We start from the raw sequence: 288,358 nt of genomic DNA on the forward strand, positions 1-288,358 counted from the left end.
AGAAATGAATAGTAAGTCTGATCAAGAATCAGGGGAAAAAATCTAAAGACTTCCAGTAACTTCCTAAGCAAGAATAGACTTGAACTATCATAAAACTGTTTTACTTAGGGAATACATTTTCCAATGATATATAAAATAAAGAAAGCCCAAACAAGACAACTGGTGAATCTTAGGAGACTTTGTGATGTGTCACCAATAGTTGGTACCAACAGTTCTTTGTTATAGGTATGCTTTGCTCTGCCATGAGATCCAGTTCTTCAACTGCACCATCAGCTATCAGCTTTGTTGCCCTTTGCTTGGCAAGTAGCCCTCTGCACCCTTTGATCTGCCCACCCTTCTCACTGGAGGCAGAAAGCACCAAGCAGCTTTCATCAGGCAGAGCTTGACTTTAAGCCATGCTTCTATATATCTGTTCCAAAGATACCTTACCTACCACTTATTTTATTTACCATTCCACAAATCACAATTTCTACATAACTTAGATAGAATAATCAAACCACTGCTTTGTCCCTTGTTAATTTGTGTCTCAAGGTTTTTTTGCCTGGATACTCATTCCCACCACTAACATGAGATGAGGGTGTGTGTGTGTGTGTGTGTGTGTGTGTGTGTGTGTGTGTGTATGTGTGTGTTTTAAGGGTGTACATATAAAGACTTTATATATGTTACAAATATTCAGTCTTCGGGTTTGACATCTCTAGATGTCAGAGTATCTAGTTCCAATTCTCAATTAGTCATTAGTCTCCTGTGCATGACTGAGTCCCTCCTAAGCAGTAGTACTCTGCTTCAGTTTCATGATCACAACCCACTCGTCCCAATCTCCATGCCTTTGCCCAAGGTCTCTATTCAACCATAAATTTCCTCCCTGACTCATGCTGCTACCTGTCTTCTCAGAACTGTCTAGCTTCAGTGTCACTCTTTGTACAATGTCTTCCCTGCAACATCCACTGTGGCTTTTTATCTTTATTTTTTTTTAACATTCCACTTACAGCAATGAGTTCCAAATACCAGTCCCCAGACAAACTATTGGTGATCACTTTTCTCCTGTTCATAATGAAATGATATAAATAATAACAATGCAGTGAATATATTTAGTTATATTTATTCCGTTTTAACAGTTATTCTTTATTCTGATATTATGTTTGGCCTAACTTTTAGTATTATAAAACCCTGTCTCTTTAATAACCATTTTTTTTCTCTAAACACCCTCATCTTCATATCACGATTTGCCTTATACTGGTAAGTGGCCAGGTTTTTTGTTTTATTTGTCTTTTAATTTCTTTCCCTTATGGGTTTGAGACAGTTATTATTTCTCTATGAGATCATTTGCAAATGGACTATATAAATTATAAAGGCAAATGTTTGCATCTCCTAATCTCTTGCACTAGGTGGTTAACTGTAGTGGGTGTTGTGATGCACTACCTTGCTCCTCCTTGCAGAACTTGTTACCCCAGCTGATCGAAAGACTGATAGACAGTCTTAGCTTCCAGTGCCCTCGGTATTGCTCTCTCTGCAGAAAGCCATCTCAATCAAGGTCATCCACCTTCTCACATCCATGGTTAATTGACATCATCTTTTGAAAGGTCATCCTAGCACAAGGTTTTCCAGGAAGACCCAAAACCATTGCTGGGTTTGCTCCACAATTCTGCTTTTTCTTTTGTTTGCTCCTTCCTACTTCCTTTCCCTCCTTCACAAGTATACATTCCATGAACACTCCTGTTCCTGTACAAAGCCTGACTACTTAACCCCATCTCAGAGCTGATTTCCTATGGAACCCAGCCTGCTTAATTGACTCTCTAAAAAGTCACAAACTATGTTCTTAATCTTTATGTCATTCCAAGAGCCTTACACTGTATCTTGAACATAATAGATAATTGATGGTATAAAAGAAGTTAAGTAAGGAAGACCCTCTCGCTTGAACTCATTGTTCTCTTTAGCAAAGAAAAAACAAAGACTAAACAGACATAGACAACAAAGTCATTATTTGTGTTTTATCATAGAAATTCTACTACAGTATTGGTAGATTCTTAAGTTGACATGAGAAATACAATTTAAAATGTCAAAATGATATGACATCTACTTAGAAAAGTTTGTGGGTTTCTAAGAACAAAAACAGACTGCAGCCTATAAAAAGGAAATTAGAAGAAGGATAGGGAGGCTTATACAAATCTTGGAATAAATATGAGGATGGTTTCATTTGCCCAGGATCATACCGAGATGAATTCATGGACAGTTTGTTCACATAGCCAACATCAGAATGAATCAATTCCTTTTTGTTTCCAAAGTAACTCCTCTTCAAACTCAAATTTCAGGGAGGAATTGTTTGCTTGGCTTGACCTAGTCAAATACCTACATGTTCAAAGATGGCAGATTCCTGGACTGACAGTCCTCGAATGTCAACTGAAGTGTTATTAATAAAATGAGGGTGGTGTAGATGCACAGTACATGGTGATGAATCTGCCAGCCTTACACAAGTCTATCAGATGACGTAAGTTTAAAGCATCCTGAGACAAGGAAATACTGTGGCAGCCTTTGCCCAATAAATGTAACTGAAATGTCCTATCTAGTTTCACATATACAGGAATGCTAAACCAGTGGAAATATCTTAATAAGACAGGTCTTTATCATATAAAAAAACCAAAAAGTAGAAGACATAGATAATTATAAGTTGCTTGAATTGAGATTAAATTGTTGTTTATAATGGAAATTTTATTATAAGCATGTTACTTATTTTTACTGTAGTGATGTAATATTTATATCACTTATGATTCTGAATAGATTAAGTGGCTGCCTAATGTGAGATTACTTATTTTCCTGTTCCATTAATGTTAATTTTACAAGTTTTATTCTTTTTTATTGAATTTATGTGTATATCATTGTGGTAGGATTATTGGATAAAATATAGAATATCCAGTTAAATTTGAATTTCAGGTAAGTAACAAATAATTTTTAATATAAACTGTACCAAATAGTGCATGATACACACTTCTGGTAAAAATTATTAATTGTTTATTTGAAACTCAATCATACTTGGATGTCCTGCTTTTTGATTTATTTTTCCTAAATCTGGCAGTCTGACTTTGTGATATACACCTGGTATTTTTATTATCTGGCATTCATTTTCCCTACTTCTGGTAACCACAGGCTCTTTTTGCTTTAGAAAATTATTTGCCCTGTTATTAGTATATGTGATGTGGGTGGAACTAACCCATTTTCCCAAGGTGCATGACCCAGGCTCTACCAATGAGAACACTGTACATACTGTGCCACGGGATTGCATCAGTAATGGTCATGTGACTCTGGTCAGAATGAGAGCCAGACTTAAGCCCTTTGCTCTATTTAGGGAAAAGAGCACGGTTTTTTTGTTTTGTTTTATTCTGTTTTTTCTTTGTTTATAATGAAAGTATTGCTAAGCAGTTGGTGATAAACTCTGGAGCTACAGGAAGCCAGCACATGAAGAGAGACTGCCCAAGAATCTCTGTTATATAGGATAAAGCCAAAAGGGGAGAATGAATAATTGAGACCTTCTGAAGTCATTGTTCTTGGAGCTGGTTTTCTTGTACTTTTCAGATTTGTGAACCAATACTTTCAAGTTACTTTTTTAAAACATAAACTAGTTGCACTTAGATTCCTGCCAACTACAGTTACAAGTCCCTTCAACAAAGGGACTTGAGGCAACATAAGTCATACACAATAAAATTTTAAATAGAAAATTGAAGCAAAAACCAGGTTCAGTGGCACATGCCTGTAATCCCAGTGGCTGGGGAGGCTTAGGAAGGAGGATTGTGGGTTCAGAGCCAGCCTCAGCAACTTAGCAAGACCCTGAACAACTCAGCAAGACCTTGTCTCTAAATAAAATATTAAAAAAGTGCTGGGTATGTGGCTCAGTGGTTGACCACCCCTGGGTTCATTTTCTGGTACCAAAAAGAAAATTGAAGCCAAATATAGAGGAACAAAATAAACTCATCCTGAAGGTATGTATTTCACTGATGTATGTGAAACATTTTAAATAATACACAAATAATAATTTTTATTTCAATAGTTTATTGTTTTAATGTAAATTAAAATGTCACTGCCATATCAAACCCAAATACTCTTTTAAAAGATGTTAGAGGAAAAAAGTAATTTGATTTAAATTAGAATATAAATTTTTCTTCTGGAAGTATGAAGATACAGCAAGCATTCTGAAGTTAATATAAAAATGTCCAATATTTTGAAAGCATTGACATAATTGATGTGATTGTGCATCAGATTTTGCTTTGAGTATCCTAGCAGCCAGGGGTGGGGCAGGCAATGAGGGAAAAATACAGCACTTTTTAACACTCATCATGGAAGAAAGATCATGCCAATGCTTCTGGAAAGCTTATTCATTTTGTGCAACTAAATTCCAAAAGCAATATCTCACTTTATAGAGATATTAGTAACTTATATTGCTTAAGAAAAATTCCTTTAGTAATTGTTTTATAATCAGATTAAACAATCACTATAAAAGTGAATTCCTGATTTTTTATCTTGTAGCAATCTTATATTAAAGTCAAGAGTTTTAAAAATATACTTTAGTGTATTTGATCCTTTCAGAGACTTAAATTAATACAGTACAAGCATGCAGCTTTCCAGGGACCTAATTTAATCAAAAATAACTTAGGTTACCTAGGGGTTTCAATATAGAGTGTTTCATTGAAAACTTTTGTAAATCCTTCATCTCTTACTGGGTTTTGAAAGTAGCTGAATGGAAAGCAATTAGGGTTTATGCTGTCTGCCAAGGACTTAGAATACTGGTGTTCTATATTGGTAATTGAGGGCAGATTCATATGCTTTGAAAATCAAGAGAACAAACCATTATTGAGGACAAAAAGAAAAGGCGATATTTTTATAATTCAAAGAGTTTTGCAGCAACAACAATTAGGAACTTTTCATATTAGGTACAATATCAACACAATGTCCCTCAGAATATAAATTGTTAGAAATCCAAGTGTACTTGGTCTTTTCAATTTGGAATTATGGGAACAAAAATCAAAGATAGGGAAAATAACAATCTAGTTGCTACCAAAAGAATAGGTAATATAAAGGAATAAGATGAGGCAAAGGAGAGAAAGATCAGGAGTCTGCCTTGTAAGGCAAATCCTGGGGAGGAAATTAAAATCACTTAAGGAAGAGTAAAACAATAACAAATGAAGCTTATGTGGCAGGAGAGAATGATAGAACATATTCAGAGGGTAAACACATGCAGAGAATAAATGTCCTTGGGACAATGTTTTGCCTTACTAAGGAAGCAGGAAGAGTATATTGTTTGCTATTTTTAGTTATAAAGTAGTTTCAGGCATAGCCTTGGTTTAAATAAATGTGAAGACTAAGATAAAGACCTGCTCTGGAGTGAACTGGCTGAAGAAATCCTGACCACGAAGAGTAGATTGCAAAAGCAGTTCTTTCGACTCATTGTTTCTGATAAGTAAAATATATAAAGGTTATTTTTTCTTTGATTGAATAAATATTTGCCCTCTGTGGGGTTGATTTCGAAAGGACAACCCATTTCATTAGCAGAGATTATTTCTGAGAAATTTATGAAAACTAAGAAGGGAAGTAACGGCAAATTCTGAGAATAACAGATCATAAGTCCCGTTCTACCACATTTCCCATAGAATCAATAGATGTCTGGTACTGCCCAAAACATTGAATTCTCCACCTTATAAGCAAGTATGCTTTAAATACCTGACTAGTATAAGTCCCTAAGACACAATCAATTGTATACTCTCAATTTTTCTCCTTATCTATACTGCTGTGACCTCTCTTTCTTACCCTGCCTCTATTTGCTAAGAAAACTGTTCTATATAGCCAAGCCATCTCTCAGTTACTGTCTTTCTTCATTTTCAGAGTAACAATTTGTTTTCTTTATCACTTATAGCTTTGCTAATTCAAAACAATTAAAATACAAAAACCTCCAGAAATGCATTCTTTTTTTCTTGAAATATTGGCCAGGTTTTTGAGTGTATACATATTTTGAATGTTGAATACAATGTTCAAAATAAGAATCTTCTAAGTATTTAATGTTGCATTTTTGAAATGGAAATACATTTAGACAGACTATTTAAATATATCTATTGTTCCTGGATAGTATGGCATCACTATAGAATACATTTCAATCATTAAGAGTTATTAATATTTTCAAAAGAAAATTTTGTTTTCTTTGCTTATGACATTATTATGTATCAGGAGAGTCAGTGTAAAGGTAATAAGATTGGAGAAAAAGATGGTAGCTTGCAAAAGATCTTCTAAGAAGAGAATTTTGAAGACATTTAATCTGGCTGCACAGATTAAGTGCAGAGAGACTTGACATTTATACTCAAATAGATGAGAACAGAAGCCTCAGCCATGAGTCAAAGATCTAATATTTGGAGACCCAAGATTATTTAGCAAAGAAGATAGAGAACTACAAGAAATCAGAGTAGATTTATTGATTGATTGATTGATTGATTTTGGATTCTGAGCATCTTTTCTTTGTCCCCTCTCTTCTTCCCTAGTATGTTTCTTTAATCATTAGTCAAAATTCTTATTGAGAATCTGTGCTAGGCAGTGGCAGATCTTATTCATGAAGAGTACATGCACAGGGACATATACTTGTTAAAATACAGTATCCATTTCTTTAGAGTCAGATGAGGAAGCAATTCAACACAAATAAGTTTAATGGGCTTGAAGCTGTTATAGAATTACAACAAGTTGCAATGTAGGCACAGAGGAAAATAGAGTGACTCCTCTGGGAAATTCAAAGAAAGTGTCAAAAAGTGGTAAATACTTGGACCTAATTATTGAAGGAAAGCTTGCCTAACAGGGGAAACAAAAGAGGGGACATTAAAGCAGAGGGAATAGGTGTTAAAAAAAAAAATACATGGCCTGTTCAGGCAACTGCAAGTACTAATTGAAGGTAGAGAGTGAAGGCTTAGAGGCTGGTGGAGCAGTTACCAAAGAAAGAGTCTGGAGAGGTTGGAAGAGATAGATATCAAAGGGTCTTATGTGTTATGGTAAGAATTGAATTTTATCTTGCATGCAATGGGGAGCTGCTAAAGAATTATTGGTAGGAATGGTAACAGGATCAGATTCTGACTTTCATGCTGCCAACAAAGTGTAGGATGATTGGGGGGCAGGGGGCAGGGTAAGGAGACTGAAAATGAGGAGACAAGTTAGGTGATCAGCAAAGTTTGATTCAGTGCACCAGAAAAAGAAATTGAGAAGACGTAAAGGTAGAGAGCTAAATGGAGATAGAGGCCAAGAATGGTGTGAGGGGTAGGAGAAAAGAATGGTTTTAAGTTTTCTAATTGTACAACAGTATGTGGAGGTATTCATTATTCACTAAGATAGGGAACACTGGACAAGGAAAGATTTGGAACAAACATCAAAAGATTCAGATTCATGATGACTTTGAAAAGCTTATCACTTGCAGCTATAGTTCTAAGCTTCAGGAGATAAGTCTGGAAAGAGACTTGGAAATCACAAAGATGTCAATAAAAATCACTAACATTAATAGTGTCACTGATAAAGGCACAGATTCTTTTTTCAAAAGATCCAGGTTTGAATTGACCTGCCAGTTGTTAACATTTGAAAAGTGTGGTTAGTGATACCTCTTATAAACCAGATAGAATTACATTAAATAAGAATTATATCCAAATCATTGAATAAGGTGTCTGACATGCAATAATAATGACATGCAATAAGTACTCAGTAATGCTAGCTTATAGTATTCTAATGAATAGTATTTAAAAAAATTGACCTAATTCCTAAACCTTTTTGGGATCTCCCCCTTACTATATTCAAAGCTAAAGAAAAGACAAAAAATGATAACACTCTGGGTGAAATCAATATTCAAGATGCAGAGCCACAGAGAAAACAAAATGAGTGATCACATAAGTGGTGGACTTAGACACCAAATTGATGGATGGTGGAGCCTGCAAAGAGGGAGAAGATGTCAAATTCTGCCAATATGTCACCTCACTAAAAGTTTTCAGGGACTTATTAAGTCATTGGTGCCCTTAGTCATTCAAATGTTAAGGGTGAAAAATACGCTCATATTGCCCACTTAATGAGACACAAAGGAGAAAAAAATAGAAATAATGACAGCATGCCACTCTTTAGAAGCTTGGCTGTGGAGAGGCAAGATTCAAGTTAGTAACTAAACAATCAAAGTAGATTATTTATTCATTTACTTGTTTTAATGGCTTACTTGTTTCAATAAAAGTAGCTTTCATTTTAATTTAAAAGATATTTGAGCATATTTATACACTGATTACAAAGAGCCAGTGGAGAAGAAAAAATATATATATAATATATATATATATATATTATATATATATATAACAAAAGGAAAAATGATGAATCACTGATACAGCCTGGATATTGAGGAATTTAGAGCATAACAATGTAGAAAACTTTAGGAAGGGCAAAGTGCTATCCGTTGGTGGGCAGAGATGCCAGCCCTACGGGGTGCTGGAGTTACTTTTATTATCATTTGAAGAATTCCAGGGACTTTCAAAGGATTTCTAAATTCCATGTCAGACTGTATCTGCAGTAGAATAGGGAAGACAGGAGTGCCTGGGGTCTAACTGGAAATAATCACCACTGGGAATAAACAGGAACCAGTGGTGATTGCAGCTTCAGGGACCATGGAAAAGTTGTTTCATAAGGCAGATCCAATTGTGGGAGAGATGTTCACTTGGAACAGTGGTTATAAGGAAGCTCAACATGAAATAATGGGATATCAAGGCATGCTGGAACTGGAATTCCTTGGAAATCTGGGAAGTCAATATCAGAAAACCCCTTCAGTCAATAGAACTGGTAGAAGATCTCTATCCCTTAGACCAATGTGCCATGGACACAAAAATCTGTAACACAATATTAAAAACAGAAATAAGCAATATGTAAAAAGAGAACACTACATTATTGTCAAGCAGAGTTTCTTCTAGAATAAAAGATTGTTTTCAACTTTTAAAAATCAAGCAGTACAATTTACCCAGCAATAGATTTAAAAAGTCTTATGAGTCTATCTTAAAGATACAGAAAGAGCATTTGTCAAAATTTACCATTCATCTAAAAGGAAAATCTCTCAGTAAATTGGGGATAGACCAGAAATTCTTCAATTTGATAAAGAACATCTAGCTTTATACTTAATGATAAAAAATCAAACAGATACAAAGTAGATAAACTATTTAAAAATAGCAATGATAGGATCTTTTTGAAAAGTCAATGTGTTAACAGTAAAAAAAAAATTAACTTTTAGTTTTCCCTAAAATATTGATAATACTTTTTAATACATCCAATGCGATTGAATGCATTTCATAATTTTTTAAAACTTAACTTAATTATTTTTACATATAATCTAAATTTTTAGTTATGAGTTTGTGGCTTTACCCTGTTTTAATAGTTATGGTTAAAAAAAAAACACTTTACAAAAAATATGGAGATACAATGGAAGAAATCCACCATTAATTTTACCTACTCAGACATGATACTTAGGTTTTCCATCGCATCCACCTGTGATGAATTTGTTGAAATTTTAATAATAAATTTCTTGAAAGCTGAAAAATATTTTCATAGTTTTGGCCAATATAAAGCATACAAAAGCTTTTATTTTAAAAATTTTAAATAGGTTAGATAATTTCAAAATATTTAAGTTTAAAAGTACAAGATTTTATAGATGACAGATTTTATTATTTTAAATTTTAAAATTATATAATGATGAACAAAATTCCAAATGACTATTTTCAAAATATGCTTTATACATTCTAAATTTCTTTGAAAATTAGTTATTTTCTTGCTTGCGTTTAAAAATCCTGAAGGGACATATTAAATGTGTGCATCCCCTTTTCCTTCTTCAAAAATATCCAAGAACTATTTGCTGTCACCAGAAAAATCAGCACAGTTGAACGGCTGTCAGTTTTGCAAATAAATAAATAATTCTCAGTTTCAACAATTCCTTTAAGAAATGTACAATAAGATAACCAGTGAATTTCTTTGTTATAAATTAATTTTATAGCCATTACCTACATCATTACAAAGTATTTTAAATACTAGAATTCATATCTAGCAACTCTGGATCAAATGGAATATGTTTTGCTTTTGGCTATCTCAATTTTACCAGATGAATCCTTTTAGAATCATCATAGAATATCACTGAGTATCAGGTTATACTCTGAGTCAAGAATCTACAGAATAGAATTCGTCATTCTTCCTGGATAGTCTATCTAATGCTATCTCCCAATTCTTAGATTCCTCATACTTTTATTATTTGTTGGCAGAAACTTATGCAATTACCTAAAGCAAGAGATGACAAACTCTGTAAAGAGCCAGAGAATAAATATTTGAGGTTTTGTGGATCATGAAGTTTCTGTTGCAACTTGACTCTGCTCTTTGCTGATCCCTGTCCTAAAGCTTTCTAGAATCTCTGTAGATTCTAGATTCTCATAAACAGAGGAAATAAAGGAATTTCATGTTGCCTGACATTAGTTTCCCATCTCAAAATCTTCTTGCTTCATCACAACTAGAAAACCCATTCCAAATAACTGAATTTTCCTGAAGATTTATTGCCTGAAATTTTGATGGTACAAATTTCAGAATCATCTAGATGTTCCAGTTGCAAACAACAGAAACTGTCCTGAGCTAACTAAAGTAGAAGGGCATTTATTGAAAGGATATTGTGAGACACCCAGGTCAGCTCATTTTTCAAGCAGAGTTTGACTCCCCTGGATCATTTTCCTATTCTACTTGATTTCACATTAGTTTACTGCATAAAATAACACTGCATTTGAAATGATCTATAGAATAGGAAGTTGCAGGTATACTTAGTTTTTAGTCATACAGATGAGTGCCAGGGAGATATAGAATATAAATAGCATTAAATATAGGAGATTGGTATCTTGGGAACATTTCTGGGGGTTCAGTGTTCTGAGACATGTCAATATAACTCCTTCCAAAGAAGGGGCATATTGGTATTCCTTCCATGTCTTTCCAATAAGAATGAGGTTTGGTGGCCCTGTTTGGATAGTTATGGCATAGACTCCACTGAATGCCTTTTTACAACCTTTTCCAATTGTCATAAAACTTGGTCCAATTTAGTATGGAGGCAAGAGCCAAAGAAAACTGACCAGTAAATTCAGGCTGCACCTTATGACAGAGTAAATCCAGTGGTGCTGGGAGAGCCCTAGGTAGACTGAGCTGTTGCCTGGACTTGCATTAAAACAGGAAATTGTGACAGAGTGACATTCTTCTCATGTGTGTCAGAACCTTAATGTGCACACATGTAGATGCCATCATTACTTACAAACTAAGTCAATACGAACAAGTCAGTTCTGATGCTTTTTGAAGCTTTCCTTTCTCATCAATTCAAAATCCCAGCCTAACAGAACACAACACAAAAATGTAAGTATGAAGAGTTTCAAGGGAAAAAAAAAAGGACCAGTATTCCACTGTCTGTGTCTTGAAGGAGGAAAAAAAAATGGAAATGTGAGAAAATGAAAATGTTATTTAATTTTTAAACTACTTTGTTCAAATTAGTTAAAATGTTATCTCATTAGGGACCTTTTATTTGTAGATAATTGAAAAATCCCTGGAAAAAATCCACAAAAGAGGAATTTATATAAGTTGATGTAGTATTTCTCAGAATCCAAGAGAAGGAAGAGAGACTGGGCCTCCTGAGGGTCTGAAACTCATCACTGGAAAGCTGTCAGGGTTGCTCTTACTTGAATCTCCTTCCCCGGCGGGGCTGGGGGCAAGATCTCCCAACTTTGCTTCTTTCCCTAAGATGACTTCACTGTGCTTTTTTTTTTTTTTTCTGTAAATTTCTTTCTCTTCTTTTGTGTGTACAGAACATGGCCTTCCTGCATTCTTCCAAATCTATGTACTGTGATGTAATGCATTTAGCTTACACTGACATCTAGGAAATATAAGAGGCCCAGCTCAGGAGACCAATTCAACTGGCCCAGCTGAGATAAGGTGTTCATTCTTGGTCCACTATTCCAGAGCCAGAGGGCAAGGTCACAAGATACAAATGTGGGCACTGCTTCTTGAAATCATGGACATCAGCTTCGAAGAAGAGTAGGTGTCTATTACAGGAAAATATAGAACAGTAAAGGTCATATACTGAATTGTTATCAGCTAATAATTTGAAAGCTAGTCATAAACAGAAACTAAATGGGAAAAGTACAGTCATGAGGAAATAAATTTGAAATTGGGACACGTGCTGCTAGCTCTTAATGATATATAGACACTGGAAACTTAGAAGACCAAATATAGCCTGCTAAGGTTTTATTAGTAAATATTATTCTACCTATACTTGGTTATATGCTTTCAAACCACTCTATCGACCTTCTTCTGCTGTGTTTTGTGTTATAGCGAGCCCATATCCCACAGTGCACACTTCCTAGCTCCCAATTCTGCTGACTTCCAGCAGGTTTGAGCCAGCAAGAGGCATTAGCAGGATACTGGAGGAGTGGAAAAAAAATCAGAAGTTAGGAAATTTCTCCCCTTCTCTCTTCCCTGAGGATATCTCTTTGTCCAGGTCCCACTGAATGGATCAGCTGTGCTTTTAGCTTCTGCTAGATTACTCTGGTTATACCTTCTCCCTTTGGTCCTCCAGCCTCAAGCTGACTTTCTTCTACTGCTGATCTCTGTATTTGTTCATGATCTCTGACTTTCCAACATGCTATTAATTCCTGCATTAAATTCATTCTGTTTTAAAAACTTAAAATATCTTCTACTTCCCAGGCTCTACCCTGATCAATACAACCCTTGAGGAGTTTTGATGCCCGAGCTTCCTGAAGTCTCAGGTATAACAGTGTTAGAATTGAAAGTAAGAATCTAAACCTAAACTGAAAAGAAACCTCCAGTGTTTCAGGAACTGAAAAAAGATTGGTTTTTATTCCTGGTAGCAAGTGAAATCAAGATTCAGAGATGATTATGCAGAGACAAATAATAATTGGACTTTGATGAAAGGACAGTTTGTATTCTAGTATTATTTTTCCCTAAACATTTTCTGGCATTTCTTTTCATGCACGGCTGAGCACAAGTTGTTGGAGTCTTTCACTTGCAGCCTAGGATTGTAGTCATTAGCAAAAGGTGTTCCCTCAGAGTGCCACAGTCCAGAACTTGACTAACAGAGTGTAAACTATATTTCTGTTTATATAAGTCCAGATACTCTTTGGCATACAGTGAATACAAAGGCAAGAATGCATTGAGAAACCTTCAAATCAAAGAAGCTGCTGCTGGTGTCCTACCTCCTTTCTTAAAAATTTTGCTTTTAGGAGACTTGTGAGGCCTTAGTTCTATTAGTAGTAATAGCTATTATTTACTGAGTAACCATTCTGTGCTAGGCTTTATAGCAGGTGCTATTACATACATTATTGCAAAATTACTTCCCACAATCATTGCATGACACAGGTTTTATTTCTATTGCACTGGATGGGAAAACTGAGGTAGAGGGCAGGTAAGTAATGAGACCACTTTAGAGCTGGTCTTCAACCCAGGTCTGCTTGACTTTCTGTCTGCATTATTGTCTATGTATTACACTGCCTCTCAGTGAAAATTTTAGACACATTTAATCAACAGCTATTGCTATGTTACAAACCAAATATATCTACATATTCTTTTATCCATTTTTGCCTTTTCCATTTTTAGATATAGGTGAATGAGTAGTTTGAACTACATAATAGCTAAGGCCTCTGCCAGATCTAACACATTGTTTCTAAATAAAGATATTGAGCTGAATGACTCCTGAAAAAGGAATAAGGAACTTGTTCTAACGTGACCACTGACTGGCTAACTTATTTTAGTGTTCAATGTTTTTTCTTACCTATTACAAATAAAACAAACAACTAATAACGCTAACTTCTAGTCATGAGAAATTGAGAGTCATGACTAATAATTATCAAGAATCAGGAAATCTAGTTTTGAATATAAATGATAACATGCTAGATCAATAATTCCACGACATCACAGTCACCAATTACCCATTTCTTCTGTTCTGACATAATTAAATCAAGGATTTTTATGTCCAGTGGATTGCAATTGTTACCACTCCTCTTGCAATAATTAGACATGGAAGGTTTATATATTCATTTTCACACTGCCAAAAGATTTTTGTAATAGTAAAAATATAACATTGTCCATATTCTCTTTTGTACTGCTTTTTACCCATTGCTTTTTAAATTGCCTTGTGTTTATTAAATTTAAAAAATGGAATTGGTTCTATAATTTTGAACTGAAAATAACCTCAGCAAACATTAATTCATTCCTTTCATTTCACAAATGAATGAACAGAAACATACAGAGGTCAAATCACTTTACTAAGATTACATGACTGGTTACTATTAGGACTCGGATTAGAACAGCTAATCCCTGCTCACGTTTAATAATTGTTCTGGGGGCTGGGGTTATGGCTCAGCGGTAGAGCTCTCACCTAGCACATGTGAGGCCCTGAGTTCGATCCTCAGCGCCCCATAGAAATAAATGAATTAAACAAAGTTATTAAAAAGTAATAATAATAGTTGTTCTGCCAGATGTGAACAGCAAAGACATTTCACCTGCAGATTCTACCCTGTCTAGGTATTAGACTGAGGAGTGGTTCATTATGGGTTCCCTTCCCCTACATTAAAGTGATTCAGATATAGTGGATATAATGCAATATGCTTTATATAATTGGGGAGGGAGGAAGGTGGTGGTTAGTGTTGGTGAACTAAATTTAATCCCTTGGATGTCCTCTCAGAGTTTCAGTGTTCAGTCCTTCAGAATCAAGTGGGGATTAACAGCAGATTGATGAATTTAATCCCAAGAGTTTCTTATTCAGGTCAAGAGTGGCACCCAAGAATTTGCATTTCTAAAAAGTAAGTGATGCTAATGCTGCTAAGGGAATCATACTTTCAGTGCTACTTGTCCATTTTCCAAATTCCTGGGATGCCAGTCTACTGACCTTTTGTTCTGGTTCTTAATTTTATTTCCATTCCTAGTACTTCTGGGTATTGAACTTGCTTCTGGATGCTTCTGGAATTTCCGATCCTAAATCAAGACTTGATTTACTGTTCTAACAATCACAACATGTTAAAACCTATGATTCCCAGAAAGTTCTCATTTTTCTTTTCAGACTGGACCCATCAACCCCTAAATTTGATCAATAAATAAAAAATCCCTTCATCTTCTGGATTTGAATTAATTTGCTGGGCCATTTTAGGTGGCTATCAGTCATTCCTTTCTATTGATTTGGTCACACCCCTTGTTCCTATTCCTTCTGTGGGTGTATAATAATATAGACTATCCACCCTGATAGTCTATTCTACTGATCCTAATGCAGACTCTGTGTATATAGTTTCTCTCCAGGGGCTCTAGGAATACCACATACTTAGTACTATGTAGAAGAGTATGGACAAGATTATAGGTTTTCATAACTTAATTTCTGAACATGTGTGCTTAATTTTGTACCTGATAAAAAATATTCATATAATTTTCAGTGAATCAGAAGTGGTCATTTGGTCTACTAATATTCATTGAATATTGTATAGGTTCTATTTCATAACAAGATATAAAGATGAATAAAACATGCTATTAGCTCTCTGAGAGTTTTTAGGCTAATGAAGGAAATGAATATTTATAAAGTAATTATAATTTGCAAATGGAAAAAAAAGTACATCATTGGGTTTGATAACATCATATGTTAAAATGACTTTAATTTTCTTTAATAAATCAACTAAACAACTATTCATAGATAAATAATATCCAAGTTCATGAACTTATAGTACCAATTTATTTGACCATTAATAACTTTCCAATAACAAGTAACATTATTAATGTGTGTGGGGGGAATCATTGCTAGTTCATATGAAAGACTTTGTATAGGAACATAAAATGAAATAAATAAGACCCCTTACTTCCTAGTTTTACAATTGTTTTATGTATATAGTACCCAGTAACACAGCACAAAAAAAAATGTTATTATCTTGATAAAATTGGAAATCAAGTATTATTCAGGTTGAATAGTCCTATAATATTATTTTGTCTTCAAAAATCCTCCTCCCCAGTTATACACTGACCTGGAGTTTCAACTGTCCTCAATTGAATTAACTAGCTGCTGAGTACCTTTGAATATACTTCCTATATTCGGGAAATTTTTGACTTACTAAGATACAGATCCCTAAAAATGAAGATGAAATCTCAAGCTCTCTGGAAGCTAGGACACAGACCTGTGGCCTTTCTCTAATTAGAAACATTCATGGGTAACTTTAATGTCAAAGCACATAAAGTGATGAAGTAAGTGGCCCAGGGAATGATTCTGCAAGGGCAGCAACAGAAACATCTGGCTTTTAGAAGCTCAGAAGAGATTCTAGTTTCCAGTTCCCAACTTTAGCAGTGGTCTGTGCCCAAAGATGACAACAGTTGCAAGTTCACTGAACCAGCTTCACAGTGAAAAGTTTGTGTAGTTTCTAGCTGGATAGGATGAACGGGAAGTCTGAAATTTGATCAAAAGTCATTCCAGAAAAAGAATGACTTTTAAAAAGTTAAAGAGTATTAGCCAGAATACCAGTAAAAATGGAGGGAATTAAATTAATAAAAAAAATAACACAAGAAAAACTTTCAGTATTAAAGTATGAGTTTTCAGATTTAAAGGGACTATGGAAAACACAGTACAATGAATGCAAAAAGATTCCATAATTGTAATCATCAAATTTCAGAATTCCACAAATAGAACATCCTAAAATTTTTCAGAGATAATAAAGTCACATATAAAGTGTGTTAGTCAATTTTCTGTTTCTATAACAAAATGCCTAAAATAATCAAGTTAATAAGGGAAAAAGCTTATTTTGGTTCACAATTTCAAGAGTTCCAGTTCATTGTCAATTGACCCTGTTGTTTTTGGTCTATATTGGCAGTATGTATGGCAGGAATATACAATAGGAGGCCTGTTCACCTGAGGGTCTTCTTTCTTCCTGGAAAGAAGAGGAGGGGTTGGAATCCCATTATACCCTCCAAGGCCATGCCCCCAATGACAAAACTTCCTTCTGGTAGACCTCACTTTTGAAAGGTTTCATTACTTCCCAATAACACCACAGGCTTAGGACCAAGCCTTCAACACATGGGCCTTTGACAGACTGTCAGGATCTGATCTGATCAGAATGTGGGATGCCAACAGTGATGCTTAAAATTGGAAATCAATGGAATAACACCTTAAAATTTTAAAGAACACTCAAATTTAACCTGCAACTCTATACACTATGAAATCATCATTCAAGGATGAAATTAGAATAACATATTTTGCAATACACAAAGTCTCAAAGAGTTGACTTTCTATGCACTTTTTCTTAGGAAGCCCGTAAACAATGTATACTACCCAAACAAGGGAGTAAACAAAGACAGATAAAGTAAGTCCCAAGAAACAGAAGGTTCAACAAACAAAGGAGGTAAAGAGAAATCCAAGAATAGTAACTAAAGAAAATTCTAAACAGCAGCCATCTAGATATGGTCCAGATTCATATGGAATCATAGAGAATAGATCTTATTCTCCACATCAACTATGGAGAGTGATTTTATAGTTGTTTAAAAAAATTAGAAGAAAGTTTGAGGAGATTACTGAGAAGAAAAACAAAGTTTCAAAGAATGTAAAATACTCTTGACTCAGTGAATAACACATTATTTGTGTGATAATAATTTAACACAAATCATGCTATTACGATATTTGGGGAAGAGAAATGGTGAAGTAGTAGTTTAAGGGAGATAATAGGTAAAACTTTAAATTGATCAGTCTATAAACAGCAACTTGGCATATTATTTAGAAATATATCTATAAACATCAGAAAAAATAATTTAGAGTTCAAAGTAAATTCTGTGAGGAGAGTAAGTCAGGGTAGAGAAGTGAGTTTGGAATTTCTATTTTGACTCATATTAAGTTTTCAGTACTGTGGCAATTTAAAATTACATGAATTCACCAATTTTATAAAAATACAAATTGATTTTAAAAGAGTAATGTGGCAGAGGAGACTATATACTGTCGTGAGCCACCCATGGACTGTGTGCGTGAGCTGTGTGCATTTTGAGCATATGGGAGAACTGGCCTGTCATTGCATGCTCTTTGGGCTGTGGGACACACCTGTGCCCTTTCCTCTCATTCTGCCTGTATTCCCGATAGGCACCTGAGATGGGTGTGACTTGCCAAGATGTCCATCAATCTACTGATCACAAGACATCATGAAGCTAGACTCGACCCCCTAAAACCTGACCCCTAGCCTTATTTGGGTGGAATATGCTATGAATGGCTTCTCCCCAATAAATATGGCATTTCAGGTGTGCTCGCTCTCTTGCCTGCCTCTTGCCTCCCTTGCTCTCTGTGCCCTGCAGCATGGAAGCTTGATTCTTGAGGCTGTGGAGCTGACCTGAACCCAAAAGGTTGTGTTGTTTTTTCCTTGTCAGCCCAATTCACCCAAAATGACTCTGATCCCTTTGCATATTGTGACACTATACTTTAGAAAATACTATCAGAAATAGTAGGGATATGCGGCATCCTAATCCCAAGTGTCCAAGTTGCCTACTCACCTAGAGCTTAACCTTGAGCACATTATAATAGAGAAGATATTGTTTCTCTTTTCTCATTTGGAATAATTAAGCTAAGACCCATTGAATATTCATTAAAGTTAAAGAGCATTAGCCAGAATATCAGTAAGAAGCATCCCGGGAAAAATATCATCCTTAGCTTTTCCAATTGGTATCTGGAAAGGTGTGTATTATGTATCTGGAGACTAGGCCATATAATTGTAATTAACTGGTACTTCATTAGCATGGATAAGAATTCAATTTTCCACTAAAATCTAACATCTTTAGAATCTGAATGGGTTGTAACTAAGCTTTTCTGTTCTTAAAGAGTAAGCCCCCTCACCCCTCCCACCCCCACCAAAGATGCTTGTAGTTAAGTTGAATTTAAAAGGGGGAGGAAGAAAAATATAGTTTGCTTACTTTTCAAGATTTTTGTTGGTGAAAAATAAAACATTCAACATTTAACTTGGAAGAACATGTACTAGGACAAATTCTCTTAAGCACTGCTAATATGCAACATTTACATAAAATGTGCAGAGATATTTTACAAGGTGAACATTTTAAAACCAGGACACTTGGAGGTTGCCTGAGAGAAATGACATTCACCGCCCCTGCAGTATCCAGATTTGCTGCTATTTTGTCTCTGTAATTCAATTCTGCCATAGCTGAGCAGTATGTCTGTACCAGTAATTATGCCTACAATGGCTCTGAATGCCATAGATCCTGATGTGCCACTACTTCCATGTTCCCCCACAGGGACGGGTGCCACTGCATTTTAAATTATGAACATTAACAAAGGGAATAGAGGATTTATAGTGATATGTAATCAATGACATTTGTAAAGAAAATGAATAACAGAGGACTAGGACAAGAGAAATTTGAGAAGTATAATGCTAATAGCAGAGAATGCATCTGATAATATGCCCACTCTTCCATAAATAAGCTACCCTTAATGCTTTCTGTCAAAATGAGGGGTTTGCCTTAGAGGACTGTAGCAGAGAAAGAAGAGAATAAAAGAACAAGAATAGATTCTATTTGTGGCAAGGAAAGACAAATAAAATAAATTAAATGCAAGAATTTTCTTCTTCTTTGTTGTATTTTAATAATTTTGATACAGAATATGTATTTTTATGTGTATATGTGATGATAAAAAAAAACTCTAGTCTTTTAAACCTTGCTTAAAAACCTTCAAGTTTCTCAGTTGAAGGGAAGTAGAATGCTTATTTCCTGGATGAAATCCAGTCTCTCAACTGGGTAAAAAGAATTTGAGATAAGAAAATGCCAAAGAAAACAGAGTGAAAGATGTCTAGTGTTCAGCTAAAGAGAGGATATACTATCGAGAATGAAAGACAGAAAGGACTTGCTAAATTTTTGAAACAAATACAGCCAGTATTTACAGATCTCAGGATGAATGTGGAAAAATACTATCCTTTATGTATGGGAAGGAGGAAAATCTCAAACAAGCAAGGAAATCACATTTGCAGCAAAATTGCTTACATTTTCCATATTTTATAATATCAAGGAGTTGAAAAAGGTCTAGATAAAAGCAAAAAGGGTGGAAAATAAGAACTTAAATTGTGATTTTGTGGGCAAAGTACTCTTCTTAAAATTTTGAGGAAAAATTAAATATTGAGGCATGAAAAAGAAAGTCTATTATGGCCATAATTTTCAGTCTTCAAGCCTAAAGAAAAGATAATAAGGGCAAATAGAAAAGTGCACTTGGACAAAACTTAAAACTTTTTGAAAGAAAGTGTACAATTCCAACAATAAATAGTCTAGGCTAATAAAAGGTTGTAAAATGACTGGAATTCAATAGTTCTGAGCATGGGATAGAGTCTTCCAATGTACACCTATTTCCTTCACCTCCCATCTCATAGCACCCCCACCCCTGCTCTCTTCCACATCTCTCTAACTTTCAAAATAGTTTGGTGATCTAGAAGTTCAGAAAGGTGGCATTTCTAACAGAAAAATTACTCTCCAGAGGGGTTGCACCAATTTGCAATCCGCCAACAATGTATGAGCATTCACTTTTCTCCACATCCTTGCCAACATTTGTTGCTACTTGTATTCTTGATAATTACGATTCTGACTGGAGTGGGATGAAATCTCAGTGTAGTTTAATTTGAATTTCTCTAATAATTACTAGAGATTTTGAACATTTTTTCATATATTTGTTGACCATTTGTATTTCTTCTATGAAGTGTCTGTTTAGTTCATTTGCCCTTTTATTAATTGGGTTATTTGGATTTTTGGTGTTAGACTTTTTGAGTTTTTTGTATGTCCTAGAAATTAACACTCTGAGGTGCAGATGGCAAAGATTTTCTCCCATTGTATAGGCTCTCTCCATGTTCTTGTTTGTTTCTTTTGCCGTGAAGCTTTTTAGTTTGATGCCATTCCATTTATTAATTTTTTATTTATTTCTTGTGCTTTAGGAGTCTTGTTCAGAAAGTCAATTCCTGTGCCAATATGTTAAACCTACATTTTCTTCTAGTATGTGCAGGGTTTTGGTCTACTCCTGAGGTCTTTGATCTATTTAGAGATGACTTTTGTACAGGGTAAAGAGGGGTCAATTTCATTCTATTATATATGTATAGATTTCCAGTTTTCCCAGCACCATTTGTTGAAGAGGCTATCTTTTCTCCAATGTATGTCTATGGTACCTTTGCCCACCATGAGATAACTGCTATTAATGTCGGTTTGTCTCTGTCTTCTCTTCTGTTCCATTGGTCTTCATGCCTGTTTTTGTACCAATACCATGCTGTTTTTGTTACTACAGCCCTGTAGTATAATCAAAGTCTGACATTAGGATGCCTCCTGCTTCACTTTTCTAAGGATTGCTTTGGCTATTTGGGGGTCTCTAATTTTACCAAACAAATTTCATGACTGCTTTTTCTACTTCTATGAAGAACAACATTGTAATTTTAGTAGGAATTGCATTACATCTGTATAGTGCTTTTGGTAGTATGACCATTTTGACAATATTGATTTTTCCTATCCAAGAACATGAGAGGTTTTTCCATCTTCTAAGGTCTTCTTCAAATTCTTTCTTTAGGATTGTGTAGTTTTCATTGCAGAGGTCTTTCACCTCTTTTGTTAGATTGATTCCTAGAATGGAACCACCATTTGACCCAGTGTTCCACTCCTTGGCATATAGCCAAAGGATTTAAAAATCTGCATACTACAGTGACACAGCCTCATTAATGTTTATAGCAGCACAATTCACAATAGATAAGTCATAGAACCAACCTTGATGCTCATCAAAAGACAAATGGATAATGAAATGGAGGTATATACATACAATGGAATATTACTCAGTCATAAAGAAGAATGACACTTGCCAGTAAATGGATGGATCTGGAGACTATCATGCTGAGTGAAATAAACCAATCCCCCCAAAACAAAGTTGAATGTTTTTGCTGATATGTGGAAACTAAACCACAATAAAGGGGGTGGGGAAGGAAGAAGTGAAAGTTCAGTAGGTTAGTCAAAAGAGAATGAAAGGAAGGAGCAGAAATAGAAATTAAGATGGTAGAATAAATCTAACATAATTCTCCTATGTACAAATATGAAAATATCTAAGTGAATCCCACCATTGTGTACACTCACAAGAATGGGTCCTAATAAGATATATTCCTAATAAGACATATCCCATGCTTGTTTAATTTTATAAAAGTAGATTTTGCTGTCATGTTAAATTAAAAAGAACCAATTAAAAAAAAGATTGAGTACCCTTGCTAAGTGAAATAAGCCAATCCCAAAGGTCGAATGTTCTCTGATATGTGGATGCTAACACACAAGGGGTGGGAAGGGGAAGGACATAAGTTCAGTTGATAATGGATAATGAAGAGAAGAGAGAGGGAATGAGTTGGACACAACTTTTCCAAGTTTGTATATGAATACACCACAGTAAAACTCCACATCATGTACAACCACAAGAATGAGATTTAGTAAGTTACTCTGCAAGTATGAATTTTACATCAAAATATACTCTACTGTCTTATGTATCTAGAAAGAACAAATTTTAAAAAAGAACAGGAAAAAAAATTGCTAGGTTTTTCTTTTTTCTTGTGCTGGGATTGAACCCAGGACTTCACACATTCTAAGCACAAGCTCTTGCACTTAATTGCATTTCCAGCCCCTGAATTTTTATTGATTACAGAATAATAGGATTCCATTTCTAGATTTACAATATTAAAAATGCTTTGCTATTTTGACATATGGGGATATACACATAGCTGAGTTTTCACAACATATAGCCTAATTAGAAATTTTACTGAGAGATTATGCTCCAAATTCACCAACATATATTTCAAGAATTACGTAGTTTTAAATTTGAGGACAGTTTTTGGATAATAAGGCTTAGATAGAGCAGAGTTGAAAATATGTAATTCACTCAACTCTTGATCTTTACCTAAGAGAAAGCTGAACAGACCATAGGCAAGGATGTTAAATAACAGACAACAATAACTTCAGTAGCCACTATGTACCAGGTACATTATGGCCATCTTATTTTACAACTCTGAAGTATGAATAACTATCCCTATTTATACTATACCTTTATAAAACAGAAATTATTTTCATTTTACAGATAAAGAAACTGAGCCAGAAAAGAAACGTTTCTCAAGTCCAAAAGGTTCTAAGAGGAATAAGGAACTTCAATCTGGGCCTATCTGAAGCCTATGCTCTTGGTGTATAGTTGTTGACAGGTTTGAAAAGAGGGCTCAGGAGGCTGAGGCAGGAAGATTTAAGCTCAAAGTCAGCCTCAGCAACAGTGAGGCACTGGGCAACTTAGTGAGACCCTATCTCTAAATAAAATACAAAAAAATAGGGGTGGGGATATGGCTCAGTGGTATAGTGCTCCTGAGTTCAATCCCCAGTACACATCCTGCCCCCCCCAAAAAAGAAAAAGAGGGTCCTAATTTCTATCATTTATCAAGAATGTGTAATGCTTTCTGTTGTCACTGTGCTTTCAACTTGGAAGGGGTGCATTTTTAATAAATGACAAACCGATTTATTTTTTGGGTTTCTATTACTAGTCTGTTATTCAGAGGCAACCCCAGGTTTACATTTTTACTACCTTCCTAAACCCAATTTTATATTTTATAAATAACTTTTTTTTGCTCACTTTTCACCTCACATTAAACAAATTTAATTTTGAAATATCCATATATAATGTGAGAACTTACAAGGTTATATGCTTTCATTTTCCTTTGAAAATTTTTTTTCCAGCTCAATTTCATAAAGGGAAGCTTTAAAATTTTTCTGTTTTCAAAGTGAATTGAGAATGATTTATTATAACTGTTTAGTACATTAGAGATTTCTAATGGGAGCTGTTAGAGATATTAACATCAGATAGTTGAAAAAGTTGAAGAGAGTTGAAAAGTTGAAAGCTTAATCATCACTGGATAGACGTCTTAAGTTCAATACAACTTTATTAAAACTTTGTAATTAGCAAGTGATGTGTAAAATTCATACAATAAACTCCAATATGCTTAATACAGAGATAAGTCATACATGTTTTATAATTCACAACAGCCCATTTTATTATTTCCATATTCCAAAATTTCATTTTACAAGGGCCTAGTATTTGACTTTCCCAACAAAGAGGGTTAACTTTTAATACTCTGAAACATACAAGTTTTTTTTTTATTCTTTCTTTTTTTTATTGGTTGTTCACAACATTACAAAGCTCTTGACATATCATATTTCATACATTAGATTGAAGTGGATTATGAACTCCCAATTTTACCCCAAATGCAGATTGCAGAATCACGTTGGTTACACACCCACAATTTTACATAATGCCCAATTAGTAATTGTTGTATTCTGCATACAAGTTTTTAAAAAGTTTTTTGAGATTTACTTCTAGGGAGTAAAGCAGAGAAGATATTTTTCTGGATGACATCCCCAAATAGGCACATTAATTTAGCTCATAAAAAAACAAAGCGTTCGGGGTTTAAGATAGAGGAAAAGGTGGGGGAAGGGAATATTTTCCAACTGATGGAGGTAGGGAAAAACAAACGTGTTCAGCGCCCATACAAGAATCTGCGTTTAAATGTTGCAAATACACTTATCCCACGTGCCACGGCATACCGGCAGGGCGACAACGTCTCTTCTCAAGTGCGTTTTTTTGTGACATCCATAAAAATCTCTTCCACAGTCCTGGGAGAGGCCTGTTTGTTCCTTCATTGTCCAGGTCGAAGTTTGGACAAAGTTTGAGAGACGCCAGGCACCTGCGGCTCTGACCGTCACCAGGAGCCAGCAGCACCGGGAGCTCTTTCCAATCTTCGTCTCCAGGTTCCAGCCCTTCAGGACCCGCGGCCTGAGCGCCCTTCTTCCGCCCCCCTGAGAAACTGCTATTCTTGGGAGGGGGACCTGCTGCTCCCCGCTACTACGCCAAGGTGTGCGCCCGCAGAAGGGAGGCAGACTGCTACGCCGTAGTAGCCAGCCCACGTCGTCTCTCCAAGTAGTAGCGGCTGGGCTCGGGTTCCCGAACAGTGAGCAGAGAAGCCGGAGGTCGAGGACCCCACCCGGGACCGCAGACCCTGAGCGACCCGCGCGGCCCGCGCCGGGCCGGAAGAGGGCGGGGTTTCAGGCCGGCCAGCAAGGCCCGCAGCCAGCCGAGAGGTTACTCTCAGGCTCCAGGCCGCAGCCGCAGCCGCGCGTTTCCGGCGCGCTCCCCCGCGTCTTGCGTCCCGTGGTCTCGTCCGCCCCCGCTGCCATGTTGGATTGTGCGGCCGCCGCCGCTGCCGCCGCCGCGGGAGCGTTGGAGGAGGAGTTGGGATTTTAGCGCAGTCGCCGGAGTGCGAGGACAACGGCCATCCGGCCCTAGCCTAGCCGGGCGGGAGCTGGGAGCTTCCCTTTCTGAGTACGGCCCGAAGGCGGCCTGCCGTCAGCTTCCCCCTTCTCTTGTCCTCCTCCCTGCTCCGCGGGAGCTTCGGGATGCTGCTCATCTGAATCCCTCTGCCCGCCCCTGTCACCGAGAGGGGAAACGAGCTCGCCCAAGAGACGGCCCTGGACTCCCAGCCCCGCCGGCGAAACCATGAGCTCCGGCCAGCAGCCGCCGCCCCCGCGGAAGGTCACCAACGTGGGGTCTTTGCTGCTCACCCCGCAGGAGAATGAGTCCCTCTTCACTTTCCTCGGCAAGAAATGTGTGGTCAGTGGCCGAGACCCCCGTCGCTACCCGGACGTTACCTTTTGGGCCTGGGCTGGGGGACCGGGAAGTGGGAATAAGGAAGGAGGCGGGAGCAGTGTAGGGAAGGTCCCGCGGCCACCAGGCCTCCGCCGGCCCGAGCCCCGCGGCGGCGCCCTTGTCCTGCTCCTTGGGTTCGGATCGGAGCGGCCGGACGCCGCCTCCAGAGCTGCTGAGGAACAAGGGAGTGTCAACCTCCGCAGGCCTGCCCTGGAGCCCAGCTTGGCCCGGCTCGGGTCCGCGCCCTTGCTGTTGGTTCAAACTTTACTCTCAGACCACAAGGGATTTTCTTCTTGCATGAGCAGCTTAATTTTTTAACCGAACCCATGTTCTAGCCCTAGCTTCACCTCCTACTGAGGGTACCTTTAACAATGCCAGAGCTTTAAGGAATGCATAGATTGGGGAATGAAGCAGATTGGGTTTTTAATCTCCCTTTAGGATTCTAGGAGGGGATGAATTGATGTGCAGGTTCCTGGACATTCTTGGATCAGTGCAAGGGCAGATAATGCTACTGTTCCCCGTTGCAGAGAGAGAAACAGGATTTCTTTCTCCAGCAATGACGCCTAGGCCTGGTTTCTACTCTCTTCACTGATTCTTTTCTTTTCTTTTTTTTTTTTTTAATCATTGTTGGGAGGGGGTGTTGCTCTCCCCGCAGCCATGCGCAGGGAAACCGCAATCTAGTAGTTTTCGGCCTTTGGGACCCAGAATGATTCTTAGGTTGGTGTAGTGCGGCTGATTCCAACCCCAGATGGCCGGTTGGGAGTGAGCAGTTCTGTGGGAAGGGGAATGGGAATGTGTGTTGTTGACGGAAGCATTCATTACATTGGCTGCTGGCACTTCTGGGGGTGGGGAGGTTCAGCTTCGTGGTGTAGGCCTTGTCGGGATCTTACCGAGGTGACTGTGGGTTGTTGAAATGCTGCGAGGCTCTCTCCCTTTTTTGCTTGCTCTTACCTGCAAAGTATGTGCCACTCGAACCTAGGGAACACTTAGTGAAGTTTCAGCAGACCAGTACCGTTTTGTAACTTATTAATATTATTAAAAATGTCAGAGGACACCTGCTTGTTCAAGAATTGAAGATTGGGACAATTTCTGGAAAGTTATCAGATTGTTAACTTCATAGAAGTTTACTCTGTGTGTCTTGTACCAAACAGTTGGAGACTGAATACTTACATTCAATTTCAGATGTGTTTGTTATTTAAGAATTTAGACTTTGAAGAACACAGTTAACTGATTAGAAAAAATGCAACAAGAGGAGTGTCTCAAAATCAGAATTTTGGGAAACAACTTCAAAGATAATCAGATCCCTCCTCACCTAACGACTTTTTAAAACAAATGAGAAAATGGAGCCAGTGACTCCCAAGTCACACAAGAGTTTAGTAAGATAGAAGTTAGAGAACCAGCAGAACTCCTGATGCCTAGTCCCTTTGTACTTCCCATTATATGATTTTGTTTCATAATAGTTTTTCTTTTTTATTTCCAAATGAAAAAGATGTGTTAAGGGAATAACCATTTCTTTAGTTATCTGCCAGTGGAAAAAAGAAAAAAATACTGGTTTTGCTGATTACTACATTTGTTATGTAGTCTGTATCAAAAAGGAAGTAGTTGTGCTATGTGTTACATACCAGATACATTAACAAGGCAGGAAGGACATTACGTTTATATGCAAGTATACTAATTACTTTGTGTTTACCTGTGGTATTTATTTCTAGTTTCAAAAAAATGACAGATGTGGGAGAATATTAATAGAGAAAAAGCATTGCTTACTGGTTAGCGTAAGTAGGTTGTCCAAAAGAGTGTCACTATTTGGTGCTTAATTTCATTAAGTCATCTATTCTTAATCAATTTTACTTTTTAAATTTCAGTCATTTAAAACCACACTGTTATAGCTGTCTGCTCTTGTGGGATGAAATTGTTGTGAAGATTAAAATTTGAAGTCCTCATTTTGATAGAGGGTAATGTAAGAAAGATATTTTAATTTTTTGGAATGATCTTTTTTCCCTCTCCATGTAGTTTTTCATAGTTTGAAACAATGCCAAAATACACTGTCTTATTATAAATCCAGCAGCAGATTTGCAGGTCAGGCCAAATGTGTTTGCAAGAAATACATTCAGAGCTTGTTCTAAGAATCCGATAAATGAAACCTAAATAGTATAGTACTGGCTTTTGAGGAGCTTCTTTTTCTTGTTCATTCAACAGAACATACCAAGTAACTAAATGTTGAGGTCAAACTCAGGATTTACACCTGTCTTCAGGGAAGCATAGTTATGTCTAAAAAGGGAAACAAAGATGTAAACTGAAGAATGAGTCAGTACTTCTGAGTGATCTATAAGAGGTTGCATGTCACTATGGAAAACACTATCGCTTTGTAGTCAATAAATGTGGGTTCAAATGCTGGATCAGTTTAAACATATTTCTTAACCTTCCTGTAGTAGATTGAGTTTTCTTACCTGTGAAATAGAGATTCTATGTCATGGCGTGATTTTATTGGTTAGAAGGACTGTGTATGAATATATGCAAACTTTTTGTAAAGGTTTAGAGGATCAAAGGAGAGATGGTGTGAGAGGAGATGAGTAAGTTTTTTAGAATGGGCATTATCTGAATATTTAAGATGAATAGGTACTCCTTAGGTTGATCAGAGGTATAAAACATTGTGGAAGTAACTATGTCTACTAATAGTTTGTTGTGAAGTAAGGAGTTTCTGTTTGGGTTCTCAAATATAGATACGCATCAGAATTATTGGAGATCATTAAAAAATGCTAGTTTCAATTCCTAGGTGATATTCAAAGTCACTGAGTCAGAAATGGAGCTTGGGAATTTGTTTTTAGCAAGCTTGACAGAAGATTTTAATGTAAAATCAGTTTCAGAACTAAAGTGTACTGTTCTGATAGGGTAATCCTAAAAATGTCACATTGGAAACTTTGGATATTGTGTTGAAAAAATTAACATTGGAAATTGTGGGGTTTCTTTCAATCTTTATATTTTGTGAGCTAAGTTAAATTAAGTAACAACAGATTATTTTTGTACAGAATTTCTCTTGACTTCTTAAGATATTAAGGTATACTTCATAGTTATAAGAAGGAGATAAAATTGAGAAAGCATTTCACTAGGGAATTGCAGATCAGATTCAAGTTTTAGAATGCTTTGTGGAGGAAAGAGGAGGCAATTTAAAAGGTGGATTGAGGATTGTGAGAATGGAAAAAAAGGTCAGATGAGTGTATATAAAAGTCCTCATTAAATATGTCTGGGGCCTGAATCAAAGCATTTTAGATGGAAATTCAAAGGCAATTGAAAAGATTTGTAGTAGAACTTAGTCCTACCTAAGTATAAAGGGTAAGGGATGGGGATTGCAATAAAGGCAGGCATTGTAAGTACCAGAAGAAGAAATATTCAGCAGCATTTGTATCTCATTAGCTGGAAAGGGGCCTTAATTTTGTGATACTCTGTATTGGTGATTGGTTTCATGGATGAGGTGATTTATTTATTTAATTTTTTGGTGGGAGGTACCCTGGATTAAACTCAGGGGCACTCAACCCTGAGCCACATCCCTACCCTATTTTGTATTTTATTTAGAGACTGAGTTGCTTAACCCTGGCTTTTGCTGAGGCTGGGTTTGAACTCCTGATTCTACTGCCTCAGCCTCCTGAGCTGCTGGGATTACAGGCATGCACTACCACGCCCCCAAGAAGAGGTGATTTATAAGTAAATCTGTTGTTTTGCTATAGTTTTTAAAAATAAGTTTTGTAGAAATTGAGGTTTTATTTATATAATTTGTTATGAACTTTTACATAAAGTCAATAATTCTGATGCCATTCGTTATCTAGTAGTGTTTTCTTAGGAGAACAATGTAAAAAAATGATAAACAAGATTCATAGGTCTTGGAATTAGTTCTGTTGACTTTTGTGTAGTATGGTATTTATATTTTATGATGAGTATGTGCCTTTTTGTCAGGTGGACTTTAGTGTATGCAGTGCTGAATAAGTAAGAAATTGAGGAGTGGGAAAAAGAAAACCTTCAACTCTCCCTCAGTGGCCTACTAACTACTTGTTTTTGTTTAAATCACATATCTTTTAGATAGTAGTTTTAAAATAGGTATAGAGGGAAAGTTGTACTCAAGAGCAATCTTTATTTTAATGTTTGTTGGCCTGAATTAAGAAACTACTGATGGGAAGTTAGGACTGGGAATGTATTTTACCTTGAGTAATTTGGAAGGAGAAAAAAGGTTAAAATTCATGGAGTTTGTAATATACAGAAATGAAAAGGTTCTCTTGTCTAGTACAGGAAAAACCTGAGCATGATAATGTGTATAATTCAGGGTAGACTGTGAGCACAGGAAGAGATTTAGATGAGTCTTAATAGGGTTAGATTATAAATCCTTTTCTGGTAAATTCTAAGCTCTGTAACAATATAGGCAAATTTATTAACCATTATGAACCTTGGTATCTCAGATTGTAAAATGGGCTTAGTCAAGGATTTCAAAGAATAATGCAATAACTACGTAAAATATTTTAAGAGTGCCTAAAGTACTTTGGGAGTTTGGAGAAGCATATGAAAGAAAGTTGTTATTAATGCTGGTTAGTGCTCAGTTTAAATTCCCTGTTACTGGCAGAGATTTTAGAGTATATGAATTCTGTATTACATTTGCTCTGACTTAGGAAGATCATGTCAAACAATTTTATTTAAAGTTAGTTAATATAGAGTATAAATTAAGAGTCAAATAGCTTAAGTATCTTTGGGAAGTTTCTAAATCTTTGAATTACATACACACACCCCAGTTTTGTCTTTTTTTGGTCATCTATTTCTCTTTCTGTTTTGGATATTAGAGATTTTCCTTAAAAATATATCTTTTTTAAAAGTTATATTTAATGTAAAAATAGTATCTTATGAATAATGTCAAATTGTCAATCTAGAAATAAAATGAAGTCTCTTAGAAATAGAAAGCACATTTGTCCAGGACTTTACAGATTCCCCGTAGTGCTTAGAATCTGAACTTCTTAAATATTGACTGAAATACCAAAGAGTTGGTTTTACTTACAGGGCTGCTGAGCAACTTCTACTTTGCGTATTAGTTTTTTAGTCTTTTTTTTTTTTTTTTGAGAGAGAGAGAATATGAATCTTTTTTTGTAGATGGACACAACTCAATGCCTTTATTTATTTATTTTTTTTATGTGGTACTCAGAATCGAACCCGGATCCTGCCTGTCCTAGATGAGTGCTCTACTGCTGAACCACAATTCCAGCCCAATTTTTTAGTCTTCTAAAGCATAATTTTTAAAAGTCTGCATAAAAACTGCTAAGATTTTCAAATGAAACACATGCTTGGTTCACTTATGTCCATATTTCATAATTTTTTAAAAAATGATTTTTATGGAAGAGTGATAATAGCTTGTTCTCATTTTCACTAGAAAAATATAAATTTTGAAAGAGTAGATAGAGAGGTGCTTTGTTATAAATTCTGTCTAGGAATTATAGCTTTGATCCCATAGGTAAGAACTCATCATTATCAATACAGTTCTTTTTTACTATAAAGAATCTGACCCTCCTTTTCTTAGTGGGAACCAGCATGCAGTGCTGCTCCCTATCCTGAAGGAAAGGGCTCTGGCCCCTTCACATCTTCAGTGCCAGCAGTTTCCTGTCTTCAGGTTTAAACGGCAGGACATAAGATTCTGGAGGCAAAAAAGTTCATACATTCTTGTTCACAGTAATAAATACACGTGGTTAAGCTATAAAATGTAATTCTTTTTTGATTATGAAATATCTAGTTATGTTTAGTATTATGTAGTAATTAGAAGGTTGACATTTAATTATTCATAAATACAGTGTATCAGAAATATATCTCATTTTTATTTATTTCATCTGTCATTGTCAGAAGTAGTAGAGGTTTACACCATCATGGTAGCAATATGAAAGACTGAAATTAATTAGAAAACACCAATTTCACTCTGTAGTTGTCTGTTGAATTGAGTTGTAGTTAAGTTGAGATCTGTTTTAAAAGATGAAACATTGAATTGTAGAGAAATGTTGAAGAGGTAAATCTCGAAGAGCCCCCTTTAGAAAATAGGATCAAATGAAAGATTATTTGGTTAATTTATATTTTAATTATTTCAAGTATTGGTTTAATTTTTATCCTTGCCTCTTGGGTTCCTTTGCCGTGGGGATTTTTTTTTTAACTTGATCTGAAAATTTACTGTGGACATCTGTCACTATAAAACTATAAAGCGGTACTCATTAAAGACCTGCCTGATTGAAGCAAAAGGGAAATAGAATTTAATAGCATCTTAAATTCCTGATATGAAGAAATTAGAAATATCACAAACCAAATATACATTAACTTTAGAACAATTAATGTTTCCCAGGTTTCTTATAAAGTTAAACTTTTGTCTTAGATTTGCAAAAGCTAAGACTAATGGGTATTAAGTTCCTTATTTAAATAACTGTGGTTTCAAAATAAAAACCTTAAATACTCCTGAGTACAGTGAATTGCTTTTGATACCATAAAAAGTATGATGCTACCTAAATATCTTTGAAATTTCCATATTGGTAAAGGAACAGTTTGATTTGAATGTAATTCATAAAGCTAGTCAGAAACCCAAATGATTTATTTTTATCAGTGAAATACCAGAAAGTATTGAGTACTTAACTGATAAGCAACACCTTCCCAATATCATAGAGTACCAATAATTAAAAAGAATAATTCAGGGTTTATCTTTCCCTTGATTACTGTATAGCTAGAAAAGACAAAGATTATCATCACAAAAAGATGCTTACTACAAACTAGTGATTATTAGAGATTAGAATATTGAGAGGAGAGGTAGATACAGCATTGTGATATTTGACAGATCATTGAGGGATTTGAATATGAGGACCTTAAATAGTGTTGTAGAATTTATATCAGGAGAAGGAAACAACTCAGTTCAGGTATAGGGAAATGTGTAAGCAAATATTTGAAATAGAAAATGTACATGAAGTGTTTGGAGATACCAAATAAACTGAATGAGTTCTAAGATTGAAGATATTTCCTTGGGGAGATAGTGGACTATAAATCTGCAGAGTAACTTGAGGCCAGATTTTAGAAGACTTTGAACTTCAGTTTTAAGGATTGAGCTTTATTCCCTAGGTTGTAAGAACTGCCAAGTTTCTTGATTTGAGGTTAGTTGGTTTGTTTTTTAGGAGGTGGGTACTGGGGATTTAACCCATGGACACTTTACAACTGAACTATATCCCCAGTCCTGTTTGTTTTTTATTTTGAGACAGGGTCTCACTAAGTTGCTAAGATCCTTACTGATTTGCTGAGGCTGGCCTTGAAATTACAATCCTCCTCCCTCATCCTCCCAAGTCATTGGGATTACAGGCATGTACCCCTGCATGAGTTCCACCACTAAGTTTTTTGATTCAAGAAAAGCAAGTTTTTAGAGATGGGAAAAATCGAAATTGTTATTCATAATATAAACAGTCGAATGTTTTAAAATGTACTAGCTACTTTTCTTATTTGTTATATTAACATAACTGATGTGGGTAAGGAACCTGAATTATAGCAGCATCTGGGGCAAATAAAGGATTATATTGCGGTCTGGGTGTCCCTGGCAGAAACCACCAGTTGCTCACAGTGTTTCTTACCACTTAGTCCAGATATGGTATCTGAATAACCAGTGTATTCACATTACCAATTTTCCAAGTACACAGTAGATGGAATCTAGTTGGTATTGGATGTTTTGTAAAGAAAAATTGGCAATATTCAGTGGGCTGTGTGAATTCCAGATGACAACAGAACTTCTTAGTGGAAATGGCTACATCCTAAGAAATATAGGTTTAGGGATTTTGAATTCTTTACAGAGTGTTGATTATTTAGGCCATGGGAATGGAATTATATTTTTGAAGGTTTCAAGGTCAGGATTGCAGAAGGAAGTAAGTCTAGCCCATATTTAATTTGGTCAGTGCTGGAAAATGATAATTTCAATTACAGTTCAAGAGAGAGAGGGGTGTTCTCTTTAATTCACCAGAAAAAGTGGGATAATACATTTTGTTCTATAACTTAACTTTTTCACTTTGTATATTTCCATGCCCATATATATCGACTGCATCCTATTTATTATTACATTGTGTGCTCTATTACACTATGTGAATGTACATAGTTTATTAATCTCTACTGTTGGGTAATAATTTCCTGGGGCTTCTGTAACAAAGTACTACAAAGTCCTGTAAAAAGTACTATAAAATAGCTGGTTGAAATAACAGAAACTAAAGTGTCTCATGATTCTGGAGACTAGAAATCCAAAATCAAGGTTTTGGCAGGGCTGGTTTGTTCAGGAGGAACTGAGAATCTTTCTGATACTTATCTTAACTTCTGGTAGTTGCTGGCAATCCTTGAGGTTTCTTGGCTTGTAGGTTTATCACTCTGGCCTCTGCCTATTCTATTACATATTTTTCTCTTTTTGTCTCTATATCTTCTTATTTATGAGATCACCAGTCATATTGAATTAGTGTCAACCCTAATGACCTCATTTTAATTTGATTGCACCTGTCAAGACATTTCTTTGTAAGTAATGTCACATCTACATGCTTTCCAAGTATCTTTCTTTGTAGAATAAGTTCTAGGAATAAAATTAAAGGATGCAAGGATTAAAGATATTAATGGACATTTCTTACTGTTTGTCTCCAAACCATTTGCTACGAATTTTACATTTTTATCAATACTAGTTATTAAAAATCTTTTCTTGGTCTGGGGCTGTAGCTCAGTGGTAGAGTGCTTGCCTGGCATGTGTAGGGTACTGGGTTCGATCCTCAGCATCACATAAAAATAAATAAATAAATAAAGGTGTAAAAAAGTCTTTTCTTGTTTTTGATAATCCCCCTGGTGAAACAAATTTCATTGTTTTATAGTTTTTTAGTGAGGTTAAACATCCATGCCTGTTGGTTATTTGTATTTTTTTCTTACATGAATTGTAGGTTTTTGACCTTACACCATTTTTCTGTTGATCATGTGCCCCCCCCCCTTTTTGGTGATTTGAAGGAACTTATGTTTTAGAAATAAAATTTTACATATATTTTATAGCAGTTTGTCATTTGTATTTTGATGAAAATATTTCACTTATTTAACAGGTTTAAAAGTTTTGTGTGGTTATTAAATATAATAATCCTTTGACTGTTGGTTTTTATTTAATACTTTTTATTATTATTTTATTTTCTCATAAGTAATTGTTTAGTGTCATCTCCCATATGGTGTATGTTATATTATATCAAGTTGATCAGTAGTGTTGTTCAGGTCTTCTTTATACATACTGGTTTTCTGTCTGTTTGCTCTAACAGTCATTAAGAGAAGGGTACTGAATTCTTTGTAATTTTATTATTTATATATTTTTATTTTTTATCTGTTCTTTTTTAGATACATGGCAATGGAATATATTTTAACATATATACATAGAATATAACTTTAATTTAGGACACTATTTTTGTGGTAGTACATGATTGTAATTTTGAATGGATCCACTTCTCCTTATAGTTTTATCAGGGTGTTCGGTTTTTGTTTTTGTTTTTCCCTTCTTTTTGTACTTTAAAAAGAATGTTGGTCCATTAGCTCCTAGTTTGCCTTACTTCTTATAGGAAATCAGTTGGCTATGCTTTCCTGTGATTTTTCATTTCAGACATTGTATTTTTTATCTGTAGAAGTTTGATTTGGTTCTTACATTCCATGTTTCTACAACAAGTTCAGTCTTTGCTGTGATTTCTTTAATATATGGAATACAAGTATAGCTATTTTACTGCACATATCTGCTAATTCGTCATGGTGTCAGTTTTTTCTTGATTTATTCTTGTATTCATTGTAGATTATATTATATTGCTTTTTTCTTGCTTGGTAATTTTTCAATGATAAATACTGTAAAATTTAACTTGACTCTTTAAGGAAGTTGGGGCTTAATCCCACATCATGGAGATTAGGGCCTACTTAATTCCTAAGTCCTTGATCATTTTGAGTTTACATTTGTGCTTGGTGAGAGATAGGGGTTTAATATCATTTTGTTGCATATGGCTTTCCAGTTTTCCTAGCACCATTTGTTGAAGAGCCTGTCTTTTCTCTAACGCATGTTCTTGGCACCTTTGTCTAGTATAAGATAATTGTAGTTTTGTGGGTTAGTCTTTGTGTCCTCTATTTGGTACTATTGGTCTAGCAGTGTGTTTTAGTGCTAATACCATGCTGTTTTTGTTACTGTTGCTCTGTAGTATAGTTTAAGGTCTGGTATAGTGATGCTATCTGCTTCACTCTTCCTGCTAAGGATTGCTTTAGCTATTCTGGGTCTCTTATTTTTCCAGATGAATTTCATGATTGCTTTTTCTATTTCTTTGAGGAATGTCACTTCCTTAATAAAACTCCTGTGGCATAAGAAGTAAAATCAAGAATCAATAAATGGGGTGGACTCAAACTTAAAAGTTTCTTCTCAGCAAAAGAAACAAATCTGTGAGGTGAATAGAGAGCCTACATCCTGGGAGCAAATCTTTACCCTTCACATATTGGTATATAAAGAACTAAAAGAGCTAAACACCAAAAAAAAACAAAACAAAACAAACAAAAACAAAAACAAAACCCAAATAACCCAATCAATAAATGGGCCAAGGACCTGAAGAGACACTTCAGAAGATGATATACAGTCAATCAACAAATACATGAAACAATGTTCATCACTAGCAATTAGAGAAATGCAAATCAAAACCACTCCAGTCAGAATGGCAGCTATTATGCATACAAACAACAATAAGTGTTGGTGAGGATGTGAGGAAAAAGGTACACTCATACACTGCTGGTGGGACTGCAAATTGGTGTAGCCAATATGGAAAGCAGTATGGAGATTTTTTGGAAAATTGGGAATGGAACTACCATTTGACCAAGCTATCCCTCTCCTCCATCTATACCCAAAGGACTTAAAAACGGCATACTACAGGGACATAGTCACATCAGTGTTCATAGCACCACAATTCACAATAGCTAAACTGTGGAACCAACCTAGATGCCCTTCAATAGATGAATGGATTAAAAAATGTGCTTGGGGCTGGGGTTGTGGCTCAAGGGGTAGAGCACTCACCTAGCACACATGAGGCACTGGGTTTGATCCTCAACACCACATAAAAATAAAATAAAGGTAGTTTTTGAAGTGTGGCATATATACACAATGGAATATTACTCAGCAATAAAAGAGAATAAAATCAGGGCATTTGCAGGTAAATGGTTGGAGTTAGAGAAGATAATGCTAAGTGAAGTTAGCCAATCCCAAAAAACCAAATGCCGAATGTTTTCTTTCCTATAAGGAGGCTGATTCACAGTGGGATAGGGAGCAGGAACATGGGAGGAATAAATGAACTCTAGATAGGGCAGAGGAGTTGCAGGGGAAGGAAGAGGGCATGGGGTAATTAATGATGGTGGAATGAGATGATCATTATTATCCAAAGTACAGGTATGAAGACATGAATTGGTGTAAATATACTGTGTCTACAACCAGAGATATGAAAAATTGTGCTCTATATGTGTAATAAGAATTGTAATGCATTCTGCTGTCATATATAAATAAAAAAATTATCTTGACTCTTTTTTTTAACCAGTCTTGAATTTTTGCTGGTAAAGGTCCCCCCCCCATAAAGTCTTTTTTATAATTGCTAGTGCTGGGTTTTAATAGCACCCTACTCTCTTCTGTTTTCTTTTCTTTTTTTTTTTAATAATACTCCCTAATTATTTCTGAAGATGATTTTTTGTTTGGTTTTGTTTTTTAACTCTCATTGAAGACCTTTTGTTTTCTGGCATAATACTTGCGCTTGATTTTTATGTAGTCCCTCTGCTCTTTGCTGCTGGTGTTACACAGTAGTTTTACTATTTATTCTTGGTGTTGGTCAGTATTTTTGTTTGAAGGATTGTTTGCTCAGCATAGGTAGATGGCTTGGATTTTTAAAAAATTAGCAGACTATTTTTCAAACAGTTTATGCTGAGAGAAAATTTGTGCAGAAAGCACAGTTCCCTTATAGACCATTTCCCTCTCTCCTCCTCTAGTTTGCTCTACTATTAACATTTTGTATTAGTGTGATAAATTTGTTGATGAACCAGTATCAAAACGTTATTAAGCAAAATTGATAATTTACATTAGATTTAACTCTTTACAGATTTATGGATTTTGCTTTTCATAAGTGTATAATGTTGTGTTTCTACCATTGCACTGTCATACAGAGAATAGTTTAAATACTTAAAAACACACATTGCTCTACTTATTCATCCCTCTTTTCTCCTGCTATCCACTGATTTTTTTTTTATATTCCCTATGGTTTTGCCTTACTTGGAATAAAATATAGTTGGAATTGTAAGGTATGTAACCTTTACAGGCTAGTTCTCTGTTACTGTTGGTCTACATTTTCACCAGCTTTTATTGTTGCCAGTATTTTGGATTTTAGCTATTCTAATAAGTTTATCTTCTGGGGTTTTCATTTGCAATCCTCTAATACCATATGATGTTGAGATCCTTTCATATGACTATTTGCCATCTGTTTATCTTCTTTGGTGAGTTATCCATATCCTTAACCCATTTTCAAATTCTGTTCATTTCTTATTGTTGGTTTTTAGGGTAATTTTTCTATTTCAAAATTATACCCTTTATCAGAACTGTTTTGCATACATTTTGTCTCAGCCTGTGGCTTGTCTTTTCATTCATTCATCAGTCATTCACAGAATGGAAGTTTCTTTTGTGTGTGTGCAATTTATAAATATTTTCTTTCTTGGATTTGTGTTTTTGGTGTTATTTTAAAAGTCATCACCAACTCCCAGGTCACTTAGATTTTCTTTTATGTTACCTTCTAAAGGTTTTAAAGTCTTGTATGTCATATTTAAATCTGTATTCTATATTGAATTAATTTGTGTATAAAATTGGTATCTATATTTGATTTTTTTTTTGCATGAGGTTGTGAAGTTTTTGACTGTTGAAAAGATTATCATTTCTCGATTGCTTTATTGTTGCTCCTTTTTGAAAGATGAGTTGCTGTTTATGAGTCTACTTCTGGGCTTTCTCTTGTGTTCCACTGATCTTTTTGTCTGGACAATACCACACTGTCTTAATAACTCTTGGTTTAAGTAACTCTTGAAGTCATGTAGTATCAGTCCTCCAACACTGTTCTTATTTATCAGTATATTGTTTACAATTCTAGCTCTTTTTTCTTTACATATAAACTTTAGAATCAGTTTGGTGATACACAGTAACTTACTAGGATTTGGTTGGGGTTCTTTTGAATCTGTAGGTCCATTAGGGAAACAGCTGACATTTTAAAGAGTACTGAGTTTTCTCATTCATAAACATGAAATACCTCATGTTTATTTTATCATTAATTTCTTTGATTGGAATTTTGTAACCATATAGACCTATTGTGTATATTTGTTAGGTATATACTTAGGTATTTCTTTTTCTTTCTTTCTTTTTGTTTATTTGTTTATTTTTTTGATATTCAGGTAAATGGTGTTGTTTTAATTTCAAATTCCAGTTCTATGCTACTGATACATAGGAAAGCAGTGGACTTTGTGCATTATCCTTGTTTCCTATAGCATTGCTATAATGGGGCTTTATTAGTTCCTTGGGGTTTTCTACATGTACCATTATGGCATCTGTAAAAAAAAAAAAAGAAAGTTATTTTAGGAACAAGACTATCTGCTTTCACCACTTGTATTGTACATAGTTCTTGAAATCTTTGCCAGAGCAATTAGGTGAGAGAAAGAAATTAAAGAAATACAATTAGGAAAAGAAGAACTCAAAACTATCCCTATTTGCTGAAGACTTTGATTTTATGTTTAGAAGACCCAAAAAAAAAACTCCACCATAAAATTTCTAGAACTCATAAATGAATTCAGCAAAGTAGCAGGATATAAAATTAACACTTGTAAAATCAACTGTGTTTCTATACAACAGTGATGAATCAACTGAAAGAGAAATTAGGAAAACCATCCCATTCACAATAGCCTTGAAAAAAAATTAGGGAATCAATCTAACAAAAGAGATGAATGACCTGTGCAATGAAAACTAACCAACACTGAATGAGTAAATTGAAGAAGACCATAGAAGATGGAAAGATCTCTCATGTTCTTGGATAGGCAGAATCAGTATTGTCAGAATGGTCACACTACCAAAACCGCTATACAAATTTAATGCAATTCCTATTAAAATTACAATGCCATGCTTCATAGAAGTAGAAAAAACAGTCTTGAAATTTATATGGAAAAATAAGAGGCCCTCAATAGCCAGAGAAAAGTGAAGCAGGAGGCATCATAATGTCAGCCTTTTATTATACCTCAGGGCTGTAGAAACAAAAATGGCAGAGTAATGGCACAAAAACTGGCATGAAGACCAATGGAATAGAAGAGAAGACACAGGGACAAACCCACATTAATAGCAGTTATCTCGTAGTAGACAAAGGTGCCATAAACATACTGGAGAAAAGAGCCTCTTCAACAAATGGTGCTGGGAAAACTGGTATCCATATATAGTAGAATGAATTTAACCCCTCTTTCTCACCTTGCACAAAACTCAAAGTGGATGAAGGAGCTGGGCATTAGACCAGAGACCCTGCACCTACTAGAAGAAAATGTCGGCCGAACTTTGCATCATTTTGCTCAGGAACAGAGTTCCACAACAAGACTCTTAAATCTCCAGAAGTAAAATCAAGAATCAATAAATGGGATGGCATCAAACTAAAATGCTGCTTCACAGCAAAATCAAGAATGTGAAGAGAGAGCCTACAGAACAGGAGGAAATCTTTAATCTCTAGGATATACGAAGAACTTACAAAACTTAACACACACACACACAAAATCAGTAAATGGATAAAGGAACTGAATAGGCACTTCACAGAAGAAGAAATGCAAATGGTCAACAGATACATGAAAAAATGTTCAACATCACTGGCAATTGGAGAAATGCAAATTAAAACTACACTGAGATTTCATCTCACTCCAGTTAGAATGCCACTTATCAAGAAATCAAGTGACAATAAATGTTGGCAAGGATGTAGGGAAAAGTTTCATACATTGATTTTGCGAAGCAAATTGATGCAACCACTATGGAAGGTAGTATGGAAATTCTTCCAAAAACTTGAAATAGAACTACCATTTACCCTGTTATCCTACTCCTTGGTATATACTTAAAGGACTTAAAGTCATCATATTTTAGTGATGCAGCCACATCAATAGTTATAGCAGTTCAGTTTACAGTAGCTAAGCTACAAAACCAACCAAGGTGCCCATCAGCATATGAGTAGATTAAGAAATGCAGTATATAGACACATTTGAATATTACTCAGCCATAAATAAGAATGAAATTATTTCATTTGCCAGTAAATGAATGGAACTGGAGACTATCATGCTAAGTGAAATAAGCCAGTCCCCAAAACCAAAGGTTGAATGTTCTTTCTGATCTGAGGATGCTGACACAAAATAAAGAGGATGGGTGGGAAGAATAGAAGTTTATTGAATTGGACAAAAGGAATGAAGGGAAAGGAGGGGGGAATGGGAATAGGAAAGACAGTAGAATGAAATTGACATAACTTTTCTAAGTACACATGTGAATACACGACCAGTATAACTCCACATCCTGTACAACAAGAATGGGATCCTAATTACAGTAAGTTATACTCCATGTATGTAAAATATGTCAGAATACACTCTACTGTCATGTATATCTAAAAAGAACAAATTTAAGAATTTTTTAAAGGGAATTTTTTTCTTCCTTCCCAATTTTTATACCTTCTATTCTGTTTTCTTGTGTTACATAGGATCTCCAGAATACTGTTATATTATTAATAGTGGTAAGAAGGGATAGTCTTGAATTGTTCCAGTATTAGGGGAAAAAATATCTAACTTTGCACCATGGAATGTGTTATTAGTTAGAGATTATTTATAGGTTTTCTTTATCAATTTTAGGGAGTTCCCCTCTTCTGAGAGTTTTTCCCATGAATGGGTATTGGATCAGTAACTATTCATTGAATCTAACTGTCAGAAATTCACTGTTAGAATATGTGGAAAACAGAATTTGAATTCATGTGTATACCCAATACATACCAGAAGTCTCTCTTGAGTGCTACATTTTAAATTGATTTTTGTATTGTTGTATCTTTTCCATCAACCTGTTCATTTCTAAAAACAAGAATTTTTCACAGAATGCTAGGAAATGGTTTGAAGTAATCCAAAAAATTATGTAATACACAGCTGCAAGACTTTGGAAAAAGTTCTGTTAGCAGTGAAGTGACTTATTTAAAAGACAACTTTTCTTTCTCATTAAAAACATAATGCTCATTATTAAAATTTTGTCTTACACTGTTCAATATAGTATGTACCTGGTAGCCACTAGCCACATGTGACAACCACAGTTGAAATGTGGTTAACTCAAATGGAGATGTTTGGTAAGTATGGACTCTGCGTCAGATTTCTAAGACTTAATACAAAAAAACGATATTTTATTATTTTTATATTGATTATATTTTTAAATGGTAGGGGTTTTTGTGTATTCAGTTAAGTTTGTTAACATTAATTTCTCTTATTTACATATTGGCTACTAGAATATTTGAAATTGCTTACTTGACTCATATTTCTATTGGAAATTGCACTTAGGTACTTGACAGAGTAATAATAATAAAAGTCAAAATCATCTATGAACTCATGACTTAGAAATAATATTTTTGATATTTTTGTCCAAACCTTTCTGGGTTTTGTTTTGCATGAATTATTAAATGATGATGACATACAGGGACTCTTAATCTCAACATACATACCCCACAGGCACAGACATTAATTTTTTATGGGCATTTTTTCATGTCAGTATGTCATTGCAAATGGACATAATATGTGAACTTATCATTCTCTAGGGCTGAGCAGTTTTGTTTTTGTTTTTCTTTTTTTTCCCCCACCTTTAACCCCCCACCACCACACACACAGCATAAGCGATTGCACATGCACACATAAATACACTTCAATCTTCATCTTTATAGACTTGATCTGTTTTGTGTATTTTTTTTTTTGTTTGTTTCTTTTTGTTCTCTCCCCCTCCCCATTGCTAGGAACTAAATCCAGGGTCCCATCTCATGCATGCTAGGCAAATATTCTACCACTTAGCAGTCTTCCCAGGCCTTGATCTATTGTACTATTTTACAATGATAATTTCGCAGAAATAGGCTTCATTTTGTCTTGTCAATTTGCACTTTTCAAGAGTTTGTGCCTCCTATAAGGATAATTTAGCATATTCTGTGTAGTTCTTGAATATGCCCAAATCCCATATAACATTAAACAAATTAACAATATTTTTTGTACTTATATTGCATTAAAATGTTCTGAATTTTAAAATGTCATTTTTCTGAATATTGAGCATAATTGTTTCTAAGTATTCTTAGCGACTTCTCAATTTTAAAATGAAAATGAAATGATAAAATGAATATGGTAATGTATTTTAGTCTTTCTTTTAAAGTGAGGTATTGTGTTTCTTTCTAAATAAAGGAAAGTAGGAAGGTTACAGTAGTATTTATTAATGAAAACTTTCTCCCTAATTCATCTAGTTACCATTAAACAAGATTGTATCAAACAGAAGAAGTCATTAGTGTTTTGTGATTTTGCTTTAACACTTCTTCATGTTAAGATGCTTTTTTTTTCTCACTTAAAAAATTAAGGTGTAATTTATATAAAATAAAACACATAGATCTTAAATGTTAAGTTTAATGAATTTTGACGTTGTGTAACCAGTACCTTCTAAAAAAAGGTTAGGAATATCTCTTGACATCATAAATACATCTGTGTCCCTATCCAGACAGTTCTGTTCTGTTTTTTTTTTTTTCTTTTCTAAAGAGACAGTCTCTTGCTATGTTGCTGAAGTAGGCCAGAATTGCCCCACCTCAGCCTCTGAAGTACTGTAGGCATGTACTATCCACCAGGCTTCAGCCAGTTACCTTCTGATGCTTGCCTCTCCTCATCTTCCATTCCACCCCTGGCAGTCATTTCTGATTTCTATCACTGTGGCTTAGTTGCTCCTGATTTGGTCTATTTCACTCAGCTTGTTTGGAAGATTCATGTGTTATTGCATAGACATTCTTCCTTTTTTTTTTTTATTGGTCATCCATAGTATTCCATTGATGAATATACCACATATTTATCTATTCTTCTGGTAATTTGATGTTTCTAGTTTTGAGTTGATTGCTTGAAGTTTTTTGTCTGTTATGAATTAAGGCTCCTGGAAATGTTTATAGGTTTTTGTTGTTTGTGGACACATTTTGTACTTCTTTTGGGTAAATATATAGAAGAATGACATTGTCATAGTGTTTTTATCTTTATAAGAAACTTTCAGCCAAGTGACTGTACCATTTTTATACTTCTGCCAACAGAAGTATGAAAGTTTCAGTTGCTCCATATCTTCTCCAACATTTGATGTGATTGGTTTTTGGGGGGTTGGTAGTTCTAATAGATGTGGAATGGCTTTTCAGGGTTGTTTTTTGTTTTACTTTGTTTTTTTGCACTTCCTTGATTAATGATTTTGAGCACTTTTTTGTGTGTGTATTAGCCATATGTGTGCTTTTTAGGTCCTTTGCTTACCTATTCAGTGAGTTGCTTGCTATTTATTAATGATTTGGGGGAGTGCTTTATATATTCTAGAAACAAGGGTATTAACATTTTCTAACATTTTCTCACCTGTTTTTGTAATGCTGTCTTTTGATGGAGTGAATATTTTAATTAAACTTAAATTTGAATTTTGAGTTTCTTCCTTTTCTAGAAAATGTTTTTTGAATTCTAGGAAATCTTGACTATTGCCAAAGTCACAATGACAGCCTTCTAGAGACTTTGTGGTTCTAACTTTTTATATTTAGGCTTATGAGTTGTGTCTAATTAAGTTTTATATATGTGGAGTACAGAAGTGGGGGTCATAATGAGTTGATCATGTAACTTTTGTTTTTTAAAGATTCATTTTTTTCCATGAATTGCCCATTCGATATAGCACCATTAAAAACCTTTTATCTTTTAATTGACTGGGAGCCTTTTATATATACTAGTTGGCCATTATGTATTTGTATTTCTTTCTGGATTCTGACTTATCCCATTACTTCTTCTATTCTTATGTCAATATAATATTGATTTACTTATCGTAGATTTATTTAAATCTTAAAATTAGGTATGGCAAACCACATTTTTCTTTTCAAGATTATTTTGTTGGCTACTCTAGGTCCTTTGAATGTTCATCTAAATTTTAAAGTGAGGTTTTCAAACTGCTTTCAGAAAATCTGCTAGGATTTGGATTAGATTTTGTGTTAATCTGTATTGATGAGTTTGGGGAAGATGGATAGTTAATAATACTGAGCTTTCCAAACCATAAACATAACATCTAATATTTGCTTATTTCTACATATCTCTTTTTCTGTGCTGTTTAAGTGATATTTAAAATTTTTAATTCTAAAATATAGAACTAGACTGTGTGTTGACCTTGTATTCCCCAACCTTGCTAAATATACTGATTAGTTTCAGTAGCTTTGGGGGGGTATGATCTGTATTTTTTATGCATATAACCATGTCTTCTGTGAAAAATGCAGTTTTATTTTTTCTCTCATTTTTATATCTTTTTTGTTGTTCTTACCTTATTTGCTTGGTTTGTACTTTTGTTGCAATATTGAAGTAGTAAAATGGACATCCTAGACTTATTATTGGTAGGGAAAAACAGAATTTTTCATATGTGCTCTTTATCAGATTAAGGAAGTACTCTTCTGTGTCTAGTTTGCTGAGAACTTTTATCATGAATAAGTGTTAAATTTTGTCACTTGATTTTTCTACATTTATTAAAAAGACATTGTTTTTTATTTTGTTAATGTAATGAGGTACGTTGATTTTTAAATTGTTAGCCAACCTTGCATTCTTGAGTTAAGCCCTACTTGGTCATGATTATAATATTTATGAATTGCTGTATTTCAGTTGTTAATATTTTGGATTTTTATATCCATATTCATGAGTGCTATTGATCTGAGATTTTGTTTTCTTGTAAATCTTTGTTTTGTTAACAGGGTTTTGCTGACAAGTTAATGCTAACTTTATAGGACCTTTAAAAAGCATTCTTCATATCTATAGGTATTATGTTACTGTAAAATTATATATTTGGTTTAAAATATTCATCTGTTTATCCTCCATTCCCGTGACCAAAATTAACTATTAGGAATCCTTACAGACTTAACTTCTCAGCTAAAAGTTTTAGTTTATGGAAGTAATTTAAAACTATGTCTCCCATTTAGAAGCCAGTGGAATATTTAATTTTTTTGTTTTATTACACAGAACAGTGCTTAGCAGCATGGGACTTTCCAATAAGGTAGATTTGAGCCTAGAACCATGTTTCTTTAGTTGCTCCGTCTGTGACAGCAAGCAAGTTACTAAATATCTCAGTTTTAATTTTCTCCTGTGTGAAGTTAGTTCCTTCTAATTAGGTTGATATTTAAGTAAGGAACTACAGGTAAAGTTTTGTGCCTAATACAAATAGTTCCCAAAGTTGGTTTTAGGATTTTTATTTTTCATTTTGTGGTACATCATAAGACGTTTCAAGAAAATGGTTTAGGTTTTTTGTTTTGTTTTTTAGAAATACTCTTATGCAAATCAAAATAGAAATGTTTCAGAGGTGTAAAAGTTCTATGTAAAATTAATAGTTTAACTGCCATCTTTTCAGCTTTCAAATTATTCCTTTCATTTCTTTAAAGTTTAACATCTTGAGTTTAAAAGTCCTTGCCTCATATTTTCTTAGCATAGTAGTGTTGGGCAAACTGAGTATTTATTGAGTAATTAACAAGATTACATTTATATACATAGCATGCATCACAACAGTGTGTAAAATTATTTCCTGCCTCTGTGTTCATCTGACTTTCTGTCCTTGACGTGCTTTGCAAACTAGTGGGGAAGTACATTTCTCTTTTTAAAAACATATATTGACTTTGGTCTGCTTTTTTGTCCTCAAACTCTTAACACCTGCTCTCCCTTTATATGGGGGAAGCTGTGGTAGAAGCAAATTGCTATGGTTTGTGGTATTTAAAATATTAGAAATGGGATGCATGACTTCATCATGTATTTAAACCCAAGATTAATTGAGGTGCCAAAAAATATTGTCATTCTACAAAAAGATAATTTTATCCCCTGTGCCCCATCAGCCTGTACATAAGACACCTATACAAACATAAAATTATATAGGATACCTATAAAATTGCTCAATTTACATTTTTGTAGATGTCCTATACATTAGGAGGATTGCTACAGATTAGCAGTTTCTATTCCTTTGAAAAAGTATAGCAGTGATCAATGTGATTTTAAGGCACCTCTTTCAGTTCAATTCAGAAAATGAATGCCTGTAAAATGCATATAAAATGTCATGCTAGGGGCTCTGAATACATGGTTTAAGAGAAGCCCTTGTCTTTCAAAGGTGAACAGTGTGTTGGTGAAACCTTCCCAGGGGAACATATAAATCATTCAATGATGAGTACCTCACTCAATGTATATATGACATTTTATGGGAGTAGAGAGAAAGAGAAATATTTGCTTGAGGAAGTCAGGAAAAATTAAAAGTATGATATTTCAACTCTCATGTAATTGGAAAGGTTTGCAACATGATATTCCAGCAGAGCAAACAACACAAGCCAAATTGAGGAGTACAATTGGGGGTCCGTAGGTTATTAATAGCAAGAGACAAGTGTAAAAGTGTTGATTACCTCAGATTAAGAGTCTGTATTCTTAAAAAAGAATGTAAACTTTTTTTTAATCAAGTAGGAAACTTGATTTTTTAAACATGAGTCTGTATATTAAAAGATAATAGGCAAGAATAAGTCATAAAAGAGAATAAAATAGAAGCAAAGTGGCCTTTTAGCTTAGAACCTGTTGCAATACTTCAGGCCAAAAGCAAGATATAAATTTCAGATTTCATTTGTACAGTGGTTACAGTAGCATATACATATCATAAGGTGTCATTTCTCATTGATGTCCATTAAGATTTCAATGGTATAGGAATATTCTCACTGAATACTTTAATGCGTGTATTGTTAAGGTCTTTTTATGCAAATAACAGAAAGTAGTTCTGTCTGGCTTAAGCAAAAGAATTTATTGGCTACCAGAGAATCTCATGGAATCCAAAACAGAACTGAACAATAAAGCTTCAGGAACAGCAGGAGACTGAAGCTTCTGAGAAAAACAGAAGTCAGTGGAACTTTTCTTGCTGCACATATCTCTTTCCCCAGCTCTTCAGTTCAGTATTTCTAAACTCTTGGGAGAGAATATGAATTTAATTGTGATAGTGTTCAGCACAGATATTTGTCTCACATTCAGTCTCTAACATTTAAGTATGGGGACAGAGGACAGGCAGTGCCTCAGGGTTGCTTTGTCATGAATATACAGGCTAGTGGAAATTCTATTATGATACAAAACTTAAACCTGCTATAGATCCTGTTGTTTAAAATATTCTCTACTGTACTAAAATGTTTGTTTGGTTCTAGCTCAGATCCAGATACACAGAGAGTTGAGGGTTTCTTTTCTTCTTGTTTTTGGAAGCTTGAGGGGTTTGATGGGTAGGGCAATGGGGTTGGTTTCTTTATTTTAATTCATCAACATGTGAAAACAAAAGAAAATACTAGTCCTCTAATTGCTAGTTTCTGTAAACTAGCAAATAGAACTTTAAAATGATATAAAGCACTGATCTAATAATATAATAATGAACATTTAATACGTGCAAACAATACCAAGCAATGTTCCAAACACATTGTGTCTATTATTTTATTTAGTCCTAACAAATCTATGATGAAGGAACTGTTTGAAACACTTTATGTGTATTAACTAAATGAAGATAGTATTACTACCACCATTTGACAGATGAGAAAACAGGGTTGGGGTAAAGTAATTGCTTAAAATCACATAGCTAATCAATCCTGTCAGCTTTGCTTTCCATCTTTACACTGTTCTTCCTTGATAACATCCCTGATTCTCTGTCCTCAATTTATCTTTAATCAATTCAGCTTTCCCTTTAAGTCGCCTGTGAAAACCTTTATTCCTTTGATTTTGTTACTTTGTTGTGGTTATTTTCTTTTTTTATAACCTATCTCCTTTACAAGGTTAAATACATGGAACTGCTGTTTAATTATCTTTCTGTTATCAATAAGAATAAATATCTATTAAATTGAATTAATACTCTGAATAATTCTTTCCCTTATGCACATTGCTTTGTATAGTGATCCTAACTGACTTTTCCTTGGTCTTATAAATTCCATGTCTTCCTCTAAGAGATCTTGCATAAAATCCTTTTAGTGGGACTTTCCAGAACATTACCATACAATAGGACTTTTTATGATGCTGTCTAATATGGTGGTCACCTGGAGTTACTGAACATTCATGGTATAGCTAGTATGACTTAGGAACTGAAATTTAACTTTTTCTGAATTTAATTATTGTGGCTAGTATGTGCTTTACTAGACAGTGCAGCTGCTAGGTGCAGAAAGGAATTTCAGAACTTCATAGGACCCAGTACCCTCTTGCCTGCCTGCCTTTTTTTTGGGGTAGCCACACTGATCTGGTACTTACTTGGAGAGAAGAGTAACATTATAAAATATCTAAGGCAAAGTGAAATTGCTCCTAAATAATTTATACAATTAAAAAATATAGCACATTTAAATTATTTATTGTGTATGTGAAATCTAAAGTTCCCCTACTTAAATGGAAAATCACACATTTGTTGTTTTTGCTTTTACATAATATAATTTACAGAGTGGTATTATATAAAAATCTCCATGTACTTCCCTTCATTCTTTTTATTTTAATGTTTTATTAACTTGTAGGTGGGCACAATACCTTTTATTTTATTTCTTTATATGTGGTGCAAGTGCTCTACTGCTGAGCCACAACCCCAATCCCTTCCCCTCTATTCTTGAGGGTTTGTTTGTTTGTTTTGTTTTTTGGTACCAGGAATTGAATCTAGTGGTGATTAACCACTGAGCTACATTCCAGTCCTTTTAATTTTTTTATTTTAGAACAGGCTTGGTTGCTTAGGGCTTCACTAGGTTGCTGAGACTGGCTTTGAACTTGTGATCTTTCTTTGTCAGCCTCCTACTTGCTGGTATCACAGGCATGAGCCCCCACATCTGGCCTCCTCTCCATTTTTGATTTTTTTTTTATGAAAAGATAAAAATACTAAGATTTACTTTTTATTTATTTGTGATGCTGGGGATAGAATCCAGGGCCTTGTGCATGCTAGGCAAGCATCTACTGCTGAGCTCTATCCCCAGTTCCTACCTTTTATTTTAATACAGTCAGCTTCCTTCTCTGTGTGGAATGCAGTTGCATTTGTAATTGTACATAATTTAATAATAATTATCAGAATTTAAAATATTGATTAATGCATTTTGAATTAGTTGCCTTTTGAAGCTAGCAAGCAGCATTATTAAACTGTACAAGTATAAAACCTAGTTTATTGGGTAATTCTTACGCAAATTATTGCAAGCTCATTATTAATGTTTTACACTTCAGTTTTAAGTCTCTTAAATTGTAAATAAAATGTAGATCTTAAAACAAAAGGTTCTTGCCTTTTCCTGTAATCCTTATGCAGAGTTTCACATGTGGTAAAGTCCTTAGAGAGGTTTAATGTTGATTTTAAACTATTACTTGAAAGAGAGAGGGGGTGGAAGAGGGAGAAAGAAACAAAAAAAAAGAGAGAGGGAAAGCCCTTATATTTACCCTGTACTTTCAGGTTGTCATTTTTTAGTTTGCTGTAACATTAGCCATTTCCTACCTCCATTATACATACAAAAATCAAGCATATTAGATGTGATTACATATAAATATATATTTATATTTATATACACACTATATACATACATTTTTATAAATTTTGCAGAATAAAGAATAGAAAATAAAGAAAAAAAAACCAGTTGAATTTTAAATGTGCTCATCTTAATTAATCAATCATGTTATAGTTCAAAAACTCAGAAAGTTTATGAAAATAATCATATACTTTGTACTTAATTGCAGACATAGGCCAACTCCCTATAGTATCCAGTTTTTTGTTTGTTTGTTTGTTTTAATTTAAGCTTCTGCAGGCATCAGAGCATGTTATTCAATAATTTCACTTTTAATTTTTAAGGGGAAGGCTTAAAAACTACTCAAAATTCTTTGTAGGTTACATTTTCTAGGTCAGAAAGATATCTTTTTTATTTCCAGACTGACACCATAATGTGAGTTGAATAGGTCTTTTTCTTTCTTTTGTATGTGTATTTCTCAAATCAATATTTTATTTTTTAAAAGCCAGAATATTCCTATGGTTTAGCAAAAAAATGAAAATGAAGTTTACTAAACTTCTGTTCTTACTGCATTTGCCCAGCTCTTCTTTCCCTCAAAACACTTGTACACCAAACCTCTAAACAGTTTGCAACTATTACTAGTTTTTTCTCTTTTTAGATAGTTTTCTGCATATTTAGGCAAATGCAAGTTATTTATTCTTGTTCCTGCTAGTATGTACAAATGTTAGCATATGATACAGTTCTTTTTTTCATCTTTTTCCACATAATAATATTTCGTGTCCATCTTTATCATTACTTAAAGGGCCTCTTTATTTATTTTTTTAAGTGCAGCTATATAGTATCTTATTGAATAGTTGAACTGTGGCTGCTTAATGAATTTGGGTGTTTTTTTCATTTAGAAAATCCCAGTTGAGAAATTTCAGGGTTTGAATTAATAAGTAAGGTTTAAAATACTTAATGATTTCAATAGAAATCATTTTAAAATGTGTTATCCCTTTACTCTTATTCTTTTTTTCTTTTTTGATGCTGCTAGGGATTGAACCCAGGGCCTTATGCATGCTAGGCAAGCACTCAACCAACTGAGCTATCCCCAACCCCACCACTTTACTCTTGTTTGTTAAATAGACCAAACACTTTATTGAACTTGTTTCAGCTCTCGTATGATAAACAAGGTTGTCAGAAAACAGTTGGTATGGTATATTTTACTGTGCTTTATTTCCTTACTATAGAGCCCTGTTTTGTTGTTGTTTGTTTGTTTTGGTTTGGTTTGGTTTTTTTGTTTGTTTATTTTTAACTATGAGATGCAAATCATCTTATCCTGTTGTGTCTTCTGAACTTACTCTTTTTTGATTATGGTGCTATGGAGAGACTTTACTTTTCATTGGGCTTCTATCCAGGGAAGTTGTTATTAGTATCTATACTTCCTAATGTGAAAATGCTTCTACATGCAGTATTGGAGATTACAATTTCTCCTGTTAAAGCCCCTCCCACATAATAGTTTCTTGGTATGTTTGTTCTTTATTGGCTTTCTGTATCTTTTATTTTATTCTTAGCATTTTCAGTTCACTAAAAAGTGTCAAACCTAATAATTTGTATAGTTTGAAAGGACCTATTTACCTAACAAGCCAACTGACTGTTTTGAAGAGCATCTTGCTTGGCAAGATTCAGTGAAAAGAAAAATAGCTTCCTCCTCCTGATTTCTGATGATCAAAGTTGACCAAAGTGTTTCAGCTATTATGTAATTGCATATCATGTGCCTGACATTATGCTGGGTGAATACAGAAATGAGATAGGACACTGTCTTTTTCAAGGACGTGACAGACTGGTGAGGATACCCAAGTGAACTCTGTGGATAGGCCTCCAATCTTACCTATACTGGAATTGGGCAGGGCTCTTCACTTTTGTAAGCACAGATTTTGAAATGGAAGCTAGATATGAGAAAGGGTAATGACTTCTGAGACAGTCTCATGTGTCTTTAGCAAATAATGTGATAGATAAGAATAAGACCACACATAAATTTTTTTTTCATGTTTGGAAAGAAATTATTTCATTGATAATTTTGATGATAATCTCACTGATCAGATCACATGTAAATAACTGACTTCTTTTTAAAAAAGGGATCTACAAACCAGGTCAAATGAAGAATTATCAAAACTAATTTTTAGCTGAAAAGAGAAATGACCTGAGAAATAGGGTTGTTGAGGGCATATCTCTGTGGAAGTAAAAATGCTCTCACCTCCACCCAAAATAAGAAGTACACTTTAATTAGAGAAGACAGTGTATCTCCATGATTTTGCATTGTACGTACAGTAGCTGGCACTGTGCCATAGCAAATTCTCAACACGTAATTAAGTGAAGGAATAAAATGCCTCTAGTGGAATGGCCAAGAAAGCAGGCTTAGGTTCCATATTTAAAAAGTTCTAACTGAGCTGTTAAACAGTTTGATAATATTAAAACAGCAACATTGTTTTTCCCTCAAGTTGTCAGCTCTCCATTACAGCAAGCTTTTAAGCAAATGTTATACATCTATTAAGAATATTATGTGGAAGACTCTTATATTAAATACAGAAGAATCCCCTTCCTTCACACACTCATTGACATTTCTCATCTATCTTATTTAGTTTTTAAAAAGTTGCATGGCCTTAGTTTTCTTAAGTTGATAAATATCACTATTAAATGGTTATTTCATTAAATTTGGCTTAGCAAATTGAATATATTGGGTTAAATGGTTGTTTGTTTATTCTCTATAAAAAAAATCTGTCAAGCTGTTACATTATTTTCTTATCCCTAGCAAGGCGAATCCAGGTTTTGTGACCTGAGCTTACACAAATTAGAGATGCTGTCCTTAAGAATCCAAAACTAAGTATAAAAGTGAATGTTTATTTAACATGAGAAAAGATTACAACACCATAAACATCACAAAGTTCAGAAAAATAGTTTATTATTATAATGTATTACTATTATTAGTTATCTGCCTGATAGACCTCTTTTTTCCTACCTTTTTGGAAACATTCATGGATCGCTTCTTTACATTACAATGTTTTGTTTTTTTTTTTCATAGGAAAAAATGGTTTCCTCTTATACTTAGCAAGTTACTGCCTCTGGACCAGATCTAGCCTGCTTATTCTATAAGTTTTATTGAAGCACAAGCATTTCTGTGTTATCTATGACTGCTTTTGATAAGTACAGAGGATAAGTTGAAAGAGATTATATGATGCACAAAACTTAAAGTATTAACTATCTGGTTCTGTATAGAATAAGTATTGGCTCAGAATTTCTGTCTTTGTTATTCATAGTCGTGAAGGCTAAAGAAAGTTTTTTGAAACCAATTAATGACACATCTATAATTAACTTGCTTAAAGGATAGTTTTTGCCTGGGAAGAACTCCAGATAACAGTTGGCTGGTCCACTGCTCCCTATCCCAGAAGTATTCATGAAGTTTGATCTTGGCATGCCATATCTAGCAGAAGCTGGTCAGCATTCAGTTCTTTTTCTTTGAGGTTAAAGCATGGGCTGAATACATCATGTGGTTGCTCCAGGAGGGACAGGATAGCTTATTGCTGGGAATTGAATAGAAGGTGCATCTTTGATGAAAGTTCCCTGATTACCTTTAGATATACTTAAGAGGAGCCCCAATATATGAGGCTGGGGTTGGCACTACCTCTATGTGTTCCCAATGGAGAACAAGCCAAGCCTTGTAAAGCGCACTTAAAAGTAAAGGATCCTGAAACAAATCTAATTGGCTTTGTGGTAAATCCACTTCTGACCTCAGGATACACACACAGCTTCTCTATTTGGACTTTTTCTCTCCTCTGCTTTCTACCACCACCACTGATCCTCCCCATTTTTTTCTCCCCGAAAACAAAGTTAGAAGCAAAACAAAGGGAGGGGGCAGTACAGGAGTAAAATTATATTAAGAATATATAGTTCTTAAAGAACCATTTATATGGGACAGGCCAAAAATATAACAAATTAAGTACTTGGATGAAACACTGAATAGTATATTTTGAATATAAAATTAGCAGCTGATTAGGAAGTTCATCCAAAGTTGCATAGTATGTGACCTTTAGCAAATGAATTGACCTTGTGTGTAAAATGAGGGGACTGGATTATATATTTGATAAAATTTATGATGAAGTGATTGTTAGCTAGTATTTGGCTCTTGAATTCTGAAATAACAAAATCCTACTAGCAACCTACCTTCCTACCTTCTCCCCCAAGACTCCTGGAGACTGTTCTGGGAAGGAGAGCAGGAGAGAAAAAAAAAAAAAATTCTTGTTATCAGGGCTTGGGTCTTAGCTGGTAATGCTAAACTTTGGTGAGCTGAGATGAGGACTTCAGGGATCCTGCTTCCCTACTTTCCTTCCATGAAGATTGAAACCCAGATATGGTTTACCATAATCTGACTGACTGAGAGAAAAAGAAGGATGAGGAAAGAGAAGAAAGACTCTTAGGTAGGCCCATTTGAGTTACAGAAGAATCAGAAGAGAAAACCATACCTTTGCCTCAAGTGTTCTCACACATTTTACAACTATGACCCAGTCTATAATGAGTTATCTCCCTCTCACCTTTATCTATATATGACTTTATTTGTATATGTAGAAATCTAGGAGAATATAGTAAACCCTATCATTTATAGTTTAAAGCTTTTACTTTGTTCAGTATACTAAAAGAGTCAATATATTAAAAGAGTCTCCTTCATCTGTGGCTGCAGACAAACCACTTTATGACTTTGTGATATAAAGCAATATCAGTTTATTTTCAGGATTTGCTGAATTGACAGGGTGGTTACTTGGCTGGTGCCACTGACTCACTCTTGTAGTTCCATTAAGCTGGCAGGTCTATAAAGGGCTGGGCTCAGAAAGGACAGGTGAATAGGCTGGGTCCTTGCTCTCCATGTTGTCTTTGCTCCCAGCTTTTAGAGCATTCATCAAGAGGATGGACCACAGTGTACAAGTACTTTTCAAACTTGTACCAACATTTACTGATGTCCTTTGGTCAAAGCAAGTCACATGGACAAATCTAAAGTCGGGGAGAAGGAGAATATATAACAACTTGGGTATTGAGTGGTATCGGGCTATTCAAGAATGGTGAACCACTCTACCACATTGCCTGTCAAGCATATGTCTCTCCATTATCAGAGAATTAAGCAGCGTTTGATATTATTTAATAATTTTAAGTCTCTAAATTGATTCCATGCTGCTCTTTCTTATCCTCCATACCCACATAGTTCCTCAAATTCTCCTAATGTTTCCTGGGTAGGATATTTTTTGGTGCATCTACTTAGAATTCTCTTTCCTCCCCATTTTCCCTCAACCTTGATCCTTTTAATCCTTCAGATAAAATACTGCTTTAGGAAAGCCTTCCCATACTACTTAGGTTTTACATTTTCATTGCATACTGGAGTTTTCCTTCATAGTGTTTGTATTAGTTACTAATGCCTGTCTTCTCATTAGACTGCCCTATTTTGCAAGGACCATGTCTGTCTAATTCTTCTTTCAGTCCTGCTGTCCTCCCTATTTATCACCATTCCTGATAGATAGTAGGTACTCAGTAAATGCGTGGTGAACAGATAATATAGTACTTCTCTTAAATAATTTCTAAGACCTAAAAGACTCATTGTGTTTGTTCCCTAATACGGCAGCTTTTTTTTATCTGTCTCCATTATTTTTCTCCATGTTGGCATTCTGTTTTGTTACTTTTTGCTTTTGTCCTGCTCTTTCTCCTCCTCCTTCATTCCTCCAGCTTTGGTTTTTTAAAATTAATTATTTCTTGTAGAGTTGTCTGTCTTTACTAATCTCTACCATTTTCTTTCTGTTTTTTTCTTTCCTTTTCTAGTTATTTCTCATTTTAAAAATTACCAGGTGGTAAGATTTCTCCAAAGTGGAGTTTTGTGTTTTCTTTCCCTGGATTGTTTTTACTCATACTGACCACTTAGGAGATGCTTGTTAACTACAGATATGTTGTTTTAATTTTTTAAAAATTGTTGGTTTCTATATTGGTTTTTTAGGTTAACATAGAACCATGGTGGTGTTATACTTTTTTATATACTTTTATTATTTAGAAAATTGTTCTTTGAGATCACTGCATAGTTAATTAATTACAAGAATTCAACCAGTCTTCCTCCCTTAGTATAATGTAGACTAAAATTTCATACTCAGTAACAGTGGGTTATTGCATAGAAATACATCATCAAAACATTTAAAAATATATTTAAAGCCTAGCTTTTATATAGTGAGAAAACTTAAATGGATTTTTCTCAGATTAGTTTCCATGCATTTGGGGGTCCGGTACACACACAGACATATACATACATGTAAAAGTGGGAGTATTTGACTATTAACTAGACCAATGTGCTTATAGAAAAGGCTGATTTTAGTTCATCATAAGATTTTTGCCCCCACACTTGACATATTTTGGATATTTATTGAATATTTATCTTAAAATATTTCCTTTAAAAACATTATATATTTATTATTAAATATCAATTGTTATAAATACTTGTTCAGTATTACATTATCTTAGTATTTGTTATAGGCAGTTTTTTTATTAAAAATAGGGATCTGTGGGGCTGGGGATGTGGCTCAAGCGGTAGCACTCTTGCCTGGGCTGGGTTCGATCCTCAGCACCACATAAGAATAAAATAAAAGATGTTGTGTCCACCGCAAACTGAAAATTAATATAAAAAAAATTCTCTCTCTTAAAAAATAATAGGGATCTATGAGTCTTGCTATTTTCCAGTCCTTTGCTATTTTGTAATAACAGAAACACCTATTTTCCTGATCTAAAATCTTCCTTTGACCTGTTACATAATGTAGTTGTTATAAATGTTCTAGATGTCTGTGGATTGAGTCTTACTTAGGATGGCCCTCCTTTTAACAAAGTTGATATGCATATAGAAGGGATTGGAAGAAGGGGCAGATACTTGTTTATTTTCTTAGTTTGGGGTCAGTTAGCAGTGGCAAAGGTAGTAATGACTCTTGAGAACCACTTTGTCAAAACTGCCATGGCTGTGTATGGGGGCTGAGAGTCCTGCATTTTCATGAATTGTTTGTGCTTTTAAACTTTTTTAATTTTGAAATATTTTTGTACTTACAGAAAAATAAACTACAAACACAGTACAAACAATTTCTGTATAGCCTTCATATTTATAATACTTTACCTCGGTTGTTTTTTTTTTTTTTCTTTCTCTCATATATGTGTGCTTATGTGTGCTTACCTGTTGTTTTTCTGAGTAAGTTGAGAGTAATTTGAAGGCATAGTACCCCTTTACAATATTTTAGGGTGTATATCCTGAAATCAAGGTCATTATCATAGTATCATTATCAAAATCAGAGCATGCAATTTTCAAATAACAAATATTTGTTTACTTAGGGACAAAGTATAGGAGGAGTGATAATATAGGCTTGCAGAACTATTGTAAATGCTTGTGAGAATTACATTCTCTTTTATGGGTAAGAAATCAAACAGAAGATTATTCTATTTTAGAATGAGATTTGTAGTATAACAGAGTAACATTAAAAAAAATACTCTAGAAACACAAAGAAAAAGCAGTTAGCATTTCATCCTAGAGAATCAGGGAAATATTTCTTGGTTGGTGCAACATCAGCTTAAGGTGCTCTGTTGAAGGACAGCGAGAGGGAATTTACTTCTCAGGATACATTCCCCTATCTAGTTTTTGTTCTTGACAGTGAAAGTCTAAGGATAAATATGTTATTGTGGTTACTCAGTTCTGAAATATCCGAAATGATAAGGTTTTGGTTCTACAAAAATTGATACTGTGGGGGCTGGCTTGTGGCTCAGTGGTAGAGCACTTGCCTAGCATGTGTGAGGCACTGGGTTCAATCCTCAGCACCACATAAAAATAAATAAATAAAGATATTAAAATATGTATATAAAAATTGATACTGTGATTTTTTTACCTTTTAATTAACAGATTTTAACCTTACATTATTGGGCTAATAGATTTCCCTTCCTAAGCACTTCTCAGATTGTTTTTCATTAATACCATCTCAATTATGAAAGACAAGAAGTGATGGAGTTGATTAGATGTAATTGCTTTAAAGGAATGGAAGGAATGTTTTTAAAAGTGTAATTAAGCCACTGTTCATCTAGAGTTTAAGGGATAGTTATTGTTTTTATATTGTCTGGCATTTATATATTAAATGTTGAATGTGCAAGCAATTTTTGCATTTACAGTAATTATTTTGAATTAATTAGAAATGGCTTCATAGGGTGCTCTGACTTCTTATTTTCAGACTTTGCCCAGGTCAAGGTAAAAAGGGTAAAATAGATACCAACTTACAATAAAATTGTAGCAAAGTTTTGAATATGCAGTTATTGAGAATTGCTTACAAATATTTGAGTTTTCTTTAGTATTAGAATAATTTTATAATACCAAACTATGTTTGCATGGAAAATTATAGAATACATGTCTTTATTTCTTATACAGATGTTTTGGAAATTTGCTTTAAATTTATATAAATATTTAAATATAAATTTTTTTCTAGTTTTTTAATTTTGCACATATACATCCAAACAGTGTTTCACAATGTTAATAATATGTGATCTTTGACAAAGGTATTTTAAGAAATGGAATTTCAGATTCTGTAAGTAAGGTTATTTTATCTTTCAAGCTGTTGCTTCTTGATTTCTACTTAAAAAGTAAAGTAGAGAGGTTTGGGGTTTTTTTGCTTTTTGTTTTTAAGTAGGTAGTCTTGGTATCTACTTGCTCAATTGCTTTTCTTTTTAGAAATGAATGTATTTTGACAACACCATACTAAAAGGACTGTAATGTGAATTTTCACTAGACTACAAATCTTCTCATATGATTTTTTAAATTTTTAATTTTTTTTCCTTTGGCAGTAGATGAACATAATACAATGCCTTTATTTTATTCATTTTATTTTTGTGTGGTGCTGAGGATAGAACCCAGTGTCTCACATGTGCTAGGCAAGCACTCTACCACTGAGCTACAACTCCAGCCCCATGATTTTTGAACTCGTAGGCCTGGTATTTAATACCTTAAGGGTTTAGTACTAAGGGTTCAGAGCAGGAAGCCTGTGGAGTTGTCTTCCTGTGATTGCATGTTTCCAAAATACTGGTGGGTCTTGAGCAAGCCAGAGGTGCATCTGCATTCTTTAGTCTCCTATTTTAAATCCAATGTCTTGGTGTGAAGCACTTATCCTGTTTCAAAGGTATCTTCATAATTTTTGAGTTTTTGTGGAAGATTTTCTGCTGCTTTATGTTCTGCTCATTTGAAGTTCAAAGATGAATTTGGTAAAAATACAACATGAAGCACTGTTACCTGGAAAAGTGTGTAGGAACTTTTGATCCCTAACACTATTCTAATCTTACATTTCTGATTTTGAGCATTTTAAAAGATTTGTGTGTATTATAGTTTAAGAGAATCCTTTCCAAAGGAAAGCAGTGCCCAGGCAAAGTAAACTCAAAATAATCTCCAAATCTTAATGTAGTCTCTTCTTGATCAGTGCCCAAATTTTATTGAACTGAAGTATCATAATTACTGAATAAGAGACTCTTTTTATTTAAATTATTTTTTAAACAAAACATGGTTACTATATATTCGTGAAATTTTTTGTTTAAACTAAAAATTTATATATTTCTTTAATTTTTAGTTTAGGAGTGACATTACTACTCAAAAAAACATGATTATTGTTTTCATTGGACTTAAAAAGAACTTTATCAGTATGTATGTGTATATATTTACATTCTAGATTATAATATAAAAAAAGTAGAATAAAATGGGAATTTCCATTGTTTCATAATATCCAGAAGGATAGTTGCAACAGGTATTCTGGAAAGTAATTTTGTCCAAATGTCTGTTGCACGTAATGAATTGTCTTCTCTCCTATGCCTCCAAAATATTCTAATTAGGTACTGTTTGGGGGAAAATCAAGATAATAGTCATTCAAATAGTTTTTCTTATTCTCAGTAATCATGGGTTTTTTTTGGACTAAATGTCATTCCTTTAATATGTGCCCAGTTGTGCAAGTTGCTTAAAATTTTTTTCCTTCAGTTTTAACATCTTTTATAAAGGAGATACATTTACTACAGTGATAATATGATTAGGTATCTAGCATCAATAATTAGTAACCCCTAATCTTACTTGACTTAGCTCCTGTATCATAAGTGCTTAACTATCTTATTAGAAGTCAACCTTTACTAATACTAGTACTTCATTGCTTAAATGTTTAATTTATTGGGATATAATTTAATACAGGATCTGAAGTCACACATTGTCTGAATTGGAATTTCAGCTGTACTATGTAGTTGTGTGATATTGGGTAAATTACTTAACCCATTAGTGTTGGGTTTCTCAAATATAAAATGAGGTTAAAATAGCACTAACAATTCAATAAAGTTACATTTAGAAGTGCTTAGCAGGTTTCCTGATGTATTTTAAGTATAATAAATGTTGAGTTTTTCATAATTATTATTATATGGTTTTATATTAGGTATGTGTTACTTTGAAAAATAGTGGCTTCAAATAATAATAATAAGTGTATCTTATCTCCTTTTGAGGGGAGCCAGCAATTCAGGAGCATTTTAGCTGGGTGGTCCTGGTTTGGTGGTTTTTTTTTTGTCCCTCCCGTTTGGTGTCTTTCATGAGGTTGTATATAAGATACATTATTAACAGGATCTATCTGGTCATCTGATTGTTATTTGAAACTAATGGCTTTAAAATTTATGTTTTGCAGACTATGTCTTCAGCAGTGGTACAATTATATGCAGCAGATCGGAACTGTATGTGGTCAAAGAAGTGCAGTGGTGTTGCTTGTCTTGTTAAGGACAATCCACAAAGATCTTATTTTTTAAGAATATTTGACATTAAGGTTAGTTTTATTTTGCTTTCACTTTAAACTGTATGTGATTAGGTTTCTGCCTAATTATGATTTAATATAGAAGATTTATTTTTTATCTTGGTGTAATATTAAATTGCACTTCAAATAATATTCAAAGAGTGGAGTTTTGTTTTAGATATGAAGTATGGACATTGGGATCAAATGGGAACAGATCCTAAGGCAAAAATGAATACTGTAGTTCCCTCCTATCCAAGTTTTTTGTTTCCATGGTTACACATACCTGCAATCAACTATGTTTCCAAAATATTAACTGGGAAATTACTGAAATAAACGATTTATAAGTTTTAGGTAATCTTTATCATAGTATTTTATATTTATTCAATTTTATTATTAGTTATATTGTTTATCTTTTATATTCCTAATTTATAAGTTAAATTTTATCATTATAAGTACTTTGGATGAAACAAAGGGGAATGAAGGGAAAGAGGTGGGGTTGGGAATATGAAAGACAGTAGAATGAATCAGACATAACTTTCCTGTGTTCATATATGAATACACAACCAGTGTAACTCCACATCATGTACAGCCACGGAAGTTATACTCCACATATATATAATATGTCAAAATACATTCTACTGTCATGTATAACTAAATAGAACAAATAAAAACTTAAAAAAATTATCATAAGTATGTATATATAAGAACAAACATAAGGTTTAGTACTATACAGGGTTTCAGGCATCTGTGGAATATCTTCTCATGTATCCCTCTGGTTAAGGGGAAAATATTGTAGTTTCCTATTTTACCTCTTCATTGTCACCATACATTAATGATACTGGGTTTTTTCTAATTATGCCTTTTGATCTTGGTGCAGTCTCTCTTTCTAGTGGTACTCTTTCATTCTACCTTGTGCATCACAGACTAGTATACATAGTCCTTTTAGGGAACAATTGATTATTATTTCAGTTTTGTATGTACTGCTATTTCTGCACTGCTTTAAGCATTATTTATACAATCTAAAAAATATTTTCTACCCATTTTTCCTTATGTTTCTATATTCAGATTTTTATGGTTTTATGTTTTTCACTCTCAGGTTGCAAGTCTGTATTGTCATAGATTTGATACCATAGATTTGTCAGGTATTCATCTCTTATCGTTGCCAGAAAAGTAATTATCATTTTGCTGAAGTGAAGTCTACATTACATCTTTTTAACATCTTTCTGTAGGTAAATTTCCATGGTTAACAGTTATATGTGACAATAGATTTAATGGGATTTTACTTACAAAAATCTGAAACTTTCACTAAACTGGACACTGATATCAGATAGATGACAAGCAAACCTTTTAACATCTCTGCAGTGATTCTGAAAGATGGGAGTGTATCCATAGTTTGAAAAAAAAAAAAAACCTCGGTACTTTGATAATTTTTCATCATCAATGTGAAACACTATTTAGAAATAGAGTAATATGAAGAAGAAAGGAATTCCATGATAGTGTTCATGTGTGTACAGTGTATTTTAAATATTTTAAATTTATGGTGTAGGTGGAACCTTACATTTTAGTATGGGGCAATGATTATTGTTTTTCCAACCACATATTTACTATTGGAGATAACTATAGCTGAACACACAATTAGCCACCTTGTTAAGAAGATTAAATATTTTTTTTATCTATAGGTTAACCTTAATGTGATTTAGTCACCAGTCTCTTTCTGTAGTATGATTGATACTACTTATTTTGGTACTTCATCAATAGGTCACTCTGCAAAAGTTAAGAATTCAAATATTGTTAATAAACAGTTCAGAGAAGGTATATTTGACCCTCCCACATCTGTAAAACTGAAGAAAAGAATATGAACATTTCTGTAATATTTGATAGCACACAGCCTGAATATTGTTAATGGAACTGTGCCTTGCATATCCTATTTCTTCTCTCTAACATTGATCTAAGAATTATTCTGTTTATCTTTTTGTCCAAGTAACTGTATTAGGAAGTGCCTGATCAGTGAAATTATATATTAGCATATTGAACTAAACTTTTTTACATGTAGGTTTCATGAAAGAAATGTTATCCAATGTTTACTATTTTGTTATTAAGAAATTATGAAAGAACAAAAAATTATAAAATAGTATATTAGTAATATATTACAATTATATGTAATGTGTGTCTAAAAGTTGTTATAAACAATTCCCTTATCATGAATCATCTGCTTTGTTTCATTCCTAGAGATTTTTTTTTTTGATAGCTCTTATTTGAATTTTTACTTTTTTCTAGGATGGGAAATTATTGTGGGAACAAGAACTATACAATAACTTTGTATATAATAGTCCTAGAGGATATTTTCATACCTTTGCTGGAGATGTAAGTCATATTTTCCTTTATTGTCATGTTTAATTTTTCCATTACTTGCCTTTTTTAATCCAAAATATTTATAGAGCCCTATTGAAAATCAAATTTAGTTTTTTTATTTTTTGCTGAAGATGAACTATTCAGTTTATTATTTGAATGTCTGTTTGGTAACTTCTCATAATAGTCTTTTCATTTACCTTCTCTCTCTGTCTCTCTTTTTTTTTTTTTTTTTTGTTTTTGTTTAACCTTGAGATAGGATCTTGCTTATTAGTTGCTTAGGACCTCTCTATATTGCCTAGGCTGTCCTCCAACCTCGAACTTGTGATCCTCCTACCTCAGTTTCCCAAGTCACTGGGATTGCAGACATACACCTCTATTCCTGACTTTTTCATGCTTTTTGCCTCATTTATTTATTTAAACCATAAAAAACTTTCTTGTCTACCAGTGTAGTCAACTTTTTCTCCTTTAGAAATATATTTATTATTTATGTTAGTCATCATTTTTTGTTATATAAAGCTAAATTTCTACATTTTGTTGTTTACCCTTTTTGCTTAAATACTTTAGACTTGTCAAGTTGCTCTTAATTTTGCCAATGAAGAAGAAGCAAAAAAATTCCGAAAAGCAGTTACAGACTTGTTGGGCCGACGACAAAGAAAATCTGGTAATGCCCTCCTTTTTTTCTTTTATTTTTTGCACTTACATAAAATGAGCCAGCAAACTAATGGCTTATGCGTATATAGCTTTATTAAAACCCAGCTATGTTCATTGATGTATATATTGTCTGTGGCTGCTCTTTTGCTACAACACAGTTTAATAGTTAGGACAGAGAATATATAGCTGTCAAAGCCTACAGTATTTATTGTGTAGCCCTTTCAAAGAAGAAAAAAAGGTTTGGTGATCTCTGCCTCAGAAGAAATAGTGTTTTTTTTGTTGTTGTTGTTGTTGAAAAGTTCCACATCCACTGAATCTAAGTTTGAATTATTAATGGCATTGTAACTTACATTCTTAAAGTATTTTATACTTTGTCCATAGGTATTTTAGATAAGCTTAGAATCAAATAAGCAGAATTCAAACAAGATCTATAAGCATTGCCTTGTCTGTCTTTTGTTCCTAGAGTTGTATGTTATAAAATGGTAAGGAATTTAATTTAGTACATGAAACACCTTTAACGCACAGAAAAGAATTAGAGAACTATGTAGGACAATATAGAGCTTTAAATTAATGGTTGTAATACTGTTGTTTTGACAAATGCACCAGACTTTGCTCTGGTAAAGTGGAAAAGGATGGTTAGGAAAAATGATCCTCTCTAACATCTTCCTATTAAGTAGATCACTTTTAAGAAGGATAACTTGGGAGTTGAGACTGACAAATTCGCTCAAAACTAGCTACACCCTTATTGTATTGTATTGAAAAGTCCATACTTCATGAGGTACATGTTAACATCATTTGGAAGATGATCATATTCATCTCTTACCAGTAAGAAGGAATATACAAAGAGAAAGGAACATATTGGTTCTGGAAAACATTAGTGTAAAAGCATGTGTTTCATTTTATATATCTTCATTGTTTTTTAGTTTTAGTTCCAAGACAAATGTGAGGTAAAAATGAAAATAAAATGAACCAAGTTGTTGCTTCACTGTTACCATTTGTTTTTGCAGGGGTGGGGGCGAGTGAACTCGGGGGCCTTCTACTACTGAGCCTCATCCCCAGCCCTGTTTTTAATTTTATTTATAGACAGGGTCTCACTGAGTTGCTTAGCACCTTGCTTTTGCTGAGGCTGGCTTTGAACTCCCAATCCTCTTGCCTCAGCCTCTGGAGCTGTTGAGATTACAGGTGTGTGCCACCATGCCCTGCTTATTCTTTTTACATTGAGTCAGTGGAAGAATTATTAGGGGCCTGCTACTTTTTGTGGCTCTTCGGGGCAAGAGCATTTACTGTTTTTTGCTATACTAAGAAAGAATTTAATGCTATAATACTGTAACCTCAATTTTGGAAATGATTATGGTTCAGTGCCTATTTCAGGAGCATGCTCTGATATTAGGCCAGGGTCTCTGTAGGGCTACTTACACTCAAAACATGACATTTTTGATATAAACAAAGGAGGGGAAAAAAGTGTTAAAAATAATTGATTTTGAAATTGGTAAGATTAGTTAAAGGTGTCTTTCATTTCACACAGGAATTTTCTTGTAGATAGTCCCCAACTTTTAGGCAAAGTATTTCCATCGTAGAAAGAGTATAACATTAGGGAAGCAGCTGAGTCATCTTTGGATGGTCCTGCATGCTGTTTTAACTCCATCTTTACCTCTCTTGAACTTAGGCATGTGGGGTCCAACTTGTTGAGCAATCTATTAGTCTATTTTCTTTTCTTCACAATAGCTACTTAATCTTGGAAGCTGTCATGTTCTCTTCAGACCTTTTCTTCTTTAGTTTAATCAATTCCAGATTCTTGAAATATTCCTATGATCGTTATAGACTTACCATCCTAAGTACTGTGCTTTGATTCCACGATAGATTTGATATTGTTTGCTCGATATGGTACATACTTGAACACAATACTCCAGTGCAGTCTCACTAATACTCTGATACTAAAATATCCCTCAGTTTGATTGAACACTGTTCTGATATTTCTAGCAAATTTCTCACATTAACTCCTATTCTGTTTTGTTCAACCAAACTTCCCTCTTTTTTCATATTAATACTTCTCAAGCCAGGATGGTGTTGTATATTTAAGTAATTGCTTCTTAGAACTTAACATTCTGAACTTCTATGATTCTCTCTTTATTTCCATATTTGTGTCATTCACAAATTTAAGTAGTATTTCTTCTTTGTATGCAGAGATAACATCATTCTTGGAAACTGGAGATTGATGTTCATTGACTTAGAAGGTTTTAATTACTTTAAATGTTTTAGAAAGTAACTTTATCAGATTACCAGATAGATCATACATTTCTATTCCCATTGCTAAAATTTTTAACTTGTCAACCAATTAATTCTTATTGATTTTGGTTTGCAGTTACTTTTAAACTGATTATTTTATTGCATCAATATTTACAGGCATTTTTCTTAAAATTACAGAAAATTTAGTCTTAGTAAATCTGTGGAAATTGCATTTATTTAAGATGCTTCAGTCACTTTTCGGTTTTCTTAAAGCCTAAGTAGTGTTTGAACCAACCTGGTATATAGGTATATGAATGCAAAGAAGTAGGTTTTCAGTGTTTTTTTCTGGTCTTTCTCAGTGCTCCAAGTTCTCTGGCTATTCTTTTCCCCTTTGTTCTTTCATGTAGTACAATGGTTTTGAAAAATAACTATATTTGGGCTCCCAAAGTTTGATTTTTGGTTCTTACCTCTCACTGGGCCTCAGACTGTTTATACTCAGGTTAAGTGTCAGAATAGCCACACTTTTACCTGAGCAAAGTGCTTGATCCATAACCCTATCCTAGCCACATTCCCACTCAGAAATGTTTCTTCTACTTGATTCTCTTCCTGTCACTATAAAATGCTCCCTTTTATCACTCAGGCATTCCATGATCCCTCATAATTCTAACAGTGAGTCCCATGGGTAGAGTCCCTCTACCTTAAAATATGTCCTGGATCTCACCATTTCTTGCAACTTCTATTACCATCTTAATTCAGTCCATTATCTTGTCATATGGACTACCTAGGTCCCTGGCTAGTCCCCCTGCTGCTATTTCATCCATCCCTCTGCTGTTTCTTCCATAGTATAGCCAGAGTAAATTTTTAGACATAGATTGGATGATGTCACTTGCCCTACTCTTGGGCAAAACTTCCTGTCATGTACAGAATTAAATTTTGTAGTCCTCAATCATGGACAATGGGATCCTGCACCATCCAGCCCCTGGCTCTCCTGACTTTTCTCATTGCACTATTCTCTTTGCTTTCTCCAGTCTTCATGGTGTTCCCTCATGCTGTTCCCACCTCACGATTTTGGCTCTCTTATTCCTTTTCTTACTTTATTTAGATGTTTGCTTAAATATTCTTCAGAAAAATATTCCTTAACCATCTGCACATCTATTTAGGAATAGAGTTCAAATGGATTAATTTTTCATATTGATGTTGTGTTACACAAGTCTAATAATATTGTAATTTATTTTCTAACAGAGAAAAGACGAGACCCCCCAAATGGTAAGCTCTTTCATAATTATTAACTAAAAAGATTTTAAATTATAGTTTTAATTCTTGTATGGTACCATACATTTAATTTCTGATATTTAGTGTCTGTGATCAAATGCTATTAATTATGTTCTTATTGGAAATTAATGAATGGCGGGTGAGAGAAAACGTATTATTATTTGTTTTTTGTTGTTGTTTTTGTTCCTAACATGAAGGAAGAAACCATAGAATGAAAGTGGCTCATACTTAATTCTATACACAGAAATTGGCCAAGTTTAGAAACTGTACACTATTGTCCATACTTACCGTAAAGGCATTGAATTTCATTTACTGTATTTGTTTATATCCTACTTTAAGATTTATCATTTTTTTCCCTATTTAAAAAGATCTCACATTTGTTATATGGTACATGAAGCCCCTTTTAAAATGAATACTTACTATGAAGAAGTGTTTATAAATAATTGTACCTGCATACACAATTGTAGCCCTCTTTGATAATGAACACTTGAAATATGATGAATTCATTTGTTTGCTTCTTTGAATATTGAATATCAGAGATGTGAAAGATAAGGTCCCAGACCTTTAGGGTAGATTCTCATCCTGGATTTTAAACCCTCCCTAAAATTATGTTTTAAATTTTAACCTCTGTGGTTTTATTAATTTGTCTATGTTCTTTTCTCTGAAGAGAGAGGAACCATGTCTTTTACCACATTTAAGTGGAATTCCTGACCCCTGTGAAGTTGAAGAACCATTGCTCCAAGGAACCTTTATTACAGTGGAGAATGTAGCTGCTGCTTTTTAAAAAGCATCTCACAACTTCCCATTAGAACCTAGAATGGTTATTCAAGAAAAAACTTAGATAACACAAAGTTTTTTATTATATAGTGACTATTGGATAATTATTGAGGTTTGTTTTATTTGTTAATTTTATTTTTTGTGGTGCTGGGAATTAGAACCAGGGCTGCTCTCATGCTAGATAAATACTCTATCACTGAAATACATCCCCAACCTGAGGTTTCTCTTTTAAGCAAATAAATTGCTTTCTGATTTTGTTCTTAAATTTCTTTTCCTGATATAAAAACAAACTAAAAATTGCATTATTAAATTTTTTATTTACCTTATTAATTTTTCTGTTGGCTAACAACCTTCAGTAGTGTTTACCATGGGTTTCATAGAAATATTAATACTTACAGGGCTGCTCTGGGACTTAAATGAGATAATCACAGTATTTAACATAGTGCTTAATAAATACTTGTTGTCATGATGAAGATAATGGCAACAATAATAATAGCAGCTTCTGTTTAATGAACATTTACACCAGGCATCTTCTGAGATAACTCCTATAGATGAAAAAACAGGCACAGATAAGTAACTTGCTCAAAGTAACAAAACTAGTAAAATTTTGGAGCAAGATTCTGCCTCAAGTGATTGGAGACCTAGAGAAGGGGGGAAATGTCTGAAGATATACAGTTGGTATATGGCAAAAGCAAAGGAAGCAGAACAGCTGAGGCATTTGTGAACTTCTGATGCAGCATTAGAATTTTTTTTGATGTGTGCCCAGTATTTTAACCTCTGTGGTTTTATTAATTATTTTGCATTTGGTGAACATACATTAATAGTGGGGAAGACTTCTTAGTGGTGCTATCTAAAAACTTTGGAGAAAGCAACTTGAGATTTTAAAGTGTAGACATTGTACAAGTCATATAATTAAAGAATGTAAGTATTTTCATTATATACAAAATGTATTTGTGAAGAGACATCTAATTTCCATGGATAAACTTTAAAAGTTCTTCATGTGCTGATGGTGTCTCACAATTTTGTTATCCCAACTAAGAGAGTCACTCATTAGTAGTGTATTTTGCTCAAATTGCTCATGGTTTTAAATATTTAGATACATAGCTTTTACCCTTTGATGTAGTGGTCTCCAACTTCTTTCTTTTCTTTTTTTAATTGATTTTTTTTTAATGCATGACAGCAGAATGCATTACAATCCTTACTACTCATATAGAGCACAATTTTTCATATCTTTGTATATAAAGTATGTTCACACCAATTCATGTCTTTATACATGTACTTTTTTGCATTACAATTCTTATTACACATATATACCACAGTTTTTCATATCTCTGGTTGTATATAAAGTAGGTTGACGCGCAATTCATGTCTTCATACATGTACTTTGGATAATGATGTTCATCACATTTCACCATTCTTGCTAATCCCCTGCCTCCTCCTATTCCCTCCCTCCCCTCTTTCCTATCTAGAATTCATCCATTCCTCCCATGTTCCCCCTCCCTATTCCACTATGAGCTGACCCAACTTTTTTTTTAAATAAATGAAGGGGTTTTTAAATTTTTTAAAAATGTTGTAGGAGGTCAAATTACACAGCAGGTGTTGCCAATATTGTTACCTTTTATTTAAAAATATTAAAATATGGTATTAATTTTTCACATGTATAATAAAGGATGATCTAAATAATTGGTAATATATTTCAATACTTTTTTCTTATTCTTGCAGCTCAGCAAGTAGATTGTCTTGCTGTTTTACAGCAGTGCTTCTACTGTACTGCATTTGGTGCCTTCCACTAGATGGCGCTGGGCACCTTAAACATGCCTTGCAGTGTCCATGGGGAACTTGGTTACAGAATGTCATTTAAGAGGATCTGTTTACCACATCATTTTGAGTAATTATTTAAAAGACACTTGAGTAGAAGTTACATATATTCCTAAAATGAAATTTCATGTCTTCCTCACTGATGCCTTACTTCATTAGCCAATTTGACATTTTAGCTTATGCACTTTACAGTGATTTGTTCTCAGCATCATGACTGCTTGACATCAGAGGCCTCTGGGCCACCTGTTTTTTCAACTCTCTCACATTGATGACAAGTCTCTGCTTTTTATATAATTAAAGGATACTTGTTTATTTCTTTAGATTTAAAATTAAGTAGAAATATCTTCTGTTCTCAAGAATATTTAAAAACCTTTTCCTGTGACAGTTTTCCTAAATCAGAAGGAGGTGATTTATCATTTGATTGTTCTTTTTGAGAGGAAAAAACCCAGCTCTTCCATTATGTACTACTTGGTAGGTGATCTTAATATGAGTCTAACTTCAAAAATGAAATAATTAAATTTTACTAGAATGGCTTGAATATCTAATACCAGATCTTCTCTATATTTTAATATGATTGTGCCTTATACAAATTATCTCTTTTTTATATCATTTTTGAAACATAATTAGGCTTTAGAATCAATTTAAACTTATTTCCTAATATCATCACACTCTAAATAGCTATTATCAGCAGAAATAATGAAGTACCTAAGCTCTTAAATGTATCAAAAGTATTTTCCTAAATTCCAAAATGTAAAGATTTAATGAATGTTGAATTTTTGGATTGCAAGTTGAGATTTGATAAATTGATAATTTATGGCAACATTTGTAAAGTTAATATTATCAGTTTCCTTGTAGTGTGACTTTTGCACAGAAGGGAAATAGTTAAAAAGTAATGGAAATAACAACGTTCACCTACTTTGCTTTGTCACCAATTATGTGACTTCATACAGCTTACTTGGTCTTCTGTCTTTTGTTTTCATAAATAAAATGAAAGATAGAAAAACTAATTTTCTGTATTTCACATTTATACTAACTTTTATATATCTCTATAGTCTGGAATTTTCTCAGTAGACTTACTTAAATAATATTTTAACCAGTACTAGTGAAATTAAAAGAGATTACGCCAAAAGAGCTTACACCAAAGCTTTATAACTGCTTGGCAGATGCTTAACAATTCATTCATTTTTGAGGTACAGGAGGAGGGGAAACACAGTCTGTCTGTAGTGTGAGTTAAACATTGTTATTCATTCTACGCATCACTTTTATTGGTTCTGTCCTCTTCATTCTTGGTTCTTCTTCTGAGACCACTGAGTTACTTTTTGCTACTAAGCTATAAATCAGGCTCACAAGAATATTAACTTATTTTCATAGTAAAGAAAATACTAGCTTGAGTAATTTAAACCATCAAATTTAACTTTATCCTACTCTATTACCATTTAGGTCATCCATAATATTACAGAACACTTTTATATAAACAAAGAAACAAAAATATCTTTTTCCCTTAAAAATGATTATGATTAGCTTTTGCTTTTATCTTTTAGTAGTGAGTGGTTTTTCCCTTGTAGTTGTTATTTGAATTTCTATTTCAGAAAAAGTGGTAGGAATAAAGATGGCACCTGATACTTACAGGTCTGTCTTAAGTGAACTCTTAAAGATTCTATTGAATATAAAGATAAGAGAATAAACAATTTGTAGCCTCTTACTGTGGTATTGCTGATACTGGTTGGTATAGATAAGTTATCAAAAAAAGCAGGCAGAAAGGGAAAAATGAGAAAAGATCACTAGATAAGTCTCTGTGTCACCATTTCAACCCTTTAACCTTCAAATTTGGGGTATTCTTAATGAGTCCTGTATTGTGAAACTTTAGCAAATGCTGAAATATGTGAACAACAATCCTTGTCTACTACTTAATCAGCCTTTCAGATCATTCCATATCATTCACCTATCCTTTGCTTCTGATTGCCATTATTTTCAGATTATTCCTTGACACCAAGGAAACTTTTAATGATTTTTATCTATTTTATTCAGTAGCTTCCACTTTTTTGGGTATTAGTTGCTTTACTTTTGCCAATATCAGCAAATTCCATGGAATTTTTTTAAATGAAATTATAAATAAAACTTTTAGATTATTTATATATAAATACGTTTTGACTATTGATGGAAAATAACTCAGTTTTGGTGATATTAAAAATATGCATTTTTTCATATTGTTTGCTTCTCTGATAAGGACACATGGCATTTATAATTTTTTGAAGTTCTATTTCATTTTTAAAAAATAGTAGAGTTGAGAGAAAGAGAAAATAGGTTATATGTAATTTACCCAAGTAGGTAAACATTTTTCTTACAGACAACTTTGCATTCAGTTCATTCAAGGTTTTCAACATAATTAATAAATTATAGTCAAATTGCCATTGAGTGATCACTTGATATGCATTAGCCTATAATTTCTTGAAATTTCGACTTGCCATTATATGATTGTTTTGGAGATCCCCAAGAATATCCCCATGGTTGGTAATTCTCCAGAAGAACCCACATATGTCATACTTATTGCAGATATTCATTACACTGAAAAGATATAAAAATTAGCAAAGGTGACAACACATGGGATGAAGTACATAGGAAACTAATACAAGTATCCAAGAGTTCTCCCAGTGAAGTCTCAAGAGATGTGCTTCATTCTGTTAGCAATGAATTGGGATATGTGAAATGTTACCTAAGAAAATGCTCATTTAGATAGAGACTCAGTGCCTGGGACTTTTAGTGGGGTTTGGTCCTATAGGCATCTGCCATACCATGATTCTAGACTCCAAAGGGGAAAGCAGATATTCAACCTACATCACTTTGTTAGCATAAAGTTTAGACATGATGAGCCCACCCTTTTAGGGAATGGGGGTAATGTTTTCAAAATGCAACTTCCCAGATGCCAGTGAAAGGCCATCCTTGTTGTGTTATGTTAACTCCTTTTCTACAAATGGTGATAGTAGTTTATACATTTTGAAAGTTGTCACTAATGTAATGATCTTAGAGATTTTGTTAGAGAATTGTATATTGAAATGGGATGTTTAAGGAACATTTATTGACCTTTACTTAAATTCATGTTTTTAATTGAATATATTACATTCAGACTATTATTCCATTAATATAGTTTTTTAATTATAAGGCAAGCTTTGTGCTACCTCACTTAGTGTCACCCCTAAAAATGCTACTGATAATATCCAGGAGTGCCCAGGGTATTTTAACTGTTGATCCTTGCAAAACATATGTGTTTTTAAGAATTTTTCCATTTTAGGTTTTTGAGCTATATGCTTTTGATACTTATGCTCTCTATGTGTACTGGTAGGGAAAATATTAATGGACTTAAATATGGCAGTTTTGGAAAAATTGGTAGTAATGATTTTATAAGTACTTTTCTCCTCAAGGATTAATAAAGTTGAAACAAAGTGGTAAGACTAGACTTCTTTGTTAAATTTAAAACAAAGCAGATACCTCTTTTACTTTCTTTATCCTTGTTATTTATTTTGTATATACCATCTTACCAGTGAGCAGTGTGTTCACTATGAGACTATTATAGGCAAAATATAAGTGATTAGAACAATTAAATTTAATTTGATAGAAGTTTATATTCTTCCTGAGAATTAATGTTATACAAATAGAAGTTTGATGTAAAATAATACATCTATGCCACAGTGTTTATGAATTAATTATAGGCTTTAGAAATTTAAGCAGTACCTTCTTATTTGTAAAACATCAGTATATACAGGCTTAAAATTTAATTTATAATAATGAAGTGATTCTACTTTAGAAAAAGATTTAAATTTATAAATTATGATTATATAGAATTATTTTGTTAAATTAAATTTCTCTAATGTTATTTTGACTTTATTTGTAGGTCCCAATCTACCTATGGCTACAGTTGATATAAAAAATCCAGAAATCACAACAAATAGATTTTATAGTACCCAAGTCAACAACATCTCCCATACCAAAGAAAAGAAGAAAGGAAAAGCTAAAAAGAAGAGGTTAACCAAGGCAGATATTGGAACACCAAGCAACTTCCAGTAAGAGTTTTTTTGTTCTTATTTTCACTTTTGATTTACTCATCATTGATGCTCCTGATTTTTTTTCTTTTGCTGGGTTGGAGGAGGGCAGGATGTTTGCATTCATTGTATTTTAAAAGCTGTAGATTTTGTTGGAGATTTTGAAGACACTTCCTCAGTATATATTCTGTGAATCTTACAACTAATTTAGTTTCTCACCCATCAGAAAAGAAAAATTAGATAAACTTGTTATTTCAACTAATTTTTGAACATGAAGATGATTTCCCACTCTGATCTACAAATATTATTTGGAAATTGCTTGCAGGCATTGTCTAGAGGGGAAAAGAAGCCTTTGATATTTATATATCATATTTTAAGCATTTTCATATGCATTACTTTATTATCTCATTACAAAACTCCTATCTTCTCATATGCATGATTCTTATATTCTTATATGACAGTTGAAGAAATAGATGCTCAAAGAGATTGTTTGAGAATATTAAGATTCAGTTGTTACACTGCCATGGCTGGAATCCTGCTTTCATAACTCCTGGTATATAGGTCTTCCCAAAATACTATTGAGTCTATGAGAACTATCAGTGCAGGCCAAAAATTCAAAGGATGCATTTGATTTCATTCTTGTTATGTTTTCAATTCCTTTATGCATTTTTTTTCTACGCTTCATTTTTAATTCTCTACTTTAGGCATATTGGACATGTTGGCTGGGATCCAAATACAGGCTTTGATGTAAGTGTCTTTTTAAGCCATATTCATTATTACTCAAAATAGGACTGTTACAGCCTTTTTAGATTTTTTTAATTAATATTTTACTATCTCTGAGTGTGGTTGTGTTCATGTATTTGAACCACTGAGCCTTGAAACTATAATATTGTTTTATCTAATTCATGACCAAATCTTGGAAGACAAAACTTTATGCTTCTGGGACTTTATTTACTGAATAAGCGAAGACTTATGCTTTGAAAGCCAAGGGAAGAAAGTTATTTTTGCCAAGGGATAATTCAGGGGAATATGTACTAAATTACTAGAAATTAGCATAATTGAATTCTGAATATTCAATTGTGGAATTATCTAGATGTGGCACTATTTTTTTTAATATTTTTTAGTTGTCAATGGACCTTTATTTTATTTATTTGTATGAGGTGCTGAGAAACGAACCCAGTGTAGATGTGGCACTTTTTATTATCCCTTATTTTATAGTACTTTGAGGATAAAGAAAGTGAAGCTGTGGTGTTGAGCCAGACACAGTGTCATGCTCTAGTAATCACAGTGACTCAGTAGGCTAAGGCAAGAGGATTTCAAGTTCAAGACCACCGTTGGCATTTAGCAAAACTATCTCAAAATAAAAATTGAAAAACTCTGGTAGTTTAGCACTCCGGGATTAAATTCCCAGTACTGCCAAGAAACAAAAGTTAGTATTTGGAAAAATTATTTTGAAGAAAAATATTTGTGATTGGGGTCAATAATCTTTGGTTACGTAGCTTCATTGTACTCTACAAACATTTATTGAACACTTATTTGTGTTGGGTACTATACAGAGTCTTTGGGGTACAAGTATTATAATACAGATGAGTATTCCATTTTATCATGGTTATTTTTAAAAAATTGAATTAATTTTCATAGTTAGCAGTTATGTTATCTGTTGTAGCTGAATAATTTGGATCCAGAATTGAAGAATCTTTTTGATTTGTGTGGAATCTCAGAGGCACAACTTAAAGACCGAGAAACATCAAAAGTTATATATGACTTTATTGAAAAAACAGGAGGTGTTGAAGCAGTTAAAAATGAACTACGAAGGCAAGGTAACTTTTATTTCTATATAAGCGCTTGGATTTGTTTTTTTCTTGTGAATGTTCTGAGATTGGTCAGTTTCATCGTAGGTAGCTATATACATACGTGAGAATCCTTCCTTTAAGTTGTATTTCTTATAATTCAAAAGTAGTACTTTTTTAAATATAATCACTGTCTTAACCAATAATGTAAGCATTTCCATAATACAAATAATGTAAACACTATTAATTTTAAAATGCAAACTCTTTCTTGACTAAAGTACAAAATTGTCTTTTGGTTCCTGAGAGCAGTTTACAAAATCTGATATTTAAAGCACCTTATAGTTTAGTTGTGTCTTAGCAATTATTTCAGCAAAATGCAAATAAAATAATTTCTCAGTATGACAGTCATCTTATAGTCTTATCATGGAAACATCCATGTAAATACTCATAAGTGATGCTAATTTGACTGAAATGAGCATGATGTTTATGTATTTTATTTGCAGGTTAATTAGATTTCCAAATTCTGTCAGTTTTTAAAAATAAATCCTGGGCATAACACCACTGTTCTTTTAAAATGCTCTTGGTCAGTCATGGTTACTGCTAGTGTACAAATGATGGAAGGTCTTGACAACCCTCATGTGTTCCTCAGCATTCTTTCTTCACTATTACTACCCACCTTGCCATACATTCTGATAATGCTCAGAATCTCTCAGCCTTTTGGATTTTTAAGTTTATAAAGTAACTGTTGACATTACTTGACCATACCCATGGCTTCTCTTTCACCTGAATACCTGTAACTAAAAGTGGATCATATGAACTAGATTGGGTTTGAGTTTTTTGTTTGTTTTTGTTTTGTTTTGTTTTGTTTTTGTTATTTTTGTTGTTGTAGTTGTTACTGCTTTTTTTTTTTTTATCTGCTTCAGAAACACTGAATTAGGCAAGGCATTTTCTTGATTTAATTTACAAATTTAATTTAATTTACAAAATGTCATTGGAATTATTAAGAAAAATGCTTTGGGAATAAAATGAAATACAATTTTTTTATTATTATATGCAAGAACCTGACTTTCAATCTGGAAACTTATAGAAACCAAAGATTGATTTTATGTAAGACAGGTTTTTGACTTTTTAAAGGAAGAGTAAAAAGGCAAATTTACAATTTATTACCATCTTTTCTAAGTAGAGTATATAATTGTAAGTTAATATTCAAAGGTATGAAAAAAAGTCTTGAAAAGTCTCCTTGACACTTTATTTGTAAAATTATATAATCAGATTTATAAAAATAAATAGACATGTGACTTCCAGTGTATCTCTTTGAGTATGTATATAATCATTTGAAGTCCATTAACTCATAATAATCTGTTCTATAGGTCCACCACAATGGAGTGGTATGTATGTGGAATATTATTTGACCTAGCATTCTAAATTATGCATGCTATGCTGTGTTGATTTTTATTGGAGCTTGAGTTTATATATCCTGTCTCCAAATATAACTTCCAGTGAGATTTTCTGCCCTATACTCAAACTAATGTGTAGATGCTAAAATAAAATTTTATTTCTATATGAGTTGGAGCTTATGCTTTGTGTATAATTTAATTTTATTGAAGTTTTATATGAAAAAAAACTCTTGCCTAACTACCTCTGTTGTTTTTGTTACTAATAATTATACTGATTATTTTGTGACTGTTTTTTACACATAACATTTTTTCAATATCCCGTATAAAATAAATTACATTTTATATTAACTTGGGTCAGTGAGGGAGAACTAAACATAAATAAACACAGTTTTACAAATTCCCTCTAAGGGACTTGTCAGCATTTCCATAAATTTTAATTTGTATTAACGAAAATTTTTCAGTTTGTATTTTCTTGGTCTGAGTGCATGAAATCAGATCTTTAATATTTTCCGAACTCTGTTACTGTATAGAAGTTACATAATTTTTAAATTAATAGCTCTATTTTGTTCTTTTATTAAAGAATTACTTATACATAACAATTGGGTTCATTTTGAGAAGGTCATACATGTGTATGACTTTGATTTGATTTACTCCATAACCAGTTCTGGTTCCCATACCTTTTCCTCCACTGCTCCCTCCCCCTACTGCCTGCTGCAGTCCTCTCATCTCTGCTTTCAGTGGGGCCATTAGTTCAAAAACCAGATGAGGGGTGATGCCCCCATCATGAAGAAAAGACAGACACACAGAAAAAGTTAGGGCCAGGTGGGCAGCCAAACTCTGGTGGATATCATACAAATGTAGTTAACAGAGTTTACTCTTTGGTCAGATTACAGTGCTGAAATCCTCAAAGATTTTTAAGGAAAAGAAAAATTATATGTATGAGAGCATCCCATTTTTTCTCCCTGTGCTGTAGTGTTAGGGAGGAATTTGTTAAGAAAGCAAGATGTGTGAAAAGGAGATAAGATAACCAGCCTAGTGGCTTGAGATTTAAAAGGATGCTTTTTTCCTTTTGTCTTAAACCAGTTTCTGCAGTTTAGATGCAAGCCTAAGAGAGATAAACATCTAGCAGAAGCTAAGAAAACATAGTCTTAAGCATTGCAACATAGGATCCAAAGAAAGGGATCTCTAGTTGTCCCATGTTTTACACCCATCTATAAACTTGTGTTCCTCACCTTTGTTGGGGTACCGTGGCCTCAGGAGTGTCCCCTCATCTGACCATTGAAGTTCTTCTGTGTCCGGTCCCTATTTGGGCACCAACTCCCTGGGCCTCTCACATCTGGGCCATTAATTCAGAAGCTGGACCAGGTGTGATGGGGATTGGAGAAAAGACAAATAGACACACAAAGAAAGCAAAAGGTGGGGCTAAGTGGAACACTGCTCTCTGATGAAGAAATAGTGATCTAGAGCAAGCTCAGCACATTTATTATTTAATGTTTCATCAGAAGGTTATTTGTGGGAAAGTTTCAGCAAAGCAGGCAATCTGAAGGTTACAGTACTTGTGAGACATTAGGGTCATCTTATTATGCTCAGAATTCTATATCTGGGATTTGATGACTGAGCTCAAGGCCTCCACTGGTAAGAGCTACATGCCTTTGCATGTAATCTCCTCTCCTGGTGTTACCATTGCAACTGGGCCATCTTGCCCTGCACCTTCACACAAAAAGTTCCTAGTGCATTGCAGCCATGAGGGAGTCAGATCATGATTCAAATCATCATCACTTTCCACATCCTACTCTACTGGTCATTCTTCTCTACTGGTCATCCTTCTCTACTGGTCTTCCTTTCACTTGTTATTCATTTTTGATTGGTGCTGTGTAAATACACATAAAGGTGGAATTCCCTCTGGTATGCTTATATATGCATATAGCGTGATTTTGTTAAATTTATTTCACATTTTCTCCCCTTTCCCATTGTTCCTTCCTCCCTCTCAATCCCTTTCTTCTACTCCTGATCTTCCATATATCTTTATGATATCCGATCCTCTACCTTTTTTTCCCTTATTTTGCTCTGAAAGAAAACATTCAACTCTTCTTTCTGACTCTGGCTTGAATATTTCACTTAGCATGATGTTTTCCATTTTCATCCATTTGTTAGCAAATGCCATAATTTCGTTCTTCTTTATGACTGAGTAAAACTTCATTGTAAATATATATACACCACTGTTTCTTAATCCATTTATCTTTTGATGAGCATCTAGGCTGGTTCCATAATTTGGCTTTGTGAATTATGCGCTATAAACATTTGAGGTGGCTTTCTCACCATATATACTGATTTTAGTTCTTTTTAATAAATATTAAGGAGTGGAATAGCTGGGTCATGTCGTGGTTTCATTCCTGGTTTTTTGTAGCATCTCCATACTGCTTTCCAGAATAGTTATACTAATTAGCAATCCCACCAACAATATATGAGTATATCTTTTTCTCCACACCCTCGCCAACATTTATTATTATTATATATTCTTGATAATTGCCATTAAAGACTGGAGTGAGATGAAATCTTTGGGTAGTTTTGATTACATTTACCTGATTGTTAGAGATGTTGAGCATTTTTTCATGTATTTCTTGACCATTTGTATTTCTTCTTTTGAGAAATATCTTTTTATTTATGTCATTTTTTTGAGTTCTTTATATATTATAGATATTAATCCCCTGTCAAAGGAGTAGGTGGCAAAGATTTTCTCTCATTCTGTAGGCTCTCTCTTCACATTCTTAATTCTTTCCTTTCTGTTCAGGAATTTTAGGGATATTATTAAGGAAGTTGGAGTCTGCACTGATAGGATGGACTATTGACCCTGTGTTTTCTTTAAGCTGTTGCAAAGTTTCTGGTCTAATTCATAAGTTTTTGATCCACTTTGATTTGATTTTGTTTAAGGTGAGAGGTAGGGATCTAGTTTCATTTATGTACATATGTATATTCAGTTTTCATAGCCCATTTGTTAAAAAGGCTATCTTTTCTCCAACATGTATTTTTGGCACATTTGTCAAGTATCAGATGTTTGTAAGTATGTGTGTTTGTTTCTGGGTCTTCTGTACTATTCCGTTGGACTTCATTTCTGTTTTGTTGCCAATACTGTGTTTGTTTTGTTTTGTTTTTTAACTATAACTCTGTGGTATAATTGATCAGATGTTGTGATGCCTCAATGTAAATGACCTTGCTCAGGATTGCTTTGGTTATTCTGGGTCTCTTTATTCTTCCAAATGAATTTTAGGCCTTTTTTTTTTTTTTTTAAGTTTTAGTTTTTGTGAAGAATGTCATAGGTATTTTGATGAGAATTGCATTGAAACTATTTATTACTTTTAGTAATATGGGCATTTTGACAATATTAATTCTGTCTATCCAGGAACATGAGAGGTCTTTCCATTTTCTAAGGTCATCTTTAATTTCTTTCTTTGTTGTTCTATAATTTTCATTGTAGTGATCTTTGGCTTCCTTGGTTATATTAATTATCATGTAGTATATTTTGAGGGATAGTTTTCATTTTTTTCTCAGCAGAATCACTGTTGGAGTATATGAAAGCTGTTCATTTATGAATGTTGGTTGATACTGTATCCTTCTACTTTGCTGAATTCATTTCAGCTCTAGAAATTTTCTGGTGGGTTTTTTTTATTCATTTTTGGATTTTCTAAATATAAAATCATTATCAGTAAATAGTGATAGTTTGACTTCTTTTTCTATTTGTATTTCTTTAATTTCCTCCTTTTGTATGATTGCTAGAGTTTCAAAAATTATATTGAATAGAAGTGGTGAGAGAGACATTCTTGTTCCTGATTTTGAAGGAAATTATTTCAGTTTTTCTGCATTCTGAATGATGATGGCTTTGGCTTGTTATATAAAGCTTTTATAATGTTGAAACAAGTTCTTTTTATCCATAGTTTCTCCAGCATTTTTAACACAAATGTTTGCTATATTTTATCAAAGGTCTTTTCTGCATCTACTGAGATGATCATGATTTTTGTCCTTAATTCTGTTTATGTGGTGATTTTACATTTTATTGATTTGCCTAAATTAAACCAACCTTTGCATACTTAGAAGGAGAACCACTTGATCATGGTGTATTATCTTCTTTATGTGTTTTTGGATGCAGTTTGCCAATATATTTTTTTAAGATTTTTTTTTAGTTATAGATGGACACAGTATCTTTATTTTTATTTATTTATTTTTATGTGGTGCTGAGGATCAAACCCAGGACCTGACATATGCTAGGCAAGCGCTCTACCATTGAGCTACAACCTCAGCCCTTGCCAATATATTATTAAGGATTTTTGCATCTGTGTTTATTAGGGATGCTGGTCTGTAGTTTTCTTTTCTTGGTGTGTCTTTGTCTGGTTTTGGTATGAGGGTTATACTGACTCTATAGAATGTATTTGGAAGTCTTCCCTCCCTTTCAATTTCATGCAATAATTTCAGAAAGACTGGTGTGTGTTCTTCCTTAAAGGTACAGTAGAACTCAGTTGAGAATTTATCTGGTCCTGGCCTGTTATTCTGACTCCATAGAATGTACTTGGAAATGTTCCCTCCCTTTAAATTTTGTGGAATAATTTGAGAAAGACTAGTTCCTTAAAGGTATGGTAGGAACTCAGTTGAGAATTCATCAGGTCCCAGCCTAGTCTTTGTTAGAAGGCTTGTAATTGCAGTTTCAATTTAATTACTGGATATTATTCTGTTTCTTACTGGTTCAATTTGGACAAGTGGCGTATGTCTAGAAATTTGTCATTGTCTTCAAAAGTGTCTTATGATATCTCCTTTTCATGTCTTATTTTGTTTATTGAGTCTTTTCTATATATTTTGGCTAGTTTGACTAAGGGTTATCAATCTTATTTATCTTTTATTTTAATTTTTTTTGAGAGAGAATTTTAATATTTTTTTTTTTTTAAATTTTCGGCAAACACAACATCTTTGTATGTGGTGCTGAGGATTGAACCCAGGCCGCATGCATGCCAGGCGAGCGCGCTACTGCTTGAGCCACATCTCCAGCTCCTCTTATTTATCTTTTCAAAGAACTAAATCTTTATTGCATTGATCCTTTATATTTTTTTAATTTTCAATTTCATTAATTATTTCCTGTCTTCTACTGATTTTGTAATTAATTTATTCTTACTTCCTCAATGACCTGAAGTGGAACATAGTCTTAAGTATGATATTTAGGACCTAGTTTTTTGTTTTGTTTTGTTTTGTTTTGACATAGGCACTCAGTGCTATAAATTTTACTCTTAAAACCCCTTTCATATTGTCTCAGAGATTTTGATATGTTGTATCTATGAGAATTTCTTGATTGCTTCTCTCATTTTTCTGTGATCCATTCTTCATTTAAAAGAGTATTGTTCAATCTCCATATGTTTACATTTTTTAATATTTTCTTGCTGTTAATTTCTAGTTTCATTCCATTATGATCTGATAGGATGCATGAGATTATATCAGTGTTTTTGTATTTACCCTAACTTACATTGTGACCCTAGAATGTGGTCTGTTTTGAAAAGGGTTCCATGAATTGCTAAGAAGAAAGTAAATTCAGTGGTTTTCACATGAAATATTGGGATGAAATATTCTATAGATGTCTTACTAGGTCTAGTTGATTTAAAGTGTTATTTATAGTGTTATTTAGGTTGAAGATATCTTTATTGATCTTGCGCTTGGATCTCCTGTCTATTGGTGATAAAGGTGTATTGAAATCACCCCGTATTATTGTTTGGGGTCTGTCTGGAACCTTGGGACATATAGATTTACTATTGTTATATCTTGTTGGATTGTTCCCTTCTCAGTTATGTAGTGGCTTTCTTGTTCTCTTCTGTTTAATTTTTGCTTCAGATCTGTTTCATCAGATATGAGAACAGCTATTCCCTTCTTGTTTTCAGGCTCCATTTGCATGGAATATTTTTTCCATCCTTTTACTTTCGGCCTGTGAATGTTTTTTCCAATGAATCTTGCAAACAGCATAAGTTGGACCTTGGTTTTTGATCCACTCTGCTAATTGGGGAGTTGAAACTATCTACATTCCATGTTGTTATTTATATGTTTGTACTTTTCTAACATTTTGGCTTATTTGCTATATTTTATTCTGTATTGATTTTCATTTAGTTGGTGGTTGCTCTAGTGATCTTCATCAGTTTGGGAGCTTTGGGGTTGGTTTTGGGGTTCTGCTGTGCTCAGTTTATCTTTGCATATTCTTTGTAATGATTGCCCAATAGTCATAAATTCTTTTAGTTTCTCTTCCTCATGGAAAGTTTTCATTCTTTCATTGATTTTGAAAGATAGCTTTGCCGAATATAGCAAAAGCAATCTTGAGTAGCATTGTTTTCTTTTAGAGCTTGGAATATCTCATTCCAGACCTTCTTGACATTAGGATCTGAGTTGAAGAGACAGAGGTAAGCCTTATTGGTTTGCCTGTAAATGTGACCTTACAATTTTCTCTTGCACCTTTTAATAGTCTTTCCTTATTTTCTTTCTTAGATAATTTGGTTATGATGGGTCCTGTATGCCTATTGTAGTTGCATGTCTCATTTCTAATATGGGGAAATTTTTCTATTACTGTCTGATTGAAAATGTTCTTAATGCCATTATCCTATATTTTCATGTTCTCTTCTATTTCAGTGACTCTCAGATTTGTTCTCTTGATGCAGTTCCAGAGTTCTTGTATATTATGATCATGATCTTTTATTCTTTTTCCTTTATTGCACACTGAGTGTTCAAGTTCATATACCCTGTATCAAGACCTGAAGTTCTGTTTTCTGTGCAATCTAATCTGTTTGTGATGCCTTCAAGTGAATTGCTTATTTGATTCATTGTGTCTTTTATCTCAGGAGTTCTGATTGATTTCTTTTCATTATCTCTTTATTGAAATGGTCTTATATCTCATATGTTTGCTTTCTTAATATATTACTTAGATCTTTGATTTTTTGAACATTTAATAATAAGTTTTTTATACTCTTTCACAAGAATATGATCTACTTCATATTTGTAGGATTGTTTGTTGGGGGATGGTATATTTGGGGGAGCGATTTGTTTGCCTGTTTCCTCATGTTTTCAGAGGTCTGGGACTTGTGCATCAATTGAGATGTATTCCCCATTCCTCTTTTATACACATGTCCTTTTGTGTATAGTTAATTGTTTTGTTATGGGACTTCTCTCTTATTTTGATGTATAAGTAAATATTTAGGAGTAGGATCTAAGGTCCCTCTCTGTTAGTTGGGGCCTGCTTGTTGGTTTGGGGGTTTTGTTTCCCATGTTCTATGTGTTGAAGTATTGTTGAGGCTCAAGTAGGGCTAGATGGTGTGTGGGGTAAGATTTGCTGTTACTTGGCTAAGTTGTGAGTATTGCTGAGCAGCAGGATCTCTACTCTATAACCTTAATGTCGCGCTCACTTTCCAGGCTCTTTTAGGAAAAGCAGGGAGCCAGGAATAGCAATAAATGTTAGCAACAGATGTACAGCCTTAAGAAAAATGTCCAGTGTCTATTTTGGCATCTATAACACTGCCACCTATATAGGAATTATGAGGTCAGCATTTAACATCACTACCAACAACAACAACAAAAAAAAACATTTACTCGATCAAGTATTGAACAACAGATTTACTATATCATCCACTGTATTAATAACCATAGCAATAATAATGGGGTAAGAATTACATAAATTATTTAATTTTTTTAAATTCTCTTAATGGGATTACGGTTTCTTAAGGGAATATAAAGTAGGATGATGAAAAAGTTTGAAATGAACTGAGGAGAGGCAGGAGATAGGTAGCAGATGATGGCTATAAAGAATAAGGAGTTAAAAAAACTAAAAGTAATAAAAAAATGAAAAGGAGGAAAGAGGAATGGGAATTTTGACTATTAGTGGGAGAAAAGAGTGAAGAAGAGGCAACAAGAGGGCAAAACCAACATACTAACAAACAAATGTTAAGATCGAAAACAATTCAAACCCACATATAGTTTGTTATCCCCATCTAAGTCAAACTAAAGCTAACTAATAAACTGGTGAAAGTGAAAACAACTAAAACGAGAGCAAAATTATGTGAATACATATGTATTTTTTTTGAAACCTGTTGGCAAATAAGTTAAAAATTAAAAAGTGGAATACTGGAATAAATGAGAGAAAAAGGTTAAATACTCTTAATGAGAAATAAAGGACTTATTTCCACCAAAGTGGTCAAATTTTTATTAGCAGGAATTGATTTTTTGTATTTATTTTTGAGCTCTGTAATCTTTGGGTCAAAGGGCTAGGGATTGTTAGGTTCAGCAATTTTGTATTCTTCACCTAACTGCCAGCCTTTGTGGCTAGAAGCAGAAGCTGGTCCTAGTAGCTCTCAGCTTGCCCATCTCCCAGTATAGGGTGGGATAGACTGTGGAATGCTGACAAATTGTGTATTCTTGTCATGCGGGCGGTGCAGAATTCTAAATTGGAAGTTTGAGTAACTGGGATTTGGTATCCACTGACTTTTGGAACTTTTGTCTGAGATTAGATCCACATCCCTGTTGATGGGGAGATGCCGATCTCTGGTGGACATCTGGGGCGCCAGCAACAAAGGGAACTCTCTGTCCTTGGTATCCAGAGCCTGTATGCCCTAGGCACAATTTTCTTTGTCCCTATTTCAGTTACACTGGTCCAGGCTCACTGGGGCTCAGTTCTAACAGGCAGTTGGAACCTTCCTTTATGAGTTTGCAATTTCATGCCTCTGCATGCGCAGCAGCACTGGTTCCCATGCAGGTGACCCGGGTTTCCCCCAAATTATCCACCTGTGGGCCAAGAGATTTTGGTTACTTTTTACTCAACAACTTTCCCCAAAGACTGGGTCCATTGAGATCAGCCTCCCTCTTTCCCACAGGTCCCCCACCCTCACTCCCCGAAAGCCAGGTATTTTTTTATTTTGTTTTGCTCTGCTGTGCTGTCCTTTGTCTCTACGTGCACTCCGCCTTCCTGCAGCAGCTGTAGTTTTCACCAGCCAGACTGGTGTGTCTCAAGTATTGGCTAGAGCATTATCTACCAGTACTTTAATGTTGACCTGAAATAATGTTTACTTATTTTTTTAGTATTAGGTTCCCACCAAGACAAAGTTGTTTTGTTCTGTTCTGTTGGTAAACTCAATCTTGTCTTCCTTTAGCTTTAAATGGAACCATTTTCATTTTTTATTACTTTCGTTTGATTCTTTGCACTTATTTCTTTTTAAAAAATTCAAAAATACCATAGTTATTTTAATTCTGGTATTTGTGGTGACTTAGAGTTGAAAATCTTGACCAGAGTTTTCTCATAGTGGTGTGTTTCTCATAGTGATGTATAGAGGCATATGTGTGTGCGTGCATGTGCAGATCTGGCTAACTGCATACCATAAGTTCTTTTCTTCTCCTATTTTATTTCTTTCATAGTTTTTACCTTCGGACATGGCATTTTTTGCAGTTTCCATTTTGTGTAGACATAAGGCGGACTAAAAGTTTGCTTTTAGTTTGCAAGGTAATAGAAATGCTGAACTTTTTCTACATGCAGATGGGATACAGCTGATGATTGACTCATAAATCAAGACTCTCCTTTCTGAGTGTTGAATTAGTGTCTGAGTTTGTATTAGCCAAATCCCAAATTATCCCAATAAATGTACCCCATACAGACAGGTTCAAAAGAAATTTAATTCATGGTTCTTGGTAAAATCATGAAAAATAATTATTTAATGCCTTTCATAATAAAATAGTCCAGTCCTTTTCCTCTTAAGTAAGGGAGGAGTAAATTATACTAGTTCTAAATATTGTTGCTATTTGAAATGTAAACCTGATTAAATGAAATTTTGTATCTTCTTGAAGGGATTTGATACACTCTTATTCAGGGAATAGCCATTTCATTCATTTATATATATATATATGTATATATATATATATATATATATATGTGTATGTATATATATATATATATATGTGTATGTATATATATATATATACACACACATATATATATTTATGGCATTTCCTCCCCTTTTTGCCATTTGATTGAAAATGTTAGAAAACTACTCTGCTTCTAGCAAGCATTTAAGTCTCCTTGCTTTTGGTCCAGTTAGATGGAATGTTGAGTGAATCTTAGCTGTATCTTCTAGACCTCTAGTACACCTTAAGTGTAAATCGTAGGGGTGTCCCACTGTGATTGTCTGAATTTAGGTTAACTCTCCTGTTCCCCGTTATGTATATTTGAAGGTTTTTATGCCAAGAGACAATACCCATGTGAGTTTGGTCCTTTCCATACATGTCATTCAATGTTTATGATTATATTTGATTTCAGATTTCTAAAGCATCTCCCCATGATTGTCCCAAATGAAATCAGAAGATACTGTCTATTCTCTGTAAAGTGAGGGTTTTTTTCCCTTTCTGTTATCATTGTATTACTGAGCATCTAAGCTTATAATTAAGATAGGTATTTATAACTGAATTTGGTTGGATAGGAAGTTTCCTTAATACCACATTATACTTTGTATTAGTAAATACAAATGACTATTATGAATTCTAACATTTCTATACTCCTAAAAATAATTTTTCAAACCAGTCTTTAAATTAATGGGAAAATGATGAAGTACATTATCATATGTATTGGTGTATGTTGATGGCAACATCATGTCTCCAGAAATGTAGTAAAATAAAATCTAACACTTAGGTTTTATTCATATTCTCCAGTATAGTCTGATATCACTGTACTTTCAAATTTGTTTTCTTAATATCTTAACATTGTCACTTAAGTAGAAGAGTGTAAATATCATTACTATCAAAATAGTGATAACTTTTTATTAATGACTTTACTTTTACAATTTATAGGATTTCTCATTTAATTTGTTTATCACTTTTTGTTTCCTAAGTATGTAATCAAATATTTTGACTGAGCAACCAGTCTCCCTTCTTTCCATTGCTAGAATTGCTAGAATTTCTTTTGGAAATAATAGGACATTATACCATAAAATATAAATCCATATAAATTAGACAACAAAGGATTACATTTTAAAGGAAAAGCATTGTATTTGTATCTTAGCTCAAATTAATATTAATAAATTCTAATTGACTGTGATAAACTATAAAATTTGAATCTGAACTAATTTTTAAAAAACATAAATGTAATTGATTCTTTAAAAAGGGAACAGTTATTTGTTAATTTTAATTAAAATATAAAAGTGCTTATTAAGCAAACTTTGATTTCATTGTTATTTCTGTTATTATAAAGTAGAAAAATATTTATTCTTAACCTTCAAAACTGGTACTGATTTCTAAAAACTAAATTCTGGTGTTTTCGCTGATATTTTTCAAGAAACAACAGGAAAATGATCTTAATTTTTTTGTTTTTTTGTTTTTTTTTTTATTTCAGCACCACCACCTCCACCACCATCACGGGGAGGACCACCACCACCTCCTCCCCCTCCACATAGCTCAGGCCCTCCTCCTCCTCCTGCCAGGGGAAGAGGTGCTCCTCCCCCACCACCTTCAAGAGCTCCCACAGCTGCACCTCCACCCCCACCTCCTTCCAGGCCAGGTGTGGTCGTCCCTCCACCACCACCAAATAGGGTGTATCCTCCTCCACCTCCAGCCCTTCCCTCTTCAGCGCCTTCTGGGCCTCCACCACCACCTCCACCTCTATCAGTGGTAGGATCAGTGACAGCACCCCCACCACCTCCACCTCCGCCTCCACCAGGGCCACCGCCTCCCCCTGGCCTCCCTTCTGATGGGGACCATCAAGTTCCAACTCCTGCAGGAAACAAAGCAGCCCTTTTAGATCAAATCAGAGAGGGTGCTCAGCTAAAAAAAGTGGAACAGAACAGTCGACCAGTGTCCTGCTCTGGAAGGGATGCGCTTTTAGACCAGATACGACAGGGTATTCAACTGAAATCTGTAAGTAATATGCTCTTTCATTTTAGATCATTGATCACAATGGAATTTTAAAGTAATCTATAAGATATCTTTGAAAAGTTTATTAATCTTTTTTCTCTTGCTATAATTTATAATTTTTTAATTTTTTATTTATTTTAATTAGTTATACATGACAGTAGAATGCACTTATATATTTTGATATATCATACATAGATGGTATATAATTTCTCATTTTTCTGAGTATATATATTGTAGAATATAATTTATAATTTTAACCCTATAGATTTTTAAATATTTTTAGATACAATGAAATGCACAAATTTTTAGTTTAGATAATAAGTTCCTATAGCTCTATAACCCATTCTTCTACATAAAATGTAGAACATTCTGTATCCCAGAAAGTTACCTTATTCCTCTTACCAGTTAGTTGTTCCCAAAACATTCTCTGATGTGATTGCCTATTCTTTTTTTTTTTTTTTTTTTGGTACTGGGGATTGAACTCAGGGGCACTTGATCACTGAGCCACATCCCCAGCTCTATTTTGTATTTTATTTAGAAACAGAGTCTTGCTTTTGCTGAGGCTGGTTTTGAACTCGGGATCCTCCTGCCTCAGGAGTGTGCCACCACACCCTGCTTATTGCCTATTCTAAAATTTAATATAAATGGAATCTTATAGTATGTTTACAGTTCATTGTTCTATATTTTATTTTTAAATAAAAGATATTTTTAAAGAATCATTATTAAAGTAAGGGGAATTTAAAATACCAATTGCAATTACCAATTGCAATCACCTTGGTAAATCCAAACTAGTAACTTTATGAAAACTAAATCAAATTCAGATGATTCCATGTTTTAGACTAGTAAAGAATCAGGTGCCACCAAAAAAAAAAAAAATTGAAAGAGTTCTAATAGAATTTCTGACACTGAAGGCTGATAACTTTTGGACAAGATGATCATCATTTAATCCTTTAGATCATTTAATCTTTTAGAGATTGACAAACTTTTTTGATAACAGACCAGATTATAAGTATTTAGACTTATAGGCCATATGGTCTTTTGTTATTTTTTTTTCTAGAGAGAGAGAGAATTTTAATATTTATTTTTTAATCTTCGGCGGACACAACATCTTTGTTTGTATGTGGTGCTGAGGATCGAACCCGGGCCGCATGCATGCCAGGCGGGCGTGCTAGCGCTTGAGCCACATCCCCAGCCCCAGTCTTTTGTTATAAGCACCCAAATCTGCTGCTGTACCATAAAAGCTGCTATATATAGTACATAAATAAAAGAATGGACTTGGTGTGGAATAAAGCTTTATTTTTAGACTCTAATGGCAGTGTTGCACTCCTATTTAGTGTTCTCTGCTTTATATTACCTGATCATTAAAGAGTGGTCCTGGCTGCTGTTAAGAGCCTCATGCAGAAATACCAAACTCTAAAACCTGAGATTTTCTGTTTGTGGACTGTTATACTAGTAATAGTATTACATACAAGAGCTAAACTTAAGTACTTATGAATGAATCTGTATCTTATGGAGAGCTACATGGAATTTTTTTTTAGAGAACACAGTGATATTTAGCCCAGAAAGAATAGTAGAAGAGTTACCAAAAAAACCAAATGAAAAATTTGTTTTAATAAAGTTATTAAGACAATTTTCTATGGAAAATATTTTTCTTTGGAAAATTTTATTCCTTGGAAAAGGATTTAAAATTTCAAATAAATAAAAATGTTTAAAAACTTGTGTGATTTTTTTTTTTTAGTATAGCTATGCTATTTCATCTTTTTGTTGTTGTTGTTTTGTGGTACTGGGGATTGAACCCAAGGCCTTGTGCATGTGAGTAAGCACTCTATCAACTGAGCTATATCCCCAGCCCTATTTAATCTTTTTACCAATATTATAACAATGGGTAATGGAAGTTCAGAGACAGAATTAATAAAATTAATATGTAAAAATATATTTGTCTCATTTTAGTACTTAGAGAAGTACTTTCTAAATTGTAAATTTTTTCCATTACATTTTTTTCCTCTTTTTTTAATATGAATGTGGAAATAGGGATAATTTTGCAGGGACTGGTTTCTGAATAAATGAATTTTTAATCAAAATCTTTATTTTTCTTTTGTATCATTTTATTTCCTGAATATAGTTTGGGGGAAATGGAAGTAATTTCTACCAGGGATAGTTAGTTATTTGCCATGTGAGACAGGTACAGTTTCACAACTTCTAAATACTGCCCAGGTTTATAAAATAATGTCCTTTAATAATAGTTTTGAAGTTTTATCATATAAGATTCTTGTGTGCTGGAATGTGCAGAAATTATTATTCACTTTTGGGGGAAATATTCAGTTTTTTCTTCTTAATTTAGCTAATCCTGACTGGGCTTGAAATTTTGATTGCTTGCTTTTTAATTTTTCAAGATAAAGAGGTGATACTAAGAAAGTAAGACATTCTGAAGGCAGATTCTTTGCTAAAGATTTATAGTTGAATCTTTCTAATTTTGTATTCCAAGGTGTCTGATGGCCAAGAGTCTGCACCACCAACACCTGCACCCACTTCAGGAATTGTGGGTGCATTGATGGAAGTAATGCAGAAAAGGAGCAAAGCCATTCATTCTTCAGGTAGCTTGCATGTTTGTGTGTATGTGTGTGAGAGAGAATTTTATTGCTTAAAATTCTGCTGTTTTTATTTTTATAACTGTCTTTGTTAGCTTTTTCTCTGCTAATGAGTAATTAACTGATTTATTGCCCCTGTAATTAGTCTATCTTAAAATTTACAGATGCTAGCACACCACAACCATAGCTGTAAAGTGGAAGAACTTTGGAAAAGTGGTAATTGTATTTCCTATACTGAGAAATACTAATAGAATCTGATTGCCAAGCAACCTCTAGACAAAGCTTGTGATTTTTAGATCTCATTCCTGTTATGTTCTAATGACAGAAGAAATTCAGAAGGTTTCTCTGGTTTCAGAGGATTAGAAAATTAGGAATATTCTATAGATTGTGGGGTTTGTAATCTCAGTTACTTGAGAGAATGAGGCAGGGGAACTAAAAGTTTGAGGCCAGCCTGGGCAGGTTAGGGAGAACTGAGAGCTGGGGATATAGCTAAGTGATAGAGCACCCCCGGGTTCAATCCCCAATAAGTACTCCCCGCAAACAAACATTTTTATCATTTTAATTTTTTTATTTGTTACATGGAGAGAATTCACATATCAAATGATTGATGGTGAGAATTAAATAATATGTAACCAACAGATTACCTAGCACATAATAGGTGCTCAGTAAATCTTACTTTCCTTTTCTTTGTTTCTCTATAAGGAGATAGATATCTTAAGATCCTTGAGCAACATTATACAAATTACAAAGACAAAAAGGACTAATTATTCCATAAATATTGGTGAAGGAGTAATATTAAAATTATAACAAAACAGTAAAAATTCCTGCCTTCATGAAATAAGCTTTCTTGTGAGAGAGACCAAAAAATATACAAAACAAATTAGATAATATAAAGCAGAAAAGGGCAAGGGAGTTAAAGGCTGTAGGAGGGAGGTTCATTTTGGAATAGAACGATAGTCCCAACTTAGGTGACATTTATGGAAAGGAGTAAAACATGTTAAAAAAAAAAAAAGCAATATCTGGGAAAAGCATCAGATGGAAAGAACAGCAGGTACAGAGTACCTGAGGCTGCGGAACAATAAGGTCCATATGTTGGGAGCGAGAGAGAGAGAGAGAATAGTAAGGAATGAAACAGGGGACCATTAGTAATGCTTTGAAGACCATTGATTTTTATTCTGAACTCGATGGGAAGCCATCATAGGAATGACAGTGATCCATGTAAGAGATGATAGAGGTTGAACTAGATTTCTTGTACTAATCAGAAATGGTTGGTTTTATTTTGAATGCATATATCACTGGAGTTACTGATAGGTCAGAAGTGAGCAGCTTAAAAATTAGAATTTCTTTAACAGAAGAGCAAGTTTAAGGGGAAAGATTAGGAATTTGGCTTTGGTACATACTGTATTTGAGATACCTATTCAAAATTCAAATTTAAGTGTTGATTTGGTTATACATCTAGGATTCATGAACAAGGTCTTATTAATATAAATTAGCATGTCAGTAAGCTGTACATAGATACATATTATTGAAGGTTATGGAACTGGTTGAGATTAGCAAAGTGGATGTGGAAAAGAAAAGGTCTAGCTGGGCACTGTGGCACACGCTTATAATCCCAGTGACACAGGAGGCTGAGGCAGGGAGATTGCAAGTTTGAAACTAGGCTCAAAAGGGCTTAGGATGTGGCTCAGTGGTAAAGTGTTCCTGAGTTCAGTTACCCGGGATTTAATTAATTAATTAATTAATTAACAAATAAAGAGAAAGAAGAGAAAGTCTAATAATAATAAGGTCTGAGGACTACAGAATGTAGCATTTAGAAGCCAGGTGAAACAAATGTTTGAAGGAGGACAGGATAGTCATCTGGGTCAAATGGTATTCTGGCCAAATTAGTAAAGAAAATATAAAAGATAACTTCATGTATGGAAGATGCTCAAGAAAAATTTTGATAGCTGCCAGTGTCAAAGAGATAAATTAAAGGTTCACATTTCATCAGATGGGGCAAATGATAGGTTGCTATAAAATAGATGATGATGATAACGCATTTTTTCTTTTGATATCTCTGGGTTTTGGTAAATACTTCCCTATAGTGATTTTTTTAAAAAAAGACAATTTTTAATAGTCATGCAAGTTGTAATGAACTTATAATGTGGTTCATATAATGAATATATAACATACTTTGTGTATTTGAACCCTTTTCATTTTACTATTATTTCTATGCTAGTACTAGAAGATAGAATTACTAACTGTTTCCTCCTTTTCACCAAGGAGAAGCAATTGGTGATAATTTTACCTTTGGTCACTCTCAATGCTAGCATAGTTAGGTGTACTTGATGCTTTTATCCAGGGGAAGTTCTTTTTTTTTTTTTTTTTGGATACCAGGGATTAAACCCAGGAACACTTAACCACTGAAACACATCACCAGGCCTTTTTTCTATTTTATTTAGAGACAAGAGTATCACTGAGTTGCTTAGTGCCTCACTTTTGCTGAGGCTGGCTTTAACTTGTGATCCTCCTGCCTCAGCCTCCCAAGCCACTAGGATTACAGGCACGTGCCACTGCACCCAGCTTATCCAGGTAAAGTTTTGAAGCATAAATAGCAAAAACTTTGGATAGCACATTATTTCTATTGCTAGAAAAGTAAACAGAAGTTGTAATATGTAGTCAGTTGAACTGTTTTGCAAGTGTATTCTGTAACAATTTAGAGCTAACTTTCAGACTTAAATAACTAATAGCTATTATTGTTAATAATAACTCATAGTATTATTATAATAAAAGAAATAACTTAGTTTGGAGCCAAGAAAAGATATCTTTGCCCCTCTCTGGCTTTTGTTAATTTCCAAGTTCTAATACTAGAGCTGAAGTATTTCTTTATAGGACCTTTTAAAATATCTGTTTTATAGTGGGGGAAATAAAAGAAAAAGCACACATATATGTCACATACTTCTTTTTCTTATTTTCTATTATTACCAAGTGAAAGTGTTTGGGTCCTGTCTTACATTGCCAACTTGGCTTGCATGGGTTATATGGGATATGTACTTCAAATGTTAGTAATTATGACAAGCTGATAAAAATATAGAAGTGTACTCTCAGAAATTGACAACATCTACATATTCGTTCATTCAAGAAGTCTAGTTGAGCAGCTCCTGTGAAGCACTGTTTTCTGGTATTAAGGATACAATAATGAAAAGACAGGCAAAGTCCCTGATTTCATAGAGCTTGTATTCTAGTGTGAAGGCCATGAACCTAAAGACATGTAAGAATGTCAGACAGGAATGTTGTAGGAAAGTGAAACAGGAAAGACACTGATTGTGAAGGAGGGTTATACTTTACAAAGGATAGTTGGAAAACCCCTCCAAGAAGGTGGGGTTTTAGTGAGTCATCAAAGATGAGAAGACTCAGGCAGACAGAAAGCAAGGATAAAGTTGGCATGTTTGAGTCACAGAAAGAAGGCATCTTACTAGAAATAGTGAATCAAAGGAGGTGGCATTATGAGAAAGGCTTGGAGAACACTGGGAAATCATGTAGGGATTTTTAGAATTGAGGTCACATCAGATTTTATTCAGAGCAGAGCTTGGCCACAGGAGGCCTCTAGGGGGTAGCAACATGAGATTTTTTTTAATTCAGAATGTAAATAGTGTCACTCCATTTGCTCTGATGCAAATGGACTAAACAATCTAAGCAAGATATAGTGATGGTATGGGAGTAACCCTGGATGTGGTGGGAAGGAGTAAACTGGATTGGATGGTGAAAAAAAAAAAAAAGAGGAATCATTAATAATTTCTGGGTTCTTGACCTAATTACCTGAGAGAATTGATGGCATTAAAATTGAGATGAAACTGACTAGAGCAGAGATGGAGAAGCAGGCTGGGGAGAGGAAAAAACTTCACAAGTTTTAAATTTGAGAATCCACATGAAGAGTACAAGAAGGCAGTTGGATTCTTGATTTATAAGTCTGAAATTCAGAAAAACCAAACCAAGTGTAATATAACACATTAATATTAAGCACACTGGATAGGCTGGGATGGGAAGTACTGAGTGGTGAGGCTCTCTTGCTTCACACGAGTGAGGTCCTCAGTTCTATCCCTACTACAGGGAGAGAGGGAAAAATCACAGGTTGAAATTTGTTTCATAGATACCAAGGTAGAACCCAAATCTTGGAACTTCAGTTCTAATCTTTGGTTTAACTATCACACTCTTTGGATGTATTTCATTAAATTTTAAACTATCTTATTAACTAGATTTCTCTAAGAATTAAATGGATTATGTTTTCAGAGGTTAAGTATTTGGAGAACTCACCCAAGAATTATGTAACATTTATATTTTCATTGTCTTGATGATTTTCTTCTAGATGAAGATGAAGATGAAGATGATGAAGAAGATTTTGAGGATGATGATGAATGGGAAGACTGATCTATATATTATATATATATATTTTTAAGGTGAAATACTAAACACTACTTTCTGTCTATGGATTCTGTAAAATTATCATGTAAATGTTCTACCAATTTGCTGTATATTTTTGTTGCCTTTTTTGCTTTTTTTTTTAATTAATCTGTGCAATACCTCATTTAATCTGTAAAGGTTTGTCATAATCCTCTACAAAGCTACTCCCTGTTACTGTGTACAAGTTTACACCAGGATGCTCACTTGATTTGTGAATATATTTCATTCCATCAACAAGGGAGTTTAAATACTATATGTGAGACTGACAAAAACCTTAATGTAATTTAGTTATAATGCCAGAAGGAAAACACTATTTTCATACCCTACTTTTTCTGTACCTAAATTTTCTTATTAAAATCTATTATAGCACTACATTCTTTTTTAAGTGATGTAAACCTTAGTTTCTTTAGCCCCTTCGTTTTGAATACAATGCTACATATGAATGTTGAAGTTGATACCTTGCACAGTTCTCTAGACATCACTACACTGATGCCATTTTTCAAATTTTAGCAATATGTTCTTTTTGACATCTCTACAAAGATCCCAGTAGGGGAAATCAGTTATGCCTCTTACAGCAGCATTGCTGTTACACAGTAGTGGTGTTTGCAGGCTGGAACCACAGGGAATCCTTCCTTCCATACCTGTACTTGATTGCGGTTACATTTATGCTGTAACAAATGTGACAGGCTTTTTGGCAAAACTCTTAAAAAAATATTTTTGATATTATTCTGAAAAATTATTTAAGTTGGAGTTTAGAGGCTTTGGGGTAGTTTTATTCTTCATGAACCATAATGGTCATTCTGTTTTTCAGTTTGTATAGATTGAGGTCTTCAAAAATACCAACCATAAATATCAAATTAATTAGCAAAGGTATGTACTGTAATGCTGAACCTAACATACTGTATATTTTTCTTTTGATAATTTCCCAAGGTTTTTGTCAAATGTCAAGTGAAGGGTTACATTTTTCTTAAAAGATTGATGGTCCAAATGTCAATTTTCTTGAAACACATAACTGATTCTGATTTAATAGTTTTTTAAAAAAAAAAATAAAACCTTACAACCTGCACATTTGTTTATGCATACTAAATGGTGTGTTAAAATTAGGGTGTCCTTCCCTCTTTACAATACACTAATTCACCTAAAGATGGTCATTCATATTTATAGTGCTAATTATCGTATCTACCTACTTTGAATTTTAGGTAGAAAATTATCTTGATTTAAATACAGACATATTTTTCTCACATTGAGTCATATGCAGAATGTAGTTCCAAATGTATTTCATTACTATAGTCACGATACCCAACTAAAAATTATTCTATCTAGAATTGTTTCCACCAAAATCTAGTATTGGCATGATCTTGACAGGCTGGACCTGCAAGATGTGGCTTGAATTTTAACCAGTTTATCACATAATCTCTAGTGATCATGCATCTAGTTATCATAAAAATAATTTAAGAGGTTTAGTTGATGAAAGCAGTAAGTGGTGCAGTAAAATAGTTAAGTTATTCAAAGAATGTTACCTTCCTTGCAAGAGTAATTTAAGCACATGGGAAAGATTCTAGATTTTTGTTTCTTGTAAAAACAGCGTCCTTTGCTGCTAGAAACCTTTTCTGCTTACTATTATTTTTATTGTGGCTTTAGCTCAGTGAATCTGGTGTGGATAAGGTTGGACAGCTACTAACCAATAAAATCAAAATTTTGTGCAAATATTAACTAGGACATTATAATTATTTTAAATAAATAACATTAGGTCTGGTGCAGTGGCTCATACCTGTAATCCCAATGACTTAGGAAGTTGAGGCAGGAGGATTACAAGTTTGAGACCAGCAATTTAGCAAGACCCTGTCTCAAAATAGAAAGGTCTGGGATGTAGCTCAGTGTTAAAGCACTGCTGAGTTCAATCCTCCAGTTCTGGAAAACTAAATTTCATTAAACATGTCTTTTTTATGACATTATAAAAAATGTTTTAAGTGGCCTAGAAATGTAAGGTAATGCCAATTTAAGGTGTTTCTTAACTTTTGGCCACGGAATTCAGCATTTTCTATCTAACTTTGGTATGATAAGTATTTATCAGGAGCTTCTCTGAGCAGAGGATATCAATTCTCAAGAGTTGGAAACACACATAAAAGATGGGTATATAATTTGCCAAAGGCAATTGAGTTTGTTCTTTTTTCTTAAGGAGAAAAAGACCTTTTTGTTGTGATTGCACAAAGTCTAAGTTTCTATTGGTTGAAACACAACAGCTGTGGAGTTCAGTCCAGTTATGAAAACTACATCTTCTTTACTGAGTAAGACAAAGTTTGCATGTTTCAGTCCTCCACCGTTCTGCACTGTGGGCAGCACTATACCTGTGCATTGTCTGAAAGCCTCCCATATATACTCCAGCGAAATGATTGTCTGGTAGCCTTCGCATTTAACAAACTAGCATGAGGCTTTTTATATCTAAATGCTATGTGATAGACAATTTCAGCTAGCCACATATTGTATGTATGAGATTCATAAAAATTTTCAATCATTCATTTCCATTTATCAACTGAAATTTTGTTTAGTATGTGATTTTTTTTTTTTTTGAATTGTATAGTGAATAGGATGTTGCACTGGTGGCAATTCATCATGGAGCATAATAAAATTAATTTGGCCCAAATAGCATAAAATGGTGTGTTTTTATTTGTTGATTAAAAGACTAAAATAGGTAACAAAATCCTTAAACTGTGGAGAAGACCAAAGCATATTCAGCAACAAATGATGGTGGTTGAAGTTTTTAGCAGACTTCATGCCTGAGAGTCGGAGTGTGCTATTAAATAAACATGGTGACCAAGAAACTGTTACACCCTGTTCTGTTGGGAAACATGACAGCTGCTCAGCAGTTCCCCTGGAAGCCAGTGAGTGCTGTGGAACACAGGGCATTCGCATCACAAGGTCACACTGTTTGGAACTCTTCCGCATACCAAAAATGTTAAAAGTTTTCTAAATTAGAATGATATTGAAGTTTACTGGTAGTTTCAGTAAACGCCAAATACAGCAGTTCATGTGAGCCATAAATAGTTTTCAGTAAACAGTATCAAAGATGGTATTCTTTTTAAACAGGAAATTCAGTTTTTGATAAATAGAATTTTTCTGTTCCACTGACTCTGGCATAAGTGGGTGTCTGAAGATTAAACTGAGTTATGGAATCCAGAGTGTAGGTTGCTACAGAATGCCTTTCAAGAGCTTCAGCCAAAGTTAACAAATATTTCAAGAATAGTATATTCTATTAAGTTTTCTGGGGTTGGGGTTGTGGCTCAATGGCAGAACCCTTGCCTCGCACATGTGAGGCACTGGGTTCGATCCTCAGCATCACATTAAAACAAAGATATTGTGTTCATGTATAACTAAAAACAATAAAATAATTAAAAAATAAAATTGTTTCTGATGTACGAATGTGAGCCCTTAAGAATGTATTAAACAAACTTAAAAGAATTTTTAAAGAAAAAAGTGCCTCAGAATTGTCCTGTCACATCATATTTATCTAATCAACAGATTCTGAAATGACTGCTTTAGGAATGGAGCTCCTCAAGGACAAGTACAGTGATAAGGCCTATTTATAGTGCAACAGAAAATCCTTTGTGGAAAAGTTGATGAATTTTACCTTGCACTTTTTTTTTAATTGACACTCTCCCATCTTGCCTTTTAAATACAGCATTCTCTCATAATCTTTCGGTCATTTATTTGTGGATTTTATTTTAACTCTTGTTTTTATGGAAATTATTAGGAAAAGAAGAAGATGTGGTAAACTGTTATGAGTATGATGGGGAACAGGCTTTGCAGCTAATGATTAAGACCCTCTTCTGTATATGATATATACTATCCTCCATTACCTTGAGGAACCTATGCAAATATTTGTCTTTCCAGATGCTTCTGCCGTAGCATTAAAAAGAAATGCACATTGATGATTGTACTGTTGATGCTGTATTTGATTTTACATAAATTCAGTGTAAATCTAAACTGGTCCTCTGCACCATCATCAAGACAAATGAAGTTATGAATGCTACACAATTTGAGTAAAATAGTAATTTATAAGCAATTTTCAATTTAGTCAGCTATTTGTCTTTTAGGAAATTTCTAGTATATTTGAAGCAGCTCCTGAATTCCTTTACTCTTACTTCAGTAAGATTTGTTTTTTTCTTAATTTTCTATTTAGGAGAGAATTTATTTTCAACATTATCTAATTGCATTATGGAACATGACCAAAACACTGTTTTAGGCCTTGAATTGGTTGGCATATCATGACCTAGAATTTAGTTTAGTTATTGCTATTTTCATCAAGGCCTACTTCTAAAGATTTTTAAAAGCATCAATATCAACATATTTAAATAACTGCCATAAAGAACTAAATAGACACTAAGGTACAACAGGGGAGTAAGAAGGTCCCATCCACTCTGACATCCTTTAAAACATTTATTTCACAATTGAAAGACATTTGGAGACCGTCAAGCTACTTTGGAAGAAATAGGCATGTAGGCATTATCAAGACCACACTCTCAATTTCACAGAAAAGAGTACCATATTCAGTGTGGTTGTGACAAGGCTTATCAGTTCAAGGACTCTCAGAAGCCACATTTGACTACTAGTTTACTCCTTTCCCTGCACCATAATATTGTTGCATCCTTGTTTTATATTTTTCTTAAGAATAGCCACAGATTTAGTTTATTTCTGAAAGATATGACCGCAGACTACACCCTTTCTCACATATCATTTGAGTGTTGATAGATGTCACCAGCATCCTGTGCCCATCTCTGCCCAGAAAAGCTGGCTTGCTCTGAGAAGTCAGCCTCCGACCAAGCATGTGATGGTGTCTTGGCTCATTGATGGCGGTCACCCTACATTGCCCAAGCATTTGGTCATCATAGGGTACTTCTGCCATTTAGTACTGGGTTGAAATGAGGTTGAGCTTTTGATTATACATCCAAATTACTTTTATTGGTTTCTTATGGATGTAAATAGGCATTGTCTTTTCTTAGATGTAAATATTTTAAAAACTTTACAATCGATTTGTCTGACAAGTTTCAGATTACATCTTTCTGAATAGTTTTCAATCAACAGCTGCACTGTCAATTTAAAGACCGGGAGTTCTTCCAAGAGCACAAGGACAAACAACACTAAATCCAACTTCCTAGTTTTACTATTTGTAAGAAAAGGGAGGTTCTAATTTTGGTTGCAAGTACTTCAACCTTGTTGAAAAAGAGGCAGGAAAATAAAATGTTTGTGGTATGGAAAGAACAAATTAGGTGTAAGAAAGGCATTATCATTTCCCATTGAATATAGGGGAACAAAGCTGACCAAGTCCTAATTCTGTTGCCCCTAAACCAGCTTTTGACCTAAAAAAGAACCCTTTTCTTTTGGGGTCAAAGTCTAAAGAGGCAGAGAATAGGGAGGACACTTTTTCTTTATAAGCATGTATTTTTTTCAAAATAGGTGATCAAGAGAATGCTCAGTAAAATTAAATGTATTTGAATCTTTATTTTGAAGGATGAAAAATAAGCACTTTTATCACTTTGTTTTCCCAGAGTCCAAAACAGCGGGGGGGGGGGAATGGTTTTTATGAGAATCACTGTCTTTTTCTTGTTTCTTTTTTCCCCCAACTCCCTAAATCATATCATTTTTAAAGCAACATCATTCTGCTGGCTTAGGAGTAATATACATTGTGCACTTCAGTTGTTTTGATTCTGCAAATCCTTTGCAAAGCCTACTTGACTAACCATTATGTACTGTTAAATGAGGTTTGGTGGGTTGTTGGGAAAGGTAAGATAACTTGTACAGAAAGAAAGAAATGTGTTTGCTCTTTCTACCACATGGCTGGTTCACACTTAGATTTAGCAGTATCTTCATATTTTGGTCTCCATTTATAATATATGGTGAGTTTGGATTAGAGTAATGACCTCACATATGAACTTCTTAACATAATAAACTTTGGGATGTCTTTCAAGTTGTCTATTTATCTTCAAGTTGATAAGATCTTCAACAAAATTGAAGATGGGGTGGACATTTTTAAAAACTAAAAAAAGGAAGTTTTCTAAAATGCTTTCAAATACACATTTTTTAAATATTAATAGGATCGGGCAAATAAAGGAGAAATGGGAACAAAGGAAATGTTATCCCAAGTCTTCAAAATTCCCAGATGTCAAGTTTTCCAAACCAGTAGATAAATGTACTTGAATGCAAGTGATATTTTTCTAATTTCTTACACAAAAGCAGGATTTTGCTTTGCCTTGTATGGGTTTTATAACTTGTAAGCATGTGGATATTTGGGGATGGGGAGCACAGTGGAAGTCCCATGGACTTCTTGTAAATAATAACAAGAACACCTTCAAAATATTGGTCCTGTTTGATGGTGGCAATACATTTACCATTCCAAGAAAGTGTTTTTCTAATACACACTCCCCAGAGGGCCCACTTGGTTGGCAATTCCCAATATATAAACTGCTCTTTGACTTCTTCAAAGGGGCATATCCTGACCCCGTCTCCTTTCTGCAGAGATGCTGTCTTGTGGACTCAGGTTGGACTACTTTTGGATGACAGAAATCCATTCAAGGAGCTTCCAAAACTCCCATGGCTGTGTTCATCCTTTTCCCAGTCCTTTCATCCCTAACATTGTTTTCCTTCAAGAAAAAGCATCCATCATAACACTAATCAGTTTTGCTGAAATTTAGCATGAAATGTTTTATATGAACAACAAGATAAACGTAACTTGGAAAAGCCTAATAATTTGGAAAAAGTTAAATAGCTAGTAAGTGGCAGAGCTGAGTCTCAAGTTCTCAAGACCCTTAACCACTGTGGTACCCTACCTATGTGGTGACATAAAACACCAGCAATGGTCTGGGTTAAAAAGTAAAAATGTTACTCCAATATCTTTATTTTTTCTGCTTATGCACATGCAAAGTCATGCTTTGTTTTCAAAGCAAAAACATGCAACAGAAAGGAAAATGCATTATAATCATAATCATGCAATTAAACCAGTGGCCACTAGGGCAAGCTGTGATATTGGGACAAACCCAGATTTTTGGAGTATGTGAATAGAATTTTTTTTTTTTAAATAATGTGTCATGGTTTGCTTATCTTTGTTCCCCAGTCCCTTCTTATCACCATTAAAATATTTTTTTTTCCATTTGAACTATGGGATTAGGTAATCGGTACGTTTGAGTAATCCCAAACACTTTATAAATATTTACACAGAAATTTATCTGGAATTACTTCAGAGTCCTCTTTGTGAATTTAAAGTAATTTCTGTATAGAAAGACACTTGTAAATAGGTATTTTTCCCTCAAACTCTTTTTTAATGTAAACTTTTTAAAAAGGTAAAAGTTCATTTTTCCAGGTTTGCTTCAACATAAAGCATCCCTTTGAGATGCTGTTCATTGGCTGACTTGTTCACATGAATATTATTTCTTAATGGGGGTGGGGGAGCCTGGCCCACCCTCAGCTTGAAGGAGAATTATTTCCTGATAACTTCACAAAAGACAATGTGCAAATTGTAATTTAGAGTGACTTCACTCATTGGTTGTGTTTATGCAATGCATGATTAATGGATCATCTGAGATTTCATTTCAGAAAGAGAAAAAAATTAGCAGTTTGTGCCAGTGACCACAGTGTTTTGATGAAAGACGATGGGTACACTCTTTAATTACATTTAATTACTAATTTTTAAAACACTTAAAGACATAACTCAAAAAAAGTTACGTTGCTAACCCATAGTTTAACTTGTTGTAGAGACGGTGCAGCTAAGTACACAATGTTTAATGATCAATCGTCTGAAAATTTGTGTCAAATAGTTAGTGTATAAACAAAACACACCAAAGTAAAACCCTCAGTTGCAGAATGCAAATTTGTTTAATAAACTCAAGAGTTAGGGTTTTAAAAATTATCATCATTTTACCCTGGGATGTTTTGTTTTGAGATCACGACTTTGTTTTGTAGTTGTCAATCTCTGGCTTGCCAAACTCTCCTCACTGAAACCTGAGAAGCCATTGCCCCCAGACCATGTGTGGAAAAGAGTAGTGGAGTCTTTGAGGGAGTCTTTGAGTGGAGTCTGAGTCTCAAAGGGGGAGTGCATGCTCTAAGAACTCTGGCACGGAAGTGCAGTGAGGCTCCCACCACAGGCTGCTCCTTAGTATTACATTCCCTGAGACCCCTTGGTTGCCCTGTGTAGGTCCTGCCCTGTCCTGGATTCTATGGCCAATCCTTCCTCTAAAACCTCCTTTCTCAACCATATTTTTTTAAATATTTTTTTTTAGTTATAGTTGAACACAATTTCTTTATTTTTATTTGTTTTTATTTTATGTGGTGCTGAGGATTGAACCCAGTGTCTCACATGTGCTAGGCAAGAGCTCTACTGCTGAGCCACAACCTCAGCCCCATAAGAACATTTTTTAAAATTCAAAATAAATATCAGTAAGTAAAAGTAAAATTGAACACGATTTTCAGCTTATATACAATGTGCCATATCCCCCTCCCTATAGCACCTTTCTCTAATGCCAACTTCCACTGAGGGTGGGGGGGGGATCAGGAAATTCATACCCAAACAAGACCAATGACTCCTCTTATTTTGTTCTTAGGCTGCACCCATCCCATCTAAACTAGTTTCTTAACTTCTTGCCTGTCCTCCAGTTCAGATGTGTAGTATAGCTTGCCTTGCTCTTCTCTTGCCCTTTCAAGTTCCTTAAGTTAAGTCCCTGAAGCCTTATAGCTAAATTCTGGGTCACTTCTTGCTCTGATCAGACCTTGTGGTGACATACCCACCCATCTCCAGCAGCACCACTCTGACCACCGTCAGATTATGTCTACTGTCCTACACAAACAAGAATTTTTCTTGGCTGACTGAACATCTCCCCACAAGTGGCCCTCCAGATGGACTGTTTGTTCTGATTCCTGGGTGTTTCTGGTCTAGCTTACATTAATCCATGGATGGATCTACAGATCTCAGGATCCTTCAGAAGTCAGAAGTCACTGAATACAGGAATTCTATGTAGTACACTTTGTTGGAGAGCTTACCATGTTACCACAGAGTTCAATAATATTATGCACTAAAATTATGTGAGGGTAAAATACTTGTCACCTATTCTCCCCTCTTTGGCTTGGAAATACTTTAATATGTCAACATGTCTTCTATTATATGATTTTCAAAAATAGTATCTCCTCTCTCACCAAGTTCCATAATGGTTAGTGGTTAAGGCATTCTTCAAAGCTGAGCATTGCAATTCATGTAACATCTAGTCAGAGCATGAAAGAAAGGGCTACCACTGTTGGCCACCCTGGGTAGAAGAGTAAGATGATACTATCATGATGTCTCTTCATTGTTGTTGAGCAGTTAATTGAGCAGTTAATTATCTATTCAAATATATGTACTGAGTCCTTTCTGTGAATGGAGTGATGTACAAAAATAAGATATAGCAGCTGATCTCTTGGATACCAGTCCAGGGTGAGAGTGAGGAGATTAGGATATATGGATAAGTAGTATAATGCAGATCTAAATGTAGTATGCACCAAATGAGAAGATTGAGTATGGGATAAGGAAGACTCAGAGAAGGATGGAACAGATAAATTCCATAGAAATAAACCCTGAAAAATGAATAGCTTATTGACCCAAGGAGATGAAGCGGGGGGAAAAAGAGTCATTCTGAACTGAAAAGAGATTATATATAACCAAATACATGGAAGTGGTAGGGCCAGAACTGTGTTTGAGGAGCAAGACCTGAAACTTATGCTGGCTTGAAGGTGTTGAATGAACCAGAGGCATTTTCTACCTGGAAAAGCATACTCTGTACAATATCCCAGAAATACAAAATGCTATTATCATAGAGATCACACCTTGTGAGCAATCTGTCTTTTATAGGGATCCTTCAATTCAACAAACACTTATCAAACATATTTGACCCTGGGACACAAACAAGATCAAATGTGGGTAATGTCCTTAAAAGCTCATGTGGCAAGTGCTATGTAAGAGCTGGTTATCAATGTTGAATTTGTTGGGGTGGGGGGAGGAAATTTGCCCAGCAGGAAAAAAAGAAAGGATGGGGATAGAGAAGAATATACAATGAGTTAAATGCAAGACTGTGGAATATAGCAGGGACAGGAACAGGAAGAGGAGTTCAGTGTTAAACTCATACGTCTCAAGTGCTTGCCTATTTGAAAGTGTGGGTCCCATGGGGGTGGGATTTGTGCTAAGGTTAGGATTTGGGGATTATGTGGGGTTTGGATGAGATCACTCAGGGAGAGTGTAGAGAGAACATGGGCTCTTTTGAAGAATGGCTTCGAGCAATAAGTTACTCATCTATCAGGTCTCCTTTGAAATACGAGTAGATGCTACCCAGATACAAAGAGTAGGAAGAGAATTCCAGACAGGTAGGATGATAGGATGAGGTAGGATGAGGGCAAGATCCATGAACCACAAGTTGTTTGGTATGGCTTGGGCACAGGCCTCATGAGTAGGAGTCATGGAAAATGAGAAAAAGAATGAGGATCATGTTTTCCATACCAAGGGATTAGGACTTTATTCAGTAGGTGCAGATTACTGCCGATGAATTCCAAGCAGGTGACTGACAAGATCAGAATTGCTCTTTGGGAAAACATCACTCTGACATGTTGAAGGTAAATTAGGAATCAACAGAATGAAGTTAGAGAAACCAGTTAGGAAGCAACAGCCATACAACAGTCCAGGTAACAGATAGTGAGTTGTTCAACAAGGGGTTTCACGGTAGTTAAGGATAGTGTGTACCATTTTTCAGAGAGAAGAAAATTCTGTTCACAATTATAACTGTAGGGTGGCTCTTGTTAAATAAAAAGCCCTTTCAATCTGCTGACTACGTTGACCTGTTTGAGTTTGCAAAGGTAGAGGTAGACCTGCCCTTAGGGAAAGGGTGGCAAGAGTTTGCTGGGCATGACAGAGGGAAAAGAACTGGAACTCCCAAGGGTAATCTAGAAGGGTGGTGCTGAGGCCCAACCATGAGAAGAGAAGAGGAAGAGGAAGAAAGTGATAAGCTGGCCAGGAAACACAGGCTATTATATGGGATAAAACTTGGAAGACATATCTCTGGTGGTGAGTTTGCCAGGGGATTTTTAATAACTAACAGGTATCTCATGCTCAATTTGTAGCTCTTTGTGTTGCTCTCATGTGAATCCCACTTTCTTTTCTCGCATTTTCACGTAATATTGAATTGGTAGGAATCACAAAAGGGTGATGATGGGTTCAATGTGGCTTGAAATAGGGACATTAATCATAGGTTTGCAAGAGGCACTCTTGGTATGGAGCCAAAGCCAGCCATAAGGAGATAAGCCCCCAAATCCACTCAGAATTTTCAGGAACCTTGCAGAAGATTTTGGGCTGCCACGAATTACATGAGCTTTCTAGACTTTATCTGGATCTTTGATATAGGGATAGACAGGTGGACTAATATACAATCATGCATCACTTAAGGGCAGGAATATGTTCTGAGAAATCTGCTGTTAGGTGATTTTGTTCTTTTGTGAATCTCATAGAGTGTACTTACATAAACTAAGACTGCTATGACCTCACTAGGATATATGATCTGCATGGGATCACTATTGTATATGTGGCCCACGGTTAACCAACATCTCATCATATGGGTCATCACACTGTGTGTGTATGAACATTTTTTCTCTTGTCAAGTAAAAGTAACATACCTGGAAGATGGGCCTTTTTCAATCCTGAACCTGGGTGACCTCTGACTCTCCAGCAGCACAGTCATTATTTTAAGCACCTGCCCGTGAACCGGCTCTCTCCGATGTCAACAGTTCAACACCTCTGGGCTGTAGGACTCACTGAATCATTTCATGCCATTGACTACTCCTTCCCTAGTTAAGCTCTCTACTTTGGAATATTTCTTCTTTCTGATTTCTTCCACTCTCTCTGCTTATACAGTCTCTCTGTTCTCCACACTTTCCCCCTGGGGTGACCTTGTCAAATCCTTATCTTTAAATGCCACTGAGACCATACAAGCCTCCAAATTCTACTTTCAGCACAAATGCCACCATCAGGATTCTAGACCCTCACAATCAGGTGGACAGGCACCTCAGAAAGGTATTTTTAATTGAACCCATTTCCCTTCCCCTAACACCTGTTCCTGCTATATTCTTATTCCATTTTGTGGCATTTGGGGCCATTCAAATCGCATAGCCAGGAATGCAGATACCCACATAGGTCCTTTTTTTTTGCTTTGTCCCCTGCCATCTCCATCTCACTAGTAACTAAATTCAGATTAGTTTACTCTTTCTTAATGTCTGTCCCATCTGTTCTGACCTGAGCACACCTATGCAGCATTCACAGTTCAAGCCTTCATCCTTTACTTCATTCTTCGATTATAAAAATGATCTCCTAACTGTTCTTCCTGCCACCAGCCTGGGCCTCACTAAATCTATCCTTCCCTGAGTTGTACAAGTCATGTTTTTAAATCGTAAACATGATGTTTTTAAAAGGTCCCTTTAAAGATCCTTTAATGCTTCTCATAGCTTTCATAGTTGGATGCATATTCTTTAGCTTTCACTAACTTGTTCAGGCCTTTTGTTTAGACATAGAAAAGTTTACTGGCTTTTTGAAATGTGCTTACCACATGTCCATGGGTCAGATAGGCATGTAATTTGGCTGAGAGCAACTTGGTAAACACGACAGTTAGGTTGAAATCTAATTTCCAGTGTTGGTGTACCACAGGGATGCCCCCGGACTCTGTTCTATCTGGAAAACAACGTTTCAGCTGTGATTTTTCAACCAATCGTTTCTTCTAAGGGTTTTGGGAAATTGAAAGATTAGAATAATCAAATGCTAAGAGATGAGTTGGAACAGACAAAATGCCTAACACTGGAAGACTAATCAAAATAATCTAGATATTTGACAGCTGGTGAAATTGATTAAATAAAATGTGGGTGGTATAATGGTATATAAGCTATCTTTCCCTTTTCATAGAAAAAAATAGTTTCATGTGTGTTCAAATATGCAAGAAGGATTTTAAAAGATACATACTTCAAAGTTATCAGTAGTTCTTCTGATCACAAGCTATTTTTATAAAAAGAAAAGACCATACAGAAATCATAAAACTCCTCTTCTTAATCCACCAATGTTATAATACTTAAGGAAAAAAACAGGGAAATGTTAACTTTTTACCCAATTGATGTTTTTACAGAATTACATAAAATTATATGATTTCTCGCCATTTTCTATACTACTCTGATTCCTCAAACTGAAATATCTTTCCTCATAATTAGACTTTTTAAAAAAACCCTGGTGATTTCTCTATGCTTTAAAATATACAAATAAAGGTAATACCTTCTCTGATAAGCTTTTCTTCACTTCATCTCTACTTTAGATCAAGGATCAATGGTAAAATGTGTCTTACAGGTAAAATCTACCCAACACCTATTTTTGTACAGCTCATAGATGAAGAAGAGTTCTTCTTATTCATCTGGAAAGGTTGATTTCTTAGGATTTCCACTACTTTGAGGTAGAAGACATTTTCTAGTTCAAGCTGGTCTCCCCAGCATTGGGCACAGTTCCTCCTCCATAGGATTCACTGGATAAGGACATGCACAGGTGCCGGAAAGAATAGTGTGAGGTCCCTCCTTACATGGGAACATAGTCACATGAGGATGGGGCTTGAACTCTTTTGCTCACCAAGCCTCTCCAGCATCTGGAGGAGTTTCTGGAACATGGTATGCACTCAGGAAATGTCTACAGATTTTAAGTGCACCAATTGTGGTACATATTTCGGATCCTTCTACATCTTAGGTCAATCCTTAGCCTTTTATATAATGTATGTGGTGACTAATGGACCTAAAAGTCCACCTTAGCATCCTCAGAGAAACAAAGAAGAAATAGTTTTAACTATGTCACAAAAGGAATAAGTTACGAGCTCTTTTCAAGAGTATATTGATCACCTTGTCTTTAGAGTATCTCCATATAAACATTGCAGCCTGTCACTACCTCTTCCTTTCACCCTCATAGCAACCATCTCAGGGCAAGTGTTAAATCAAGATCCTGCTGACACAGAGTTATTAAGTACCTATGGCAGCAGGACCTGTGAAGCAGCATGAGACTCAGCATTCTGGCCTGATTTCAAATCAGAACGAGGTGTATTTTCGGAGGTCCACGTGTATGTATAAATCATAGCCTAAATGTCTCATCGGGTCTTGGACAGCCTTTCTCCCAGTGAGTTGAAAGCTCTTTATTAGAAAATGAACTAATTAGTTTCATACCAGCTTTGTGAGTTTGCAGAGAGTATGAACTAGGGTTCCCATCCTGTGTTGAATAATGACTAACATAAAATCTTACATGTTTATAGTACTAGATTCTGCAATAGCACCTTCTAGAAATGTTTTCTTCCTTAATGATAAACATCACTATGTCTTATTATGGACTTTACAGTGTTCTCTTTTGTGGATTGAATGTGAAGGTCCATATATTTATTTGGATTTTGCAGAATGCCTAGTAAAAGCGCATTCTGCAGTCTCTGAAGTAGGAGAAAAGCTCCAGCAAGGTAGCTTTTATGATGCAAAAGAGAAAATATGTCTTCTAGTCACTCCTTTCTGAGGAGAAGGCCTGGCCAGTCTCTCCAGTCCAACCAGCTCCTGTCAACACAACACTAGCTCTTCCCTCCTCATTCCGGAGGGCTGCCACATACCTTTTCTGGGACTCCTATATGCTCTTATCAATGACCAGATTGTCAGCAGACACTTGCTCCTCTGCCTCAACAGGATGGATTTGGAAGCTGTTCACCTGTCACTCCCGCCCCTCTGTGTAGGAGAACCCTGACATTGTGCACATGGTACTAGGGGAAAGAAAGGTCTGACTTGACTTTATAGTCTTAATTTACGAATGAGTGCATACATACATACATACATACACACACATACACTTTTGAAAACCTAAACTTAACTTTTATTTCTTTAAGCAAGAGTAAACATGATGATTGTGAATGCTAATAGAAGGAAGTGAAACAGAGAAATGACTCCCAAGGGAAATAACCACCTCCGTGGGGGTTTAAAAATGAGGAGCTTTTGGAGGATTCCAGTCAGGATGGAAGCATTGAGGGGCAATGACATGGAAGGAACCTGCATTATGAAGTCATGTTTTCCTAACTTTTCTGTGCCTTAGTTTCTTTGTAAATACAATGGGGACACCGCATTTCAAGGCTGTGAAATATATTGGAGACATCACTCACCTACCACCCTCTTAGCTCACTGGGCCTCTGGAATCCTCTTGAAGTGATTACAATGGCTATTCTTATTCAGGAAGTGAATGGATAAACAATGGGGATAAACTTATAGAAACAAACCAAGGAAGTGTCAAAGAAGATTTCTAGAGAAACACAGTCTTCTTGATTGGAGGTACCCAAAGCTCTGTCCATGAAGCAAATCATTACTGAATGGATAGCCCTGAGAGCTTGTGGAGGACCACTGTTCTAATCTGTAGGAAACAAAAGATACATGGCTAATCATAGTTAATACAGAGGACTTTAGAAAGGATTTATAGCTTTCATACATGACGAGGGAGAACTAGAGTGGAGCCAAGGTAATCTCTGATACATCTTTCTTTGATGGGAATTTGGGTGTCTTTCCATCCACACAGGATGGAGGGGAATGATAGCAGGGAATTGGAAACACATCAGCCATGTCATGAGGTATGTTTCATGGATGTTGGCATCACCACAGTTGTATAAGGGGAAAAAAGAAGCAAAACACCACTGAGACCCACTGTCCAGGGAGGGTTCCCAGGGAGACGTGAACGGTGTGTCTTTAGCATTAGTCCAAAGATGGCTGGGAATTTGGGGGTTTGCCTCTCAGGCATTCCTTTGGCACTTATTTTCTCCCTATCAAGAAACTTCCTAACTTTCCAATTATTCCCCTCAGAAATAGTTGGTTTTCATAATAAATGACTGAATTAACCACCGGCTTCCATCATACCTAATGGAAACACAGGTCCATCCACTTTCTTCCTGGCTCTAATATCAATGAATCCAGAATGATAAAGGTGACCCTTCTATCCTTTTGTTTTATTGTTACAAGAACCTATTTGGCAGGGGTGTACTGGAGATTGAACCCAGGGCTGTTTGACCACTGAGCCACACCCCCAGCCTTTTAAAAAAATGTTTAATGTTGAGACAGAGTCTCACTAAGAGGACAAGGCTGGCCTTAAACTTGCAATCCTCTTGCCTCAGCCTCCTAAGTACCTGTCATTATAGGCATTTGCCACAGTGCCTGGTACAAGAGCCTATTAAAGAAAGTTCTTGATCCCAGTCCTTTAGAAAGAGATATGGTCAAATTTTCTTAGACATAATGAAATAACAAAAGGCAAATGCTAAGGACTCAAACCTTTTGAGTGAGAATGTAATATTTTTAATATTCAGCAATGTTACATACATGTCTGACAAATGTACCAACTCACCGAAAAATATTAGTCTGACTTTTTAAAAAAAAGAAAAAATAACCCTTGGATCCAAATTTATTTGAATTACAAAAATAATAGCACATTTCTTAAACTCCTGACAGCTCCAAGTCACCAACACATCCAGAGATATGAAGAGCATTTTTAACCACTTCTTGTCCACACAAATCCCACAAAAATTAAAAAAAAAAACCCAAACTTTATTTTCATATTTACAGAAGAAACATGCTGATTGTTCCTTTAAATTCTCTTTGGAATTTCTGGGTGAAGCTATTTTTAAAGTCAGAGAACATTTCAAATTAAAGGCGGCAACTGAAAACATCCCATGATGTATTTTTACTTAATACCATTGAACAGTTCTGCATACTCTTCTAGAGACTGTTTTTATCGCAGAGCTTCTGGAACTTCCACCTACAAATACAGGGAATTTCTTTCAATGAAGCAACACAAAACACATACACACAAAACACATACACACACACACACACATAGATAGATATCCATAGGGTCTGTCTCTACCAGTATATTGTGAGAAAAACCCAAATATAGGGTTGATTATTGCTGCATATATATCCACATTTTATATTATAGATCAGGCTGTCCTGCTTGCAACTTTGTTTAATATTTTTGACAAATGATGAATCCTCTTGGAATGTAGACTGTACTCCTTGACTTTCATATTAAGGAAACTGGATTTTTTATATGTTGGAATGTTTTAAAGGGGTCTTGGCCCTCAAAAAACTGAGTTGCTAAGCAGGTGGCTCAAGCACGGCCCTCAAATGGAAATGTGCTTATTCATGTACCTGCGCCTGACACCTTGCTTGGTATACTTGCTCTCACGTACTAAAATATTTAGAATACTAATAAGTATTTGGAGAGGTGACTTTGGTACCACCAGGCAACGGGGTACAACTCACTTATTAACTCTGTGTCTGAAGTTCTGTTCTGGGGTGACTTACCCTCCTTAGCTGTCTTATGCTGCTTCCTCGAATTGCTTCCATGAGGTTCTCATGAGCTGATCTCTGTGGGGTAGAAGGTCGGGAACTGTCTTCCATTTTCTTTTCTTGCACGGACCTCAGAGAATTTTTTATTTCCTTTAGGATATTGTTTGGCTGTTTCTTAACCTTTTTTCCTTTTTTCTTTTTCTGTCCATTTTGCAGGGCCCGCTGGGCACTCTCCTGTTGTTTGATGACTTCTGCGATGTTTCTGGTGATGATCTTTTTCTCTGGGAGAGGAGGAGCTGGAGGAGGGGGTGGAGGAGGAGGGGGTGGAGGGGGAGGCGGAGGCAGCTTCTGGGGAGGCAGAGGTGGAGGAGGAGGGGGGGTGGCCACAGGAGATGGAGGTCGGCTCCGCACAGTCTGCACTTTCTTGGGGAGTTTGGGGGATGACCAGGGAGATTGCCTGGGAGATGCATAAGGTGAAGAGCCAGGCGTTCCTCTTTGCCAGACTTTGGTCCTAAGGTTGGATCCTCCATCATATCCCTCTTGCTGTTTTTGCTCCTGCATCCGCTTTTGCCTTTGCTTATCCATATTTCTCGTTAAAATGCTCGTCATGCTCATTCTTGGTCCTGGGAGCTCGAAGTGGTATCCCAGCCTCAGCAGCGTCGTGTTCTCCTTCAGCAGCTTGACGATCTCCATCTCCACCTGGCTGCCCATGATATGCCTCTGGTTGTGGAAGCGCAGCTCGGTGAGCACCGTGTTGTGCTGCAGAGCCCTCATGATGGCCAGGATCCCCTTGCCCGTGATGAAGTTGGAATCCACGTTGACGTTGGTGATGTGCTCGTTGACCTTGAGCATGTCCGCAATGGCCACGGCCGCGCTGTCGTCCGCGTGCGTGTTGGCCAGGCTGAACGTCTTCACCACCGTGTTGTCCTTAAGGGCCTCGGCAAAGCGGGTGAGGGTCTGCGACGTGATGTTCTCTATGTTGTTCAGGTTGACTTCTGTGGTGTCGGGGTCATTGTTTCTAATCTTTTCCAAAGCATCCTCAATAACCGTGGGATTTCCGCAAGGGTGAATGGCTGCCGGTGACTCTGTGTTCCTCCCGCTGTTGCCATTGGTCAAATTGATGTTTTCTATCTGACTTTTAAATGTCTTTGGCTTAGAGTGGTCAGAATTGACACCATCGTAGTTCACAGTTCCGTTGATCCCTTTTGGGGTTTCAATGGTTCTTTCCTCTTCCTCTTCGCTCTCCTCTTCCTCCTCTTCCGCCTGGGACTCCTCTTGTTCCTCCTCCTCTTCTGTATACACCTCCTCAGAAACCTCACTGTTACTCTCTGTGAAGATTAGCTCTTCCTCACTCTCTTCTTTGTCTTCTTCTGCAACCTGGAGAGTTTTAATGAACATATTATTAATTTATAACAGTAGCATTTGACAAGTAACAAGTCTATAATGAAAGATATTAATAATCCCCTGCTTCTGAGCTCTCTCCTTGAGGTAGCCAAGGTCCATATTTTGTTTTATAACCATCAAACAACTTTTTCTATGCACATTTGTTTTGCACAGAATATCAAGCATTCGACTTGTTGAGTACCAGTATATTATCATTTTGCCATGTGAGCAAATGGTCAGAACCTCAGTTTTGGAAAACTACTGATAATTTACTCTGTCTTCCCACTATGGGCTGTGCACTACTTGATTCCTTATCTACTTAGAGTTTAGCAAATTCAGGCCTCCATCTGGCATCAGCTCTTGGTCCCTTCTTATTTCTCCATCTTAAGCAAAATAAAATAAAATAAAATACACACACACACACACACACACACACACACACACACACACACATAGTGGTAATGTGTTTGCTTTATCTAGTGTTAAAAAAATTCTCCCCCAAATTTTCTGGCAATAGCAGATGTAACCTGGGCCAATTGCTTTCTACTTCTCTTGTCTCAGTGTAGACAGAAGCTGAGGTGTCATTTACTCCTCCATGATTATCTACTTCTGTGATAGAGCCAGGCCCAGGGACCCAGAGGCTCCATATCACCTGTGAACTGTTGCTCCTGACAGCAGGGAGGTCAAAACCAGGCTCTATGCAGAGAAACATTCAGATTACCTTTTCCAGCAATTACCTGGAAACCTCTAGTGAGCTCAGAGTTCAGTGAGATGGACTGCAGACAACCAGGAGGGAAAGAAGATCACTCTGGCACCCACTAGATTCTAACCAGTAACATAGATCAGCAGAAGATAGTAGAAAATTGTGAAGCAAGTATTTGCCCAGTCTGGTGTTTTTAAGTTATTTTACACCTATCATTTACGAAGGACTTTCAGGTAAACACAATTTCATACTATCTTTGTCTTTCCTGTTTACAGGATTCACTGTACAAAGTTGCCCACATGACCCCTTCTTTCTTTTTCTTGTTATCTTTAATGATTTTTAAAAAAAAATGTCTGGAAAGTGCTGACAGAGCCTGATTTTCCCTCATGCTCTCTTTTGAGTGCTCTCCTTTATCCTCTCTGAAGCCCTTGGGTTCTCCCCTGTCTCCAAAGCTCTGAAGCTTCCCTCTACATTGGAAGGTTGTTTTCGACTCTAAGGGCTGCTGCCGCCTAAGGCATGTGGATCAAGCTTTGGAAAACACTGCAGCTGTCTCCAAGTTTGTTTGCCCAGTTGCTATCACAAAATAGTCTCCAGAAATCTACTTGTGTGGAGTGGCAGGCACCAAGTGATGGCCTGGGAAGGGGTCAGCCCCTCCTAGGATGACTTATCCAGTTTTAATTTGCTTACTTCTTTGGGAGCAGAAAGGAGAGGAATGGTGTGTGTGTGTGTGTGTGTGTGTGTGTGTGTGTGTGTGTGTGTGTGTCGGGAAAGCGGGACTGGTGGTGGCTCTCTACCAGTCACATCTCAACAACACACACACACACACACACACACACAAAAGAAAGAGTTTGGCTCTGGTCAAGCCCATTGGCATAGATCAGGAGTAAGAGAGGGCCAGCAATGGAATAAATGGATTACCTGGAGGAAGGAAGAATTGCAGACAGACAGTTCTCACTACCACTCCAAATCCCTTTATACATGTTCTTATAATCCTAGCTCCTGTCAATTATGTGTGTGTGCGCACACATGTCTGAAAGTGTGTTTTAGTTGTTTTAGCCTTTGGAGAAAAGGAATCTCTCTCAAAATCCAAGGCATGCTGCCTTTTCTGCCACTGTTAAATTTTATGCTCTTTGGTTTTCATGCTCAGAAGTCCTTTAGGCTCTATTTGCAAGAGATGTTTCCCCCTGGAAATATACCTGGAAAGATAATATCTGATCCTTTATCTAGCAATGTGAGTTGTCAGGTAACACCTAAATGATGCCTCATAGAAAACTTTCTTTGATGCTCCTTCAAATTATCCCTGCAATGTGTTCCCCGTAGTATTTTATCTCCCCCAACAAACTACCTATCACATTTTATTATAAATACGTGTTATTTTTTCCTATAGACTCTTATCCGGGTGACAGCAGGGACCGTGTCAGGTTTGCTTACCTAGCACAGTGTTTAGCATGTAGCAGGGACTCCGCAATTGTTTTATTTACTGAAGGAATCTAAACTGACATGGATTAACAGCTGCTCACTGTTGGGACCAGACCTTGGAGAAAGCATGATCAGGTCAGGTGGAGGTAAGGCAGTCAATCAACTGTCCTGCTTTGTGTGCCTTAGTCTGGAGAGCCTCCTAAGATGCAGGATTGTTAGTTGTAAAATCTAGATAGTCCTGAGCCATCTGAGATGGTCAGTTACCTCACACGGGAGAATGTCTAGAAGAAGAACAACAGAAAGGGACCTAGAGAGGGGAAGTAGACTTGGAGGTTCAGAAACTTTGCCTCTAAACTTTATAAATTATTCCTGAACTAGGGGATAGACATGTCCTGTTTGCCATCACTTTGGAGAATGGAGGTGGGAAGTTGGGTGGTGAGGTGGGAACGGGGAGGTGGTCAGGGAGAGAATAGGGAGAAGCACGTACTTTTAGAGAATGAGTAGGGCGACAAGAGGGAGGTGGCCAGCCATTTCTCCTGATCGCCTCTCTGGCATCACTACATGAACAAAGAGGCAAGAGGCTTGGTTTTTAGTTCTGGTTCTGTTTCTGCCCATAAAGCAAAACAAAACCAAATCTGGTTGACTTTAGGTGACCCACTAAACTTCTCTGTCTCAAAGAAACTACAGTAGAATTAAGTGATTTTTAAAGTCATGATCACCTAGAGGCTGATGGGTTTCCTTCCCAGAGTTTCTCATCCAGAAGACATTGGGTAGCCCTGAAACATGCAGCTTTATGAAGTTCCTGGGTGATGCTGATGCTACCGGTTGGGCACCCGCAATTTTAAGAACCATAGTCTTTGTGCCAACAGAATCTAGTTTGAATTTCAGTTCTTCTTACAAGCTGTTAACCTCAAATAAGTTTCTTAAGCTCTCCTAGTCTCACTTCTCCTGCACAGAAGGGTAAGAATGAAATGAGATAATGTGAAGAAACTCACTGGCACCTGCAGAGATCCCACAGCTACTCAAATGAGGGGAGCTGGATGGCTGGACCATTGTGTGTCCATCTGGGCCCCTGGAGCTTTCACACAGCACACATTTGTGTGAACCAGGGTGGGCAGAAGCCACGTGTTACACAGGATTTTCATAAGCCTTTACAGAGCGAGGAGCCTGACCTCCCCAAACCCCCAGCTCCTTCTCATGGTCCCTGATGCACAGCTTGTCACTTACACAGCTGCCCTGCTCCTCTGCCCTCCTCAGCTGCTCTGAGTCTTTTCCTGTGCTGGGAATGGATTTACACCCTCCATCCGCAAGCTTCTGCCCTGAACTCCTTGTGACTAGAGGGAGAGCTGGCCAGCCACGGGAAAGTGTGGTGGGAGGAAAGCTAACTAGCTGAGAAAGGAATCAAAGTTCATAAACAAGACAGCCTCTCTAATTGGGCTGATAAGCCACTGGCAGAGATCAGCAAAACCTTTGGCAGGATCAGGTGGGTTTCACCAACAGCTGACAACAGCTTGTCCTTTGGTTCCCACCATTGTCATGACATTATGACATTAAAATGCCTTTGTCGGGTTATTGCTGTAGTTGTCTATATGTCCTGGGTATTCAAAGACAATTTTATTCTTTTTATGAAGGAAATTCTTTAATAACTGTAATAAACATGCCACTTTATTTCACCAAACTTTTAACAATCATTCCCACATCAGATTTAAAAACAAACAAAAAAAAATTAAAAATAAAACTTCTTAACATATGGTTGTGGAGGAATTGACTGGCCCAAATCCTGACTGGTCATGTGTGTGCCTTCTCATTTCCCCTTCTAGTTTCTTAATACAGGCCGTGACTGTGGCCTTGGCAGACCCTGTCCTGATCCCAGTGGCCCTTCCTGCAATGATTGACATGGACAGAACTCACACATATCTATCTTGCTGCAAATGTGTCTTACACACCTATCATCAAGATCACCCAACAGTACCCAGATTAGTACTGTGGCAGCTTGTGGATGGCATGAAGCCATTTTGATTGTAGGTGATTTCTATGGAGTGCAAGAGTTTTAAACTATTCTCCTGATATATATTGTTCCACAAATTCAGAATTTTATTTGTCATGTTAACATTTCTTACATTATAACATCCTTCTTGGTCTAATGACTTTCCCAGAGCATAGTTTTTTGAACCTCCCTCCCAGTCATGATTTTTTTGGCAGATTGAAAGTCACTGTTTACTGGGCAGTACACAAGAGCTTAATAAACCTGAGTTCTCTGATAAGACCACATTTCCTAGCCTCAAGAATCACCATCATAAAATAGAAAGGATTCAGAGATGATTCCACAAGCGTACTTAAGCTGGGTCCTTAGAGGGCTTTCATCATTTTAAAATTTTATGCAAAAGTGTGTGTGTGTGTGTGTGTGTGTGTGTGTGTGTGTGTGTGTGTGTTTGCACACACACATGTGCATTTTTTTTGAAGAAGTCTAGAACTTATCAAAATCTCAAAGGGCTTCTTGATTCACAAAAGATACATGCACTGAGCCCCCTCAATGTACACATAGAAAGAATCCTACAGAAGTGACCATCTAGTCAAAGTTTAGCTGTTTGGGGACAGAGCAGGACTAGTAGCCCCTTGGCTCAGCTCCATGGGCTTCCCACCAGCCTACACTTCTTGGTGTTGGAAACATGGAACTATTTTTTTTTTTACTGTAGCCATTACTGCAGTCAAAGCAACACAGAACAAATGGAATTGAATAAAAAGTACACAGAAACAGATACTATGTCTTGTCACCAACTTGCAACTAAAATAGGACTTAGGTTTGGCAAAATATTTAAACTCATACCTTGATTGTGAATAATTCCCCTCTTGAAGTTCCCACATTTAGTTAAAAAAAAAAAAGGCTCAGCTAAGAGTTTTTTTAACTAGTATGGTCCATGGGTGGCTACAAAAGTTACAAGACTATTTCTGCCTGAGAAATGTCTCAGTAACAAGTACAGATGAGTTGTAAGAAGGTTAAAGTCATGAGGACTGAAAAGTTAGAGGAAACAGAGTGTCTGGGCATGGGGTTGGGGAAGGGCAGTGGGAGCAGCTAAGGAAAAGTCCCAAGGAGCCTACCTTTCCACACTCCCCCAGCCTCTCCTTCTCCAGGAGTTTTTGGGACTCCTTTTCCCAATAGGCCATCAGTGCCTCTCTGCTGAAAGTCCCTGTGGGCGTTTTCTCAGTCAGACTCTTTTGCCTTAGCCCCACGGGAAGGTTGCGGTCAGGTTCAATATCTTCCAGTTCCCTCTCTAGCTCCTTCAGCTCCTCAGCTGACAGGGAGGCCAGGAGTTCATCCTCATCGATGGATTCATATTTACTAAGTCCTCTTCTGTAGCCAAAGGTAGACATGGTCCCTGCTTCGTCAGACCCCCAAGGAGCTGGAAGAAGTAGGCATTCAAGGTAGCCAGAGGCAGGCAGGGAGGCAGGCGGGCAGGCTGGTCAGCAACTGGTGCTAGGAGTGGCTGCAGTAGCCTTTTAAGAGTGGTGATCCAGGGCTGTGACAATGCAGAGGGGGTGAAGGCATGGGCTGTTTTAAGCATCACACGTCAGCTAGACATTTGAACACAAAGAATGTCACATCGGTGGTGGATGGAGGTCTCAGAACCAGTGGGGATTATTAGCATAGTGGCCAGGGCCATATTTAGCTGAGACTGATAGCTAATGAGGACAGGCAGAGAGTGTTTCAGATAGGGAGTGACATGGCTCCTCTCACTTTGTGTTCAAAAGCAAGGGAATAAAATATGTTTCAAAAACGACCTGCCACTACCACCACAGACATGAAGAGATTCTTTCATTATCAATTTAGAGGTTGAGCCACGACTCCGCAGTACCCTAGGGGCAGATTTTCTGGTCTTGTATAAATATAACATAGGTGGTGGGAATGGGGACAGAGATCATAATAATACGTGCTTTATAATTTTATTGTACTTCACAATTTACAAGGCACATTTATATAATTTTCCTAATCATAAGTCTTGTGAGATAAATAACATGATCCTCATTTACAGATTTTGGCAATTGAGACTCTGAGAGATTAAGTGAAAAATTTGAACCAGACAGCTGGGAAGGCAGAAGTAAATTTGTCCACTGCACCAAATGGCTTCCTTTCCCACCTCATGAGCACTAGTAAAAAATTAGATCTTCAGATAAAACACAAAATGATAAGTAATAATCCTGGGTATAATTTATTAAGGACTCACATGATACTAGCCCAGTGCTAAGCATTTTAAATATTTTATCATCTCCCTCAACACAGTCCTTTAAAGTGTATACCATTGCTCATACTTTACTACTAAAGACCCAGAGAAGTTAAATAATTAACCTGGAAGCACAGAGTTAAAAAGGAGTAAAGATAGAATTTCAACCTAGATTTGTATCTGAGCTGAAAATTAAAGGAATGCTAATTTGTAATTACACATATGCACATATTCTTGTGAATGTGTTAAAATATATATAATTGTTTACAGGACTTCAAAAGAATAATACTTTAGCATAGTTATATAAAACTATTAAGATGTGTATGCATGGTACATTTTAATACTTGTATAATGTAAGTATTTCATTTATACATTCAATAGTTGGTGAATATTTGGGCTTTTCCAGGTTTGGATTATGAGTGATACTTCTATAAATATGTAGCAGATATATCTTAGAGTGGTTATATATTTTCATGTTTCTTGGGTAGATATGTATAAGTAGAGTGATTGGACTATATGGTAAATTCACTTTTTAAGAAACTGCAAAAGTGTTTTCCAAAATGGCTGCCCCCATCAACATTTCATGTCAGTAAATGAAAGTTTCTGTTTCTCTACATCCTCATCTGTTATTGTTGGTCTTTCTGATTACAGTCATTTTAGTGAGTGTGAATGGTAGTCTGAATTTTAATTTCTCTACTAATGACATTGGGCACTATTTCATGTGTTTATTGGCCATCTTTTCTTTGGTAAAATACTCACATTTTATGCTTAAATTGAGATATCTTGCTGAGTTATAAATTGATCACAGTACTGTATCAGATATATGATTTACATATATTTTCTCCCATTCTGTGGCTTATCTTTTAGTGTCTTTTGAAGACCATGTTTTTATTTTTTTTTAAATTAAAAAATTTGTTCTAATTAGTTATACATGTCAATTGATTTTTGTGCAGAGTGAAAGACAGGGGTTTAATTTCATTTTGCTACATATGGATTTCCAGTTTTCCCAGCACTATTTGTTGAAGAGGCTCTCTTTTCTCCAATGTATGTTTTTGGTGCCTTTGTCTATTATGAGATAAATGTATTTATGTGGGTTTGTCTCTGTGTCCTCTATTCTGTACCATTGGTCTACATACCTGTTTTGGTGCCAATAATATGCCACTTTTGTTACTATGACTCTGTAGTATAATTTAAGGTCTGATATTGTGATGCCTCTTGCTTTACTTTGCTTTATAAGTATTGTTTTGGCTATTCTGGGTGTTTTATTTTTCCAAACGAATTTCATGGTGGCTTTTTCTATTTCTATGAAGAATATCATTGGGATTTTTACAGGAACTGCACTAAATCTGTATAATACTTTGGGTAGTATAGATAGTTTGACAGTATTAATTCTTTCTATCCAAGAGCATGGGAGATCTTTCCATCTTCTAAGGTCTTCTCAATTTTTTTCTTTAGTGTTCTGTAATTTTCATTGTAAGAGGTCTTTCACCTCTTTTGTTAATAGATTTCCAAGTTTCCAATTTTTTCTAAGGCTACTGTAAATGGGGTAGTTTATATTTTCAATTTTAATTACCCAATTTATCATTTTTCTTCTATTACTTATGTTTTGGCATTATAGTTAAATAATTATTTTCTAGCCAGGTGTTGTGGTACACACCTGTAATCACAGTTATTCAAGAGGCTGAGAGATTGAGGAAGATTGAAAGTTGAAGTAGCCCTAGCTCTGAGCTAGAATGTTCCTGGATTCAATCCCTCATACTGCATAAAGAAATAATTTCCTAATCCAAGCCCACAGAGATTTACTCTATGTTGTCTTCTACGGGTTTTTGTAATTTTAGGTTTTTATATTTAGGCTTATTATCATTTTGACTTAATTTCTGGATAAGTGTAGGGTGAGGATACAAAGTCATTTTTTTTTGCATGCAGATATCCAGTTATCTTAGCATTGCTTATTAAAAAGCTTATCTTTTCCCCTATGGAATTGTCTTGGCCATGTGTGGAAAAGTAATTAACCATAAATTAGTGTGTATTTCTGGACAGTCATTTCTGTTTGATTAATCTATGTGTCTAGACCTCTGCCAATACCACATGGTCCTAATCATTATAGATTTGTAGTATATCTTGAAATTAGAAAAAGCAAGTCATCTAACTTTGGTTTTTTGCAGGGATGGTTTGGCTGAATATTTTGATTTTAATTCCTTATGGCATTCTGCCTCCAAAAATAACTATGATACTTTTCAGCGATGCTGATTAGAGAGGTAAGGATAAAATAGGACATAATAACTTCACTTTTTTAGGTTAATTTTATTTTTTTTAAATAATGATATGTGTTCATATTTATGAGGTACTATGTGATACTTTCTTTCATTTATGCATTGAGTTATGATCAAATCAGGCTGATTGCATCATTTGTTTGTTCGTTTGTTTTTTTATAGCCTGTGGCATATATTCTTGTGTTGCCTCAATGGAAATGCATCTTTACTGTTTGAAAATGAGTTAGATTTTTGGCAATGGCATCAAGGGATGATAGCTAAATCTTGTGAATGAAATGAGTTATTCAGCTTTGTAATTGTACTTTAGATAAAAATGCTGAGTTATGTAAAAACTTTTTTAGAAAAAGAGAAAATATATACAAATTATAGCACAAAATCCATTCTTTCATTAATTATTAGATATACAATATGTTGACCATTGTGCAAGTTTTGAATATATAATTATGTATAAAAATAGTGGAATTGTATTTGACTCTCACATTTGTAATTAAATATATATGTATATATAGTATGTATATATAAATACATATAGCTAATTTTTATTTTATAATTTACTAAGCACATACTGCATGACAGATTCTAATTTAATTGCTAGGGTTAGAACAATGAACATTACTAAGCTAGTCTCTTCTCTGTTGGAGCTTATGTTCTTGTTCTGAGAGACAGATAAAATATAAATAAGCATGTAAATATGGAATACATCAGATAGAAGTTCTATGAGAAAAGCAGAACTGGGTAACAGCGAAACAAGAAGGTGGTGTGGGCAATAGTTCATACAGGAAGATTTCCATAATGAGGTGGCATTCAAACCCAGACTTGGAGAAGTAAGAGCTCGATGCATGCAGATTGTAATAAAAACTTTGTGTGACTATAAAATATTGTTCAGATATTCTTAGAATCACAAATCTCAGATTCAAAGGACCTTGAAATAATCCTCTTTTTATAACTTCTATAAGGGATGGTTTTGAACATTGTTGGTGAAAATGGTACTTGCCAAAAGTTCATTGCATTCTTATGTAGATATTTTCAAATATGCAGACTATTCTTTCTATTGTGTTGAAACTGATTGGAAAATCAGGCCATATAATTTTAGTTCTCTCATTGGAACAATACAAGATAAATATAGTGACATGTGAGTTTCTTCTGCCAAATATCAGATGTCCCCTGAATGATTCTGAAGGTGATTCCAGAAGAAGGAGCATTAAAGTGTCCTGCTAATTGGCAACATCTCTGAAAAAAAATTTGCTTCCCAAGGACACTATCTTCAGAACAATCATTTAGAGACTGTGAATATTTGTTATTACAAATCACTCTGATCATGATAATAATCACAACTCATGCACCATGCTAGTTCACGGGATCTTCTCCAGAAACCTTAAATATATTGGATAAAACCAAACACTGTCACCTTACTCTGACTAGAAATAACTATGATGAATAATTTAGCAGCATTTTATTCTTTGGCATGTTTACTTGGTCATATTGTTTTTTTATGTAAAATTGTTTTTTAGAATCAACAACACGATAAGCCTTTAAAAAGATCAGCATCTTTTATTTTTTTAGAAAAATTCTATCTTGAAAGGAATTTTGCAGTTTTTGATCCTCAATTATCAGGAGACTCTCATTATCTGGCAATTATCTTTTTAGGAATCATTGATCTTTATCTTTCAACTTGATTTTCCCTTTTAGTTTCTTCTTGAAATGTTTGTTTGTTTAACACACATTTACCAGCTACTTGTCCTGGAATGTCTGTGTTGGAAGCTAGGATTACAAACAGAAAAACAGAAACCGATCCAGGCTCTACCCTCAGCGAGTTCAGACGCCTGGCAGAGAGCAGACAGCTGGCGACCACGCAGTGCATGGCACCTCCAGCCAGGCGGAGAGGGGAGGGGACCAGTGAGCATCGATGAAGATGTGAGTGGAGTCAGAGATGAGGCAGAAACTGGTGTGATTTATTAATGCTTGAGTGTCTCACTCTCACCCGCTATTTAATGTCCCCGCACCGGGTAAGTGTTTACAGGTGTTGAATATTTGATGTGAAGGGCTCTCTAGGCGGTGTCAAGAGGACTTGGACTTTATTCTCAGCTGGCATTACGTGGTTACTTCTTCCATTGCCTTCACTGCCTTAGAGCTGCCATCCAGAGCCATAGTTTGCCAAGGTTGCCTAACAGGCAGCTGTTCTCCCCCACTGTCACGATGCTAAGGAGACTCCAGAGAGTGAGCAAAACTCATTATTGCCTCCAAAAATCAAGAGTATCAGCCCTGTCAGCAGGCAGTACTTCAGTTAGTACTCTTAAAAGGCAGAAGTTAGAGACCTCCGAATAACCCATGCATATTGGGCCTCCCACTTCCTAAAATGAATTACTTTGCTTGTGGCTTATATACTTTTGGCAATTAATATTTAGGAGTGTTCAGAGCTGCTACTGATTATTTCTTTTTTTTTATTCCACCTTTAATAATCCCCAAATTTCAGGAAGAATTTGGTTGCTTTGAGAAATGTTTATATTTCAAAATGTCTGTCTGGGCATTCTTACTTATAATAAAAAAAATCCAATTAAATGAATGAATTATATGAGTTTATCTTCATTTTAAATTATATTCAATATTCATATATCATGGGACATGTAATATATATTTAATTTAAAATCTCATTTCTAGAGACTCATTGCTTTATGCTAGAATTGGCCCGTGTCATTCATAGATTTAATATACCCAATTTAATTTCTGTGATTTTTAGGCCCACAAAAGCCCAGGACTTATAATGCTGTAATTGCACAAGCTAAACTTTGTATTCTCAAGATTAAAAATGCTTCACGAAACTACCCAGAAAATCTGTGTCTGAGTGTCTCAAGAATACCTTGACTCAACCTGCCCTCTTTTTAGCTTCCCCACTCCCGTCCTCAGTCTTCCATGTTTCAAAAAAAAAAAAATGGTACCCATATGCACCAGTTGTTGGAAGCTGTTTCCTTTGGCTCCCTCTGTCTCAGCATGGGCCTGTTTAGTCATAAGGCCTGGGCTCCTATGTGCTAACATCTCTTGAACACCCTCTTTATTTCTGGCCATTTCCCCATTTCAACTTGAGTTTAAGTTGCTCTCCTCATTTTTTACAGCTGATGGCAACAATGGACCAATAGTTCCCCCAGTACCTGCTGCTTGATTCTTCCCCTCTTCCACAGTACAGCCAGGGAAATCTTCTAAAAACACAACTTCCATTGTCCCTCAGACAAAACTTTCATCTAGGTTTTGACATCTCCAGTGTCCTGTCCAGCTTCAACTTGGGTCCCCTCCCCTAGCCTCTAACTCTTAAACCACTCTGGGCTGAACTTGAGCCATTCTGGGCTGAACTTTCCTCACTTGCTCTACCTCTTAGCCAGGATACTTGCTCCTCCCTCTCCCTGAAAAGCCTTTGCCTCTTCTACTTTGCTGAGACCGACACTTTGTGAGGTCTTTCCTCAAACTTCAATTCCATGGCAGCATCCCACCTGGGATTACCAGTTTCAAACAGGTCTTTGTGGGAAGAGTGTTTTCCCCAGTAGAAGGAGCATGTCTGCCCCATTTGCTGTTGCAAGTTCTACATAATTATTAGGTGTTCAGGAAGTGGTTGAAAAACAACACACATATACAAAAAAATGAAACAGGAATTGAAGTACAGGCAAGAGTAGATCCAGGTCTAATGGAGCCCAACGAGTATATAGGGGTGGGGACCTCTTGAAGAATAATATAAATTTAAAAATACAAACTTAGTTATGAAAGTGAAAATGTGTTTGAAACAATAACAGAAATCATGACAAATTACTGGGTCTTAGGTGATTCAGGATTATTTCTTCTGAAATAATAATTTCATTTTCCCGGTGTTGGGGATTGAACCGAAAGCCTAATGGAAGGGAAGCAAGCACTCTTATCACTAAGCCACACCCTAATGCTGAGATCCTAAGTATTTTAAAGAAATACTTTCAGAGAAAGGCTACCTAATTCTAACTTGGCTTTCCCTGTCCCTCCCGCAAACTCTCTACAATTCCTGAGTACCACAGGCAAGGCCCTGAAATTTATGCTTTTTGGTCATTCTGCGCCTGAGTGGGGCCTCTAAACTGACAAACCAGTCCAGTTGGCCACTAAGTGCTACTATCTCACAGTTGATCTTTGTTCACTTCATAGACACCTTTCTTATTTAAATCGTCCTCATCTAGCAGATAGAGGAAACATTGAAATCATGCTATATTGTCATTTGCAAATTTGGGAAACTAGAATTATTTAATTCTAACAAATGTCAAAGAGCATCTGCTATTAACAAGCTATTCCTGACTTGCTTTTTTGTTGTTGTTGTTGTTGTTTTTTTTTTTTTTTAAGTATTATCCGATCTCTGTCATTGTCCAGGTGCAAGGTCACTGCCTGAAATAAATCCAACAAGGTTCTCAGTTACACAGAATAGTTTGGGTTCTCAACATTTCTTACAGATGGTCTGTAACAAGGCTGCTGAGCAAATGTAATGGTTGTGAAGGAAGTTAAGCTTCCGACTTTGTTCAGTCTGTTTTGCTGGGAGCAGCTCAGATAGCTGGAGAGAGGCTCCCAGGGGAGAATGTCAGGCAAAGGTCAGGCTCTAGATAGACAACAACTGAACAGGCCACAGGGATTAGATGAGAACTGGCAATTCCCTTATCAAGTCTCACTCTCAGGCTTGGCAAGTCAAGAAAATCCAGCTCTGCCAAGTTGTGGTAGAGAACATGAGTCAAATTTAAAATTGTTAGAGCTATTTATAATAAGGTTTCACAATTGTATAACATTTGTAGTTTACAAAATACATTTTTGCCCAGTGTAGCAGGCAGTATAATAAAATGTGATCTCCATTTAATCATCTGGTGCCCTGCCACTTACTCTGAGGAAAAAGTAAATGCTATTAACTCCATATTGCAAAAGATGTGAATAGTTTTTGAGAGGTTCACAGTCTCTTCACATATACCCATCCAATAAGTGATGGATATACTTATGTTCCATAAGTCCAAGAAGCTTCTCACACTGAAGTTTATTAGTTTGTCATTTCAAAATGTGTCAAAGTGAAAGATGCATAGGTTGAAAAGGTGGGTTTGTATACCGGTATACTGCATCTGTACTTGGTCATATGTATAGTAAGGCCGATGATGATTTATTTGTTGATCTGTGTCAAACATGTCAAAGTGAAATATGATTATTTCCAGAAAAAAATCCAAAAGTGAGAAATATCTGAATTTTGTCAATGTTTATTAAATCTCATATAACAGACCATGAAGATGAGATTCGACTTCCAAAACAGGAAACAAATTTGATGTACACCACTAGAAGGTCCGATAAAGGAAATTTTACCTGGCACGGACAAGATTTTTATTCCTTTCAGGAACTACCTTAGTCCCAACCCTGCATGATGATATCACTGTTTTGGACAGGTTTGCTCACTGGGTGTCAGGGAGAAACTTGCGGAGAGCAGGCACTCAAAACATGGATCTTTGCCTTGGTGTAGCTCCCTGCTTGTGGTCATGACAAGTGCTACCTTAGAAATCTCCAAGTCCAGGCTGGGGATGCAACTCAGTGGTAGAGTGCTGGCCTAGACTATGGGAGGCCCTGGTTTGATCCCCAGCACCCTGAGGGGTTGTGGGGGAGAGAGACAGAGAAAGAAAAACATCAAGTGCTGCAGACAAATGGTAACTTAAAGGACAGAAAAGGGAACATCCTGCTGTGAAGAGGGGGTAGAAAGGTAAAGTCAGTGTCAAAGTACAGGAATCGGAAGACTCAGTGTGCCAGTTAGAGCTTGAAAGCTGGACTTCGGTTCCTGAGCTTTTTCATTTGCAGTTTTATCCTGCAGATAAAAGGCACTGCCTTTTCCTACAGACTCATGGCTCCTAACTGACCTTTACTTCTATGCCTCCCCTTCCCTGTGTTCTGGAGAACCACAGCCTTTTGAATGTTTGCCTCTGATTTTCTCCAGGCACTCGTTTCTCCTAGATTTTCTTTCTGGAGCTGGTTTTCAATGGTGTTATAATAAAAGACCCATCCTATTGGTAATAAGATCCTAAACAGACTTGTGTCCTTTATGGGACAGGAAACCTTCACTTTTAGCTCTTCAATCTATATGTTTTTGTACATTTGATTTTTAAATTAAAAAAAAGGAAAAAACTCATATTACAACCAGCATGCAAATGTGGGAGACTGGCAGAGCTCAGCTGGGGTGAGGGCCAGTAGGATCAGTGAAGGCAGCAAGCATGGTGCAGCCCTTGAAGGCTTCATCTTTGGCTTCTAATGGTCCCATCAGCATAGCAAACCTTATAAATCATGCCCTGATTGATAAGAGCCGAATGCTTTCCTCTGAGCTGGAAGACTCCATTGTTTAGCTGGACTACCTCATCAAGGCTGTAAACAGAGCATCCAGCATTCACCTGTCAGAGACATGTGCCTCTTATTTTATTTTGAAGTGATTTTCTTTCCTCTTCTTTCCTTTTCTTTCCTTTCCATTTCTTCTTCCCACCGCCCCTGTCTCTCTCTTAACCAGGTATGGGGATGCACATCTAAAATCCCAGCTACTCAGGAGGCTGAGGCAGGAGGATTTCCAGTTTGAGGACAGTCTGGACAATTTAGTAAGGTCGTGTTTCAGAGTGAAAATAAAAAGGACTGGGGACATAGCTCAGTGATAGAGTACATGCCTAGCATGTGCAAGGCCTGATTTCATTCCCCAGAACACACACCTGCACACCTACACAAGAAAGAAAGAGATAATTTTTAAGATGTGATTTATACGCTATAAAAAACATTCGCCTTGGTGTAGAAGTTTAATGATTTTTTTAAAAAGTAAACTTACCAAGTTGTGCCACCATCACCAAAAACCAATTTTAGAACATTTCTGTTGCTCCCAAAAGATGCTTTGTGTCCATTTGCCACCAACCTTTTTTCCCTACCCCCACCCCCAGGAAACTACTAATCTGTTTTCTGTTCCTTGTTTGAATATTTTAAATAACTGGAATTCTGCAGCTTGTGGTCTTTTGTGCCTGGCTTCTTTTCACTTAGCCTAATGTTTCTGAAGTTCATGCATGTTGTAGCATGTTGACTAATCATACTCCATTGTAGGAATATGCAACATTGAGTTTTATGTTGCTAATGGGCATTGAAGGTATTTTCATTTTTTGGGTATAATGGACGATGCCCTCCTAATTCCCAATGAACTAAAACTGGTGAGATGAAAAGAGCTTTGGCTTTGGAATCAGGAATCCCAAGTTGAATCCTAGTTCTGGCATTTACTATCTTAATTGCTGCAAGATTTATCTCCTTTTATAGAGAGTGGAGGTAATCCAGATCTTTTCTGCTCTGTTCCTAGAGTGCTTATAAGACTTAAATGAGACAATGTATGTAAAGTGCTTTGTGTAATACACAGGGGAAATGAGAGACCTTGCTATCCAAGCAGTCTTTCCAGATGTGATGAAGTGGGCCAGATGTTTCTCAAGATTCTTTCCACATTTACGGAAAAATGATTTAGCCTTTGGGCTCTAGGAAATATTTATGCATTCTTTTTTCCTATGGGGTCTTCACTGTCTTTCTCTTATGAAAGCCTGTTACTTAGAAAGGTTTTAATCTCATCCTACCTCTCTTAAGTGTACTTACTTTTTAAACTTTATTTTAATCATCAGATAACAGTTTGTGTTTCCTGTTGAATATCGGGTTATCAGATATACAAGACTCACTGTGTCAGAAGTGTACAGCTCTGTATCCTCAATGTTCAGATTTAATCAGGGCACCCTCCAACTCCCACACTCAATTTAGCCTCTTGGGTACCTCTAAGAAGGGAACTGGGTGAAGGTTGAGGGGTCAGAGAAAAGCCTAAGCAAGTTTGCATTTTCAAGTCAAAAGTGAGTGAAATTGTGGCCTCATTCAACAATATTAATCCAATTGGGTAACACACACACACACACATACACACACACACACACACATACACAAATAGAGGTAAAAAAAAAAAGGGATATTGGTATCTAACACTGAATCAACTCTAAGATAAGTGTCACTTTTGGTACCCTCCAACCTTCTACCTCATCCAGCATTATAGGTTGCTTCCAGGAAATTGTAGTTTAGTCTCACTGGCAGTTCCGGGTATGGAAGACTTAGAGATTGAGAGCAATGGCTGCCCCATTTGCTGGAATCTGAAGCACAGAATGTGAATTCCTGTCCAGGACCTCTGATGGAATTACTGGCTAGACCAGCGTTATAACTCCGGCACTCCAGTGCCCAGATTCAAATTACTAGACTATCTCCTTTTGAAAACAGCAAATCCCCAGACATCTCTAGCACTCCCTGATATTATATAACATGGTCACTGAGGTCAAATAAGTTAACTCATTCTACATATCTTTTCCTCTGAGAAGCCCTTTTTCCACTAGTGAATAATTGTTGATCAGGACTTTACAAAGCAAAAGAAGATGTGAGATTTTATGTGCTAGGGAAAGTTCTCTGCTGAGTTTTCATCCTGTGAATGTTGTCAAATAATTTTGAGATGATAGTGAAATTATTTGCATTCTTAACATTATTATAATGCATCCTTAACATTACTTTTCATATTCTCAGATCTAATCATGACCATCTGTGGTCCTCTACTATAAGACCAAGGTTGTTGATGGTGGTGCATACCTATAATCTTAGCAATTCCGGAGCCTGAGACAGGAAGATAACAAGTTCAAAGCCAGTGTCAGCAACTTAGTGAGGACCTGTCTGTAAATAAAATATAAAAGAGCTGGGGGTATGGCTCAGTGGTTAAGCACCACTGGGTTAAATACCTGGTACCAAAAAAAAAAAAAAAAAAAAAGACCAAGAATGTTGACTTTTGCAGCTCTGGCACTGCCTCTGCCACTGTGTAATAATAATAATGAAAGGTTGGGTTTCACATGCACTTATTCGGTGAAGGACATAATGCATCATAAATTTGTATCTTGTTCAGAATAAAAAAATTATAATTTGCAGAGCTTGGTTCAAACTGTATTTTTTAAAATGTTAAGAAATGGTTTAAAATGTATTTTAGTAAGATTTATTTGGATGCTTCACTTATGATATTTAAGGTAATCAGTATCTTTTGCATTTTTTTGTTTTTTAAATGACAGAAACGTATAACTTTATGATGCACAACCTATTTTGAAATGTGTATACATTTTTTATGGAATGGGTAATAAACATGACTTATCTTCCATATTTATCATTTTTAATGGTGAGAACATATAAAAATATACTTTTAGTGATTTTTTTCAAACATGCAGTGCATGGTTATTAACTATAGTCAATCTGTTATAGATGTCTAATGCTTATTCTTCCTGTCTAACTGATACTCTGTATACTTTTGATCAATATCTTCCCATTCCTCTCCCACCTCCCAATCCTTGGTAACCACTATTGTACTTTCTGCTTTGGAATTTGCTTTTTTTAGATTCCCACATATAAGTGAGATCATGTGGTATTTGTCTTTCTGTGACTCATTTCACTTAACATAATGTCTTTGAAAACAAAGTACATGTCCTTGCCTACTGCATTACATGATGCTGAAATAACAAAGCATGTATACACATATGTGTGCATTATATTAAATATGTAGGTCAAGCACATGTACTTATGCATAAGTGTGTATATATGTGTACATATATAAGATTCATTTTGTTTGATAAATAATTTGGAGTATCTTTAAATTTTTATATGTTCTAAATAATTTCAGATTTGGAAGGTAGTTATATATGTAGAGGAAATATGACTTGGAACCAAAATTTCAATACTAATTTGGATAAAAATTTTGTTGTCAGTGTCAGCAAAAAGGCTTAAGTGCATACTCTACATCATGAGAATCCATCTTGTGGTTTCCAGGCTGTTGAGTCCCTACGTGTTGATTTTTCAAAAGCCTGCATCCAAGAGGTGTTACCTAAGGATGTTTGCTGCCCAATTATACAGTTGCTGTCGTCTGCACTGTTTTTCTATTGCCTGGAAATGTGTTCTGTAATTACTTAAAATGATTGAACTATATTCTTCAGGAGGCACTCAACTTCAATGTGCATCTTTTAATTTTTTTTTTATCCAGAAATGGATATATTCTTTGATTTTGGTCTACAAGAGAGCTAAATAACATCCAACTGAGAGTTCAGATCTGCTCTTTTCCATCCAGCTCTCTGGATGACACAAAGCAAAAGCTCTGCAGTGACTATAAGCAGCCACTGACGGCTCGACAGCCTCCAGGCTCCATCGTGTCAGGCCACAGTGGCTGAACTGGCACCACTGTTGAATGTTTGGCTCTCCTAGGGCTGACTGGGAGGAGCAGCTGTTGCCCTCTCCCAGATAAAGTGACACACACACTCTAGGAGAAACAGAGTCCTAATTAGATAGGGATTAATTACTTTTTCCATCCAGTTCTCTCCAAAACAAAAACACTGCTAGAAAAGTCCAAAATGTGGTGAGCAAAAGATCAATCTGTTCTGAATACAACAATTACCTCAGTTTCTTAATCTACATTTTCTTTCTGCTTCATAAATAGCAAAATAACCACTTTGATAACTTATAGCATGTGCAGTTAATTCACATCTTTATATCAAAACATTTCTTGAGTATATTTACCTAAAAATACATTAGAGAAAATGTCAAGGTTTAAGTGTACTAGTTTAATATCTGAAGTATCATATAGCAGACTTACAACCTCATTATTATATTTTATTTATTTAGAGAAATATTTGTAGACAACAATGCATCTTAACCACAAATAAGAAAGCAACAAAGAAATTATGCAATCCTGTGCACAAAACATTACAGTTCAAAGTAAATACATGAAGTTTAATTTCTATAAAAATATGTCCTCTAGGAAATACAAGATAAAACTATAGGCTTAATTATACAGCATTTTAAAATACTCATTTATCTTTAAAGATAAGCTAAATGCAATATGAAAATTTTACAAATCAATGAGGTGCTACTATTGAAAAATATAGTCAATCAAGGCAAAAATAAACATAAGAAAATACATTTTCAAAATCAAAGAATAATAAATTTAAAATATTACTAAGATTGTGCAATCAATTTGGAAATTCAAAACTATCGTTTTACCATGAGGTCACTGATTATTTTTGTCTGGGTCTTATATAACATTCACATTTTTAGAGAATGTGTTTGACCCTGAGGACACACTGGGAAACACAATGATATAGAGGCCCCCCTCACAGAGCTTCCAGTCTAGTGGGAACGACAGGCAAGAACAGAGGCTCCTACAGTACAGACTGAGAAGTTTAAGGCCAGAGCCTTCCCTCCTCCAGGAAGTAACACCTCACTTGAGATCTGCAGGGTGAGGGTGAGTCAGTCAGTCAGGTGAAGAGGGCCAGAAGGAGGTAGAGAAAGGGTTCCAGGTGGAGGGAGAAGAAAATACCAAGACCTCTAGGTGTGAGAGATCATAGTCTATTCTATAGCAGTGGTTCCCAAACAAACATCCTCAGATACTTGCTGGGCTGCAGGGAAATTTTCACCCATCAACAGGGAAATGAGGACAGTGCAATAAGTTCTTTCAAAGCTAAAGTTACTCAATTTTTATGACTGAATTTATGATAATCTTATTTTCTGTCATCCTAAAATATGCTCTCTTTATGAAATGATGGAGATCGTAAAGGGTATATATATATACACATATATATGTATGTTTTTTAAAAGATAGATGACTCTATTTTTTTAAATTAATGAAACAAATCTATTAGCCTATTAGGGTATATAACCCTGAAGTCTGGGAATCACTCACTGTTCAATGAATAAACTTCTAGAAAGCATACAATACAGTTAAAGGGGAGAGAGGAAAGGGAGACATAAAGAGGAAGGCAGTAGGAGTGAGATAGTGAAGGGCCACATAAGAACTTTGGACTTTTATTCTATGAACAATGGGAATGGTTTTAAGCAAGGCAGTGAAACTTCTTGTATTTATAAAAGATCATTCTGGGATGTTGTGTGCAGAATGTGTGTGGGTTAGGGGAAGACAGCCAGCAGGCAAGCTAGAGAAGCAGCACTGAATTATCCTAGGAAAAGGATCCGAGCCAGGCTTAGCACCAAGCTGGTGGAACTGAGTAAAAGAAAGATCACTTCAAGCAATACATTTTTTTAGGATGTGGTGATCAGTTACACTGGGTGAGGAAACAAGGAGGTCAAGCCTGATGTTTAGTCTTTTTCTGTTGAAAACTAAGTTAATCATTGTGCTGTTACATTATAAAATGTAAGAGAAAGGTCATGAGTTTAATTGGGGACATGTTGAATTTGAGGTGTCTTTAGGTTCAAATGTTCATTGGGCTGGTTGCCTACACAGGTCTCAGGCACATGAGAGAAAGCTTTTTTTGGATGTAAGTGCTGTGGTTTCCAACAAAATTATTGCAATCATACAAGTGGATGAAATTTTCTAGAGAAAATATTACTAAAGGATTGGCAGGAGTTGAGAGTCATAGGAAGAAGCCAGAGATAGAGCATCCAAAGAGGTAGAAGGACAGCTTAGAGAACAAGGTATCCATATAGTGAAAACCAGGGAGGAGGTAGAACTTTAAGGAAATAGCAGGCAACAGTGTCAGTTGGCACAGGAATCAACCAAAAGAGGAACTGAAAGGTGCTCATTGACTTCAGCAATAAGGAGGTGGTGAAGGACCTTGAGAAGAGTAGGAGAGGAAACAACAGAGTGCTGGATTACAGTGTGTGAACCTGCAGGCAGGCAGGAGTCCTTTGGTACAGAGGTGCTCTCAGAGAAGAGAAATGGGCCAGCAACAGGTGGGAAGCATGGGTTTGAGAAAGTGGTTATTTGCTTTCTAAACACAGACCCTTATAGTGCATATTGTAGGAGTCAATTGATAGGGAGAATTTAAAGACTTGTTGCAAGTGAAGACAATCATTAGAAATTCAAATATAGAATACTGACTGTCTTAAGATAAGGCAAGGTCTTTATGTATGATATGGTGTTCCCATAGGGACACAGTACACCTATAACATTCTCAGTGGATTTAAATACACTTAAAGTTGTAATATGATCCCAATAAATTCTCTGGGGGAAACACATTTTAAAACATTTAAAAATCACATTTAAAAATGTTATTTTTAAGCTATGGCAATTTTAGCTCCTGTCCATAAAGATCATACTCTTTAAATAATAAGTATCTTTGAATAGCTGGTGGTAGTGGAAGTTTTTCCATGGAGGCTGGCTGGCAGAGTCGCTGGAGTCCCATAAGTCTTCGAATTTTTAATCGGCACAAATGCTTCAATGAACAAGGATTCTCTAAAATGAATGGGGGAAATAAGCAAAAATTTAAAACAACACTAGTGGATTGGCCTATAAAATACATATTTTTTTCAGACTAACATAAATGAAAAACAGAGATATACACTTTAGCAACTGTTGATTTTCATTGAAATTAAGTATTCTAGACCACTTACATTCTAGTTTATTCTACAATGTAAGCTCCATGAAGGCAGAGATTTATTTTGTATCTGTAGGAACAGAGTCTAACTCATAATAGATGTTCAACTAGAATTTATCAAATAAATGAATGAATTTGGGAAAGCAAATGCTTACATCTGTTTATTTCTTCTTTAGAACTGAATATTATAGAGATATTTTTCTTCCTTCCTCCCTCCCTCTTTCACTCTCTTTGATGAATAATTATCCAGGAAACATCAATATGAATAATTGCATAATTCTTCATTATTCCACGTGAGATTTGTTTCCAGGATCTGATACCCAAACACTTTATATTTTCATGAAAAATATACTAACATTCTTCATCTATCTTACATAAGCCTTTATTTTCAATTCTTGCGTTAATCTAAGTTATTACAACAATACTGATACGTCACACCAGCAACATGAACTAGTACCGGGGCCACAAAGCATGTAGACATAGGTGTGGCTTCTAGACTCAGCTGACTTGACTTAAAATCCTGATTCTGCCACTTAGTGGTGAATGACCTTGGGTGCGTCACTTAACCTCTGTGATTTTAGTATTTTCATCTATGAAATGCAGATAACAATGGGACCTACCTCCTAGGGTAGTTTGAAGATTAAATAATTTAGTTCATATAAAGTATGAAATAAGTGCTTGGTACATTGTAACCATTCAATAAATGTTAACTATCATTCAATAAAATAATAAAAGTGATCACATTTCTCTTTCATTTGAGACTATGAACATTGAAATAATCTCTTTTAGAAATCAACACATTTTCCAAAAATTGCTGAGACAAAATTATTGTTACCAAAATAGGCAGAAAAAATTCACATTTTTACAAAAACTACGATTTTACTTTTTCCCCCTAACATCCTGTCTTACAGATATCTGGAGGAATCCTGACATCCAGTGGTTGACCATGCTCATAGCAATCAACTGATAGGCTGCAGTAAATATATGATAGAAACAAACAAACCAACAAAACTTCCTGGCATTATTTTTACTTAGATTGTCTTTTCTTCCTTCCTTCCTTCCCTCCTTCCTTCCTTCCTTCCTCCCTCCCTCCCTCCCTCCCTCCCTCCCTCCCTCCCTCCCTCCCTCCTTCCTTCCTTCCTTCCTTCCTTCCTTCCTTCCTTCCTTCCTTCCTTTCTTCCATACTAGGGATTAAACCCAGGGGCACTCGACCACTGAGCCACATACCCAGCCTTATTTTGTATTTTATTTAGAGACAGGGTCTCACTGAGTTGCTTAGCGCCTCAGATTTTGCTGAGGCTGGCTTTGAACTCGTGATCCTCCTATCTCAGCCTCCCAAGCTGCTGAGATTACAGGCATGTACCACTGTACCAGGCTAGATTGTCTTTTTTTAAAAGCATCAGAATTGGGGATTCTTTTGCAATAAAAACACATGGACAGTGAATTCCCATATAGAAGCAAAATCTGTGCTGTCTACAACAAAAAGTATAGTGGTATTATAGAAACAGCTTGTGTGTTCAGATCTTTGCATTGTTATTTTCTATGTCTATAATTTTGGGTAATTAATTTACCTAAGCCTGAGTTTCTCCCCCTTTCCAACCTCCGAACTGTTTAAACCTTTTTATTGTGAAATAAGATACATATAAAGAAACTACACACGTGTATAGTTTCATATGTTATCATAAGTGATTATTAGGCAAACACCTTTATTCACCTCCCAGGTCAGGAAATAGAACTTTGCCAGCCACCCCAGAATTTCCTCTATTGGCCTTCCCATCTTCATCTCTTTCTTCTGCCATGAGTAATTACTACCCTTATATATATTGCAATCATTTCCTTCAAAGTTTCATCATCTAAGAATACTGTCCCTACACTAAATGTACTAAAGATATGGACAATACTTTTAAAAAAGACATTTGATTTGTCCTGTAAATCTCTTTAATCTGTGGCTCTGCATTCCCTTCTCGTCCTTTCAGTTAACCTTTGAAGACCCCAATGACCTGTGTTTTCCCACAGCCCGAGTTTTGCGGATGGCATGTGATAGTACGTGCAACCCAGGTCCCACTGTCTTCTCTATTTCTTGATTAAACTCAAATTTGATCTCTTTGGCAGAACTGTATTCTTCCATTCAGGATATAATGTGACAGGAACAGCAGTTAATACTCAATGACCACATCCATTAGTTTACTGGGGACTACAGAAGGCTGATATTTATTTATATAATTTCCTTTCCATTAATTACTTGAAATATTTTTAAAAAGGAAAATTCTTGCTCTCATATTCTGGTTAGAGTGGCATGACTTATATAAATTAGGTAGAATAGTTTAAATGCTTTCTTTTTATCAATTTCCAAGATAACAAATCGATTCTCTATCATCCCTTGGAACTGACCAGTTTTAAAATATCATATATTTAAGACTGGATATGATTTCTACTCATCAAAATAATGATCTTCTTTGGGATCACGATAGCATCATGATCGGGGTCCTGAATTCTTTTGGCATGGTTCTTGTATGTAGTCTTTGAGGGGTTCATTGCTATTGATGTGACCAGGTGAGTATTCCAAGTTCATCTTGTACATTTCCTTCCCCAGACCTGGAATCACCTATTTCTCCATCACAGTTTCTTTATCTTTTTTTTTTGAGTCAGGGTTCAAGATAACTCTTCCAGTTTTGCAGAGGTTCCTGCTCTGTTAACAGTTTCTTTGTTACCATATCCAAAAATCTGGTGGCTTGCTCTTTGAGGACTCCTTAATCCTGTTTGCTACCCATTTTTATGTAAACTGTCTCTTGTCCCTGTCCTGCTTGATTTTGACTGCTTCTAATGTGGGCTTCAGTCCAGGAAGGGAGCTCTGAGAGGTTAGGATCCAGGTTGTTTTGTAATTCTCTTCAGACTTAGCTTTTATTATTAATATTAATATTATTATTATTAATATTATTATTGTTAATATTATTTTGTGGATTAGAATCCAGGGCCTTGTGCATGTGAGGCAAGCACCCTACCAACTGAGCAATATCCTCAGCTTAGTTTTTAATTTTTAAAAACAAGCATGATTATTCCTTATAATATTTCATGAATACTTTGTGTATACATTTCAGATACTTTCCATAAACTTACCATGTAATAAAAATAACACAAAATAGCAAAATGTTTTTAATATTTTTAATATTATAGGTACCAGTTAGACACTTTACATGCATCCTGCCTATTTCTCTCATTCCCTCTCTCTGCTTTGATCAAACGCAAAGTCTAGTGCATGCTATGTAAGTGCTCTCCACGGAGCCACACCCTCAATCCCACATGTTATCTCTTTAAATTCCCAAGACAGACTTTTTTAAAAAACAAACAAACATTTTTTTATACCTTTATTTCATTGATTTATTTTTATGTGGCGCTGAGGATCAAAACCAGGCCTCACACATGCAAGACAAGAACTCTATCACTGAGCCACAATCCCAGCCCCCAAAACACTTTTGAGGTGAGTATTAACTTAGCTCCATTTTGCAATGGAAAACATAGGCATAAAAAATGTAAGTAACTTGTTCAAAGTCATAAAGCTACTATCATTATCTTGGAAATTTTTGTAAAATACAAAATTGATACAATAAATTATTGCTTATTTCCATGAAGCTATCAGCCCCAATCACATCTGTACAACATAACCCAGCATCCCCCGACCTAGGCATGGCTCGAATTCCACCCCATCCAGTCTGACTTCAGAGTCTAGGGTCACAAAACTGCATCATTCATCCGACTAAGGTTTCTGTTTTATTTGCCACAAAATCTCTTCTATTATAGAACTCATTCGAGGAGAAGACTGATTTAGATACATCAAGAGTGCCAGATTATTTAAAATGTCATGAAATGTTCAATGATACTTTTTTAAGCTCCATGGAATTAATGTTCAAGTAAGTTTTGAGAGTTCATTTTCTCAAAGTCATACTTTGAAAGAGAAACTCTCCAATCTATGAATTTTTTCCTAGTTTCTATTTGTATTTGGAGTCATTTAAACTGTAAGTGTACTTTCCTTGAAAGCACATTTTTTTTTCTGTATTGGGTATTGAACCCAGATGTGCTTTACTACTGAGCTCCTCTTTTTTTTTTTTTTTTTTTGAGATAGGGTCTCCTTAAATTGCCCAGACTGACCTTGAACTCCTGATTCTCCTGCCTCAGCCTCCCAACTAGCTGGGATTACTGGAGTTTGCTGCCATACTTAGTGTGATTATAAGCTTTTGCCTAGAGAATTCAAATGACCTGCCTATAACACAAACTTTTGATACTAGGATTTTGTCAATAAAGACCTAAAAGAGAGTATGTCAAAAAAATAATTCTAATGCCTTCCATTTCTTCATTTACTGTATAATTATATATTAAGTATTAACTACTCTCTAGGCACTATACTGAATGTTGAGAATACAAAAAGAAACGAGATCCCTGACCTCATGGAGAATGAAGTCTATGTATTATACATTATAGAAGGTAATTTTCCAAAAATGAGTTCTAGCCAGAATATAATGTTATTTGTTGTACAATTAAAGAGTTGGAAATATTAAGAAAACATAAAATTTGTAACTCAAAACAGAGGAAGTGTTAAGGATGATTTAAAAATATCTTAGATAATTCTGAACAAAGAAACACTGAAAAATATCAAAGACATTATACACATTTTTAATAAAAAATAATTGTAGGATAATTTTATTTTTTACCTAGTATTTGGCGGATTTCTGGCCATTCTCTCTGTACTTCTAATGCAGACTTCAGTTTAGCACACAAAGGAACATAATCCATGTAATCTATCAATATACGAATAATGCTGCCTACCAGGTGTTTCATCCACGGAACTGTAATAAACTCACAGAACTGAGAAAATTGATAAAATTTAATTTAGCAGTACTTTTAATATGCTTATATGTAAACATATACATAAACACTTAATTTTGTTATGAAAAGTTACATCTTTGTCCTTTTCTAGAAAAGAAAACATCCCTCCTTGGAATGAATAAAGGTGAAAAATTGCTTGTTTTTTGAACTAATAGTCTTTAAGACACATAGACATTGTTCTGACATGATTCTAGTCAATACAGTATAGAAGAATCATGCTTTTATTCATTTAGCCCCAATATTCTACTAAATAAGCATAAGTAATTATTTGCACATATTTCATCTTTTTTATATCCTGTTCCAATTGAAAAAAAAAAGAAATAACATTTTCTTGGCTAAATGTATGCTTGTAACCCTATATCATTGCAAATAAAAAAATTAAGAATAAGAAATACATAAAAATTAGAGTTGATTTTTCTTTTCATGTAATACTCTTAAACAAGTGAAAGTTTGAGTTAGGCTACAGGAAACACGTTCTTCTTAGCAATACAAGGAGCCTCCTCCAGGATAGATCCTATGGTAGGCCACAAAACTAGATTAAAAATTTAAGATCAAAAAAATCATTTTAAATATCTTTTCTGACCATGATGATCTAAAACTAGAAATCAACAACTGGAGGAAATTCAGAAACTTTAGCTAACATATGGAAGTTAAAGAGCATGCTCCTGAGTAGCCAATGGATGATGAGGCAATCAAAAGGGAAAAATTAAAATTAAATATTAAAAATTAAAACATTTATTAGACTGCTGTAAGAGTTAAGATGATGGCCCCATACGAAGAAGAAGAAGATGCAACTCACCGGATTATCTTTTATTACACAAGACGTCCATCCTGGCAGTACTTCTTCCTCTATTTCTGACCACACGAATGAATTTCCAAAGATGTCACCATGCATGCAGTCAAAGCACATCTCCACTTGATAGCCATTGTTCAGCAACAGCCTCATCATGACCTCATCATTTAGGGCATACTGAATGGCACTGGGGAAACGGGTGTCATTCACGTGCATAAAGTAACAATTGACATTAGCCCCATGGGAGAGAAGCAGTCGGACAATCTCATGATTATTGGCCCTCACTGCCACAAGTAGACAGTTGAGGGGATCTAGGTTTGGGTCTGCACCTGCAGCCAGAAGGACTTCTGTACAATGGATGTCATTATTAGAGACAGCAAAATAGAGCGCAGTCTTCCTGTCATCGTCATAGTTCTGGGAAATGTGGTCAGCAAGAAGAGCGTTGACATCGAAACCATTTTCAATGAGTAGTTCCAGGCACTGGGTATTCTGTCCATCGGCTGCTGAGTGAATGGGAGTTAGCCCACTTTTCCGAATTGCATTTTTGGATGTTATTGGGATAAGATATTTCAGTGCACTAAAACAAACAACAACCACCAAATACCCCATGACATTAAGAAAATCAAGAAATTGAATAAACCCCCTTCTTTACTTACATGTAAATATAGTTCATTTGGTTTTCCTTACTTTCTCTAGATAACCTTACATTGAAATGTTAAATTTTTGTACATTAAGCTACGAGTAGTATTTAATGTAATTTAGTAAACTTTGATTTATTTTCTTCTCTAAATCTTCCTGGGGAACATCCAACATCTTATATTTCTTATATTTGGCCCTAGATATGATTCCTCAGGACTCCTCTCCACACTCCTATTATTTTCTAAACAATATAATTCTTTTATAAGCAACCAATGCTAGTTTTATAGAAAATATAAAAGAAAGTAAGCCCTTCTCATGACATAGAAGAACACTTCATAATCTTGACCATTAGAATCATGGAGTCATTGGAAGTGAGCTGGAAGTGACCCTGGACATGATTTAATATAGGCCCTTTCCTTAACAGAAGGACAATATGAAATCTCCAGAGGGAAAATGACTTGTCCAAGGTCACACAGTTATACATAAATAAAGGACTAGAGATTTGACATTTTGAATTCTTATAAATTATTCCTCTCTCACTTGTTTTAGGCAATCTTCTTTAATGTTAGCTATGGTATTTCTCCTTCCATACAACTTGCTGTTGAATTATTAGTAAAAAAAAAAGTCTTTAAAAATTCTATCAAATTTATACCAGTCCAATTTAAATCACTGACCACAGTTTATGTTTCTAAGGACATGTGATAAATAGTTGTGAATTTCACACTTGACTAACCATTTAGATATGCAAGAGAGCCACAAGCAAGGATAACTTGATCTCTTGTGCCTAATTCAGAGCTACCATGTGTGAATTTATGAACACTGGGAGTAAATCCAGGTAAACTTTAACAACATGTCACTTAGCGTCAATGGTGCGTCATTGGCCCTTTAACTTAGCCACTGTGGCCACCAAAAATGATAAAGACTAAAATGATAAATCTTAAAATGTTTTGTTTTATTAGAAAATCTTTGGGTTACAAGTTTTATTAACTACATTTAATTGCTTTAAACCATCTTCTCATGGTGGGTAGTTCAAAATAGTGATTCTAAACTTCTATTGGTGTGTTGATTTTAGCACATTTTGTGGTTTCAAAATGTATTCAACCATTTGTATGGAAAAAAAATCTAAAAATGAAACTTTTCTATTCTAGAATACATTTACTATAATGTTTCTATAATATCCTGGAGATGCTGGAAAATCATTGAATAACAGAGTATTGTTAACAAATTCTAATCCTTTGCCAAGAGCAAAGTTTTAGAAATTCCATGGCCTTTAGTTAAACACTTAAAAAAAAAAAAAACCAGAAAAGTACTCTTGGGTAACTTGTACAGAATTCTCAACTATAACTTAATTCCTTCTAAAAAAGGAATGAAAGGGCATTCTTTTTACTATTAAGGTAATATAAATTCATTTTGTGAATTAGAAGACTATAAAAAGGTGAAAAGCCCAACAAGTTCCAAACATTTAATTACAAAACTTGCAAACATTATCTACTTCTTTTTGAATTTGGGGGAGTATTGTGCATAAAGAGACTTGTGATTATTCTGTATTCATAATTTTGTATTTTCAACTTAAAGTAACCACCCCATAAGGTATCACTTACAGATAATGTCCCTCGTAGGCAGCTCGGTGTATAGGGAGATGCCCTGCTCTGTTGGGCACATTTCCACTTCCTCCATACTCCAGCAGGAGAGCAATGCAGTCGGGATTACCGCCCCCGGCAGCCTCAAACAACACTGATGCCCCATCATCCGCCAAAGCAAACACATCCCCACCTGGCAGTATAAAGCACATCGTAGCAGGTGACTAGATGATATTGTTGATAGACCCCTTTAAAAAAAGACCTTTTTTCTTTTTCCCCCTCTGGTTAGCACTTAAATAAAAAGTATAGCATCTGTGTTCTCAATATTCTCAATAAAGAGTAATGCAACATGCTTTTTTTTTTATTAGAAAATCTTTGGGTCACAAAGACTGTCAGAGAAACCAGTCAATTTCCACAATGGACAAAGGATTACAGATAAAGGGAACATGAGGCTTTTAAATGTAATGACACCAGTTAACACTCTCTACTTCAATTCAACCAACATTTATTGACTACTCTTTCTGTGCAAGTACTGTAGGTGAGCCTAGAATGAATAACTTTGACTACCATAAGATATCATCAGGGCACATAAACAATATGACATATGAGCTCCACCGGCACTGGGTAACATACTGCAAGGGCAACAGGATGGTGTTTGAACCTGGCTCTGATGCTGACTTTGAAAGTCAGGAAAACTTCTATGCACCTTCCCCTCTGCATCTGTAATTGGAGTAATACAGTTTATTTTATAGGAATTTTCTGATAATTAAATGAAATTATGTTGGGAGACAAAAATATGTTTGTTATTTTTCGATAGAGGATCCCTTGGGGATCACGTGGTTCTTGCCTTCATTTATCAATGAGGAAACTGAGGACGAGTCATTTAAGCAAGTAGGCAAGGGTCTCACAAGGAGTAGTTGGCAGAAACCAGTTTAGGAATTAAGTTTCTTAACTCCTGGCTCTTTAGTTACAAAAAGCACTTTGAAGTTTTAAAGTAGGAGCAAGATCACAACCTGTTGGGGAGAAGTAGGAAACGATTTAGTGAGGAAGTGTCTTCAAAGACAGACTTTGATGGTGTCAGAGAGCATTCCAGAGGAGGGCAAGAACCTGATCCAAACCCCAGCAGAGGGAATACTGCTAGTCTGTTTTGGTTGGAACATGGGATACAAGATGGGAATAGTGAAGCATAAGCCTGGAAAAACCACTCAAGTTGATGCAGTAGATTTTCTGTGACTGCTGTCCTTTTGGAGAGGAACCAAATTGCAGTATGTAGCGTGGCTTCTGTCTTGTGGAGTGGGAACACTGGAGAATGGTGGAGAAATGATTGCACTGGTCCAAGGAAGATGTGAGGGGCCTGGCAGATGGAGAGATAGACCCAACCTTCTAGTCCTGGTTGAAATAAGTTATTGTATCAAGAAGCAGGAGAAGAAGAAGATTTCAGTGTAGGAGAAGGGGAGGATGAGACCCTGGTGAGTCATGTATGTGAAAATCAGGCTCTCTATAGAAAGCAATCAGGGCTGGCTTTGTAGATCTGTAAGTCACAATGTGTTGTGGAATGAGGGGTAGGTCTGAGAGCCTCACTCCCAGTGACATTCAAGGGGGGTAAGAGAAACTCCCGCGAACTGTAGAAGAGGAGAGTCAGAGAGCCAGGACAAAAGCCAGTAAAGAACAATTCCCTTTACATACCTTTGTGGATTAGATGTTCTAACACATCACAGTGACCATATTCAGCAGCCACACCTAATGGTGTGACTCCAAATCCATCTCTCAGGTGGACATTGCCTCCATGGCTTAGTAGCAAAGCTATGATATCTTTCCGGCCTTGCTTGGCTGCTTCGTGCATTGCTGACCATCGCTTGACACAGGGCTGATCAAGGTTGGTGTTGTGTTTTATCAGAGTAGACACCATGTTGTAGGAGCCCTGTTTTACAGCTTGAGAATCATTTTAAAAAGAACATCCAAGAGTAAGCATATTAACATGGATACTTGATGTGGTATTAAACTAATTATCAAGTTTAATATCACATAGATATTAGCTATTCCTTTTTATGCTACTAGGGGATATTGTATTTCTCATACCCATATTTCTAATTCTAGAGTTTGCAAGATGACAATTATTTTTTCTTAAAGACTCAGAGGAAGGTAGGAGTTTCATGGGAAATGGATGTCACCAGGATAGGATGTCATGTGCATTCTTTCAAACTTCAAATAGCATCTATTGTTGAATTCTATAAATTACATATTTGAAATGCTTAGTATAGTACCCAGTATATAATAGGTTCTTAATAAATTAGTGTCAGTATTGTTTTATAACCTCGGGACCCTAGAGCTGCATAAGTAGATGGTATGTATCAAGTTTCCTCCATAGACACAGATTTTCTTTTTTCCCATGCAAAGACAACTTTTCACCACACCTATACTTTCTTTTCTTTCTTTTTTCTTTTATTTAGTAACAGGAATTGAACCAAGAGGTGCTTAACCACTGAGCCACATCCCCAGTCCTTTTTTTTAATTTGAGAAAGGGTCTTGTTAAATTGCTTAGGGTCTCACTAAGTTGCTGAGGCTGGCTTTGAACTTGTGATCTTCCTGCCTCAGCCTCCCAAGCCACTGGGATTACAGGTGTGCACCACTGTACTCAGTTCATCCCTATACTTTCAATGGAGGTTAATAATAGTGCTGTAGAAAACCTAAGTAGATCTGTTGTTCTAAATGGAAGTATGTGACAGTTAATGAAGCACAATTCTAAGAGGGTCACTAAATCAAATGTCTCCACCCTCTTGTTTGTCTCTAATATTTGAAAATACACTGTTAAAAGAGTTTTTTTTCTCCCCTCCTTGGATTATTAAGACTTTCTCTCTGTTATGGAAACAAAATGAAATATGTCACACTTTTTTTTTCTTGTCATTAGATAAAACCTTAGTAATAAACCAGTCAGATACATTCACTCCTATTCATCATTCATTCATTCAGTTCATGCTAGTTGTGTGGAAGCTCTGGGTGAGTCACAAGGGACTGTCTAGAGGAGAAGCTTTGGCTGTCTTCTATTTGAAGAGACATTCAAAGCCTGGACCTTTGCTGGAAAAGGCAGGAGGAGCTGTGAGGCCGCATAGAACATTCTGGGCAGGAAGGAGGCAGAATGTAGAACGGATCTAAAGTCAAAGGGAGGGAAATGGCTCCAAACTGCCTAACCAGAGGACAAGACTATGCCTACTTCCTTTAGAAGCAGGTTCTCATTTTTCTCCTCTCAATGTCCAAAGTAGAACTGTTGACAAATGGCTCTCTCTGAACTGCCCATCTGCCTCTGGCAGCTCTAATTCTGGTGAATTACCTCACCATAGCTGGTGGTATTGCAAGGCAGGCACCAAGCAAGCTAACCCAACTATGAGGAGTATGTCCTCATTTATCTTCTTGCTTCTGTTGCAGTTTTTTTTGTAATTGGAAAAAAAGTATTAAATAATCGACCTCTTCCCTAATGCTTTGTTTTGCTCTTATTTCACTTGGAATGTATATTGATTAGTGATTAAGCTTTCTCCATGAAAATCACAGCATACCTAGGCTGTCTTCAACTTAAAATAATTTCTCAAAAGTCAGAACTTCATTTCCAATTTAATGTTTTGGATCTATGGATATATTTTCCACAGAAATAACAATACAAATAGCAGGAAAACACTCCCAAACTAACTCACCAAGACATTTTTAGCCAGTAAATAACTGAAAGAAACAAAAGAAAAACTCATAGGGCACAGTATTGGTGTAACACAGCAGATTAAGTAAAACAAGAATTTAAAAACTTCTAGTTTTATATATATACATCATATATTTTTAATTCTTTAGAATTTAAAATTCTAACACTTAAGATTCTTTAGTACTCTTTAGGATATCTTCAGAAAAAATTTAAACTAATTTTCACATTTTAATCTGTAATAAATAATAAGTAAATGCTTAAAGAAAACCTAACTTAAGTTGAAGAATTTCAAGACTTAGATGAAAAATTTTGCACCCATTATAGGCACTTTTAAACATCTGGGGGTTTTTTTGGTTTGTTTTTGTTTTCCTTTTTATTTTAAATTTATCATTTTCTTCTTTTCCCCTGGATATTTGTGTTTTGCTCATATCATTTAGTTATCAGCTACAAGTGATTTTCAGACTCATAAAACATACAGAGAGACTTTTCTGAGGGATCTGGACAAAGGCTGGAAGATTGAAAGAGGAGAGGATGATTTGAGAGAAAGAAACTGTCAGCAGTGAAATGAACTGACATGTAAATGGTGGAAAGTGACTGGGAACAGAAGACGGTGCACCTAAGACACAGTGCCAAACAGTTACCTGAGCTTCCTCCCTACTCTGGGCTCCACAGGCCAGGGTAAGCTTGTGCCTATCCAACTGAGGAAAGGGGACACCAAATCCTAGGGGCAGAAAGGGAATCCAAGAGAAAAAACAAACCCCGATAAGTGTCAGATCATCACAAATGAAATATATACGACTCAGCAAGCAACTGTGTAACATGACTGCGATACATCAAAGGCTGACAGGGAAGAAAGGACCTGGAGGGTCCAAAAGTAATTTTATTTTTTGTCCTTTACCGATAGTCCATAAATAGAGACAAAAATGATAGCATGAGGCTAAGAGTATGTAAAAAACGGAATAATACAGGAAAAAAAGACGAACAATACTTATGACCTCTTACATCTCCTCTGCGAGCTAATGGACTTTGAATAGCAAATTTCAAAGCAGCCCATAGATTCAAGAAGAAAACTGAGGAAGTGACATGAATGATCCATTTTCCTATAGAACCTAAAAGACTTGACATGGCTACACAGCAAAAAAGTCCTGGAGAAGGTAACCAAACCAAGAAAAGTGCTTTTCTCCAGATGTGTGGGTGATGGAGACACACATGAACACCACATCTGGAATGTTTCTCCATTTCCTCTATGGAGATTTTTGTCCTCTCTTTGACAACTTTAAAATTTTATTTCCAAATGTTAATTCTATTTTCATTCTGATAATTCAGTGATAAGATACCTTTCCCACACTTTATATATGGCTAGAGAATTAAAGCAACATACGTAACTTTGAAATGTATATAAATGCCTAATGCTATGTTGTAGGCATTAAGCACTAAAGACAACTTAGATGGAGCAAAAGCAAAATAAATGAGTGATAGCCACAAATTAGGTGTTCTTTTTTTTTTTAAAATGGATTGTCAATACCAAGTGGAGAATAATTCTGTATTTGCAAAGTGAAGCAGTATGTAACTTTGAAAAATGTATCTCCCCCAAACCCCAGAAATCAAAGGCTATCTATCGAAACAACAATATGTTCTTGAATGTTAATGCAAATACTCTACGGTATATGCTGGCCTTTAAAAAATAATATATATCACGATAATACTTGTGAAGCAAACTTACAGGTGGATATTTCATCTACTGTTTATAGAACCTGCTCAGGCAAGAATTCTGGTGTATTTATGAAAAACACCATGATATTGTGACAGAGGCTGACAAACATGTGCTCAGGGTCTACTATTTGTCCCTCATATTTCATGGTTGTCCTTTTCTTTTTAGCAATAAAAGCCCCAAGTGTTAGCAGGTCACAAGTCATCCATATAGAGACAAAATATCCTAGCCTCTCTTACACCTTGGTGTGCCTATTCGACAAAAGCCGAATCTCTGAAATGTGACATGAGAAAAAACTTATTTTTAAGTCACTTTTGTTTGCTTGCTTTCCTTCTGTGTCTGTTTTTGGTTTTTGTGACAGAAGCTTTGCCTATACCATAACTATCATAATTAGATAGCTTGATAAATAATCTGAATTTGGGAAGGCTGAAAGCTTTGACCTAGGGCAAGCGTTAGTGAAAGTAAAACAGATCAGAGTGACCTGATGCTGTAGTGACATTCTCCTTTGAGAGTTCTATATCCCTCAAGAATCAATTCAAAGAGTTTAGGCTCTTTGGAGTATTTTTAGATTCACTGCTTTTTTATTCTCCAAATTTACTTTGAATATACACCTGTATTATAGCATTTGCAACATGATGTTTTCATTTAAATCATATCTAGCTGTCCTAGACTCTGGGAGGAGGAAGATTAAGTTTACTCATTTTAATATCCAGGCCACTCAGCCCAGCACCTGGCTTCACATTTCTCCATACATTTTGTTGTACTGATGTTGCTGAATTCATGCCATCAAGTGAAAATATTCCATTAGTGTTATGGATTTTCAAAGTTTTTTTAACCAACAACACTGAAGTGTTTCCCCTGCCCCCCGCCTCCAAAATATGGTGATGTGCTCTGAGAAGGAGCTGCAGCTAGATCTGTCTGTGGCTTGAGTTGTTTAATTCTCTCCTCCCAGGTTGATGTAAATAACCTTAGAGTGTTACTCCTCCTGCTTCTCCTCCCACCACACATGGACAATTTCATAATGGCTTTCTTTTCTTGAGAATCTATTATATGTGAGGGGTTTGTATATATATTCTCTAATTTTTATAAGAATACTGCATGGTGCCTGTGGCATTTCCATTTTGCATATTAAGACCTTGAGGCCCATGGTCACAGTCTCCTTTAATGGTATAAACCTGACTGTGTCAGCTCCCAAAACCCAAAGTCTCAATCCATCCTCCTACAGTCTCTAAGAGGAAAAAAAAAAAAAGTTATCTCTGGTCATTTCTAGTTAATTTCACCTCTTTCTGCTTCCATCAATAGACCTGCCAATTCCTATTGTTCAACAAAAAGCAGGATGCACAAGGCTGGGAAGAAGCTAATAAATGACACCTTAAGATAAGCCATCTTTCTTTGTTGTGTGAATGTTGTGAATCCCCTCATAAGTGCCAAACTCTGTACTTGTTCAGTTTTGTCTAATCATTCTTTTTTGGCACTTGAATTGAGTCCAGGGGCGCTTTATTTATTTCTTTAGTTTGAGACAGGTCTCTTGCTTAGAGTCTTGCCAAGTTGCCAAGGCTGGCCTTGAATTTATGATCCTCCTGCCTCAGCCTCCTGAGCTGCTGGGATTAGGGATGTATGATACCATGCCTGACTAGACTGATCATTTTGATATGGATCTGATGTCCCTCTTTTTGTTATCTTCTCTTTCTTCTGTCTACATTTTCCCCATAGAACCCTCCTTACAACTAGATCCTACCTACAGAGTTTTCTTTTAGGCTTGACACCTCTGGCTTCATTAAACTAGTTCTGCTCTTCTTGGTTAGTGGCACTCATTTTTAGATGATGAAGAATGTAGTCATCCTTTACATCTGACCTCACTGTGTGTTATGGTTTGGATATGAATTACCCACTAACAGCTCCTGTGTTAATACAGGAAGTGGAGCAATCAGATTATAACAGCTATAACCTAATCACTGGGTTAATCCACTTGATGGATTAGTAGTTTGAAAGGACTATAGTGCTGGGTTGTAACTATAGGTAGAGGGGACATGGCTGGAAGGAGTAGGTCTCCAGAGATATATCCCTGAGGATTAAATCTTGTCCTCCGCGCCCCTACCCCACCTTCATAGCTATAATGAGCTGAATAGTTTTCCTCCACCACACCCTGTGCCAAGATGGTGTGCTCTACCTTAGGCCCAGAGTTGGCCAGCCATGGGCTGAACCTCTGAATTCATGAGCTAAAACAAACTTTTCCTCCTCTAAGTTATTCTTATCAGGTATTTTGGTCTCAGCAACAGAAAGCTGACCAACACATAGTGGGACGGGAAAATAAAATCATCTGGCAGGTGAAATGGGGGTCAGAGGAGGAGGCTCAGGAAATGGAAAGAATTGGAGTAATATAATTTTTGATAAAGCATATTGATTTACAAAAAATACTTATTAAATATTTATTATTTGTTTCAAACTATGAAAGTTCTAGGGAAAAAAAAGTCATTTACCAATCAGAAGGGGCGTCTCTCCTTTATCATTTTTGGTGTTGGGCCATACTCCCTTTTCAAGTAAAGTCCTTACATTTTCCACCAGACCAGCTTTGATTGCCAAAGTCAAGGGTGTTTCTCCATTACAGGTCTTGAATTCCCAGAGTGTCTTGTAGGATGCTAAGATATAAAAGCATTGTGTTAAAAAATTGAAAATATTTACTTAAGGGATACTGCATAGTTCAGGATAACCCGTTGTTATGTATAACAGATTGAAAAGTCAATTGATGAGAAAGGGAAGATTGAAAGTATAATAAAAATCAACCTAACAAAGGTGAAGAAAATTAGATGCTCCTGAACCTGCTCATCAAATCAACAGCTAGACAACCAACATCTATGTTTCAAGCTTCTTTAAAAAAAAAAAAAGCTGATTGCAAATTCTCATTTCTTAAAATATTGTAAAGCAACTCTCCAATCCTTCATTTTATTATTTAAATTGCATCTGAATTTTCTTTTGGTCAAATGAGGTGTGTAAATGCAGGAATGAAAATATATTTAAATGAATGTATCATTTTTTTCAGAATGTGTTAGAAAAAAAATATTATCCTTAACATAATTTTTTTCTTTAGTTATAGATGAACCCAATACCTTTATTTTATTTATTTATCTTTATGTGGTGCTGAGGATGGAACCCAGTGTCTCACATGTGTAAGGCAATTGCTCTACCACTGAGCCACAATCCCAACCTCTTAACATAATTTCTATCTGTCTAGTTATCTCATTTTCTAGATGATTTGCTAGCCAGCCAATTATCAAGTATTTCTCATAATTTTCCAAATTAGTAAGCAGCATTGAAAATTAAAACATAAGGAATTCTAACAATGGTCTATAAATGCTGAAATATGAAAAAAATACCATTAGGACATAAAAATTATTATTAACATTGCAATATATAATAATAATCTTTTGAAACTTTTGATAGTTCAAGATGAAAAATTAAAAACAAACTTCCAAAAGAAAAAAGCTTTATATTTGAATCAATTAATTCATTATATATAAAACCCTTTTATCTCTCATAGCCAATGACAACACCTTCCCACAAAACTATGCCACTTTTTTAAAAGATAAAAGGATAGCAAGGGTGAACCTCAAGCATCATGAAATATGCTAATTTTTTGGTACTCCTGGAGTTAATATATGGGTAGTGACATCTCATATTCCAAACTATCTCTTACTCTTTATGTTCATTAGGAACAATGATAACTTCTAAATTTCTGTTCTACTTGTCAAAAGGCTGTTATGTTCTCTTACCATCCAGAACAATCTCAAGTATTTGTTGAAAAGGTTGAACGGCAGCTTCATGCAATGGAAACCATCCTTTCTCATCGGCTTCGTCCAGTGCACGCTTATATTTCACACACTCCTGGAGCTCAAGAATGTGACCTAAATTAAACACATAGTCTGTTAACACATCTCTGTCTTTGCAAGATAGGATTTCCAATCCAACCCACTCCAGACAAGAAACCCATTTACCTTGTCTTATGGCCTCCACAAGTTTTCTGTTCTGATCACTGAGAGGGACAAATCTACCAGATAAAGAAAAAGAAGCCACGTTTATACTAGTGATATCCTTAAAGGAATAAAATATTTAATTTATATTGAGTTCTTGTGGGTAATTGGAATGATCGAGATCCACAGGAAATGCACAAAACTGATTTTATTTTCTTCAAAAATGTAAATGCTTAGGAGTCAGAGTATATTTACGATATCCAAACCTAAGAACACTAGTGAAGATGGCAAAATCCAAGATTGTGATGTTATCTCTGAGATTTCGCTAAGCTATGAAAGGGAGTAAACAATGGGAGTCAGACTTAAAAGGGCTGGATTCAGGTCACAGCCTGATTTCGTGATCCTGGAAAAGTCCTCAGTCTCTCTGGGTGTTGGTTTGTTCATCAGTGAAACAGTGGGATTAAATAGGAAGATCACTAAGGCTTCTTCCACCTTTAGAAGCACTATGTTCAACCAATGTTCATTGCTTGATGTAATAATTGCTAATAGACATTCAGGAGCTTATGGTCCAAAATGTCTGTTAGTGTCTCTAATCAACTGATCCATAAGTGAAAACAGGCAGAGAGCATTTACTAACATGTGTCCCATCACAGGTTATGATGAAATTTCCCCTCAGGGAAATTCTCTGATATGTGTGTTTATTAAATAGAAACAAGGATTTCATAACAAACTTATTTAACTCTACTAAGCAGAAATATCTGCTAACATTCTAGGATTGTGAATGGCTTCTGGGGCATTTTCAAGTTCTAAAATCTGTTAGACACAATGGAAAAATTAAAAAGACCAGAAATTTAAATACAATATGCTAATTTTTAAAATATCAAACGCAATAACTTCATAGCACTGAATCTATTCAAAAGCACTATTAGGTTCCAGAATACAAGAGTCTATATAATTAATAGAATATAAAGAAAAACTAAATTTTGTGTCAGAAACATATGTGTTGTTCAAGACAGAAATTTACTTATGCAGTTTTAAATCCTGAAACTCCTACTTACATAAAACATCAATTTTGTGTATATTTTAATTGGATTATTTGTAAAGTTTAGCTGAGACAGTAGCCGCGTGTGTTATAGAATATACAGATTGCTGTTTACCCATACACTGGTTATATAAACTGTACTTGCAAATTTGTTCAAACTACTCATTGTCTGTTTGATTACATTTTGACTTAGAAAATAGGCAACCTTATCCAACCAAATTCAACTAGGGAATTCCCATCTAGGTAATTTTCATTTTCCACATGAGGTGGGGATTTGTGGAAGACGAGATTATTAAAGTCTGTGGACACTGGTCTCTGTAGAGGTATTAGATTTCCTGCCAGAAAAAAGGTAAGTATTTTCCTATAAGAGGAATTGAGAAATGGGATTCATTTTATCTCATACCAAAATAAATGCCATAAAGAAATTTTGGTGAGGATAGTTGAATAGAATGCTACCTTTCAGGATGAAATGCAGTCTGGCTGGATTCAATGGATTCTTGAATACTGAGTTGAATATCATAACTTGTAAGATGATCTTCATCAGGGTCATTATTATCCATATCTGAATATAAAAAAGGTAAATATAAAAGAAGAAAATTCTTGTTATCAGCAAATGATACAGAATATCAGGTGGAATTAACAGCAAATTCAAAATGAAAAACTAAAATACATTCACCTTTTCCACTTAAGAAACACAAATGCAATGAGCCTGTAAACCATATATATGAGGCCCATTTTATTAATTTAGAATGTTCAAACTGTTGAAGCGTTTATTACCTGCCTTTTGAGAACTATTTTTTTTTAACTTTGGACATTTAAAAATTTTTGACTTTCTTATTAGTAATCTCAGTTGAGTTTATAAGGAATCTCTTTTTCCAAGCTTCTAATATATACTAATTTTGTGCAGTGCAAACTCATGGGCCAAAATTAGCATATATTACCAGCTTGGAATCAATTTATACAGCACATTAGAAGCTTAACTCAACCAGAGGAGAAATGGGTTATTGGCAATAACAGAGAACAGAGATCCTTTTACATTCTCTACACATCAGCAGAGGTCAGTTGTAAGGTCTCATTGGTCTCAGAGCATCCAAACTGTTAAGATAAAGATCATTTTAACTCTACCCATACACTAGAGGCCAGCCCTACTGTAGATTCCTCATTTATTCCTCTATATAGTTCTAGGTATGCATTACAAAACCACTGCTCACTGGACCATCTGCCCTGAGTATAATAAGCAAGAACTTAAATGACTCCTCATTGGCTTATTTCTTCCAAATATCAAATTAGCAGAATGAATGTCTCTCTTTACTATTGAATTAATTGCATCATCTTATTTAGAAAGTTTAATAAGTATATAAACAAAATTAGTTCTGTAGCCATTTGATTGACCAATATGAAATTACGTTTAATTAGTAGTACTTTTCAAACCAAAAATGTATTCTCTGTATGAAATTTTACACGATAATACGCCTTTTTTCAAGGGGAGAAAATTAAAACTATGTTATTCAGGCAGTTACCAAAATACAGATGATGCATGCTTTTCCTCTTCTCATTCTTCAAGGTTAGATAATCTTAAACTCCAGTGGCAGTTCTCAATAAGCTGATAGCCAAGGTCCTTGGCCTCTGGACAGCCTGTGCCGAGCAACATCATGCTTGTTCACTGTGTACTAAGTAAGTGCCAGTGCCCTTACTCCCACCTTGGAACAGAAGGTGTAGCATAGTGGTCATGTTCAGGGACTGCACCTGCCATGGCAGAGTGCTCCAGTAAGCTTGCTTCAAATTAGCAGAATGAATGTCTCTCTTTACTATTAAAGAGATGATATCATGATATCTCAATCTCCTCAAAGGCCAGTGTGAGCCCCAGGGATTCTCTTTGCCAAGTAGATCCCAGTGGCATTTTATTATTATTATTTTTTAAATCAACTATTGCTTCCTCGTCTGTATCTTCTCTCTAGAGTGTAACTACATAAGAGCATATTAGTCTGCAACCTCAGTGCCTAGAGAAGCAACATCCTGTGTTTGTGGTCTCCACGTGTGTGGTGAAGGTATTAATTAATTAATGAGTTAATAAAAAAACCACGAAACATAATCCAAGTTCTGCTTTGTTCTTATAACTAATCATGTTTTTCAGAGTCATTATTCCAACTGAACACATTAGATTGCTCACTCTGTGTGTGGCTTTGTTTTCGCACTTCTGTGTCTGGGCACCTACAACCATGGCCCACACTACTGCAAGCCTGACTCAAGACAATCCTTCTATAGAAGGCTTTGCTGGAATTCTCCATTTCCTCCTCAGCCTTCTTTATTTATGAAGATCTCTTTTTGTGAGACAATTTCTCAACATTGGATTTATACTCATTTTGTATTTGTTTTGCAAGTTCTTCACATATTTATGTTTTGTATTCTCACTTGCACCATGAGCTTCCTGAGGGGAAATATCTCTCTTTTTGCAGTACTAGGGATCAAACCTTGAGCTTCCCAGGGCTAGGCAAGGGCTGTATCACTAAGCCACACCCACGGCCTGCTTTCTTTTTCCCTTATCTCTTCCCTCTCTCCCCACTCCCACTCAACTGCAGCCAATGGCTTCTCTTGATGGTCACTGAAACAAAGAAGCCCTGAGTCACTACTGGCAAACAACTTTGGAGTCCTTCAAATAATTAGAGGAGGAAGTTAAACCTGTGGCATTGCCCTCGGCCTTTCTCTGATAGCACTGTGGCCATAGCATGGCTCTAAGATTAGTAAAAGGACAAAGAGCCTTTTGCCTATTTAAATCAAGAACTTAAATCTAACCCTGATGGGAACGTGGGCTTTCTGTACACGAGCCATGACAGATCCTTAGAGAATGGGGGTCTGTGAAATTTTCTTTTCCTTTTTTATTTTTAAAAACATCCTTTGACTACCATTAAGAAGGTTATCTATATTCTTAACTGTTTTGTATCTCTAATGACACAAGGAAAAAATGATGAAAAACAGATATGAACCAATTTAAGTCTCATTCAGGATTCTTCAGCATTGAAATTCTTCTTGTATTGAAAGCTGGGGATGAAGTGAGGATCTGTGAGCAGGTGTACTAAGGTGTCAGGCTGTCCAAAGAGCCTCACAGGAATGGACGTGGAAATATCCAGATGCAAGGAGAAAGGCAAGAAGGGAGTCACTTACTTAATACACAAACTTAAAATGACTAGGGCTCAGTCCTCACTGAAGGGGGCGAATCAAGATTATTTTACAAAGCATCACTCAGGAGTATTAGGAAAGACCAAATAATATTTTGACATCCTTTAAGATATATTTGAGGTAGGGAAAAATGGTGAGAGTCAATTAGGAGGACAGATATCAGGACCACCATTTGAGTTATGCTCCACATTTGATGTGCTCCAGCAAGCCAAATAATATCTGTTTCCCAAAAGGGACAAAAGTCTCCATTCTTATTTAAAAAAAAAAGTGACTACACAATTCAGTCTGAACATGTACACCCGACAATTAAAATCTCAAGGACAGTTACAAGTGGGTTCAACTTCCCCTCCTGTGCCTTTAAAAGAAGGGATGTCAGGAGACCCTGGTGGCACTCTTGCCCCTCCCATGTTCTCTGTGGGAGCTTTCTTACACTCCCACCTTAATCTCCTTTTTAATAAATTTCTGCTTGCTTGCTTGCTTATCTTAGTGTTTGTAGTGTTCATCAGGTCTGTGGAATGCGATGAACCTGATTTCCACCAGTAACATATTCACAAGTATCTCACTTCTAAGTCTGGAGAAATTAACTCTTTCCTAATAATATTTTTCCCTTAATTCAGTCTTTTTCTGGAGAAGTTCACTAGTGAGATTGTTTAACCTCTACAAGTACCTGACATACAAGTAATTGGGACAATCTTATTGTATAATTAGCCTTTTCTTTTAAATCTTGCTAAGAGTCAGGGACACATTTGATGAGAGCTATGGATTCTTTTTCTGGAGGAATGCATGCCCACTTAAAATGTTGTATGATTTTAGGGAACTCACGGACCTTCTGAAGCTCTTTCATGTACTCCTGGTTAAAAACAAAAAACAGCTAAATTCAGAATTTCTAAAAGCTAAGTTCCAAATGTATTATTCAGATATAAATAATTAGTCACTTGTTTTACAGATGCGTTGAAATAAATTCCAAACTTAGCTAATGGGAAAGGGAAAGTTCAGCAATCATGTACATTTTAGAATATTTCTGGTAAGAATGAAATGCTGATAACAGTAAGACCTAAAAACTCTGAAGTGGTGCCTTTGCTTCAAGCACTGTGCAAAGCACTTGGCACATACTAGTTTATTTAAATCCTCACTCTGTTTTGTAAGTTTTGTAGCTTCTTGTAAATAAGTGGAAAAGTAGGTTTCAGGTGGTTAAAAGACCCACCCAGTGTCAAAGAGCTGATAAGCAGAGTCTGAACAGAACAGGGAGGACCTTCACATCCAAGGTCTTTCAGAAGCTGCAGGAAAACATCCCCAGCCGTTTGTCTTTAAAAGAAAACACTTTGATCTGGTTCTTAACAGCCAGCTCTCGATGACAATAACTTCCAAAAATAAAAAATAGCTTCCAAACACATAAATCTTTTCCTTTGGCTCTGCGCAATAAGGTTTTGTGTTGCTTAGGGTGGTCTGAGATGTCCTAAGCTTGCTTTCATTCTGTACTTTTTGTTTTGGAGTCTAAACATCACTTCCAAAAAACAGGATCAACATGCCAGCTGGTGGCTGACTGAAGTGGTCAGGAGGCTGGGACGGTGTTGCAAGGCATGATGCAGGAGTGGACACCTCCCAACAGATCCTCTGTAAACCACCTCCAGTCTATCGATGCTAATGCCTCACCATTTGATGATAATAAGTTTGTGATGGATAAGTTTGTGACTCTCTCCAGAGGGATCTTTGAAACATGGTCGCTCCCACAGAAGGGAAGCACAACTCCCCTTCTTTTTCTTGAATTGCTTAGCTGGCTTTCTCTGGATTGCAGACAAGTTCATTACCCCACCTAGCCTAATGCTCTGGTTTGGGCAGAACAATATTGGAATTATCTTCATGAATCCATAACAGGGTTGGCCTTGAGAGTAGGCTGAGTGGATAGTTGCTTCTATGGTGCAAGGCAGGGCTCTATGTCCATAAATATCACACTGCCCCCAGCACCTGTCACATCAATGTCACCCTGTTACATCAGTGAGAGATTCTGTCTTGTAGGGCATATTGTTCCATCCTATTATCATCCCTTTTAAAAGTGCCAACACCACCACACAGGCCCCCAGGGTAGAACCAGCATTTCTTGGAAGAGTTATTGGGAGTGGCATGGCTTGGGAAGATGACAGGAAGTCTGAGGCTGAGGTCTACTGGGAGATGATAAGAAGGGATAAGAAAAAAGCAATACAGCCAGGTACAGTGGCTTCTGCCTGTAATCCCAGAGGCTCAGGAGGTTGAGGCAGGAGGATCAGGAGTTCAAAGCCAGCCTCAGCAATTTAGCAAGGTCCTCAGAAACATAGTGAGACCCTATCTCTAAATAAAATACAAAAAAGGGCTGGGGATGGGGCTCATTGGTTTAGTGCCTGGGTTCAATCCCTGATACCAAGCGGGGGGGAGGGAGAAAGCAATACAGTAAAATTTGGTTTTCTTCACAAATTCAGACCCTAGGTTTCTGAAGGAAATGCAAGCTTCTGCGGTGTGAAATGCAGGGCCTGATTCACAGAGGATTTTTTTTTTTTTTACCTTGACAACACAATGGTTCTTGACAATGGACTCATCTACTGGAGGTCCCACAGAGAATCATCAGAATTTTTTCCTATCAGAGGAAGAGTAAGGGTCAAATTAGGACATTTTCATTTTTTTATTTAGTTAGGAAAACAGTTATTATATACTAAATAATGTTCAGTCCCATTTTATGCAATTTGACCATTTATATATGTAATTTTAAAGGTAGAGTGAAATAATACAGATAAAATTGTTATAACTTTAGTGTCTATTGGGTGGCTCCACATCTTATTTTTCAGACTCGTGTAGCACAAAGTGAAAAAATCAAGTAAATCATTTCATTTTGCTGATTTCAGCAAAAGTGTCAGCTAGTCTGCAAGAGTTCTCAGAGGGACAATTGGTTCTACCCACAGTCACCATTAACTTTACAAGTAATATGTTATAGGAATTCCCCCTGTGTGGCATTTTGCCTTTTCCACTACAGAAAAAAAGCCTACAGATGATGGGGACAACTAGGATCAGTTCAAACAGCATCTTACTTGAGAGTACAAAATTTTCTGCTGACACATTCACATACAAACACACAAAATACACATACACATGTAGATAGAATCTTAAATCAGAAAACACATGCTACTTTTGGGCTGCCTCAAAAAAATGCAAGCTGACATTTCAGAAAAGGTTAGAAAAAGGCAAAATGGACCAATGGATCTCTAGATACTAAGTTCACTCCCTACCATAGATGAGCACTTGGGAAGTACTGGCTGGATGAATAATAATCAAAGGATCAAATATACACTGCTCTTAAAATTACCCAAAGAACTGGTTAACTACATGCTTTCCCTTTAGGTCATACATACATTGTTTGCAAAATTCACTTTCAATTTTGGGGCCACATTGATTAATGATTAATTTCTATGTAAATACAATAATGATAGAACCGGTCATACTAGTTTTACTTATCTCTAGTTGCATATTACAAAATTAGAATTTTTTTACTTTCTGCTATTGATTTCCAAGTCAAATAAGAGAAACACGGGAAGATGCATATTAGCTTTTGAAAACTATAAACATATAAACAGAAGCTTTAGTTTCACAACCACATGGATTCCCAGGGGAATATAGCTTTACGGAATTAAAAAAGTGTAGGATAGAGCTGGGTTATGGCTCAGTGGTACAGCACCTGCCTAACATGTATGAGGCATTGGGTTTGATCCTCAGCATCATATAAAAGTAATAAATAAATAAATAAATAAATGTACGTATTGTGTCCATCTACAACTAAAAAAATAAAAAAAATAAAAAAAGGTAGGACAAGGATGAAGCCTGAAAGCCTATTAGCACATGTGCCCTGATTACAAGCTCGTGTGATCATATTTTAAAAATTTCCATCCTTGTCTGTAATTCCACATCCAGGAATTTATTCTTTAAAATAATAAGAGATGTAGGAAAGTATTTGTATGTGAGAATGTTTATCTCAGTTGCATTTAAATTTCCAAAACCTTACAAACAACCTAAATGCCTAATGATAGGCAATATATATAAACATTATTGCACATACAAATAATGGAATGACCCATTTTTCACACTTATATACACAAAGAATAAACTCTTAACTTCACAGGTAAACTGAGTGAATCTCATTTATCCAGATATGACCAACCACTTTTACTGAACTAAGATTGACTTTTTTTTTTCAACTTTATTAAGGTTAAAGTAACCAAGATTGACAATTTAAAAAGATGCATATATTTAAGATGTAAAACATAATGATTAAATATATGTGTATATTTATAGTGGTACATATGAAATATTTACCACAAACTAATTAAAATATCCATTACTTCACATTTTTTTTTTGCTACAACCATTATGAAAATAGTATGGTAGTTCCTCAGAAATTTAAAAATAGAACTAGTTTATGATCTAATAATTCCTCCTCTGGTTTTATTTCCAAAAGGACTAAAATCTGCACTCCCTTGTCCATTACAGTATTATTCACAATAGCCAAGATGTGGAATGAATCTAAATGTCCACTGACAAATGAATGCATAAAGAAAATTTGCTATAAATTGACAATGGGGTATTAGTCATTTGTGGTAACAAAGACGAACCTGGAGAACAGTATGCTAAGTAAAATCAGTCAACACAACAAGACAGATATTGCAAGATACCATAGATATGTAAATCTAAAAATGTTCAATTCGTGGAAACAGTTGATCTCCTAGAAGAAAGTTAGTTGCCAAGGGCTGGAGAGAGGGACTGTAGGGAGATGTTGGCCCAGGGTTATAATTTTAGTTATTCAGTATGAGTAAATTCTGGTGATCTGTACTTCAATGTGACTATTATTATTAGTTAAAGGTATTGAATTGTATATTTGAAATACACTAGCAGGGTAGGTCTTAAATGTTTTCACCACCAACAAGAACAACAGAAAAGGAAATTGAGATTGACTCTGTGAAGTGAAAATTTATAAGCCTTCTATGAAAATGGACTGGTATGAGAAGGCCAGAAACCTTGTCAACTTTCAGGAGAGAGGAAATTGCCCACATCTATAGCAAAGCAGAAACCTGGGGTGGGGATGGGGAGAATTTCTTGGCTTGAGCAGAAGCAGAAATTTGAAAGACTAATGGCTGAACCTGAATCAGCCAAGTACAAGTTCATCAACCTAAGCTATCATATTGCTTGCATAGGACCAAAAGTTTATTTTTTCACTGATTAGTGAGTGGAAGCTTCCAAGGACAGTGAGGCCAGTTGCAGATAATAAAAAAGCTAATTTTGGTTCGTACAACTGAGTCGGAGGGTAAGATTGCTTTGACTGCATTAATTAGTTACAATAATAGTAAAAATTTAAGTATCTCTAGATCTTAAAAAGTATTAAAAAATATATATAATTATTCATTCGCACATTCATAAACTTATCTTCTCTCTAAAAAATTTGTTCCTGGGCATGGTGCGTTTTATTGAACATAACAAAAGTTTCCGTCAAATCTTTACTTAAGTCAAATCTTTTTCTATTTGAAACTCACTCAAACAGTAATGAGTCACTGCATTTCTTAGTTTCTTATTTTGAAATCATGTACAAGCATAAACTTCTTTCTGCTGGAGGCAAAAGGGCATAGGGATCGAACACTGTTCCACTTCTGGTCTGCCTGCATTAGCTGCCTGGCGAGCCGTGTCTGACATGTCACAGACATGTCACAAACATTCAATTAGCATTGCCTGCTGTTTTTTCTCCTCTGGAATGGAGAAATAGGATCTTACGTTGTTTAGGGGCAGTTTCAGCTCTATTCTAGGTCTTGATATCCTCTGATATCCCCATAATTTTATTCTCCTTCCTTCTTCCTGGAATCGCCAAGCTTCAGAGTTAAAAACCATCAGATAGCTCCACCTACTGTCAAGCCCTTTACAAGTTATTGGCCAGCCTCAGGTTGAATCCAAAGTGCAAAGGAACTTATCTACTCCCAACTCTACCCCCACAGCCCTTTGCCTTTGGCCAGCTTCAACAATTAGGGAAATACTGAAACTGAATCCATATATTGAAACCATTTTTTGATGATCCTTGTTTCTTTCCCTCAGAACCATATTAAGACAGTGTTGTTTCTCTGGAACAGGAGATCCCCTTTAACTATCCCAAGGTTGTCTGGACTCTGCTGAGCCTTCTCCTTCCAAGTCTGGACAGTGAGTTTTCCTATGCCATGGTTTAAGGTCAGATCAACAGAGTATTAAGTGGATATGATCACCTCCCTCTCTTTAGACACTCTATATCTGCTAATTTTACCCAGTTTAGAACTTTGGAGGTTATCATGTTACACTTGATTTGGAAGCCCCCAGTTCTATTATTACCCACAATTCTTTTCTGTGCAGTTTCATGCAAGACTCTATTTATTCCTGTTACATTTCATCCTTTTAAGATCGAGCCTTTATTCCTCTGCTAGGACTTAATAAGTATGTTTTATATGTGCTTATGCTCATTGACAATGATGAATGTTGAACAGCTATTGGTGCAGGACAGAGGTCTCCAGGTTGACATTGATCCGTTATTTAGCATCCTTGGAGAAAAGCTGTTTATCCAGCTACAAATCCTCCTACAGATACATCCATTCAGCATTCATGGCTCTGATTTGATAACCATCATGGACAGATTCTGTCAGATACGTTACTAAAATATGGATGCACAGTATCTGCTCTCCATCCTGCTCAATTACTCAAAGAGATGAAGGAGCAGAACTGACCTACCAGTTTTCAATGACTCTATTTTCCTAAAGATTTTCAGATCATTGTGTTTTTCCATTCAAAAATATGTGTCTACTGTCTGCTAGGTTTCAGGAATAGTGCCAGACATGGCCATAGAGGGTCCATGCCCCCAGGGAGTTTATTGCCTTTAAACAATGTATTCTAGACTTTCCTCCTTGAAACAATACCAAACTGTTCCCTCTCTTTCAGGGTTTGGCACAGAGTCAAACACATATTAGATCTTGAATGTATATCTGCTAGAGTAAATTTAATAATTATTGCAACTGGCATCCATTGAGGCAGATACTATCTGCATAATTGATTTGGACTATGCATTCAATTTTAAGGACAGAAGACAGACTTCTTTCCCATGTTGCAGATAAGGAAACAGAAGTACAGAGTAGTTAGGCAATTTACCTAGCCACACGTTTGGGGAATGGTGTAATCTTCATACCCAGTCATCTGACAATAAATATCATACAAGCTAAGTCCCTACACTGTGGCTGATGACCAATTATTCAGATGGAATTAATGAAGAATGGGTCTCATTTGGTAACCTAGAATTTTATAAGCCTCAGGGAAAAAAAAAGTTTTCTAAAAGAATTTAAGCAAACAACTCACAAACTCATCTAACTGTGGTGGAAAGATAAAAATTTTAGAGACCTTTTCATTTGAGAATAAGGTATTCTTATAAAACAATTAGATATAAAATTATGATTATTTTATCACCATAATTTAAATTCTCTCAGCACAAAGCAGTGGCAGGACTCCCTTGTTCACATCACTGCCCTTTCACAAAAATCAAATAACTTTAGATGTAGAAGGTTCCTAGAAGTTGTTCAATAGAGTATCAGATGAGCGATGGTATCAGGTAAATTTTAAGCCCTTTTCAGTTTCAAAACTGTGTATAATTTGCAGGAAAAACATTTTTCAATCACATTAAGTTTGGGATTTTACCATCTTAATTTAACGGATTTTTTTCCAATCTGAACATCTATCTTTTGCAACAACTAATTTAAAAAAAACACGATAGAGATTTGTTTTAATTATTTACAAAATATTAATTTTTTTTCAGTAACTAAGGGGTCAGGTAAGACCCTTCTGGGATTCCTTATAATGTATAATGACACTTCCTATTAGCATATTCATTCTTGAGCTTATTTCATGATATATTTTTTTGTAATGCTTAATAATTATACAGTTGAGTTGATAGTCTCTAAATAAACAAGACAACCCTGGCTTTACTCTTATTATTAAAAAGGCCCTAGATAGGCATGCCTACAGGTTATCATTAGGAAAGAAACATTAGCCATAACCAGCATTTCCATCTGTTCTAAAGATTTCCAATACTGAACTACTCCATAAAATAGTTGGCAAGGTACAGATTAAATATTTCATAATCTCACCTTTTGGAATGATCATCTTGTCATTCTTATCCAGAGACTTGCCTTTCTAAACCAGAGGAAGTACCCTGGGAGCCAATGTGTTCCTCTGTGTATCTAAAATTAAGCATCCAGTTGGTGGTTAAATTAAGGTCTGACCTTGTACAACTGAAACACAAGCGGTCCCTGGCACACGGTCAAGTATTACCCATGACTTCTCTAGACTCTCATCAAAAGAAACGCAAGCCCACAGAGGGCTAATAAGATTATGTGTGTCCTGATTGGTTCAAACAACTCCCCTGAAAAGAAATGATCTGCCAGTTCAGTTTCGGGGAGGGTTCCTGCTGCAGGAACAAAACCAAACCCCTTAGAACTAAAGCACCTTTTAAAATTATGTATCTAAGACATAAATCTGTGATTTAAGTATCTAGGGACCCTCATTTCTTTGGGCAAATGTTTACCCACAGCATTTCTCATTCTTCATTGTTTAGACTCGGGTCAATTCTAATTAAATACAGCCTTCATATACTAACTGCCTGTTTGATTTGCATTTAATGATTGCCTATCTAACACACAGATGGGAACAGGGCACTTCGTGACATCTATACCTAGAATTTTTAGGTCAAGTTATATTACAGACCATATAGTCTAGAAAAAAGTAAGTCGTTTTTAAGGTCAAGTTTTAGCATATATAGTCTAGAGAAAAGTAAGGAGCAGATGTAAAGAAAGCAAAAAATTGAGGATTTTAATTTAGGAGAGTTGTTTGATGATGTGATGATGATGATGGTGATTAAGTCTTCTGTCTCTGTCTTAGTAATTTTCTGATGAAAACACTGGGCTTCAAGTTAGTTTTTGACATGGATATCCTTGGGCTAACCCAGGCTACTCTCAGCATTCACAAGGCTTCTATCCCTTCTACTACACTAAACAACTCTCCCTGAAGATCTCTGGCCTCCTAACTTTAAAGCTGAAGGTGCTCCTCACTTCTCATTTTACAGGTCCTCTGTGACTTCTGTTGTCAAGGTTCCTGCCCTTTCTCCTGCCTCAGTAGTCTCTGGGCTCCTGGGAGCATGAATTGCTTTTCTTTCTATTCTCAACTTTCTGGTCTTAGTGTTTGATGTTAATGAATAAATATACAGATAGTAGGGACTTTATGAGTTTGATTTAAAATTTTGAAAAAGCATAAATGTGAAATGAGAGGTCCTGCTTCTTCTACCTGGGATAGAGAGGGTTCACTTTAGTCATCCTCAGAGCAAACTCCAAGAAATATTTCATGTTTATGCCACCGTTGACTCGGTATTGAAAGTGTCAAGCATGGAGATTAAAAACACTTTTGCTAATTATTATCTAATAATTCTGAATTATTCAATAACATTTTTTTTCCTGGAAAGCACTACTATTACAAAATGTTTTAACTTTTATACAATGCTTTTATATTTATAATATTGAAAATTCAAATAAATTCATTTAAAGTGTAATGCCAAATTATGGGAAAAAGTGTACTCGACACTTTGAAATGTGGTTTGTCATATTTCAGTGAAATTTCTGTTTCTAAATCAATTTATACCTGTCTTACCCATTTATATTATAGCTCTTAGTACAGATTTTTCTATATCATACTATATGTTAAATGATGCTTAAAACGACAGAAAGGACAAAGACAAGTAGAGAGTGAGAGAGAGAGACAGACAGAGGCTGCGTGATAAAAGGAATAAGAACAAGTTACTAAAGACAGTCCTGCAAATAAATCTTGCTTTACTACTTGCTGTTTCTTTACCTTCAATTAATTATTTAAATTTTTGATATGAAATTTATTCATCTGTATTATGAGAATAATAACACAATGACCATGGCACCCTCCATTTTCATGAGGTCTGTTCCTGAAGTAGTTAGTTATTGATACACACAAATAAAAATGTACTTTGAGTACCTCAAATATTTGAAAGAATGATCTGTTCCTTATGTTAATATTTTCTTCCACATTTGCCTGTTTTGGAAGCTGGCTCTTCCTGTGGGTTTTCTCAAAGTGGAAATAAAATGATCCCAGATTTTTGCACAATGTTCCTCTGGTTTGTCTGGTGAGGGTGTGTTTAGGGAGAGCTGTGATTTAATCGTAAAGGGTTACTGAACACTGCTATCATGCTGAAGGTACATTAAAGACACTGACATCCAAATACACGTGGCTTCTCTCTATATTTAGGAAGACATGCATGTCCTATTTCAAGCTGATAATTATAGCAAATGATACTGAAGAGTCTTAGGTTAAAATGGTTGGGGCATAGTGTTAGAGGGCCTGTCCTTGGACCTATTCATTTCTATTTTGGGAATAAGGACTGTAAGCTTCCAGGGGACATCGTTGTGACATCTTGGCATTCGGGCTTAAGGCACCTGCCGCTACCCCACTCCCCACTCTGTCCACAGGTACTCTGTGTTCATGAGAACAGGCGTGAGGCTTGCTGGCTTTTGTGGATTAAAAATACAGCTATTTCTGTTAGTCATGAAGTCACATCCACTTTCTTTGCCCCACAGCACCAGTCATCACTTATTGACCCAGCCCAACCCACTCTTTATAAAGCCTTATCAGAAATGCTGCTTTACCTCCGTGCTCTTAGTAAAACTGAAATATTCAAACAACTTGGAGAGTCCTGCTCTCTTATATCATATTATTTTGTTGTTTAGTAAGCAATACCTACATTTGTATCTCTCTTGGCTCCATATTTACTTCCGTGGATTTTAGATTTTTCATTATTTTGCATTTGGGGTCTGTGATTTAAAAAATACAGATTTGGTTTCAACTATGCATAAATAAGACTGTAAATGTGAGGGGAAAAAAAAATCTGTTTTTTTCCAGTATGTTCCCCAGTGCCTTGGTAGTTTGCTTTGGCTGGGCTGTGCACTGTTTTCTGATGGAAAACCGAAAACCCAACAACAGAATCTATGACTCCAGTGTATTAGCATGAACACCTCCAGGAGTGCATTTGTCATAGGTCCTTGGAAGGATCCCCACTGTTGACATCACTCTGATCATTTCATTGCCATGCAGCAGCACAAAGACAAGGTGACAAGAGGGCAGTCTTTAGTAAGGTACTGTGTAGGTAGTCATACTAAATCCATGATGAGCAAAGGAGTGGGGAGTGTTCTGTACAGGATTTCATTTTCACTTACCCTTTATTAAGGGTGGCTGGCAAAGGGGTTGACACATAGGAAGCACCCTTCAAATACGCCTTCAGCAATTTTGCTTAACACTGGGGACTTGTCCATATGGGTTAATTGTTATTTCCTGTATAATTTAACTGAAGATTAATTTGATTTAAACTGAGTCATGATGGGTTTTTCAAAAGCTGATTGATAGTATTAGTTTTTGTTTATAACAAAGTTCTTAATTTTTAGTTCTGTGAAAGGCATTTTGAGTGCATTTAGAAGAAACCAATGAGTTTAATGAAGGCAAGGGATGTATATTTTAGTCATTTGTGTGTGTGTGTCTCTGTGTGTGTGTGTGTGTGTGTGTGTGTGTGTGTATGTGTGTGTGTGTATGAGACAGAGAGAGAGAGAGAGAGAGAGAGAGAGAGAGAGAGAGAGGTACTGGGGATTTAACTCAGGGGTACTCTGTCACTGAGCTATACCTCTAGCCCTTTTTTGTTTTTATTTTGGGACAGGGTCTCACTAAGTTGTTGAGGTGAGCCTCCATCCTTCTCCCTTGGCCACCCGAGTTGTACCACCTGCTTGGATGATTTTAGGCTAAAGATTTACCAATATTTTTGTGACTTAAGGCAAATATTTCAGTGCCCATGCCTGTTTCCTCCTAAATAATACTGCTCTTATTATTTCACACTATTGTTGTTGAGAATAAAATAAGAGCATAATTCAGAAAATTGACAATTCCTATGCAGATACAGGTTTACTATTATAATATCATACTTCTGAGACATAAAATAGACATTAAAGAAAGTATGCCATTTGGGTTTCTCTTCCATATATGTAGGCACACATTTTAGCAAGCATAGAATGTGGAACTAGACATTTCAGGGTATGTTAAGATGGGTGGGATACATGGTTCTAGTTCTAGAAGTTTACCTTTGTGTAGAGAACAAAACCACAACAAAAGCCAGAATTTGGTAAGAGAGTTCAGACCTAACTGTGAAGGAGAGAATCTGAGAACAAAGACACACATATACATACAAACACACACACATATTTCAACTTAAAAAAATAATTTTATATTAATGGATTACCAAAGAAATTTAAGAATCTTTCTTTTTCTTCTAGTATCTTTTAAATTCTGACATCTTTTTTTAAAAAAATATTTTTCAGTTGTAGATAGACACAATACCTTTATTTATTTATTTGTATGTGGTGCTGAGGATCAAACCCAGTGCCTCAAACATATAAGGCAAGAGCTACAATCCCAGGCCCTAATTCTGACCTCTTACATATCTCCAATAGGTAGTGCTAAGGTAAGGAGACTTTTGCTATTCTTCATATCATGTTTGACACAAACCAAACATAATTATAATCAAGATTATACAATAAAGGTATTATCAGCCAAAGGAAATTTTGAATTATTGAAATTAATTATTATATTCTGTTCATTGTGAAAAAAACTGTAGTATTCCTGTGCTCCTGTTATGTTTCAATTTTTAACTGTAGTTGTAATTGCATGATGACATTTTATTAATTAGTATTTGATTATGAAAATAATCATTTAAAGAAGAAATTATATAAATTTGATGAAGAAAACTCACCATGCTAAAATTTAAAATTTCAATGTAAATCCATCCTTTTCACCATTAAAAAATCCACTCTTTCCCCTTTGTTTTCAGATTTTTATTGTTTATATTTCAATTTTGTATATGTTAAGATAATTTTAGTATAAAATATAAGCTTAATGATTCAAGAAACTAGAAAAAATGTGATTATTTCTGCTAAGGTTAGATTTCTCTTTAATAGAATAGAGTTAATACTGGGACAAAATACTTTGGATTTTCAGAAGGTGTTTCTACTAAATATTTGGTTTTGTGGCTTCGTGTGAGGATTTAATATATAATTGTTATACAAAATAAAGCATATTTTTCATAGTTCCTTTATGAATGCTATAATTGAAAAAGTCTTAAAATCAAATTGAGTTTTGAGGTTTTGTTGAGTTTGGAATGTCTTAGTAATTTTCTAATTCTAAATATCTAGTCCATTCACTCTAGGTGAATATTTTCAAGGAGGTTTTAGGTAGGAAACAATAGTAAACTGGCTCATTGGCTTTAGAGACCCTGATAAAATCAAGAAAGGTAGGACCCAAAGAAGAAGATGAATGTGGGATTCTCATCAATGCAATATTTGACAAATACATATTGAGTTTCTACAATACTAGGTACTTAAACACTGGTACCAAAAAACTAGCTGGTTGCTATGCATGAGAATTTTTCATTCATATCTATGAAGTGAATGCTAAATGAGTAAGCAAATGAATCATGGCAAACTCTGTGAAGAAAATAGGCATGGAATAGTTAATAACTGATGTGAGAAGACTTCTTTTAGAAAGCACAATTCTGAGAGGTAACACATTTGTGCTAAGACTTTTTCACAGATAGGTATAAAGGACAGTCTCAGGCAGATGAAACCGCAAGTTTAGTTTTTACTTGTTACCTTGAGGCAAAAAGAATGTACCATGTTTGAGGAATTGACAAAAGAACAAGTCAATCTGAAGTTTAGTGAAGAAGGGTAAGGATGGGAGGTGGATTATGGATAGAAGCTTAAATTTTATTTAAAATGAAATGGGGGTGAAGTAAATGACTTGAAGCAGGAGATGGATAATCTGGTTTATTACTAAAAAAGAGAAAGTACCAGTTGGGGCCAGTGACCTTTTCAACTTTGGCTTAAAATTAAGCTCAGGAAAGCAAACCTCTGAGATGTTTTGTTGATATAATATATTGCTTTCCAAGTTGGATTTCCAGTCTTAGGACCAAGGGATTATATTTGATTGCTCAGTGGCTCTGTCCACAATATGTATCTTGTCAAACCAAGATGCAGTGCAAGAGAGCTGGAATTGACAAGTAACATCAGCAAGATGAAAGAATAAGAGTCTTATTCTGCCATGTTCCCACAGTGTGCCAATTTTTACAACCACCCATGGAAAATAGGACTTCAGTGGAGTTTCTGTACATCGTCGGATAAGAAAATCCAAAAATAGATGTTGTAAAGAGGGTAAGAAGAAAGTTTCCCCTTACCTGCCTCACCCCTTCCCCTGGGTGGCATAGCTCAGTGATAATGAACCCCCTTCAGCCCATGAAGCCTCCCATGGAAGAAAGTGAGAGCATAGTGAGTAAGTGGCCAGCACCCCAAGCTCTAAAGGATGCTTCCCAAGAGGCCCATTTCCTTCTCTCCCAACCCCAAATAACGAGGGGATGAACATGGCTGTGTAAAAGGGAGAGGATGGGTGCAGTAGGGACTTGAAGCCATCAGGGGCTGAAACTCAACAAAAGGCTGCATATCTCACTAATCAGTTTGTGGACTCTTACGGGAACCCTATCCCCCGCCACTCAGTGTTGGGAGCCATGTATAAATTATGGGTTTGTTTGAGCCATCACAAGGCAGGGAGGCTACTTTTCTGGGAACTCCTGGGTGAAATTCCTCGGTTCAAGAAAGCCCAGATCATGCTGCCACCCTGCCTTAGCTCCCAACCCCAGGTTCCAATGCAGCCGCTGGGAGATGGACATAACCTGCCAAGCCCCAAACAACTTTCTTCCCCCTTTCTTATCCTGTTTTCCTGAAGAAGCTCCTCACTAAATCCCTTTGATGTGTTTCATCAGACCTATCAGGTCTCTTCCACCTGCCAATGCCCCCACTTTGAATATATATAGTTGACTTTTTGGGGGTTTATTTTCTTTTACACACACACACACACACACACGTATATATTTAGTTGTTGATGGACCTTTATTTTATTTATTTATATGCAGTGCTGAGAATCGAACCCAGTGCCTCACTCATGCCAGGCAAGTGCTCTACCCCTGAGCCCTAGCCACAGTAGTGTTTTTTTTTTCTTAATATTACTTTCCTAGCCTTTATTTCCAGCTGGACCACACCTCAAAGATTACTTACTCCCTTCCCATGCAGGTCGTAAGCAGGATATCTGGCCTGTGGGGACCAGATGACTAGCCCATAGCTTCTTCCAGTGTCCCACCTGTTTCACTCCCTACCCCCGCATTGGCCAGCTCCCTAGGAGTGTCCCCTTCTCCAGTATGGGAAATGTGAACCTTTGCAGATGGCTTCTGAGCCCACTCAGTAGCCTGGTTCAACTCTATAGGATTGGGAGAAGGAACACAAACGTATGTATTTCAGGGCACAGCCCTAGGAAAAGTAAATGGGGGGGCTCAAGGAACATGGCTTGGCTTGGCAGGATCAAAAGAAGGCATACCATGTTCAAAATTCCCCTTGAGAAAGAACTAGAAAGGTGAAATGGGCCCCATCTATAGAAAAGGCCCGAGAAAGCCTCAGAATCCCTAGCCAAGCAGACTGGTGAATTCCTCTCCGGAAGCCAGTCAGTAAAGACGCAAAGAAATCACTTCTTCAAATGTGAAGACAGCCACACAAGATTTAAAAGTACATGAAAGTTGAAGAAAAATGACATCACCAAAGGAAAACAATAATATTCCAGTATGTAGACCAAAAATAATGGAGATTTACACATCTCCTGACAAACAATTCAAAATAATTATTTTAAGGAGGCTCAGTGAGTTACAAGAGAACACAGACAATTCAACAAAATGAGAACCTCATAAAGAGATAGAAATAATTCTAAAAACCCAGAAATGCTGGAGCCATTTTTCATAAATAATATGAAAAATGAAGAAGAGAGCTCCAACCGCTGATGTCAGCAGAAGAAAGAATCTGTGAAACTGAAAACAGCTCATTTGAAATTATATAGTCAGAGGAGGAAAAAACAGAGTGAAAAAGAATGAAGAAAACTAGCAAAATTTATGGAACATTACGAAGAGAAATAACACATGCACTGTGGAATTCCAAGAAAGAAAAAGGAAAGTCGAAAGGGGGAGAAACCTTATATAAAGAAACAGTGCCTGAAAATATCCTAACTCAAAGAGGAATTCACTGAATCACAGCATATTGTCCAAAATCAACAACAAAAGGAGAATTTTGAAAGCAGCAGGAGAAGAGACTCATTACACATAAGGAAACTCTAATTAGACTAATGGTAGATTTCTCAGCAAAAACTTTGCAGGCTAAAAGAGAGCGGGATGACACATTTAAAAGGAAGGAAAGAAGGAAGAAAGGGAGGGAGGAAGGGAGGGAGGGAGAAGGAAAAGACTTCCAACCATGAATACTGTGTTTCAGAAATGAAAGAGAGAGAAAATTTTTCATACATACACAAATGCAAAAAAACCAACAACAACAAAAAAAAAGCAGTTCATCACTACTAGATCTACCTTAAAAAGAAATATTAAAAGGTATTCTGCAAGTTCATAACAAAGGATACTAATTAGTAACATGAAAACATAAGAAAGTATAAAACTCACTAGTGGAAGTAAAAGTGTAGTCAAATTTGGAATAGTTTAAGACCTCAATATTGGTCTACAGATCAATTTTAATTCTAGTATAAATATTAAGAGACAAATACTAAAAATAACTATATCTATGTTAATTTGTTAATGGACATATAATAAAAAAGAAGCAAATTGTGCCATCAAAAACTTAAAATGTTAAAGGGGAGTAAAAATATAGTTTTTGTATGTGATTATGATGAGTTTGTCTTTAGCTTGTGTTTAGTGTGTGTATTCACATACACAATGATAATTATGTAAAGCAGTGGCTATATTAATTAACTTGGTTGTGGTAATCATTTCACAATGTAAATCAAATTATCACACTGTATACCTTAAATATATACACTTTATTTATCAGACATCAACAAAGCTAGAAAAAAATTTGAATAAAAATAATAAGGTTGAAATTCATGTCAGACACTATAAATGTTAATTGAGCTATATTTTATGTGAATTCTCTCCTATAGTAAGTCAATTTGGGGACTCAATCCTAATGATTCCTAAATTAGGGTTTGGGAGAAAGGGGGAAGGAGTTTTGTTTCTGGTTTGAATAAATTTGTTTAACAATTTAATCATTTAACAAGGTTAGACAGTTTATTTTTCAGAATCATTAACTTGTAAAAGTGAATGCACTAATTCTCTAAAAGGGGGTGTTATACAATTCAAATACAAGATTATTGAGTTCTTTGTTCAAATAATTATATTCTACAATTGAATAACAGACTTAGGAAAATACTAGCACATTAATTTATCTGTCTATTTCCTTACTGGCTTCACAGTATTTGATTATTGCTTCATAAAATGAGATTGGCAGAGCAATCCTTCCTTTATAATTCTTCTTTTGAATTTTTTTTTAAATTTTGTGTTGTTTCTTATGGATGATTTTTAGAATCTCTATAGTAGTCAACATGAACTTGTGACTAAAAGTAGATCCCTGTGGGAAGAATTGACATGCTTAAAATATTCTTTCTCTCTACCCAGAAAAATTATAGGTCTCAATTTGTTCAAAACATTTATTTTGAACTAATAGTTTCATAGTTTCCTACTGAAATCTTTTTGAATATTTTTTATTTATTCCTCAGTATTTTGTAATGTTATTTCTTTGTGAATAGAATTGTTTTTGCCTAATATTTGAATGGACTGTGGTTATATTTGAATTAGTTGTTGGAAGGTAATACTTTTATTTATTTAGATTCAGCTCCTTTTCAGAACTATTTTTCTGATGATTTCAGGTTGATTTTCTTGCACTCTATACACAGTGCCATTGTACTGAGAAGCAAGAAAACTTAAAAAGAAATATTAGGTGAGCTTGTTAGGGAAAAAAAGACATTTCTATTATGAAATATTTAGAATAAGAAGTTTGCACACAAACACCAACTGTGCCTTCTAGCCCCCTAAATAAGTACATGGAGGTACAGAAATAATGATGCTGAAGGGATGAACCGGGGCTAGTCAAAGCCCAGAGAGAGAATGCAAACCAAGGGGGAAAGATCTGTAGCTAAAGAGGGTGACCAACTAAATCAAATTCTTCTGCTGGGCCAAGTCAGATGAGCACTAAGGACTAACCTTTGGATTAAGCAAACTTTCATCTTGTTTTCTAGAATCATCTCCGTTCAGTGATTTCTATGTTTCTCTCTCTCTCCTGAGCTTCTCAGTGTGTCACAAGGATGGTATGGGGAAAAGAGAGACAGTGTGGTTATGTTTAGAGGGTGCAGAGACCCAGGTATAACTTCCTAAATCTAGGAATGTTGCTTCCTTTTCCTATGCTTTTTCTCTTTCTGAAAAATCTCAGCTCATTTTCTTTGACTTATTTTATGACTAAGAACGATTGATTTACAAAAATCAGTTGTTCAGATATTTCTTCTACTAAAAGACGACTCTCGTGTAACACTCTTAAGTAGAATTTAAAGTTCTTTCATAACAACCTCTTAGAGAATGATGGAATGCCAAATGAATAAGTGATTGTGGTGGAAGGCATAATAACCATTGTCAGAGCAGACTTTTGTGTTCATTTAGAATTTTTTCCATTCTATTTTCCTTTAGGTCTCACTTCCCCATGATGTCTCCTCACACAATGTGAGGCCCTCCACAAGGGAATTGCCAAGGCACTCAGAGATGGGGCCATCTCCTGCCTCTCTAGATCCTCCCTTTCTCAGCTGAAATATTGCAACTGAGCCTGGAATTAGATAAGCTCTGATTCCTTGTTCATTTTTAGAATCTACAACATTGTTACTCTGTGTTCTACCATCTGAATATTCCTTACTTTGACAGTTTCAGATTCTGCTGAAATGTTTGTGTTTGCAAAGCTTACCACCTTTTTTGTCTTCTGTATGGATTGTCTTTTTAAATCAGAGGCTAATAGATTAATTTTTGAGTAAGAATTATACTGATCCTAACTTATCATCTCTGAGCAACTTAAATGAGGTATTCCTCTTTGTGTAATATCAAATTCATGTATTCACTGGGCATGTACGTATTAGCTGCTATGTGCCACACACAATGGTAATACTAAACAAGGCAGGGGATGGAGGGAGAGAGAAAGACCTGGGCAAAGAAAGCTTAGCTTCCAGGAGGGAACAAAGAAAGTGACATAGAGAAGATGACGGCTTGAACTGAGAATTGAAGGATGGAAAGGAATGTTTTCTGGGTAATCTAAAAAGAGACAGATATTCCAGACATAGAACTTGCACACAAATCTGAGGGAAAATGGCATACATGGGACGAATTATAGACACTTGTTTTACAGCTGGTCACAGAATGTATTAAGGAGCCTGCAGAAAATGAGCAGGTTTAGAGAGGTGTTACAATATGTGGGACATTATGTTCTGAACTAAAGAATTCATGGCTTTATTTCTCCCTTAGGACCAAGGAGACAAGAAAAATCTTTTATCTTTAGGGTAACCCACAATGAGTGTATTTTTATCAGAATCTCTAAAGGTCGTGTGTGCAGTCTGAACATTTTGAAACACATACTCCCTTTGGATATCCTCCTGTACCCTCTCCCACTCACTGTCTTCATACATCCTGCCTCCTACGGGAACATTACCTTCAAACACTGAAGGAGTCTCTGTCTCAAGCGTTCTGGATCTGAGAACCACTGAGGGAGACACGAGGGAGTTTGACAAGCAAGTCAGGTGGAGAAATATCACGGTTAGATTAAACAATGTCTCCTCTTTGGCAGATATTTTACATTGAAATTTAGATGTCGTTTGTGTTCCAAATTAATAGGAGGAGCCACCCTCTATTCACATAGACCATCAGAAGCACAGTTTTTCTGCCCAGAAGGAATGGCTGGAGCAGTAAACAGGCTCTCTAAAGATTGCACATCAATCCACTTGCTTTACCTAAAAAATTTATATGTATGGTTTAAATGGTTTGAAGAAATCTTGTAAAAAGTACCCTGAAGTCTCGTAGTTTCTCCTCAAAACTTGTCAGGCTTAGTAGTGACAAAAAGGTAGAAAATATGTAAACATGTGGTGTATCATAATTGAGTACAAAGAGCAATAGGAGAAATTTTTCATATTACAAAGTAATTTGTTGAATTATTTCTTAATAACAAGTTCATATATATATATATATATATATATATATATATATATATATAGAGAGAGAGAGAGAGAGAGAGAGAGTTTAGCCAAAAGATCTTTCAGAAACCTATCTATTATGTTGTAAAGCTCACAAGTTCTTTAGAACCCCACATATCAAGAAAGATGAAGGCAGAAATTGCAAAAATAGACTTAAGTTGGGCTGGACAATCTTCCTGGGGCATGGATCCCACGTATTTGAAGGACAACTATTTTTTAAGCTATATGGTTGGATGATCATGTCCTGACTTTCACTCCAACACTAACAATGAGACCAAATAGTCAAGTGAAGCCGTTACTTGGCAAATTAATCATTGATGCTAGTTGGGTTTCAAATGGAAAGTGTTAGGTTAGTGGAACTCTCCACAGTGACTTACGGACTTATTGCCTTGTACTATCTAGTGAGAATCATCTCTTCTGAGGTGTGTTAAGTATATCATGTTAACATACAAATTCAGAGAGATGTAACTGCTCCTCGCCCACAGAGCATAAGGGAGCCTGTTGGAGACAGATGTCACCATTTCTAAAAGGAAGTCAGTTCCACTGTAAAAAGCAAAAGCTGAGCACACACGAAAGCCAGCACCATCTAGTGGGAGCAGCGTACCCAAGAATGATGCCTATTTGGTTTGCTTTCCAACTTTGTACTTGGAATTCTTATTTAAGTGTATATTGTGAATATGGGTCTGTTTTTATAGCAGACTTAACTGGGAGGTCCCCTACTGGCTTCAATTCTGTGGGTTTTTTTTTTGGGGGGGGTGCCCCTTCATAATTGTGCTAATATTTATTGAGTTTTTGTTATAACCAAGCATACTACACTCTTTCCTCAGGGCTTCAGTGTGCAGTTGTACAGGTTGTACCTTGCAAAAGATGCTTGGGTGAAGGGACCAGGAGACTGAGATGCACTTTCATTTTCACTCACCCTTCTGTGTTTTCTGATGAAGGATTGCATTCACCTGGAGAGAGACTGGGGCCTTTCTAACCTGCACAAATTTACAGTCTGAAGCAATTCTGGTGCATTATATGCTTGATCTTATTGAATCCTCACAACCTTCTTGCAAAGTAGTATTGACTCATTTTTTGAGGAGGAAGTAAGGCTTAGCGATTAAATAAAATACCCAATGTCACATAGGTGGGGAGGGGGTGTAGCTTTAACCCAAACAGAATGAACCATTATTGTAGAAGGTCCAAAGTGTGATTGTTCGTGTGCACAGGTGCTTACATGGTAAAATCACAGTCCTCCCACTCCCAGCTAGAGCCAGAGATGCTGTGCAGTGTCTTCCCAACCTGAGTAGTCCTCGCTCAAGTGGTTCAAAACAGAAGCAAGCTCAGAGCTGCCTCTGTGCCTTGCAAATTTGACTGTGGGCAATCGAACAAGTAACCAAACCAAAAACTTATCAGACACTGTGCTAGAGGACCCAGGCTTGCCAGGCTCATTAGAGGGTCACCTGCTCCCTTAGTTTAACTTCTCAACAAAAGTTAAGCTTTTCCCTCTTAATAAAAGAAGCACATTCTTCCCTCCAAGTTCTTGTTCACCTTGTCATCCACCTCAAATGCCCTTTCTTACCACTCTCCCATTTCTGCCTTCAGGACGAAACTTCAACCTCCCTTCCCTATCTCAATGAAGTTTTTATATTATGCCAGACCCCACTTCTTTTCCTCCTTTATTTCCCTATCATGTTTAGTTTGCCTCCAATAGTAATTATTTGTGTCCATTCATTACTGTGGGTTTTACTGTAATCTCTTTGAGGACAAGAGGAATAACATTTTGGCTTTGCATAATGTGGACATTTGAAAACTATGAGTGGAATTGAAGCCCTGGGACCTAAACAATGGCAAGAGAGAGCTGCAGCTCTGACATATGCTTCATGCTCTCGGGGGGAAAAAAAATAATACAGGGAAAGACAAGCTGGGAGCTTTAAGCTGAATCCACAATGCATTCTATAGCACAATAGATTTGTTTTTAATAAAGACCTAGTGAATAAATTAATTAGTGTGATTTGCCATAATTAACTCAGCTCCCAGAAGTCAAAGGAGTTACAGAGTTGTAAATCCCATGGTACCAGCCAGGTTGGAAACTTGCTCTGAATTATTTTTCACTTTCATTTTGACTACAATTATCTATTAAGCCCTCAGGCTGGAGTCTGGAAGAAATTAAGTACAAGAAAAAATAGAAAAACTACTCTGGGCACTTCTGAGAATATTTATAAAGAGTTTATTTTGCATAGAAGCAAATTGTCAATAAAAGAGAATTCAGCAAACAAACTATTGTGAATACGTAGCAAAATAGAAATTTAATATTTATTTAAAAATAAACTTAAGATCTATTCTTAACTTTATAACTTAGAAGATATTTTTATCTAAATTTTTCACAGTTATACCTTGACATATTGTTAGTTTGGAATCAATATACTCAAATGTAATTGATAAGATAAATATTTTACATACTATAACATTTACTATGAATGTCATTTCTTGATTCATATCTTAACATATAAAATATTTTTGAAAGGAAACTACATTATAATTGATTTATGTTAATGAAGGAAAACAGAACTGGCAATTTCAGATAGGTTGCTGAAATACGAGACTTTTATAAGACTTTGTTAAGTTTAAAGGTAACAATGAATCTCTCCAAGAGAATGGACTATAGCATATAAAATTTTAACCATACATACAATGTCCCATAGAAAACAATAAAGGGAGAGGCATTGAATGAAATCACTGTGGTGGGCTGCATTCTCTCCAATGAAGTCAGATATTAATAGAGTTGATAAAAAAGTTGGTAAAGGTGTTTATAATAAGCATAACTCCAAAGACTTGTGATAGTGCTAGGACACCTAAAGCTTTAAATGAACTGAATCCATACAAATCAGTGGGTTAAGTAATAAATGAGTTCTGAAAGTATAAACAGAACTTTTAATGGTTCAGGAAAAGAAGTAGTGGTAGGAGAGAAGTATGTTCACAGATCAGGCAAATGGCAAACCTTAAAATAATAGGTACCTGGGCCAAAACAAGTGGCTCCTGACAGCCTAAAAATATGCAGAAATATGCAGTTCTGATAACAGAAATAATGATGTAATTTTTGAGAAACATTGAGAATGAAAGTTACACAGGAGGCTTGGGTGGACATGTGTCATATTTTTTTCCAGACGACACAGAATATAAGCAGGTAATTTGTGAACACTTAAGAGAGAAAAATGGGTTTTGAATGACGTTTATCATTTGAGCCCTATGTTAATATTCAACTACTTTATTCCTTCAACATTTTACAAGTAATTTGTATATGCAAAAACTTCACTTTTTTCCCCAAAAGGAACACTGGACTAGCAAATAAAGATCAGGATCTCTATGTTTCCTTTGACAGAAACTCTCAGCAAACTTGGGGATAAGATGAAGAAACAAACACAAGTTCAATGTAGAACAGGTGGTAAGTTTATGACTATTCGAATAGCCAGATAAAAATCTTAATAATATGTGATGTAAATTTTATTCTGCATGATTTAACACATTCAACATGTTTATTAATATTTTTGATCAATTTGTATGATCATTGGATTTTAGGAAGCAGTTTCTTTGTTATCTCTTAAATATAATTGGCCTAGGAAAATCTGACTTATTTTAAAATAAATAATGTATTTCTTATAGCATAGATACAAAAATGTTATTAAAGATACAAAAAAAAGCATAAAACTTTCCAACAAAGGAGTTATACTCACCTGGAAAATGTTGCCACTGAGTTGATGAAAATTATACTCATATTTCACCATTAATTAAAACAACAATGATGGAACTCATTTGTGAAGGGAGACCAAAAAGTATTAATGCAAGAACATACTGAGGAAATGGAAATAGAAGATAAAATAATAGCTGTGAACTCAGAAAAGAATAAAAAATATCTAAAGATCGAATTTTCAGGATTTTGATGAGAATAGATCCTGAAGAGAACAGAAAAAGAACATAAAACAAAAAGCAGTATGGAGATTTCTTGGAAAGCTGGGAATGGAACCACCATTTGACCCAGCTATTCCCCTTCTCGGTCTATTCCCTAAAGACCTAATAAGAGTATGCTACAGGGACACTGCTACATCGATGTTCATAGCAGCACAATTCATGATAGCAAGATTGTGGAATCAGCCTAGATGCCCTTCAATAGATAAATGGATAAAAAAAATGTGGCATTTATACACAATGGAGTATTACTCTGCATTAAAAAATGACAAAATCATAGAATTTGGAGGGAAATGGATGGCATTAGAGCAGATTATGCTAAGTGAAGCTAGTCAATCTTTAATAAACAAATACCAAATGACCCCTTTGATATAAGGGGAGTACACAAGGACAGGGTAGGGACCAAGAGCTTGAGAAGAAGATTTACATTAAACAGGGATGAGAGGTGGGAGGGAAAGGGAGTGAGAAGGGAAATCGCATGGAAATGGAAGGCGATCCTCAGGGTTATACAAAATGATATATAAGAGAAAAGGAGGGGTAAGACAAGATAATACAAATGGAAGAAATGATTTACAGTAGAAGGGGTAGAGAGATAAAAGGGGAGGGGAGGGGAGGGGAGGGGGGATAGTAGAGAATAGGACTGACAGCAGAATACATCAGACACTAGAAAGGCAATATGTCAATCAATGGAAGGGTAACTGATGTGATACAGCAATCTGTATACGGGGTAAAGTTGGGAGTTCATAACCCGCTTGAATCAAACTGTGAAATATGATGTATTAAGAACTATGTAATGTTTTGAACGACCAACAATAAAAAATAAAAAAATTAAAAAAAATATTTAAATCAGGAAAAAAAAATGAGAAAAGCAAACAAAATGAAATGAAAATAAAACACATTAAAAAGTATAGTAAGTTGTATTCCTACATATCTATATACTATATCTACAAATAAAGCAGTCAAATGAGGTCCAACGAATGCATAGTAGGAGACCCTAAAGCAGGAAGTTTAGAAGAGAGAGAGAGAGAGAGAGAGAGAGAGAGAGAGAGAGAGGAAAAAAAAAACAAACAAATTGAAAGACATAGCTGAAGGAAATTTTTCTGAATGAAAAGAAGGTTAAAATTGAAATAGTCATAGGATATACCATGTGCACCAGGGAAAAGTGACATGAAGAGTCAATGCAGAGAAATAACCTAGTAATATCAGTGGATTTTAAAGATAAAAAAAGTCAAGTGTGGTGGTGCACACTTATAATTCCAGTGGCTGGGGAGGTTGAGGAAGGAAGATCTCCAAGTTCAAAGCCAACTTACTGAGGCCCTAAACAACTTAGTGAGGCTTTAAGCAACTTAGAGAGATGCTGTCTCAAAATAAAAAATAAAAAGGGTGGGGATGTGGCTCAGCGGTTAAATGCTTCTAGGTTCAGTTTCTGGTACAGAAAAATAAATAAGTAAGAAAACTTTGAGTTTCCAAGTTAGAATGAATAAAGGAAAAATCGATCTGATATAATACATTGCCAAAGCAACATCTATAAAATATTTAAGAAAATAAAATATAAACAAATAATTTTATGTCTAACCAAGTTATGTTTCCAGAATAAAGATTATATTACAAAATCTCTGAACTTGCAAGACTCAGGCCTATAGTCCCATGAAATCTTAGAGATATTGCTAAGGAATTCCTTCAGCAAAGCAATAATGATAGAGTAACTATGACAATGGATTAGCAGAGATCATTGAGAATGTTTTACTGTAGAGCTCATAATAAAAGGAATACAAGGATTAGAGTTACCAAGCAGAATGTTGATATTATATGTCCTGACAATATAGAAATGACAATATTAATATAACTTGGAACAGAAAAGGAAAAAGAAGTCAAATGGAATTGATTGTATCATCTGGAGTAGCTAAGAGTAAAAGGAAACACATTAAGTCTGACACAACATAATGGAAATATAAGCATATTTCACATATGAATGCAAACCCTAAGGAAGACAAGTAGTAGTAGAGGAGATGCAAAGATGGAAGAGGAAGAAATATGACAGTTTTATCATTTTTTTCAGGTAAGAAATAGGTACTGTACAGAAAAATTGAAAACCAAAGAGTTCTGTGTTATAAATCTAAAGTTTTAAATTTACAAAATGAAAGCATTCCTAAATAGCTGATCAACTACATACAAAAGTGAAAAAAGATTCCATAGGAAAAGATTTTTTAAAAACTATAATAAACCAAGCAAACATATTTGGCATACCATTAAGTATAAATGAGTCTAACTCATTGATTAAGAGGGAAAAAAACAATTTAACACGTTCATGGTGGATTCTTACTTCTGTCTTCATATTTTCTCTCCTGTGTGTCTTAAATAGATCCCAAGGAAGATGGGAGTTAACAGAACAGAATGTAAATCCAATAGTCTTCAAGACTGAAATAGACAAAATAAAGAGTACTGTGGAGGACAATAAGACAGGAACTACTTAAACAGGAACTGCTTGTTACTGGATAAGAAATAACTCATTCTTTAAGAAAAATACAGAAGACCTTTTATACAAGGACAGTGGATTAAGTAAATATCTGCATGCCTGTGAGACTGCCACAGAGACAAGGCTATTGACAAAATGGGGTTCAGTGTGGGAGGACCTGGAACTTGGTCCGGTGGATGTGATGTTATTGGCAATTGGAAACTGCTGGAGTATAGTGAGAAGAGTCCTTTAATGTGAACAATACTTTTAACTGTGGTTCTAATGTGTGGTCCTCAGACCATCATCATCATCACCTGGGAATTTGCTAGAAATTCAGTTTCAGGCCTTACTCTATACTTCTAGACCCTACAAGATTCAACTCAGAGGTGGGGACGGGTTGGAGAAGACATGGTTGGGGTCCAACATTCTGTATTTTGATAAGCCCTTGGATGATTCTGATGGAAACTACAGTTTGAGAACCATTGCTTTGAAACTTGTCCTGGTCTAGGCCATTGTTTAGAAGACTGTTGCACTAGTATATCTGTGAAGTATTCAGAAACCAGAATGGAAATGGGGTGGGAGTTTTGAGACAGTGAATCAAAAATGGAAGATGAAATCTGCTGATCAATTTTACAGAAAAAGAAATGTCCAAAATGATTCCAAGAAATATTTTGGAAAAATATAAATAATTGTTGCCCAAAAGGAATATTTAACTGATTAAAAATCATGTGAAAAGAGATTAGTTTTACTTTTAACAGAAGCAATGCAAAAACAATAAGTGACATGAATATATGGTTGTCATATTGAATTAGATAGAATAGGTAATTAAGTTTTTTTTTTTAATGTAAAGTCCACTCCATGAAGTTAACCTGTAGAAACATTTCAAACATTCCCTTCAACTCCTCTGTGCTAGGGTGATGGGAATAGAGAGGCGGGAAAGACCTGAGTGAAGACTACAGGTTCAAGGGGTAATCAATAGCTTGATGGCTTTCTCAGTACCTGTTTAACATAGATTTTGACCAATAGCCTTAACACTTTTGCAATACCTCTTTATCATAGATTTTTATTAATGTCCCTACCCAGAAGATACATAAGTCCCTAGTACATTTAATGGGCAACCCCTATTGGGTCCCCTCTCACTCTGTGGGAGTTCTGTCTCTTTTCTTCTCACTTGAATAAATCTTACTCTCTTAAACTCACATTTCCTGATTTGTGAGTTTCATTCTTTGAAATAGTGAGTTAAGAGCCCAGAAAGCAATTGATGGTGAGAAGCTGAGGTCTGTTGTAATAAGGGAATGAGGGTGGGAATGGCCCACCACTGAGAGTTGCAACACACTGCTCAGCAATAGTGAAAAATATGACTTTGTTGACCAAGGCAGGTGTCCCCTGCTGTTATTAGCTGCTTAGACTAAACTAGGCGTTCTTGGCTGAAAATACCTGCAACTTACGTAGACCATACCTGCCAGTACAAACAGAGAATCTGGTTTCATCTCAAACTCCAGTTTCAATATTATCAAATATTTATAAAAGTGTTTAAATAAAATGCAGTCAAAATAGCCTTGTAAGTTTGTAATTTTTGCCTCCTTTTTTGACCTAAACATAAAGTAATGGTAGTTTTCTAAAAAAAAAATTATGCTAAAAATAATACGAGCATTTCTGTAAAGCAAAAATAAAACTGATGTTTACACTCAGGTGATGATTGAATCTACAGACTTGTTTGTCTTTAGTCTTAAATGTAAAACATTCTAGAAATTTGAGACTCTCTGGGTAATTGGAACAAAAAGTGCTCCACTTGTAGAAAGATTCAGAAGCCAGGCTTACCACGTGAAATTTAAGGCTGGGGCAGATTCGCTGTCCAACAAAAGAGGTTATGCCAACATTAGGGCCAAAGTTTTTATAAACTTGAGTGTCTGGGATGACAGAAAGGATGATGGAAGGAAGAAGGATCAGAGACTATATCCCTACCCTCACTTTATCCCTCAGAGGTCAAGATGTGGTCCAAGCTGTATCTTTGCTCAAGTGTGAAAGCTGTATCTTTGCTCAAGTGTGAAAACTCTGGTATCTCCATGTATTATAAAGTGACCAAGTCTGGGAGCCAAAAAGTGACTTAGTTCTAGGTTGTGAACTACAGGCAAAATATTCAGATAAAGAAGGATTCATGTTCAGATAAAAAGGAGAAGGTGGGAAATTCTACTTAAGAGAAGACTTCAAGCTAAATTCTGACTACTAAGTTCACAAAGAAAAAGCATAACTCAAAGGAGTTGACCATCTACAGACTGAGATATCGGAAACTGTGAGCATCAATTATGTTCTCCTTTACATTATTCTTCTCAGGTCTTTCATTTGCAGCAGGAAAAATGAATAAAACAGAAATAATAGTGAAAATGAACATGGAAATTCAGATATTTCTTCAAGATCTTGATTTCAATCATTTTGAAGTTTTACCCAGAAGTGGGATTCATGGGATTACAAAAAAACACAAACTAAACAAATAACCAAAGGAATCTTAAGAAGAACAACGTTGAATACGTCATATTTCCTGATTTCAAGGTGTATCACAGAGCTATAGAATTAAAAACATTTGATAATGATCTAAAAACTGATAAGTGGACAAATGGAACATAATGGAGAGCACAGAAATAAGTTCATTTATTTACAGTCGATTAGTCTTCAACAAGATTGCCAAGAATACACGCAGAGAAGATCATCTCTTTAATAAATGATACTGAGAAAACTCAATACTCTCAAAAAAAAAGAATTAAATTGGAGTTTTATTTTGTACCATAAACAAAAATCAATGCAAAATGGATTAAAGACTTAAATGCAAATCCTGGAAACTGTAAAACTACTAGAAGAAAACATGGGAGGAAACCTTCTTGACATTGGTTTTGGCAATGATTTCTTGAACATGGCACCAAAGGCACAGGCAACAAAGGCAAAAAAGACAAGCAGGACTAGATCATATATTTCTTTGCACCTTCTAGGTTTTTCAAATTGAAACAGACTTCTGGTAAAGGCATGGTAAAGCAGCATCACCTGCACATTGATGTTTGTACTGCCAATTAGTACTGCTTTGAAAAGCAGTTTGGCAAGGAGTATCAAGGGCCTTAACTGTTCATATTTTTGACTTAATATTTTGTGTATGGGGGTGCAGAATTGGGTCCATGATTTATCTATAATTGAAAAGACAAATTGGAGTAAAAATTATTATATTTTATCTTAAAAATATTGTTATCCTGTGACATTGCTGTGATATTTAATTACTTTCATCAGGTAAATGAAAACCCAAATATTTTGAAGTTAATTGTACATAATTCACATTTTTTGCATTCTTCCTTAATTCGAGATTGACACTAGTACCCTCATTTTGACTGTCTTAAACAATGACTCAATGCAATTAAAGTCACAGAGAGAGGCAAAATTAAAAAACAAGTAGAATAACAGTCCAAATTTTTGAGGTGCTCTATGTACAGACTTGAGAAAGTACTCCCAGCCTCATTTGCCCTCCACTAACCACAGTACATACAAAGCTGCTGTTCAATTGAAAGCTCTCAAATATTTTTGTTTTAATGGGAAATTTAAAATACTGTTTTACTTATTACTTAAAATATAAGTGGAAATAAATATTACAACTTTTATTGGCCTGAATGATCAGGAGCACAGACTTGAACAGCTAGGGCATCAGGAAATAAGGACCTAGTCCAAGCATTGTGTGCTTTACAGATGGAAATATTGGCCAAGATCCAAAGGTGTTAAAGGAATTGCCTGAGCCATAAAGTTATTAGGTTTGTAGAGCTATATTCCTGTCAGAGTTCTTTTAAGATTTAATGATTTTTAAGAAAAGGCCATGTGGGTGGAAAAACTTGTTAGATGGAGGAGCACATAAATTTCAGTGGGGACTGGAAATGGGTAGAGCTTCAAAAGTAAAGATGTATAATCCTACTTGATTTTCAAATTAAGAATAGAGAAGTAGAAATTTCCTGATATCTCCCTTGGGGAATAATGATTTACCAAAGGAGTCTTTAGGGCCATTCTGGTCAGGCCCATAGTTTGTCAAGGCAAGCCTGATGAAACCTGTGTAGAAGTGAGAGGACACACGGGCTGGGGTGAGTGAGGACACTGGGAACTAGCTTTCAACTATATTTGGCTTTCCTTGTGCATGTTTTGATCATCCCAGAAACAAAGACCAGCACATGACAGCTCACATGGGTTCTCTACTAGCAAGCAGCCCATGCAGCTGCTGTTGAAGGGCTAGCCTGGGAACTATGAGGGTGGGTGACACAGTCTGAAAGAAAATGCTACTTTCCATACTTAAGAGCTGGTAATAGTTGTAAGCTTCAAATATGGTTGACAAGGATTAAATCACATCCCACCAAAACATAATTTTCTTAAACAAAAACCACTATCATTACCATCATTATTTGCTCGCGCTTTTTAATTGTCGGTTACCCATAGGAAGGCATTTCCATCACAGGCTAGTTCCCTTCTGTGTCCCTTTTCTTGTAACTTACCAGGAAATCAGTTATTCTCAATGCACTTGCCACTTAGTTTCCTCAAGAGTCTCTTCAAGAGATCTCCTGCAATTATCACTTTGCTTTTGAGATACTATGAAAATTGCATTTAGCTTCCCTTCTCCACCTCACTCACTGGCTTTGAGGCACTGTGGGTTTGTGGGTTCCACTTCTTGCTCAGCGGGATTTAATCATGAATTAGCCACTATTCTTTAGCCTGTTGCCTACTCCCTTACTCCCCTACTCCCCTTCCTCTAGGTTCTGAAAAACTAACTCCCTACTTCCTTCCTTCTTCTATGGCTCCTTAAGTCAGTTTCATATTTAACTATTAAAGTACATAAAATGCAATTGCATTTTAATATCAAGTAGAGCCAAGTAACGAAAACTTCCTTATCTAGGTCTTTACTATTATTAGTAAAACTTTTTAAATGGCAGGTTGACTTTTTTGGGGGTGCTAGCCCTTTCTTGGACCAGATTTTTTTTCTTTCTATCAGCTTGTACCTGAGATCTTCTAGCCCCAATTCCTTTTATTAATTATATATATATATTTTTTTCCCAAATGAGTTTGCCAGAACACCTAAAAGGGAAAAAAAAAAAAAAATCTTGGTCCTCTCACTGGTGTAAGGTTGCCAAGACTGCAGTTAACACCTGTCTCTTTATCACCACCTCCTGGTAAAATGACTGCATAGCTCACACTTGACTGAACTTGTTGGAAGGAAAAGGTACTTTGGGATATTTCATAGTAGTTCTACATTGCAGGTTTTAACAGAGAAAGGATGAGTTGCTTGAATGTATTATAAGACCACCGTACATGTTGCAAATTATGTTACATATTATATACAGCAAATAAAGCAGCTCTTGTGAAAGATATAGTGACTATGAAATTTAGAAAAAAAAATCTATCATTGAAGCATTGATCTAGTTTTTCACAGTACATTGATTTATATGAAGGATACTGACAAAATATTTAGTGGAAGTTTTGAAGTTTATATACTACAAGACACGTTATCTTTAAAACATAATATCTTTAAAACAGCTTCTCTATTTTGAGCTGGAATTTTGGGGATCCTTGGACAATTTTCCTTTCTCTTCATTCATTACTCCAGTTGTTTCTCTCCATCTCTCTTTTGTCAATCCCAAATGCAGGCATCTCACTTTAAATATATTCTTTCATTGCCCTCTTCTATTACTCTCTGAGAGTCCTGCCCAATGTTCCCAGTAAAGCATGACTTTTTTTGGGTTTCTTTCCTTTGGGAGAGTCTTCTGTGTAAGGAGGCTTTGCTGGATTTGAAGGTGGGAGGGAAAGTCAATTGAAGCGACATTGCCTTTGTATTTATGAAAAAGTTTCCCTCTGGTCAAATATTTTTGATCCTGAAGTTGCTAAGGTAATGACACTTTCTGGCCTCAGTACTTTTCCTCACTGTGCCCTCTGCCTGGAACATTCTTCAACTAGTTTTGAATGATGAGGTTCTTCTCTCCCTTCATATGTCAGCATAAATGTCACCTCCTCAGAAAGGATTTGGTGCCCTTCTAATGAGGTCCCTTCCTGTCATAGTGTACTGTTAATGCCCTTTTGAAAATATTCACATTTGACAATTTTATTAATTAACTTATTGACTTATTTGCCACTAGAACAAAGCTCTGTGAAGCTGCCAATCTAGTTTAGTGACATGTTTCCCTGTACCTATGGCAGTTTCTGACACAGGATAAATTATCAACATGCATCTTCTCAGTAAATGATCTTTTCAGTTGTTCTGCTATTTATCTAGTTTTAAAAAAATCATATTATTCTTTTCATACTTCTGAAGTCCCTGGTCTAATTTTAGCTATTTTCCTCCATTTTATCTTACTTATTTCATTTAATTTGCCATTTTATACTGGATGAGATTAGTCCAACACATAGCATCAATATTTAGGATCTCTTTTATCATATTTCATTTTTTCTTATCTCTAATTTTTATCTGTTCTAAAAGCTGTTATTCATTTAAAAATATTTAAATTGATTTATTATGATTTTATTTATTAGAATATTTGGATTATCATTTTAGCGAATAATGTTTGTTTACTTAAAAAATAGATTTCTTCTCCTTCAACAATTTCCTTGCCTTTCATCACTTCTTTTCTTTATTGCTTCTAAGTAGAGGGCAATAGCATTTGGTAGGCAGAAGTGGAACTAGGCAGAGTCCCAGGGGCAGTGGTGAAGTGGTCATAAATATTATTCAATGCTCCCACAGGTATTTTTTCTTTCAGTAGAAAAAATATGTTTAAAGTCAATATTATACCTTATCCAAGTTTGGATGAGAGTATTGGATATCCCCATTTTTACAACATTGGTTGGAATATATGGAAGCAGATAGACACTAAGGTAAAACAAGATAATGGCTTTAATTGAATTTCAGCTCATTTTCTATTGAAGTTCTGCAAGCCAACCCAACTGAAAAACACAATTACCTAGTTATTACCCTAGTTATTACTTTTTAGGAGTGTCCATAGCATTGATAGAGAATAAGATAGGAAAAAGTCCAAATAATTTTGAACATACCTGATATAAAGGGACAAGAGATGGATAATATACAAACTCTTGGAATTTGAATATTAGTCTATGTTAATATTTAACTTAAACATATATATATTTATTTCTCAGCATGGGAGAGGAAAGTATACTGTCTGACTTAGATTTTCTTCTTTGCTTCCTGATTATGAAATTCAAGAGGAAACAAACAAAGGCAGAATTGTCCTCGGTATTTAGGTATCCAGAAATACGAAGCCCTCAGGCCTTCGTAACTGGGGTGCTTTCTTCCTTTAAGTCATTTGTCCTGGTTTCTCCCTCTGTGATTGGCTATGTGCAGAGCCCTAGTTTTCAGGGAGATATTTTAACTGCCTAATTTTGTTAAGATGCCTTCCCTCACAGAAGCTTTGCATTTCTGAGAAGTGGTGTAGGAGATCCTCATTCTTCAAGTCACTTTTGCAGAAAGAATTCTCTTGTTGCGTAGGAACAAATTATATAAAATATATTTTGGCTCTAAATCGCCTGGCCCATTAACATTATTTACTTAAGAAACTTCCCAACATCCATCTCATTTCTGAGGCATTTGGAACATCTACCCATAAGGGAAATACAGTTTACCTCTTTCATCTGAGAAGTCATGCATTTGATCCCCATACTATGCACATTCAAAGATGCCAAAAATGATGCCCCTTTGTACTTAATTCTACTGTCATTAGCCATAGAATACCACTATCAAGTGACTGTCCCTTTGCTAAGGGATTGACTGATAAAACCCACACATTGTCCCATTACCTAGAACTGGTCATCTAAGTAGTACCTCAGCTAAGATCATCCAGGTCTGTTTAACCAGGTGTCTTTAGCAAATATGATGCAGCAGAAGCCTGAACCCAAAGTTACAACAAATAAAACTCATGCATCTTACATAATCACATGGTTTGGTATTCTAGAACACCTTTCACAATGACAAAAATTCTTAGAATCTGGAGGGATGGAGAATAAAGGCTATGACCTCATAAACTTTTCCATTCATCTCAGTCCCAGGGGCTATATCTGTATTGTCTAGTTATAAAAATAAGGATGCTTCCTCCTAATCCTCATGTGATCTTCTAAAAAAGAGTGATCTATTATGTCCAAACATATATGTCACTTTTCAGAAAAACAAATGAAAATATCAAATGGTTAGCTCTAATTTAATAGTTTTATTTATGCATGTGCACATGTGCAAGTTTATAATGTATATATATATATGTGAATGAATATTTTCTGTCATAAATTATAATTGTGGATGACTTTACTAGATATTGAAAATTACGGTGGCAATTATAATAAAGACTTAGGGGCAATCTGAACTGGAACAATTATATCTCCATAGTACTTGTTTCCAGGCATAGCTATTCTAAGGAAGACAGAAGCATACGATCAAGGTAGGCTGTTACTCAGTGTATTTGTTTTGTAGAGTTGCTCTAACAAACTATTACAAACTGCATGACTTAAACTTAAGAAACTTATCATCTCATTGTTCTGGAGGCTAGAAGTGATACCAGTTCAGTGCAGATCAGGAAAAGGTTTTTGTTCCCTAACATCAAAGAATGAATACCCAAGAAATGCCTAGGCAAGGGTAGCAAGCAAGTATTATTTAAGAAAGTGATGGAGAATAGACTCCTCCAGAGGAGAGACCCTCAGAGCCAAAAGCTTGCAGTGGACTTGCCTTTTTTATAGACTCCAAAACTTCTCTCTTTAATAATTGTGTTCCCCAAATACTTAACTAGGAGCACAATTGCAGAGGTTAACCATCAGCAACCCATTGTTCTCTCTTTGATAAACAGTCATCACCCTCTGGACCCCCATGATTCATTACCTACACTGATTGCCTGACCTTTAGTCATATCTTAGAAGTTCAAGTTCTAGAAGATGGTAAGGTTTTTTTTTCATCCGAGTACTGAGAGACAAATGATCTGTTCCAGGCCTCTCCCTGAACTTTTGGTGGTTTGCTGGAAATCTTTGATGTTCCTTTGCTTGTATAACATTGCTTCAATCTCTGTCTAAACCTTTGTGCGGCAAAAGCAATGTGTTTATCTCTGTATTCAAATTTCACCTTTTAATAAAGGCACCAACCATGTCAGATAAGATCCCACCCTAATGACCTCATCTTTATTTAATTACATCTATAATGACTCTATTTTTTAAAAAGTCACACTTTGAGATAGTGGAGGATTAGGACTTTTGTATTTGGGGTGAAACATTTATATTAGGGTTCTGCAGAGAAACACAACCAAGAGTATAGGTTTAAGATATATATATATATATATATATATATATATATATCTTATATATATATATATATATATAAATATATATATAAATTGACTGGGGCCAAAATAGCTGGTAAAATATTATCTCTGGATATGTCTGTTGTCTGTGAAGGTGTTTATAAAAGAGGTTAGCATTTTTCACCAACCGAGGCAAAGAAGATCACCTTTACAGTGTGAGTGGACATCATTCAATCTGTTGAGAGCCCAAGGTGTTACCACAAGCTGGGTTTTTGTCCAATAACAAGGACATGATTTTGAAAAAAAGGAAAAAGAAGGTTTACTGCTTTGCTAGCAAAGGAGAAACACAGGGAACTCCTGTCCCAGACACTGTGATTCTGCCCATTGGGGGAACAGAGGGTTTTAAAAGAGATTATTCAGAGACTACATTCCCACGTTCTCTGTCAGAGTTGTAAATCATTTGTTAAATTTGGAAGATATGCCTGTAATCCAGCAGCTTGGGAGGCCGAGGCAGGAGGATCTCAAATTCAAAGCCAGTCTCTGCAACAGCAAGGTGCTAAGCAACTCAGTGAGATCTGTTTCTAAATAAAATACAAAATAGGGCTGATGATGTGGCTAAGCGGCGGAGTACCCCTGAATTCAATCCCAGATTATCCTCTGCCCCCCAAAAATATTTGGGAGATAGTCATTTCTGAGATTTTCTGGTGCCAACCCCAAAGTCTGAATTACTCTACTCGTTTTTGTGGTGGGTGTGTGCTCAAGGACAGAAATCTGCCTAGGTTAGGGAAGAAAGGTAATGTGTTTCCTGAGATTAGGGAAGGGGAGAGACTGGTTGGGGGAGAAGACAGAAACCAGTACCTCCCCTTCCCTAATAAACTTTGGAATACTAAATCAACCTCATATTCTTTAGTCTGTGTTTTTTGAGAATTTGTGTGTCTATTGCCAAAAGCTCAGTCCTTGTTCCTGATACCAATCCAATAAAGAGGACACAGTTTTGAGAAAAGGGAAAAAGTTTTCTTGCTTTGCTAGCAAAAGCAAAACACAGGGGATTCCTGTCCCAAAGGCTGTGATTCTGCCCATCTGCAGAACATGGGGTTTTTATAGAGGTCATTCAGAGAAAATGAGATTAGGGAGGAGAGATCAGGGAAAAGAAGATTAGTGAGGAGAAAGTTAGGGAAATGAAGATCAGTGACAAGAAGATCAGGGAGAAGAAGGTTGAGGGGAAAAAAGTAAGTTTCAAAGCCACAAGAGATATAGTCAATGATTCAACTGGATCCTGGTTACATATATATTCATAAGAAATATTTCTCTGAAATTTTCTTTTCTTGTAATTTATTTACCTTCTTGAGTTCAAAGTAATCCTTGCATTATGGAATGAATTGCAAAGTGTTCCCTCCTTTTGTATATTTTGAAATAGTTTCTGAAGGAGTATTTTTTTAAATATTTGGTGGAATTTACTAGTGGAACTGTCTGATCCTGGGTTTGTCTTTGTGAATAGTATTTTTTCATGCTTATTCAGTTTCTTTACTTATTATAGATATATTCAGAGTTTTAATTTTTTTCTTGGATCAGTTTAGGTATTTTGTGTCTTTCTAGGAATTTGTTCTTATCTATGTTATCTAATTTGTTAGCATACAGTTGTTTGTTGTTTTCCTACTTGCTCCTGTTAGTCTCTGTAGGGTTGTTAGTTGTGTTTCTTCTTTTATGTTAATAATTTGAGTTTTGTCTCTGTTTTACCCTTAGGTAAAAACAACTTCTAGTTTCACTGATTTTTCTCTATTGATATTCTGTTTATTTTTTTCTGACCTTTATTATTTATTTTATTCTGCTTGCTTTTTGTTTAGTTTTCTCTCCCTTTGTTAGTTTCTTGCCTCTAGTCTTGTCCCACCTTTTCCAATTCATATTCTTTAATTGTTAACAAAATTGTGTATCCAAATCACAAAGATGATGACCTCATTCATATATTTAAAATCTTCTAATTGTTTCCATTTCTTACAGCATAAAATTCAAATTCTGTGGAATGACATAGAAGCTCATTTTTCATTTTAATCAGTTTACCTTACTAATCATCTAGAAATAAACGTATATACACACAAACATCCACACATACACACATATTCTCACATATATGTAAACACTTCTACATACACATATACTTATATATAAATACATAATAATGAATGTGTACATATATGTTTGTGTGTATATACATGTGCTTTCAATTTGTTAAGTTCCCTGACTTGTTAAAAAATTCCTTAATTCCAATCGCCCAGGATTGTTGGATAGTTATCTCCTCTTCCCTGTTACCACTGCACTTAGCACAAACCTCTTTCAGAAGAACAATTACTAAACACTATTAGCTATTGGGAACAGCTTGACACACTTACTAAACACTATCTACCGACACATGCGTTCATCATTGTTCTGTGAATTCCATAATAAGAGATTCTGTCTTACAAATTAGGTCTCAAGAACATGGAGTGAGTGTTCAATACATGTTTGTGGAGTTAAGTGGGGAAAAGCATTGTAGTCTGATCTGGGAAATGGGATGATGTACTTCAGCAATGAAATAAATGGAAGAGAAAAGAAGGCCTCACGCTGCGTACTTCTTTGGTTCATAAGATCGAGAATACTAACATCCCTGTACTACGAATTAACCTTTGCAGAGGAGACCACTTTAGATAATGCTCATGTTAATAAACTGAGGAAGGGAGATTAGGCAATTCACCTAAGGTTAAACATAGTGCAAGTTCCTATAGCGACTAAGACGGACAAGTATTTTTAGTCGGTAGTGTCTTGCTCGGCCTTTGGGCAGGCAGTCAATGGTAATAGCAGCAAAGGTCCAGAAACGAATGGCGAACGACGGTATTTGTGCCCAACTATCCAAGCCTTCAACCTGTCTGTATTCATTGCGCATGCGTCAGCTCCGCCCTCCCTCCTTTGGACTGGCGGGATAGAGCCTTTGCTCCTTCCGTAGAACTTGAGGGAGAGGAATCAAGCTGTTTCCATGGTGACGGAGCGAATGCCTCGATGGTCGATTGAGCAGGTCTGCGCGAGGTTCCCAGAGGGCTGCGCGGGGTCGGTTCTTCGGCGCTGTCATGGCGGGTGTGCTGAAGAAGGTGAGACGAATGGAGGTCACTGTTGGAATTTAGATCTTGGGCGAAGAGTCAGCCCGATAGCCTTTCTTCCCACGGGGGGGGGGGATGACCATAACTGGTGCGCGCGCGGCGGTGCTTTTTGGGGATTTGTTCTGCCCTGCTTTCAGGGGGTGCCCAGGTTAGTGACTCCGCTCGTAGAAGCGGAGTTGAGAGACTGTTACCTGACTTTAGACCAGATTAGCCAAGGGAGTGTGGGTTTGCTTAGTAAAGGAAGAGCATGCGCGGAAACCGTAATGAACTCGAATCGTGTTTTGTTTTTGAACAGACCACTGGCCTCGTGGGATTAGCTGTGTGTGAGAGTCCACACGAGGTATGTGTCTCTTTCCTTTCTTCATTCCTGGGTCCCGGAGGAAGCCTGGAACCCTGCGACCTTGCTGGTGGCAAGGTTAGGGGATATGGATATTTCAAGCCCTCAATCACAACGCCGAGAGCTCTTGAGAAGGGCAGTAGCTATTTCTTGATCCAATGTCACTTTCTTTTTTCTTTCTTTTTTGGGCCATGCCCTCTTTATTAAGCCACTTTTCTTGTTGACTTCTTCCTTGGTATTCTCGTTACTGCAGTTGTATACACACTTCTGTCAGCTTCCTCCCAAATCTGTATCTCCATTTTTCATCCTTTTCCCCACCACACCAGTTCTGCTTAGGTGCCATAGATTCTGCACTCTTGACTTTGCTTATGGTAGCACACTAGCAGTTGCCTCCTTTTCCCTTAATATTCTGAAATGCTTTCATAAAACAAAACAAAACAAACTAAGCTTCATTTAATCTCTCCCTTCCCTTCAATAATCACTGTCCTTCCCTTTATGAATAACTCAAAGTATCAGTATTTACAGCCTCTATTCCCCCTTGAATGTACTTCAGTCAGGGTTGGCCAGAACTGTTGTTTTCAAAGTCATGAAAGAGGCCCATGATCCCAAACCCCGTTGATTAGCCCATGTTTTTCAATTTAATTGATCCAACGGTAACATTTTGACAAATCTGATACTCTGCATCAAACACTTTGTTTACTGGATGTCACTTCCTTAATCTGCTACCTCCTTCCCCCGTTGTCTTTTGCCTTCTCCTTTTCTGGTTGGTCTTCATCTTCCCATTTTTAAAAATTTTTGTAGTTCTTCAAGATTTAAGTGTTTGGATCTTTGTTTAGATTTGATCTCTCTTGGTGAGTGGACCCAGTTTTAATGGTTCTAAATATTACCATACACTCTTAAATTTGGGTATCAACTATTGACCTCTCCCTTTATGAGAGTCATATATTTTATTGCTTAGTGAACATCTCCACTGTATGTCAGACAGGTAACCCAAGCTTAATATGTCCAAAATGAAGTTCCTGATCTTCCTAAAACCTGTTCTTTCCTCAGGCTTGCTCTTGTCAGTGAATGGCAGTTCCAATTTTTTTGAAGTCAAGTCAAAAACCTTGAAATGATCTTTGATTCCTTTCTTTATTTCACACCCTACGTTTGCCACTTCTACCTTCAAAATATACCCAGATTTTGATCACATCTCACCATCTCCTCTGCCATTATCTTCTCTGCGACCATCATCGCTGTTGGGAACAATTTCATTAACTTCCTGTTTGCCTCTCCCTGTTTGCCACTACTCTTTTTGAGCCAAGAAATGTGAGGTCCTGCCATTTCTTTACTTAAAACCCTTCAATAGCTTTTCATTTCACACTGAATAAAAGTTAGGGTCCTTGTAATGACTCTAGATCACTAACAGACAGCATTTTACTGATTTTTCTACTAGATTGTAGGTTTCATGAAGGCAGGGATTTTTTTTTTTTTTATTGTTTTCTTCACTGTATGTTATATGGTCAGTAAATAATGTTTATTGAATAAATGCCTTGCACTTATAAATTATGAGTTCATGATGACTTTATACTTAGTATCGTGTAGAATTGAGCTTATAGTTTTCCCCTTCTAAGTATGCTTCTTATTTATCAGACTATATTTCTCTTAATGGTATCAGAAACTTTCTACTCCCAGGCTGTGAATTTGGATATCATAGTGATACTTCTCTTCCCTATATCTTCCTATTTATTTCAGTGATGAATTCTGTTGATTTTTTTTTTCTAACAGCTTTTCAGCCTGACTTTCTTATACCTACTATTACTACCACAATATAGGCCCTTGTTCTCATTTAGAGAATTGCAACAACTTCATTATTGACTTTTTTCCACATTTCTCCTTTATTCTTTTTAACTTACTGATACCTAGATCTAATCATATGATTTTTCTAAATCTTTTAATTACCCACACAATGAAGCCCAAATGCTTTAACTTAGAATGCAAAATTACTTACAGTTTGTCTTATTCTTCTGTCTTATCTCCTCAGAATTTCCTCATATGTCCTGTATTCTATCCAAGTGCTGTGCATTGAAAATATGAGCCACAAAACATATAAGCTATGTTTTAATGTAATTTTAAATTTTCTAAAAATCACTTTCTTAATATAGAAAAAAGACTTCTAGCTGACAGATCTGACATAACCATTTCAATATATAATCAATATGAAAATACTTTATAGTTTTTTTAATACGGAATTATAAAAACACACTGTATTTTTAGTTAGAGAACACATTGTAGTTTGGATTAGCCAAGTTTCAGGTGCTCAATAACCATAGTTGGTGAGCGGCTAGGTATTGGATAGCACAGTTCAGAAAAATAAAACTATCCTGTTTCCTTTTTGTTCCCTGTATTTTCTGCCATTCAGTCCTATGTGTTTGATGTGAAAATTGCTTTTGCCAAAGTCTTCATTTTTTCAAGTCCTACCATTCCTTTATGTTTATCTCAGAAGTTACCTTTTCTATGATCCCTTCTCTGGTCTCTGCTGAAGTGATTCCTTCTTTCCTTGTGGAATAATAATGCTAACATTTATTTGTGCCTCCTATTATTTTAAGTGATACAATACCCAATGAGGCAGATATTATAGTCCACCTTTTACAGATGAGGAATGAAGGCACTCAAATGGAAATAACTTGTCCTTTGCAACTAAGCACTGGCAGGCAGTGAAGCCAGGCAGTCAGGTTCTAGTTAGCACACACTTAACCATTGCTTATTGCTGGTCTTTCTGTTCTACATTCTTCCCATCCCTACCACGAACATCTTTTTAAATTTTATGGTGTTGACTACCTTATAGTATCTTAAACATACTGGAAATGGGATCCATGACCAATCTATCTTTATATCCAAATAGCACACAATATAATATCATACATGGCAGTATAGTGGAATATATTCTTATTGAAAAAATAATATCCTTTAGGAGAAGTATTTATATACCTGCAGTCATTGAGATACATTTAAAGTGACTGTATTTCTTGTTTGAATGGACTATTCTGTTTTACACCTATATTTTGGAATAATGATTAGTGGTATCTTTCACTCATAAGGGTCCTATAGTATTCTTTTTTTCTATATTAATCATTCATGGTGCTAATGTGTATTTTTCTAGGAATAGATATATTTCTATCAGGAAAAATTAAGATATTCTAAAAACCAAATATTTAAATTAGATTATAATTTTATTAAAATGCTATCTTGAAAACTAATATGTGCCTTACGTACATGTAAATTGGAGAGGATAAGAATTAGAAATATTTGTAAGTTGAAACTGAAAGCTTAAATTAATGGTTTGTAGACATAGACAGGGAATAATTAATTCGAACCTAAGTCTATTGGCCAGGACTTTGTATTATCTTCTTCTTTGCTAAAAATTAAGAAGAAATGAGGCTAAAAAAACCCTGCACAATTGTGACTATATGTTATCTGACAAGAGCATCCTTAATCTGAAAATCTAAAGTCTAGAACGCTCAAATATGAAACTTTTTGTGTGCTGATGTGATGCCACAGATGAAAAATTCGCACTTGAAATATTGTGTAAAATTACTTTCAGGCTATGTGTTTAAGATAAATATGAAATATAAATGAATTTTGTGTCTTAACTTGGGTTCCATCCGTAAGATACTTCATTATGTATATTCAGATATTCCAGAAGGCAAAATGTCCTGATAGTCAAACCATATCTGGTCCCAAAGATAAGGAATATTCAACCTCTATAGTAAAATATTCTCTATTATGAAACATCATTTGAAATATATAAATAATGGCTAAATATGTAGACCTTTTTTAATAAGTAAAACTAATCTTAGAGACCCTCAGAGTTTATTTGTATACATACATATATCTATTGTATTTATATTTGAATGAAACTAGATATTAGTTTCTCTGGATTTCATACAATTAAACTGAAATAAATTTCAAGGATAGGGATATAGCTCAGTGGCTCAGTGGTAAAGGGCTTGCCCAGCATCCAGGAAGACCTGGTTTCAGTCCCTAGTAGCACACACAAAAAACAAAGAGTTTAATTTCAATTAAATACAAAGAAAAGTACAGATTTCTTAAGTACACAGTACATTTATAATTATAATTATATTTATTACATGAACTGCTGTGGGTTAGGATCTGCCAAGACAACAACTTACCATTATTGGATGACTGTACTCAGTGTGCTTCAGTATATGCTGGGTAGTGAATCCCTTCTATTCTTTTTCTGTTGAACTTTTGGTGAAAATTGAATTCACTTGGTGCTAACACAATTGTAATCACAAAGAAACACTGAATATTATAATTATTCAGTTAAATTTTATTATACTAAATATCTAATGCATATGTGTGTGTGTGTGTGTGTGTGTGTGTGTGTGTGTGTGTATAATTTCTACACAAGTTCAACTAAGAAAAACAGAAAAAAAGAACAGAAAAAGAATTTAAAGTGCTTAGGACCTCAGTTAGAGAAATATTGATCTGCTAAATGATTTGATTTCCAAGAAAGGTAATCAGCTTTAAGTTAATTTTATTTCTGCTTGTTATTATACCTGGACTCATGTACAATTTTTATTGCACATACAAGACATAGAAAGAGTTTCCACATTTATATTCAGTTTTCCAGAGTTGTAAAGGGTAGAAATAGGGTACAGACAGAAAAAATTACAGTGAAGAAAAATTAAATTTTCTTTAAAAAAATAAGATGTGAATCCTTTTAAAATTTTCTATGAATTCTTGTTTAAATGTTCTTTCTAATCTTTGGTGATATTTTAACCTATAGAAATTTGTATGGCTTGTCTTTTCAGAGGCTCAGAATATTGTACACAAAGATTCTTGATGTTCTTGAGCAAATCCCTAAAAATGCAGCATATAGAAAATATACAGAGCAGATTACAAATGAAAAACTGGGAATGGTTAAAGCGGTAAGTAGCTAACTCATTTTTGTTCTTTTGGATTTATGTACCTATGTTACATTTAATCAAAAAATTCATTTGCTTCTTTTGCACTTCCTGTACAATTGCTCTCTTATTTGTATTCTCCTTCCTTCAGTGCTTTTTTTCCCATCTTTTCTCCTTTTCATTTAGCAAACTCTTGTTTAATAAGTGCTTTCTAAATGCAAAACACTGTTAATTACTAGAATGCAAGAATCAGATCAAGTCCTTCCTGAGGTAACATTGTAGCTGTACCTTTTACTTTTCTTCTCTGTATAGTTTAATTCTTTATTGATATTTTGCATTTAATCAATAGATACTGGGCAAGAACTTTGTTGTCACTTTGATCTTGGGCTTCTGGTCTCCAGAACTCTAAGAGAATAAATTTCTGTTCTTTAAGCCATCTTAGTCTATGGCAGCCAAGCAAACTAATACAAGCATTTTACAACTTAAAAATCAAAGGCACTAGACAAGAACACAGTAAACTACTGCTGTTTTTTTCATACCAAACTGTATTGCCTTGTTAAATTTTCATACAAATAATTTCATCAATTATTTCATGAGCTTTATGTTATTATCAAAAGTAGTGGTCATAAATTCTGGAAGTATTTTATATACATTCAAAAGTGATGTTAATTTATATTTATTATTCTTATTAGATCACCAATCTTTATATTTGAAAAGAACTCCTGTCTTTTCCTTTGATATACAGCAGGATAATGCAACTTAATTTGGAATTTTTGTTCTTACCTTGACAATTGTGGAAGTAATTTTACAGATTGAAGTCTCTAATACGGAAGTTCATTTTTTTTTTTTCATTTTGTTTTCATGTTTTCCTTGAGTGAGGAAATTTTTTTCCTTATCATGGAATAAGAAATTTCCCTTTTTCTTTTCATTCATGATGTACTCAATTCCATCTTTGATTTCTTTTTTCTGTCTTTCTTCTCAATAATCTTGTTCTCCTTTGTTTATTCTGTGTGTTCCCTTTTTTAGACTCTCCCATTTTATTATCATATTTAATAACCTTAAGATAATAGTAGTGTTGTTTTTCAATATGTAAATCTTACGTTAAATTCCTGCTTAATATCTTAGTATTTTACTGTTCAGTGTTTCTCAGAGACTGAGTTTAAGGATTTATGCTGAGGTGGTTGGTTATATGAAGCTAACCTTTATAATTTTTACACAGACCCATGTTTGGGAATCAGGATCTTAACAGAATAAAGTTTTTAGCATGGTATGTACAGTCCTCTGAGATCTGGCTCTTATTTTTCTTCTCAATCCCATTCTGTCATTTCCTCTTATACCCTATACTTCAGCAACATCAAGCTGCTGGCAATTTTGTGAATTCCATGCAATTTTATTTTTATATTATTTGTATTTTCTCTCTTCCTAGAATCCCCCTAACCTTGTCTAACTGGCAGTTTGCTATGGTTTGAATATTCCTCTCTAAAATTTTGGTGTTGAAACTTAATGGCCAGTATGGTACTATTAAGCAGTGATTGGTCCGTGAGTACTTCTCCCTTATGAATGAGATTAAGGCTTTTATAAATAAAGAGACTTTGTACAATTTAGGCTTTCTCTTGCCCTTTGCATCCACCATGTAAGAACATAGTGTCTCTTCCCTTTCTGAGGCTGTAGCCCTCACTGGATACCTAAACTTACCAATGTCTTAATCTTGGACTTTCCGCTCCCTAGAACTGTGAGAAAATTTAGTTTATAATCTATATGTCTCAGGTGTTTTGTTGTACCAGCACAAATAGATTAAGATAGTTCTTGAAACTCAGTTTTCAAGTATTCACTTCCTTTGTGACTCTTTTTCTTACCTCCCTGAGTTTGACAACTTCCTCACATCTCTTATTATACCTATCACATTATATTTATGCCTGTCTTATCTACTAGTCATAAGCTACTTATGAATGATATTGAATTAATCTTTAAACCCTAAGATCTAGCATAGTACCTGACACATGAGCCCTTAGAAGTATTTGTTTATTCAAATGACTAAATACAAATAGATTTTGATAATCCCAAGCATTTCATAATAGTTATATCTTTGATTTTACAGAAAATTTTACCAGTTTTTGGTAGAATTATCACATTTTTTAACCATTCACATAGTCATCCATGAATATTGTTATGATGATCAAATCTCTATTTTCCAAGCCTAAGATGGAAATGAAAATTTTTTTTATATTATTACTTGGGAAAGATAGTAATAGCATATTGGTGAAAAACATTGGTTTGTATCTTGTTCAAGATTTTCATCAGCTCTGATTTGCTGAGTAACATGATCTACTTTTTATTTTTTCTGTCTCAACTTCTTCATCTATAATTTGGATATAATAATACCTACCTTAAACACTTGTTGTTAGGATGAAATAGGTAATATATGTAAAAAGCTTAATCTGGTCTCAAGGACAGAGTGAGCACTCATTATATATCTTTTTAAGCTTAATGCATTGTAAATAAAAATCACATTATTGATTTACCATCAGTGAGACAAATTTATAAAATGTTTTTCAAAACAGTTTATAACAGGTCTTTCCCGAGTAGAAAATTTTGTTGAACATTCCTTGGCTTCTTTACCTTTTACCCCCTTCTGGTTCTTTTATAACTGTGATCTGCTTTCTTGTTTTGCTTTTGAGTTTTGGCCTCATTACTGAGTTAACTTGGTATTAAATTGTCTTTCTGAAACATGCTCATGTTTTTTCTTTTTCCTCCCTTTTCAACTATTTTTACTTATCTATTTACCAAGAAATATTTATTGAATGACTGTTTATGCCATGAATAGTTCTAAGCATGGACACTAGTTCCTAGCCAACAGTAAAAACAACAGATAAAAATCCTTGCCCTTAGAAATTACACATTAATGATGGGAAGCCCCAAAATAAATGAGTAAAAATGTAAATAAATGAAGTATAGAGTATATTAGAAGGTAGAAAGTATAGTGAAGAAAATAAAGCAAGGAATAATGATTTGTGCCATGTTAGGGATGGGAGATCTTATCTATAAACTGTATTAGTATCTTGTGGCTGCTGTGTAACAAATTAACACAGATTTTATGGCTTTATGATAATAGAAATTTACTGTTTTATTTCTACAGGCTTAATAGTCTGAAATTGGTATCAGGAGCCCACATCAAATTGTTAGGGCTATGTTCTCTCTTGTGTCTCTGGGGTAGACTTTGTTCCTTGTCTCTGACAGCTTCTGGTGAGTTTAGATTGCTTGGCTGTGGCTGCATCACTCTGATTTCTGACTACATAGTAGATTACCATCTCTTTCTTTCTCTCTGTCTCAATGCAATTTCTCTTTACTTTTTTTTTGTATCAGGACAGTCCAGGAAAGTCCCCTCATCTTAAGGTTTTAATCAAACCCACAAAGCCTTTGCAACAGAAGATCATAAGATAATATTCACAAACTCTAGGGATTAATAAATACTTACACATTTTGTGGGGCATTATTCAGCTTACTACAATGTGAGTTATCAGTAGTCCTTATTAAGAAGGTGATATTTGAGCAAAGATTTGGAGAGGGTGAAGGAATAATCCATGCAAAATTCTAGGCCATTCAGATTTTCTGAAGCAGGAACATATGAACTCCTATAATTAAAATAAATAAATAAATAAATAGAATCCTTGTTTTTCTCTTTTTAAAAATACAATCTGTATATGAGGTAAAAATGGGAGTTCATAACCCACTTGAATCAAAGTGTGAAATATGATATATCAAGAACTATGTAATGTTTTGAACAACCAACAATAAAAAAAAATGCTATTATAGAACATAAAACCACCTGATAATGATGAAGGCTTTCTTACATATGTGGTATATATAGGCATGGTTCCTGACTGACTCTCAAAAAGTTTAGTATACTAGAAAATAAATAATTGACATTAAATGTTCTAGATACTATATTTATAAGAATTTTTTCTTTCCAGTACTGAGGATCAGACCCAGGGCTTCACCCATGCCAGGCAAGCATTCTACCACTGAGCCACATCCCCAGCCCAGTAGTTCTTTTTAAAAATCATTTTATTAAAGTATAATGTATATAAAAATATACAGAAATTATAGTGAATTTTCATGAAGTGATCATACTCAAGTGAATACCAGACTAAAGGACATTTCTAGAACTCTAAACCCCTTGTTTCTTTAAAGTTACTATCCTGTTAACAGTAACTATTATTCTTATCTTTAATATGATAGATTCATTTACCTTTTTTTTAACTTTGTATAAATGGAATAATTATTATGTACTCTTTTGTGTCTGATTTCTTTCCACATAATATTATGTGTGAGAGAATCATCTATTTTTGTGTATAGTTTGTTTTTTCATTTTCATCAGCAAATAGTATTTTATTATATTCAAATATCATAATTTTTTGATCTTTTTTATCATAGATTTGATTTATTTCTAGTTTAGGAGCTACAAATTGTGCTGCTGTGTTCTGGAGTATGTTATTTGTTTTATATGTACCCAGCAGAGGAATTTCTGGGGTCATACGATAGCATTTTTTTTAATACCTTTATTTAATTTATTTATTTTTATGTGGTGTTAAGGATCAGTTGCTCTACCACTGAGCGAAAACCCTAGCCCCAGCATTTTTTAATATTTGTTTATTTATTTTTTGGTACCTGGGATTAAAGCCAGGGGCACTTAACCATTGACATCTCCAGCCAATTTTAATTTTGAGGTAGGGTCTCACTAAGTTGCTTAGGGCCTCTCTAATTTGCTGGGGCTAGCTTTGAGCTTGAGATCCTCTTGCTTCAGCCTCCTGAGTCACTTGATTACAGGCATGGGCCACTGTGCCGGGCTTATTTTCAATGTTAATATTCTCAGATGAAATACAGAAAACATTAAGAAAAGCAAAGTGATATTTTAAAATCTATTTTAGAAAGACTGAATTAGACATCATATGCCTTACCTTTAATAAGCATATCAACAAATAATACTTTTTAACATTAAGACAAAAAAACAATGTAGCAGCGGAGAGAGTAAATGATTTTTACCAATTATTTGGTAAAAGTTTAGGGAGGACATGTTGATAGGAAAATTATGTTTGTTGTAAGTGCTTTGTATATATGGGTTTTAAAATATAGGGTGTTAAAACATTCAGATATTGTGTTTCGGTAGCTAATATTTTTTTTCCCTGAAATGACAGGAATCAGATGTTAAAAAATTAGAAGAGCAACTTCAGCATGGCCAAATAGAAGAGGTGATTCTTCAGGTAAAGAAAAAGTTGAACATTTAAATGTTTGATTTCAAATGTTCATCTTATATAGACACACAAAACTGATAAAAGATAGCTAAATTTCTTTGCTTTATATATTAATTTATCAAATATAAGACTATATTTAGAAAATGTGCTACTTCTGACATGTGAATGTCACTTAAGTCTTTTATTATTATTTCTAACTTGAATTTTTGAGGCATCATTTGGAAGATTGGAGTTTGATATTCTTTCAGTTTAGTTAACTGAAAGGTTAGTAACAGTGTGAATACGGTTTTATATTTTAAGAGCTTGGTATACTTTTAACATGGAGAAAAAAAAAATGTCTGGAATCATAAAATTAAAATATACTTGTTTTTTGGTTATTGGAGCATTTGACCAAAATAAAAGCAACTTTTATTCTATTTGGAAATATTTTATCCTATCCTCATTGTGGCCATTACTTATACAAGAAAAAAAATACTCAGTTTAATTTTGTTTAACTAGAATTTGCATTCTTTCCCCTTATTCATAGATGGGTAACAGAAATGGGTAAGAGAAGAAAACACTAGAAAAATACTGCTCTGAGCATTTGATATTTTTTAAAATCATCTATAATATTTTTGTTGGTAAAAATGTAATATTTTTTGCATTAGAGCATAGTGAATTTAACGTATCGTCTTAAAAATGGCTTAAAGAAGTCATGATAATACTATGGCTTAAATTTAAATGGGTAATGTTAAAATGGACTTAAATTGGCCCAAGCTACGTTCTAAAATTAGTTGTCACAAGTAACTTCTTTTCATTAGAACAATTTTTTCTTTTATCTTTTAATAATTTAGAGAGCTGAATATATGGCAGTATGACCTTTTCTTCAGTGAAATATAGCTGATTGCCTAGAAGATAATTGTGCTTAACAACTTTTTTGGTAGAATTTGTTTTTTATAAAAGTATTTTAGTATCATTACAGAAATTTTTTAAAAATAGAGGAAAATCTTTTCCTATTATGAATAACACTGTGACTATGATGGTTGTACAAACAGCTTTTTCTATTTTTTTGTTATTAGGATCAGTACCTTTAGGTAAAATTACTAATGAAAATCTCTTACATAATAATGAGTTAAATTTTTGGACCATAATACCAAATTATTTTCTGACAGGAATAATCTCTAGTGCCACAACAGTATTTCAAAATACTGGCTTTAATACATCTATGCTGATAAGAATGCAATTTAATTTAATTAGAGAAAACGATGCCTCATTTTTATTTGACTTTTTGTTTTAAATAGTCCATTTCCCCCCATTTACTAGTAAGGTTAAGTTTTTGGAATACGTTCTTATCTTTCATTTATTATAAATTATATTCATTAATATTTTTACCATGCTATTTGATCTTAATTTTTCAAAATATTAAGATTTGAGTTTTTTTTTTTTAATAATAGAAGACATTAACCTAAACTTTTGCCATATTGTCTGCACATCTTTTAGTTATTCCAAGGCCTGTTTTCTTGGCCCTTTTATTCAATTTTCAGGTTGTTTGTGATGGTAGATAAAGTGCTAAGGGAACTCGATGCAAACCTCTTGACTATTGTCCTCTTCCTGCTTCTATGTTCTGTTTCACTTTTATCAGATTGAGTTTAGTTGATATGTTAATTGATCATACAGTTATAGTCTTAAGGAATTTTCAGTATTAAGAAATTTTCAGTATTTTTGAGTCATCTTTGCACTTCCTCACATTTTATGGCAATATTAAAATATAAATTAATTTAATGTTTCTTTAACCTGATATGTTGAAAATATTATTTAAGTGTAACCATTATGAAAGAGATTTTATATATTTTTTAATATTAAGTTTTCAAAATCTAGTGTGTAGAAATAATTCATAAGTTTAAAATTGCATGTTCAGAGTAGCTTAATGAAATCTCACACTATCCCATTCTGTAATGCCAGGGATATGAGTCATCCTGTTGCTCATTGTATCTATGCTGTATGTACTACCTGACCATTAGTTACGTAGTAGAACCACTAAATAGAATAAGTGTCATGAATTTTATGGTGAAATAAATCATGAGATATTAATATGAAAGTAGTAGCTCTTATAGTTACATTTTAGTTACTATTTTAAGTACCTGTTGAACAGTCAATCAAATTATGTTTTTTAAAAATTTTTATGACAGGCTGAAACTGAACTAAATCTGGCAAGAAAAATGCTGCAGTGGAAACCATGGGAGCCATTAATAGAAGAACCTCCTGCCAACCAGTGGAAATGGCCAATATAATCATTACATGTATTCTGTGGGCCGATGGGAAACTGATTTAATTAAGTGTTCTGTTATTTTTAAAATGTTTCCATGTATTGACATAATCAAGAAAACTGACACAGGACACATTGAAGAGACTAGTGTTTATGGTAATAGGATCGTATGAATCAGTTTTTGATAAGCAAAGTATTTGTGCAGATTATTTCAAAGATGGAATTTCTTTAAACAAAGTTTGAGGAAAGATTTGAAAGTTAATTAGAAAAATTCCTATAGATCTTTATTTCAGAGGTCAAAATCAAAAGTTTCAGTATCTTTAGTATGTTACTCAATTCATTTCATTATCCTGATAAAAAGAAAAAGCACTTTATTATTATTGTCTAAACAAATTTACTGGTCACCATTTGAGATGAAGTTGTAAGCATGAAAATGGTTAGTTGTGAGAGTAATGGCAAAAATAGTTTGTGATAAAATTTTCAATTGTTGACCTCCTTGGTTGTGATCTTATGTATAAAGGAAAACTTACATATATGATTCTGTAATGACTATCAAATCCATTATAAATGTCATTTTATTTTAGTCTGAGTTTGGATTATTTACTCTATTTTCACTATTTCCATTTTATCTTCATTTTGTCACATTTTGTTATTACTTTATTAGCCTTGAAAACCATCTGATTAAAACTCATTGTACAATTGAAGAAATTGATTTTTGGTACTTGAAAAATTTCTTATTTTTACAGAGGTTGTTGGATAAGCTTTTCCTTTTGTTTTATTTAAGGAAGTTATCTGGCCCTTAGCCTTTAGTTTTATTGATCAACCCAACTACATCAGGATGGATGTAGAATTTCTTTTAAAAACGGTAGTAGGAGTTCCTGAAGTTTACCTGGCACACATGAGTATATTCAAAATATCTTAGTCATACGGGTATAATTTCAAAGTGGAATCACTAAGTAGTTTTCACTGTTTGTAGTATGCATGCCAGGTAGGTATCAAATAGAAGACAAATGCTGTTCAAGGAAAGAAGTTGGCAAGCTCAAGTTTGACAAAAATCAAATTACTTTGCATCTGTCTTCGCTTTTTCTTCCTAGCTCCCCATTATTTCCAAATATCCAGTTAAATTTATTTTTTTCTTCATAGATAAATCATAAATACTTCCCTCTCTGTGTGTGGGCATTTATGTGTGTGCTCTCTCTTCTGGCTAAACTGAATTATTCAAAATGAGAAAAAAAATTGTATTTTTTCTTTTTCCTAATATGTTTCTCCCTTATAAAGCTGTAACCTAATGCTAAATTAATATTAAGTAGGTAAGTTGGGTTACTTTTTAGCCATCAGATTACAAGGGAGCTTCTTGTGGATGGGAAGCAGAAGTATTAAGGGAGAGTCAAGCCCAGGGTTCTCATTCCTGCGGTTCTAGCACCATTGTGAGTTCAGTGGCTAAGGTGAGGAAGGTTGTTAGTCCCTCAGATTATTTAACTTCCTTTTTCAGTTCAACATTTACTTAAATATGTAGTATATTTGCTAAGGTCAAAATATGTAACTGTAAAGCATGTGTGCATTATGCTTTCAAGCTTATTTTTCTAACCAAATTTTTGAGGATACTTTGGGGACATTTAAAAAATTGTTTTGCTGTGTCTTTACTATACTTTCAGTCCCATTTCTCCCATGATTTTTGAGTATCTTTTATATTTCACCAGCAGTGCTTCTATAGCTTTATTATTTAAAGGGGACTTTATTTGTGTTTGCAATAGAATTGCCAGTTTTAGAATAACGTACTTGTAGAATAATAGCTAGTATGTAAACCTAATAGTTAATGATTTCTGAGACAAATATGAATGTCAGGTACTGTGCTAAGTACTTTCATTCATTAAATCTACACCACAACTTGGTAAGAGGAAGATACTGTGAACTATCTCTGTTCTCATAAGGAAATGGAATCCATCATGAATAGTGCTGCCCTATTATGTGTAATGTGGGGTGCTGGAGGAACTGAGACAAAGAAATGACTTAATAATATATTCAAGGTCATATAGACATGGAGTTAAATTTTGAACCTAGACAGTCTGGTTCTAGGATTCATGCTCCTAACTTTATATTATGTTGTTCTTTACTAATATGCTTGGGATGCTATCATTTCTGCCTATACCATATCAGCTGAATCCAACAAACCTAGATCTTGTTCCCTTGAATTTTTCTGTCAAAGTAATTGTAAAGAATAATATGAACAGAAGTAGTAAACTGGATTTCACTTTGTGCAATGATCTTTGGATTTGCACAAAATGTTAAAAGGACTGATATCAAAAAGGCAATGCGATTTGATCCATCACTCTTGCATTGTCCGGCATTACAGCTGTGTGCACAACTTTACACCTGATTGTTCTTATTCCTTCAAATCTTTTACCATTTGCTTCCTATAAACTTCCATATTAAGTATTCTGATCATTTTGCAAATGATTCTTCTATTCACAGATCTTCAGTGTTGCTGAGTGGTTTCTAGACTAATTTGAATAATTTTCAGAATGGTTTATTTTGGTTTGCAGTAGGCTCCTGATAAATTTCATTCAGGTTAATCACCTTACTCTGGCTGCTTCAGAAGAAAGAGAACTAATCAATTTGAGCTTTGCAAACAAGAAAATGATATCAAAATTGATACCCCTTTCACACCCATACTTCAGAATATTTTAATTTCTGGACTTTTTTCAGATGAAATGACTTTTATTTGGGATAATCAACTTGGAATGATTTTGAAGTGAAAGAAGGTATTAATAATTTCATAAGGATGATAGGTATCATGTACAAACAGGACATAGGGCCCCCTACTGAAATAAGGCTCAGATCTCAGGGTTGCCATTCTATCTATAACAGCAGGAGCTGGACAACTAAACAAACTGTCATCTGTAGCGAATGTGATGCTGTCAGGTTTCCATGTGTCCTTTTACAATATTCTCTCACCCTACCTTTCCCTCAAATTGGTGGATGAAAGAAAAAGTGCTTATCTTATGAGCTTTTTCCTTTACTCATCCTGAGATTCAGTCAAAAATATAAGGCTAGGTATTAAAAGAAAATAATACCTATGACTATTTTCAAAGGAAGAAAAAATAATGTCTATAGGAATATCCTCACATATAAGCTAATATCAATCCCCTCCAACCCCCCAGCCTCCATGGTTATATAAACAGAAGTTAATCCCCCTGTACAAGTATATTCTGGGGTTTAGGGTTAAGTACCAACTTGTTGAGCATATAATAGGTATATTTTTGTATTTATTGAAAGCTGTTTTTTCCATTAATACCTGATTTTCAGTGAGATTCTAGATTTTAGTTTCAATGTGATAAAGGATTTGAGTTATTGATGGGGACTGGAGAAATTTATTTGAAAATTTATTTAGAAGTAATAAGCTAAAACTCTAGGTAGTTAATAAAAGTAGTGAGAAAATAAGTGACTTTGCATAGGCTTTCCTAAATGCCAGAATTTTAATGTTTCTTTTTCATACTACTTTTCTAAAAAGAGTTGATAAAGAGTGCTCATATAAGGGAGCCAGGCTGATCATGGTGCCGTCAACACAAACTTCCGTGAACATAGTGGTAGGGTATGGGAACATAGGAGCAAATCATACAAAGAAACCAAAAAACAAATCCAAGGTTTTTTTTTTTTTTTTTTTTTTTGGAATGTTCCATAGAGTTTGCCATGCATTGTTTAAAACTATCAAAGTGATCTTATAGCAACTATTTTTTTTGTTCTGTGTTTATATATAAGTTACTATAGATTAGCTTCTATAAGTGACTGAAAGCATTGCAAAGATTCTTTTTGTGGATTTCTCATGATCTTCAAAACAAAAATTATTAGCTGAATCCTTTAAGTTTCCTAAAGATAAGTATTATTTTATAATCATTGTATTTTAATCTTTTCCTCTAACTGTAGGGTGTACTCCTTTTCTCAAGGGCAAAAAAGGCCTATGAGTACTTATCTAAATTTTACAAATCTCTTAAAGTGTAGTTTTTCATAACTCATTTGAAAACAAAACAACTGATGGAACGCTATTTGTGGTCTTTATTTCATCTTAATATGAGTATATTTTTGCCATATAAGTATTAATGTATTTGATTCTCGACGGTTTCCCCAGACTCACTGAATGCGTTATGTAATATAAAATATATGCCCATATTACCTTCAGAAATCAGAAATATTCTATAAATATAAAAAATCTGACTCACCCAGAAAGTTTTCAAAAAAGTTACTCTCCATCTGTATTTCCTGTCTCTTAAAAATTTCACAAACAAGATACAAATTTAATCTATATAGATAATTCCCAAAACATAATTTTCAGATCCTTAATTTTCTCAATTATTATTCTAATATCTGTTTATTTCAACTTGGCATAGCAGTGGAAGATGCTTGGAAGTAATTGATTTCATAAAGCCACTAGATGGCATCTTTGTAAAAATATAAGCACATCAAAAGAAGGACTTATCGTTTATATAAATGCTGAGATAAATGAAAGTAAATATTTCATAAGAAATAAGTCATTTTGAACAATAAATCCTGAGAAAATGTATAGATTTATGGTTAAAAACAAAATGGAAAATGATACTGAAAATTACTCTTCTACTTTTGAAACTGAATTTTTTTTCCTAATCATCATTTTCATTCATTTTACATTCACATATAATGAAGCAACTGTGTGTGTGTGTGTGTGTGTGTGTGTGTGTGTGTGTGTGTGATTTTGATGTGCTAACAATCTCTCCAGGCTGCACAAACGACCTAGAAATTCTACAGATTAGGTAAGATATTGTAAAATTGAGTTGTGTAAAGTCAATTCCATGCACACTGTAAACAAAATATGAACATATACTGGGTAACAGGTCACATTTAACACTGTGAGACTAATACTTAGAGTTCTCTACTGTCTGTTTTCTTCCCTCCAATTCCTGTCATATCCCTAATGCTAGTGTTTTCAAACTGCCTGTAACATGATCATGAGTGACAAATTTTAAAGAAAAGACAAAAAAGTGTTAAAACCAATGTAATTCTTATTGCTAGTAAAAATTTAAGATGCATTATAATTTTGGAGCTGGGAGTGGGTTTTTGGAAAAACTTGTCTGTGTACCTCCACACCTGGTCTACCTTTATCCTTTACTGGAATGTATGGAAGTGATTCAAGTGGACTTGCATTTACTTAAAATCATCCCTATAGCAAAACCAATTTATTTAAGAATACAGTACTTCATATTCTAATAAGATATGCATTTTGAAACAGCATAGCTGGAATGTATCCCATTTCAAAAATGGTATTGGACATTAGGAAGTGATTGAAGAGAGGAGTGCAATTTTAGCAAAATGGCATATAGAAATGACACCATTATGAATGAGGGAGTGGACCTATACTATGTAAACAAAAATTTTAGTTTATTCTACATCCGTTTTAAATATGGAAGGGTGTTGAATAGTGGTTTAAAATCTGGCCTCAAGTCAGACTGCTTGGGTTTAATCCTGGTTTCTCTTTAAACCTCTTTGTGCCTTAGTTTTCTCAGTAAAATGGAGCTCATACTAGATCCTCAATAAAATCTTTGCAAGCATTAAGTTAAAAATATAAGTAAGGTGCTTAGTAACACGTTTTACCTGCTATTATGAGATAGTAGCATGAAATTTGTTGATACATTTGCAACAAGAACATCATCTTTCACCCAACACTATTCCTGTCTTCTTTTAAAGCTTAAAGAATTTCACTGGGCTCCATCCTCAGTACCACATAAAAATAAAGATATTGTTCCATATTAAAAAAAAAAGAATTTAGTGATAGGAACAAAAGTCCTTTACAATTGAGTGCTTAACAAAAGCTTTGCTTGTCCCAACTTGTGAAGAGAACTCTCTTTAATAGTTAACTGTCTTAGGCTGCAAGGAAGCTGAAAGCAAAATAAGCAAGTAGGCACTTGCTGTTGTACACACCAAGTTCTCCTTTGTCAATTGCTTAACCTCTCCACTTGATATTTCTATTTTCTTGGATTCTGATTTTTTAAAAACCTGTAAGCTTAAATTGTGATCAGCATTTGTTTCAGAGAAACATTCATTTCCTTTCAAAAATGTAAACGTTCTTGGGGAAGGGTTACTCCCCGACCTAGGTAACCAACCACTGGGCACACCCCTACTCTGGGCCTGGTGCACCCAAGGAATTCCTCAGCGCTCGAGGGCGGGGCCCAGCAGGAGGGAGGGACGCTAAGGCCGTTGCTAGGATATGGCCTGCAACAGAGTCTTTTGAAGACCTGTGCGGCTTGGAAGAGCCTCCAAAACCGCTTGGTCTGGGATAGCTGTATTTATTAGCCAGGTAGGACAGGTGTGGCTGCCCTTGGGATCCCGCCCTGCTCTGCTGCTACCTGCCCAGTCCGGATGCTCCACTTCAAAAGCCCTGAGAAGCGTCCTTTTCTAGCTTCACCTCTCTGATTTGGGATTTGCAGCAGCGTCAAGCTAGGAGGTGTACATTCCCTCACACTCAAAGTGCTTATCGCGGAAATAGTACAGAAGCAAAACGTAAGTGTAGCCCATGTCTGGCATTAGAAAACGTTTCGCCTTCCTTCATTCCTTAGTAAGCCGAGGGCTTTCAGACTTTGCTCACCAGTCACTCTGTTCCTCTACTGCGGACTTCGCCTCTTAACAAACAAAAATTCACCAGGCCAATCTGGTAGAAAGCAGGACTGGATCTCTGTCCTAATACTTACACCAACAAGCTTTAAATGGTAAATGAAATCGTGCATTACAAGTGACAAGGGAGCTTTATTTGGTATGCATTCATAATAGAAACTGCTTTTTATTTTAGTAAAATCAAAACGTTTAGATAACACATGAATGATTAAAAGTTCAAAGAGCCATGCTCATTCTGCCTTTTACCTATAGTTACACCTGTACATTGTACATACTGTTCTGCACTTTGTTTTTACATTCAATATTATATATTTTGGAATCAGTTTCCATCATTGATGGATTCACCTCATTTTATGTGTGTACTTACATTTCATTGTGAGAAGGTTTTCTAAGCATATGGTGAAATTTGGAAACTCTTATAAGCAAAAATATGGATACATTTCACTACCTAACAATTTAAAACTTGGATTATAGCAAAAGACAACATAAACAACACATGTAATGGGAAATATAACCACACACATAACAAAAGAGTATTTAATTAAAACTAATAAAAAATATAAGAACACAAGGAAGCAGTCAAGGGGCTGTTCATGAGTCTGTGGTATGGTGCTGCCTTTTTGGAAAGCAATTTGATGGAATTTAACAGAATTAAATCTGCATATTCTTTGATTTGCTCATTCTAGTTCTAGGAACATATACTTACACTTGTATACCGAGGTAAAGGTACAAGGTGTTTGGGCAACAGCTAAATATAATGTGGACTTGGTCCTGTGATGAAGTTGTTGGAAAGAATGAGGTAGAAGAGTATGTTTTGTGTAGAAACAAGTGTTAAGAATGGGTTATGTAAATATTAAATAAAAGTAAGTTGTAAAAGAATCAGTTTTAAATATATAATAATAATTTACATATATAAAGATATGTTTATATGATCATAAACAAATTTAAATATATAATTGTACCTTCATAGACAGTTTCTGAAAAGATAAACTCTAAACATTGTCTAACATTGAGAAATAAAATTAAGGTATCTGGAAAATAAGAAGATACACTTTCTATTTTATTCCTTTCTGTTCTATTAAGTTTATTATTTTTGTATGCACATATTGCTCTCTTAAAAATAATATCACAGCAACAAAATTAACACCAATAGTGGAAAGACATTAATTAAAAAATGTTTTCAAACTATATGATGCTACCTCTTTAGGTCAAAATTTCACAACATTTTACATTGTGAACTGCAATGTCTGTGCTTTGTCATTTATATTTCATATTTGCTACAGTGAGTTTATATATATATATATTATATATAAATCTAGCATGTTAATACACATATAGGGAGTATTAAGATCCATTATAATTAGCTACTTATCCTAAGTAGGTTAAGTAAAAAAAAATGCTGTTGAATTCTATTCAGTTTAAATCGTAATCATGTTTTATGTTTTCAATTAAAAAAAATGAAAGGCAGTTTCTGGTTATAACATCTTTATTTTTCTTCTGGATCTGACCACTACTAACATACCTTGGGGCATTGCTGAGTCTCAGTTTAAAGGGAGATAACAGTTCCAAGGTTTTTTCTTGGTTACAAGTACCCCTTTCCTCTTCTTTTTTGGTTTCCATTGATTCCTATATTGAAATGACATACAAAGTAGTGGTGTAGAAGCATGGATTCATATTGTCTGGATTTGAATCACAAATCTTCTGCTTTCTTGCTCAGTCATCTTGAATATATTGCTTAACCATTTTGTTCTGATTTCTTATAACATAAGCACCATAACATCAACCTATCTATGGGGATTAAGTAATTAGTATAACTATTGGCTAGTTATTATGTTGTATTTTGAAAGTGTTTTTTCCTACTGAATGAAATGAATACTTTTTAATACCTCTGAGGCATGACTAATGTATAAATATCATTAGCTTTTTGGAAGTATTAGAAATAGTTTATTAGTGGTTAGCTAACATTTATAAAGTTGTTATTGTATGCCAGGAACTATTTGCTAACTATTTATGTACATTATTTTATTTAATCCTTAAAAGCATTTTTGATATTGAATCTATTGATACCCCATTTTGCAAGTGAGGAAAATGAAACTTAGGTTAAGAAACCTCTTCATCATAGTCATATAGTATTAAGAACTGTGAAGGCCTTGGATTTTGGCCCACTTACAAACTGATAAGTTTGCCTATCACTGTTTCTTGGGTGCTGGTCAGAGAAAAAGAACTCTTTGCAAAAGAGGTAGCCATTGCTTCAAGTTTGTACCAATATCCCATGGCCTCCAAGTCCTATAGGGGTGACACAGGTGAATATGTTGGTCTGTTTTCTGTTACTATAATGAAATACTCACTATTGAGTAACTTATAAAGAAAAGATGCTTACTTAACCCACAGTTTTTTGAAGACTGAAAGTCAACAGCATGATGCCAGTCTGGTAAGGTGTTGAAGAATGGCATCCTTATGTCGGAGTACTTGTGGGAGGGAACAGTTGCTCTGTGGCCCAGAAGCCAGTGTTGATAGGGCTCTCTAGAGAACTAGCTCAGGATCCTACAGATCTATCTTAATCACTTCCAAGGGTGGCCCCAGTGATCTCCCAATAGGCGCTACCATTAAGGTCACCACCTTCCACCATTGCCATACTGAGGACCAAACTCCCAACACATGAACCCTTCTGGAACACACTCAAATGGTATCCAGACCATAGCAGTAAGCCCACATGGGTGCCTGCATTTGGTCACAATGTACAGAAATGGTGAATTCAATTATTATCTACTATAATCAGTAGGTTGGTAAAAGGGTTTATAGTTTCTAATGGTGGACAAAGAACTGAGGTGAGGTGTAGAATGATATGATGAGGATGTAGGAGGTGAGGATATAGAGTTATTATGTTTTAGGAAGTTTAGAAGAGAAATGTAAAGAAGAAGGTTAGTAGCAGGAGAATAGAGAGGAAGTAATTTTGGGTAGAAAAGTGAGAACACAGTACAGTACATAAAACAAACACATATATTAAGAAAAATTAAAAATGTTAAAATAGTAAAAATTGGAGGAAAAATAAAGATTATATAACACAACTGTAATATACTGTTTGGATATCCAAGACCTCAAAATCCTAATTCACTCAAGTACTTGGTTTCACATATGTTGGGGATGTGAGGGCGGGAGAATAGGAAAGGAGAAGAAAAAAAATAAAAAATCTTGGATTAAGAAACAAGGATTGTTTTGATTGGAGATCAGTATCTTTCCTGCTTCCCTTCTCATCCAATAGGTGGGGTCTTCTGTTGTTACCTGGTATCTCTGCCCTCTGGATGGTGAAGGTAACTAGGGTGTCACGGTGCCAGGGTTGTGGCTACTGGGGTGAGGGGGTAGTTAGAAACTGGGAACCTGGCCAACCAGAGTTCCAAACTGGGACTTGCCCTCACTAAAGATGATGCCTGCTTTCAGTGATGGGATGTTGGGCCAGGTGGGGGGAGCCAGGTGATGGCATTGAACCATGTGTTCACAGACAAACTCTGTGGTGTGCAGTGTGTGGCTGTTGGCTGACTTCAGAGCCTGTGTGAAGTTCCTGGGTGCAGGCAGGCTACAGTGTGTAGGGGACTATCTCTGCTGCTGCAGAGTCCCAAGATGGAGGCAACTGGGGGAGCCCCACATTGGTAAATGGGGGGTCCACACAGGAGTGTCAGCCAGAGTTCCTGTGTGCGGGTAGCTGCTGAGTATCCTGTGTGGGAGCAGTGTACGGGATTTTGCTCAGGTGGGTGGCTGAAAGTTCTGAGTGGATGCTGATGCTAATGGTCCCACTTGGGCACCCAGTAGTCCAGCATGGGCAAGTAGTTGGGAGACCTTCTCTGACATTGAGGCCTGGAGCCCTGCACTGGCACAGTGGCCATGATTCTTGCACGAGAGTAGGTATATTGCTCACAGAGAAGCAGTATTCTCACTGCTTGAGTCCCAAGTCATGGAGTGACACAGAATGCTGCCTCCTTCTGGCCCGCCATCTTGGATCTCTCTGACTTTCCAATCTCTATTTCTAGACAGCTTCTTTTCTGATCTCCAAACTACCAACTCTGATTGTCCAGTGGGCATCTCAAACTCAGCATAACCCAAGCCAAATTGTGATTTAATTCCCCAAACAAGCTTTATTTGTAGTTTTCTTCATTTTTAAACACAGAACTTTATTTTTTCAGTTACTCAAGCTAAAGAACTCAGCAATATCCTCTATTTCTCCCTTTACCTCAGTCTACATCTGGTTTATCACCAAACCTTTTCATGTCTTTCTTTCAATTATATGCAGAATATAAACACGTCTTGTCATCTCCTCCACTATCTCTGTAGTCAATTTTACCTCATATCTGGGCTATTGTAATGGATCCCAATAGACATCTACCAGCTACCTATTTCTTTATCTGCCATAATCTCTATGACAACCAGCAGCCTGATTGAGTCTGTTAAACTTTAGGTAAGATCATCATTTCTTTTTTTGAAACCTTTTGTTGGCTTCCCAGAGTCAAAGCCAAAATCTTTACAACGGTCTGCGAAGCCCAGTATGATGTAATGCCCTCTTGCTGCAACACTCTCTGACTTCAAATTCTACTGTTCTTTCCGCATCCCACTGCTCTCCAGCCACAGGAGATGACTAAGCTATCACACAGGTGTTCATTTTTCCTTCTTTCCCCATTTGTCCTCATGTCTTGCTCAAAGGTCATTTCACCAGTAGCACATTTCTTCCCTAACATATTTGCTTCAGCAAACCCCTGCACTCTACTCTGCCATACCTTCCCCGATACTGTAGTACTTTTTAGATACCTTGTCTTCTTTATTATCTTCCTCCCACTTGTCTTTATCTAACTCAGTATATACCTTACTACTTTAGTTGTTTCTTGTCTGTTCTCCTCACTGGAAGTTAAGTTTGATTACTGCATGAATTTCTGAATCTGTTTTGTTCTGTGTCTCTAGACACAGCTAAAAGAGTGACTGGTAATGAGTAGGTACCCAATATAAATTTGTTGAAAAACTGAACAAATTCAGCTGTAACGAAGGCTTATTTTTTAATTTAAGATGTTAGTAGGATAGGTGTAGAAAGAGGAACAACACATGTCATTTTCTACTTTCAGAGTATGTCCTTTAATAGTGGAAGTTCATGTCTATTGGGTTATTCCACCTTAAAAAGGACTCACATGAACAATTTTTTTAAAGAGAGAGAGAGAGAGAGAAAGAAAGAGAGAATTTTTTAATATTTATTTTTTAGTTTTCGATGGACACAACATCTTTATTTTTTTTATTTGTATGTGGTGCTGAGGATAGAACCCAGTGCCCCGCACATGCCAGGCGAGCACGCTACCACTTGAGCCACATCCCCAGCCCCTCACATGAACTAATTTTACTGCTGCCTTCAAATATTTATATCTCATTTTTTTCTTAATGTTGTTCAATAGCAGCATTAACAAACATCTTCTTTTTTTCCCTAACTTTAATGGAAATACTTTTAGAGTTTTATTAAATAATTACATGTTCATATCCTTAATAAAAAAAATGAATTTTGATTTTTAGCTCATCATATTTTACTTTTCTTTTTTTAAAATTTATTTTTATTATTTATTTATTTATTAATTTGATCTACTTAGTTGTACATGACAAAAGAATGCATTTCAATTCATTGTACACAAATGGGGCACAACATTTCAATTCTCTGGTTGTACATAGTGTAGAGGTGCACAAATTATGCAATTATACATGTACCTAGGGTAATGATGTCCATCTTATTCCACCGTCTTTCCTACCCTCATAACCCCTCACACTCTCCCCTTTGCCCAATCCAAATTTCCTCCATTCTTCTCATGCCTCCCCCACTATCATAGATCAACATCCACTAATCAGAGAAAACTTTCGGCCTTCAGTTTTTTGGAATTAGGTTACTTTGCTTAGCATCATGCCCTCCAACTCCATCTATTTACCTGCAAATGACATTATTTTATTCTCTTTTGATGCTAAGTAATATTCCATTGTGTATATATACCACAGTTTCTTTATCCTTTTATCTATTGATGGGACTTCTAGGTTGATTCCACTGTTAGGCTATTGTGAATTCAGTTTAAATCCTTTGGGTATAGACCAAGGAGTGGAATAGCTGGGTCAAATGGTGGTTTCATTCCAAGTTTTCTGAAGAATGTCCCCACTGCCTTGCAAAGTGGTTGCAACAATTTTCAGTCCCCCACATCCTCTCCAAACAATTATTATTGCTTGTATTCTTGATTAATGCCATTCTTACTGGGGTGAGATGAAATCTTAGATTTATTTGCGTTTCTCTAATTACTAAAGATTTTGAACACATTTTTATATATTTGTTGATCTCTTGTTTATCTTCTGAGAAGTGTCTGTTCAGTTCCTTAGCCCCTTTATTCATTGGGTTGTTTGTTTTTGTGGTATTAAATCTTTTGATATCCTGGAGATTAGTGCTCTCTCTGATGTGCATGTGGTAAAAATTTGCTCCCATACTGTAGACTCTCTTTTTTTGTCAATGATTATTTCTTTTGCTGAGAAGAAGCCTTTTAGTTTAACTGAATCCCATTTATTGATTCTTGATTTTATCTCTAGCACTTTAGGATTCTTATTAAGGAAATCAGGGCCTAATCTGACATGATGAAGACTTAGGCCTACTTTTTCTTCAATTAGGTGCAGCATCTCTGCTCTAATTCCTAGGTCCTTGATCCACTTTGAGTTGAGTTTTGTGCAGGGTGAGAGATAGGGGCTTAGTTTCATTTCGCTACTTATGGATTTACAGTTTTCCCAGAACCATTTGTTGAAGAGCCTATCCTTTCTTCAATGTATGTTTTTGGCCCCTTTGTCTAGTATGAGGTAAATGTATTTATGTGGGTTGGTTTATGTGCCCTCTATTCTATACCATTGGTCTACATGTCTATTTTGGTGCCAATATAATGTTGTTTTTGTTACTGTTGCTCTGTAAGTATAGTTTAAGGTCTGTATTGTGATGCCTCCTGCTTCACTTTTTTTTTTTTTTTTTTTTTTTTGCTAAGGATTGCTTTGGCTATTCTGGGTCTCTTATTTTCCCAAAGGAATTTCATGATTGCTTTTCTAGTTCTATGAAGAATGTCATTGGGATTTTAATAGGATTTGCATTAAATTTGTATAAGAGTTTTATGGCCATTTTGACAATATTAGCTCTGCCTATTCAAGAGAATGGGAGATCTTTCCATCTTTTAAGGTCTTCTTCAACTTCCTTCTTTAGTGTTCTGTAGTTTTCATTGTAGATGTCTTTCACCTCTTTTTTTAGTTTGATCTCCAAGTATTTTGTATTTTTTGAGGTTGCTTATCATATTTTAAAATCATGTATATGTGTTGATTTTTGGCATAAGTATAGATAATGTTCTTTTCTTTTTGTTTGATTAATATAGTGAACTAATGAACATTGCAGATTTTGTAATGCTCATCTTTGCATCCTGTATTTACTTACTCATATATCAGAGTCAAGATTTTTTTTGAGCAACTACTAGTTGTTAGGCCTTTTTCTGGATTCGAGGAACAGCATTGTTAAGGCAGAAAATATTCCTTCTCTCATGAAAGCAATATTCTACTGGGGATGACAGACAGTAAGCAAGTAAGTGAATGAATAAACCATGATTTTCAACATTGATTAGATTTATGAATAAAATAAAACAGGGAGTGAGTGTGGTGTGCCTCCCTGGAGAAATTGCATTTGAGCTGAGATATGACAAATTAGAAGGAGTTAGTTGCACAGATCTGTAGTAACACATTTTTGTTGAAAATATATAATGCAAAAGTCCCAAGGTAGAAATTGATCTTACACATAATAAGGCAGAAGAGTGGTTACAAGATGAGGTCAAGAGGTGAGCAGGAGCTAGTTCATTTCATTTTTTTGTATTTCTTCTTGGAAGGCACTGACAGCTTTTCTCTGGACTGGCTTTCCAGAGCTATTTCTATAATGAACAGCTTTGAAAGACAAAGTGCAGATCATTCTTTTTCCTGTATTCTAGTATAATAACTACAGTATCCTGCCCTGGGACAAAGGTTTGGCAGATCTATCATCTATCTATCTATCTATCTATTATTTATTTATTTATTTAGCAGTGCTAGAGATTGAACCCATATGCTAAGCAAACACAAAACACTTCACTACTTCTTTTCCCTATTTGGATGCCTTTTGTTTTGTTTGACTTCTTGGCTAACTGCTCTAAAACTAGTACCATGTTGACAGAGGTAGCAGAAATGGGTATCCTTATAGTGTTCCTGATCTCAGAGGGAAAGGTTTCAGGTCTTCACCATGAGTTATGTTAGCTGTGGGCTTTATGCATGTGGCTTTTATTTTGTTGAAATACATTCATTCTGTGGCTAATTTATTGAGAATTTTTATCATAAAAAGATGTTAAATTCTGTCAAATGTCTCTTAGGCATTTGTTGAGATGATCGTATGGTTTCTGTCCTTCATTCTGTTATATGTTAATAAATGCATGTTATATTTAGATTTGTTGAACCATCCTTGCCTTCCAGAAATAAATCCCTCTTGATCATGGTGAATGTTCCTTTTAATATGCTGTTAAAATTCAGTTTGCTGGTACAGACTGAGTATTCCTTTCCCCAAATTCCTGAGACTGAAAGTGTTTGAAATTACAGAGTTTTTCTAGATAGGTGGGTATTTGCGTGGGCTTTATCAATAAGTAGCCTTTACCTTAATCTCCAAATCTGAAATTCTCCTAAATCAGAGAAAAAAAATGTTTTGAGTTTTAAGTTTAGTCATATTTCAGATTTCAATTTTGGATTATTGGTTTAAGTATGCTCAATATGTTGTTTGCTGAGGATTTTTGTATCTATGTTCATAGGGATTTTTTTTTCATACTGAGGATTGAATCCAGGGCCACTCAACCACGGAGCCACACCTCGAGCCCTTTTTTGTATTTTATTTAGAGGCAGGGTCTCACTGAGTTTCTTAGCACCTCGCTAAATTGCTGAGGCTGGATTTGAACTCGAGATCCACAAACTGACTCAAACTGCGGAGCCGCTAGGATTACAGGCGTGTGCCACTCTGCCCGGCTCCTGTTATCTTTTCTTGTAATGTCCTTGTCTGGCTTTGCTGTCAGTATAATGTTGGCCCATAAAATGAGTTTTGCTGAAAAAGTTTGAGAAAGATTAATATTAGTTCTTTAAATGTTTGGTGGAAGAATTCTGCTTTTCTTTGTTGAGAGATGTTTTGATTGCTGATTCACTCTCCTTAATCATTATTTCTTCATAATTAAGTCTTGTTAGGTTGTATGTTTCTAGCAGTTTACCCATTAGTTCTAGGTTATTCAGTTTGTTAATATATAATTGTTCATGATAGTCTCTTAATCATCCTTGTATATTTCCTTGGTATACATATATAAGGATTGTTCAGTGGCTGAGAACCTAAGGAAATTTCTTGAATTTTTTTCTTGATATTCCTTTCATTTTTTTCCTCATTCCACTGCCTCCCATCCCTTTGTTGTTTTGAAATTTCAGAAGTTTATTTTTGTTCTTTTATTTATTATATTTTAGATTTAGCTACACATATATAACTTAACCAGTATACATAGCTAAATCTCAAGTACATAGTGAAATTTTTTAAACAGTAGAGGGATTGAGCACAATCTGATTTTCCCTTTCCAATTGCATATTATTATCTACTATTCTAATTCCCTACTATTATTTTATGTTGAAGGTATTTGTTTGTATTTATCTACATCTTTATGGTTTTATATCTTCACCTTTCCTTCTTGTACTTGGAAAACAATTTCTCTTGGAAATATTTTCTCTTTCCAAGTATATGCTTGGAAAAATTACTCTAGAGCCAGTAAGTTCCTAGTGGTAACTTATTTGTAAATGTTTTCATTTTCTTTCTTCAAAAATAATTATTCCACATGCATAATTCTATGTTGATTATTATGTTTTTTAAATTATTACACTTTTTGCCTTTGCTCCTGTTTTTCCAATGAGAAGTTTGCAGTCATTTTACTTTTCTTAGTATTAATATCAGCAAATTAAAATGATTTAAAGTGATGTGTGTGTGTGTATGTACATTTTTTTTAAACAACTGTTTGTTTTCAGGACCTTATCTTCATCTTTGGTATTCTTTTATTTCTTAAAATGTACATGGTACATTAGGTATAGATTTATGTTGTACTAAATGAATCTGTGGGTTCATACTTTCTATCACTTGTGAAAAATTCCCAGTCATTTTCTTTTAAAACATTTCTTTTCCATTATTCTGTTTTCTCATTCTAATGAGAAAACTAATTTGACATGTTCCAGAACAGGGGCTGACAAACTTTTTCTGTAAAGGGCTCAACAGGGCATTTTTAGGCTTCATGGGGCATATGAAGTCTCTGTTGCATACTTTTTTATTTTTATTTTTTATTTTACTTTATGTGGTGCTGAAGATCGAACCCAGTGCCTCAAGCATGCTAGGCAAGTGCTGTACTTCTGAGCCATAACCCCAGCCCTGTTGCATATTCTTTATTGTTTGGTTGTTTTGTTATAACAATACAAAACTATTCTCAGATCTCTGAAAAATGTATGCTTAGCAAAAACATATGTGCTTGACTTTCTTTTTCTCTTCTCCATGCTCTTAATCATAGTTTTAGTCAGCTTTTTCACTGCTGTGACTAAATGATCTGGCTAGAACAGTTGTAGAGGAGGAAAAGTTTATGTGAGGGCTGACAGTTTTAGAGGTCTTAGTCCTTAGAAGGCTGGCTCCATTCCTCAGGGCTTAAGGTGAGGCAGGACACCATGGAGGAAGAATGTGGCAGAGGGAAGCAGCTCACGTGATGATTAGAAAGCACAGAGAGAGAGAGAGAGAGAGAGAGAGAGAGAGAGAGAGAGAGAGAGAGAGAGGTCTCCACTCTCCAGATACAAAATATATACCCCATAGCCATACCCCAAGGAACCACTTCCTTCAGCCATACCTCACCTGCTTCCAGTTACCACTCAGTTCATCCCATCAGGGATTAATTCACTGATTAGGTTAAGGCCATAACCTAATCATTTCTCCTCCAAACCTTCTTGCATTGTCTCACGAATGAGGTTTTCAGGGACACCTCACATCCAAACCATAACAATCACTCCTATTTTCATATCCTTATCTCTTTGCAGTATTTGATATAAAATCTTATCTTCCAGTTTGCTAACTCTCTCTTCAACTTTCTCTAATACTTTATAACTTATTTTTTGAGTTCAATGATTATTTATTTTTCAGATGTTCCAGCTCAAAAAAATTGTCCTCTAGTAGCCAGATATCTCCAATGACTAAGGGTGATTTTTTTTTCCTCCATAAACATCTGTGCTCAAATGGAAGCCCCAGAGAGATCTTTCCTACCTCCCTAAGGTTCCTAGGTTTAATTTTCCCCCAGCTGTTGCCATAGAAATGCAGCTAAGCGAAGCTAGCCAGTCCTTAAAAAACAAATGTCAAATGTCTTCTTTGATATAAAGAGAGCAACTAAGAACAGAACAGGGAGGAAGAGCAGGAGGAAAAGATGAACATTAAACAAAGAGGAGTGGGGGGAGAGAAAGGGAGAGAGAAGGGAAAGCATATGGAAATGGTAGGAGACCCTCAATGTTACACAAAATTACATAGAAGAGGTTGTGAGGGGAAAGTGGGGGGGAAACAAGGAAGAGAATTGAACAACAGCAGATGAGGTAGAGAGGGAAGATGGGAAGGGAGGGGAGGGGGGATAGTAGGGGATAGGAAAGGCAGCAGAATACAACAGTCACTAATATACCATTATGTAAAAATGTGAGTGTGTAACCGATGTGATTCTGCAATTTGTATTTGGGGTAAAAATGGGAGTTCATAACCCAATTGAGTCAAATGTATGAAAGATGATATATCATGAGCTTTGTAATGTTTTGAACAACCAATAAAAAAAAAAAAAGAAAAAGAAAAAGAAATGCAGCCTCAGGGCACTTGTGATCTCCACTCCTTGCTGCCAGCCTCTATAGGTAGGCTCCTCCTATATTGGCTCCTTGTCCAACTTCTCCTTTTGGCAGTCAGGTTCTGGAATTCTCTCAACTCATTTGGCCTATGCTTTTAGATACTGTCACGCTGTTTCCCACAACCAGGCTCTTAGTTACTGTAACTCTGGATGGAATCAACTCCAAACTCAGTCTAGATTGGTCAAGATGTTTGTTTCTGCTACGATTTGTGAGAGCAGAGCTAATGCAGGGTGTATTCTCTGTGGGATACAGTGGCTCTGGAGCTGCCAGGTTCCTTGAAGCATCTAATCATTTGTAAGCCAGAAGCATAAATCTCATATCAGTTTTATATTCAGAAAAAAAAAGTAGTTCAAAAAGTCGTTTTTTTCCCCCGCCTCTGGGAACTCTTTATTGGAAAAAGAAGAGATGGCAAGATATTTTAGAGTATATTTTCAACATACTTGTTACAGAATATTACTTAAAATTGTTTTGAGATTATTTTGTGATAATTTAAAAAAAAATTTCTGCAGTGTTTTTGAAGTAAAAATTCACCAAGGTTTTTAGGCCAATGCCAGGCATCAAGAAAATGATCAACATTAAAAAAAAAAAATGAGCACCATTTTATTTTTAAGATTTTTTTAGTTGTAGATGGACACAGTACCTTTATTTTATTTATTTAAATTTTTTTTTTTTTTTTTTTTTTTTTTTTTGTGGTGCCAGGGATGAAACCCAGTGCCTCACACATGGTAGGGAAGCGCTCTACCACTGAGCCAAATCCCCTACCCTATTTTGTATTTTATTTAGAGACAGGACCTCCCTGGGTTGCTTAGGGCCTTGCTTTTGCTAAGGCTGTTTTGAATTCCTGATCCTCCTGTGTCAGCCTAGCGTGCCCAACCGCACCCAGCCATGAACACCATGTTAGTATGAACTCTATGTTAGCAATGAGTTTGATATTTGGTGGAGAAACTCTTACATATATAGTAAATGTGTTAATTTTTCTTGATATAGGAAAATGTCTGATCAAGAGGAAGAGTTTAATATTGAAAATACGGTTAAGCCAGAAGAATATGAGGAGGTTATTGACACTGTCAATATTCCAGCACCCTCAGAAGAACGTTCAGAGTTAGATGTAAGTGAAGAGCATGAATCTGAACTAGAACTCAGTGAGCAAAGTGACATCAGCATTTTAAGCCTTGAACTGAACGAGGAAAGAAGACGCCTGGAAGAGGCTGTGTCTCCCAGAAAATCCTTGCCTGTTTCAGGGTATTCACCGCAGCCCAACGTGGAGTTCACCCAACAGGATTCAAATGAGGAAACTCTGGCATTTCTGAATAAAATAAAGGCTATGAAGGAGTCTTTGCAAACATCAGTGAGAGAATCTTCAGCAACAGGTATTTCCAAAAGAAGACAGCATACTTTATTTCTGCATTTCAATGAAGAGTTGCTTTTCCTTGTTAATTTTTTGTTTATTTTTGTTTGAATACCTATTTTCTATTTGCTGCTAGTTTTCCTTTCCCATGACCACCAAATTTCCATAGTTGCACCACTGAAAAACGTGTGAAAGCTTCCCTTTTCTTCTTTCTTGATACTAGGGATGGAACCCTGGCATGCTTTTCGCTGAGCTACATTCCCACTCCATTTTATTTTTTATTTCCTCCTGCCTCAGCCTCTGAGTTGTTGGGATTACAGGAATGCACCACAGTACCTGCTATGTGAAAACTTTTTTCTGTTCTGCAATATCACTAAATTTTAAATTCACATTTACTTATTTATTCAAATAAATAAGTTTAAAATGTTTAGGGAACTTGGGAAATGGTAGAAAAATTATTGAGTACAATTACAGTTCTTTTGCATGCCAACTTGGAATTGCTTTACATAGCTAGAAACCCGATTCCCTAGTTTCATATTCTTTGTTCATTCCTTGTATTATGCTGCTTTTACATATTTTTATAGTCTGCTTAGAGTTAACCATATATTTAGCCTTGGAAAAATCAATGTCTCTCATTTTAGGTCAATTTTAAAGCCCTAAAGCAGCGTTCATTATTTGAGATGTGTGTGTGTGTGTGTGTGTGTGTGTGTGTGTGTGTGTGTGTGTACTGGGGATTGAACTCAGGGACACTCAACCACAGAGCCACATTGCCAGCCCTATTTTGTATTTTATTTAGAGACAGGGTCTTACTGAGTTGCTAAGTGCCTCGCTGTTGCTGAGACTGCCTTTGAACTTGTGATCCTCCTAACTCAGCCTCCTGAGCCACTGGGATTACAGGCGTGCACCACCATGCCTGGCCTCATTATAATATTATTAATAATAGAGAAAGGGAGAAGTAATAAGTTAGTTACACGGAAAACCATTTACTGACTGCCTTTTCTTTCCTTGTTCATGTGTTTTGAGAGTTTCCACTCATAGGATGGAGAACATGGGTTGTCATTTAATAATGATAATAGCAATAGCAGTTTGGCTGGTAAAATGTAAGTTTTGACTACAGTGGGTTGTTTAACCCTGTGTGGTATGTTATACAATACACAATAGAACTGAGTATCTCTCAATTTCATTATTTAGTGTAAATTTGGGTTCCATTTTTGGTGTTTCTATAATTCCCTAATATTGTAACTTAAAAACATGGTGAGTTTTTAAAATAAAAAGTTGTTTTGACCCTGTACTTATCAAGCTTCCCTCAATATACCTCCCATTCCAAAACTTAAGAATCCACTTAATCATTAATTAAAAACATTAATCATTAATTAAAATTTCTTAAATTTTAAATTAATTAAAAATTTTAAACACATTAAACACAAAATCATTAAAATTTTAAACACATTAAGAAACTAGAAAAATCTGGTTTATAGCTATGCAAGGCAATTCCATAGCTTTTTGTACCAAGAAACAAAATAACCTTCTGTTAATTTCTGTTTGGTATCTGAAAGTGTTTCTTTTGTTCATAGAGAACTGTGAGAACAATTTTTAATAAGTTTAAAGAAACTTAATATGACTAATGCCTAGTTAGATTTTTTTTCCCATGAGAGTGTTGATAAATGTCTCAGCTTTTTGAAAACTGTCTTGTCTGGCATCTAGAAATATATAAGCTTTTTGACCCATAATATGATTACTTATTGCATCCTTTCTATTAAAAATGTTATGATTTGGATGTGAAATGTCACCCCAGAGCTCATGTGTGAGACAATGCAAGAATGTTCAGAAGAGAGATGATTGGGTTTTGAGAATCTTAACCCAATTAGTGAATTGATCCCCTGATAGGGATTAACTGAGTGGTAACTGAAGTGGTAGGATATGGCTGGAGGAGATGGGAATTGGGGGCATGGCTTTGGGGTGTATATATTTGTATTTGGCGAGTGGAGTCTCTCTCTCTCTGCCTCCTGATCATCATGTAAGCTGCTTCCCTCTGCCACACTTTTCCTCCATGATGTTACCTCACTTCAAGCCCTAAGGAATGGAGCTGGCCTTCTAAGGACTAAGACCTCTGAAACTGTGAGCCCCTAAATAAACTTTTCTTCCTCCACAAGTATTCTAGTTTAGTTTTTTAGTCACAGTGGCAAAATAGCTGACTGAAACAAAAAGTTAAAGTCTATAAAGGTAAAATAATTTATAGTATACCTATTCCATATAATTTGTGAACAGATTATCATTTATGATAAGTTTTTAATTTTTAAGACAAAAGCATCTCTAAAAAACTTTTTAGTTATATATGGGCACAATATCTTTATTTTGTTTATTTTTATATGGTGCTGAGGATCGAACCCAATGCCTCACATAAGAGAGGCAAGTGCTCTGTTACTGAGCCACAACCTCAGCCCTCTTTTCTTTTCTTTTTTTTTTTTTTTTGCTCCTGGGATTGAATCCAAGGTTGCTTAACGACTGGGCAACATACCCAACCCTTTTTAATATTTTATTTAGAGACAGGGTTTCATTGAGTTGCTTAGAGCCTTACTAAACTGCTGAGGCTAACATTGAAATTGCAATCCTCCTACCTCAGCCTCCCAAATCACTGGAATTACAGGCATGTGCCACCTTGTCTTACTCAACACATAAGCATCTTGATTTCCTATTTTGTAGGGTGGAGTGTGAGCCACACAATGTAAAGTTTTGTGAAAAGTAGTTATAATGGGGAGTTAAAATGCATTTCCAGGTTCTGAGACAACCTTTCTATTTCCAGGTTCTGAGACAACTTTTCTATTTCAAGGTCTCTTATACTCACTAGACAAAAATGCTTGATTTTTAGAGCTACTTTCTGTACTTAAGTCATAATATAGATGGTGAACATTGATGAAAAATTTTGAGATTATGGATTAATTTTCAAAACCTAAGGTTGTAGCTCAGTTTGGTCATTTCTCTTTAGATATCATTGTGGTGTGGTGGGGAAATATAGCAGAAATAACCTGTGTTTCACACAGTTAAAAGTCAGCCCATAATTCTTTTGTGGAGTGTAGGTTACTGACCCTTGCTGTATTTGACGATGCTTATTTATTTTCTCTTTTTATCTTTAGTAAGAGTTGTACTTATTCCTGTGGGCCAGGAAATTATAATGCCTTTTAAAGTTGACACTATTTTTAAACACCTCAAGGATCACTTTTCACACTTGTTACATATCCCACCTTCTGTACTGCAGATAAGTTACAAAGGTAAGTTTGAAGGTTCATAAACTTATTAAGATTTCTCCAGTTTTAGTATGTAAACAGTCAAGACCTTTGATTTTTTTTAAACTAAATATCTACATATTTACTATTTTAGCATTAACTTGTGGTTATGTATTTATTCATTTAATTCCTTTTTATTAAAGACATTTGATTCTATTTTGCTGATAGTGAAGGATAACAGAGAAACATGAAACACGATTCCTGTTCTCAAATTGCTTACAGACTAGTAAGGGGGAGAATTTCATGCAAGAGTTTCCATATAACATACAAATGCTTTATTGGAAATCTGCACAAAGAGCTATGAGAATAGGAAGGAAGAAATCTGGGAGATTATGGAATGTTTCAATTTATAAAGGTGATGATATTTGTGCTAAGTCCCAAAGAGATGAGAAAAACTGGAGCTTTTAGGAAGTGATAAGACATTTTGAGTGGCTGGAAGTAGATTTTGTATGTGGGATGGGAGGAGCTGAGATTGAAGAAATAAGATAAGGATAATGTATAGAACAAGAAGACTGAAAATGGTTTCTGAATATTGTATATGTTAAGGTCATTCCTGTGATGTCTGGTTTGTTTATATTTTGTGGATGATATTGAGAAGCCCCATTGAAGTTATATTAGTCTTGAATCATGATTGATCATGATTGGACATAGTCTTTGTAACTGTGATAGAGAACCAGACTAACCTAGCAAAAAAATGTTTTTTTTTACAATGTGTCTGAACAAATTCTAATATTTTAGTTTTAAAAGTCTTGGTATTGACTTATAAAGATGCTACACAATGTTTGCAGAGAAAAAAGAAGTTTCAAAATCATTTTTTAAAAAATCAATTTATAGTGAATATACTCCAAAAGTAAGATTTGTGCAAATAGCACATTTAAAGCCTGACCAAGGAAACAAGGCTAAAGTTTAAATAATTGTTAGTCATAATAATAATAATGATCATCATGATTAGTTTATTTTTTGAACCCTTACTATGTGTTAGTATGTCTGCAAAATATTTTGACTACATTATCATTTAATCCACACAGCAACCCTTTGATGTAGGTAATATTATTAACTCTTTCTCTGAGAGAAGGAAACTGAAACTCAGGGAACTTTTTTTTTTTTTTTTTATAAAATCACATGACAGATAAGTAGCAGAATCTGAACTGAAATTGGAGGTATAACTCCAAAGAGGGAAGTAGCAATTGCTGGGCATTAACTCAAAGGTAAAGTTGAGAGAGCACTTTGTGACTGTAGTAGATTGCCAGTGGTACTCAGGGATCCCTGCCCTCTTCACCTTTCTTCTTTGTAAGTACCAGATATTATCACTGAGTAATAGGTTTATGTTAGCAGCAATTATAGAACAGCTCCATTTGATGCCAGCCATCCTCTAAGATAGATGATTTCTCCCAGGACTGGAACTGGAGCTCAAATTTGATGGGACTGCACTCTCTAAAGAAATAAATGGAGGAAAAACCAGAGCTCTAGGAACCTGTATCAGTTTTCTAGGTCTGTTGTAACAATGAATCACAAACTTAGTGGCTTAAAGCAGCACATGTGTTTCTCTTACACTTCTGGGGGCCAGAAATCTTAAATCAGTCTCATTAGGATAAAGTTGATGTTTCAGTTGGCCTTTCTCCCTCTGGAAGCCCTAGGGGAGAATCCACCTCCTTGCCTTTCCGGCTTCTAGAGTTGCATCTCTTGGATTCGTTGGTTCATTGGCTTCCTTGCATATTCAGAGCCACAGAATAGCAGATGCAGCTCTCTCTTTGCTTTGGTCATACTGTCTTGTCTTTTCCTCTGTAGCCAAATCTTTTTTTTTCTTTTTATACAAGGGCACACATAAGTACATTTAGGGCTCAATAAGATAGTCCAGGATAGTCGCTGCATCTTAAAATCCTTAATCAAATCTGCAAAGTCACTTTTGCTATAAAGGTAATATGATGTGGACAAATTTGGGGCTATTATTCAACAAAGCCCATATGACATTCAAGTTAATTTTAAAAATTAAGAATGTAGGATGTGAAATTGAAATTCACAAATCTTTGAGTGTGTTTTCTCAAATATAGCCAAAGTAGTTTTGTGCTGTCTGATATATTTGTGGGTATAGCTTTTGTTATGTTCAAGTTCAAAATTGTAATTGAGGAAGACCATACATTTGAAGATTGATAGATTCCATCAATGAAGATTCCATGAGACAAATCAGCAGCCAGTAACATAACATTATTGCATCTTCATATGCCGTGAAACAGAGAAATGTGATCAGTTAATTTTTTAAATACACCAATGGCAGGGTGGAATAGAGAGAGGGAAGAAGATAAAGTAGTACAACCATGACAACAAAAATAAAGCAAAGTTCACTTTTTTTCAGTACAAAAGTGAGTCTAGTCTCCACTTTGGCGTTAATTTATGTGTGTTTCTGACTATGGTAGGAGAGACAGGAAGGGATTATTTAGAATTCCGAGTCTATATTTATAAACACCAGAGGGTGAAATGGATATTAAAATAATTATGCTTCCCTTGGAATGGATATGTGTAATATTTACATATAATATATGTGAATTTTCACAGTCAGTGTTTATAGTATGTGGTTCTGCTCATGCTATAGAATGCTTTTATTTTTAAATGTCTATAGAGTTTCATGATTATTATATTTATATATCTGAAGACATGAGAATTGTAGTTTTATTTATAATGCTGAATTTCAGAACAGGAATGCTGCTATAATCCTTCCTATTGTAGAATTTGATTTTTATTTTTTATTAATTATTATTTTAATTATACATATTTATGGGGTACAGTGTGATAATTTAATACGTGTATACAATGTATAATGATCAAATCAGGCAACATTTATTTTTCCTTAAAGATTAAAATTGTTTTGGCTAATAAGTAAAAATTATACATATTTATGAGAAACAATGTGATGCTTCAAAATGCACACATTGTGTACTAATCAAATCAGGATAATGAATGTTTCCATTTTTTTATCATTACTTTGTATTCAAAGACTTTAAGCTCTTCTCTTTTAATTTGCATAAAATATATAGTAGGTTATTATGAACTATAGTCGCTGTTATGGTATTTTCTGTACTATTATTACAGCAAGAGATGGAAAACATTCATACTATATTTAGTGATTAAGTGATATGTGTTCCTACAAGCACCTGGGATATTTTCCATCACCTTAAAATGAGTACATATGATTAGCCATTTCTAGAGACTGTTGTACATCATGGTGACTACATAGTTAATAACCATACACTGTATACTTGAAAATTTCTAAGGGAATAAACTTTAAGTGTTCTCACCATACAATTAAAAAATTATGTGAGGTAATACTTATATTAGTTTGATTTAGTCATTTCACAATGTATACATATATAAGAAATTCATGTTATACACTATCTATTCATATATAATTTTATTTCATAACTAAAACAACAACAAAAATAGCCATTTTTGTCATAAAACTTCTTAAAATTTTTCAGGAATAATTTTTAAAAATAATGAGACTTTAATACAACATGGAGTTAAGCCACAGGAAATTATACAACTGGAACTCTTTTCTACAAATCCAGATCAATATCCGATCAAAAGGATAGAGGGATTAAATGATGTCTCTCAAATCCTAACTGTCACTGTACAAATTGGTGAGTTATTTGATTGTCTTTCAGATAAACTATGTTAGTCTTTCTTTGTAACTGAACTTCCATTCAGTCTTGGTTTTTATCTCCTTAGGCATTAATCAGTACCAGGTGGTAACTGTTGAGATTATAAAGTCTGATTTTCATAAGCCATTTCTTGGTGGATTTAAGCATAAAATAACAGGAATAGAATATCACAATGCTGGAACCCAAACTGTACCTAAATATATCCGAGGGGGAAAAAAAACATTTTCCAGGGACACCCAGGTAATCAACAATTGTTGTATACTATATGACTTTCTCAAATTCTCCTCATTTATTATGTGGCAATTAAGATAGTAAAAGCAAAATTTACTGGACTGAGTAGAAAAATATTCTCTCTGTTGTATGTGTGTATTTTCACAGTCAGTGTTTATAGTATGTTTAAGTATGTATATTTACCTAAATGTTTTGTTTTTACTTTAGACAGTTTCTCAGAGAAAAAAGCTCCAACAAACTACAAATACAACATCCACACAAATGTCTAAAATTGGTGTGTATGTATCAAATATAACTGATAAACTGTTAAAACCAGGGGATTATTTTTCAGCAGCAAAATACCATGCTCGAAGATTCAATGCGGTAAGATAATTTCATTGTGAATAAATACTAAAAATTAAATATATAAATCCAGTTGTTCTGTGTGTGTTTTCCTAAGCCACACCAGCCTGAGTAAGAACCCATATGTGTATGGGTCATGTTTCATGGATAGTCAATGCAGACCTATCTCCAGTATCCCTCTGTATAAGCAACCCAGACCCTAAGTGCTCCTAACCCTTCCCTTGTCTTTAGGGACTCTCAGGTACCTTTGGCCATTATTAGCTTCCTCAACACTTCTGTCCCTTGGCCTTAACCCGTCCTTGTCACAGTAGAATCATGTAGGGAGCTTGCCAGACTATTTGAAACTCAATAGAACAAGAGTGCACAAGAGAGTTAGCCACTCTAACTGGTATCACTTATACAATTCATCTTTTTTCACCTTTTAACTTTCAACCTATTTGATCTCTTATAGAGAGCATATAGTTGGATCTACCTCCTAGCATTATTTTGAGAGACAGACCTGGAATACAAAAAAAATCAAGTCTGTGGAGTCATCATCCTGAGGGAGACCACTCACTGCAGGGAAAGCTTTGAACCTGGTTTATCAGTCCCAGTTACTCCAGCCTGATGAGTTTTTGTTTTTAATCTAAATTAATATTTGCCCAACAAGGGAAAAGATAGAGTTGTGAGATTTCAGGGGAAATTGAAATGCAGGTAGAATTTAAGCAAAGTAATCTCTTGATCTTCTGTGTACAGGAAGGCTGTATACAACATCCACACAAATGTCTAAAATTGGTGTGTATGTATCGAATATAACTGATAAACTGTTAAAGCATGTAAGTGGGTCAACATCAAGGTCTGGATTGCAAGGTGAACCAGGATTCTGTTCTCTTGGGAATGAAATTAAAAGAGCTATAGAAGTTATCTCTGAAGTTCTCCAAGTTCAGCACCCGTGGTTGAAAATCAAGGCTGCCTTTCCCTGTCAAGGTGATTTAGAGCCTTTTCGACAACACTGGGATGCTTTGTTCTTACTAATCTAATTTCAAGCAATAAAGTTTCTTTGAGTTTATGATTTGAGAGGAGAAAGTCTGTCAGTGAGTAAGAAAATAGTTACTCAAAGAAAGAGGGATTGCTATGACATTTTATAGCTGCAGAGCATCCTTGGGAGAAATATTGTTTCCTGTTAGCTTTGTGGCTGTCTTGATTAGTGTCACTTATTACAGTGATGTGTTTTTTTTTCGTTTCTCAGTCCAAACTAATTTTTACTTTTTTTTTTTGTTCTGGTTTTGGATGGTAATTTACTGTATCCTCAGGAACCTGCACTCCAATTATCTTCCCACTCTTTTACAATCTCACCATGCATAGAGTATTACTGTATAGTGACAAAATGGTTGACTCTTCTCATCACATCTGCATTCTGTGTAGGAACAAGAGGGAAGTCGAGGGAGCATGACCCATGAGCCCTCCTCCTGAAAACCTTACCCAGTGACATGTGCTTTCATGTCATTGGCCTGAGCCATGTCCTGTGATGTCCGTCCCTCCCAAAGGAGTAAATGCTAAGTGCATTTATTAATTAATATATTGTTCCTCCAGAAAGCTGAGATCTTCTTTGGAGGAAATAGAGGACATAGGATATTAGGTAGAGAAGTAGCTCTTTTTGTACTACTTTCCAAATGCCAATAAAATGATATTAAAGGGAAAAATACCTATATATAGAAAAGAATATAAGAGAAAAGAGAAGAGTAAATATCAGTTGACTTTGTTGAAGTTGTAAAGCAAATGGAGTGTGTAACTTGGCTTACTAGAGCAGTTACAATCTAAATGCCTGCCAAGAGGGATGGCATCAAGACCCACATACATTGGCCCCAGAGGATCTTGGAAGATGGGTTGGAGATTTTGTGGGAGGTCAAAGTGAGGAGTGGGCCGTGAACTGTTAAAAGGCTATACGAGGAGTCAATTTCCATTTAATAAGTCCTTTTATTCTCATTGATTTCCTTTCCACTTGGGTCATGTTTATTTTATTTTTTAAAGAGGTTTTAGAATTCAATGCTTAATAGTTATTGTTTTAAGCAAGATTATATTATGTGTGGTTGATATTTTTGTTTTCATTTCTGCCATCTCATCTTGTTAATTTACTAATCATTTTTGTTTGTTTATTCTTTTTTGTTGGCTTGATCAGCTTTTTCATGTTTTTATTTTTTCAAAATTTAGAGTAGGTAATTTACAAGTTAATATGCATTTTCTACTAGTTACTAAAAAATTGTCAAATATGCCTATTTTGTTTTTATGCCAAATGCATGATAATCCCACTGTATTTCCTTTCTGTGAACAGAACCTTAATATGCATTTATTTTCTTCCTTTCTTTTTCTTTCCTCCCCTATTCCTCCTATACAGTGAGGATTTAGACTTATAAGTAAAGATAATTTACAATATAATTATAATTCTAGATTGTTATTTTAAATATTTGCTTTAATACATATATTTATTTTTCTGAATAAATATATTTAGCTTCATAAGTCTTTTTGAAGCCTCTTTACCCTGCTTTAATTTTCTTGCTTGAATTTATTATTCTTGCTGGAACACACTCTCGAGTAATTCCTTCAGAGACTATGCATAGGGAGTGAACCATGAAAGTCCTTATTGAATGAACCTCATATGTGGGTTTTAATTTGAGTGGGTTTGAAAGGTTAGATTCAAGTTTATTTTCAGAATTATTTTCCTTTGTAACTTTTGAAGCCGTATTTGACAGTTAGATATTGATCTGATTCTAATTTCTTTGTTTCCTCTTTCTATGAGCTTTTAGGATTTTCACTTTATCCTTAGTATTTTGTAATGTTATCATGCTGCCTTTGAAACTTTGTAATGGACCCTTTCTGAGAACTCATGTCTTGCTTTGGGAAATGTTCTTCTATTTTATTTTGAGTAATTTCTGTAATCAAATTTCTTCATTCCGTCTGTAACTTGTATCCGACATGTTTTGGAATGACTGGATTTATCTTTCATGTTTCTGATTTTCTCTTCATTGCTTTCTAACTTTTGTGACCTTTCCTTCTGAATGCTAAAAGATTTTCTCACCTAAGTTTCTGCTTATTAATTCCTTCTCAGTCTCTACATTCTGCAGATCAGATTATAACAAATCTCTGCCAATATTCTTTCTTCCCTTCTCCCATGTACTGAAGCTTTAACTGGGCACATGGCTGTCCAGAGAAGATGACATTTCCAAGCTCCCTTGTAAATCGGGGGGGGGGGGGCATGTAGCTAAAGTCTAGACAACAGGGTCTGCAGGGCAGTGATGTGAGGCACTTCCAGGAGTTACTCTTGAAGTGTTCTTTGTTCCTTTCCCACTACTTACTGGCTGGAAGATGATGATAAGTGGATCAGCCAAGTGAGACATACAAGTAGGAAGCAATTTGTTAACTGCTGTGGCAGAGCTTTCCTACCAACCCTAAACTGCTCGCCAGTGAGCAGAAGAACATATGAGAGGGGAAAATTCCTGTTATTTAAACAAATCTTGTTTTGGTGTCTTTAATAAATTTTAAAAATTTAATAACCACCCAAACTGACACATATTTTATTGTTTCTTTTTTTTTAATTTTCAAGATTTTTCCACAGTCCTTTTTTGGTTTTTGTTTTTAATCTTGTTTTATACTGATGGACTTTTACACTGAAAACACTAACTACCTCTAGTCTTGTTTTCTGTTTTATTTTACTTTAATAAAATGGTTCTAAAACTTCAGCTTCCACATCCCCTGGAGAGTTGTGATCTGCTGGGCAAGGGGCTGGGGGAGGGTGCTGATACTTTTCTAGATAATGCCCATACTGCTGGTCTTCCCACTACTCTTTGAGAATTACTCTTCTACTAATTCTGTTTCAAGCAAGAATAAATTGTTCTTTTGGGTGAGGGGCTTTTTATTTTGTTGGCTCTTCTCAAATGCTTGGTTAGACTGGGGTATCTACTCTCAGAAGATTTGAAAATTTTAACTCATTTTGTTCTATCATCCTAGATGTGTAATACCTATAAAAACTTAAATATAGTATATAATACATAATTAGATAATAATATAATTATAGTACTCATATGTAATAATATTAATTAATATAATAAAATAAGTGTTCTAGGTTATGATTTCCAACCTATTTTAATTCACCTTTGTTAATTTCACTTAAATATTCACAGAATTGGAAACGTGGAACTTAATTTGCAATGTGCTAACAGCATGTTTACCACTTTCTAATCCCAGTGGTTTTACAGTATAAGGCTTGATTCCGGGATGGAGCTATTTTTCTGGATAGGGCGTTTCGATACATCCTCAGTCTCACCAGCTTTTGGGCACACTAACCACTCTTGCCTAGGGGTACATATTTCTGTTGCTGTTTACCTAAATTGTTTAATAGGAGCATGTCCCATTTGCATTTTTCAGGCAGGTACTGGGTTGGCTGCCCTTCTGCTCAGATAATCTGCCAGTTTGGGGCATGAAGCAGTTCCAGGGCCACTTGTCTGACTTCTAGCTTGTCTCTCCTGTGCACCACTAGGCTATAGATTCCTTCTTTAGCATGTTCCATCTGTCTCTTTGCTTGAGGGGATTCTTTAAAATTTCTATTCCCTCGGGTGACCCATTCAGTATGATCCTTGACTTTATTGATTTCTGCTTTACACATTTTTCTGTAATTATCAGACATTAGGAAGCGGGAAAGAAATGTGCCAGCATGTTTTGTCCTCAATTTTGTTGCAAACTCCCCACATTTTATTTGAGTTTATAAATAAAGTTATAAAACTCTGTTATATCATGAAGTTTTGAGGGGTTAATACTATGAAATACTGCCAAATAAGTTTCCATTTCATATAATTTAATTCTTCTTTATGTCTCTCTTTTATCTAATCCTTGCTGGTTTCCACATATACCTGTATGTGTTTAGGAAATATAGTTTTGTTTTAAATATGTGCCTTAGCTTATGGAAATTAAGATGAGCTAGAAATAACAAAAAATTCATAAAAATTATAGTATAAATTGAGGATTTGTAATGTGATGTACCAAACTTGGGCTAAGCTGTTTCTTTCTTTTTTGCACTAGGGATTCAACTCAGGGGCACTTAACCACCAAGCTACATCCCTAGCCCTTTTAATTTTTTTTGCCACATCCCAAGCCCTTTTAATTTTTTTTTTTTGAGACAGTGCCTAAGTTGCTGAGCCTGGCTTTGAATTTGCAATCCTCCTGCATCAGCCTCCCAAGCATCTGGGATTACAAGCATGCACTACCATGTCTGGGAGGCTAAGCACTTTCTAAGCATACTGTTATCACTGTTTATGAGAGTCCTAAAGTAAAGAGATGGCAAGAAACTTGCCCCAAATAAATCTAGTTACTAAGTAGCAGAGAGGAATTTCAAATTAAGTCTAACTCCAGAGTCTGTGCTCTTAAGCATTATACTAACAACCTCTGTGAAGGTGTATTTGCTAGATTACAAGACAAATAGCAGTGACATGTATTATCTGTGGCTTCTATGTTCGTATATGTAAGAATATCTAACACTGAGCTAAAATCACACTCAGCACTGTTTTATTGCTGAATTGGTATTGAAATAATCATTGTTGCCTTTCTTTATTGTCTGATCAAAAAGTTGATGGTAGGCACTTTATTTCCTTTTAATTTAAATACAGGCGATAGTAATACAGACTCGCTACAGGCAATGGCATGCTAAAGTCTTTGTAAAGGAACTAAAAGAACAGAAAAAGTTGAGGTTGGAGTGGGAAGCCCAAGAAGAACTACAGAAAATAAAAGAAAAAGAAGAATGGACACAATTGGACTATCACCGGAGGCATAATCCCAAAGCAAATGAAGACTTTGAACTTCTTTATAACGCACTAAACTGTAAGTTTGACATAGGTTTTAAATAAAATATTAACTTAGAAATTTTTCATTAATAGGTAAACAGTTTTACTGAAGACAAAAGAAAGGCATGTTAGGGAGAAGTCTTGGGAATCTGATCTGAAGTTAGATGAATACTATCTTACATTTGGGACAGAAATTAAGGCTGAAACAATATTAAAAATGCTTTTATGATAACAAATGTGCATATTTTGTGTCAACTATATAGTTTAGGTATATTGGGTCATTTGATCCATATTCACGTGAGAGAGAGGGAAAGCACTGTCTCACCTGGTTTTCTGATGCTTTGGGCAGTTTGTGAACTCAGAGGTGAGCTGTTTAAATCCCCCAATCCAGCATCCTGTGACTGTGCTCTTTAGAGAAGGTGCTCAATGATACCTTTTATCCCCCCCAATAATAATAATAGTGGATGATTTATATCCTATTTCTTCTACAGTATGTGTGTTAGTCACTGGTAAATGAAAAGCTTCAGTTACTTGAAAAAGGGTGACAGACACACCTCTGCCTTTCTTGAAGCCCTTTCCCAATGGCCTATCCTCCAATCTCAAGACACACCTCTGCCTTTCTTGAAGCCCTTTCCCAATGGCCTATCCTCCAATCTCAGGACAAATGTCAACTACTCAAGGGTTTTGTGACTGACAATGTAACTTGGATATACTATTTGTCATCTCGTAATCCTCACCCTACCCTTTTCATTTATATAATAACAATTCATAACAATACATCTTTTAACATTTATTTATTGACTGATTCTTTTTAGTTATTTATTACACTAGAGGATACATTTTGACATAATCACAAAAGCAGGGAATATAATTTGCTTCTATTCAGTCCCCAGCACTTCCCCCGTCCTCCCTCTACTCACTCTCCTCCCTTTACTCTACTGATATTTCTGCAATTTATGTTTTTTTTTTTTTTTAAGTCAGTGTCTTACGTCTGAACTTGATGTTGGGATGCACGGTGCTTTATTCATGTATGTACATATGAAAGTGCAGTCAGATTTCATTGCACTCTTCTTCCTTTACCCATCCCTCCTTCATCCCTTCAGTCCCCTTGGTCTAATCTACTAATATTTCCTCTGTTTTGATGAAATTCCCTCTCCTTTGTTCCCTTTTCTCTCTCCCATTGCCCTTATGTTGGATTAGCTTCCGCATATTAGAGAGAACATTTGACCTTAGTTTTGGGGATTGGCTTATTTCACTTGATACACTCCAGTTTCATCCATTTATTGGCAGATTCCATAATTTCATTGTTCTTTATAGCTGAGTAATATTCTATTATATGTGTGTGTGTGTGTGTGTGTGTGTGTGTGTGTGTGTGTGTGTGTCTATACCTCTGTTTAGAGTTTTAAACTAGGCTTGGTTGGGTGCAATGACAAACAACTCTGAAAAATACTGAAAAACATGTTGAATGAAGTTCTGCCTTTTCCAATTATTATTAGTGTTAACTGGAACAAGTTACTCACTTCTAAGCCTTAGCTCCTTTATCTATAAAAAGGACACCATAGTTTCTGGCACATCTATTTCAGAAGGCTTTGTAAAGTAAAAAATATAAAACATTATATGTATGAAAGTACTTAAAAAGTGCCAGGGTCTATATGTATATGTGAATTGTTATTTTATGGTAAATAATTTTATTCAAAACTTGTATATCAAAATAGAACACATATGTCACATAAATCTACACGATTTGTATTAAGAAAAACAAAAGTTAAACAAGATTTTTTTACATGAAAGACATATCTCACTTTCCTTCAATTCTAAAATTATAAATTAAAACACTTGGAATAATAAGTTAAAATTTGTTTCACAAGCTCTTCTATTAAATATAGTTTTCTTCATTCCATATTCCTAACTCTGGTCCTTGAAACTGCTGCCCTCTTGTGGCTCATAGAGACAGTTATATAGTTTAAATTCATAATAGAAAACCACTTTTCCTCAAGACAAGCTGTCTTCCTATAGTCAAAACAAAATGAAGTCAAGTTAAGGAAATAAATGTGACTGAGATGTATTGAAACAAGACCATTTCTAGCCAACATTTGATTTTTATGTCTTTTTTTTCTTATAGCAATATGTTGAGGGTAACTTCCTTCACTACTCTGAATTGTCATGAGGGACAAATAGAGGAAGAAAACAGGTGCTACAAAAGTACCTAGGTATCCTGTATTTCAACAAAAGTCTGAAATAATTGGGGTTGATTAAAAATTTTTAAATTTTTATAAAAGTGGAATTATTTATAAGGAATATTTTCTATCTGGCTTTTAAAATCCAGTACTCTATCATGAGATTTTTCCTTGTTATTTGTGAGTTTGTTCATTCTCATTTCTATAGAGTATGCCATTCCATGAATGCACCACAACTGATATATTAATTGTACTGTGGATTTGTCTTTCCACCCCAGTTTTGTCCAGTACAAGTAGTGGTGCACAAATGTCTTTAGGTAAAGATATGTGTACATTTCTCTTGGATGTGGATTTCTAGGAGTAGAACTTCTCATTCGTGGCATAGGCTTATATTCAGCTTTAGTGGATCCTGCTAGATGATTTTACAAAGATTGTACTAGTTTATACTCCTTAGAGGAGATTATGAAAATTTTAATTGGTCCGTTGTCCTCTCCAGCATTCACCACTCTGTCTTTCTCATTGTGTCCTTCCTGGAGGGTGTGCAGTACTACTACTCTGCCTCATTTTCCACAGAGGGTCCAGTAGATGAGATCAGGATATTTGTCATGTGAGACAACCCTCTTCCTCAGAAATAATTTACAAAAAAAGTGAGATGAGAACGATTCCTTGTCCTAGAGATTATTCAGCAGGATCAAAGACCTGAAAAGGAAAGGGGGGAGGATTTGAAGAGGTTATTAAAGAGGTTCTTTGGAGGGAGCCACGATTGTGGGCTGTGCTTTGGGGTGAGGGCAGAGGGTTGTGCTATTCTCACTACATGTCAAGTGAGAAGAGTTTCAAGAGAGTTCTCTAGGGGAGCTTTGGAATATGTTCCCTTTGTTTGAGGAATACAAAAGACTGCTGCCTACTCCATGCCTAGGAGGGTAGATTGGGGTCTTTCTCTAAAGTAGGAAACTAGAGGTCTCTGAAGGAGCCCACAGATGCCTTGGATACTGGAGAGTGTTGCTGCATTGAGATGTATAGCACTCCCAAGATTTTTTTTTTAATAGAGACATGTGTTTGTCAGAAGGCACTACACAGTAGAGAGAGTGAGTAAGTAACAAGGTGATCTGAGGTCCTCTTGGGTTCACCATTCAATAGAATCAACTGGAGAAAAGCTATTTCTTGCAGTTTGTTAGGAAGAAGCTTGAAGTGAACAGCAGGATACTCCATAAGTGGCTACCTGAAGGGCGGATGCATATGTCTGAGTCCAGGGGAGTCACAGGAGGAGGGGAGTCACAGGAGGAGGGCTTCAGCTGAAGAGCCTCAGAAGAATGAACTTGAGCCATCTTTCAGGTCTTCAGAGTGGGAATCTACCTATCCAAGTAAGACCTGCACCTTCCCAATTATCCATCTCCCAAGCCCAAGTACAGAGGAGAAATAGCAGCTAGGGATGAGGACAGGCATCAAGCCGAGTCATACAGAAGGAGATATCCTTTCCACAACCTCCAGGGCAGGTTTGCATTTCTTTCATTTGGCTTATTTTTTCATTCTTTTAACAGTATCTATCTCAGAGCAAAAGTCTTTCTTGCAGTTCCATTTGTTAATTTCTTCTTGTGTGGATCATGCATTTAGTATTTGTGTCTAAAAACTTTCTAAACCTAAGGCTGCATAGCTTTTCTCCTTTGTTTTATTCTGGAATTGTGTAGGTTAATGTTTTAAATTTACAATCCAGTTCAAACTAAATTTATATGAGACATGAGATATTGAGCTTAATTTTTTGAATGTTTTGTTTTTGAATATCCAATTGTTCCCATATTATTTGTTGAAAATAGTGTCTTTTCTCCCTTGAGTCACCTTTGTATCTTCATCAAAATCTTAGTCCATTCAGTCAGTCTGTGGTAACAAAATACTATCTGTTGGGTAGCTTATAAACAACAGAAAGCTATTTTTTAGAGTTTGCTGTCTGGTGAGGGCCCTGTTCTTGGTTCATACATGGTGCTTTCTTGCTGTGTTCTCACTGTGGTAGAGGGGTAAAGTGCTTGGGCCTGTTCTATATATAAGGGTACTATCCTAATCATGAGGCTGTCAGCATTAGGATCTGATCACCTCTCAAAAGACCCACCTTCAGCCATGCGACCTGCACGCTAGCTTCATAATAGAGGTTCAAAACATAGAAATTAACTAGTGAGTTCAAATTAAAGAGACATGATTCTCAATTTACCTTTTTCTTGCCCAGCTCAGAGATGGCTCCTCCCAGCTCCTGCCTCTAGCCACCTGATGTGGTAGTGAGGTTTACACAAGAGGCCAGCAAGAGAGAGAGAAAAACGCCAGGGAGTGAGCTTTTATTGGGGAACAAAAAATTCAAGGGAAAATTCCATCCAATGAAGGTTGAGGGGGGCAGCATTCCAAGGTCAGGGTCAGTGATTGGTTTTCAGGTCAGTGGTCAGTCACACCCCCACACGGACAAGCCCTTGCACCTGGGGAAGGGTGGGGAAGACTCAGACACAGCTTGGTTAGGCGCCTCACACCTAGCCAGGGAGGTAGCTCAAATCACGTGCAAGAACTGCTTCCCACACCACCTCCTCATATCATTGCCTTGGGGACAAGGAGTTCAAAATGTGACTCCCCACCCCCCAGAGGGACACAAATATTCAAACCATAGCAGTCAAAAATCAGTTGACTGCATTTGTATGGATCTATTACTTGACTCTATTTTGTTCTCTCTGTGTGTATGCGTGCACATGGTGCACATGTGCACACTCACACACATACACTTAACATTAACTCTGTATCTTACAGTTAGTTAATCTTGAAATTGAACAATATGAATCTTCATGTTTTGGTTTTCTTTAGGCTATTCTAGTTTATTTATTTATTTATTTATTTATAAGAGAGAGAGAGAGAGAGAGAGAGAGAGAGAGAGAGAGAGAGAGAGAGAGAAAGAGAATTTTTAATATTTATTTTTTAGTTTTCAGCAGACACAACATCTTTGTATGTGGTGCTGAGGATCAAACCCGCACTGTGCGCATGCCAGGCAAGTGCGCTACCGCTTGAGCCACATCCCCAGCCCGGCTATTCTAGTTCTTTGACTTTCCATTTCCACTTCCATTTTGGAGTCACCTTTTGATATTTTCAAAAAACCTTGCTGGGAGTTTGAATGGAATTGTGTTGATTGTATAGATAAAACTAGGAAGAACTGACATCTTAAAAATATAGAGTCTCCAACCTGTGAACATGGTACATCTTTTCATTGCTTCATTCTTCATTGACTTCTTCACCAGGACTTCAAATTTTCAACATACAGATCTTGCACATATTTTGTTAAATTTACACACAATGGCTTCATTTTTTGGTGTTGTCTTAAACGGTGGTCTTTTTTACATTTCAAATTCCAATTGTCTATTTCTAGTATAAGGAACACAACTGACCTCTGTATGTAGACCTTGTATCCTCAGACTTGGCTAAATTCACTTTTTAATTCCAGGACTTAATTTTTGGATCTTTGATATTTTCCATATAGGCACTTAGGAATTATGTTATCTGTTAATAAAGACAAATATGTATGCTTTCTTTTTTTAGCTTCCCTTATTCAGCTAACAAGGACTTTCAATACAATGTTGAATAGGAATGGTCGAGAGCATATCTTTGCTTTCCTTTAAATCCTGGAATTTCCAAGTTTACCTATTTTTTGCATGTGGAAATTAAACTATTTTAATAACATTTGATTTTAGACATAATTTTCTCACTGAATTGCTTTTTTCATCTTTGTGGGAAGTTGGTTATCTACCTATTTATGAGTCTATTTCTAAATTCTCCATCTTGCTCCATTAGTCTAAACACCAACACCATACTGTCTGGATTACTATAGCTTTATGAAACTTAAAATTCAGGAATTTTAATCCCTTGAGTTTTTCTTGTCAAAGAAGTTTTCACTATTCTACATCTACTGCATTCCAAGTATATTTTAGAATCAGTTTTTAAATTTTTGCTAGAAAGCTTGCTGGGAGTTTGTATGGGATTGAGATGAATCCAGAGTTCAATTTAGGAAATACTCGCTTCCTATCAATATTGAATCATCCAAGCTGATTTTAGGGTGAAAACATTCAGTCCTTCACCACTAAGTGTCACTTAAAGCAGATATTCACTGGTGTCCTTTATCAGACTGAGAAAGTTCCCTTCTGAGAGTGCTTTTGAGGAATGGGTGATGGGTTTTGTCAAATGATTTTTCTTTATCTATTGAGACATTCATATGGTCTTTTTCTTTTTCAGCTATGGTTATGGTGAATCATAGTGATTGATTTTCAAATGTTAAAACAACACTGCATTCCTAGGATAAACTCCACTTACTTATGAAGTATTATATTCATATATTGTCAAGTTTGATTTGCTTAGGGTTTTGTTTGGAATTTTTGCTTATAGATTTACAAGGGTCTGTAGTTTCCCCCTCGCTTCATTTATGTTATTGCCTGCTTTTTTTTTTTTCATCAGGATAATGCTGTACCCTTCAATTTTCTCACAGTGAATATTCCGTGAAGTCATGTTGGCCTGGAGTTTCCTTTGTGGAAACAATTTAAATTGTACATTTAATTTCTTGGAAGATACAGTGCTATTTGTGTTCTGTATATCCTTCGTTGAGCTTTGATAGTTTGTCTTTCAAGGAATTTTAAAATTTTATCTAAGTTGTTGAATTTATTACCATAAAAATGTTAACATTATTCAGTATTATCCTTTTAATACCTGTAACCTGTGGGATCTGTAGTAATGTCATCTAAATCCCACTATTGGTAATTTTGTCTTTTCTTTGTTTTTCTGATCAATCAAATGATTTATAATTTTTATTACTATTAGACTCATTTTCTCTTTTATGTTACCTTCCATCATTGTTTATTATTTACCTTGTTATTATTTCTTTTATTCTATTTTCTTTTGTTTAAATTTATCCTATTTTTCTAGTCATCTGGTGAAAGCTGAGGGTCTGAGACCTTTCTTTTTCAATATAGGTATTTGGCATTATGAAATTTCCCCTACTACTGTGCCAGTTTCATTTGTGAATTTCAATATGTTGAGTTTTAATTTTCTCTCATTTCAAAATACTTTCTGATTACCCTTTTGATTCTTCTTTGATTCATGGATTATTTAGAAATGAGTTATTTAATTTTAGATATCTTTCTGTCATTGATTTCTAACTTCATTGTGTGAAGAGACAATATAATTTTGTATGGTTAGAGTTCTTCTAAATTTATTGAGAATCACACAATCAGAATATAGGTTATATTAGAAAATGTTCTGTCTGTATTTGAGAAGAGTTTGCATTTGGCTATAGTTGGGTAAAGTGATTGATAAATGTCAGGTCAGGTTGGATGACAGCTGTGTTACAATCTTCTATATATTCACCAATTTCTCCTTTATTTATTGAGAGAGGAATACTAACATCTCAGGCTATAATAGCAAGGTACAATATTGGATTTTTCTATTTTTTTTTGTAGTTCCATCAGATTTTGCTTCATTTACTTTGAATCTCTCTTATTAGATGCATAAACATTTAGAATGCTATCTCCTATTGATTAATTGAGCTGTTTAACATTATGAAATAACTTTCCTTATTGCTTTTCATATTTTTTTGCTATGAAATATACTTTGGCTAGTATTAATATGCATTTTAGAGCTTTCTTCAGATTAATGTTAGCATGGTATATCTTTTTATATTTTGCTATTTTAGCCTCTTCTTTATATTTAATATGTGTTTATTGTAGGCAACATATGCATAGTTCTTATTTTTTAAGCCCAACCTGATGATCTCTGCCTTTTAATTGAGATATTTAGACAGTTTACATTAAATGTGATGATTGATATCATTAGGTGTAAATATGTTATCTTGCTATTTGCTTAATGCTTCTCCCTCATTATTTTTAAAGATTTATTTTTCTAGATAGTCATCTGTTTACTATTATGTGCTTAATTTGCCTACACTTATTTATTTTCATCCTGCTTGGAATTTCTTTACATCATGAACCTAAGAATCTGTGATTATTGTGAATTCTTGATAATTCTTAGCTACTGTGTCACATAAATATCACCTTTACTCCATTTTCTCTAATCATAACTTTCTGCCCATATTCTCTAGTTTTAAAAATCTTGTTAGGCACATGTTGACTTTTTTCAGATCATTTAGGCTTATAATTTGTGAGGAGAATTTTAAAATGCATATGCATATAGAATGCCAGTGGTGGATAAAATATTGTATGTTCTGTTATCTCTTGCTTAGAAATTATACATTTAAATTTTAGAAAATTTAGAATGAGTATGGATATTAGATGCTAATATTAGCAGTTAATTTTATAGTTGAACTTCAGACTGGAGATTAGGTAATTTGTCTAAGAATGTACATTTAGAACAGAATAAGTTTGTTCTTTCAAATGAACTAAATCCCTTAATATCTTTTGCTTCAAAATATTTATGGGCATTGACATGTTCTATAATGTGAGACTACATCCCCCCACTTTAATTCATAAATTTAAGTCCTAACCTATTTTACCTCAGAGTGTGGCTATATTTGGAGATAGTTCTTTTAAAGAGGTAATTAAGAAAAAAAATATGAGGTCATTAGCGTGGGCCTTAATCCAGTATGACTGGTGTTCTTATAAGAAGAGGAGATTAGGGCACAGACATATATAGAGAGAAATATCCTGATAAAACTAGTAAACTAGATATCAACCTAGTAAACTAGAAGACAATGACCCTCATAAGAGAGGCTTCAGAAGAAATCAACTTTGCCAACAACTTAATCTTGGATTTACAGCCTGCAGAACTATAAGGAAATAAATTTCTATTCTTTAAACCATGCAGTTTGTGGTACTTTGTTACAGCAGCTCTAGCAAACTAATACAACATCTTAATTTTTTTTTGTTTTTATTATTATCCCTAGGGAACATATATTTTATGAAAGGTGAAGACTTTCTTGTGTTCATATGTCTTCTCTGTATAATTTAGGAAACTGTCAGATCAGATACAAAATCTGTTTTGTTCAGCTGCTTCTGTCCTGTGTTTTTATATTCCTTATAGGTACTTGAGACATGCTACTTTTCTATTGGGATGTTCTATCTCTTCCTATAGATTTATTAATTCATCTAATGAAGAATTTTATTGGAATTAAGATCCATTATTAACTTGGTTGGATTGTTTACTATTAAATATAATGGCAATAATTTAGGTGTATTTGAAAATAACAGTTATAGTGTGTCTGTCTACTTGCATATTTATCCAGGATGTAAGTCTGTATGCGGGAGAGTAGTATGCTGCTATTTGAGGGTTCCAGGATAGCTTAAATAATGACCTAGTGGCCTACATTTTTTATAGGTTCTAAAAGTTTCTAATGTTACACTGGGAAATAAAAGAGGCTTACTAACATTTAATTTTCATTTGCTTTTTGGGAACATCTATATAATCCTACAAGATAAATATTCTTGGTTATTATTTCCACTGGCAAACAGTTTTTCTTTTCACTCATAAACTGCCTTTTGCCATACAGTTTTTGTCATATTTCTTAAGTTCTTCTGGTCATAAAACTACTTTAAAATATCAAACTCATCAATCATATATTTCCTGGACTTCCATAATATAACTTGACTCTTAAATTTACAGTCCTTTTGCTGAGCATAATTTAGCTTTTAAATTTATAGATCTTCTTGCTGGACAGATCAAGCTGTTCAGTGTTTGAATAATGTATTCCTGATAAAGGACAGAGTAGGTCTTTATAAAGAACATGACTGGCAACACCTTGACCTGATCAGGATGATTTCAAGTTGAAATTTGAGAGGAGAAAGAAATACTGATAAAACTAGTAAACTAGATATCATGAAAGGCAGTGGTTATAAAGAAGGACCCAGAACAGCACTGTGGCTTCTGGTATTTATCTTCTACTTCACAGAGATGCTGGTGTTAAAGTAAATCTGAAATTTTAATAGAAGGCAAATACATTTTCTAGTTATATAAATTTACATGAACATTCAATATTCTTAAGTATCCCTGAAGCTTGATGAGTAAGTATCATTCTTTTGTGTTTTATGGTTTGGTTTTAGAATATATGTCATATGATAATCTTTGTTGACAGTAAACAATGTTTTAAAATATTATAAATACATTTATAATTAGAGTAGAGTAAATGCAATTACAGTGGGAAGGAACATAAATTTCATTGAATCCTATCTAATACAAGACAAGGGAACATAATCTTATGTCAAGAAGAGGTCTTCACAAAGGAAGTCGTTAAACATAATGGTAAAAATTTGGGGATTTTGGGTGGTGATAAGTGGAAAGAAAAGCAGAAATTCTGTTCTTATGGAAACAGGGTTTAGTTTCTTAAATGTAGGACAGAACATTTTATTTTCTAAGGTTATCTCCAACCCTATTCTCTGTTAATGCAATTAAGTTGATATTTTTGAAATGTGGGATGAAAAAGTTTTCTTTCCCAAATTTAGTATGTATGAAAATTGAATGGAGCTGGGTTTGATGGCACACACTTGTAATCCCAGTGACTTGGGAGGCTAAGGCAGGAAGGTTGCAAGTTCAAAGCCACCTCCGCAATTTAGCAAGACCCTAAGCAACTGGATGAGTTCTCATCTCAAAATAGATAAAAGAAGGAAAAGGTCTGGGGATATGACTTGGGTGGTTAGGCTGTTCTGGGTTCAATCCTTGGTTACCACCGCCCACCCCCCCCCCAAAAAAAAAAAAAAAACGAACAAAAAAGAAAAGAAAAAAAATTGAATGGAACATTTGTTAAATTGTATATATCTGAGATCAGAAATTCTGATTTAATTTTGAAGTAGGACCTAGCAATCTACATTTTATGTTTTTGATTGAGGATTCCATGTTATTCTTTAGATAAAAATAAGTTTATTAAAATATCATTCTTTTGCATTTTATGGTTTGGTCTTGGAATATATGTCATATAGACAATCTTTATTGACAGTAAACAATGCTTTAAAATATTATAAATATTTTTATAATGCGAGTAGAGTAAATGCAATTACTTTATAACATTTGCTGCTGTAATTTAGGATGTTGTGAAGAAAGGGAAAGTGGTACGTAAGTGAATTAGGGCAATAACTGAAGTCAGCAATTCTACATGAATCTGTCATTTTAGATCCTCAGGGAAGCAGATACCAAGATGGGGTAAGAAGAGAGAGATAAAGGGGAGGAGGGGAAGGCATAGGGAATATTTAGATTACTGTGAAATCCGACACTTTGTAGAAGTTGAGTGAAGGAAAATGGATGGGGTTCCGTGATACAGGCCTAAGCAAATCTAAGCCCGTCCAATGGTCAACTCTGATGTGTCAACAAAAAAGTCCACTGTTGACCAGACACAGCCAGACCCTGGCTCCCTCAGAGTTCTCAGTCATGGACATCTTTGTGGACAGAATGTAGCCTCTGCTCCAGCACTGTGGCACATCCTAAGTGCTGGAACTCCCAGCTCCCCCACTCCTCCTGACAGCCACCTCCTGAAGGGAAGTGGAGCAGTGCACATTCCTGGCTGCTACATATTTTTTTTGATGCTGACCGAGTGCGAATGCATACTTGGAGGCATAATTGGACATCATCTGTGCTGATTTCCTTTGGCTTCTGTTTGTTTGCTTCTACTTTTATTGTTTAAGTCTCTCTGATTCCATTTAGTCCTGCACATTTTTCCCCCTCCACCCATCAGGTGTATGATGTGAATGATTCTATTCATGTATGATTTTGTTTAAATCGATTCAAAAATAAATACCCTTTGTTAGGATGTGATGGTCAAAAACTGCTTTGTAAAGATATGGGATTTTAACAACTCAAGAGTCTTTCATGTTCTTCCTCTAGTCTGGCACCAAGAAGAACTTTCTCGGATTAACCAGTGTCTCACTGGAGCTGAAAGGAAGGCTGCTTTGTGTGAACTTTTGGATAAAGAGACCCAGATAATTGCTTCCATTGGGAGACACAGATCCATTGCTTATTTGGAAAGAGAGGAATCAGAAAAACAAGCTTTTTTGAATAAGGTTAGTGAAGAAACTATTATTTCAATATGAATGTATCTGGAGTTTAAAAATGTGTAATCATGATCTAAAAGGACAGAATCATAAGAATTTACATGAATTTTGTTTAGCATTTTGATGGCTTATTTCTTTAAGTTCTATATACTTAATTCTTATGTAGCTGTATATGTTAGTCACAGCCAAGAATAAAAAATGATAAGTAACCCAAAAGGAACTTGTTCTTAACTAAAGGGATTTGATCATGAAGGAAAAGATGGCGACACCTTCCTTGTGTCTCTGTTCATTTAAATTTAGGCTGGCTGTGTGAAGTAGATAAGTTGCACACTCTGGTGAAATGCATGGTATGAAAATCAGAGAACATCAGGGTCTGGGGTACTCTGATAGTAAGCAGCCTGGGGAAAATAACTCAAGTCTGGTGTCTTACTTGGGGCTCACTATAACATCAACTGACCCAAAGGGTTTATGATTATTGAAAACCATGAAAAAATTCAGTTAAGGGGAAAACTAAAGTAATTACCCTTTTGTGGTCAACCTGCCTGTTTGATATTGAATAGCTTGTTTCCATAGTAACACAGTTCCTTTTATAAACCTGATCTTTCCAAACAATTAAAAGCCAATCCAACCAGAATAAAAGGATGAATTTCTCCAAGAGATTAGCCTGTAGTGATTCTAGTTTTGTGGTTCTTATTTTTTGAGAACATTTGATCTTAAAAACTAATATATATATTAGTTTATCTCTATATATAGTTTATCTATATAGTTTATGTGTATATATATATGTACATATATGTGTGTGTGTATATGTGTGTGTGTGTGTATATATATATATATATATATGTATATGTATACTTTAAATGATATCTTCTTATTTTACTTATACACTATTTGATCTCAGTTTATTTTGGCTTTTGCTATAGTTCCAGGTCCAAGCCAAACCCATAAGAGCTTTCAAATCATCTATGCAGCTTCCTACTAGCGTTGTCCCTTGGATACCTCAAGAGTGCACCTCAAAATGAAGTAGCAACCCTAAGTCATATAATTTCACCATTTTTACCCTCCTCACTTCCATACAGATCCTATTCTGTAGCACTGGTATAACCTTTCTTAGGAATGTTTCATCATCTACTCATTTGCTTTAGACAGTTGCCTGGTTGGTGTTCTTTCTTCCCCATCTAGCTACAAACCTCTTTTATTTCTATTACTTTAATATCTCCTTAATTCTGCATTTTTTCCTTTCTGACTCACTATCATTAAGTACAGAGAAATAACTCTGTTGTGGCATCCTGATAACCTTGCCTGTAACAAGTAGGCCACACAGGCAAAGACTTGGAGCACAGATATTGTGAGTCTTGTCAGAATGCCTTCAGATCCTTCTGGAACAGGAAAGGAGAGGGGTAGCAGCTCCAGTTTCCTGCCTCCCCATTTTCCCTGAGAGAATGTCACAAGATAGACCTTGCCTTTTCTTGTCCATAAAATTGACACTTATTTGGTGGACTCTGGATTTTATTCTCACCTGGATTATTTTATGTTTCCAAGTTGGACTATTGCCTCTAGTCTAATCTTCTCAGTTCCCTCCTCCAACATCTACACCAGGGCCATAGTGACCTCACTAAACATACCTCTGATCCTGTCCTTCCCCATTGCCCTGAGAGAGCAGTGCTTCTTCTCATGATCTGTGGTATCTCCCTCATCCACTGTTTCCCTGTCACCACAAACACTGCCCCAGCCATGCTCAATTACTTGCATGTCCCCAGAAGGACCACGTATCCTTATTATGCTTTTGCATCTGAGGCTGCCTCTACATGAAACATCCTTTCCCTTCTTCTGTAGTAGCCAACTACTCACCCTATAAAACAGGCTCAGATGTCCCTTCTTCCAAGGAGGATCTGATTCTCCTACTAGCCTGCACTGGGATTAGCTGTCCTGGGATTCTGTCTCACCTTTGTCTTTGTATGCAGTGGTCATGTTTTGCTGTCTTTACTGAATGTCTGAATTCTTCCTAGATTCTGCACTTCTTAAGGCAGGAGATATCTTTCATCTCTATATCCTTATGTCTTAGTACATTCCTTATCACAGTATCAAGAAATGTTTGTGGAGAATGGCAGGGAGGAGAACTAAGGAACAGATATAATGGTGTGCAATTTTACATTTCAAACATCATCAAGAAATTATGTAGATTCTGTCATTTAAAATTCTTGAATATCTTTATTCTGAGAAAGAAGACTCTACCGTAGGGAAAACTGTAATACTCATATTTATTGTCATATTTCAAACAAAACTTCTTACTGTAGTAGGTTGCTTTTACTTGCATCCAAGCTTCAGCTCTGGAAACTATTCTGATGTGTCTGATCATTAATCTCACCAGAGAGAACGGCATGAATCCAGGCAACATGGGTGTTTCCATGAGCTGGAGGCTTCTAATTGCTAGGGGACAGGAAGATGGGTGGCACTTATCTTTTCTTACTTGAGGCTGGTCCATCTCCAAGATATTCCATGTGTGTTATCATTGCTGCTTTCAATTTCCTATGAACTACTGGAAATTCTGCTGTTCTAAATACTTGTATAATGCCTGTTCCTCTTTATGTGATGACTGTCTCACATTCCAGTCCCCATGTCCAAAGCATCATCTCTTTTTTGAAATTATATAAAATTCATCAGTGGGTCAAAGCCCAACATGTAAAAAGTGACTTCAGAGCCAATTGATTACCCTGACCCTTTCTCATGAAGTATAGCATGTTAAGAGGTCTTTATGTAAATTTCATTTAAAAAGCAGATAAAATGGAGAAATTTTGTTTACAAAGATTCCTGTGAGGAAGGAAGACCTTTTTTTTTTAATATTTGATAAGTTCTTGATATAGAATTTTAGGTCCTAAAGAATCCTGAGCATATAAAGAATTGCTGTGTGCTGGGAAAATAGAAAGTTTTTGATTTATTTTGTTGTTGTTTTGGAAGAGGAGAAAGAACCAGATAAGTGAGCTGGATTTTATGTAAGGCTGATGCAGGGTACCACAGAGAAGAAAGGCCAGAAAAATGAGGGAAAGATGTAAATGTTAGCCACAAGAAATCAAAGGAAGGTTTCTTGTGGGTCACAGATTTCAGAATTGGAGTTCTAATCCTATAGACACCCAAGATGAAAAACCAGTTGATCTCAATTCCCAGGTTAAATTTAGAGGCAGTGTACATTTTAGCTATTTTTGACCAAAGGGTAAGAAAAACAAACCATATAATAGAACACTTACACTTGAGAATAATCCCCAGTGTAATCTCATAATCTTTGGAAATACAGACCATGACTTTTAGTCTGTTGTAGTAAATTAAAAATCTGTTGCTACTCTAATGCAAAATAAGTTTTATCTTTTTGTATATGCTGCCATACTGAACATCTAAAAAACAAGGTAAATTTTATAAAGTTTTTGTTGTAAATACTTGTACAAGATTCCTGTCCACCTTCCCCATGCTATGCCTGTGTTGTCTCTGATATTCAGGTGGAGTTGGTGTTGATTTAAAAAATGTTGATTGAAGTAACTTCTTATTCTATGAGATTTTTTTTTATTGTTAAGAAAAAAATAGCTTAAAATTAGTACTTGAAGCTAGACAAGATGTCAAAACTAACAAACAATCAGAGACATATTACAAATATTCAGATATACATTTTTTAGCATCATAACATACAGACACTTAAACAGAAACAGAAATATTTGCTTTCTTATAGTTTGGAAATAACTTCAGAAAATAAAACTTTTTGTATTGGTTTTAGTTTAAATTCACTGAGTCCAAATACTTTGTGGTCCATTGAAATAATATTTTATCTTTTTATCCTGAACATAGAATTTCTCTGAATAATGAATGATATGATTTTAAATTGATCCAACCAAGTAAATTATAATGGATTTCTATACTGTTTGCAATTTTTTTTAAGTTTTTTTTTTTTTTAGTTGTCAATGGACCTTTATTTTATTTATTTATATGTAGCGGAGAATGGAACCCAGTGCCTCACACATGCTAGGCAAGTGCTCTACCACTGAGCCAGAACACCAGCCCCATAAGTTTTTATTCTTGCTAAGTGATTTACTCTAAATATTTTTCAAAGCATTAAATAATTTGTAATTTTAACACATCAAACATTGACTTCCACAGGTTGTCAGATATTAAAAGCCTATAGGTTGACAGAGGTGAAGAAATTCAGGTCAAAAAATTTGAAAGAAAAATCATGAGCTGGTTTCTAATGTATCTTGGATGCTCTACCCACTCTGCATCAAGAGATCATTTGAATTTTGTAAGAGGTTTTCCCTAGAGTAGGGGCCATTTATTTCTTTGATTCTCTTGGATTCATACACCATTTCTTATAGCCACAAGCTTAAGAAACTGCAATTCATGTCAGCTGTGTCATTTAAATGCTTTTTCTCCATACCCAGGTCCCCAGCAGCTAATGGGACAGGAAAATGCATCCAGCTCTTTGTGAACATGGCAAGAAACAGGGGTGTCTCTGTGGATGAATAAAACCCCTTTCCTGTATAAAAGAAAGGTTCATCACCACCCAGTGGCTTTTGAGGGGTTAAGCTTGTGCTCGCTTTGTGCCCTTAGGGACTTGAGAATTAATTTAGGAGGAAGAAAAAGCCCACTCTCACAGTGTGGCCATTTCTTCTCTTTTGTGGATGCCTGCTGCTCTCAAGGTTTTTGTTATCTTTCCACCTTCCCTTCCCTGAAATGCGTCTTCCTGCTGTTCTTCTGTTCCTCTGTCCCAGAGTCTGTGCTGTCTCATTTGTTGGCAGCTAAATGGAATTTATTACGCTTCATTTTCTGAAGCAATTTAAGAACATGATTGTTGTACAGTTCTTATTATAGCCAAAGCATTCAAAGAAAAAAGGAAGTAGGAAAGAGAAATAAGCAAAGTTGACATTTTTCTGCGACAGAGTGAAAAACACCTTAAGACCTAAAATCAAAGAAGCTTACTCTTAAAGACCAAGCTATCAGTGTTGGCAGAAATATGCCCAAGAATAAAAACATCTTTGCCAAATGGATTTTTTAATATTATCTCCATTAGCTCTAGGGAACTGGAACTTCAGATCTGGGACTCTGGTTTTATCACTCAGTTCTCTTTATTTTATTAACTCCTAGTTATTCTTCAGTTTTCCTCTTAGATACTGTTTTCTTTTCACCAGCCTAGTGCTTTATAGCAATCCATAGTTATCTACTAACCTGTAGTCTTTACTCCATTCACCCTTTCTTTTATTTTTTTAACATCTATTTTATTTTTATGTGGTGCTGAGGATCAAACCCAGTGCCTCGTGAATGCTAGGCGAGCACTCTACCTCTGAGCCACAACCCCAGCCCTCACCCTTTCTTTTAATTACTTATTTTCTTAACTTTCCATCCCATAAGATTTGAGAGTTCTTGACATCAGGACAGTATTTTATTTACTCATTGTACTTATAGTACTCACAGTACTCACATAGTACTATTTAGTAAACACAGTAAATATTTGTTGAACCAATGAATGAATAAATAATTTAGGCCTGAGAAATATATAGAACTAGATGAAGAATTTATTTCTTATATTTTTTTGGGAGAAACAGGAGTAATAATCATAAAACAATTATAGAACAATATGGATCCAGCTTTTATTGGCCTGAGTGAGATAGAGGCCCTCCATGTTTGTGTGAGTGTTTCTACAGGTGTAAAAGAATTTTAGATACATTGTTGGCTCAAACCATAGTATTAGATGACTCTTTATAAAAAATGTAGGGTTTGAATTCAAAATTGAAGGGTAAGAAGTATTTGTATAAAGAACATATTTGGAAAGACCCAAAATATGATTATGTTGTACCAGATTCCACAGGGCCAGAAACTTGGAGGGAGAGAATATAGAATTAAATCAAAGCATCAACTGAAAAAAAATATAGTGAAGTAGATAAAGTAGGCATTTCCTAAAAACATTTTAAGGACTATTACAAATGAAGTAAGTAACCAACCTGCAGAGAAAAAAGTATTGTTCACATCACTGGTAGAAAGTAAATTACATTTAATAGAAACACCCTGAGAAAAATTTCATGCAATGATTAATATATTAGCTGGACTTTAGAATATTGCAGTATTAAACTCAGCCTAAGCTTGCTTATTCCTTCAAATTTTTAAAAGGAATTTTGAAACCAGTGTTGTACTTCAGTAACATGCTGAGGCTTACTCAAAAATGAGGCTGTATCCATTTTAATTATTTTATTTCTAAGTGAAAATAATAAAATATTTTATTGCTCTATTTCATTTTTATAATTCTTCAATCAATTTTATATAATTTTATTAGTCTGCTAATTAACAATACATTATTTAATATTATTTTTATGACCTAATATAAATTAATTACAGGGCTACAGCTTCTCAATTTTTGTATTACAACTAGAATTGAGAATTTAAAGTTTCTAATGAAGTTCTCTACCTGTGAACTACATTTATTTTCACTTTGAACAGAATATGATGCCATTATTTTGAAACTATATTGAATGCAGTTGTTTGTAAGAGGTAATTTTGTAGTGATCAATGTAATTTAGGTAATATAAAATGTAAAAAATTAAAGGTATATTGGTGTTATAACTAAAAAATTCTTGATAACAGTGACCTTTTGAATAACTGCCTTATATTATGTTTCCATTTTGTTATTCTACATTCCTAATGATTTGTTCCAATGCATACATCTTCTCTTTAAGTTTCAAATTAAATCTAGGATTTAAAGGGCTACAGGTATGGCATAATTGGGCATAAATTGAGGTCCTTATGAACCCCATAGCAATTATCAGTTAACCTACAAAAACTTGGTAGGAGAGAACAGAAGCAGTGGCAAACAGAGAGGCCCCATCATTACAAATTATCCTGGTGTCCTCTAGTCTGGAAGAACTAATTCTGTGTCCTGTCTCTGGTCTTTGGCCTCCTCTCCTAGGAGTCTTTAAATGAATTTCAAGGCACGTGAACTCCATCTTTGGCCCTTGGCTCAGGGGGAGGAGACTAGGTTGGGAATTACTAAGCCAGATTTGGAAATAGGAAGTGAGAATTTTAACTAACATCAAGGTAGCAGGGATCATAGCACTGCTAAGATAGTGAAGTGCAGATGTCCCCTCAAACCCATGGCAGATTGGTTCCAGGACCCCCAGTGGATACCAACATCCACAGTTGCTCAAGTCCCTTATATAAAATGGCATAGTATTGGTATATAACCTATGTATGCCTTCTTGTGTACTTTAAGCCTCTGGATTATTTATAATACCTAATACAATGTAAGTACTATGCAAATAGTTATTACACTTGTTGTTTAGAGAATAATGACAAGAAAAAGAAAAGGCCTATATATTCAGTACAGACAAAATTTTTTAAAATTATTTTTTGATCTGTGGTTGGTTGAATCTGAGTATATGGAACCCACAGATAGAGAAGACTTACTGTATAGTTGTTTCACTATGGACATCTGCTTTATGAAGAATTTTGAACTTGCTATAGATTTATTTTTGTGTAGGGCTCCAAACCATAAAAATCCCTTTCTGGTGTATCTTTAGGTCTGAAAACATTGAAGATTGTCACAACTGCTACATAAAAGTTGTCTGCAGATTTGGGGTAAAATTGGGAGTTCATAACCCACTTCAATCTAATGTATGAAATATGATATGTCAAGAGCTTTGTAATGTTGTGAACAACCAATAAAAAAATAAAAAATAAAAAATAAAGAGAAATGCAAATCAAAAAAAAAGTTATCTGCAATTGGCAGGGCATAATCAAGACACATTTATTATATACACTCAACATAGTTGAATCAAGCAGATAATATATTCTTAACATTCTTAATGCATGCCCCCTGTCCCTACCTGGGGCTAATGAGTAATTCTACATGCCCATAAAGCCATTCAGCATACCAGTTAGTGCAGGTTGACTGCAGATTCTGAAATCTGTAGAAGACTTTTCTATTGACAGAACAGCTCATTTTTTTCCTAAAATGTTTTATGTTGGCCTGATCTATAAATTCTTCAATTAATTTTCCTAAGTTTTAGTGCTACTTTTAGTTATGAATGACATTAGGGTAAACTTTTAGAGGAAGGAACAAAATTGTTATTTTTTACCTCTAATTAACTAGAATTCTAAATACAATATTATTTTAAAGTGTTCAGCTCCAAAGATATGGAGAAGATCTGATGGCAAAACAGTTGAGATGGATACCCAGTTCACCATCAGAGCCAGAGAACTGCAGAACATCTATAAGTGCATTATACTGAGGAATCTCTCTCAAGATGAGAGAGTGGATATACTCTTAACACTTAAACATACTGTGAAGGTATGTTTACTTTCTCTTAGTTTTGGTGTAGAGTTCAATATAAATAATAAAATTATTTATTTATAAATAATTAGCAATATAAGTATTTTTTGTTAAGTAATTATAAATATTTTTAATAAATGTTTATATATATTTTATTGTATCAACAATTATGTTATTTTGATATCATTTGGGAAGGATATGGTTTGTTAATTAATATTTACCTAAAAGCTCTTAAATATATATTATACTACATAATAAAAGGTAAGCAGAGCTTAATGAATATTTGAAATGTAAATGTATCTATGCAGTGCATGCAAATGTAAGCAAATAAATTGCATGAGATTAATAATTAACTCATTTCCACAAAACAGCAATTATTATCTACACTTTTGGACATTTTTCAATGAAAAGCTGTTTTTCACAGTTTTAAAGCAGTATCATATAGTATTTTTCAAATCTCTTTTTCTCTTCCATTATTGACTTCTGTGTTTTAAATTCTGCTTTAAATGAAAACAAAGTTGATGGATGGCACAGGTCAAGTTTCCTCAAGAAACTGGCTCTAGTATGGGGTTTGTGTTTAGAGGTTCACCAGAGTGCACTCAAGATCACTGGTGTGAGGCAGTATAGAAAGCAGGATTGTGCAGATAGAGTTCACCTGCAGTGACTTTAGCCAGTTTCTCTGGGAACTTTGAAGCTGGGTCAGTCCTCCAGAGTCCTGCTGAATTGAAGCAAGGGTCAGGACTTTTCACTCCCACATGGGCCTTCTACTGGATGTGAGCTGACACTGGAAAAGAAGTGTGATTTGGGATGAGGCACCTCTTTCTCAGCGTGCACTAAGACTCAGAAAGACAAGTAGCCCATGTTTTCTCTCATGTGGAATCTAGGGGGGGAAAAGCGTAGATATGAAAGTGGAAGGAGGCTGTCAGCGAAGAGGAAGGGGAAATGGGGAGTGAAGAAATAGAATAAATATGATCAAAGTACATTATATGCATTTATCAAATTGCCTCAATGAAACGGGTATTCTGTACAATTAATATGTACTAAAAATTATAATAATAAAAACAGAATTTTCACAAAGGAACTCAGTTGAGAGTTGTTGGTCCATGACAGGCCAGAAGGGGGAGTCTGAGAGCTGCAGTTCTGACTATAGCATACCCTGCACAAATTGCTGTTTCATGTAAGTTAGGGGAATAGTTCCTCTGATCTGGATAAGCCCTTTCTTCCTGGAAAAAATTGCAGGAGTGTGGTTAGTGAGAACAACTGCAGCCCCTGTTGTAGCCATTGGCTTTAAGGCCACATAGATACTCTTTCCTCTCTTTCCTCTGCTACCCATTTTAGATTTCCATCACTCTAGACTAGCACCCTGACTGATCTGGGTGGCCAATAACTTGGGGTGACCACACCTTCAGAACTCTAGACTACAGATTACTATGCTTTTTCTCAGGCTAAGGAGTCTAGGCTTCCATTTGTTGTCAAAATCAGGCAAGGGTATACCAAGACATGCCTACTGTCCGAGTGTCAAACATATTCTTCATTGTCCCCATTAGGGAGTAAGTGGGGCCAATTCTATTTCCATTCTCTTTGTTTCTAGGATAGAGCAGTTTCAGAGGCTTCCATATGATCTTTTCCATCAGTATATTTCTTAATCTACAGGTCAAAAGATCAAGAGTAGAGTGGTTGTGCCAACTACCAAGTATTCCATTCCAGATATGAATTCAAGGACTGGGGAATGAATGCATAAAGTCTCTATGACCAATTAGTATCCATTGAGAGCTGGACCTGGGCCAAGTTCCCTTTTCTTTTTTGTTTCCACTTACCCCTGATTCTCAGAGGGTCCTGGGCCTTTATGTCCCCAATCCCTAGTAATTGGTCATTTGAGTCAGGATATCACCAAGAAGAAAGCATGACTGTTTTAGTTAACGTTTTTGCTGCTGTGACTAACCGATTGACCAGAACAATAGAGGAGGAAAAGTTTATTTGAAGGCTCACAATTTCAGATGTCTTAGTCCATAGAAGGCTGGCTCCATTCCTCCGGGCTCAAGGTGTCAAGGTGAGGCAGAGCATCATGGTGGGAGAGTGTGGCAAAGGGAAGCAGCTCACATTGGGAAGGAGAGGGGGAGGGGGAGAGAAAGGGGGAGGGGGACCACTCTCCAGACAGAAAATATATACCATATAGCCATGCCCCCAAGAACCACTTCCTCCAGCCACACCCCACTTGCCTCCAGTTACCACTCAGTCAATACCATCAGGGATCAATTCACTGATTGTGTTAAGATTCTCACAATCCAATCATTGTTTCTCTGAGGTATCGTGGATTCTTACTGCTAAGCACTCTAATTCTTTTGAGAAGAAACTTCACCAAGACACATGGCACTCTTAAAATACATCAAATAGCTGTGTAGATGGTTCTTATTGGGAGACAGGTTCCCATAGTATCTTGCATTTCTGCCTATATTGAGAGCACAGGCTTTCACTGCTTTTGTTCTGGACTGCCTTTTCAAAGATCCTATGTAGTGTAGTGATCAGCCTTGATAGGTAATGCTAGTTAGGTAGAGAGGGGAATCAATAGTTGTAGAGGCAAGAAATAAACATGACATTTGTAGAGAGCAAAAGAAAGATAGGGAATGCAGTAGGAATCCCTACCTGACCAAATAAGGAGCAGTACCCAGTTAATTAAAAATTCCAATGATGAATTCAAAAGATAACTCATGCATATTAATGTTTCAACTTAAAATATTCAGATATACATATACATGTATAAATATATTTAACAGTATTTTGATGGAGGATTAAGGTAGGTGAGCATACCTTAAATTCTGACTCTATTCACTTATGATTGTACAATCTTGAATAAGTTCCTTAATATTTCTGGAAATCAGTTTCATCATTAGTAAAATTAGTCACTTCAAGAATATGTATATGTGTACATATCTATCCACATATATAGAGATATATACATATGGTCTCTCACTAATGGGGAGCCCTCTGTGAACAACAGGTTTTATTTTGATGACAATTACTAACACAGAATCTTAAACCTGAATATAACTTTCTAGGGATCTTGAGAGAGAAAGAGATCATGAAGGAGTATGAGAATAAATAAGAGTGATGTCTAGGTCTCATCTTAGGGCAGTTAAATTAGACCCTCAAATGTGAAGACAATATCAAAATCTCCCCCAGTTCCTCCTAGAATGCCTGCAGGGTGAAGGACCACTGATGCAGACTTTCATATTAGCTTTACAAGTAAGCGTGAAGAAGCATGAAAGAACATTTTACTCCTGCTCATTGCCTTCTGACTGAATTATCTTGTTCTCCTCTGGGCAGTTGGAGGAAACTATTTCTGTTTTACTACTTATAAGTACTGCTTTTATCCTGGAACTCTTAACCTGGGCTTTCTTATTTATCTACATCCATTATTATTACTTTATAATTTCTAAACACAAACCCCTTTCCTACCTGATTGCGGTCCTCTTGTCTGCTAGCACTTACTATCATGCTGACTTGCATGGTAGACATTTCCTTGTTTTTTCTTTAGTTTTACCACCTCTGTATAAATAATATGGTTTAGTGTTGCTTATTTTTGAATTTTCTTAAATTATACTGTATTGTTTCATCTTGCTTATTTTGCTTAAAAATCACTTTGTAAGATTTAAGTATATTATTTTATATAGCTAGAGTTCATTCATTTCCATAAGTTAGATAATATTCCATTGTACAAATAAACTGTAATTTATTTAGGCAATTATTTTGTTTACAGATGTTGCTTATTTCTAGTTTTTTGGCTCCTGTGAACAATAGCTCCAGACGTGCATTTCTTTGGGCCAATGACTATGCATATCAACTCTACTACTAGAAAATGCTAATTTTTTCCCCAATTGGTTATAATAATTTCTACTTCTAGCAGTATTGTATCATTTCTCTTAAAATGTAGCTTCTGGTGATTTTAAAAAATTTTATATTGAATATTTTGTGTTTTGTATAGGAACATGAATGTAAACTGACCCAGGAAATCCTAGAACTGATTGATAGAGAAGTTGACCTTATGATGAGAGGAGTCAAACCTTATAACCTAGAAGGACTCAGAAAAAGAATCGCAACACTCTTTTTTCAATATATTAAAACACCTCTGTTTAATCCTGAAGTGGCAAGATTCTTGAAGGTACTCTATTTTTTCCCCTATATTCCCTTTTCAGAATCCTAGATGCAATATGTTAAATTGGAAGATGCTCAAATTTTGCTTTAACTCTTTATTTGGAATCTAGTGGAAGATCATTTTATTGGTGAAATTTCCTTTGAATGATTAGTAAGTTGATAAACTATACTTACTCATTTAACTTCTATGCCTGTGATTCTAGCCTTGAATGTTTCTCAAAATAACTAAACCAATGTTCCAGTTGAGTATTGCATTATGTTGAATTCATCTAATATCTCACACCTCGATGCTTTACACACACTGCTGTTTCCACCCAGAATGCTCTGCTATTTTATTTCATCAACCAAATCCCACTTAGGTTTAGAGACTCAACTCTCATTGGTGTCCTCTCCTTCATGGAAGAGTTAAACTTTTCATTTCTTAGATTGCATGTTGCACCTTATTTAACTTCCCTAAAATACTTAGCACATAGCTATACTGATTAGTGAACAGACCCCTATAGATATTCTGAGGAAAATCCAAATGTAAATTGTGTTTGAATTAAAATGTGTTCTCCAACTCTGGCATGCTTTGGTTTCTGGGGGATTTTGTGGTCCTACGCCAAGATAAGTGCCTTATTGCTTTCATACTGTGCAAAATCATTTAAAACACTTTCAGTAAATTGGGATTAAGGGGAGGGGATTGCCAAAGAATTATACATTGTGTTTTATTTCAATGATTATTTTTAAAGTTATAATTTAAGGAGCAGACTAAATATTTCAGCTTTTTGATGAAACAGAATCCCAATATTTAGACAAAACCTTTAGAAGAATATAATTTATTCTAGAACCTTAATTATATTGTTAAAAGCATATTAAATTATAATGGAAGTCCAAGAGAAAAGTTGCTCATTCTGTTATTTCAATCAGTGGTTCATTTGTTCAAGTTAACTTCTAGTCTTTCTCTATAGACTAATGCAGTTCATACATATTCATAAAAACCTTAGTGGGAATTTTGTATTCTGCACTTCCCATATTATTTTATTCATGTTTTAAATTTACCTTTGGCAAAATTCACTCTTTTTGGTGAATTCTGACAAATGTGTTAAGTCATGTAACTAACAGTGCAGTCTAGGTAATATTCCTGTCACCAGAGAGAATTTCCTTTATGCTCTCTTTGTAGTCAGCACTTTCCTGACCTCCGCAACCCTTGGCAAACACTGACTGACCTTCACTTTATTTCCATAATTTGATCTATTCCATAATGTCATCTAAGTGAAACCATGCTATCATGAAATTGGTTTTTTTTATTGGTTGTTCACAACATTACAAAGGTCTTGACATATCATATTTCATACATTAGATTGAAGTGGGTTATGAACTCCCAATTTTACCCCAAATGCAGATTGCAGAATCACATCGGTTACACATCCACAATTTTACATAATGCCCAATTAGTAATTGCTGTATTCTGCTACCTTTCCTATCCCCTACTATTCCCCCTCCCCTCCCCTCCCATCTTCTCTCTCTACCCCATCTACTGTAATTCATTTCTCTCCTTGTTTATTTTCTCATTCCCCTCACAACCTCTTATATGTAATTTAGTATAGCAGTGAGGGTATCCCTTAATTTCCATGCAATTTCCCTTTTCTCTCCCTTTCCCTCCCATCTTATGTCTCTGTTTAATGTTAATCTTTTCTTCCTGCTCTTCCTCCCTGCTCTGTTCATAGTTGCTCTCATTATATCAAAGAAGACATTTGGTATTTGTTTTTTAGGGATTGACTAGCTTCACTAAGCATAATCTGCTCTAGTGCCATCCATTTCCCTGCAAATTCTATGATTTTGTCATTTTATATTGCTGCATAGTACTCCATTGTGTATTTATGCCACATTTTTTTTTTATCCATTCATCTATTGAAGGGCATCTGGGTTGGTTCCACAGTCTAGCTATTGTGAATTGTGCTGCTATGAACATTGATGTGGCAGCATCCCTGTAGCATGCTCTTTTAAGGTCTTCAGGGAATAGTCCGAGAAGGGCAATAGCAGGGTCAAATGGTGGTTCCATTCCCAGCTTTCCCAGGAATCTCCAAACTGCTTTCCAAATTGGCCGCACCAATTTGCAGTCCCACCAGCAATGTACAAGAGTACCCTTTTCTCCACATCCTCACCAGCACTTGTTGTTGTTTGACTTCATAGTGGCTGCAGATCTTACTGGAGTGAGATGGTATCTTAGGGTGGTTTTGATTTGCATTTATCTGACTGCTAGAGATGGTGAGCATTTTTTCATGTACTTGTTGATTGATTGTATGTCCTCCTCTGAGAAGTGTCTGTTCAGGTCTTTGGCCCATTTGTTGATTGGGTTATTTGTTATCTTATTGTCTAATTTTTTGAGTTCTTTGTATACTCTGGATATTAGGGCTGTATCTGAAGTGTGAGGAGTAAAAATTTGTTCCCAGGATGTAGGCTCCCTATTTACCTCTCTTATTGTTTCTCTTGCTGAGAAAAAAACTTTTTAGTTGAAGTAAGTCCCATTTGTTGATTCTTGTTATTAACTCTTGTGCTATGGGTGTCCTATTAAGGAATTTGGAGCCCGACCCCACAATATGTAGATCAGAGCCAACTTTTTCTTCTATCAGACGCAGTCTCTGATTTGATATCAAGCTCCTTGATCCATTTTGAGTTAACTTTTGTGCATGGCGAGAGAGAGGGATTCAGTTTCATTTTGTTGCATATGGATTTCCAGTTTTCCCAACACCATTTGTTGAAGATGCTATCCTTCCTCCATTGCATGCTTTTAGCCCCTTTATCAAATATAAGGTAGTTGTAACTTTGTGGATTAGTCTCTGTGTCCTCTATTCTATACCATTGGTCCACCCGCCTGTTTTGGTACCAGTACCATGCTGTTTTTGTCACTATTGCTCTGTAATATAGTTTGAAATCTGGTATCGCTATACTGCCTGATTCACACTTCTTGCTTAGAATTGCTTTTGCTATTCTGGGTCTTTTATTTTTCCATATGAAGCTATCATGAAATTGTATGCAGTCTTTTGAGACTAACTCTTTGGATTAGCATATTGCTTTTCAGATTCACCCATGACATTGAGTGTATAGTAGTCCCTTGCTATGACTGAGCAATTATCTTATTGTCTAGATACACATAAGCTTCACTTTTATTCTTTTATCTATACAGGAAATTTTGAGTTTAGAGTTTGGGGCTTTTATGAATAAAAACCTATAAACAGGTGATTATAAGTTTGAGGGTAATACCCCAAAGAGAATAAAATCATATATTTGCAGGTAAATGGATGGAGTTAGAGAAGATAATGCTAAGTGAAGTTAGCCAATCCCCCAAACCAAATGCTGAAGGTTTTTTTTGATATAAGGAGGCTGATTCATATTGCAGATAGGAAGGGGGAGCATGGGAGGAATAGATGAACTGTAGATAGGGCAGAGGGGTTGGAAGACAAGGGAAGGGGCATGGGGTTATTAATGATGGTGGAATGTGATAATCATTATTATCCAAAGTACATGTATGAAGACATGAATTTGTATGAATATACTTTGTGTACAGCAGGAGATATGAAAAATTATGCTCTATATGTGTAATAAGAATTGTAATGCATTCCGCTGTCATATATATAAAAAAAAGTTTTGAGGTAAGTGGGTTGGGATTACATTTTCTCATTTTTAAATGCTACTGGGAGTAGCATTGTACAGCCACCTGGTAAATGCACATTTATATTTATAATAGACTGCTAAACTTTTTTTCCAAACTAGTAGTTCAAGGTTGAATTCTCAACTGCTGTATGTGTGGGAGTTCCAGTTACTTCACATCCTTATCAATACTTGTATATCAGTTTTTAATTTTGAAAATTCTAACAAATTATGTAGTGGTGTCTTATATATTTTAATTTTTATTCCCTTAATAGCTAATGATAAGTATAAAAGTAATGATAATTGGGCTGGGGATGTGGCTCAAGCGGTAGCGCGCTCACCTGGCATGCATGCGGCCCGGGTTCGATCCTCAGCACCACATACAAACAAAGATGTTGTGTCCACCAAGAACTAAAAAATAAATATTAAAAAATTCTCTCTCTCTCCCACTCTCTCTTTAAAAAAAAAGTAATGATAATAATATTGAACATCTTTTCATATCCATTTTGCCATACATAGACCTTTTTGGTAATATGTCTGCACGAATCTTTTGCCATCTTTCTTCTTTTTTATGGTCATTTTCTCATTATTAAATTTTGAGAACTTACAAAATATATTCTGTATGTAAGTTCTTTGTCAGAAGTATGAATTGAAAGTATCTCTCTCTGTGTGTCTTCATTCTTCTAGTAGTGTCTTTAATAGAGAAGTTTTTACAATAAGGCTCAATTTATTCATTTTAAAAATGGATCTTGCTTCTGGTTTAGTGTTTAAGAAATCTTTGCCTAATGTCAAAGTCCACCGGAATTTTCTTCTCTTTTTTATTTTATAATTTTATCATTTTAAGTTTTTACAATTAGGACTCTCATCCATTCTCAGATATTCTTTATAAGGTTATGAAGGATTACTTAAGGCTATTTTCTTCTTTTGATTTGTGAATTGCCCCCCCCACCCTTTAAAGACATTTCTATAATGAATTGTCTTGACACCTTTGTCAAATATAATTGATCACTTTCTTTCACTTCTGGCCAAGATGAAGTAAGTTGGAGTTATCTGACTAAAATGGAAAAAGGAGAATCCATATTTTTTAAGACACCAGGCAATGGAAGAGTGTGGTTCTTAAGAGGCAGGAAAAATCATGTCTTGGAAAAGAGAAGCTGAGCTTTGGGAAGTCAGTATTTCTTTTGTTGTTTTCTGTCCCTGTGGAAAGTTCTGAGAAGGAGCTAGAGTTGCAAATATTGATTGATCATTTGGATAACATTTCAATTCACTGGAATAGAAGGTATAGCAAAACTGGGGGTTTGTTTTTTTTTTATCCTCACACAGTTTAAAAATAAAATTTGGCAAGATATGTGTGCCTCACAGGAACAGTTAAAACAGTGGGAAAGGACAACTGTTTTAGAGCGAAAAGCGAAGCAGATACACTATGCAACAATCAAACAATTCTATGGTCTGTTACCACAATACTATAGAATATGCTCATAAAAATATTCTAATCTATCTTAAAAATGACATACTTGACTACATTATGTTCTGTATGCTTTAATTTTAAAGAAAGGAAATTTAAAACATTTTAGAAAGAATTCTATCAAACAAAATTAAGACAAACTTCTTCCCCAAATGAGGTAAACTTAGAAATTATGCCAAAAATGAAGTTCTCATACCTTCAAAATAAACTTTGTGTACAATTAGTGTCTTGAAAAATTGTGCTGTATATGTGTAATATGAAATGAATTGCATTCTGCCATCATGTATAACAAATTAGAATAAATAAAAAATTTTAAAAATAAAAATGATCATTCTAAATGACTTCTCTCAAATAAATTCAACCTATAATCCATTTAATTTTTAATCCAATTTAAAATTACTTTTTTGTTTGGCTCATGCCTTTGTGAAAATATTCATTAAAACAAAAGATTTAAGATTTTTTCCTACTCTCTAGGGAAAATCTTCAGATAATCTTTGCTGCTTCTATTTTTTTGGGGATACATCCTTTAATATCTCAAACTACATGCTAGGATTAAAAAAATGTTACTGACTTTAAAAAAGAGTGGCTCCTTGTACATTTTTAGCTTCCTTAGTGGAACAAGAATTTGTAGAAATGCCAATCCTCTGCCCCCATCCCCAAATTATGTAGCTTAGTTTAATTAAGAGTTTTCTGCCATCATAAGCCTAATAGGGTTAAGTTGTTGTCTTATACAGTTTCAGGTTGGTAGAAAAAATTTTTTCATGGTTTCACAATGGTCTATCATTCCTAACTGGCTTTCATGAGCTGACTGATATAATGTCTAGTTTAATTCCTAAGAGGAAGGAAAATAATATTTTAAGTAAATAAATCTCAGAATAAGAACCCAGAAATGTTGTCTTTGAGTTCTTTGATTATATGTCTAGATCACTCTTCTTTCCTCCAGAACAATTAACTATCTTTTGAATGTACATATGTTATCTCCAAAAAAGTATTAGGCAGTGGACAATGACATTTTCAAAGAATATTACTCTTCAGGAAGTTGGAACATTTGGGAAAAGTAAAGCAGACTAGAAGGGAAGGTACAGAAACAGATGATCAGAACAAAGTAAATCATAAGAATGGATTATGTGGTCAAGACTATAAACTTACCTTGAGTAAAAGAAAAAAGACACAAGTGAACATTGATGCCTATTTCCTTCTTTATTAACATAAGTTTGAGGGCTAGTGATGTAACTCAGTGGTAGAGTACTTGCCTAGCATGTGTGAGGCACTGGGTTCTATCCCCAGCACTGACAACACAAAACAACAAAAATATATTTTTGAAAGTTTCATATATCAAATGCCAACTATGTTGCTGCTTAATCTTTCTTCTCATGGAGGCCAAAAATATGGATGTACCATAGATTAGGAAAGACTGGCTTACATAAGTAAGTCTTTGTTCAGTTTGGGTTGAAAGTGTTCTACTTTCCTTTCTTCTTCCCTCTTCCTTCCTTCCTTCATGCTACTTTGGACCATAAAGAACAATTGGGTTGAATCTTCTAAGATGAAATTACTTCCTGCCCACAGCTTTAGATATGGAGTTTCAAATATTGAAAATTAATCATTAAACTAATTCAAATTCATTTTTTAAATTCATGAAATGAGAAGAACAATTGGCATAGTGGACTTTCATTTATATTTGAGACTAGCTATTTTGCCTATAGAAATAATTAAGTAAAATAGAATAAAAATATAAACTCTTTTCAAATAAGTGCTGAAAGACTCTGCCCACTAGGTTTTTTTTTTTCCTGTCAATTAATTTTCTAGTGATTTGCCACATGTTTCTAGGGGTTAATGAATGACACAGATTTTCAATATTTTGGCAGGGTAAATAAATTTTGTATAGATTATGGAATTTAAATTTTGTATAGATTAGCAAGTTCAGGAGAAATATGACTTTTTAAATTAGCCAATTTGAAACTCGCTCTAAACATTAGTGCAAAGTGCTTCTGATGAGTGTTTGGCCTGATTTTTGCACCTCCCCTTTTCTTTTTCTTTTCCTACTCTTTAGGTCCCTCAAGACCCACTGAAATTTTACAAGAAGATTTACTTTTGCCGCAGTTGCCAGCTCTATTTGCCTTCCACGGAATTTGCCATCTCATCCACTTCGAAGCACATATACAGATGTCGCCACTGCACTAACCTCCAGAATGAGGCTAAACAACGAGAAGCATTTTTGAAGTACAAGTGTTTACTTCAGCGGCTATACTCTTCAGAGGCTGATTACGAAGATGACTCTCAAATTGCTTTCTTGATGCAGGTATGGTCCATATGGGGTGCCATTCCTGGCTGAAATGCGTCCGTCAAGGATGATGTCTTGACAGGAAGTGGTTGCAGTTGAACGTGTGCTTGGGTGTGAAATACCAAGCCCCTGTTTTCCTAATGTGGACAGTGATTCCAGCCCTGAGTTGTAGGCGTAGACAGTTCTTGGTATGTAAGTACTGTGCTTTGCCCTGGAGATGCACTAGTGACCAGACTCTCCATCCTAGAAAAGATAGACATCAAAAAGTAGGACAAGTCCCTGTAACAGCAGATGACAGTGTGATGAGGAGAAGTGTGGAGACCATGCAGGATATAGAAAGGGAACTTAAGCTGATTTGTGGGCCAGAAAAGGCTTCCTTGAAGCCTACAGGATGAGACAGAAGAATGAGTGGGAATGAGTCTGGTGACCATGACAAACAAAGTGTCACAGGCTCAAGAACATTGTTCAGGAAGGGCCAGAGGTGGCACTGTGGTATGGTAGCAGAGATGGCAGGCATTATGGGCATCTGATTTTCAGATGAGGGAAATATAATACATTTAATGCTGTTGGGGGAAATGCAGGAGAGAGAGAGAGAGAGAGAGAGAGAGAGAGAGAGAGAGAGAGAGAGAGAGAGAGAGAGAGGAAAGACACAGAGCCGGATGTTGGAGGCAGCAAAACAAATTTGAACTCTGCTTCAACAGCTGTGTCTTGACATGCTACTTAACTTGTATGCTCCTCAACCTACTTGCCTGTAAAATGGGGATATTCATAGTACCTACTCCTAGAGCTACTGAAATGATTAAAAGAATTAGTAGAGGATAAGGCAGTGAATTGTTTAAATAAGATGAATGAGTGGAAAAAAATGATTATGATGTCCAACACGGCTTGTAGATTTCCTCTGTTAGGACGAGGATCATCTCCTCTATTGAATTTAAAGGAGGAAATATCTGTAACGTATTCTGATTCTGGCCAATGAAAGATATCTCTAGAAGGGACAGTGAAAGAGCACAAGAGGAAGGAAGGTGGGGGTGTGACTAGGTAAGTGAGAACTTAGTGTGGTAGAGTGAAATAATTAGCAAACAATGGAGGACCCCTCTGGCTGGCTCAGAAGTCCTAGGAAATAGAGGTGTGGCAAACACAGGTGGTTTATACTGCTGTCAAGGTGAGTCCTGTGTGAGGCAGCTGTTCCAATCAGAGTCCTGTTTCTACTTGTCCTGTTCCTACTTGTTCCTACTTGAGACAGGCATAGGTTAAGAAGCCTCATTTTCCAAAAAATGGTGTGAAGCCCTTGCTTAGTTCAGAGGTGGTGTTCTTTTTGCTAGGCCTTTCTTGGCTCTTAAAAACAATGCTTTAAGCAATACATTTCAGTGTATCAAGATTCTCTTCACAGTTCCTTTTGAAATGCATTCTAGATGATACTAAGTAATAATAGGGTATTATTTTCACTGTTTAATCTACTGCAAAATGACAAGATATCTCTTCAGTTTTAGAACACATAATAACTTTGGACTTTTCCAAGAGTAAGGAATGGGCAGTGAGGAATAGCTTGGAAATGACCTTGAAGAGGAGAAGGGAGCTGTGAGAAGAGGCCAGGTCCTATGCTTTTCTCTGCCTTTCCTGGAGCAGAAACTATGGGCAATTATAATATCCAATTACAAATATTCCTATATTTAAAGCATGTTGAGGGGTATGATTTTTAAAATATTCATTAATAGAAACATTAGGATAGCAAAAAGGCACATAAATATTTCTTATGGGACCCCATAGGCACTCTTCTATTGTGCTACTGTATACGTTAGCACTTTGGGATGGGTGTTTGTGGTCTCCCAGTTTATTCTATTTTGTTCCAAAGGGGAAAAATTATCATTTATGCAATGTGCAGAATCCCTTGACAGACACTATTACCAGAGGCTGTTCTGGAAAAGTGGGCTTGTGTAGCTTCTTTTTAGGCATTGCTGGGAACTGGGGCAGAATTGAGAGAGCACCCCATTCTGGTAGCAGGTTGCAAGACTACCTGGAGCTGGGCATACCACTGTGGTGTGTGATGGGTAGGGCAGTGGAGACCTGGAAAGCACCTGGAAGCACCTGGAAGTCCTGGGGTGGGGGAAGCTTACACAGGAGCAGAAACACACTTTTGGGGCTGTTACTCATGTTAAAAGGTGTGGACATTATGTAAATCAATTGAGAAAAGGATATTGTTGATGGAAAATAAATAAGCAGGGTATTTCTGAAACCAAAGATCTTGACTAGTACATAAAACTGTCAGTGTTAGAGAGGTTTTAAAACAAATACATCTTGAAAATTATAATTGTAAAAAGGAAAAATACTGTTTTTATTGTAGATGTGGACTTTCCAAAAATCTTACTTTCCTATTTCCATTTCTTCATTTTCGATTCATATGGGAATATCATGCCAGGTCAAAATAGGTTAATTCTGTTGATATGACAGTGATCCTTAACTAGAAAGGGAGGAAAGATGATTCATGAAAAGAATTTTTTCGTGAAAATCCAAAAGTTTCTTGCTAGATTTTTAAAAATTTTTATTAAATTTTAAACAGCAAAGTAACTAACTTCCAAGGACATAAAGGAATGTATGAGTGTAAAAGAACTTCTGTAATAATTATATGTAATTAAAATCTTTTCATAAACATTTAAAATTTTTATTTTTGACTTTGTACTATACTTTGTTTTCTATAAGGATAGACTTTTGTTAATTTATCCACTTAACAGAACTATTAATTCCTGCTGTGTACACAAGTAGCTTTTTAAGACATAATGATATAGAAGGGGGGAAAAAAAGATAAGATCCTCACTGTTCCAGAGCTGATGTTCTACAGAGGTGGGAAGGAAAAGATGAGAAAACAGTTAATAAATAAGTAAAGAGATTCCGTCTCACCCCAGTCAGAATGGCAATTACCAAGAATACAAATAACAATAAATGTTAGTAGGATGTGGGGACAAAGTTTCACTTAATACATTGCTGATGGGAATGCAAACTGGTGCAACACTCTGGAAAGCAATATGGAGATTCCTTAGAAAACTTGGAATGGAATAACCTTTGACCCAGTTATCCCACTCCTCAGTTTATACCCAAAGGACTTAAAATCAGCAAACTACAGTGACACAACCAGTTGAATGTTTTTAACCACTCAATACACGATAGCCAAGCTATGAAACCAACCCAGATGCCCTTCAACAGATGAATGGATAAAGAAAATGTGGTATATGTACACAATTGAATATTTTCAGCCATAAAGAAAAATGGAATTATGGCATTTGCCGGTAAATGGATGGAGATAGAGAATATCATGCTAAGTGAAATAAGCCAGTCCCCCAAAACCAAAGGCAGAATGTTCTCTCTGGTATGTGGATACTAACCCACAGCAAGAGAAGGAAAGATTAAAAGTTCATTGGACTAGACAAAGGTGAATGAAGAGGGAGAGAGGGGCTAGGAATAGAAAAAGACAGTAGAATGAATCTGACATATCTTTCCTATCCTTATATATGAATATGTGACCAATGTAATGCCACATCATATACAACCACAATAATGGCATCCTAATTGGAACAAGTTATATTTATTCTATGTATGTCTAATATGTCAAATCACACTCTACTATCATGTATATCTAGAAAGAACAAATTGAAAAATAGGATATATAATTTTTTTTCAGTTATAGTTAACTTTTTTGAATGATCTAATGAAAGAGAGTTACTGGGGGAGGAGGACTTTTTTTAAAGATTGTGTGAGCAGATAAAATGACAGAAATAACTATGAAGAGAAAGAGCTAGCCCTCACATAAAATAATTCTTAGAAAATTTGAAATGTATAGTTATGATTAAAGATGTATACCTTTCTTTGTATGTATGTCATTGTTACAATCATGTATGTGCGTGAGAGAGGGAGAGAGAGATTGTTTAGTGACTAAACTGTAAATCCTGAGAGGGCAGGGTTGTTCCTTTTTTTTCCCCCTTCTTATGATATATCTCTGTAACCTGATACATTGCCAAGACTGTATATCACTTAATAATTCTTGAATGTATGAATGATTCATTTTTCCAGAAATTGATGTTGCTTACGAACATACTAATATTGGCAGATGATGGCAATTATTAGTATATACTGAAAGTGATTATGATGGTAATAATATGAAAGTGAAAGCTAAGCCTTATAGGCAATAAAACAAATGAACAAACAAACAAACAACAACAAAAACAAACCTTAGGGAAGAGCTTTGAGTGGATACTTATCTTCCTAAATGGAAAGTTTCTTTTGGATAAACCATTGCATTGGATAATTAACCCTATTAGTAGTTTGTCTCATAAGAATAATGCTCAGCTTTGCAATAGGGTAGGCTTGTGAAATCAGAGACTTTGACCTGAATTCCTAACCACTAGTGCGGTCTCTTTGGCTTTTTCATTATTTTCATTGTGTTGTCTAATTCACAGGAGTCTCCAGTTCTACAAAATCAAATTCTTGACACTATTTGAATTTGATATGTAAACTGAAAAAAGAGTAAGATTTATTGATGAAATGACTTTGCCCAATGTCTTAGTCAGTTTTTCATTACTGTAACAAGATACTTGAGACAGTTAGCTTATAAAGAAGGAAGGTTTATTTGGACTGAATGCTTTAGAGGTTTAAATCCATAGTTAGTTTGTGCTGTTGGTTTTGGGCCTGTGGCAAAGCAGCACATCATAGCAAGAACACATGAGAGGAAATTACTCACTTCATAGTGTCTAAGAAGCAGAGAGAGGGGAGAGAGTTGAAGAAGAAACTGAGGACCCACAATTCCCTTTGCGGACATAATCCCAGTGACCTAACACCTCCCAATGGGGTCCACCTTCTAAAGTTGCTAGCACCTCCCAAGAGTACTAAGTTGGGTCCAAACCTTTTTAACACATGGGCCTTTGGGAGACATTTCAGATCTAAACTATAGCACCCAACATTAGCAATATATTAATAAAAGTGAGTCATAAAAAGCACTGGTGATCTCAATAGGATATTTGTTTTATAAACTGTCAAATAAGTAAAATTTTCTATAAAATCTTTAATTAAAATTAACTAAATTATATTTAATGCCAAATAGGAAATGAGGAAATATATTCTCTGCAAAGTTAGAGTTAAAAAATATCTTCCAAATGTAGTGTGCTTTGTTCAAAACTGCTAAATCATTAACTTTCAAGCACTTGCTCACAATCTGTCACAACCTAGTACAGACACCCATGATAATAATGATGACAGTAACAACAACCATCATTCAAATAGTGCTTACATACTCTGTACACTTTATATATTCATTCACTCAATACAACAAATACTATCAAAATAGGAATTGTTTCCATTCTGCAGATGAAGAAACTGAAGCACTGAGAGATTAGCTGACTTGCCCCAATTTTATACTAGTAAGTACCAGCACGAGAACTGAAACCTAGGCAGACTGGTTCCCAGAGTCCCTCCCATTTAAATGTATCCTGTACTGCCTCAGAAATAACAGTTTTCTGAAATAGTGTTTACTTTACCGCTGTGGATGTCCTCTGATATTTTCTATTTAATCCAAATCTGCTTATTCTGATTTCTGTTTAGAGAATTTGGTGTCACCCAGAGGTAGCAATCCAGAGTTTGAAAAACAGATTGAAAAATGAGTGTGTGTGTGTATACACACATGTATATATACACATACACATTCTATGTTATATATATACATAAATGCTATATATATATGATATCCATATTCCAGTGAGTGTGTGTGTGTGTGTATGTGTGTGTGTGTGTGTGTGTGTGTGTGTGTGTATTCCAACAGAGTTAGGATTTTTAAAAAATAAAGATGATGTTTACTTCAGGGCTTAAATTTTTATGTGCTTTTTCTTAAAGAATTGTTGATGTTACTATTTTGGAAATCTTAGATTAGGGCTTTACTATAACTCACCTGTAAGTGTCATCTCAACATTTCATATTGTATTAGTCAGGCTTACTTATATATTAGATAGATTTATTATAAGGAATTGGTTCACATGACTATGGGGGAGGCTGGCCACGCCACAATCTGCAAGCCAATGTCCTAGATCAAATCTGAAGAACAGCAGGCTGCAAAGAACTAGGAAGAGCTGGAGTCTAGTTCACAGGCTGTCAGGTGGGAGAGTTCTTACTTGGGGGAAGGGTCAACCTTTTGTTTTCTTCAGGACTTCAGCTGACTGGATGAGACCCATCCATATTACAGAGGGCAATCTACTGATTTAAATGTTAATCAGATCCCTTATAGAAGCACTCAGAATGCTGTTCAACCAAATATCTAGAAATCTTGAGATCCCATCAAGTTGATGTAAAATTAATATCACAAAAGTGGACATCTCAGAAAACATCCTAAGAGATTATTGCCTTTCTGTTCAGAATAATGTCCATGAGTTGTAATTTAATTTGAATACTGCACATCTGTAGAGTTTGAGTCCTCTTACCTTACTTTTCTAACGTCTAGGATTACTAGACAAATATGGGTGCCCAATTGCTCTTTTCCCTCTTGCAAGGGAAATAATTTTGATTCGTATTTAGTTCAGTAATATTATTGCCAGGCATATGACTGCTGGAACTTTCTGATCAAGTAAATAGTAAAGTCAGAGGCATTGTAAAGATCAGCATAGACTGAATTTGGACACAATGCCAAGTAATGTAAAAAGATGAAAGCTAAGATGTGTAGAAAGTGCAGGTTCTATTTAGATAAGAAACTGAGTGTATCAGTGGTCACGTAGTTCATCTATAATCCATGCAGAGACCATCTAATATAGTAAACAATAGTGCTGCTCTTTTTTATTTTAAATGTTTTTTAAGTTGTTCATAGACATTTATTTATTTATTTATTATTTATATGTGGTGCTGAGAATCGAACCCAGTGCCTCACATTTGCCAGGCAAGTGCGCTAGCACTGAGTTACAGTCCCAGCCCTAGTGTTGCATATAAGGCAGTTGTTAGAAGTTGCCAATCACATTGATCATGTGCACATTTCACATTTACATACAAATAAATACTTCATTCTTTTGGATTCAATTTTGAAATTATTAATACAATTGAGGAAAATAAAAACAAAAATGTGAGCAAGGCACAAATTTTGAATATAAGTAAAACTGTACAAAGTATTAATTTTAAAGCCCCATAGATTTCTTTTTCATAGAAGCTGTGATAATATTGTCTTTTTAAAAATTAAGTAAAAGTGAGATTGTATTAGTTGAGCTTAATATATTGAATTATCTATTTAAGAAATACTGTAGTTGTTTATGGTGAAAAAAATCTTTTTTTAACTTTGATAAATTTGTTTAGGTTTTATCTGCTGATCTTACAGAAAAGATTCCTGCTTTTCCACATAAATTTAAAAATAATGGTTATTTTTGCAGTGCTTGTATTTCGTAAAGCTTGTATCTCCCTGACAATTAGATGCATCCTCATGATAAAAAGTTATTCCAAGAATTTTAGCTAATATGATTTAAAATTTTAAAAAACTTTTAAGCAATATTTTGTTTCACCACCTTTCCCTCTTTTTTCATTAAAACAACAAAATATTTTAAACTAACACTAAGAAATTATTTCATCTGTATTAAATATCAGCTTTCTCATTTGTAAAATGGCAGTAAAAATTCTTACGAGAGTCCTACCATGGCCCTGAGGATAAGATGATAATTTATAACAAGTTTTTGAAAGAATTGAACATCATATGCTTACTAAGGCAATATTAAGGCATTATAGTGATTATATTAAGGCAAAATTAGCATACTGGAAGAAATATACAGCTTACTCCAGGTTAGGGTCATGAATTGAGACTAGTAATATAGTTTAGGCAAAATATAAGGAGGTGTATGCCTCTGACACCTTATGAATGATATTTGCATTAAAAAATAAACTGAACATAATTTAATTAGATCTTTAAAACTCTTTATTTAGAAGAAAACAAAACTGCCTTTCAAACTTATTTTGACATGCAGCTACAGGATATTCAGTACTTGATGGAAAACATCTGGGCCTCACAGTCGGTTCTCAGCGCCTGGGACGATATCAATGATCTGGTGCTGGTCAGATGGGATAAAAACCTAGAGTGGTCTCCCTGGAACTGCATTCTTCTCACCAAAGATGAAGCAGTTGCTCATCTTAAGCTGACAAATATTGAAGAGGTAAGAATTTGTGCTTTATTTGGGGAGTTAATTTATTCATTGGAATTATCATGAGTAACTTGATTGCCTTTATATGCATTCCATGATTGATTTAAATACTTCCCCATTGGATTAAGAAACAGAATTTATAGATTAACAGTAACAAAACATGTGGATGATATGGAAGGCAGAGGTTAAAATAACTAAGATTATATTCAATTGTGTGCATGTACAAATATGTAGAAAAGAATTCCACTATTGTGTGTAATGATAATGTAAAAATAAAAATATATTTTTTTAGATTACAAAGGGAAGCTATAACATATAACAGGCAAAGATAAGTGATTTGAATGAAAAAATACCTAAACATCATGCCACTACCTTCTAACAGCAAGTTCAAGCCCATTAATTCCACAATTATTTCCATGAGGGTAAAGATTTTGTTTCATTTATTTGCATCTATACTCTAATACCCATAATTGTGCCTGTCACTGGCTAGGAATTTTAATAAGTATTTATTGAAAAACTAAGTAGATATTACTACCACAAAGGTATTATGAAACTCAGCATCTGTCCTTTGATTGATTAATAATTATCACAAGGTTGCCTAAAAGTACACTCAATTGACAAATGTATTTTGTTCATAATTTTGTACTTTAGTACTGATGGGGCTGTTTTTTTTTTTTTTTTTTTGCTTTGCTTCTAACTTGGATTGGAGAAAGCACTGCCAATATTAAAAACCATTTAGTTTCAATAACTTACAAGATGCAATTTGTAAAACATTTTGATGAACAAAATTGAGGCCCCCCTGAAGAGTTCCTACAGAGCTCCATTTACACTACCCAAGCCCAGCATCCCAAGGCTGATACTAATGATTATCTGCCTTCAGTTGGTTACACTGCTGCACCTTCAATTCCAGGCATGATGTCAGCTAAAGGAAAATAAAGAAATGATGTCAAATAATTATTTAGAATAGTGTTATTCCCTGCCTGTTTGTTTTTAGAGTGGGGTAGGGTTACTTGTCTAGTATAAAAGGAGAAACTAGTTAAATGTTTTAGCTTTTTTTTTTCAATAATTTTCAGTCTTAAGTATTCAGGCTAAGAAAAATTTTACTCTAGGGATTGAAAGAAAGGGCAGCAAGAAATTGAGGCTGTGTTAAATGTTATATTTAGTAAACTAAGCTGCCTTATAAATATTTAATCACTGGAAGCATAGCCAATACTAGCAATATCATTTCATCTAGAACCCAAAATAAGATTGAAGTTCATTCCCAGAGCTGATATTCCAGTGCTTCTTCAATTAATCCACACAACTCCCTTTGTGTATTTAATGAAATTATTGCAGTATCAAATTAAATGTCCTATTCACAAGCATTTTTAATTTCAGGGTGCCAATCTTTCTGAATTTCTGGAAGCAAAGTGAAGGTCTTCAGCCAAACTTAAAAATGTTTGCCTTTTTTATGGTTTGGGCTGATATAATCTTTTAAGTAGTAATATTTGGTCTAGATAAGAATATTGTATGTTTTATAACAAGTTAAAGGATTTCCAGAATTTCCTTGGTGCACAGAGATAAATGCTTTCTCGGGAAGTCAAAAACTTAAAATTCAAAATAATCTTGACTCCCTGCAAATCTCACAAGTTATAGGAAAGACATGGAGAAAGACTTCTGTTCTGTGAGCCTAAGGAAGGCAGATGGATCTCTCAAAGTGTGCACATTGGCCAGAGTAGGAACAATTGTGGACTAAAAATCAGCAGTCCTGACCCAGTTCTTCCCTAGCTTTTCCACTAACAACCTGCCCTCTTTGCTTCATGAATTTTTAGATTAGCTAAAAATGTGGAATCTGTAAAAGGAACGAAAGCAGCCCTGTCTTTGAATTCTGGCATTCTCCTTTATGAGTTAGGTTTGGGGAAGGTTGCTAATGTCTTGATGCCCCAGTTTTCTCATCTATAAAAAGGAGATAATGTTATCTCATCACAGGAAAGAATTGAATAGCCTACTGTTTAAAGCTCTCAGCTTAGTGTTGTGCATGAATCAACTTGGGTAGTAACTATGTATGTAAAATGACAGTATTTTAAAATTTTTTGGTGCATTTTATTTTTAATTGTAAGAAGGACAATGCATTATTGGTTTAAGTATATGAACAGGTTAAAATAATATAAAGAATAAAAGCCTCCTGATATCCACCCATCCCTATATGCACATTCCATAGAAAACTTATATTTCTTATCTACAATTTAATGAAATCTTTCTAGAAGTGTCTATGTGCAAGTATATTTGTGTGCACATATATATGCCTACATATATGTATATATACACATATATTTACACGTACTTTTAACTTAAAGTATGTATATATAGTTTCATTTATTTAATGTAAAAATTGCTGTGTAACTTGATTTTTTGGGGTTGGCTTAACAATAGATAGTGTGCTACTTTCCATATTATATTATTTTCAAAGAGTAACTTAATATTTCCTTGAATGCATCTACCCTAATATACTTGGCTCATCTTTTTTAATTTTTAGATTTGTAAGGATACTTTGGAATCTGCAAGATTTTATACACGTATACATTAACCTAGCAATACAGAAATGTTTTAGTTTTCCTTGGATGAAATACGGACAAACGTTGGAACAAAATTAGATTAGTGCCAAGGACAAGTATTTATCTACTAAATTTTTCTGTAAAGAGGAAACTTTAAAAAAAGCTAGGATATTTCTGTATAAACCTTTCTGTAAAAATACTAGCCATTGTATATTCTATTGTCATGTATAACTAAAAAGAACCAATTAAGAAAAATGAATACCAAATCAATTGGCCCTTTTTCCCCAGGGCTGACTTTACCTTAGATTTGACCCTGTAAAGAGATTTTTAGTGGGAGAATTTCTTACTCTCAGAAACTAATGTACAGGTGATTGGTTGAAAAGAGAATAAGAGTAATAAAGAGAATAGATGAAGTTTATTAATTTAATCAGAATTTACCTTTAAAAAAAATTTTAGTTGTAGATGGACACAGTATCTTTATTATATTTATATGTGGCGCTGAGGATCGAACCCAATGCCTTACACGTGCTAGGCAAGAGCTCCACCACTGAGCTACAATGCCAGCCCACCAGGATTTACTTTTGAATGTATTAAATATCATGCAAGGTGCTTAGAGAAAAATGCAGAAATATAATGAATGTGATTCATCATTGTTTTGGATGCTTTCAGGCTTAACCCCAACATGAGAATGAGCCATTTATCATGACTTGTCAAAATGTGAGTCTAGTTTCCTTTATGTAGCAAGGTCAGAGGTTGGCAGTCCCAGGCCAGTGTGGTAGCTCCACAGGGCTCTTGGAAACTCAGGCCTTCTGATTTCCTTCAGCCAGCTTCAACCTTTGGTTTTCATTCTCATGCTTGTGGATTCTTAAGTCATAAATTGGCATAAATTACATTACATCTGACCCCAAGTATGGTCAGGGACTAAATATGCTTAATAGCGTGTGTCTTCCCATTCTTAAAAATCTCTTCAAAAAACTTTTCTGTAGCTAAACTGTGTGTGTGTGTGTGTGTGTAAATATAAATTTGTTACTTGTTACATGGCAATTCCTAGCTCGAATAAAGACCAGAAAGTTGGGAACATCTAACCCTATATAAAACTAAGCCTGTACCTATAAATGGGAAAGAGAATGAATATTGAATAGGTAACTTGCAGTGGTTTGGACTTGAGAGGCCAGGAGAAGACTCAGGGAAGGCTTCTAGTTTGAAACATCATAGACTGAGCCCTGAAAGATAACACAAAGTAAGAGAAAACAGACAACAAACCTGTATTCTGTGGATAATGAACTTTTAAATAAAGACGCTGAGACACAGCGTTTTTGCCTGATGACATATATCTGTGGTGACTTTTAATAGAATTTAATTTTCTTTTCCTTTCAGGAATATGGACAAGTATTTATCCACAAGATCAAACACAAACATATCCTGGCTAAGAACTACTTTTCTCAGATTCCAGCATTGGCTTCCTATATACTTGATCGTGGAGAATTTAATGAGATCAGAAAAAAATATTATACTGATACATCACCTAAAATTATAAAAGTCAATGGGCCTCATTCTTAGAGGATCCATAAATACTTGTTTGATGACAAACCTTTTCATCCACTGCTAAGAGAGTAATACAGTAGTTGCATGATATGGAAATGGAATTTTATCTTTTTATTAATTTTAATCATATTTTGTTTTTCATAGTATGATAAATTGTGTGAAGAGAAAACATCTCTAT

General features: G+C 35.2%; 5 protein-coding genes and 1 non-coding gene across 7 annotated transcripts; 4 read left to right on the top strand and 2 right to left on the bottom strand.

The window, feature by feature from the left end:
• Positions 1-25,204: 25,204 nt before the first annotated feature.
• Wasl (WASP like actin nucleation promoting factor) lies at positions 25,205-99,243 on the top strand. The gene is made up of 11 exons (XM_005333934.5): positions 25,205-25,705; positions 61,242-61,376; positions 63,621-63,707; positions 64,260-64,356; positions 67,815-67,838; positions 74,329-74,497; positions 75,181-75,223; positions 76,143-76,296; positions 89,044-89,564; positions 92,047-92,155; positions 96,495-99,243. Exons 1-11 carry the CDS (start codon positions 25,592-25,594, stop codon positions 96,554-96,556), a joined length of 1,515 nt encoding a protein of 504 aa, XP_005333991.1. The 5' UTR covers positions 25,205-25,591; the 3' UTR covers positions 96,557-99,243.
• On the top strand, positions 31,276-31,399 carry LOC120892098 (small nucleolar RNA SNORA57). The gene has a single exon (XR_005736758.1). It is a non-coding gene; the product is annotated as a small nucleolar RNA SNORA57 (small nucleolar RNA).
• A 13,700-nt stretch (positions 99,244-112,943) lies between the features above and the next one.
• On the bottom strand, positions 112,944-121,002 carry Lmod2 (leiomodin 2). Its single transcript, XM_005333935.4, has 3 exons — positions 120,564-121,002; positions 113,975-115,336; positions 112,944-113,426 (listed from the first exon to the last, which is right to left on the bottom strand). The coding sequence occupies exons 1-3, from the start codon at positions 120,834-120,836 to the stop codon at positions 113,400-113,402; spliced, it is 1,662 nt and encodes a 553-aa protein (XP_005333992.1). The 5' UTR covers positions 120,837-121,002; the 3' UTR covers positions 112,944-113,399.
• Positions 121,003-134,671: 13,669 nt separating this feature from the next.
• Positions 134,672-167,121, bottom strand: Asb15 (ankyrin repeat and SOCS box containing 15). Its single transcript, XM_005333937.4, has 11 exons — positions 166,999-167,121; positions 161,375-161,447; positions 156,119-156,224; positions 154,645-154,697; positions 154,423-154,554; positions 153,133-153,291; positions 146,943-147,188; positions 145,278-145,449; positions 143,044-143,614; positions 142,070-142,223; positions 134,672-137,221 (listed from the first exon to the last, which is right to left on the bottom strand). The coding sequence occupies exons 3-11, from the start codon at positions 156,220-156,222 to the stop codon at positions 137,049-137,051; spliced, it is 1,764 nt and encodes a 587-aa protein (XP_005333994.2). The 5' UTR covers positions 156,223-156,224; positions 161,375-161,447; positions 166,999-167,121; the 3' UTR covers positions 134,672-137,048.
• Positions 167,122-197,780: 30,659 nt separating this feature from the next.
• Ndufa5 (NADH:ubiquinone oxidoreductase subunit A5) lies at positions 197,781-211,258 on the top strand. The gene is made up of 5 exons (XM_005333939.5): positions 197,781-197,922; positions 198,227-198,271; positions 203,086-203,202; positions 208,374-208,439; positions 210,599-211,258. The coding sequence occupies exons 1-5, from the start codon at positions 197,902-197,904 to the stop codon at positions 210,698-210,700; spliced, it is 351 nt and encodes a 116-aa protein (XP_005333996.1). The 5' UTR covers positions 197,781-197,901; the 3' UTR covers positions 210,701-211,258.
• A 529-nt stretch (positions 211,259-211,787) lies between these two features.
• Positions 211,788-288,276, top strand: Iqub (IQ motif and ubiquitin domain containing). Of its 2 annotated transcripts, XM_078040294.1 has the most exons (13): positions 211,788-217,203; positions 230,272-230,654; positions 233,767-233,901; positions 237,390-237,551; positions 237,640-237,812; positions 238,011-238,166; positions 243,782-243,992; positions 255,961-256,136; positions 264,274-264,444; positions 268,409-268,585; positions 275,727-275,975; positions 283,928-284,113; positions 288,013-288,276. In XM_078040294.1, exons 2-13 carry the CDS (start codon positions 230,276-230,278, stop codon positions 288,193-288,195), a joined length of 2,358 nt encoding a protein of 785 aa, XP_077896420.1. In that variant the 5' UTR covers positions 211,788-217,203; positions 230,272-230,275; the 3' UTR covers positions 288,196-288,276. The 2 variants fall into 2 exon arrangements, with proteins under 2 accessions (XP_077896420.1, XP_077896421.1); XM_078040295.1 differs by lacking the exon at positions 264,274-264,444.
• Positions 288,277-288,358: the final 82 nt, after the last annotated feature.

This window comes from Ictidomys tridecemlineatus, chromosome 2, assembly GCF_052094955.1.
Source record: "Ictidomys tridecemlineatus isolate mIctTri1 chromosome 2, mIctTri1.hap1, whole genome shotgun sequence".
NCBI classification, from domain to species: domain Eukaryota; kingdom Metazoa; phylum Chordata; class Mammalia; order Rodentia; family Sciuridae; genus Ictidomys; species Ictidomys tridecemlineatus.

Bases quoted from the DNA above. Each gene is read 5' to 3' on its own strand.
- Lmod2 (XM_005333935.4), bottom strand. From the start codon at position 120,836: ATGTCTACCTTTGGCTACAGAAGAGGACTTAGTAAATATGAATCCATC. The intron at 115,337-120,563 runs GTAGGCTCCTTG...AAAACTCTCCAG, and splicing joins GGCTGGGGGAGTGTGGAAAG to GTTGCAGAAGAAGACAAAGA. The intron at 113,427-113,974 runs GTAAGTCACCCC...CTGTATTTGTAG, and splicing joins GCATAAGACAGCTAAGGAGG to GTGGAAGTTCCAGAAGCTCT.
- Asb15 (XM_005333937.4), bottom strand. From the start codon at position 156,222: ATGGATAATAATGACCCTGATGAAGATCATCTTACAAGTTATGATATT. The intron at 145,450-146,942 runs GTATGTAAAGGG...TTATACTGCCAG, and splicing joins AGAACATCTAATCCACAAAG to GTGGGGATGTGTTTGCTTTG. The intron at 142,224-143,043 runs GTGAGTTGCATC...CAATTTTCTCAG, and splicing joins GTGTAATAAAAGATAATCCG to TTCTGTGAGTTTATTACAGT.
- Ndufa5 (XM_005333939.5), top strand. From the start codon at position 197,902: ATGGCGGGTGTGCTGAAGAAG. The intron at 197,923-198,226 runs GTGAGACGAATG...GTTTTTGAACAG, and splicing joins TGGCGGGTGTGCTGAAGAAG to ACCACTGGCCTCGTGGGATT. The intron at 203,203-208,373 runs GTAAGTAGCTAA...CTGAAATGACAG, and splicing joins AACTGGGAATGGTTAAAGCG to GAATCAGATGTTAAAAAATT.
- Iqub (XM_078040294.1), top strand. From the start codon at position 230,276: ATGTCTGATCAAGAGGAAGAGTTTAATATTGAAAATACGGTTAAGCCA. The intron at 256,137-264,273 runs GTTAGTGAAGAA...ATTATTTTAAAG, and splicing joins AACAAGCTTTTTTGAATAAG to TGTTCAGCTCCAAAGATATG. The intron at 275,976-283,927 runs GTATGGTCCATA...TTTGACATGCAG, and splicing joins AAATTGCTTTCTTGATGCAG to CTACAGGATATTCAGTACTT.
- Wasl (XM_005333934.5), top strand. From the start codon at position 25,592: ATGAGCTCCGGCCAGCAGCCGCCGCCCCCGCGGAAGGTCACCAACGTG. The intron at 64,357-67,814 runs GTAATGCCCTCC...ATTTTCTAACAG, and splicing joins CCGACGACAAAGAAAATCTG to AGAAAAGACGAGACCCCCCA. The intron at 76,297-89,043 runs GTAACTTTTATT...TTTTTATTTCAG, and splicing joins AAATGAACTACGAAGGCAAG to CACCACCACCTCCACCACCA.